At 26.9% G+C, this 247,315-nt stretch overlaps 9 protein-coding genes across 18 annotated transcripts in view; 3 read left to right on the top strand and 6 right to left on the bottom strand.

Annotated features, from left to right (window-relative positions):
* LOC112689045 (glycine-rich cell wall structural protein 1.8-like) overlaps positions 1-1,488 on the top strand; it is a 4,547-nt gene extending 3,059 nt beyond the window's left edge. The window contains exon 3 of the mRNA XM_025562542.1: positions 27-1,488. Coding sequence (XP_025418327.1) covers positions 27-1,429 — 1,403 coding nt within the window. The 3' untranslated portion in view covers positions 1,430-1,488. The remainder of the gene's footprint in view (positions 1-26) is intronic.
* A 6,603-nt stretch (positions 1,489-8,091) lies between these two features.
* On the bottom strand, positions 8,092-14,876 carry LOC112689004 (glycine-rich cell wall structural protein 1.8-like). Its single transcript, XM_025562489.1, has 4 exons — positions 14,661-14,876; positions 12,531-12,933; positions 12,112-12,476; positions 8,092-9,983 (listed from the first exon to the last, which is right to left on the bottom strand). The coding sequence occupies exons 1-4, from the start codon at positions 14,664-14,666 to the stop codon at positions 8,283-8,285; spliced, it is 2,475 nt and encodes an 824-aa protein (XP_025418274.1). The 5' UTR covers positions 14,667-14,876; the 3' UTR covers positions 8,092-8,282.
* A 16,352-nt stretch (positions 14,877-31,228) lies between these two features.
* LOC112689023 (venom dipeptidyl peptidase 4-like) lies at positions 31,229-45,810 on the bottom strand. Of its 2 annotated transcripts, XM_025562519.1 has the most exons (17): positions 45,678-45,810; positions 44,680-44,884; positions 43,976-44,070; positions 43,836-43,910; positions 43,311-43,363; positions 42,586-42,791; positions 40,844-41,013; positions 40,673-40,773; positions 38,866-38,998; positions 38,576-38,796; positions 36,443-36,650; positions 35,083-35,270; positions 32,259-32,453; positions 31,864-32,024; positions 31,580-31,785; positions 31,421-31,499; positions 31,229-31,332 (listed from the first exon to the last, which is right to left on the bottom strand). In XM_025562519.1, exons 1-17 carry the CDS (start codon positions 45,678-45,680, stop codon positions 31,325-31,327), a joined length of 2,307 nt encoding a protein of 768 aa, XP_025418304.1. In that variant the 5' UTR covers positions 45,681-45,810; the 3' UTR covers positions 31,229-31,324. The 2 variants fall into 2 exon arrangements, with proteins under 2 accessions (XP_025418304.1, XP_025418305.1); XM_025562520.1 differs by lacking the exon at positions 44,680-44,884 and having other exon boundaries at positions 31,229-31,499; positions 43,976-44,050.
* Positions 45,811-47,067: 1,257 nt separating this feature from the next.
* LOC112689044 (relaxin receptor 2) lies at positions 47,068-58,838 on the bottom strand. The gene is made up of 21 exons (XM_025562540.1): positions 58,751-58,838; positions 58,564-58,689; positions 57,777-57,860; positions 54,105-54,216; positions 53,929-53,997; positions 53,791-53,862; positions 53,507-53,650; positions 53,354-53,422; positions 53,181-53,252; positions 53,014-53,085; positions 52,881-52,952; positions 52,748-52,819; positions 52,373-52,444; positions 52,228-52,298; positions 51,977-52,144; positions 51,758-51,903; positions 50,678-50,828; positions 49,946-50,075; positions 49,682-49,872; positions 49,467-49,607; positions 47,068-47,339 (listed from the first exon to the last, which is right to left on the bottom strand). Exons 1-21 carry the CDS (start codon positions 58,836-58,838, stop codon positions 47,194-47,196), a joined length of 2,268 nt encoding a protein of 755 aa, XP_025418325.1. The 3' UTR covers positions 47,068-47,193.
* Positions 58,839-66,512: 7,674 nt separating this feature from the next.
* Positions 66,513-138,880, top strand: LOC112688994 (SRSF protein kinase 1-like). The gene is made up of 10 exons (XM_025562470.1): positions 66,513-66,681; positions 128,393-128,611; positions 133,617-133,704; positions 133,811-134,005; positions 134,085-134,232; positions 135,262-135,360; positions 135,587-135,711; positions 135,839-135,946; positions 136,072-136,234; positions 138,427-138,880. Exons 1-10 carry the CDS (start codon positions 66,533-66,535, stop codon positions 138,609-138,611), a joined length of 1,479 nt encoding a protein of 492 aa, XP_025418255.1. The 5' UTR covers positions 66,513-66,532; the 3' UTR covers positions 138,612-138,880.
* A 5,820-nt stretch (positions 138,881-144,700) lies between these two features.
* LOC112688999 (histone-lysine N-methyltransferase NSD3-like) lies at positions 144,701-150,878 on the bottom strand. 5 transcript variants are annotated; one of them, XM_025562477.1, is made up of 9 exons: positions 150,571-150,878; positions 149,641-149,707; positions 149,487-149,576; positions 147,687-147,986; positions 146,776-146,900; positions 145,739-145,821; positions 145,583-145,673; positions 145,246-145,511; positions 144,701-144,824 (listed from the first exon to the last, which is right to left on the bottom strand). In XM_025562477.1, exons 4-9 carry the CDS (start codon positions 147,967-147,969, stop codon positions 144,797-144,799), a joined length of 876 nt encoding a protein of 291 aa, XP_025418262.1. In that variant the 5' UTR covers positions 147,970-147,986; positions 149,487-149,576; positions 149,641-149,707; positions 150,571-150,878; the 3' UTR covers positions 144,701-144,796. The 5 variants fall into 5 exon arrangements, with proteins under 5 accessions (XP_025418262.1, XP_025418264.1, XP_025418261.1 ...); XM_025562479.1 differs by having other exon boundaries at positions 149,647-149,707; XM_025562476.1 differs by lacking the exons at positions 149,487-149,576; positions 149,641-149,707 and having other exon boundaries at positions 150,571-150,877.
* A 12,123-nt stretch (positions 150,879-163,001) lies between these two features.
* On the bottom strand, positions 163,002-169,159 carry LOC112688935. Its single transcript, XM_025562369.1, has 8 exons — positions 168,725-169,159; positions 166,170-166,288; positions 165,264-165,362; positions 165,070-165,180; positions 164,755-165,011; positions 164,508-164,687; positions 164,324-164,441; positions 163,002-163,818 (listed from the first exon to the last, which is right to left on the bottom strand). The coding sequence occupies exons 1-8, from the start codon at positions 168,768-168,770 to the stop codon at positions 163,051-163,053; spliced, it is 1,698 nt and encodes a 565-aa protein (XP_025418154.1). The 5' UTR covers positions 168,771-169,159; the 3' UTR covers positions 163,002-163,050.
* A 6,639-nt stretch (positions 169,160-175,798) lies between these two features.
* Positions 175,799-179,071, top strand: LOC112688961. Its single transcript, XM_025562411.1, has 2 exons — positions 175,799-176,730; positions 178,476-179,071. The coding sequence occupies exons 1-2, from the start codon at positions 176,282-176,284 to the stop codon at positions 178,771-178,773; spliced, it is 747 nt and encodes a 248-aa protein (XP_025418196.1). The 5' UTR covers positions 175,799-176,281; the 3' UTR covers positions 178,774-179,071.
* A 3,929-nt stretch (positions 179,072-183,000) lies between these two features.
* On the bottom strand, positions 183,001-230,483 carry LOC112688946 (histone deacetylase 4). Of its 5 annotated transcripts, none has more exons than XM_025562388.1 (25): positions 230,103-230,483; positions 222,944-223,066; positions 203,010-203,075; positions 197,596-197,720; positions 196,736-196,843; positions 196,227-196,367; positions 195,520-195,596; positions 195,279-195,412; positions 192,282-192,392; positions 192,067-192,179; positions 191,877-192,008; positions 186,931-187,054; positions 186,503-186,777; positions 186,318-186,410; positions 186,129-186,249; positions 185,888-186,062; positions 185,603-185,832; positions 185,102-185,284; positions 184,859-185,022; positions 184,677-184,796; positions 184,491-184,613; positions 184,292-184,432; positions 183,612-183,782; positions 183,418-183,548; positions 183,001-183,242 (listed from the first exon to the last, which is right to left on the bottom strand). In XM_025562388.1, exons 2-25 carry the CDS (start codon positions 222,981-222,983, stop codon positions 183,188-183,190), a joined length of 3,153 nt encoding a protein of 1,050 aa, XP_025418173.1. In that variant the 5' UTR covers positions 222,984-223,066; positions 230,103-230,483; the 3' UTR covers positions 183,001-183,187. The 5 variants fall into 5 exon arrangements, with proteins under 5 accessions (XP_025418173.1, XP_025418175.1, XP_025418174.1 ...); XM_025562390.1 differs by having other exon boundaries at positions 183,001-183,239; XM_025562389.1 differs by lacking the exon at positions 230,103-230,483 and adding an exon at positions 229,886-229,985.
* Positions 230,484-247,315: the final 16,832 nt, after the last annotated feature.

Here is a 247,315-nt window from a genome sequence, read left to right as displayed (position 1 = left end):
CCGAGATCGCGTCGCTCGTTCGTTAGCACCACCACGTGGTCCACGCCGCCGGTCAACGGCACACGAAGATCGGACCGCACACAACATGACTAAGAAACTAATAATTGTGGTATGTTTATTGAGATTATGCATTTGTCAGCAATATGATCAATCAGGAGGACAAGGATCTTCAAATGGAAAATATGGTGGCCCTACAGGAAGATCGTCTGGAGGGCCTAATAGTGGTGCTGGCATTAATAGTTATGGTCAAAACCAAGGAGGGCAAGGCGGATATGGAAATGGCTTCAACGGAAATAACAGAAATCAAGGCCAAAATGGACTTACTAATTGTGGTCCTAATCAAAACGGTGGCCTAGGTGGAGCTAACAATGGTGTAGAAGGCAATGGTTTTGGAGCAACTGGTGGGTATGGAAGTGGAGCTGGTGGACCAAGTGGTGGTTTTAACGGGGGTGGTAGCAGTGGAGGATATGGAAATGGAGGTTTTGGAGGTAATGGTGGACGGGGAATCAGTGGTTTAGGGGGAAGTGGAGGATATGGGAACGGAGGTTCGGGAGGAAGTGGAGGATACGGAAATGGTGGTGCTGGAAATAATGGCGGACGTGGAAATGGAGGCTATGGGGGGAGTGGAGGATATGGAAATGGAGGTTTTGGAGGTAGTGGTGGATCTGGAAGTGGAGGGTATGGAAATGGAGGTTCGGGGGCTAATAATGGGTTTGGAAACGGTGGTTTAGGAATTAGTGGTGGATATGGAAATGGTGGTTTAGGAGGTATTGGTGGTTTAGGAAGTAGTGGTGGATATGGAAATGGTGGTTTAGGAGGCAGTGGTGGTTTAGGAAGTAGTGGTGGTTATGGAAACGGAGGTTCAGGAGGTAGTGGTGGTTATGGAAATGGTGGTTCAGGAGGTGGTGGAAGATATGGGAGTGGAGGATCAAGTGGTTTTGGATCTAATAATGGACCTAATGGTGGAAATTTTAATCCAAATCAAAATGCTCCACCTGCTGCCAAAGTGAGTTTCAACAGCTTTTTCGGAAGTTCTGGACGAAATGGTCGTGGACAGTCTGGCGGACCTAATGGAGGTGGTTCCCGTGGATCCGGCAACTATGGTGGTCAGAACGGTGGAGGTTCCGGTTCATACGGTGGACAAAATGGTGGAAACTCCGGTTCATTCGGTGGACAAAATGGTGGAGGTTCCGGTTCATATGGTGGTCAAAATAGTGGAGGTTTCAACGGACAGAACGGTGGAAACTTCGGTTCATATGGTGGACTAAACAGTGGAGGTTCTGGCTCTTTTGGTGGTCAGAATGGTTCAGGTCCATACGGTAGTGGATCTGGGTCAGGACAGTATGGGGGTGAATCTGATAATAATGGATTTGGACAAGGAAATGGAGGTGGCAGAGGTTCTTCAGAGTCCTCGGGTCAAGGATATTAATAACAAATATTACTAATGAACATTGTAAATTTAAATTATCACTAATTTATTAAATTATTATTATGTTTTTTAAACTTAATCTGTGTTAAATGTTTAATTATGTATTATTAGTTCTTCTTCGATAAAATCTTATATAAAAACTAAACAATCAGTTGATTTATAACAAGTTGATGTCTCGTATTCTAGTATTTAAATATGAATGGATGAATTTATTAATCCTTAATATCAATAATAATAATAATAATAACTAATCATGACTATGGTACTGTGAAAAATCTTAATTTTTACAATTATATTGGTATACTGTAATAACCCGAAAATATCAAAGTAAAAATAATAGGAAAATAATAATAAGGGTGGGGAGATATGGTGTATAGTTTGTATTTATGTATAATGTATTATGGGTTAATTACCTTCCTCCTTGTTTAAGGGAGGGCTCTCGGGATTTAAAAAGGTTCGAGAGCCGATTAGCGCAACTGGATAGTCTGGCAAGCCAAATAAAATAGCTTTTACTTATATTGTAGCAGTTATTCGAATGTCAACGAGCTGCACATTTATAACTATCGTAGGAGTGTAATAAGGTTGATATGAGACAAACACAAGATTTGATGTGCTGCAGTTCGATACTTTTCAACAATCGCACAGAAAACTTAAACCAAAGAAATTAATTATAAAAGTTAGATATTTGTACACTGTGATAACTTATCGCAGGAGACTCCTTTACTAATTTGACATTCCATGCGCATGCACTGACGACCTAAGGTCAAGAGCTTGGGAAAAGAGTATTTTGTCCCTGTTATATAGGGGTATGGCAGGGTGTACTTTGGACTAACCGTTTCAAAATGTGATCTACTTATGATGTCAATGGAGTATTGTAGGGTTAGGCCTTTATTATTTGTGTTGTCCGTGTGGGTATCGAAAGAGCCGTAATTTATTATTTTTTAAAATGGTTTCAGATCATATGTTATACATTATTATAAAAAAGATTTGTGCAGTATTTTACAGTCAAATGATACACATCATTACAATACAAAATTCAGTATCTATAATAAAAATATAAGCACACTGATATCATCAAACATGAAAACTATAGGTACTGTCGGAATATTTCCAACTGCGAAGACCTTTCGATGGTAAAAATGTTTAAACTTAGTCAAGAAAAATTTGGACAATTTTTTTCCCCCAGCATGATCACCTTTTAAAAATTAACGTATTGAGTGCACTACCCATTATGCGGTTTATCCACGCGCGGACATAATTAAAAATTGCCTATAATTGCACACCAGTAGGTTTGTTCGCTTATAACCGCTATTTTAAATTATTTCTACCAACATAAAAAACCTCACCATCGTAATGACGAATCAATCGCTTGCTTAGTTTCAGTAAAAACTTCGTGGTTCATTTCAGCGATTAAATGGCGAACGTTTGTCTTAAATTAAACGTAAGCGATCCCTGTGGAACAGTCACGTTTAGCCAAGTCGAGCGACTTACCTGTTCGCGAAAGACACGTGTTCCACGAACATGACGGTTACGTAGTAATTGCCGGCCATCGACATGGTGCAGAGCATCGTTATGGCGACCGTTACGTAAACGTTATTCGACAGGTCGGACTGCATGCGCAGATGACCGTACTTAAGGTAACCGAACACGGCGGCGGCCAGGGCCAGCCACGCGCGGACACAGTAGTCGACGGGCCAACGGGGACGACCGCGACCGCGGCGATGGCGGTGGTCGGCCGCGACCATCTGCAGCGACCGTTCGACACGTGCCAGCGAGTGTTGGACCCGCCGCAACCGCGCCGTGTACAACGCGGTCAGCGAGGTGCTGATCACGCGGATGACGTTGGTCGACAGCGTGTGCAAGTGCCCGACCACGTCCTCGTCGTCCAACAGCGATCTCAGCTCGACGGCGGTCAAGTAGAGCTGCGCCGCGATCACCAAGCACAGCCACACGACGTGACCGTACACGGCCAACGCCATCATCGCACGCTATTAGACAAGACTTCTCGTTTCGCCGTACCGTACACTTTTACTGCTGCTCGCGCGTCGCACTGCCCGCGGTCGTGACACCGTCGTAAGAGGTTCGAGGACGTGCCGCGGACTTTTTCGAGTGATTTCCTTACGAACGAACAATGCAACGCACTCGACGAGTGTTGTGGACACGAACGCGAACCACTCTACGGGGTTGGGCGCGCTTGTTCGGCGGAAACGCAAATACGTCGCCTTCGGTGACAGCGCTCGCGATATGACACACGATACGTATTAATGTGTGTGCGTGTACGGGTGTTTAAATGTCAACCACTGATTGTAATATTGTTAAATATTTAATCGCTCGACCAGCACTCAAAATAATCGAATATTTTCTGATAGTACGGACTGGGCTGCATACTGAATCGGAAAATGCCAAATCGTACGCTCCTCACAAATGTTGTACAGCTATTATTGCATTGATACCTGTTGCATTAAAAGATAATAACATAATATTAATAATGTAATTGACCGTTTGATACACTTTTTAGTCAAATATTAGTCGACTGCGACTCAAAATATAAAAGGAGCACAAAAGTTGACCTGCTTTTTTAGGCATCGCATTTCAATGTACACTGTCCAAAAGAACCCGCACCCGTTACAACTGCATATTGTTACACGGCGTCACGGTTGACTTATGTACATTGGAATGTTATTGTCTATGATTTATTCATTATAATTAATTATGAGTTATGTACTCTATATACGTGGATTTAACTGCTAAACGTAGATTGATGATTAAAAATATATATGTATATAAAAATACACGAGAAAAATTCTTATTTATAAAACTATCCAGATACTCATACATGTATGCAATACTTACTTTAAGTACATAAAATTATAGGCATTAAGTTTAAATTATTAAAATTAATAAAATAATAATCATACATACATATAACAAAATAATAATAAAATACTTAAATAATTACGAATTTACCTTTTATTGTATACATTATGTAATAACATATGCAAAAGTGTAAAATATTTAGTATTTGAAAAAAAATCACAGTTTATTAGCAAATTGATTTTATCAATCTTCTAATTTTATTTTTCTAGGTTAGAACTATTGAGGACTATATAAATAATCACGATTATCAATCACTCCTAAAAGTCAATAAAGAATATAATATATGTCGTATACGTCGAACAAAATCATACGTATAGATACAAAAAATATAATTTTTATAAAAGTAACAATTAAAATAACGCATATGTTTCCGTGTCATACGACGACTACGGAAGAACCCCTTTATTGGTTATCTCCAGTGGCGGATCTAACGGTCGTTTAGTCGGCAAATGCCTACGGGGCCCCTAGCTATATTTAAGTATGAGGCCCCGTACATTTTTGGAAAACCCAAAGATTATTTTTTTGTTTTTTATTATAAAAATATGTAAATCAATTAATATAGTTTGTATTTAAAAAAATGTCAATAAGTAAATAGGAGAACAAATTAATATGACAGACAAAAAGACGGTGAGTGAGGAAGCCATCCAGTGATATAGGACTCTTAATGGAATACCCTATGTAAAAATAAAATGAGTTGATAATATTATTATTTTATTGTAATATTATCGTTGGTTGATTGTGAATAATCTAACGAGTCGGTAATCGGTATCTAAAATCTACTATCTACTATTTAAGGTGTAACTATCTAAAGTTTTAGATTAAACTGACCATTGATAATATTTTATATCTTCACAAATGTATTTAAAAATATTATCTAACAACAAACAATAACGATTTAAGACTATTTTAATTTGGTGATATTACTACGTGAGTACTGAGTTATGAGTTATCTTGTCTACCTTACTCTACACAAGTTACATTGATTAAATATATTTAACAGTATATTCAGTGGCGCATTTAAGGGGGGGGGGGCGAAAGGGGCGAATGCCCCGGGTGGCAAATTTTTGGGAGCGGCAAAATAACTTTTATTATTGATGTGTTCGTGATTTTTTTAATTTTCACACCTTTTTCAGTATTGTTTATTGAACCTAGTCACCTAGGTAATAGTGAAATAACAAAATAGTTATATTACATTTATTATTCGATAAGATATTATATTTTCGTCCGATGTTTATAATAAAGACTCGGGTACACAGAACGTGGTATTCACTTTAGAGCACATTTAAAAAGTTTACAAAAGAAATAAAATTGTACCTTAAAGTGTTCAATGTATGTTAGCATTAATAAAAGAGAATAGTTAAGTTGAAGTATATTCTTATATTGATATTGCTCTAAGGATGCTACTATGTATGTACACCTTCGAGTAATTGTTCAACGGAAAAATCATTTTCTCCATTAAAAAGGATCAAAACTTATTTAAGATCAACAACGGGAGAAAATCGTCTTAATTAATTAACAACCCTCAACATTGAAGCTGATTTAACGAAAACTATTAATTTTAATGATATTATTGAACGTTTTTCTTCTCAAAAGTCAAGAAAAAAATTATAAGCTATCGATTATTTTATTATATATAATTAATAATAAATATAATATATTTAATCTAATAAAAAACCATGTATTGTTAATTATTGTGCATATAATAAGTGTTAATTCCGTTTTCTATATTCAATATATATATATTTTAAGGAATATTCACTTTGAAAAAAAAAAATTAGGTTAACGTTAGGATATGTATTACTATAAAATTATTTAATAGAATATCGTTAAACAACTGATTTATAATTTGTTTCATAAAATTAATTTTTTTATTGCTTAACTTTAAATTTATTTATATACATATATATATATATATATTTTTTTTTTGTTTAGGGGGAAGGGCGGAAAAATTATTTTGCGCCGGGGTACGTATATATTAAATCGCCAGTGCGTATATTATACTATATAGTTTAAAATTATATTTAATCAATGCTATTTTTATAATTCTATAATTTTATAATACACAATATATAAATTGTATGTATAAAGTTTTAAATGCTATTAAAACTATTTTTGACATTATCAATCGGAAATGCTAGTACTGAACATGCAATGAGTATGCTACGAAGATTGAAAAACTATTTACGGTCAACCATGGTACAAAACCGTACGAGTGATTTAGCTTTACTCTGCATAGAGTATTACGATGCACTTAATCTTAATATGGATGAAATTATCGCGAGGATATCGATTGTCATAAAAATCAAAAAATAAAAGAATACATTTTTTTTAGTGTTGTTAACTCATTATTATAAAAGGAAAAACTTTTATTACATAAATATAAAAATACTAAAGTATTGTATTAAACATATATATAAACTTATTTTATGTGTATTATATTTATGACCAATTAGATGAAAAAAATAATTTATGAATTTGTGATTTTTCGGTTCTTGTGCATATCAAAACTTGTACTTACATAAAGATATCAGCACCTTGGCATTTAGCAAAAAAAAATAGATGCTAAAAAATATACTATTATGAGAGTCTATTTTTATCAGACACATGAACATTTTACACATATATTCGGAGGGCCTTTTTATGGTTTTAAGCTCCTGCCCCTAGCCCTCCTAATGTGTCAATGAATAAAGGTTAAAATGTAGCAGTTATAGCTCCCTAGATCGGGGTTCCTCGTATCAGTTTGCCGACCAATATTTTACTCTTAAATTCGCCACTGGTTATCTCTCTCTTATATACATTTAGCTATAATAATAATAATAATAATAATAATTATATAATAATTTGCTTACACTCTAATAGAAGAAAAAAGGTTGTTTTTTAGTTAAAAATGTTTATGCTAGCTTATTTTCTATTACAACATTAATATGATCTGAATGTGAATTGCCTAATATTACTACTGTTATTAGTATAGTTCTTTTTAACTTTAATTAATAAATTGAAATAATGGAGAGTGCTTGAGCCCTCATAGGCTGCCCCTTGTATCCACACCTGCATGTATGCAATGCGTTAATGATAAATTAAGATAAAAATAAGAACGGATACGCCAGCTGCAGTTTGGATAATAGACGTTTTGTATAATGGAGGAGGTTTGGATAATCGAGGTTTAACTGTATCTACACAATATATATGAAAGAAACTTATTATCTTGGCAGTTCTCATTTTTTTTAAAGAAATTAATAAAAATAATTAATTGTAAAAGCGGAATATTTTGAGATATCAGATTCACATGAAACTTATTCTGGTTCTGATTAATTATATTATTAACGCTTGAAGTTTCAATTGCAATGTTAATGTTGATAATAAATGTGATAAATATATATATGTATATAAGATATATTTTATATTTTTAAAAGTTGATAAATTCTTTCCAGTTTCTCTCAATCATAAAAGCAATTAAGATTTAATCTATTTTTGACAGTTATTAGGATACATTATGAATAAAATTCGTAAAGTGTATTAGATTTTAAATAAAGTACACATAATTATAAAAAAAAATATTCATTAAAAGAAAAAGTAAGGTTTATTCATATAAAACAATAATACAATAAACAAGTACTAAATTTATTATATTAATGATGCATATAACACATGCATACATATGAATATACATGATTATAATACTAATAAACATATTACCTCAGTTCTAAAAAATAATATAAAATTGTACATTTCACCAAAAAAATATATATGGGTGACATGTAATTTATACATTTAAATATAATTAACTCAATAGTGTACAGAAATATGTGTTAAATAAATAAAAAGTGAATTGTGCAAATGACAAAGGTCTGTGAATGTGCTAATTAATATTAGTAAAACTATTAATAGAATATTTTTCTTTATTTATATTTTAAATAAATAAGTTAAGACAAGGTTTTGATAGTAAGATGTTCATCAATTTGAGCAATAAAAAGTATTAATAAGATGATGATCCACTTCCTAAACTATTGCGATTACTACCATAAGATCCGCTGGAACTACCTGATCCTCCATACCCCCCTCCTAAACCTCCACTTGAACCACCGGATCCTCCATATCCACCTCCTAGACCACCACTAGAACTTCCTGATCCACCGTATCCACCTCCTAAACCACTACTTGAACCACCTGATCCACCATATCCACCTCCTAGACTACTGCCGGAGGCACTTGATCCACCATATCCTCCTCCTAAACCACCGCCTGAGCCACCTGATCCACCATATCCACCTCCTAAACCACCGCCGGAGCCACCTGATCCACCATATCCACCTCCTAAACCACCACCGGAGCCACCTGATCCACCATATCCACCTCCTAAACCACCACCAGAACCACCTGATCCACCGTATCCACCGCCGGAACCACCTAATCCACCTCCTAATCCACTACCGAAGCCACCTGATCCACCATATCCACCGCCGGAACCACCTGATCCACCATATCCACCGCCAGAACCACCTGATCCACCTCCTAATCCACCACCGGAGCCACCCGATCCACCATACCCACCTCCTAAACCACCACTGGAGCCACCTGATCCACCATATCCACCACCTAAACCACCGCCGGAGCCGCCTGATCCACCATATCTGCCACCGGAACCACCTAATCCACCTCCTAAACCACCACCGGAGCCTCCTGATCCACCATATCCACCGCCTAAGCTACCACTAGAGCCACCAGATGCACCATAACTACTACCTCCTAATCCACCACTTAAACCACCTGATCCACCTGATCCACCATATCCACTTCCTAAACCACCACCGGAGCCACCTGATCCTCCATATCCACCTCCTAAGCCATTTCCACTACCACTACCAGAACCACCATAGCTTCCTCCTAGACCACCACTTGAACCGCCTAAACCACCTGATCCACCATATCCACCTCCGGAACCACCTCCAAAACCATTTGATCCACCATAACTACTACCTCCTAAACCACTGCCGGAGCCACCTAATCCACCGTAACTACTACCTCCTAAACCACCGCCGGAGCCACCTGATCCACCATATCCACCTCCTAAACCACCACCGGAGCCGCCTGATCCACCATATCCGCCGCCGGAACCACCTAATCCACCACCGGAACCACCTGATCCCCCATATCCACCTCCTAAACCACCGCCGGATCCACCTGATCCACCATATCCACCTCCTAAACCACCACCAGAGCCGCCTGATCCACCATATCCGCCGCCGGAACCACCTAATCCACCTCCTAATCCACCACCGGAGCCACCTGATCCCCCATATCCACCTCCCAAACTACCAGATCCACCTGATCCGCCATATCCACCTCCAGAACCTCCTGATCCACCGAATCCTCCATATCCACCTCCTAAACCACTTCCACCATTTCCTCCATAGTTTCCTGAACCACCAGAGCCCCCATTACCACCATTTCCAGATTGTCGATCACCAGCATATCCTCCTACTGGATCTGTATACGTGATTTTTGGTTTGTATCCTTCTTCATCTGCTTCATATTCAACTATTTGTGTTCGACCATCTGGTAGTAATACATGATAAACTCCTGTAGCTTCATCGCCTTGACGACTTTCTTTATGACCAAAAATTGCACCGGATTCGGGTGCGTTTACTTCATAGGAAAACTCATAATTTGCAGGCTCCTATTCATACAATTGAACATAAATATATATTTTAATTGACTATATACAAACAAAAAAAATTGACAAAAAATAGTACATTTACTTATTATTAATAAAATAAATAATAATCAGTGCATTCGGAATAATTAGTATATCGTACATAAATTATTACAATTATTTATTGTATACTTTGTTATTATAATAAAGTATTTTACCTATGAATAATAAATAATTTAATAAAAATAATTTATTTTTATTGAGTCAGTTCAAATTTAAAAAAATGTATTAATATGATTAAAATTTTTAGTACTAATTAAATCTTATAGTAACAGCAACTTAAATGAAATTAAGTTTTAATTGAAATTTTTTTTTTTTTATATTTAATTTTTATTATATTATTTAAATTTGAGTTTCATAACATATTATTGCTGAAATATTAATAAATAATAATTCTTAGAATAAAACACGATATCCTAATTTTAATAATAGGTAAATTTAGTAAAATTTTATTTACAATAGTAAATTAATTTTTATAATTATTAGATATACTTTTGTGAAATCAAAAAAATTCATAAAATAAAATGATATGTCAATAAAATATTCCCTCAATTTGTACTTTTTTGTGCCTGTAATATTATTTATAGATTCTATTTATTTAGTATTACATCATTACTTATTATTGTGCATGATATTTTTTTTTATACAGCAATTTTAAAAATAGTTTATCTTATATCTTTAATATTGCGTAATTTTAAATGATATCATCACGTTATTTTTTTCACATATGTTTATTGTTTCAATTCATCTCGACTGAATTATAATAAAGATTCTTTGAACACGAAGACTATAAATACAAGTCGTGTGAACCGAATGAGTGTTTTTATTTGAAGTCACATTTGTGTAATCTATCCTGTTTTAATTTCAGTTATACAACACATAGGTTGATAAAATTGTTTAGAGTGAATCGGAATTCTGACGAATAATCTGGAGTTTGTTATAAATAATGAGCAAAAGTCATATTTTAAAGCATTTGCTAATTATTATAGAATACAGATAAAATAGTATATTAAGTTATAAATTTGTTTTATGCACATGGAATTCTAAATATGAAATTTTATATTGTTATTTATTGCATATTTGAAATATTTTAGATATTTAGTGCTATTTTTTAAGTGATGGTGCTATTTTTTGCTAATATGCATAGTACGAGTATAATACTTCATTTTTCATAAATCTCGTTTATATTGAATAAAAAATAGATAAAATTTTTCGTTTATGTAATTACGAGTATATAAAAAAAAAACCCACTGCTTCGTTTCATATTTATAATATGATATTAATTATATTTTAGGTAGCTTAACTATATCGAATATTATTTATTTTTAACATCTCAACGATTTTATTTATATTTATTTTATTATTATTTAGATTGTAGAATGTACTGTTGACCTGTCATTCGGGTATTTTAGTGTAAGGCAGTTCTACAAATTGTTTATTTACGTTTATAAACTATAATCGTTTAATACTATACTTTTTTTTTTTACCATTTTAATGCTCTTAGGGTATATTATAGCTTATACTTTAAAGTTTTTTTGGTTATTTTATAGCGCATATTTCAGTACTTTTTGTATTGTAAAATCCAAGTCTTGATAATGATGTTCAGTATGATATATTCCAAAAGTAACTAAAATATTTTCAATACATATAAAAGGTAATATTTAAAACATATACATTTATGTGATGATTTTTCAAAATATTGTTGATGAAATATGTTTTATACCATTAAAGTAGTATTTTATTATTTGCGAGTGTTCACGTTTTTAAATGTTTAAATAAAATCAAAATTAGATTTGTTCATAGTTTGATTAACTAATTTTACTAAAAGTTAAAATTTTACCTTATTTTTAATTTTAATTTTTTAACTACAATGTAATTCTGAAGGTCTGATACTATGTTTTTTTATATTACGAACGATAATGTATTAATAATGATATAATATTTTTATAAGAATATTAGTAAAGTTTTTGTATTAAGATTATTGATTTTGTTTAAAATGTCTATGTTTCATATATCAAAATCTATAGATTTGCAATATATTAATATTATTATTTATTAAACTAAAGATAAATAATTTTTATTATTAACTTACAGAAAGTGGATCGTTTCCTGATCCTCCAAGTCCGTTACCATTGGCTCCTCCAAATTGATCGTAGGATCCAGAACTTCCACCTCCGTAACCACCATTGCTTCCTGAGGATCCTCCACCAAATCCTCCGGCACCACCACTACCATAACTGCCAGACGAACCTCCGCCTAATCCTCCAGAAGATCCACTTCCATAGCCTCCAGATGAACCTCCACCTAATCCTCCTAATGATCCACTTCCGTAGCCTCCAGATGACCCTCCGCCTAATCCTCCAGAAGATCCACTTCCGTAGCCTCCAGATGATCCACTGCCAAAACTTCCAGATGATCCTCCTCCATAACTTCCGGATGATCCACCACCAAAACCTCCTAAATATCCATATCCATAATTTTCTGATGTTTCATTAGAACTTACTAAAGTACCTGAGGAACCACTTCCGTAGCTTCCCGAAGATCCACCGATACCACCTAGGCCACCCGAAGATCCACTTCCATAACCGCTTGCTGATCCACCACTTGAAGATCCACTGCCATAGCGACCATTGTTACGTGAACTAGATCCTCCGTAGCCTCCTTTGTTACCTCCAAACTTTGATCCAGAATAACGATTTCCAGCTCCAGACGAACCCGATTGAGATCCATATTGGTTGGCACCGCTGAAAAAGGGACTGACTGATGATGATCCTAATCCACCACTATTTCCTCCGCCATACTGGCCTTTGCCTCCATATCCTCCATTTCCACCGTTACTGCTACTAGACCCACCACCACCATATGGTGGTTCAGCAACCACGAATACAATCGACAAAATCAATACTAACGCCCGCTGAAAAAAAATAACAATGAAATTTGGATATAAGTTTTGACTCTCAGAAAAAAAGATTTAAATACAGCAAAAATATTATTTTATAAACTAATATATTTATTAAAATCACAGTGACAATGGAAAATTTGGAAAAAGTACCGGAATAAATATTAGAATTAGAATCATTGGAATTAATTATTAGAATTACATCTATTAATAATAAATTATTAAATATTTTCAAATAAACGTGTACAATTATAATATAGTATATAAGCTTTAGTACTTTTATTGCATTCATTTAATTTTATATGCCAATATTACTTTAGTAATAAATTTAAATAATTAAATCATAAATACTATAATTTATCAGACTCAATGTTCAGTAGTTTTATTTTTACATAATAATAAGATTAGTAATGGAGCTTATGGTATTAAATTTGACCTGTGATAATACATGCTTAAATGTTGTAAATCGTTTTTATTAATAATAAAATTAAAACATCCACAATGTCACTGTATTTTCTCATCGCTTTTCATTCAGTCAATGGTCTATGCAATTATTTTATTCCAAAGACATTTTTTTTAAATGTTTAGTCTTATATTTTAAAATATTTTTAAAATTATTAAATAAATTAACATTAAAATACTGGAATAGATTTATAATTAAAAGTTCAATATACTTGAAATATATTTTGACGTCTTAAAAATATGGAGTAATATCATTTTTTAATTTTGTGTATAATTAATTATCGTCTCTAGGATAAATACTGCACGAATGAGAATGAAGGCATAGTCACTAGTCGTGCATTCCATTAATAAACCTACATAATGTTTTTTTTTTAAATATGACATAAGTAGTATACCCATATTAGAGTTTAAAATATATTTTGAAATCGAGCTCTTTTGTCTTACAACAGTTATCTAATATATTATTTTTTACTACGTACCAGATTTAAAAAAACAAACCTAAAAGGTATCTTTGTTTTATGTAATGTTATATTTTAAATTATTTATAAAAACGTATTTATTAATAATTAATAGGTAGTATATAATATTCTTATAATTTTATTATATTTAGAAAAATTATTTTTTTATTATTCATCATACAGTAGTAATAAAATAATTAGAATTATATAAATGTATTAAAAGTAAAAAAAATACAGTATTCTAATATAAATTAATAATAAAAATCCTCAAAGTTGCAATAAAGTTTGATTGAAAATCACGTATTTCAATAGGTGTCTGATGGTATAAGAATTTACTCAGAGTAAAAAGTAATAATCTACATTAAAATTTATATTTAAATATTATTAAAACATTTCAAATTATGGATGGTAAAAATTTTACTGGTAATTGATAACTAGAACTACAATGATTGGAAAAATCTAGACAATTTTAAAGTGACCAAAAGTACACGTTAACAAAAGTATTATTTACACAATAATTCTTAGAGGTTGTAGCCAAATTGTTGAACTTTGTATTAGGGATATTCCGTTATAACTTATTACGGACACTTATGTTTTGAAAAATAAAACCGATTGTCACTTTGCACAAAAAGTGTGATTATTTAAAGTTATCTTGTGAATTATCCTTATGTTTAGAAACATTATAAAATTATTCGAAAACAAATATCTATATCCTTCGAGCGCCGTCGGGTGTGTATCGAATTTTAAAGTTGAAACGTTTGAAAATATAACAATAATGTTTCGAACACGTACATTTGAAAACGGTCCCGAGCTTGTACTTACGTTCATGTTTCGGGCGAGTGTCGAGTCTCTGAAGACCAGATGTAGTTGAGTGGCAGTCAAGTAACGAGGACGTGACCAGTGATCAGTAGCAGCAGGAGATGGACGATGTAGATCACGACGGTAACTACTATTCACGATCCCAGTGTGTAGTGCAGGTACGTATCGCGGGTGTTTTCGTTCGTGTCTGGCGTGGTAAACGACAGTGCGAATGATGCCGTCTTGGGGTATGGTCGACTGGTATATATACCCCGAAAAGTCTGCCAAAAATCGGTTGGGCAACAATAAAACACCACGGTGGCGTACGCCTATGTCCCCACCGCCAATCACGCATTATTATAAGCAACGTTTTTCTCCCCTATACCGCGGGCGAAAATCTTCTCTTCGCAATGGGTTCCCCTCCTGTGAGCACCTTTCGACGCCCAATAACACACACACACACACACACATATATATACATGCACTGTACAATACACGCGTTATGCACATAATGATTGAATAATAAGTACCTATGTATAGAGATGGTACCTCTCATTTACACGAGTATAGTCGTGATTACGTGTGTGCGCGTGTAGTGGTCTAGTGTGCTGGAGGAGAGGTGAACAAGACGTTCCTCCCTACCCTTAAGACCCAAGACTTACCGTTGTCGTTCCATATTGATTAAGACGTTTATATTTTATTGCGTTCTTAAACTTAATGTACATTTAGTTAATAAACATTTAAAGATACTACATGATATACTTCATGATTTCAATCGTAGACACGATACGTACACGATTTCTACCACACAGAAATGTATTGATTAGAATATTATAATATTGCTGTACCTACTGTTTCAATACATATTTTTTTTAAATTATCGCTTCATCGTGATTATTATTTAGTTTTTCTGTCGATGCGTTTTAGTCTACTAACTGGCGACTACTTAACTTCGACAAAAATCAAAAATAATTTTTAACCATTTTCCTAATAAAAAACTAGATTTACGTTGTATTAAACTAAAGAATGTGTCCACAGAGAATAAGAAAGACATCATTCCTTGAATTTATTTATATCTTGTGTTTGTTGATAAATTTACTAAGGGTAAAAAGATAGAAGAAAATAGAAAATCGAGTACAATACTAAGCTGATTACACACCCAGTGGTTCGAACGCGCGTCTTTGCGCGTTTTGAACGCCGCGATTTTAAAACGCTAACGCGCTTCGCTTACACATCAGGCGCGTTTCTCAAATATAAGCGCACCAATACTTTGTATTTTGTGATATACTAGTCTATTGTTACCGTTCATCGTACATTACCACATGTGTAGTACTTTGCATACTATTATTTCGTTTAATATTTTCAAATATGGAAAATTTAAACGATTTAAAAATCGCATGTGTTATGTTCGCACTAAACGAAGAACATGAACAAAAACAAAAAAGAATAAAAAGGCGACATTGTATTTTCCGGTTAACCTATAAATACTAGAAAATGATTAGTTTTAGGTGATACTTATGACTTTATGTAGTCATCCTGAATAGTGTTTTTTAAGTATTATCGTATTATTCTTCCGTGTCAAACATCTTTATAATATAAATTAATACAATTTGTACCAGTGCATTTTATAAGGAATTTTCACTGGGCGACAAAAAATGTTTTTCTCAAAATAGTCAATGTATAATACCATAGTACGATTATAGTATTACACGTTTATTTCTCATTATTTCGCTCAGAGTATAATCACTGGGCGAAATTTGTGTCGCCTAGTTAACTAGTTAAAAATGCACTGATTTGTACGGATATTATACAAGGTCGAAGGTACAAATTATGAGTAAACGCTAAATAAACGCAGCGCGATCGTGGTGTCCGAATAGCCCGTGTGTTATCAAAAATACGTCAAAAAATTATTGTTTGATTATAATTAAGGAACGTTCAAAATTAAACATGTGCGTTCGAACGCGAGGGAACGTACGTTTTATTTAAGTGTGTGAATAAACCCATTGAAAAGTACATGTTTAATTTCAAGCTATTAATCGCGATGTTTGAAACGCGCATTCGAATCGCCTAGCGTGAAATCCTCTTTAATATACTTAATTCTATGTTATCTTGGGCTTAATACGATCAAATAATTGCTGAGTAGTTATTACACATCACAATATTTTCCAAACTAATTATTAATAAAATATAATAATATAATTTGACTTTGTATACACTTAACGATGAATTTTTAATTGGAAACCAGCTGTATATTACAAATATAATAGTACTCCGGATTAAGCATTTATTTTTTTCTATGTACAAACTGTTTACGTTTATATTAATATAGCAGAGTATGAACCATTTACTATTTTTTATTTATATTATGTTTCTGATCGGTCACAAAAATAGTTCACGAGTTCAGTTCTCTGAAATCGACATCCGATTTTAAATTTCTAAACACATGCCGCAATGCCGTACACGCTAAACCATCATAGAAATAATTGATAGTTTCGCATTTAGTGTTGCGTTTAAAATAGCCTCATAGGTGTGCATCGAGGGGGGGGGGCGGCTTAGCCCCCTAAAACCGAAACTTTATCAGAAATTGTATTCGTTGTTTTTATAATCATCTGTTCGTTTTTTTGAAAATCGTAAAATAAGAAATAATAAAAAACTATTTACTATAGCATTCACAATACCAATTAATTCGGCTACTAACGAAAGAAGTTTTTAGTGCAACGAAAAAATAAAAACTTGGCTAAGGACATCGTTGGTTCAAGATAGGTTCAGCGATCTTTCAATACTATACATTGAAAAAGATGTATCGGAAAATATAAAAAGCGATATATATTTGTCGTTAAAATAGAATATTAATTATTTTTAAATATACGTTATTTAGTGTTTTTTTTTTAATACAATTTAGACATATCTACATTTTTAATAGTAATAAGTCTTATTTGTGCATGGGAAGGGGGTGTAGAAGCGAAGCCCCTGCGGGTTATTTTACATTGAATTATTTTAGCCCCCCCCCCCCACAAAAGTTCAACCAAATGTCCGCCTATGAATAGCATAACCGTATTTTTTCGGATCCGGTGCGCTTTCGGACGGCCCGGCACACGATGATCGTAAGTGGAAATCGCGAAATCGCGGTGGACGTTTTACGGCGCTCGTCAAAAAAAAAAAAAAAAAAACGTTGGTCGCTTACAAAACCTGTTACGGTTTCGGTCGGACCCGTTCTGAAGGGTGGGCGGGGTGGTGGTAGTGGTGCGAGTGTGCCATCATTCAACGTGTTCGTACGTCAACGGCTTTCGCGGTCGGTTCGTGCGCGTACAGTGCGACGGCGAACACGATGGAACAACGATATAATCGGGACATCAAGGCCGACGACGGTCGCCGGTCCTGTGGGAAAACGGATGACACGCGTACACGCATTGCGATTGTCGAGCGAAAGCGCATCGCGCCGTTGCCGTCGACGGCGGCGGCGGCGGCGTACCAGCCCAGAAAAAAGAGCGCCGCGTTGCGCAACACGGCATCGTCGTCGTCGTCGTCGTCGTCGTCGTCGCCTCCCCCCGCACCGGTACGGATCCGTTTTTAAGACGTGTTGAATAACCGCGCTCGCCGATTGAATGGGAAAAACGGCGGCACTCGTTCACTCGTTCGCCGCCACCGCCTCTCATCATCATCGTCATCATCGCCTCGGCCCGTCACCGGACGTGTCGGCGGCGGCCCCGCGGGACGACCGCGTGCCGCACGGAGTTGTGTCATTTCGATCACGCCGGACCCGAGACGACGCGACGGATGATCTAGTTTTAAATGCATCTTCAATAACGCGTTACGTTATTAATTTCGTGTTATCGTTGTCATCGTGTTGTTGTCGTTATTACTACACGCACCGAATAAATCTATTATACACGTATACGTATTATATTTATTGCGTTCGCCGCCGCCGCCGATACAATATAATCATCGTGTACAGGTGCCGCGAACACGCAACGTACCCGTTTACCATTATCGTAACGCACACGTGTACGTGTACACCCGTCCGGGCGTAATTTTTTATCGCCGCACGTTTCTTAATTTTTTTTTTTTTTCTCTTCTTTCCTTTTATTTTTATTATTTCATTTTATTTTTTTCGCTTTTTCATTCGGTCCCGCGCGCGCACTCCTCTTCGCGCCTTCTCCGGTTTTCGAAACGCTTACCGTTATTGTACCGCCCCGCGCGTCGCTGTACGCGCACGCACGTTACATTGTATCATTGTATGCATATTGTACGCGCGCGTTACGAGTGCGCGCCCGCCAGATAATATCATCGTATTTATCGTCGTGGAAGATCCGTCGGACGCCGCGAGGACGCGCGCTCGTTTCATCGTCGGTTCGCGGTGCTGTGCTCGCGATACTCGTGTACAAAACATTGTTTGACCTGTCGTCCACGCCACGTGTTCAAAGATTATTCGGTACGACGATATTTTCCTCGCGACGCGCCGCGATCACGGGGGTAAGAATCGTTTACGGCGCGCGTAGGGGTAGGTAAGCCCCTTCACGTGCGTCTTCTAAGAGCATTTTATCTCGGAAAAATATCCATCTTTTTTTCCTACCGTTTTCGATAAAATTATACACCAGTATATATGTATACACATCTGTTGTCGAATATTAAAATACGCGTTGCGTATTATGTCGTTTGTGCCGGGGGTTGCGAGATATAGTTTTTTGGTTGTTTTTAACACTACTCTATTATTGTTGTTTATACGACCGATCCTTATTGGATAGTCAGACGAACAGTCAGTAAATAGTTGTTGAATGATTCTGAAAACAAATGTTTGTGCGTAAACGTAGTTGGCATACTGAAGTGTACTGCTACAACGTCCAAGTATTTCCTTTCGTCGCATATTCCTATATTACACTAAATATTTCATCGCCTTAACCGATCGAAGTTATATTATATACGAGTACATCGTACGTACTAATATATACAAAGATTTTCTAAGCTTCGTAAAATTATAATTCATAATATAACCCTCAATTATAAATTCTTATTTTAATTTCTAGTACGAATATTAATTTAAAATGTTTAGGTATACTCGTGTCGATTATTATAATTATTATGGAATGTAAGTCATTTTTATATAGTAACGATGCATGAAACATGCAAATGAGTACGAGATCAATAATATAAATGGTGAGTATGATGATTATAGAGATTATCTTATATATAAAAATCTCGTATTTATATAGATTCTATATCAACAGCAAAATTACATTCGTATTTTAGCTTATACTTTCACACAATTATTACACACTTGTTATTTCGCACTCAAAATGCAAATAATATAAATTATAAAGGGAAAATAAATACGGTAAAATCATATAGACCTAACCATAAAGTACCTAAGGGTTCATAAATGTCAATTTATTAATGACCACAACCACAACACTGAAATAAGTTACAGTTTTTTTTCAATTTATCCCGAGTAGGTAGTCAAGTCTATATCAATTTATATCAAGAAGAACATTTAAAATATTTAATACAACTTCCAATGTATATATAACTGATTTAACTAAATACATTTATATTGGCTTAAATATAAAACCATGTTTTTTTTAAAAATATATTTTTATTTATGTAGAAAAATACAAGGAACAAATATTGGTTTTACAATGACAATTTATTCAATTTTAAATTAAGTACGTACTTTTTATTTTTTATTTTTTTGTTACATATTTCGAATAAAAAATAAATAAGCTCAAAGTATTTGATGTAATAATAGTTTGATGGAAAATTAAATAAAAAATTATACTGTGTTTTAGATATGTTTTCGAATTTCTTAGTCGTTTTCAAGAAAATGCTGATAAACAATGACAAATTTCAAAATAATTATAATTGTAATTTTTTTTTTTTTAATTTATATAGATACTTATAGATTAAAATTCATAATACATTGATAATACGAAAATTCTATGTATTCTATCAAAATTATCGAGATAGACTATATTGTCTTGCATACATATATATATAAATCACTGATAAGTAATTTTTTTTCTTTTATTTCATTATGTACACTAATGTATACAAAATACGTTTGACTATACATAAAACATAACAATATTAATAAGAAATAAATTCAATATGTTAGGGTGAATAAAAATGTTATATACGTTCTACAAATGCATTGTGTAGGTACTAAGTGGTTAGGTAAATAATTTTAATGGATACTAGTATTACAATATAATTTATAGATTGGTTATTTTATAATTTTCTTTTAAATTATCCTGTAAAACTTTTAAAGATCACATCGCTGTCGATTGATAATTATATTATGTCTTATTGTTAATTTACCTAATTATTGATTCATTGATTAAAATAATTCAATAAAATATAAGTGGAATTTATGGAAAACTGCATAAATAACATTGTATTATTTAACCACAAAATTGAATATAGTTAAAATATCATTAAAATAAACCACTAAAAACATAAATTGAATGATTGCATAATTTTCTATAAATATATTATTCATTACGCATCATTTTTATAAAAGTGTATAATTTTTACAAATTTATTTGATTGATACCTTAGGAGAAAAACAATTCATAAAATATTTTCACAATAAGAATTCAATAAATATTTGTAGTTTCTTATCACTAAAGATATTTTATGCACTAGCAATAATAATGGTTTTATTTAATGCAAATGGTTTTTTCACTAATAAATTAGTGTAATATCTTACAGTAACTATTGTTAATTATGTCATCATTGTCCAAACTAATAAATTATTTTTTTCCACTTTTTGTTTATTTTAAAAAAAAAAAAAAACCAGTAAGATACTGATAACAAAATGTTTATCCATAATATGGGCGAATGTAAACTTCGCCAGTTTTTTTTTGTTTTGCCTGTGAATCCTTTCATAGTCATCTAAGAAATTAATTTTAGAAAAGTCAACCAAATGTTCATACTTTTAGTAAAGTTCTTACTATATTTCAAACCCATACTTACATAAAACTAAATGGCATATCTCAAGTAAATAAACTAAAAAATTCGAAAAAAAAAAAATGACAGTATTACAGGTTGCTATAAATAGGTACACTAATGGAGTAATACAAGACTTATAATATTTACAAATTATATCACATTATTTTAGTTTACATACATGACATAACTATATTTTTGGATTTTTAGGTATAACGATTATTTATTATGATTTTTTTTTTGTTTACTATGATTTAAATATTTAATTTGAACGATATAATATGATATTATGCTATAATTTTTTTTAATAATCTATCATATTAATTTTATACTACTACTTGATTTTTTTCACTGGTGGAGTTTACATAAACTCAATTTTACCTGATATTTTTCAGTGGCAGAGTTTACATGAACCCAATTTTACCTGTTTTCTTTTTTCTGGCGGAGTTAACATAAAAAAGGTACTTGTGATGGAATTTACATGCACCCCATAATGTAACTCCTTAATAAATAATAATATAGATAGGTCATTCTACTGTTAAGACTGGTAGTGCTTATATGGAAGCAGCCACTAGACGTCGCTGTAATCGTTTTACCTCAGCTTGATAAAAGCAGGTTTTCAAAAAATGAAATTAATTTTCTTTGATTTCTACAGTCGTATAACTGCTTTTATCATTTTAATGAGAATGAATGCAGCGACTTCTAGTGAATGACATATCTGTGTATATTCTAAAATCAATATTTACATATTACATACTCGTAATATGTCACATTTTAGCGTTATATCTTTACTGATTATACAAGAATGAGTTCAATGTATTAATTTTTTTTTTTAGAAAATTACTGATTTTATAGCTTAAAATGAAATCATACATTTACGTTACGTTGGTACCAAATAATTAAATAGTAATTGTAATTCAAAATAAAACATTTGTTCAAAATAGGTTATATAAGTTATTTAGTTACATTTTTATAAAAATATATGACTAGAAATAACCAATAATGTTGTTCAATATTTAATACTGGGTTGCACAGTATTAATTCAGAAAGTAATAAATCCATATTTATAGTGATCTATGAAATACAAAGCGGCGATTAATTTGATCATTTTCACTGACTGATCATTTAATTTTAAAGAGCTGTTAAATTTATCGAATTAATATAAGATCTGGTAATACTATAAAATATAGCAAATACTTGGCATTTAAAGTATTATACACACCATTACTTATCACATATCGTGGTTATTATTTTACTTTATAGTGTTATGCTCAAGGATAATGGTAACACGAAATATTTCGAACGCATTACCATGTATTTAATTTGGGTTTTTCTAACTGCATAAAGTACTTAAAATTATATTTATTTTTGAAAAATTAAAATTTTTAAAATAGTTTTTTTCCAAAAAATAATTTTTTTAAATTATACCTCCCCCATTTTTTTTAGAGTTCAAATTTAAATTCTATTAAACTTTATAACACGAAATTATTTAAAAAAAAAAAGGAATTTAAATTTGAACTCAAAAATGAGTGTTAAAACTCAAATAAATAATTTTTTGGAACGCATGGATGAAAAAATTATTATAAAAATTTAAATTTAAATATAATTTTTATTCTTTTATGCACTAAAGAAATCCAAATTAAATACGTAATACGCTCGGAATGATTCGTGTTACCGTTATCCTTGAACACTCTTTATACACAAGATTTAATTGTTTTAATTAAGTTTTAAATTTTAAAATTCGGCTTTTAATTAATTTTTAAATAAAAAAAATTAGCATTACTTTAATACGAAGTTGGTCGATGTATTATGTTTATATTTTTCTATACAGACCCGCAGAGCTATATTACACAACAGTAGATGGCACACAGATTGACAGACAACCAAGTGTTCTAGACCAAAATGAAATACGTAAATAAAGTAGCTCAAACGTAACGTAATCCACTTCGCTTGTCATGTTTCTTTTTTTTTCATAACGTTGATGCTTAATAAATTGGTTATCATTGTTACTAACCGTTATTATAAAATATTATTTTTTACATTTATTGTATTTGCACATTGTTTGTATTACTTACATATTTGTCCTACATTAAAAATATGGGTATATAATTATAACATTTATAAATATATTGATTATTATTAATTTTTTAGATTTTTCATCAATTAAAATAATTGTAAAAATAAATAATTTAATATACTCGTAGTTTAATATAATATATAATTTGCTATACCACAGTCAAAAACAAAGTACTTCTCTAATAGTCCAATGTGTTGCCTTCCAACGTTGTGCAATCCAATAAAATATTATAATTTTTTTTTTTTTTTTGATTCTTGCACCACGTTAAATACTTGTATTTATAATTAAAATAGTTAATTTACATTTTCATTTAATAATTATTACTTAATCGTTATTTATAAATACTACTGTATTCCTAATCCTTAGGGTGTTTATTTATTGATTTTTATAAAAATAAATAAATATTATTATTATTAGGATATTATTGTAAATAAATATATAGTTAATATTAAATTTAAATTAATATAAAGTTATTAAAAGGTATACTAAAAATTGAAACAGCAATGAGGCAATGATATGTTAATTGATAATCAACTATACAATTTTTACAGAAATATTTTTGTGATTTAATCTCAGATCAGAATATAATAACTTTAGATAATCTGAAACCAGTATTCAAGCAATCAGGTTACTTTATAACCTCATATTAACTTTACACTATTAAAAAAGCAATTAATTTCCAATATGATGCCATTAATACATTTCGTTTAATTCGTTAAATTTATGACAACTGTTAGTCCTTTATACTTGATAACTCTCAAGTCATTTAATAACACCTGTAATTTTTGCAATTTCAATTTGAATAATTACATATTATAACTACTCAGAGTAATTCAAATTTACATAACAACACCCAGGTTTTTATTATTATTATTTTTTTCTTATATTTACACAAAGCAACAATAATTACAACTGATAATTGTATATTAATAATATACAATATATATGTTTGGTAGACAGAAATGATAGATCGAAAGTTAAGCCAAATAAATTGTATACTTACCGCTTGTACAGTAATACGTTACACTGTTGTAAATATTATATATACATACTTTTTTAAAAGCTATGTTGCAATATTTTGACCATTAGAAGCAATCAAATAATAATTTAAAATATACTTTTTTTAATTAATTGTTTTATTTTATAACATCTAATAAAAAAGCAATGTAATACAAGGCTTTCATTCATCAAAATGTAAAATTATTCTTATAACTAATTAAAAATGTGTACAACTTAGGTAATTGGAAATAAATATAATATAAATATTTTCATATTATAAACTGATTAAAACTTTTTTGATAAAAAGCCGATGAAAGTAAGCAGTTTTGATAGCAGTAAATGGCAAATGGCTCGTTAATCCTAAAATAATTTTAATTAATTATGAATAGTTTTTAACAATAATATTAAAATTATTTATTTGTTTCTGACATGATTTTTATATCAGATTGAAAAATAATTTAGCTTTAATCCTTAAATTAAATATTTTAAAAATTAATCATAGGAAGTGGAAAAATAATTAACAGAAATGCACATAACTATACTAATTCATTTACCAGTATATAATTGGGAAAATTGAGTAAATCAACATATAAGTATATCAGGGTATATAAAAATATTCTGGATATAGTTAGAGAAGGTTTTAGGAGGTCGTACAAATTTATCTGTAATAATTTAATTACAATACAAGTAATGCCGTCTTTACCCTAAAGGCATTATGCGGCACGAGCTCAGGGCCCGATGAATTTTACATGTCTACGATAGTTACGAGTGATTGCAAACGTAGTTGCTCGTCGACAGTAGAACACAAAAGTGAGTGCACAATACAATGTGGAGACATCGTATTCTTTTCTTATGAAATACAGAAGTATATATATATAATATTATGTAAGATGTAAGATAAAGTTAAAGGCATAGTAAGTTCTATAGCAATTTAATTCAGTTTTAACTAGTATTGAAATAATAAATACAAAGATTAAAAAATAAATTTAGAACAATCCGTTGCGAGAGAAATTCATTAGCATGAATCACTACTGAGCTAATTTCCCGATTTCACTGATAAAATTGAACAAATATTATACATACTGATATTTTTACAAGATATATAATATCAATATTTTATTTTTTTTGAAAATGAAAATAATATAAATAATTATCATTATGGTTTTCTTTTAAAATACATAATTAGTAATAAGTATTATTTAGATTGCAAAAGGTTATATCAATAATAAGTACATAAGTATTAGTTAGTTCTTAATATATTTAATTAATACTAAATATATATGCCAATAGTGTTTCATTAAAAGAACGTTCACCAAATTTTAAAATTTTTTAGTAAATAAAAAAAACGGATTAAATAATAATTTTAAAGATAGAACATTTATTTATACAAAATATTAAACACGTGATACCATGGGAATTAATTCACATATTTTATTTCCTAAACCAAATTCACATTTAATTTTATGAAATTTTAAAATTTTTTTTATTATATTATTTTTTAAAAGTTTATTTAATCATCTTATATTCGGTATGGCTATTTATTTTTTCATGGTATAATACGTCTTTTTACCAGTTTATACTCGTCATTTTTTTGAAAATTTTGATACTAAAATCGTTTTTTGATTTTCCGTAAAGTACGCCTTTTTAACAAAACATTGTCATTATGTACTCGTATATTCAAGTAGAAGTCAAATAAATAAAATTAAAGTAATTATAAGTATGTATTGTATTTCTATAAATTTACCACTTTATAATTATTATGAAAAATGTTTGTGGTACACTGTAATTTAAAATATTTCGGATATTTTATTTTGAATAAACCAATTATTAAATTCAATAAAATGAGTGGAAAGTGATGAGTAAAATTTGTATACATACATTTATTAAATTGATTAACAATTTAATAAATTATGATAATTTAACATTATGTTATAATTTAGTATGCGTTAAAATTAAAGTGTATTGTGTTAAGAATTAATTTGACTTTTTTAAATGTTATAATTTTCTGAATAGTTTATGATTTGATTATGTATGTTGTTGGACTATATTATATTCAATCATTTGTTTTACTATTACTCAATACAAGAACATAGCTCGAACAATGCCAGTCCTTTCACATTACATTATTACTATTATTTGTCTTTAGACTGAAATAATTTATTCAAAGTAGTCGAATTGTGATAAATCATAATTCAAAGAGAGACTTAAGACAAGCTTAAAAAACATTTAGCAAGTATGTTATTTTCTTAATACATTTGAATGGCCATACTTAAAACTGACAATAAATTTATTTTAATTTTTCTATTTGACTATATATGAAGTATATGACTTTATAAATACTTATTTGATTATACATTATTACATAGCTATACTAAAAAAATAATTTAATAGAAAATAAATTCATTACCGTAATGGCAGTCAATGTTGCTATAAAATAGTGTAAGGTCACGTAGTTCATTGGTTTTTTTATAAGCTGAGAGACCGTTGTATAGGTACTGCAAAAATATTGTATTTAATATTTGAAAATGTATCCAAGAGAAATTACGAAAATATAAATTTGGAGCGTATAATAATAATATCGTAATAACAAATTAGGGTGTTCCTTATAAAACACTTAGGAATGTCCTCATTTAAATTGACATTTTAAACCCTTAAATATATTCTACTAAGTCAAAGATACATATTATAAGCATATGAACTGCTTATATTATTTTTGTATTAAATATATTATTTTAATATATTTTATATTATTTATTATATATTATTTGTAATGTATTATGTAAATGTTGTGTTCTTCCTTTATTTTTTTTAAACACTCAAATAATTTTTTTAAATATTTCAATGTCATAGATTATTAAGGTGTATTAATAAATCTAGTCAATAAATATTTTTCATGTAGATATTATTAAAGCTGAGATGGTACTTTCAAAGAAATTTTAATTATAGGGACAAAAATGTAATTGCCTTTTAAAATTTAAAATATCCATTCATTTTTTAAATAATTGTACCAGTACATAAGTACCTATATTTAATTCATATTTATTCTTTTTTAAAAAAGGAATATTATTGATTTTAATATAGTTAGGTTTGTTACCTTTTTTACTTCTCTTATGTACAGTGAATTAACAGTAGATATTGTACAGTAAACCTTAAGTACGATTATTTTACAACTTGTCTTTATAACTAACATTATTAATTCACTTTATTTGTACAAAGAATCTGTTTTATACATCTTGGTGGACCACAGCTTCAATAGTAGGCATATTGGGAATTGGTTTAATGTATTTCAACGTTTCAGCATACAATTTTTCCCAATCTTCCAAATCTAAACTCTAACAAATATAAAAAATGCGGTTCAGGATTACATACGACATATGTCTGATAAATAAAGGCGTACCTATGCAAGATAAATACTGATGATTATGTCGTTTATAGCTTGAAAAGAGTTTTAATTAGTGTTGTTTAATAAATTGTAATGAAATCCTTGTTTATCCATCACTTTTCACAAACACGAAAATACAACGATAAGAAAAAAGCAATATTTACACTAGTGCCAAAGTTTTACACAATATAATGGTTTAAAAACAACACAAATATATGCTATTTTAATTCAAAGGGAAAATAGTTGATTTAGCAATTTTTATTTAATTTAAGCCCTTTAATATTTCTCGTAAGAAAAATGTTTTTCCTGATAGAAAATACATTCAAAATTGTTCTTATACCAGGTGAGCATTAAGGGAGGGGGTCAAAAGGGACATTTGTCCAGAAGGAAGTTTTGAGGGGGTAGTACATTTTTAAAGAAAATTTATACAAACGAATATTTTTACAAAAGTATTTGTAGCATAAAAATATAAACATCATTATATTCTCTCTAACCAGATATCAAAGTGTAAAGGGTATCATGTAAATATATTGAAAACCCCAAAATTAAAACTTATAATAATTATATAGCAATGTATTATTATAGATTATATTATAAATCAGAGTATTTCAAATAATATGATATTTATGTAATATATCATAATATGTTAACACTTAATTATACATGTTATATATATATATATATAGGTATATAAGGGTTGCCACCCATCCCGTATTTCACGGGATAGTCCAGTTTTTATTCGATTTGTCCCGCGTCTTGGCTTAATGAGCATATTGACCTGTATCTGAGTATTTCTTAATGTCATTAATTATCCATGCTATTTAAAGTCAATAGATCTATGCATTTTTTCCACAAATTACAACCAAGAATTTTTTCCAAATCAATTGAATTAATTAATTTTTAAATTATTTGTCACTCATATGTAACGCATATCCAATTATTTGTACTAAATACTAGCATTGATTAAGCATACGTAATCAATGGTAGAAGTATTATAATATAAGTGAATACCTTATATTTATTTTTTTGTTAATATTTTAATATAAATCCGTTCAGGCGTGGATCTAGAAATGAAAAAAAAGGGGTAGGGCTAGTCAAGCGAGTTACTGTGATAATTTGTTGCATATGTTTTTTGCTTTTCTCACATCTGATTTTTTAAATATTTTAAGTACATACGTCCGATATAGTTCTATCCAATGTCTAAGGGGGAGGAGCTTAAGCTCCCCTTGTATCCATACCTGCATTCGTTGGAATTTTTTTTAAGCATATTTAATTTTTTATAACAAAAGTATTCACATACTTAATGGAGAAAGAGCCATATTTATGTTATTATTTTAAAATTTAAGAAGCTATATGAATTAACAATATTTTATTTAATTGGCATACTAATAAATTAAACTGAATATAATAAATATATGAAATTAATTCTCAAAAAAATATGTGTCACGTATATTCGACACTGAAAGGTGGTAACCTTGAAGTATATTTTATATATATATATATAGTAAAATAATAATTGATCTCCCATAATTCAGCAAACTCGGTTTTATTACATAGGATACAGACATTAAACTTGATAAGGAAGAGAGTTGAGGAAATATTTTTAGTCATACCGGTATTTTATAGGTTGTTTGAATTATTGTTTTACCTACTTATTATCTTACTGATATTATGTTTTAAAAAATTAAAAATATAGAAGTTTTGATATATTGTATAGAAATTATCAGTGATATAATTATAACCATATAACAATAATAACACATAACCACAACAGTTTCTTCTAAAGTAGTATATCATATTAGGTATATATGCTACACAACTAATATTTAATAATATATTAATTTACATATGCATGTAAACAGATACAAAAATATGAATTATGAATTATGGATATAGATAACTAAATTATATTACATCCATGTAGGTTATATTAATATTGATTTTGTATAACATAATGTAATTTAAGTCTAAATCAAAAATATATAATTGGAAACGTATATCAAGCCTACATCAATAAAGTTTGAAATTAATAAAAATGTGAAGTCGAAGAAATAATTGTCCTCGCTTAGCTCAAAACATTTTTTTTCACTTCTTCTGACTTACATATTTATTTATCAATATGTATAGGGGTGAAAAATTATTTTGCCCCCATATATTAATCTTTAATACGCCCCTAACTTATACCATTGATACTAAATAGATTAATAATATACTGAGAAATATAAATATGAAGTTCAAATTTCGTACTCAGGTTAGTTAACTATATCGTACTTTTAAGTTAATTTTGATTAAAATTTAAAATAAATATTTTACTAACATGCACATTTTTCTCGAGAACATTTTTTATATCTTCAGGTTGGACAGCTGACGTTTTATTTGTAACATCTTTTATCTTTGATTGCCTTTCAGAAATCATATTCATGAACTATGTGAAATATAAGTCAATTTTACTATAGATAATGAAAGATTAAAACTTAATTTAATATTACTTTCGGGTTTCTTTGTAGATTTTCAGTTACATTTTGTATTTCTTTATTGATATATTTTTTAATATTTTGCATTAACATTGAATATTTATCATCATAATTGCAATTTTTTAGTTCATCGATTAATTTATCAATATTTTTATCATTTTCTGTAGAGGTTTTATTGTATGTCAAGTTTAGATCTATTACAAATTATTTTATAAGTCTCACGGAGAAAAATATAGTAAGTTGGAAAAAATATTCAAACCTCCGAAACATTTCGTCCAGAAAAATTGGAAAACAAAAATCAGTTTATTCATAATATACCACATTACTTTTGTTGAATGCATAAATTACTTACAGATAAAAATGACAAAGTAAAAATAGAAAATCATAAAAATAATTTTTATTAAACAACTAATTTGCTGGGTAACCGATCAGATTTATTTTATTATTCAAAAAATCCTATTCTAAATGATTATTTTTATTTTACATGCAATACAATTTAATTCGACCAACTTAAATAATAATACGTCACATAATAAAAAAAAAGCATTATACAACTTTTAATATTAACATTTTATGTCAGAATTACATAGTTAAGGTGTATATTAAAAATTACATATTTATAATACATTTTACTCATTTTACATTATTTTTCAAACTATACATAATTTTAAAGAAGTTTTTAGTAATAATGAAATTATAGGAAAGTAAAAAGTGAGGATCCAATGATACTTACTAATTTTTCATAAATAAATGCAACTATAACTAATGTCCACACGAATAATGAGAGACTTGTAATTTCTTGAACATAATTACATTATAAACCTTTTTAGGATTATTGAAATTAAAAAAAAATTTTTTTTCTAATTTTACATACTTGGAATATCTAAAAGTAAATTAACGTATCACTTACAAGAAAATAAAAACGTCATTATTGTATGGTATAAATGAGGTTTAACATTTAAAAACTCATGCATTTCGTCGGGGTAAAACTAAAATAGTGAATTTATAATCCAATTAGTACTTTTTAATAATAATTAATAGAAAATGTAATTGTCATTACAAAAATTACCTGCTGTTTAAATGTAATGGAACTATGTTGTAGCTCTTTAGATAACATCGCAGAGTGTTGAAAATTAACATTATTGTCAAACATTCCATGAATAATCATAAATTTCTTTTTACGTAATCCCTCAGAATTATATATCAAGCTGGCATTTTTATAACCTTCGACATTTTTTGTATACGTGTCCATAAACCGTTCGGTGTATATAGAGTCTAAATAATATACTTTTTATTAAACAAACATTTACAATTATTCATGAATTTCTAAAAAATAAATAATCTATACAAAACCATAATACATCCAGTCGGTTATAGGTGCGACGGACAATCCACATTTAAATATTTTTTCTTTGTCTTTAGCTAAAGTCATACCGGCCACGTAACCACCATAACCCCATCCCCAAATTCCGGTTTCATTTTTGTTTATATAAGATAAATGGCTCAGTAGATATCTGTTTAATATTTTTCATTTATTAATAATAATTAATAACAATTACAATTTTTTTTTCGATTAATTAATTTTAACAAAACTTTCGGGTGAAACCGTATTGTTGTTTATATATTTATCGTAATATCTTAACGACATATTGTCTTACACAGTATACATAAATTTACTGTCTACACTAATAAAAAAATATTAGCTATAGTTTTTTTCTTACGAGTTTTTTTTTTTTTTTGTTACTCACTTAGCTACTGTTATTTGATCTTCGATTTCACCTGTTCCCAGTTTCTTATAATTAGCAAATAATGTCCTGTAACCTCTCCGACCTGTGCCACGGCCATCAACTTTGGCTATAACAATATTGTGATTTGCACTTAGGTACGTATTCAGGTCAATTTGAAATTCGTCTAATACTGTGTTTGATACAGGTCCGCCGTTACTACATAAATTGATAATCAAAGTTAAATTGAGTTAAACTTTCAACCCAAAAGATAATTTAAAATATTTATAAATATACAACCATCGTTCTAAAAATTATATTATAATTCTGACAAGGCTACTCCGTTTGATTCAAGTTTAAATTATAATATGATTATTAGGGTGGCCCTTATTTAATTATAGAAATATGTTTTTGCATATTTGTTAGTCTGACCCCGTGAATTTGTATATATGCATAAAATAATGAGCTAGGTACTAAAAGTTTCAAGTCGATCTATTAAGGTTGACCCGTGCCGATTTGAATTTGAAATTTAAATATATTAATTCTTTCATAATTTAATAATATGTATATTAAATTATTAAATAACATTGATATTCATACTAGTCGAGTATGTTGTAGATATTTTGTCGGGAATCGATTTTACAAATAATATATATATACTAAAAGTTAAGAAATTATTTCGTTTTAAAAGGGTAGGAGCGGCTTGTCAGGGGAGACTTTTAGACTGTATCCCCCCTTAAAAAAAAAACAGATATTTTTAAATAATAACTATTTAAAAATATTTTCTATCGTTATCATTGTTTATTATTATAAATTGAAGGCCATAAAATCTAAAACAAATAAATAGTTATTTTGATGGAACTATCGAAATACTAATTTAGTCACTTCGAATACGGTTGTCGTTTCAGTGAAACTGACACCTGACAGTTTCTATAATAACATGTAATAATTTGGCTTGTTTGACGAAGGAAGTCGGGGAGAATAAGCCACGTATTATAGACGCTATTGAACAGTGTTGTACTTAGATAAAAAAAATTATCTAAATATAGATAAGATATCTGGATTTAAAATTATCTAGATACAGATAATTACTGTAGAAATTGAATTTATCTAGATATTTATATAAGGCATCAAAGTTTTCATCCGTTTGTAGGTGAACTATTTTGGTCTTGGGTAATGATTGTATTATGTAACGAGCCATTTCAAAATATAAAATATTTCACCAATAAAATAAAATTGAAAGTCGTAGACAAAATTATAAAAAATATGAAAACGGTCCGACGATAAACATTGAATACGTTGTGGATGAGAGTGCGCTGCATACAGTACAAGTTTTTAATAAATAACGGACGATTCACGCCTAATATTTATTTTGTTGTACAATAATATTATGTAGACACATCAAAGTACGAATTCATTGAATTGGGGTCCGGTAATGACAATTATTTAGAGCACATGATTATATGAACAATGGGCATAATTTATATATAAATATTGAATTTAAGGCGGTCAAATGGTGATGGAGAACGATCAATTTCTGTGTAGGTACAGCATAATGGGTATTGAAATATTGCTATTTTTTTATCGACAATTATTTCTGTACTTTAGTATTTATAAACCATCTACCGCACAGCTGCATTAATAACCAGTTTAGACCTATGGTGCGTTATCTCTGGTTTTAATATTCTTGTAAATGCTCTTTCGGCGTTCGTAATACTACAGGTATACGTAATACGGGTATGAGACTTCCCCGTATAGGCCATACTATGAAATTATAAATAATTCTCACCTCCCATGTATATTATGTAGGTAATATATGTCTATATACATAATAAATTATCATTGTTCATAATTATTAATAAATGCTATGTAAAACTATTTTAGAACCAATTTTTGCAAGTAAATATACAAATGAAATTTCTTATATAGTTATTTATTTTATATTGAATGATACAATTGTAGATTAGTTATTACTAATGATAAGCTACAGATTTTGTGAATTATTTTGATAAATTTATTTAGATGGCTATGATTTTTATCTAGATGAAATTAGATATCAATTTTATTTTTTATCTAGATAACATATCTAGATAAATTTATCTAAAGCACAACATTGACTATTGAAACTGGGTTTACCACAATAATTTCCGTGCCACCACGCATTTAGTCTTTATTCTCTTAACGTCGTCATCTACGTTTATCTTCAAGTTCGAAGATAAAAAAGATCGCAGAATTGATTATAGTATTGAGTTTATAAAAAAATGTTAGTATTAAATTAAGTTCAATATATATTAACTAAATATTAAATCAAACATTAAGTATAATTAATTTTCCAATAAAAGGGTTTATTTTTTGTTCGTTATTGTATTTAGTTAATGTTAAGTAATTTAAATCCAAAATATTTACTACGAGCCGCTACTGTAAAAGGGTAACATCGTATCAATTTATTAGTTATGTAATCATTACTATAAGTTTAATGAATCGTCGGCGTAAATTAAAAATGCATATTATAAGTTTTGATTTAGTCATACGTTAATTCGAAACAGGAATAAGAAATGGATATATTATACATAAAAAATAATTTGAACACTATACTTTTGAATTACGTATAGTAAATTGTTTACGTTGGATCTTTAATAATTTGAATCCAGAAAGCCAGATTTAATAAATTGAGATGTATAAAAATATTAATAAGTTTTATGAATATCAAATAATCAATATTTAAAATACTTACAAGTATGCGAAATACGTATAAACAAATCATTTTAATATTACAGTCCTGCTGTATATTATGTATAAATTATGTAAATACACATAAAATCACAATAATTAATAACATAACAATTACCTGTAAATTAATAATGGATATTTTTTTTCTAGCGAAACATCAACTGTTGGTGGAATTAATAATTTTACTTTAGCTTCATAATCATCATCGAGCGGAACAGTCAAAAACATTATGCGAGGTAAGGCGACGTTTAATAAGTTAGTGTACAGGTTTTTATTTGATTTCCATGTTGTTACATGACTTCCATTCTGAAAAGATCGGTAAAATAAAAAACGAATAAGAGATTAAAATTGTATATTGAATGAAAATCGCTAAACAATTTATACAACTATTTAATTAAACGAAAATTAATTTCTTTGTAGTACTTGTTAAGTTAAATAGTAATCTTACTATGCGGACTAAATTTGTTAAATACTTTTTAGGAAATAATTTATATTAGAAATATAAGCTAATATATAATAAAATATTATTTTAGTTAGTATTGTCTTATTATAATTTTTATACCCCAACTTTTTTTTCTCGAATATTTAATAAATTATTATTTTAAATTCTGAAGAATTAAAAAAACAGATAATTATAAATAATTCAAGATTATTTAAGCATATTTTCACATCAAGGTGTCATGGTAATTATCAGGGTTAGGATTTTATAACATTTGCATATTTCTTATGAGATGCTTAAAAAATAGCAGAGTAAGCTAAAAATGTGTTTCATGATACAAAGAACTCAAATAAAAAATTTTATTTTGCTTTTTCTTGCATATTTTGTGTTTTTTAGTTTATAGTGCTTTTTTTTAATTCTTTGAGACTTTTTTGCCTTTTACCGGTGTTATATTTAAAAATTCATTTGTTGAGCTCCCTTTATTTTGATTTTAATTCAAAAATGGGTATATTTTATGAAATTGTATTTTGGTAAACGTGTTTTTTGATTTTTGTTAATTGAATTTTCAAGATTCAAAATTTTAATTTTAATTTTAAATTAAATTATAAATGTATAGATTAAGTAAATAGACCGATTACGCTAATGCAACTCTGTACAATTACAGCGATTATATAAAGGTAGGTATAATATAATACAATAATTTCGTTTTAGTTATTTGGTTCTAATTTTTGTTATCTGCTGATTTTGTTGGTTTTTTTTGTCGATTTTTATTAAATCTACTAATAGCCAGTTATCAACGAACGAGTGTAGAATTCGCTTTATACAGTCCACATTCATCTCGTGTGCTCGTATAAAATTATTAAATAATAAATTTCCTTTTTTTTTGTTGTTTTTATTGCATATTTTTAGAGCTTATTTAGTGATTTTTAAGGTATATTTATAGAGCATATCTATGCAATTTTAAGTGCTATAAAATCCTAATCCTGGTAATTATAATTAGTTGAAAGTAATGATTTAGTCAGTAATATTTAATACATACGGTTTTCATTATGTTTATGTATGGGACCCATTGCCCTTTGCAAATATGTGCGTAATAGGTATTTTTTTCACTAAGCTCTATCAAACTAAAAGTGCAGCCTGTGTTACAAGACAAACACTCTGGTTCAGTCTGTTGTTGTCCATGATCTACCAACACTCTGTATATGTGTTGTGCCTCAGGAATATTTTCTATATTGGCAAGATAATATCTGAAAAATGTCTTTAATAAATTATGAAATATATAACTTCAGCATTAATTATTTGAAGTATTTAGTAATATTTTTATATGTACGACATCCTAACATTTCTTACCACCATGTATGTATTTACCATCGTCTTTCACATTTAACACGATTTTTTTTATAAATATTGAAAACATTATTATACCAAAGAAACGTTGTAACCATAGAATCTATGATTCCCAACCTGAAGGTAAATAACCTCCAAAGGGTAAAACAAGAGTTTCCGAAGGGTAAATAAAAGACTAATTTATAGTATTATGATTGATTAAATATACATAGATAGTCCAAGTCAATGGATAATATGGAAACACGAATATTAGTAACTTAAGAATGTCAATAGGTAGCGGGTACAGTAATAAATTGTCTACTTATTATAATAAATAATTACTATTAACAAGAAGTTGACAATGAAAATATATACGGTTGATGAGTGATGAGGGGTATGCCGTGCGACCCAGAAGATCTTAATTTCTTGTTAAACCGCGATAAAAAGCACCTATTTTAAGAATATAAATTAATATTGAATATTATTATTATTATTTACTGAATATGGCTATTTATTAATACTTTATATTATTTTATATAATGAGCGAAAACGAACCATCTGCTTAGAATATCTTAAGAGGACGTCGCACACGTACGACATAATAAATTTTCTTTCACCAGTTTCAATAGTGTGCTTTTAGTTTTGAAATTAAAGTGAGTTGACCTATTATCAAACATTTGGGTAAAAAATTATCTGTATCAAAAAAATCTGGTGTGACAGATCGATTTGTATGAGAAATATATAAGATAAACAATGGTGAAATTGATATATTATAGGGTTGCCATAAGTCCCGGAAAACTGGGATTGTCACCGGTTTTGGACTTCGTGTTTTGGTGTCCCAAAAAATATTTTCGGGACGTCCATATGTCCCGGCTTAGACGTTTAAAGGAAATGTAGTATTATTTTATTTTTTATTGTGACCATTTTATCTCAAATTATATTTTTAGTTTGACAATATATAATAAAAACATAATTTGTAATTTACACGTATAAATATGTAATATATTTTATTTTACAAAAATATTTTTAAATATTATATTACCGGCCATTAATGGTCCTCTCCGGTAGCGTACCTATACATAACTTTTGTATGGGGGAAGGATCATATGCAAACAAATCATTATTTTTCTTACGTTTCTAACGCCCTCACACTAAGAACATTGTTTTATAACATTTGAAAAAAGGCCTAGGCGGACTGCTAACAGTCTTGACTGCAACATACCCCTCTTGTATACGCCACTGGTCCTTTCAATATATTAAAAGTTATATAAAAAATATATTACTCCCGGTTTCATCTTATAAATTTATGGCAACCCCATATATTATAATTTAACATACCTGATTAATTAACACAAATTTCTTTATCACAACACATATTTTGAGCTCGAAAACAATGATACTCATCAATTCATATGAGAAATTTGCAAGAAATATCATATAAGTAAAATAAAATGTTTTAGAAATAATAAGATAAAACCCAGGCTTTGATGGTATAAAAAATAATTTTATAAAAATTTTCACTGAAGTACCTTAGTGAGTACACTTAACTAGTTACCTCAACCACTTAAAAACACTCTGCTAATAACTTTTACGAATACACAAATATTTATATTAGTATTGATTAATTTCGCTTTAGAATTTCTGATGCGTATGAGGATATGAGCAAAAAATATCCATATATAGTGTATAAGCGCAATCGGATGAAAATAATAATCAAAATTTGAGATTTTTAGCACAGAATTGATAATCGAAATTAGATTTTTGATTTTAGTAATTTTAATATTTTAATTTTTACATTAATACAAAGATATGTGCAGCATTATACATCCTAAAAATTACACCTTACAAGTAATTCGATTCAAAGTCCCATTTTATTAGCTTGAGGACTTCATAATGACCATTAGTTATTGGCTGCAATTCGCCATTCGTTTTAATTATGCAAGCATGTCCATACGAGTCTCCGTCTTCTTGTTCAACGGGTTTTATCAATGCAACCCAATGTTCTCGATTAATTAAAATCGATTTGCGAAAATCGAGCCAACCATTTTCTTGATTAAATTCCATTTCCTGTACATAGTGCACGTGCATTTAATAACTTAAGGAAATGTAAAACAAATTAAAAAAATTTGAACTAACTTCTTTTACTTCGGCCGTATTATTAAAAATATGATAGTGCACGAGATGAGATTTGTTTTGTATTCTATTCATCCACAATGCAAATAAGTGTTCATCGTCTGACCATGCAACATAATATAGTACAATTTCACCGCTAAAACAAAAACCAACCATGAGTTTATTTTTACTGCATTTAGTACTTACTATGAATTATTTAGCAATGTATTGATATTATATCTATATACCTTATAGTTATGTTGTATTTTGGTAATAATATATATTATATTAAGAACTTAAGTTAAAAATTGTATAGTAAGTTTCCTTTTATAATATTACATTAGATTCTAAAAACATCTTAAAAATCATTGCTTACAACTGCTTACAACTGCCTTTATATAAAAGAGTAACTGAGCACCACAAATATTATTTTTCAAAGGAAATTGTTCAACAATAGTTTCAAACTTATTATTTATAATAATAATATATTATTCCTTGTACCATTGAAAAATTGATTTACATCACACATGTAAAATACCCATCTTAGTCCATATTTTCATATGTACAAGAAGGAAAAGTATATATTATAATTGTTGAACATATGTTTTAATGTTGAATATACTCGTATATCATAAGACAATTTTTGCTACATATCAGTTAATTTAAATAAATAAAATGCCTAACTATTTATGTTATTTAATATTATGTTTATAATAATGAATCTAGGAACATATCTAAAAATACAAATCAGTTAAGGATTCGAAATGACAGAATACTATTGAAGATATATGGATGGATTCAAAAAAGTATATATTTCCTTGACGAACCGTAAAAATACTAAGCAATGTGTAATTTATAACTTATACCATGCTAAAAAAATGTATGACATCAACGTTCAACTTATACAAAACTACAATACTAATGTATATCTTGATGTATATCTTATATATTTATATATTATATGACATATATTATGAAATAAAATATATGAAAAAAAAAAAATTAACAATAATAACAATCCAACAATACTGTAATAATCCACTCATGTCACGTATTAACGTATGTTATGTGTTAGGGCTGCCACGGATTCCAAGAGAGACACGGACCACAGGTTAAGAACCGCTGTATTCATATTCAAGAATTTTTCCAAATAAGTAATTAAAAACCAATTCACGTTAAAATATTGGGCACTAATAATGTATCACTCAACAGCTCTCTTTTATGGGTTCTAGTGTTGTTGTGGATTAGATATCTCAAAATTATTCCTACAACTATCGATGAAAAATATTGTTGTGATAACAACTATTAGTGTGTAAATATAAGATTATTAATATAAAATGTTAACATATAACCTACTAATAACTGGTATTAATAATCAACATTTTCATAAAAATGTCGTCGAAGAGATAAATTATATCAAAAGTGTATTTATTAAGCTATGGGCTTTGCAAGTCATGTATTATTTTTCAGAACCTTTTTTTATGTATTACTTAATATTTTTCAATAATTTAAATTTCAATATATATATCTTTAGAATAAGTTGAAAAATAAAATAATTTTAATATAGTATGATCTTTTATATACAATAAATGATTATTTTACACCATACAATGAATATTTAATTTAAGATTGTCCAAGAAAAAGTCATAAACACAGCACTGAATTATATTTACTGAGGTCATAGAAGATTGATTTGTTATCTAATACTATATTTTAGTTAATAAAGATATATGACTCACATTCACTGAAGATGAATAATGTCAAACATTATGTGTATGGAGATTAATTAACTATAATATATCATGTGATTTACTTGATATGTTATACTTACGAATCATATTTAATTGTTGGTCTTATTGCTATAGGCGTGGGCTCAGTATTGATATTAATGTATTGTACAAATAGTTCCACCATTGGATTAGGATCATTCGCCTGTAATATAACATAAAAATATCTTGCATGAAGAACTTAAGTATTAACAAATTGAATTTCGGTGCCATACCTTTGGATAATGATAGCTATGTATCCTGCTATATTGATCATACATAGTATCTGGTATTCCGTATCGTGCTAGATGTATCGATGGTACCAATGTTTCATTAAGTTTGATGTAAGCCAATTTAGTTCCTTGTTTAGAAAACCACATTGCTAAATTTGAATTTAATATTTCTTCTAAAAATATAAAGTATTAGATTTCAACGTAGAATATAAACTTTTCACCATTTTTAATAAAATTTTTTACTTTATATTTTAACTTAAGATTCTATAACACTTATATTTTAACAATTAATAATTCTTAATAATGTTAAAACTCTGCAGAAAGAAAGCAAAATAAATTTTAAAATAAATCATATTTCTTATTAAAAACATGATTTTCTAATTAAGCTAATTAAGGTAAATGTATTTAATGTAAACTAATTGTAATTTAAATTAATATAAACTGCATTATAATTTATCATTTAACTACGGAATATTTTATTAGACAAATTAAATGATTTTAGTATATATAATATATATTTCAGATTTTGTATAGTGAAAAAGCAACAGGATTTATTTTTATATTTAGCATTTACAATAATTGTAAATTCTAAATATAAGAATAAATTAATTATTGATTAATAAATGCCGTATAAACATAATAATTAATAAAAAACGAGCACTATATAACATAAACATATGAGACAAGGATCGAATTCAATAAACGGCCCAAATCATCATTGTCTTTTGTTTTATTTTTAAGTAAGTACCTAAATAATCATTATTTATTAGCTCAATAACACGTTCTCAGTTATGAGTTAGTTTTCATCACGTATTTCGTAATAATTTATCAAACAATACTTTTTCCAAATTTTTTTTCTCATTATATGTGAGTCTGCACTTCAGAAATGATGAAACCATGTTTATTATAAAAATTCTTTATTTAACAATAAGACTGTTTTTATCAAGATACTCGACCACAATAGAATATAAGAATAAATTTGGTTATAAAAAATTAAAACCGGTATGGAAATGTATTTAAAATAATACCTAAATATGTTTTAGAAAAACCATATGAAACTCGAATATTAATGAAGTCACTATATTTTAGTAATAATTTATTACTTTTAATATGGTATTAAAAAATAAAATACTAAACAATTGATAATTGATTATATTATAGTATATTTTATTAAATCAATCTGCGTGTATAATCATGTTCATTTGATAACATTATAGTTTTATATTATTATGAAATTATACAGTCGAAAAATTTAAAGGTTTAGAAATAAAATTCAGTAATATAAATGTGTATTTTAAGTATTTGACTTTGCCTCATCGACTCGGATGTTAAGTACTGTGTGTGTGTGTCTCATATGTCACCCCAGATATCAGATTGGAGTTGAACCCAATACAGTCGTGAAATGTTTCAAATATTATAAAATAACATATCAGATTTGCTGTAATGGGCGAAAATAGGCAAAATTAAAAAATAAAAAAAATACATATCAAATAGACCTTTATTAGATCATTAGATTATTTCAAAGCTCGTATTTTATCGTTCAATGAACATTTTTCATGTGTTAAATATCATTAAATAGCATTTAAAGAAAAAATTAATTATAATATAATTGGTTAGGTAGAAAAAGTAACGTGATAATTTTTTTTTTTTATTATTATTTCATGAGATTTGTATTTTTTTGTCAGTGCGTAAACTGTGAATGTTTTATATTGAAACTTAAACAGATAAAATTAAATACTGCTTGCCTTTGTACACCCAATCAGGAATACCGTAGTATAAATCTTCTCGCCCGCCGAAAGTTATTTGTTTTGCGTGGTTTGGCTTTGCGGCATTGAGTATCAAATATATATTGTAGTTATCGACAATGGCCAGAGTTGAACCTGTAGCAGACCATTTAGCAGCCATTACACTTCTTGGTTTGTGTTTCGTATCTCTCAATGTTACTTGTTTCCTGACATATTAAAACACAAATATTTAACCGTTGACATTACACGTCATGTAACGTTTTGTTAAATTTATTATTATATAAGTTATCATAACTTTTGATATATAATTTATACACCATACGATGTATTGTTGAATTTTAGCATTAATATGAATTTAGTTATTTTTAAAAATATGTTTATTAGTTTAAATCAAAACAGTAACATTAATATAAAAATATTCTTATTTAAAATTAAACATCGGTAAATTAATTTTTCCACAAATTGTACTATATACTTCTTAATAAAAAACGTACATTCAAAACAAATAATACTACATAGTAAAAATATACTATAGGTATAGTTTAGTAATTTTAAGATTACTAGAAGTCTGGTAGTTTCCAATGTAATATAACATATATTTAAAATATAGTCATTATTTAAGTCAGAGGATCTCAAATGATAAAATTAGTTTTCTAAAGTCAATAAAATAAAAGTTAATCCATTATACGAGTACACTTATTAAGTTATCCAGAATTATAACTTACTTAGTTTTAATAGTGATGATGTCATAATAACTCGTTGACATATAATTATATGTCTTCAATGTATAAAAACAAAAAAAAACACATCAACATTTTAACTATGGTAATTTAACATGTAATTATAACTAGTAATAAAAATATGATATGCTATTCTAGTTAGAGGCGGAACTAGGAGTGTAAGACGGGAATTCCTCCCTGGACGTAAAATTTTAGAGGATGTAATTTTTGTAATTATTAACAACTAATTGGATATTCTTAACTTAGTTAAATACTGATATTAAGTTAAAACTCAATAAATATGATTGTATATTAATTATTAAAAAAAAAAACTCGAGAAGAGTATTTGATTATTGGTCTATGATAGTGCGTAGCTTTAACATTTTCTCCGGGCGTCAAATTCCTAGTTTCGCCTCTAATTCTAGTGGCACTGGAATAATCCCCTTCCTCAAACATATGTTGTATCATATAAATATACGTCAATAGGAAATACATATAATGTTTTTATTTGTATGTAACAATGAAACTTACTTCATCGGTGTCATAAGATATTAACAGATATTTTTTGTCGGCTGAAAGTTCATATGTATGACAATTCTTTACATGCTAAAAATGTCCAATTTTAATACATATAGTACTTATGTTTTCCATTATTATTTTTACATATTTACTTTCATTGAATTGAACGCTATAACTGAATTGGTAAATTGAATTACATCATGCAATATAATATTTCCATCATCGTCCTGTGTCAAAATTTCATTATCTAGTGCATATTACAATAATATTTAATTATCCAAATTTGTAAAAGTATTCAATAATAGTGACAAAATTTAAATTAAATTAAAAATCAATTATATGAAAGATATTAAATCACACAACCAATATCAATTCGAAGATAGTAAAATTAATGAACCCTCGAGAATAATCTACCTATCATTCTAGTGTTTATTAATGGCTATACTATTGATTTTTTGTTTGAAAAATTATTTATAGAAAAATAAGCAATCTAAAAAAATATAGGAAATTATGACGTAAGAATATAAGTTAAAAAAAAATAAATATCATTCCACACAAAAGATAGATATCAAGCGTCTTAAGATATTTTTGTTAGCTTTATCAGTTTATAAAAGTAACTTATGATTGTATAGTTAGTCAACGAAAAATTTTAAGAAAAATAATTTTAATTTCATTTAAAAAACAATTTTTCGTCAATTCGAATTTAACAAATATGTATAACATATTATATACGTCTAATTGTATGATATATATTCTAAAATACACCTATAGATATTAAGATACATATGTTATAATCATATGTGTACTACTTAAAACATTATGCTTTTATCTTATTACTTATTTTATTTGTACATACCTGAAATCCAAGTCGCATTAAAACTAATTGGCTTATCGTCCAACAATGTTTTAAATTTAATAGGTTTATATATTTTAATATTCTGTTCAAAATATTGTGGCCAATCAATAGTAAAGTAAAATATAAAACTCATCATTGAAAAAATAAAACAAATTAATACACATATCACAACAAATCCATTTTTAATTTTCCATAAAATGTGTTCCTACAAATTTATTCAATATTTTGATAAAATACATGTGAGAAATTATAACTAAACGTTATCTTAGTAAATTTACATTAGGCAAATAAATCAGATAAAAATAACCATTATTACGATTTAACTTAATTTCAAATTTTGAATTAAACTTTATTGTATGTTATGTATTATTCTTGTATTTGTGAGAACGGAAAATATTAATACATAGAATTTGGTAAAATACAAATTTTAGAATAATATACAATACAGCAAATTATTAATTTGCATTAGAAAAATTTGAATGATAAGGATAAAACAATTATGAACCTCCAAAAAAAATGTCTAAAATGTATGAGTTATTAAATAGATATCAAATTTTTTATAATTAAATAATGCTTTTAATAAATAAAGTTCAGTAATGGTAAAATAATATGCATATATTATTATCTTTTAAATCCATATAATTCTGTCCGAATTTATTAATAATTATGTCTTTTTTTTTTTTTTTATAAATATTAATCCTATATTTCTAAACATTTATAAATGTATATTGGAATTCGATATATCTACATTTATAAATGTTCGTTGTACTTAATAATTTATTATACAGTTATTAAACTGCTGATTGTTTTCATTTTTTAATCTATAAAATTTATAACTGAACAAATATTTTATTAATTGGTTTATTCTTTTAGTATTTTATGGATTAAATAAAAACAAAATTGAATCAATAAAGTTAAATAACAATATAATAAACAATATATTAAAAAATATTTTGTAAATTTTATAGAAAAATATAATCAAGTATTGGTTTACTTACCATTTTAAAGTACCAATTCGTACTTTAACCACTTGTGATAAAAATATTTTTAAAAAAATTTTGATCAGAATTTTGTTTTTTGTGATAGTGCAAGTTTACGTATACGTGCACTAAACATGTGTATACATTAATAAGTTAGGCATACTGCCTAGCAAAACAACAGCGAAACGAATATGTGCGTTTCACAGTGTGAATAATTTGGTGTTTAAACAGATGTTCTAGTATTACGCAATTATATTCACATTCAAAATATTGAATTTGAATTGTTCTTTGACACACTTATATTTTAGAATTCATAGACAATATACAATAGTAGATAAGTACCTGATTAATACATAATTCAAATAGGGCAAAACTTCTGTGTCGAAAGATACTCCACAGTCGGGTGAGATATAATGATGGATGAATGGTATAGCAGTATTGGTCTTTTAATCTAGAAACTAATGTATTATTGGTCTTGAAAAAACGACACTGAATGTAAGAGGTTAGATAGATCAGCTCAGATTACAAAAGATTGTTGGTATAAAAGAAAAACAAAATGTCTTAATAAAGTAGGTTGAAGTTCAAATATTCTAACATTCACCAAAAAAAAAAAGCCATTTAAAATATTCCGAATCTATTAAATGTTTAAATAACTAATCTCCTACTATGGTTTAATTAAAACTAAAATATCCGATTTCATCAACATTTAATTTAGTAACTTTTTTAAAACATTTATACGACTTTCCAGGATTTTCTTTTCCTTGGCTACAAAGAATAACTATAAAAAATGTTGCATCCATAATTTATTTTTAATAAATGTGTTAAAGAAAAATATTAAAACTGCAAATTCTCTTATCTGTATGATGTGGTTACGTAAGCATATGAATTATTAAAAGAAAAAAAATGTAAAGAGAAATCAATAAGCCCGGGGGTGGATCAAGAAATCATTAAAGACTGGGGTAGTTAAAATTATTAGCATCCAGTTCTACCAATAATTTTCTCCAGTAGCTTATAATATTATTATAAGCTCTTACATTCTTAGATTTACCACTGAATATACTTTGGTATACTAAAAAGTATTCAATAATAAATGCATAAAAACATATATTTCTGGTTAGGTTTGGGTTAGTATTACGGTTCAAAATACATTTATTGCAGATTATATTTATATTATAATAAATTTTCCAAAGTTAAATAAGCTATAAACTAATACTAGTTTATAATTTTTGTAATAGGTTTTTTATGTTATATTAAAAATATTAGATCTCTAGAAATAATTTCTAAATAATTATTATATAATTTCATTTTCTATCCAACTATCGCATTTTTAATATCTTGATTTGTAATGATATAAAATAAAGTTATTGAATAAAACAAACGATTACATCAAGCTTTTTAAAGTATGGCTAGATAATTTATAGCATTCATTAAATATTAAATATCAATTTCAAACGTTTTTTTTTATTTTATACTACTAAAATAAGTATGATATGTAATTGTATTCTATGCTACAAATTAATATTGGATATTTGATTTATTCTCCGTTTGTAGTTTCAACGCTGCTTTCTTGAATTTTAAGTTCTTCTTTTGGTGTAATTTCCAATTTCTTTTCATTTTTCTTTAAAGTTTTATGATTCGTTGATATTGAAGGATATGAAGACAGTGAAGATTCTATCACACCTAAAGTGTATAAATTAATATTATAAGATGCTTTAAATGATATATAAAAAACCACACAGAGCTTAATATTGCTTAAATCATAAAATTATACTATCATATGTTTGTTTTAAAAATATATTTTGTTTGAAATAATTATAATTTTAATTTGTTATTTTCCTTTTTCAGATATAATTTTATTAATTATGTGAATGTTTCTATCTTTGTTATGTTAATATATATTACATTTTACTATCATTAGTCGAATATTGGCAATCTTATGATGTAATGAAACTTAGGAAGGCATAATTTAAATGTATTTATTTTATTACTACAGTGAAACTTCTGAATCTCAAAGTCGCAAAGGACAAAAAAAAATTCTATATATCAAAACTTAGAAGTTACTGAGAGAATTTAAAACATAAATAAAATTTGAAATAAAAACATTTAATTATTGGGAAAAATATGTATTTATAATATAAAATTTATTTATATATTCTATACATATTATTAGTATTCGTCATTTGAGTAAATATACATTTTCTATGAAAGTCTAAAATCTATTATTTTTTTTTTTTTTTTTTAGTATTATCAATAAAACTACAATTAAAATTATTTCCACTATTAAATTTAGAAAAAATATTGTCAGAAACTGCTGACTGTTGTTTAACGTATCTTCTAAACTTATGAATATAAGTCCTTGTAGCTTTAACGCTGTTATCGGTCACTAGCTGAACTGTAATTAAATATCAACGTAATTACAACGTTTTGTGTACAAGCTCTATCATTTACTTATATTTTATAGTCTGAGCATCTTATAATTTATCTTATCTGTCATATATTCAAGTCAGTGAATCGTAATAGGGCGATGGATATCGAATAATAACTTCGACTTGTAGAAAAATTCAACATATGGAAATTCGACATACAAAAACTGAGATACCGGAGTTGGAGATAGTGAAGTTCCACTGTATTAACATTAAATAAATATAATCTATAAAATCAATTTATCGTCGATTTGAATAAACTTATATAATTGTTTTATTATTTCATGTTTAAACCTTAAGTTGATACCAATCTTTTGTTTTTTCTCCTAAGTTGTTTGGAACCCTTGACTACGTTTAACGCTCATAAAATATAAAATCTATATCTGTAATAATTTAAAATTGTTTTAAACCGGCATTTTACGTTATCATAAAATAGTTTTTTTTTTTTTTAATAAGAAACACTTTTAAAATTTGTTTAATTTTAATATTATATTCTCAATAATTTGATGTTAGATGTTGTTTGATCTAGTTAATTTTATGTTTGTTAGTTATTTGTAAATTGTAAAAATTACAGCAATGCAATTAGATTAGTTGTACATAGAATTTAAGTAATTAACAATATTTTTTAAAAATAAGATAAAATAAAAAATAAAAAATAAAATAAAAAAATATTTATGTATACAATTAAATAAGGTAGCCCGAGGAATTTATGAAATTAATAATGATTAATGATAAGAATGGAGCAGGAGTCGAAGAGAGGGTTTAAATCAGGGATTATAGGCAAAGAAAGATAAGAATAAAAAAACAAGTTGTCTTCTAGGAAGCAGGGAAGAACAGTTGAATATAATGTAATTAAAATCGCATACTGATTCTTTATGATTACTGGTACAGAATGGAGAAGAATTAAGGAAAAGCTTGAAATAATGGTGGGGGATGAGACTGTGTCCAATACGGAGATGGGTGAATATGTTATGAATTGTTAATTTGTTAAATATTTCTTTTAAAAAAAAAGAATAATAAAAAATAGTTAATTTAAAATTAAAATTTCTTAAATATCCAATGTTATTAAAGTTAATAACTAGATATTAAAATATTAATTATATCATGTTACCTATATGGATTTTTGACGTTATATTACTAAAAAACATATACATAAGATAGACTCCCGCAGTAATGGTTGAATAGAGTGAATTAAAGTTATTAGAGTTGTTTAATAATTAATAAGATTCAAAACTGAAGAATGCAAAATACAGATATTGATAAAAAAAAGCGTAATACGAAAACTTCTAATAGAATTAAAAACTTTTGAAACAAAGAAAGCATCTACTAAACTAAAGGTATTCAAGTGCCTTCAAGTTAAAATAATAAATCGTTAAAAATTCACCGTTGATTGAGTAAGGTATCTTAAATATCTTCTTTGAAGTTATTACGCTCCTGTACTTGGGTGTTGTAAAAGTGTACAATAATGGGTTTACAAATGCATTGATGGGCACAACAAATATTATTAACCACACGTATATTTTACCTAAAAATCAACATAAGAATTATAACTGATAATAATTACATTTATACTGGTTGGTATAAAAAACAAATTTGTACTTGAGATATGGAATTTTTTTAATGCAGCAAACTTCAAAATTATAATTGGTAACCAACAAATGCAATTTGCCAAGACGATGAAAAAAAAACGAACTGCAAAATCAAAATCACCAGTAGATATGCGAGCAGCTTGTCTTGTTTTTCTTACATTTATGAACATTAATGCATATAAAACGGTCAAAAGCAATAAACTACAATTATAATGAAAAAAAAAAAATTCAGTTATACTGTTCACGAACCTGAATAATATATTAATTTCAATACCTTGTAGTATGTAAACCTAAAAACATAAATGCTGAATATTGCCATCCAATAACAAATGGATCTTCAATATATAAAGGATAACAGAGTCCGTTAGATCCATAAAATTTTGATGAATGTTTCCATAAAATTACTACAGCAAATAATTAACAATTAAATAATATATTCATATACATCTTAAAAGTAAAAAATGGTAACAAAGAAGTCTAAAAAAGATCAGTACATAAAAAAAAATTAAAAATAAATATGATTGATTATAAATGTTAATGATGTATTTATATATAATTGTATAGATAAATACAAATAATAATAATTAAAAAACTTAAAAACTAGCATATTTTCACAGTTATAAATGTATCGGTTTGATACCTTGGTTTAAGTTAAATTTGTTACATAACCTATACATAGTAAAAACTACAATTTTTAGTATGATTAATTGAATTGAAATATGAAAAAATTAAATTTTTTTCTCTAACTTTTATTTTTATTTTTACTTTATCTATAGGTTTTATTTCATAAAAGAATTTCAAATGTTTATTTTAAGATGTACACTTTATACTTAATAAAAGTTTAGTATTAAGTAATGTAATTTTTCTCCCAGCTGAAGTGTGTTACATTTTTTTACTTTTATTTATAATTTTTGTAAAGTATGCATATCTTGATATAATACACGAGTAATTTCAGTATGTAATTAATAAATAATATAAAAATACTTATAACTCGCATAAAACTTACGTGGTGCTATTGATATACATATTCCAACAAACCAAATCGATACCATAATGTAAATTGCTGTTTTTAATTTCAAAACTTGATACCCAGAAAGTGGCACGGCAATTAATAAAAACCTTTCCAAACTTAGAAACACTAATATAAGCATAGAAACCTAGAAGAAATAACAATATAACTAGTATTTTTATTATTTTATTGCACAACGGATATTGAAATTAACATTTATAAATTAGTACCTAATTTACTTACGTATAATAACATGCATTTTTATATTTTTATTATTGATTAAATCATCAAATTACATTTTTTTTTAATATTAATAAACTTCTTATTTTTTATTTACTTTTTACTTAAAATACTTTTATAATTGATGCATAAATTATGTACAGTATAAAAAACAAACTTAAAATTTCAATCACCATAGTTAAAATACATGAGTATCGTATGATTTTATAGTTATAAAAATTATTTTATTACTTACAAATTGAAAAAAAAAATTATTTACATACAAAGATACAAACTAGGTACTAAAAAAGGCTGTGGTACAAACAATATGTTGGTATAAATATGAGTATATCTGAAACAGTAGCGTGGTGATGATATTATTTTGGAGCAATTGCTCCTTAAAAATGTTTGGTAGGTGGGTCGTCCCCAGCCAAAAAATACTTAACAATAAGTACAACAATAATATGGATACACCATAACATCATGTTAAATGTTTTAAGTGATAGTAAATATTTGGCGCACAAATGTACTGCAAATGATCCGTTACACTAGAAACAATTGGTGCTAAGTAAGCTCTTCAAGAAAAATTAGTTCAACACGCCACCCACTGAGCTGAAGTACCTATACCAAGAACCAGAGGCTACTATAACAATAAATAATTATCTGTAAGTATATTTTCAACCGCTACAATATTATTATCGTACTTTAATAGAAACTAATCCCGAGTTTCAAAAAAATAATATTTAGTGAATGATTTACGGTAAGAAAACTATGAGAAATGGTACCAAACTATTTTCATAAAAATAAATAGGCATTTAAAATAAAACAAAATAATTTTTGAAAAAATGCTGTACATACTTCTGACGAAATTACTGCAATCATGCCAATTGCTGTGCATAAATAGGATGACTCCCATTCCTGTGCATAACGATAATATTTACTACGGTATATTATATCGTGATAACCAATAACCGTTAAATATATCACCATAAACAGATCTGCAACTAAGACTTACAAGTTTACTTAAAACTTATACGATATGGTATGTGAGCCACATTAAGAATTGTAAATTATTACCAGCCAAATTTCGTATGACAAAGTTAATCGCTTTGTTTTCGTCTCCAAAATTACTAAACATCCGGCCATATAGTACCAGTGCATTCATAATCAATGTAAAAACTGTTATCATCCATAAAAACCATCGAAAAATTGAATTCGGAAGAAGATTTAAACTTGAAGACAGACCTAAGTTTACAATATCATTTGGTTTTGTAATATGATTGTGTGCGTATGCAAATGTGTCAGTATTTTAATTGTAATTTACTTACTATCCGTATTCGGTAAACAAACTTCAACACGTTTAACATACAAAACACAATAATGAAATTCTTTTAAGTAACTGAAATAAAATATGTCGAACAGTTTTATATTTGAATGTAAAAAACAAAATAACATTATTTTAATAGAACTTACAGGAATTGAAGGTTATCCAGATTATTAAATAATGACATATCAATGTTATCTTTATTAATACCATTCATATCTCTGTAAAACATTTTTAGGATTAAATTTTAATAAGAAATTATGGCCCGAGATCTAGACTACAAAAAAATATTCGATTACATTATTATAGAGACATAATTTTATCACATGTAGAACACAAGTAGATACTTTACACTTTTTGAAATCGATAGGTCTTAACGTATCACAAGGCCACTAGAAAGTTCACTTTTGATCCAGGTATCATTTATATCATAAGACATAACATAAGTTATACTTATTTAATATATTTTTAATAAATATTGTAAAATAAGTTGTTATTAATAAAAATTAATGTATAATACTTACAAAGAGTAAAGGTTTTTTATTCCAGTGAAAACATCACCGTTTATTTGTGTTAATGGATTATTTCCTATTGCTCTAAAAATTATTAAATTATTAAACTTAAATTAGTTAATCTATAAATTGTGAATAATATTACAATTTGTTCAATAATTGTAATGGATGAAATAGTTCTGGTGCGATTGTTGTAATTTTATTGTTGATTATATTTCTGTAAAAATAAGATATTATATTACACAATTCTTTAATTTTTATGTCATTTTTTTTATTACAGTTCAACAAGTTTTTTTAAATTTTTAAATGCACTTTTGTGAATTACTGTAATTGCATTGTTACCTAAATCCCTGAAAAAAATAAACTCAATTGGGTAATGAATAGTATATATAGTTATATTGAAGTTAAGATGTTTAACCAAATTAAATCATATTAAAAATCTTACAAATCTCGTATGTTTGGTAATCCATAAAATAGAAACTCATTTATTGTTTCAATGCAATTCCAATTAAGATGCCTTTTTCAAACAACATAACATATTTAGATAATATATATTATATTAAACACATTAATGATGAAATAATATAAAAATCTACTATCATTATAAGAAATACTTACAGAAGTGTTAGATTTATTAAAATAGGAAAATTTTCATTCTTAAAAGTCAACAAATTATGTGATAAATCTCTAAAATAATTTTACGAAAAAAAAAATTAAATAAACAATCAATTTTATTACATTTTAAAATAGTAAATATATTTTGTATCTTACAGCCACGTTAATTTAGTCATATGCTTCCAAGAGTTTAAATTCAGAAACTCTAAGTAATTGTAATCCAAAAATAAAGTCACAACATTATTTAATCCGTAAAGAGCGTCTTCTTCCAATACTTTCAAGTTATTATTTAACAAATGGCTAAAATTTAATAAGCTTAGTTATAATGTAATTAATATTTATTATTATTTTTTGATAAAGATATTCATTACAATACTCGTATTCATTTTTTTTCACTTATATCTTAAAATTATATACAAAATTATTTGAAAATTACTTACAGCCAAATTAGATTATTTTGATGTTTGAAAACAAACGGAGGTACTTTTGACAATTGATTATATTGCAAGTGTCTATATAGAGAAATGTTTTTCAAAGTATCATACATTTTTCATTTTAATCTTTATAGTACTACTCACATAACTCTTAACAAATGATATCCTTCGAACGAATCATTTGAAAGCACTACAGAGTTGTTTATCATCAATCTAAAATGATTTCAATTAAAATTGTTCTTTAATCATTTTTTTGACAACCAATTCAAAATACAGGTATATGAAATATAATAGGTATAAGTTGATTCTATTATACTTACATCTTTTTTACGTTCGATGAAACATTTTTTGGTACTTTTGTCAGTCCAACATTATTGCAACGTAACGATGTTCCATTTCTACAATCACACTTGACCGGATATCCATTTAAAGCTAACGAGTGAAAGAGTTTTATAAAAGTTCACAATATTTTTAAATAAAACAAGAACCGTTTACAAAAATATAATTAAAATGTCTTAACACATAGATAACGAAAGATGAACATCTTTTGGGTCTGATGATAATATTTGAAACAAATTAACGTAAGTACATACGTCAATAAAAATAAATATAGTCAAACGTCTATTAATAAACACCTCTAAAAAGGCTAGTTTTTAGATTTCTCATTAATACTCGTATATTGCAGTATAGACCACTTAATTGAAGACATTGATATCACAACTTTTTTTTAATCTTATGATTTATCACTCATTAATGAAAACAATTAAAATTAGTAAATTAAGATGAACATTACTTAGTTATTTGTACACTAAATAAAAAAATCTGAAAAAATTAGTTTCACATATAATACTACAAAAAAACTCATAAAAAAGTAATAAAAATTAACTACAGTAAAATATATAGGTTAATATTTAAAAAATATTATATTATAAAAATAATGAAACAGAATTGGTTAAAATTCACATAGTTACTAATCTTTTTAATTATTTATAAATTTGTTTATCTAAACAATCAAAGGTTTTTAACTCCAAGTTACTATGCAGAGAATTTGCTGTAATATTGTAGTATTGTTCATCTTGTAGTAAAACATATACGAGTATATTTGATAAAAAAACATTTTAAATATTATATGTATAACCAAAGCCAAAACTATTTGATATAAAACATTCGAACTATCGTGAATATAATCAAAATGAACTTCAAGTTAACGTGAAATAAATTTAATTAAATTTTTGGTCAATTTCTAATTATCTTCATTTTTTTTATGTCTATATATATAAAAATTAATGTTTGTGTATAAGTCTTATATGCCTTTCTAAGCCGTTTATCCGATTGCAATGAAAATTTGGGATTCTTCAAACATTATTATAATTCGGTTGGACATATGTCCGCGAAGATTTCTGAATCAGTAAAACCATCTTAAGATGACAATCACTACAAGTATATAGACTGAATTTGAAAAATCCATATTTCTCACATAGACAGTTGTATATGGCCTGCTCATGCGTTGGAAAACCTTCTGATTTATTTGTATATGCACCAGAAGGAAAAACAAAAAAATATTGTTTCTCCAAATGCGCTTCAATAAATAGCATTCAATCAAAAACTTAAATTATCAGAATTTTATCGATAAAATTAATAAAAATACATAATAATCCAAAATAAATTGATTATTGTTGTAACAATATAAGTATTTTTTTGAATTTAGTAAACGAAATAGCAAACCGTGACGGGTATACTATATTTAATATTTACCTATTACAATACATAAAAAGTTATTTTAATATTTTCACCATTATTTCGGGTAATTTACACTTAAAAAAGCATTGCTTCTACATCAAGAAACACCCAAAAGGAGTTGAACACCCACAATTTTCTCACCCAACAATGTCGGGTGATTCAATTAATTACTAACAATTTTAAACCCAAGTAAATTTATTGTTTGTGTGATGTCATTATTTTATTTTAGAATTCATACGCTTGCTGCATTTAGTATTTAATAATAAAGATTTTTTTGACAATGTAACCGAAAGAAATAAAAATCCTTTATTAATTACATGACCCTACACTTTTATTTTATGCTTAAATAACTATTTTAATAATTCTGACAGGAACACGTGTTCCTTTAATAACTCTATGTCTAAAAACCAGATCCGTACTTCTCATTTAACTAGCTTAATCACGATGGCGAAAAATGTGTTAAACTTTGGGTTTAGCGAAGCATTTTGCTTGTCGGGTAGTAAATGACGCAAGTAAAGGTGCGTTCACTATAACTATAAATACTTTATTCACGCATACAACCGAACGAACATGTCTCGACATGTAGATATTAGCTCTCCTCGGATGACACTAATTCATATAAAAATATCTCAAATTTTTCTATATATAAAAAATCTTTAATACTACTAACGCGTATTAATAGTAATTTTTGTAAGTCAATCTCGTGTTCCTCAACTGTACGTGCCAACATACATGTATTGCAGCTAAATTCTCTATTGTTCATAAGAAACAGTTTTAATGTTTTGTATTATATCCGTATTTTCACCTTTGTTTAATAACGATAAGAATTTTATTATTCTCAACACGAATATTTCCTATGTAGTATATTGTATAAACTACTCAGACTAAACCCTTGTTAGTTGGGTCAACATGTAGTCAACATAGTTAACATAGTGATGTAAACAAAATGCGAAAACGGAAATACGTATTATTATATCAATCCAACTTTATACACTTTATACATTTAATATTGTGCCAAAATGAAGATATATGATATATATATATATATATAATATATAATATATATGATTACCTTAAGAAATTATAAAACTATAGCACAAATGTCCGTATAATCCTTTAATATTTTTTAATTAAATAGTATACCAATTCTGTAATCAATAAACAATGTAGATATTGGCAAATAAAGTCCTTAGTATCTATGATTATTGAATCATAGTTTGAAGCACATAAAATTGATAATTTTAAATTATATTAAAAAAAAAAAGTATCAATCATCATCATCAAGTTGTACATGTTTAAAAAGGAAAGGAAGGTGTCGTTATTTATAAAAAAACTAAACACTAATTTTTAATGCTATTTTTGGAGAAAAAAAATAATAACTAGTCAAAAATCACTAATAAGTATATAAAACTAATTTATTTTAATCAATTCAACCAATTCATGTAATTTTGTACTCTCATCATATGAAATTATTGTGCAGATAGTTGTCTAGATTTTTTATGTAAAATAATGAAAGATAAAACAATTTTCTTATAAATTTAAATATAAACATTATTTTGTATATTATGAACAGTTTTTTAAATAAATATTTTTATTATTTTTATTATTATAATATTATAAATTTAATTAATAATTATATTAAAAAGTAGTAAAAAAATATAATAAGAACGCAAACGCAAATAATTAGTAATTATAATAAAATTAAAACAATTTTAAAACTGTTTAAACATTCTTTAGTTTTACGGTATTTTGAAGTTTAAATTTTCTTTTTTTTAACGGATTTAACCAAATATTCAGTTTTGAACACATATTAAAATGGTTTAAAGTTAACACGCATAAAATATTCCGGCTATCAGACACATGTATTTCACAATTTATTTAAAGAAATATAAATGGTAGTACGAGTAGAATAACATTCATTAATGTTTTCATTTACGTTTTCTTTTACGTTTTAGAAAAACATTGAAAATCAAAAAAATTCACACTAGTATTGAATTTCCTATTGAAATAGTACATGTCGTACAATTGTGGTTTTAAGTACCTACAGCAAAAATACCACTCAAACACATTACAGTGAAACCAATACATCTACAATATAAATCAATATAAAAATAATATACATTTCTTGTTATAATACTTCAAAAATAAATGAAACTTAAAACTACTGAAAGAGTTATAATTAATTTAAAAAAAAATTATATTCCTACATTATCCAAAATATATAAAAGAAAAAAATTGTAATGCAAGCTCACCACAAGGAATAGGATGTCTTTTGAGGCCTGTGAAATTACTTTTTATAGCTTGGCCATAAAATTGTATACCTCCAAACAAATCAGCTAAAAATAATATAAATATAAATAAACTGCTTAAAGATTATTTTATTATTAAATTTTAATTAATGTGTACTTTTAAAACCTCTAAAATTAAATATTGTATTAAACAAAATATTTTATTTAAAAATGTAATTTACAATTTTGTTTAAGAACATTACATTTATAATTTATTCTAATATGTTTTTCTACAAAATATTTACTAATATAGTTAATGAATTATCTAAAAAATATTATTATCGTTTATCTTTTAATATTCTAATGAATTTTAAGTGTACTTTTGACGTTTACATAAGCAAATAAGAAAATTTAAGAGCTTTAAGACTTTTTAGTCTATTCTTTTTACTATAAAGAATAAAACATTATTGGAAAAGAAGTTTTGTTCGTTTCACTAAATATAAGTTATAAAGTATAACAAAGTATTTTACACATTAAAAATTTCTAAATAAAAAACAATTATACAATTTATGATGAAAACATTTACAGGAGATATTTTCTTTTCTATTAACATTTTTTTTTATTTTTTTTTTTTTTATTTTAATATTTATTTAAATTATAAGTTTTTTTCATCTATTCTAACTAATTTTTAATAAAATTAAAAAAAGGTTTTAATTTATTAAATAATAATTAATGGTTCATGAAAAACATGATTAAAATTAAATTAAGTTGTACTAGACTCAGTTATTTAATGAATATTTTATGTACTAACCACAAGTGAGTTGGTTTTCGTCTTCTCCGTGTGGGCAATCGCGAAAATTATTACACCTGTATTTATTTGGGATACATATATCCGAATTGTTACACAAGAATGTACCTTCGTGACATTGTTTCGAACCTATAAAAACCATTTAAAAACCATTTGACCCGCATAATTAAAATGTTCAAACATTATTTACCATAATTTAAATACAAAGTAATAAGAGTCAGTGAAAATATGCATGTTATTATAAATATACTAATTATAGCCGATCGAGTAGCTGCCATAGTGGTTTTTAGAAATCTAAACATTGAATACTGTGGGGCAGTAACAGAATTTGTAGTTTTATAGGTATTTGTTTAATATTTAAAATACATGTATTTGCTCATCATTTATCCCCTGTTATTCTAATCCGTGACGATCGCCTTGTTTACAATATTATTTAATGGAGACCATAATTGAGATTGAATGAAATAGCGCGTAGATGGAGTTTGCAATTAAATCTTTTGGTATACAGTTTGCATATTAATGTATTACAATGTTACTGGCGCACTCGAATTATGAGTAAACACATCGAAATATATGGTATATTCGTGTTGATTGTTTAGTACATTTCACAATAGTTAAATTGTAAAACTAAATCGCATTTCCAATGAAAAAATGAAATTTTAATATCTGTTATAGCTATGGTTAGATGAAAAGTACTATTTTAATTTATGCATTTTCCGTTTAATTCACTGAAAAAGTACGAGTATATGATCATATTTTGTATTTAAAATGTATAATTGAAAGCGTATTGTTTACAATGTACTCATACGAATAAAAAAAATAAAAAGTTTAATTATTTTAATATCATAATTTTGTATGATGATACTTTAAATTTTTCAAATAGATAATATAGCAAGGTTTTTCTTTGATAAATATAATATACAATTGCTATAATGTATTAAAGTATAAAAGCAATAAATATATATATATATATATATATATATATATATATATATATACAATACAATCAATTCAATATTAATCGATAACAAAAACAATCATATTACTTTATTTTTATATTAATTATTTTTAATTATATTTACTACCGTTTATATTATCGATAATAATTAATGACGATAAAATAATAATTATTACAGGTATAATATATTATTTAATTACAATCAATGAAGTACTTTAGACCTGGAATGGTGATTTGAATATTTTATTTTTATCATATTTAAAAAAAAAAAAAAATGTTATTCAACGAAAAAAAATATTATTGTTATAAGATTTATCTTATTTTCATATCCTATTATATTTAAGAAATACATTGAATAAAATATTTGAATAATAAGTGATGGCCACTAGTAAAAAATATTTTTCAACTTCTAAAAAATAAAAATTTATATCAATAGTTAGTAAATAATAAAATTACATAACATAGTTACACATGGGTTTTTTTATAGTTTGAAAATACTTATTTTAAAAAATATCCAAAGTTGCTACCCAAATTGTGATACTCAGTATTTAATGGCTTTGAAAATATTATTATTTTATTAATTATAACAGCTATTATGCAATACTATAATTAATATTTAATTCAATTTTACTTTTAGATCTTTTAAATTTATTTAAAGTTTATTTATATATAATATTCATTATTAAAATAATATTTTCTTCAAAGTAAAAAGTACAATGTATTTTTTAACTACCTCTGCTTGGACGTCAAAATTATTTTTATGATATAATTATAATTACTTTCAAATTAAATTTCATCATTTCTTTTTGCTCTCTTTTATATGTAATATAAATAGCATAAACAAATTGAATAATTTGCAATTTGTTAGTTAGAAAACATTAATTTTTGTTGAAAAAATAGTATAATACTTTAGTTATTACAGTTTGTAATATATCTAACTCTTTCTCAAAGGAAATATTTCTCTATATGTTCTTTGATATCATTTTATTAATATTCTACCATTGAAATTAAAATAAAAATATAAACCATCATATTATTAAAATCAGCAGTCACTAAGAATCACTATAATTTTATTAAATTTGTTGAATTTGAACGATTACAGTGACGTTAGTGGTTTCGTCATGTAGACATTACTAATTTTAACAATATGATAACATATCTGTTTATTATAAAATCAACGATTCTACTGGTTGATTAACATACTACTTTTTGATTAGATACACATTTTGTGATCATTACCTGCTTATTTCTTTTTTTACGTTCTTCTTCAAGAAGTAGAAATAATAGTCTATCAGTTTGGGTAAAAAAGACAAAATGAATAACAATAGTTATCATAAGATCATTTATTACTGAAAAAACCATTTGTATTAAATAAAATCATCTGTGTCTTCCACTGACGCATGAAAATCTTTAGTGATAGGGAACTACAAATATTTACAAAACCATAAATCTCAAAATATTATGTGAATTCATTTTTTTCTTTAGGTATCAATTAAATTAATTTATCAAAACAATATACACTCTTATAAAAATAATTTAATTATAAATTATTATTTATTTACGATGACAATATTAATGGAATGATTAATGCATATAATGAATACTGTATTTGTAAAACATTATGTAATTATTCAGTTTGCGTTTTTAATGGTTTATTTTTAAAATATTTTAGTTATATTTATTTCTATAGTTAATAAAATAAAATTAGCGCGTGTTCGACTGCGTAACCAACCATAGGGTTGAATACAATAAAAGAAAAAAGAAAATATTCTTTATGTGATTTTCAATAAATCCCAAATACATTTTATTTCAGTTAAAATAAAAATTATAATTTTTTATAAGTTATAACCTAAAATGTTGCATTTGAAAACTATACACTTTTAATTTCGACCACAATAAGGTTGATAGAAAAAAATCGCGCATTTTATCGATCATTGTATAACAAAATACCACATACTTTTAATGGGTTAAAACCGCACTCTATTTTTAGTGTTAAAGGACGGATAAAATATGATAAGCTACTATACAATAATCATGCTAACACGTTTTAACGTTTTAAGTCTTTAGTCGCCAATAGTTATTAATAATTTACCTATATACCAATTAAAACCTAAGTGACTTTTACATTTTTACAATGAATATTAAAATTATTGATAAAAGTGTGTAATAGTGCGAGTATGGTTTTGCGGGGTTTGTAAATAAAACAATGAAAATTCAAATTTAAGAGGTAGTTTCAAATCACGATATATTAAGCTGCCAAAATGAAAAAGGAAACGAAGAAGATAAGAAAAATTTTAACAAAATATGTGTAAATCGAAGATTTATAATCAAATAATCTTATTTATACCTATTCAAATATAGAGTCCATGAAAAAATTATTAAATTAGTTTATTACCTTAAGACATTTTATTGTTTTCATAAAATTAGCCGAAATTATTTTCAAAACATATAAAATAAAAACTAAATATATGATATTTGAACTATATCGTATAATTGAACTATTTATTTTTTATTTTTTTATCTTTTATAAATTGTAAAACAAGAACCACTTCATATTCATACTCACATGAAAGCTTTAGATCATTTTTTCAAATGCATTAACTATTTATAAATTTAAAATAATGCCTTGTTGACGTACCCAATTATATAACCTTACTTTACATCGACACATAATCAATTGTATGTGCCTAGAAATAAATCTAACTTCAACTTATATAGTTTCTCGGCAAGTATAGGTATACTAGTATACAGAAACACGTATATTGATTTTTGTTTTTAGTGAAGCTCATGAAATTAATTGTGAATTTCACCCGTTAACTTGAGAACATAATGCGTCTGTAACAACGCGGAACTGTATCTCAGATCACTTTGCTGCATTGGGTTTCAATTAACCGGAGAGAAAAGCTACGTTTGAAAATCAAAAGCTATCAAAAGCTTTTTCTATATCTGTATAAATCACACTAGCTTATGGTTTATTATAAATAAATTTAAAATATCGTATTTACATACATGTACCTATATTTCGCACATTCATAAGCGTGCGCAGAAATATATTTCAGGGGGTGCTTACAATACTTTTGGGCTTTATCTTAACAAAATATGTAAGTATATTTAATAAATTATAATCTATAAATAATTAAATAAACAGAACTTTCATTTTTTTTTAAATAGTGTGGTATATATATAGTCATAATAAATATGTTTTCCTTCAATTTTTATATTTTTCTTATATTGTTATATCTCTTCTCTCTTTGTTATATCATAATAAGTTTTGCACAGTAAATTATAAAATTTTATTTTATTTTTTCTATTACGAAACATAAACAATTTTTTCTCAAATATTTTAGAATAAATTACATTTAATTTAAGCAACATCTGTTAAGATACGGGTTTCTTATTCTTAGACTTAAGAGGTACTTTACTTAAATGTAGGGCCCCACTTATTTCATTTCAGGGGTGTTTGGACATACCCAACAACTCCCGTGCACACACCTATGCTTACAGTAAATCGATTTTGTCTAAAACCATGTTATTTATTTATTTATTTTTTTTATTATTTTTTAATAAATAAGACATTCTTAGCCTATGGCTATCTACATTTATGGATAATAAAGAATATTAGTTTGTGATTATTTTAAAAGGATAGTTAAAAATAAATAAAACATTAGTAAATGAACAAATGTATACAGATAAGTGAACTAAGTAATTATATGATTACAGTAACTAATACAAAATTATATAAAAACAATAAACATTTACAGATTAGAGACTGGAAGTTGAGTTTAACTAATTAGGTCGTGAGGACGGTCGTTTTAGACGTCGTTGAAGTGGTGAATGAATATGAAGATTATAGTGAAGCGAGTCTGTTGAGTTGAGTAATGAGTTATGGAAATTTCTTAATAAGATGTGTATGAGGTCTGCAATTTTAACAATTTGAAGGTCTTTATGTATATAATCATTACGAATGAACCACGGAACATTTGTGATAATTCTTAAAACTTTATTTTGGAAAATTTGGATTTTTTTTAAGTGTGTAGACGAACAGTTTCCCCAGATTGGGCATGCATAAGTAATTATTGGTAGTAGTAATTGCTTGTATATTAGTATTGGAAGTAATTGGAAGATGTAAGTAAACCACCATCTTTATAAATTAAATTGATTTGAGTCGTTTTATCAAGTCTATAAATATCGTAATTAGTGATTTCTATTAGTAAAACCTAATTTGGTTGACATACTATGATCTGTTAGCCAAGATTCTATAGAAATAAAAACATCATGTAATGAGCATAAAATTTAAGTTTTTAAATATGTGAGTTTATTATTTAAATTATGAAAACGTTGAAAGTTAAAATGTGTACTAGTAGTTGGTGTATTTATTATTTTTTTATAATATTAAAGATATTATTAAAGCTTTAACGTATTTGACACTTATATCTTATTCACCGTTTTCTCTTCGAAGTGTATGTGATTTTCTAAAATTTGCCATTTAATTTTGCTGTTTAATTATTTTATCTGAAGAAAACCGGATATTGGAAAATTTTATTGAAGATTTCAAATTTTTTTATACTCGTAGAATAATAAAATAATCAGATTGATTTGTAAAGTTAATTTTTGTCGGACGTAGTTTATCAGGAGTGGCTAATTTAATTTTACAAAACGGAAAAATATAAAATTTAAAATATTTTTATTCAGAACACTAAATATATTTTTAATGTTTTCTAAATCGATATTACTATCCTCTTCAGAATAATTAAATAATATTATATTATTCTATCTTATTTCTATATTCATTTATTCAGTAATAATATCAAGTTCAAATGAAAAATAATCGTATTGGTTTTCATTATTTTCTATTATTAATATTATTTTTTCAATATCATAAATTTTTGATTTAAAATCACGACTCTCTTCCATTAGATTGGAATCATTAACTTTTTTATTTATTTGATTTAATTTTTCATTTATGAATTTAGTGAGAATACAATAATAATTATAATGAAATCGCTGTTCGTTGGAATATGATTGTTATCGACACGAAATAAAATGATTGTTGCGACGAACATAAGTCTCATATCGATTATTTTGCAGTACGTTTTTATTTTCTACAAATGAATAATGTATACTTTAAGTCAGTGTCGTTAGGAATTTTGCAACAAAATGACCATTACCATTTATGTTCGATGGCATATTTAACAATGTACTGTTATCGTCGACAATTGGACCGATCGAAATAATGCGCAACGCATCACCTACACGGCGTTTTTGCTCTTACGACTTACACCAACCGTCCGTGCTCAATAAAGCTCTCGGATAAATCAAAAATATATTTCAACCAGGGATTATTAAAATACATTTTAGTGAAGGTTATGAAAAAAAAAAAAATAGAAATATTATTGCGAATAGTTGTTCTATATTTTTCATACATTTCATAATTTGTCAATATTTTCATTCGATCAATTCATGACTTACATTTTACATTCACAAATAAATGACGTGGAAATGAAATAAAGCACTAACTGTGTTAAAAATGTCCGTCGTAATCGTGTTTACATTTATTAATCCGAACAGTGTATTCTGACCGAGATGAATATTTATATTACGGACACGAATACGTTTCTAGTTGATTTTGCGAACTTGTGGAGAAATCGCGCTTTTTTTTAATCGAGCCGGATTATCAAAGAAAACAATTTCGAATTTGGCCTGCGGCAAGAGCTTTACACGGGAAGTGGTACGAACGGCTTTGTATATTTTCTCTTTACGAGAACCCGTGCAAGTATAAGTTCTCAACTACTTTTTTTTTTTGTTTTGGAGGGGGGGAGGGGAAACAAACGCAGATATTTCTCGGATCAGCGCGCGGTATACACACAAGCCGACGTACGTTTGGACCGGCCGCCGGGCGTCCACCACGACGATAACGCACGTTAATCCTTTGCGTACGCTCGTACGTCCAGCGGCGATAAAACGTCAATCCCGGGGACGTGTCGCTTGGAACCGACGGACCTCGCGACCACCGCGCGCAGTTCCCGCAGAGGGACGGTGGCGGTGGCGGCGGCGGTGCATCAAAGTACTACCGGCGTGTACACGCAGCGAGCGCGGTAATCGCGTGTGTGTTCGCCGTACACGAACGCGCACCGCGCACGCGAACACGCGCACACGAACACGGGACGGCGCGCGCGCGCGAGATCACTGCATAGGGCACTCCAACGGTGGGCGCGATCGTGCGCCGGCGCGCGCGTCCCCCGTCCGAACGATTCGCGCCCGGCGCTACGACCCATATAACGGGCGGGGGTGGCGTTTTCCCCCGTATAAAAGCACGCGAGTGCACGTAAGACGAGCGCATAGCGGTCACACGTTCAGTCGGCTGAAGCAACTACCGCCGGACCGCAGCGCGTTGTCGCTTCTAATCGACCGCGTCACTCCGACAAAAGACAAAAGTTTTATGTATTAATTCCGTTGCGTTGAAAACGTAACGTTCACTCCCGTACCTACCGCCCGTGCGTGTCACCCCGTTGCACGTCGGATCCCGCCGTTTCTTAACCCGCATCGCATAATCCTTCGCGCGTCCGTCCTCGCACCATGAACGTTTCCTCCGTCCCACCGTCGTCGCGACAAGCCGACGAGACAGCGGTAAGCACGGCCGAGGCGAACGATAATAGCCCGAACGCCGCGGCTGTCACGGCCGCCGCGTCCGAGCCGATCGACGACCAGCAACGCGTCGTGAACGCCGGTAGTTCGCGACTGCTGCGAGAGATCGCCAAAGCTGAACGCTTCGCGGGCACCGATAACAGTAGCACCAGCCTGACCAGCAGCAGCAGTAGCAACAGCAGCAGCAGCAGCAGCAGCAGCAGCAGTAGCGTTGGCCGCAAGTGTCACCAGCAGAGGACCTCGGTGGGCGCGTTGCCGGCCGCGTCCGATCGCCGTCGCAGTCGTCAGTCGGACGGCGCGACCAGTTGAGGGTACGACGACGACGGTGATGGTGATGGTAATTGCTACCACGACCGCGACGATAGGCTGATGCTGTGGAAACCCGGCACCATCAACACCGTCACCGCCGACCTGACGACGGCCATCTACAAAGCAAAGTATCCGAACATGTCGCTGTCGCTGTCGCCGCCGTTCAACAGGCGCCGGAATCTGCCGTCCTACAGGGGCCGTTGTAGCTTGTGAGTATGCCTACGTAAACACAATAGTAACAATGTCTCCCAATGCGTACCTATTAACCGGAACGTAGTGCTTTCCGTACTTTTCGATTCGCAAATGATAGAAAGAGAATTTTATACAAAAATAACGTCCCCCCGTGTGGTTTACAATACGTATCGTGGAAATTCGTTCATGTGCCCGCGATAACGTCAAACTGTTGAACGGAGTGAAACACTCGTGCGCATGCGACGTGGCATTTGCATCAACCGTCATACAACTGTCGTACGTTGACACTATGGTAAAAAAAAAAAAAAAGAAAAAAAAAGTGTTATATTATACTCACAACTAACTATCGATATTACGATAACGTTGGTTGTAATAGTGATGTTATTTAAATAATAATAGCAGGGCTTGATTTAGGCGTTTTGAGGCCCTTAAAAATTAAAAATGTGGCATTTTATGCTAGTTTATGTTTTTATTCTTTTAATATTATATTTTGCTTATATTTATTTTATACGATGAGAGTTGTATTTTTGGGGAAAAAATAATAAAAGGTTCATAAAAATCCGAGACCCCGAAAAACGGAAGCCATAGGTAGTAGCTTATCTTGTCTATTGGTAAATATGACCCTGAATAACAGGTACCTGTGCGGCGGCGTTAGCGTAAAAGACCGTGGTTCACAAAAGCTCGGTAACGGGGATTTATTTTTATTTCATAATTTCTCCTCTGTAACTAAATGGTTACGTATTTACGCATTCAAATCGCTACTATCATACCCCAATTCCGTAATACCATTTAAATATAGTTATATAGTTAAATTGTATAGATACGCCTGCCGTTTGACAAAATTACAGCGCTTACACTGATGCAGCCGCTAGACGTTGCTATAATCGTTTGCATTCGACTTGATAAAAACAGTTAAAAGCGTATCAATTGTAGGCGTGGATAGACCTATTTTACCAGTAGCGTGGTGATGATATTATTTTGAAGCAATTGCTCCTTTAAAATGTTTGGTAGGTAAGTGGTCCCCCTGCCAAAAAATACTTAACAATTAGTATAACAATAATATAGATTTTTTTTTTTAATGATATTTGATTATTATTTATTAATATTTACATATTATAGTAAAATATTTTGATTTTACTATGATTATATTAAAAATTGAGTAACAAAATAATTTTCATTGAATACGGGACATAATAATAATACCATTTTAAATGTAATATTATTACATATGACCTCGATTTAAAATATACTAAGAACGCTTAAAAACTTACTTTTAAACACCCCCCCCCCCCAGAAAAAAATTGTATCTACGCCACTAATCATAGCATCATATTAAATGTTTTAAGTGATAGTAAATATTTGGCGCACAAATGTACTCCAAATGATCCGTTACACTAGAAACAATCGGTGCTAAGTAATTGCAATACCAATGTTAACAACATTATTCAAAATTTACATACACTGCATAGATCAAGATACAAGATAATTATTGAGTGTAATAAATTTACTAGATAATTAAGTAAGTACATCTGATCATACAAATCAGTCTAATATACGTATATTTTTTAAATTGTAAATGTTTTGTTATGGTGGAAATGTCGTTAGGATGAATAAAGGGTACCTTATGATTTATACATTTTTGCTCTTCACCAAAAATTAGTTCAACACGCCATTGTTTTTTACAGGATATGCAAAACGCTGCCGTTGCCCCTCCCCCACCCCAATTTAAAGTTATTTTAATTGTATACAATTCTGGTAAAAATATACACACAAATGTCTAAATAATTGTTTAATTTAAAATTTTAATATTTTCGTTAAAAAAAAAAAACAAACAAAAGTGACTGGATAGCAATTATAACTGTGTTCATAATAAGAATTTAAATCAAATTATGAAATAAAAAATTAATTTATAACGCTTGAGTAATATATTTCGATAGTGTAAATAAATAACATCATAGTCGTATAATTTAATAGCAAATCAAAATACGTTTGATGGATATAATTCTAATTGATTACCACGCAATCCTGCGTTCAATTGAATTTTTGAAATCATCAATAATGTGTTCCGGATTGAATTTTATATTTTATATTTCTCGCGCTCCGCAGTCGAAAACATTAATCTATTTAATCTCTCCTGAAGCGCAGCACTTCATAACTTCGTTAGTACATTAAACCGTTATTACATCAGTACATAAATTGTGTTTCCTAAATAAATAAAAATCTCCGGGACCGAATATAAAAATCCAATAACGATTGCAGTGTACGTAAAACCGTGCGATATAAATGTTGAAGACCGTCCACGCCATGATTTCTGTTCGTACAGTTTTTACTACGAGTAAGGCTCCGTGTTCAAGGTATACAGCTGCATAACCAGCATACCCCATGCGCACGACACCGTTGTTATTGCGTCGAACGTGCAGCCGTTTCATTACCGTACCGTTGAACCCGCGCTTGAATCGTCGTCGGAACGAGCGCCACGCGACCACGTAGCCGCGGGGTGCACCGAGATAAAAGAAATCGATAATATCGTATAGTGTTACCGCGCCGCCGACATACCTACATCACGCGCGAACGCGGCACGCGGACATTTCTTCACGCGGCTTTCGGACGGACTCGCTGCTCGCGGTTCGTCGATTTTTCCGTACATTTTTTTTTTCCTTTCTTTACACGTGCGAAAAGTTTCGTTCTCGGAGTTCGCCCGTCCCGTTCACGGCGGGTGCCCCGTTTAACGATAATATTCCGCGCGTCTTGGGCGCGTTGCAGGAGTCCGAGGCGCGGACGATGCGGTGAAGTGATCCCGTAATCCGAGTTGATGTACAACGATCATTTGCGGAACGTTGTTGGTTATTTGGCGTTGAGTCTACAAAGTATGACGAGTCCGCCGCGATGATTAAATTCCCGCACAAAAGACCGTTGGATAATAATATAATCGCGTTTCATTGCTTCTGGACGAATTTATGTATCGGATTAATTAATAATTTACACTTCCTCCGCTGAGTCACGTCTCGTCAACAATATCGCAGTCGCCAAACGCGTGAACTTCATGGTATATTATATTATTTTTAGTCGTATAATTATTCGAGTGTGCTTAGTGTGAAAAGCCAGATCTATTCAAAGGATTTTCGTCAACGGCCTAATTATATTACAAACCTCTATGTACGCATTGTTGCAATACATACACAGGAGTATGTGTATGCAATATGTGCCGATTCCTGAAACCGCACGCTTGAGATAAAACGCAGTACGAAACCGCACACTTTTGGTACGTTAAAACCGCACACATTTAATAGATGAAAACCGCACAATTTTTAATATTGTATTCAATAACTTCACACTTATGATTTAGATCCCGATTGTTATTTAATAAAATAAAACAAGGATAATAAGTAATTAAAAGGCAACAGGTACGGTATAATTATATATCTGTTAAAAGTGATTTTTATTTAGAGTTTTAATTTATATTTGCATCTAAATCAACCTGTAAAATAACTATAAATAATAAAATATATTCAGACATAATATTTTCAATATAGGCGTTTAATAAGCGTTATAATAAATAAGGATTTATTTAGTTTTTTAATCTAAATTTGAAAAATTCAAGTTAAATTAAAAATAATAATAATTATAAAACAATTATACAAAACAATTATGTTTTCTAGGTATAGGTATTTACTAAAATTTTCTCTCTTTGACACTTAATGGTTTTTCTTCTTCTTGCTGATCTTTTATGTCATTAGCTACTTCAAATATTTCATTAAACCCTGGTTGTTTTTTTTTGATCTATTGGTATCTTTCACCCGCCTTTCAGTTTTATTCAGCCAAAATTGTTGATTTGATGAATTTGAGGATCGAATATAAATGATTTTTCAACAACGCAATATGAATTATCAATAGCGCAAATAGCGTTTAACAGCGCTTTAGAATAGACCCTGGTGAAAGGAAATATTTTATTATGAATATTAAATAATTAAACACTCCATACGGGGCAATACATTATCCTACGTCCAACGAGTATTATATTTAAGGCAGGTTTTGTATTATACAAAAGGTATACCTAAATGTATGATAGAAATAATAGAAATAATAAATAATAGCTTACCTGTATAAGCTTTCAAAGTTGATTGAAAACTTGCGATTTTTCAAACGATAAGTATGAATATTTTAATTGAATTTGGCACGATAGTTATTTTTCATCAGGTAGTCAAAAAAACTTTTATATCTTAATTAAATTTTCTAAAAAATATATTTCAACTTTCATGTTTCTTTTTTCATCTATTTAATACTTACGAAAATAAATAAAAATGGGTCATTATAATATTGATCCAAAAAAAAAATAACTTACAATTTATAGTATTACATTATATACAATTTATTTCTTAATTATTATGACTTCAACTAAAATTGTATCAGGTGGTTGGTATTTGTATCTGTTCTTTCATAAAGTAGGTACATTGTATAACCGTATTTACCATAATCGTAGCCTATAGATTTAATATTACTAATTATAATTATTGAGTTATCATAATAACTTAAATAATAGTATTATTAAAAATGTTGTCACTCAATACGATTAAAGGTACAATTAATATTACACATGCATTTAGAACTCATTTATTCGTTTCTTTCCCGTACTCTAGTCATTTAAATGTATAATATTTTGAAATCGTTTAATTATCTATTCTACATAAGAATCTAAGATATAAAATATATATATGTTATGTAAGTATCTTATTAATTGTAGTTCACTTAAAATTAACATTTAGATTAATCAAATGATTTAAAGTATAAACACCAAGTATAAATAATTAATTATTTACATACCTACCGCATTATCAATAAAACGCAGAAATACATGCGATAAAATATACTTAAATAACATAAATTCAAATAAATGTTAGGATATTAGCTTTTAATTGTAATTTCTTAACGTTTTGATTAATTTTAAATATCTGAGACATTTTAAATGTCATATTACATAACGCGTATTGACACTGAACATTACTGTATACATACAATTTTATGTGTTATGTTTTATATTAATCACTTATACAATTTACTTTAAAGCCTGTGGTAAAACATTTACAATACTATTCGTCATAAAACCAATATCTACAATTGTCTTACTAGTTTAACAATGTGTTTGAACTTTGATTGCTCACGTTAATTTACACAATATACACGCACGTGTAATTACATAGCCCGATAATCGCAAGGAAAATTTATGCTATGGCAGATCCAGGATTTTCTTTTGTGGTGGGGATTTGAAAAAATCCCTTGGGATATTTTTTATAACATTGCAGTCAGTGCTGAATAATACATTAAGATAACAGTAAGTAATATAATAAATTAATTTAAATTTAAGATTACTATTTTCTTATATGAATAAAAATACAAATCTTATACTTTCCCTCCTACTTAAAAAAAACGATCTTTTTCTTAGTTCATAAAATTATTAATTTTTAATATATATTTTTCCTGATTTTGGAGGGGTTTTAATTTAATAATTTATTTTAAATAATTTTTCAATATATATCTTGTGATGTATATATACTTTAAATGTAGTATAGATATATTACTGTGCGGCCATAAGCCTTGGCCGCAACTCGTACTTTATTTAGGAATGGGGCTACAATTTAATAACACAACTTATATTATATTAATAATTATCAATTATTGTGTTTGTCTTTGATAACAAAAAAAATCATCGTCTGTTGATGGTGACATGCTGTTTTCGAAAATCATAAAACCTATCTAATATTATTTTTATTTTATTAATTTGTATGCGGAATTACTGTGTCAAAAATAAATCAAAATAAATATTATGCGTGGAGTTAAGGAGATATTTTATAAAATGGCCACGTTGCATGCAAATTTACGGTACCCTTGATATTATACTCAACAAATTCCATCCAACCTAACTCAAATCTTTTTTGTTCAATATATGTACACGCAATACATGAAGTGCGGTAATCTGAAAGTGATTCTGGTATGTCAAGAAAGAGAACTATACCAGTATCTCTCTCTCTCTCTCTCTCTCTTTCCCTCCCTAAAAGTCATCCAGTGTCTCAAACAAGTTATTCAAACTTCAAAGACCCCTGTTTACAAAGCATTGTGGTGACGATCCAAGTGTCCCGACACATTGGCTGACTTTGACTGGGATACTTTAAATAAAAACATAACATTGTTTATTAAAATATTTAACCAGAAAATGTGTTAGTATTACTATTGCAGTATTTCAGAATCTTTAGTATAACATATATAAAACATGAATGGTTATTTTACAAAATACCAATTAACAAACGAAAAATAAAAAAAATTATTATAAACCTAAGCCTAAAAATTAGAAATTCCCACTGAAAAAAAAAATCTTGGCTGCGAGCTCTGTTGTGGCTGTTAATGAAATTAGAAAAATATAATAATAAGACAATATTTTTTACAGTTTTTTTTAAAAATAAAATTGTTAGGTATGTAATTATATAAGTACTTAAAATAATAATTAAATATTAATATACATTTATAATTATATCAATATAATTATAGTTTATAAAATATAAAAATTTATAATAGTATTTGTCTGGAGTATATTGCATATAAATAGCAATAAATTGTATTATTTTTAATCAGATTTCATTGGTACTACTATAAATATTTAATACTACTTCACTTTGGACAGTATTATAGTATTGCTATACATGTATTTTTTGACCACATTTCTTTTAAACATTGTTTCAACGTTGGTCATACTTACAATTTTTATGCTTTTTATGGCTTTAGGTTTTTACGCTGTGACACATACACCAACAGAATAATTTTATATTCTGTCCAACCGTAATTCAATACTTTTATAGATAAGTACAAAAAAAAAAAATTTTATTTTCACAAAACAACCAACTCGATGGACGACGATATTTCTACCTTATACATGCTGTGCCACTAGGATCTTCTGATAGAAATATCTTCGTAAATATTAATTTTTTTTTCTTCATATAATTTAATAGAAAGTTTTAGTTCACATTAAACACGTTTAGTCAAATGTGTGTTTTCATCTTATAACTGGATAAGAAAATAATTTTTGGAATTTTAATTTCTATCAAATTAAAAAGTAGCCATTCTTTGGTAGGTATCAAGTTGATATTACAATTTCAAAGTGTCATATAATTAAAAATTAGTTTCATAATTGCATCAAAAGTAAGTTTATAGAAAATTACCTAATCGACAGTTATATAGGTACTGACTATTTTAATAAATTAGTATTTTTCAAGTTATTTGTGCCTAAAGTATATTATTCCTGAAATCCAAAACTACGAATCTATAAGATATGATTTTTAATATAATTTGTTAACTGAAAATATATTATTGAAATTGTTCAAGAAATAATTAATCTATTTTACAGCTATTGATAACAAATAATATGTAGATATTCGTTAAATTAATCTAAACAAGAGGTATAATTAGATACTAATGAACAGAATTTTTATAAATAAGCTTTATATTCTTAATTTCAAAATGATAATTTTTTAATATAACTTAAAAATAAAACTGTAATAATAATGTATAAGTTTATTTAAATCAGTTATAATTAATTAATTTAAGGTGTATTAATATAAAATGAATTTTTGTGTAATGTCATATAAATATCCGCACAGTTATTGTAAATTAAATTTCATAAATAAAACAATATTGTTTTACTAAACTACAAAAGTTTATTGTAATATATATTTTATGATTGAATTCCCATTTCAATAATTTGATTAATTTATTTAATGTTCAATTTAATTTAAATGTGTTGTAAATAATTTTGGCCGCCAATATTTAGAATTATTTATAAATATGTACATACAACAAGTACCTATTAACGGTATTCGATTTGAATATAAATGAAAAATATTAAAATTTTACTAATCTACATGTAACGAAAAATATTCAATACTGAATGTACTATAATTGTGTGTAGGCTAATACACGCAAAGAGTAAATTTGGACTGGTGTGGTTAGCTATTTAAAAATGTAGAAAATATGATTTCCTGGAATCATAAACCTAGTTGCCAATTTACTTTATAATGTTTAGCAAAAAATTTCAGTATTTTATTTTTTAAGAATACATTTGAAAACACTATCACATGTTACTTCTACTAACTCTTGTTTTTATAATCTATAATACATTATATAATATTGTCACACGTATAACAGAACGTATAAACGTAAGGTCTTAAGGGACGTTCTTTATTACGTAGTATTATTTTTATTTTTTTTATTTTGCCGTAAAAAATACGCATTTCGTGTTATAAATTGTGATTTATTATGTTTCATTTATTATACGTTTCATGATTAAATAACTGAAATACTACGGGAATGAAAATCATTAATTTGAATTAATTTAAAAGTTTAAAACCAAAGCCATCATGAATATGCTATGAGTAAATAATTTTCGTCGGCAAAAGAATGGTTGAATCAAATATCAGGTTAGTATGCATTTTTCAATATTATTTCAAAAGATAGGTTAAAATCCAAGTAGTTAAAGAACCGTATGAATATAGGCACACATCTGTTCAATATTACATTAATAATCATGCTGAAATAATGATGCATTAAAGTACTTATGATTGAGAATTTTAGAAGTAAACCGTGGGCGATATGATGGCAAGTGCGAAAAATATAAAAATTGCTTTCGCAGATGTTGGTGTTGTGCGATAGAGCGCGTCAATAGTATGTTCCGTCGATATAAATTGTATAATAATTGTAGTTATAAGAGTTGAAACGGATTTTACGTGTAGAAGAAAACATTGGTCCGTAATAGATGTAATGGAGTTGAAATTTCAATATGAATGAAAATACAATTGTTATAAAAAATTATTATTTTTTGGCATCTTATATGCATGTAATAATGAAGTATAAAAAATAAATAAAAAAAAGTGTATAGTATTATAGTGGCCATCACGGGAGTTAAAGAGAGCGCCACTATTTAGCTTCGACGAGTATACATACAAACGTTATCACCATGTCTGCACGCCCTTAAACCGTTATCACTTTACTTGCCTCTTGATAATTATTAACATTTTACAATTTTTACATTTTTTTTTTTTTTTTTTTTTTTGATAATCGACTGACGACAATATTAATGAGAAACAACAATGGATCCGTCTCGATTGATACTTGACAACAATTTAACCTTTTTTATTGATTTACAGTCTTGTTGTATACATAAGATAATAAATATATAACCTCTGAAAAAGCAATGTTTATCGAACACCGTTAGTACGCGTTAAACATTTTGCACTCACACCTACACAATTTCGACTTAAAAGTAAAAATATTGATGATAAGCGGCTCATAAATAATGAATGACGATTACCGGATTACACTTGCTTGTATGTGCGTTTGCCAGCTTTAAGCTGTAAATAAAGTTGGATCGATTTTTAATGCTTAATCTTAACAATAAAGTTTTAACACCACTGCAAAGTGAAATATTTTCAATAAATACATACAAAACACTGTACAATAGAGAATCGAAGCACAAATATTTGTATGTTGGACTGTCAGAATAATGGATATGTACTATATTATTATCAGCTGCTACGCTATACATTATATTACGAGTTACATTTTTGTCAGTTACTATAGAGGTTTTTTGTAGTTCAATTTATAACGGTACCTAGTGTTTTTCAATAATAAAAATTATACATTGATACTTGACTTAATTTGATAAAATAAATCTTACAATATTGGCTTCACCAGAGCCCGATTCAGTGGCGGCCTGGGCACACATTACTTGGTCAGCTAAATAAAAAAGGGGCCCTCCATTTAGGTACAATTAGAAACACATAACATATTTTTTTAATACATTTATTATAAAAATTGCCTTCTTGGCTATACTAACAAGTTAAATAATTAAAATACATTTATGAAATTTTAACACTCGAAAATTAATTAATAATTAATAATAAATAATAAACAAATTATGAATATAGATGATTAATATACAAGCAATTTTTTTAATTCTGTCGATGAATGTGCATAACAACTTATTATTTCTTCTAAATCAGGAACTTTATCACTTTCAATGCTAATAAGTAATAGAGGTTCTAATAATTCTTGACTTATTGATGATCTTGATCTTGTTTTGATTATTTTTAATTTGGAAAATGATCTTTCACAATGTACTTGTGTGCATGCAAGAGTTAATATAAATGTATATGCCATGTACAGATTAGTAAACGCAGCTGTATGGAAGTTATACTTGTATAGTAATTTCATGACGCATGGTATACATTTACTACAAGTTGAATTTTTATATTCATTTGGTTTCGGTGAATATTTAGGAACATCGGTCATTGTTTGATTTTTATATAAATTGTCATCTTCATCAGTCACTTCAGATTCTTCTGAATCGTCAAATTTGATTTCACCTTCATGTAATTTTGATACCATATCATATGAGGCTGAAAAATTAATTAATTCTTCTTTAATTAAATCTGGTTGTAGTCCAATGATTTCACAAAAATTGTTGAAAACTTTTTCATTATTCCATAAAATGTCAAAATGTTATTTTTTATATCCATAAATCTGTTGGGATCAAAAAATGTCGCCATCGGGCGGCGTTAACCAGAGTCGCTTGGTAAATGACGCACGTGACTCGAGTGTCGCAAACACATCGTTTCGATAAGCGACGATAACGATTAATAGTAATGAAAAGAAAAAATAATTTTCATAATATTTAGGTATTGTACATTATATAGTATTGTTTATATCGGAAATAAATCGCGTGACTGCGTGAGCCAAGAGTAATAACTAGTGTCTAATAATATAATATTGTTGTGGTCGTGTGATCGTCCCAATCGATTTTACTGAGAAATACTATTTTTAATTTCAAATCAAGGAACTACGTTCACTGTCTGTACAAACTACAAATAGTACAATGTTCATTAATCAATTCAATATAATTTTAAGATAACAGAAAATAATAATTGACATGTTGTACATGGTACGGGTTATTATGTCATATAAAAATAGTTTTATTCTTATAAATTGGCCATTCCTCAAAAAAAAATTACGGCTCTTTTCAAAGGGCCTTATTATAAGGGGGCCCAGTCGGCGATCGCCGTCTCGTCGACCTGACCAGGCCACCACTGGCCCGATTTAAGCATTTTGAGGCCCTCAAGCAAAATAAAAATGTAGCCATTTACTCTGATTTTTTTTTTTTTTATTATTTATTTCATACGATGAATGGTGTGTTAAAAAAAAAAAAAGTGGTTTCATAAAAATTCGAAATTCTCTAATAACAAAGACTATAGGCATTTGCCTACCTTACCTAATGGTAAATATGACCCTGGACTTCACAAGTAATTTTGGTGTACGATTATAATACTTGAAGATTTTATTGTAAATTTAACATTATGTGACTTAAGATATTTGAATTATATTTTGACTATACTGCTATAATGTATGATATGTGTGGTTTATTTTATAAATCATTATTATAAGTTTCACTTAACTGATGTTTATGTACATTATGTAATTACAGAATGACCATAACAAAATATACCTAATTTATGTTTAATGTGAATTAAATATACTGTTGTTGTTCATAGCAAAAAACCAAAGAATTTTCTTTTTACATTTTACGTACAATATAAATTTTTTTTTCTTACTTGTATAGGTATATGTATCTAAAAAATAGTTATTTTTTTTATAAGATTAACGATCTTGATGGTTGAACACGCATCAGAAGTAGTTATAAATGAAAGGTACCTAATACCTGAGTACTTTGATGAAAGTTAATATTTTTTAACAACACATCGTTTCGTGACTGATGAATCATACTTTTTTTTTCAGATGAGTAGTCATGTTTTATGAAGTAGAATCATTTATCGGGTACAATGAATGAAAAACGAAAAGTGAACTTATGTGTAAGACATTTTTCACTTTAAACTTTTATAAGAAAAAAATTGTACCAATACGTACCTAAAAATGACCAATAAGCAAAAGCACTTTTGTATATATCATTTCATATCGGTAAACTAACAGCTTCGAGAATCTATACACCATAGTGTATGTTATAATATTTATGAATGATTTTTTTTCTCCATCATAGTTTATTTATACGTAAAACTAGAATTCAAAAATCGGAAGAGATGGAGAACAATAGAACAAAATGATCCTGTTGCTCACATGAGTTGTAGGTAATGAACCAGGGGTGTGCCCAGGAAAATTTTAAGGGGTAGGGTCCCAAATTTTTATTTTATTTATATTCTATTTTATTCTATTTTTTATCTGTTTTCTAATTATAATTATAGTTTAATTCAATACCAACAAATTATTGTTAATAATTATAGTAGTAGTCACAATAGTTATACACTCATCACACATATTTTTCACAAAGGTTTACTATAATAGGTAGGTACTATAATTTGAAATCAATTTTTATTTAATTGTGAAATGTTATAAAAAAATACATTATTTAATTAATAATTATAAATAATATTAAAAAATCCGTATAAATTAAACATGCTTTATACATTATAGGTATATTATATAATCTGTAAACTTTGTATATTGAAGACAATAGAAAATGAAAATACACTATATACTATATAGCAGAGGTGGCGAACCTTTTTAGGTTCAAGTGCCAAATTTTTCTTTTTCAGGTTTTGAAAATCATTTACGTGTCCAAAAAAAATTATATTTTCTAAAATTATAAACAAACAAAATATATAATAAACAATAATAAACAAAATTACAGATTTATTGCATTATTTTTATTAAACTTTAGTCATTCTTTATAAAATACAAGCAGCAATTATTTCGTTGGTCAAAACCTTTCTTTCCTTCGATTTAATAACATTTTTTATGGCGAATAAGCTTTCACGAACATAGATTGACGAAATATATAAAAGCATAAGGAATATTGTCATTTTTAAAACATATATAATTTGTTTATTTGAATTTCTTACAACCAACATTTTATAAAAAGTAAAAAAAAATTTTTGTACAATTTTTCAATTTTGTACGATTTCAATTTTTTGCGCGTGCCATAGGTTCGCCACCCCTGCTATATAAAATTTACTAGCAAATCATTGAGTATGTAGAAATTTCAATGGGAGGTCTGGAACCGACCCCCCCTCCTTGGGTACGCCTCAGTAATGAACTGTAAAATATTTTTAAATTTGAATTGAAGAAAAATTAGATTTGCCCCCCCTACTCCATAACCACAACACAAATACGCCCTTGATATCTTTGATAAGAGGACTGATGATATTCGTACAATATAACATCAGGCAATCTAGTTTTACTTTTACTTTATCTGGTTTATACTTTTATTAGAGTTATCCTCTCATTGATCGATAAAATTATATTGGTATAGCCGATTGTCGCATAGTATTCAATTGTGTTGTGTATCACGTCGAAAGTACTGCAGGTGCGTTTCACATGCTATATATTTTCGGAATGGTTGTGTTTTATTTTTGTGTACAAAAAAATTAAAATACCTTAAGTAAAATTGCCATTTGGTTAGGCCAAATTGGTAATTTTCAGTAAATAAAAATGTATTGGTAGACAACCTTCGATTATTTATATTCCAAAATATTAAAGAAGCTCTCATTGTAAAATATAATACAAATGTAATTAGCAAAATAAAATTTTTTTTCGTAATTTTTATATTTATAAAATTATAAATTATAAATATACTTACACAATTTTAAAATTTTAAATTAATAAATAAATAATGATAATAATAATACATTTTATGTTAAATGCATTTTTTTAAATTTTTTTTTTGGTTTTTTTTAGAATTTTTAGGGCATAAATAAATTTTTAAAAAGGGCATATTTTTTTTATTGATATTTTTAAGGATTTTAAATCTGAGCCCTAAGAGCCCTAATAAATAATTTCTATGATTCCCAGAGTTAATTTTCCCGCAATAAAGTTTTGTCCATGAAATATAAGATTAGCTAACAAAATTAATTTAATATATATTTAGTATAAATTAATAATTATAATATTTTATGTTTAAATGAATAATAGATAGGAAAATCCCACTTATCCCAATGAACGCCCTTGTATATAAATACTACTAATATATTTATATCGCATTACATAATTTATAATTATATTTAATCTATGTTACTATGAATAGACAACAACAGGAATATTAAGTATTCTAATACTTTTGTTTAGATACCTAGAAACTAATAATGTTATATACCAGGGGTCGGCAATATATATAATATATACCTATCAACATTATGATATTAGCATATTATAGCATAATATGATTGAAAAAATGAAACTATCAATGGATCGGTACTTATAAATGGGGAAATGTTCTGGGTTTTCTTTTAACATTTTTTTTATTCATTTATTTTTATTTATTTTTTAATTTATTTATTGATTCTTCATTTAGCCACTTCAGAGAGTACGCATATATTAGTTTATTTATCCATTATAGGAATTTTCTGTATATAATTTTTCAAAATAAACAAATATTCGAACAAATTTAGGTAGTAAAAAAGGTAATAAAAACATAGATAAAATAACATTTAATATGTTATGCCATTGTGGTAATGTAAGACAGTAATATTTTTAAAAGCATTAGTACATCAATTACAACTAATAAAATAATTAAAAAACTTTCAAATTGGTTTCCTAAGCAATATATTATTTTAGGGTCAGCAAAAAGTTGGAAATAAATCAACTAGAACCATGCAACTATCAAATTATATAATATTAGGAAGTTTAACTTGATTTAAGAATGTTTCAAAATACTTGACATTTTCGAAAATCCTTGAATTTTTTTTAAAATTAACTAACAATGAATACTATATAATAAGTCTAAAATTACTGATATAATAAATAATGTAAAATATTCTAAAATTGTCACAATTTAAATAAAAATAAATTTTAAATAACTGAATACTGATAACAAAACGTCCATTTTCTTCAAAAATAATAATTTATTCTAATAAAAAAATTAATTAATTTTAAACTTATTATACTGTCTTTCTTAGTTTTGATTTGATATAATTTTAAATAATTAATTATAATTAAATTGTTTTCATAAGTCTATTTTTTTAATAAATTGAGAGTTATTTTCCATTAACTAAACAATTAAAGCCCTTTTGATTGACATGACATTGTCTTTTTATCAACTTTCTATTGATTGACGGAACACTGTTATACATATGAACACAATATACATATATACACAATATTTATTAAATTGACCTTGTGTTAACAAGAAATATAACCTATTTGACTCTCATTTATACTCAAAAATGTATGCTAATGATTGATTATAAAAATACCTATAGTTTTCAAAATAAGTTCATAAAAATAATTTGTTAATTTTTACAAATGTATTTAGAAAATGATTTCTTAATTCAGTACTTAAATTATTGAAAGAAATAACTTGTATAGAATAATAAATTATTTTTAAATAAAATTTATTAGGTACCTATAATAAATTATTATACGATTTATACTTTTATTTAATTTGTTTTCAAATGAATTATTTATTTATAAACAACTATACTTAGGTACAGGGGTGGATAGCGCCACCGAAACACCGGGATTTTCCCGGTGGGCCGCTACTTAAATTGACGAAAATGGGCCGATGAAAAATATTACTATTAATATTATTATACATGTACATATATACAAATAATAGTAAATAAATATAATACTAATTATATATATTTTTAAATCTAGCTAAAATCTATAAATATCATAGTAAATTCCTTTTAAATGAAGAAGAAAAAAAGTATTTACAGTAGGGTTACATAATTTTAAATGTAATTTTTTTTGTGTTATTATAATTGTATGATCAAAAATTAAAAATTAAATTTTATTCAAAATTTCAAGTGCAAATTTATTTTCTTTAATGCATATTTAATATTTATACTCATGCATGATTAAGCATGAACATCATAAACATCTTTTAGCGGATATTTGATTGGTTTTTAATGTATATAATTCCGTGCTATAATGATAACTGATTGTTCAGATTTAAATTATCATATATAGTCACTAATAAAACCCCACGACAAAGTTGATACTGATATATCATGTTTTTCCACAATAATTATACGCGAACCATATAAATAGTAAGATATTGCTAAAATGTTGTATAACCAGGTATGCTTCAAAACGAATTAAAATGAAAAGGAGATGCAGACAATAAAAGAAATAAAAATCGTAGAGTTGTTAGAAAAAAGCAAAATATGTATAAAATTGGATAGTATAATATGTATTATAATTTTAAATATTATTTAAGAACGTCAAAAAAAGAACGTGGTGTGCCGGGTTGGTTCTCTCAAAGTTGAGTTAATTGTTTAGTTGGAACTTGGATATAATCATGCGGGCTGTTGTATTCTATTTTTCCCGGGTCGGTTAAATTATGCCTATCCGCCCATGCTTAGATATTGTAATGAAAATATATTAAAGGTAAAAACTTACACACCAGATTAAATAATATTCATTAATTTATTTTTTCATAGAATAGATTTTTAAATATTAGTTTAAATGAATGTAATTTGATAAAATAAAATTAGAGTCCCATCATTGGAAACTCTTTTTCATGAATATTAAATTGATTCTACATAATTATTTATCAAAATATATATATATATATATACAGAGTGTAAATGTTTGTATTTGAATAAAAAATAAAAATAAAAAATGTGTTTTAAAATGTACGAAATTCAAAACTAAAATAGTCTATGGCCAGTGATCATAATTATTCCTGTTTAACAAATAACGATATAACCGATAAATACCACTGTCTGAAATTCGGAATGAAATCTATCTTTAACCGATTAGTGGCCATCCAAATTATAACACTTCACATAAAATGTATTATTATAAAGAAGTGATGATAAGTTTTTAAATTTTATTTTAAAAACATAATTTCACCAACTAAAGTAGTTTTCGACGCACTTGTACATAGGACAGTATTTATCAGGGATACAATGCACCGGAACTTCAAGCTCTGAGGATCCTCTAAAATCAAAATCTGAAATTGAAAATTGTCTGTTTCGTTATTTATTATGCTTTTTTGAAATTTACCTACTGATTAAAGTACTTAAATTTCATTTTTTTATTTATTTATTTTTTTTTGTTAAATCAACATGCATTAAAAGTTGAGTAAGTTTAAGTTGATATAAGTTGAGTATTTTTATTTTTTTAAGGAGTCTCCTGTTGGTATTTGCACCCCGGCCTTCTGAGACTTATATCCGTCACTTCATATATATCAATATTAAAGTTATTGATTAATTGACGGGCCGTCAGTGGCGCACACAGGGAGGGTCAGGGGTGTCGACTGACACTCCTCAGAGAATTGGTGGATGACTAGTTCTGTGCAGTGGCCCCGAACTACAAAAAATGCAGTATGGCAAATATCAAATTTTATTAGTAACTACCCACCTACCAATTGGTATAAACGGTTAGGAGGGGCTGAAACCCTACCATAATATTGTATTCAAAATTGATATTAATATATATATATATATATATTTATATATTTTCATATTGTGATTTATCAATAATTTATGATATAGCCGATATAGGTGTACACTTTATATATTAAATAATATTTATTTTCTCCACATCGCACTATCGTTATCGTATTATCTGTGATAATATTACGGTTTTCTGGGATGTATCGACGTAATCAGCTTACCACAACTGATGTGCTTTTATGTAATAATGTTAAATATTAAATAGTTTTAATACTTTCATAGTACATTTTACACATTGGGCTGTGTGTACTACGCTATGTGTCATCTACCCAGCACCTAGAATCCATCCACCACATAATTCACTATGGCAGTCGCCATACTTGGACATAGGGATCGGCACCACTGGTTCTGTGTGAACTTTTATGAATATTTGTTTAATTTAATACTAACCAAATTTTCAGCTATCCAAATCAATATAGGTACTAATTATGTTTACCCTAGAACTAAAGCGTCACATGAGAATAAGTAGTAAGGTTCAATCCCAAAAATTATGCTATACAAACTTATAAATTAATACCCAAAAAATTGAAAAATAATTAATATTAGGTTTATTTTAAAAAATTTTATTTTTAGTATCTTTGTTAGTAAGAAAAAACCAAAAACACTTAAAAATAAGAACTATACTATGCCTAAACTCAGATTTTACTGGTGGGAGTGGGTGGGTACCTCAAAATATATATTTTCGACACCCTTGTCAAAAATTTACTGTACGCCACTACTGACGGCCTTGGTCACATATCACGCAGCGTGATTCTTCATAGTGACGTAATATTATTAGATTATGGGCTATGCGACGAATATATTGGACTTGTAATAACGTGATTTTTCCCGTTATATTTATACTCGTTACTTTTGTGGTATCGATTCGATCTCATTGTTTTTTAATATTTTTAAAGAAAAAAATATTTCCTAGAACTGACTTTCGGTATGAAAAAACGATACTGATGGCCGATACAATCGGTAGAAAAATCGGAAATCGAATCGTCCGTATACATTTTTTGATAATAATATTGGTGATGGATATATAGTGGTGAACAATAATTGTTACTAATTATTAGAGTTCTTCAGTACTAACATCGCAGCGATGGATGACGGGGTAATCAAAATTCAAGACGCGAATTTCGCGAGTGAGACGTTTTTTGTAATTTTATTTCAGTTTACAAACAACTACCCGAATTGTGGAATATTCGTTGCAATGAATATTATTGAATATATATTTATACACAATGATTACATCTATGCAATTGTATTTAACTATTAATATTTAAATGAGTGTACTCTTCTTGTTTAGCAAGCAATTATTTTTATCTACCGTTTACGTTTTGCCTATTTTTTTTTTTTTATTTAATAGAAAGAGCGATTATAATTTCAATACACGCCTTTTTTTGCTTGTCCATTTCAGTTTACATCTACTGAAAGTCAAAATAAATACACGGAGTATTGACTATTTGAAATAGTCGTTTGTGGACTATACTGTCAGTGATGAAAATATAGTCAGTATTTAAAGCTTCAAATTGCTAGATGTGTCCAAATCTCAACTGTCACGCCAAGTGGCCGTTATTCAAAGTGTTCAGGTCATACGTGCTATCTCAGTGACGTATTGACAATGTTTTTAAGGATCTATCAATATTTGAGGGTAGGTGGTTAATAATTAGATGGGTATTTTTTTGCTTATACGATGAATATAATTGTTATTTTGTGATTGCCAGACATCAATAGACTACATAATATCTAAAAATCAAAACATATGATAGTATAATAATATCTAGATACTGTATAATATACGGTACATCATGATTTTTTGACCCGACTAATTACACCATGATTGCGCCCCGATCACTTTTTACATGATAAAATCACAACACAATTGCGCACTAAATTATGTGTATATACTATGTATAATAATTTATGTAAAACATAAAATAATGTATACAATACATACATACATTATTTGCATAAACATGCATTAAAACTATTAATTCACAAAATGCACTTTTTCAAATCGAAATGAAAAGTTGATTTAGCTAATGATAGTTATAATAATATTATCGACTAATGACTATCAGTTAAGAAAAGAAAAAAAATTTTTAATAAAAATATTTCGACTATTGACCATATCAGTATATACATTTAGCGTACATGTAATTTAGAAAAAAAAAAACAATTTTTAACCAAGCCAACAATGATAATTAGTTGATAGCTTAAGCTTGTAATAATTGGGAAGAAAAATTGTGAATTAATAGATAATAAGTTTGAGCACATATATATGAAAATTATATGTAGAAAGTATGTGTTGTATACATTATTTTATATTATACATAAATTATTATACATAGTATATACACATATTATTATTTGGTGCACAATGGTGTTGTGATTCTATCAGGTAAAAAGGGATCGAGGCGCAATCGTATTACAAATTTTTTGCGCAATCGTGATGCAGCCATAATATGTAGTAGTGTACGTACTGCGTAATACGTATGGTATGCTATTTATCTCTATAAAAATAATAAACATGAACGTAGACACGTATTCCGTACGATACCGTTTCATATGCATTATATTCTACATTCGATGGGTTAATAATAGTCATAGGCGCAACTAGGGGGTGCAATAGGATTTTTAGCACCCCTAAGTTAGAATGTAGCACTCCTGTTTTTTTCAGATCTATATAATTTATAGTAATTACAGTTAAATACTATTTAATTTTATTTTTAGCAATTCTGGCACCCCCCAATATTTGGGCTCTAGTTGCACACGTAATCACGTATTACATATTATGTAATGTATCAAAATATTATAAGACATTCAATCCAGTAATCAGTTCTATTTTTAAAATATTTGGATGTAGAAATCCCGAATTACATTATTTGTTATCAAAATAAATCACGATATTTTTAAAACATCATAAAATATGTTATCCAGAAGAAAGAATTTATAGAATGAAACATTTTTCACTTACAAATACATTAAAAGAGTTATTAAATTCAACTGAAAGTGATACATCTTCAATGGCAACAAACTTAATATCTACTATTTTTCATTCAAGTTTGTTACACATTTGTTATTAATGAGAAATATCTTTGAGTACACAACTTTATTATCTATGTAATTACAATCGCTATCATTAGATTTCATCACTGCATTGACTATGGTTAATAATTGTGCTAGGAAATTGTCAGAATTAAAAAATAAGCTTCATTTAGATATCTAATTGGCTGCAGCCAAAAGGTTTTCCCTGGAAAATAAACTGAAAGAACTATGGTTTCCAGAAAAACGGGTTCAGAAACGAAAAATTAAATCTTAAAATTAATCTTAATTGAATTGGCATTTAATATATGGGTATTTTTATACTTGTACCATATACGTGCATTTAAATAATTTTAGTAATTATTAATATATATTTTCATATTATTTATTGTTTTTCGTTTTTTATTTTATTTAAATATGCTTATTCATAAATTATTCATATTCAATTATTTATTATTTGTTGGGGTCGCATTAAAAAAAAATAAATAAATAAAAAGTATGGGTCGCGATTCAAAAAAGATTGAAAACCACTACCTTACACAAATCGTAAATACTCTATATTTCGAAGTACTTGTCAATCAGGGACATATTTAAGGGGGGTGAAGGGAGCGACCGACCCCCCTGAATTCGTATTAAAGGAATCGATCATATGTGAGATAAACATTTCAAATTTTTTTAATGTAGAGAACACCGATGAAACATTTAGTAATACAGCATACATAAATTATAAATTGACTATAAATACATATTTTACTTAGTATGTGCATTTTTATTATTGTTATACAACAAATATGATTGCTTTATTTATAAGTTATGAGTTATGAGAATTATAAAAAGAAAATATCGTTAAAGGCAGGGATGATTGGTACGTGTACGCGAGTATACGGCGTATACCCATCAGCAGATTTTCGATTTTCGGCGTATACCTAATGTAAAATATTACTTTATGGGTATACTCTTCTAAAATAACTCGAAAAAAAAAACTAAAAGTAATTTAATAGTTTATTGGAAAAAATTGTTATAAACCATGAAATGTATTGAAATATTTAGCTGTTACAGATTACAGTGTACGCTGTGTTTAATTTATTTTGTTAACTATAGTGAACAGGGTTGCTACCTTTTTATTTTCAAAGAACATTATGACTTGAGGATATTTTTCGGCTCACAAAACAAATTGTGAATATACGGTACCTACCAATCGTTAGGTTAGGTTACTAAAACCAGTAAAGTACAAAACACAAAAAAAAAAATAAAAACATTTTTAACCAAAAAGTATCTTTATTTTAAAGAACTAAACTTTTTAACAAAATTATAACAACATTTTTACTAGAGAAAATATTTGTTTTATAAACATAGTACATGTTATTTTTAAATGTGTACATAGGTTAGGTTATATATAAATATATACTTTTTATTGCTCTTAGCAGCTTTTAGTAATCGTTCATTATTAATAAAAGTATTGTATATTTCAGCACGTTTCATTAGCATTAAGAGAGATAATCAAATCGTATTTAATAAGTTCAAGCATACACTTATTTCTTTCATCTCTATATTTTAATTTCATCATAGAAAATACTCTCACGCAGTAATAAGGAAAAATAGATAAGAATAGTTGTACTCTTGACTAGATTCGTACTAATTGTATATGTTATATAAATAAATTATTTTGACGTACTTTATTTAAACTATAAAACTATAAGCATAACTATAAGTATAAAGTATAAAAATTAAAAAAACAGTACAATACTTGAAAAAATAGTACGGCTGGCAACCATGGTAGTGAATAACATTGAATAAAATAGAATGGAGTGGTACATTCAGCTCATGGTTCTTAAATCTGCATTTTATAACGCACTGTATATCTTGTAGTGTTATATAGTCTTTATAGAAGTTATAAACATGTAGTTACAAAGGATTAATTACATTTCTTCGAACGTATCGAGAGAAAACAATTGTCGAGTGAAGCAAGAAAATGTATTTTAGGATTAATATCCATATTTTTTTAGTGGGTAAAATAGAGTTGCCATATGTCACGGAAAACTGGGATTATCACTAGTTTTGGACTTCGCATCTTGGTGTCCCGAAAAATGTTTTCGGGACGTCCATATGTCCCAGATTAAACGTTTAGAGGAAATGTAGTATTGTTTAATTTTTAATTTCGACCATTTTATCTCAAAGTACATTTTTAATCATAATCGATTAACAATATATAATAAAAACATAATTTGTAATTTACACTTATATAATATATTTTTTTTAAATATATTTCCGGCCATTAATGATTCTCTTCAGTGGCATACATATAACTTTTGTATGGGGGGATCAATTGCAAATAAATCATTATTTTTATTTTATAATTTTTTTTTTTACGTTTCTAACGCCCTCACAGTAATAAAATTATTTTATAACATTTAAAAAAAAGGCGTATGGGAGATCTGACCTCCACATCCCCCCCCCTTGTATACGCCACTGATCCTCTCAATATATTAAAAGTTATATAAAAAGTATATTACTCAATATTGTGTTTGTGTTGTTCCGGTTTCACCTTATAAATTTATGGCAACCCTAGCGTAAACCCACAAATATATTTACCAATACACCACTGATTAAAGGTAATATATATGTGATATAATTTTTAAAATATGTAATGTTATTTTACATATTATTGATTGCTAAATACTACATTTGAAAATGTTTCAAATTTTATTCTAGTTTAAATAACGCAAAACGCTAAATTGTTCATAACGTTTTAATTGTTAATAACGGTAAACAGAAATTTTTTTAACATTTAAATTTGTACAACGTTTAAATTACGTTATAGTTAAACGCTAAATTGCTTATAACGTTTAAATGTCCCATAGCGGTAAACAATATATATTATTTTTCTTTAAGCTCTGGTCCATACTTAGTGAAAAATCAGATATAACACAAGTGAAACTTTCAAAACACAGGTAGGTGTTAAAAAAAAACTACACAAAAGACCACTCTAAGTGTATTCGGCATTAGATTAAAAAAAAAAAAACTACAAATATTAAGGATTCACCTGGCTTAAATACTACCAAACATTTTACTTGTAAATTTTGAGCCTGAATTTAAGAAAAAAATTTGAATCGCCCCCCCCCCCCCCCTAGAAGTAAGTCTAAATGCGCCCCTATTGTCAATGGGTCAAACGCGTCCGAATAGTGGTTTTTCGCGTTTGTGCGTCGAACTACGTTCGTTCTCGTCTTGTAATCAAACACGTACGTGGTCATTTTTCAACGCACTTGTCCTTATATAAACACAATTATGACCCGAATACGGTTTTAAAACGACAAAAAAATGAATTCGAATAACGCGTGTATACAAATTTTTTTTTTGCTAACTAGTGGCGTAACAAAGGTATGGCGAACTATGCCTACGCCAGAGACATGAATTGCAAAGGGGCACAATATTGTGCATAAGTCGTATTTTTATCCTACAATTAAATAGAAATTTTTCCATTATACGTTTTGAAATACGTAGATATTATCGATTTGTACACATTACGTATAAATTTAATGATGAAATTATAAAAATAGCATAAGGGCATTTAAATAAAAAATTTCGTATGAAGAAATTATTGATGAATTTGCTAGTCATAAAGCGATAAAAGCAAATTTTAAAAGGTTAAAACTAACACTGTAACTCTAACTCTAACTTATAAACTTAAATTGTATGATTAAAAAAAAAAAATATCGTATCGTCAAATTTTAATTGGTTAAGAAGTGTTTTTTTTTTTTAATTTGCCAGAGGTGCTAATGAGTCTTCCTACGACAATGTTGTTAACACAAATAGATTCAATAATAAAATTGATTTTTGCCCACGTTTTGCAATTTAACTCGCATATTTTTGGGAAATCGAAGTGTTCCAAAATTACCCCATAGAAACATGCGTTAATCACATCGGCAAAAGTAAAATATTTTACAAATATTTTAGTAAAATTAATTATAAAAATGATGTAACTAATGAAAAAGGAAATAGTATGTTTTATTATGTTATAATTTGTAAATTAAAAAATAAAAATTGTATTTTTATTATATTATAATTTGTTAATTAAAAAAAAAAAAGGAAATTGTGTTTTTATTATATTATAATTTGTTAATTAAAAAAAAAGGAAATTGTATGTTTAATTTGTTAATTAAAAAAAGTATTAAACGATTTTCATTTATAAGTTATATTTTAATATTAAAGAATCTCGATTATGGACGAAATAATAAGTGTTATATTATTATTATTTATCTTTTTTTTTTGGGGGGGGAGGCATAAATTACATGCCCAGGGACGTCAAATTTTTAAATACGGGCCTGAGTCATGCATGGGTACAATATTAATAATACATATATTAATACAATACTTTAATATTGTATTACATATATATTACAATATTAATAATACAATAAAGCCTTGATAAATTCGGACCAGTCAGCGATCATTTTTACGATTTTTCAATACAATAGAGAATACAATATTATTATTAAGTGCGTTGAAAGCATTAATAGGCATTGATGAATTAATTAATTTAGTTAAACAATATAAAATTTAGAATTTTGGATCTAATATTTTTTTGTTGAACTATAAATTTGTAAAAAAAAAAAATGTTTCTTTAAATCTATGAAATATGCTTATAAAAATCTTAAACCTAATATGTCGAATTCCTACAAAAAATAACGAAATATGCATAATTATGTAACAATAATTTTGTATTTGAAATCTGCATACTATGGATCGAATTTATATCAAACTTGAATTTCGATATGTACTTTCTAAACAAATATGCAAATGCCTTATGTTCTGAGTCTTGTTTATGAACACCCATCCTAGATTCAATGCCGGACCGGTGTAACATTTTACAAAGCCCTACATATAATTATATATTATTTATTTGTATTTCTTATATATATTAAAGAATAGGCCTTTTTTATACCCATATTTTGTGACGATACTATTTAATATTTTTCCAATTTTTTTTTCACAGAGTTGTTCCAAATACCTTCCTGAATGTCACCCGATTTCCCATAGACTTTTTAAACATTTTTTTTCTTACATGCCTTGTCCAGACAATTTAGTTTTGCGCGTTCACTCATTTATATTTCATTATATCGATTGACTTAAGTTTCCCACAGAATTTTGACTAGTTTGATGTTATATTTTTCTTCCAAAGCTATATCTTCTGATAGTTGTGAGCAAAACTTAAAATGGCGTAATAGAATTGAGATCTATACTTTCGGAAAAACAAGGTTATAAAAAACAATACCAGAAAAATACTGTTTTTATTTTATATTACAATCATCCTTCTCTACCGACAACACGACAATCCGATTGAGATGCTCGGTCGATAAGCAATACGAGCTGAAACTCAAATATTAAAGTCTCGTGTACATATTGACGCCTCAGTTCAAAACTGCTATACCTCAATTTATGAAACTACTGTTTCTAGAATGAAATAAACGACCTCTAGAGGTGAATAGTGCAACTAAAAGTTATTGCGTCATACTTAAGTAGAATCGAAATCGTCGTAATTTTGCAAATAATATCACGTAGATAATTCAATTTTGAATATTTTTGAGTAATTGCTGTCTTGAACTGAGGCGTCGATATGACTAGCATTCGACCGAGTAACTCGTTTTGTTGCTCGGCCTAGTACCGAAATTGACTAAGCCAACGTCTACACACGTTGTACTCGCTGGACCGAGTTCACTACACAATCTACTCGGCTGGCGGTTTAGATAAGCCGAGTACAGTCAATTTTGGTAGTGAGGATAGCCGCTCGGCCAAGTGAATAGAAACGGTTTTTATTCACTTGCTCATTTTACTGGGTTGTGTACTGATTCCTACTAACTAGAGTTCATACGGGGTAGTGTTCGACCAAGTAAGTCAACTCGGCCGATTGCTCGTCACGTGTAAACGAGGCATAAAAGCTCCCGCTATTCGGTTTGAAAATATCCAAATATTCATCTAAAACAAAGATTAAACCCAATTATCAATTAATGCAATAAAAAAATGACTAGATTATTCCAAGTTACAAAGGGGAAGAAGCAACGGGACCATTTTTCCGCAGACCCCAGTCTAAGAAAATTTTAAGGGGCCTCATTAAGGTGTTTTTCTTTATGAAATATGAATACATTTAATTAAATTAAATTAATTAAAATAAATTAAAATATAAATTAAATTTATATTTAAGTGTTACAATACAGACTACATTTTCAGTTATTCTAATACCTAAATAGTTTTAACTATAATTTATTATAGTTTTTGCCGGAGTACGAAGTATGCCATTATTTTATCCGAATTTACGTAAAAATTCGATATCGCAAGCATCAGTGTGTCAACATCCAAGTTCTTATTTTCCATGGCCGTTCATAAATTATCTAAGAACAGATTTTATTAAAATAACATTTATTGAATGTGGTAAATGTCATTGTTGAAAAATTAATAAAAATGTTATTAATTGGATCAATGTATTTAAATGATCTTGATTGGTTGAGTTTAGAAAACTATATTTACCAAAATGTTGCAAACATTATGCATCCAAAATACGACCAAACATTCTACGACATAAAAATGCTATAATAATTGTAATAATAATAAAATATTGAATAACATAAATTTATAGTATTTTATACATATCAAAATACAAGGCTTTTGATAAAAAGTGGTAAGATTTTCATTTTCAACCACTAACCATGCATTGTTTTCAATGTTGACATTTACATACATGGATAATTTTCAAATTAAAAATTCCAAATCAGCAAATAATAAATATCAACTTCTTCGCTGTGTTATACGCCAATTGGCGTTAACTTATATACCGATTTTAAGTGCTTATATTCGGTCAGCGTTAGAACCTGAGTTTAAATGTTATGTCAGCGTTTTCTACAAACATTATTAAATAGGTAAAATTTTATAAACCATTTCAAAAATAATGATTTGTTTTCTATTTGCATACGATATAATAATATTTTCCCTTTTATTGGATATTTATGAGGCTAAATTTATATTTTGTTTATTTTTCTTATACAATTAAACTAATACGTACATATATCAAATAAGTAAATTTTCTGTATTATTATACGATAGGTATTAATACGAAAAACGTAATTGACGTACATAAATTCTATTTTTTAAAGTTTTTTTTATGCTATTTCTTTTGCTGAAATTTAAATAGGTATTACAATAGTTCTGGTAATCAGGGTCGGCCAAAGCAAAAATAGTGCACTAGCCAAAATCAAATTTTGCCGCCTCTAAAAATAAAAAATTGAGCTCTTATTTTAACTTATCCCCTCCCCCTATTTTTTATGTAACATATCTACATAAAAATAATTTTAATTTTTTATTTTATATATAAAATTAAACTTAAAATGACTTAAAATAATTATAATTAATTAAAATTAATTAAACTTTTAATAAATTAAAATTAATGACTTAAAAATGATTTCTATAATTATTACTCAAAACCCATCACTATCGCGACTATCGGAAATCGCGGAAGTGATTGTGTGGTTATTTATATTTTTGGAACAATTGAAAATGCCCTACGTAAGTCGTAATATAAAGTAATATAATAACTTTAGACAATATTATTTTATTATATAGGTAAGTGATTTTCACGAATAAATTAATTTAAGTATTTTTCTTATAAAACACCGACAGAACTAAAAATAATGTACAAGTAAATTTTGAAAATGTTGCCCTACTAAAGTGCTGCTCTAGGCAGGTGCCTACCTCGCCTATACCTTAAGGCGCCCTGACAATAATGTTCTTTAACCGTTTTTTTATGTTCCGTTCGGAAACCCTAGTAGCTATAGTAACTAGTATGACTATTTTTATATTATTAATAATAACATTAATTATTATATTATCTATAGTCTATAGTATATAAAAAATTGTAAGGGTTTTTCTTCAACCGCGCTAACCGAGAAAACTACTGAACCGATTTGGCTGAAATTTTTTTTGGTCGAAACCCGACACTCTGCTGAAGGTTTTAGTACAAAAGTTCATAAAAGTTCATAAAAAATTAAAAACAATTGTACCTATATTGTGCGGCACGGCGGGCTGCGGGTTCACAGAATTCGGAATGAACTCACCTGTTCGAAATGAAAATGCATCTGATCCTTATGAATTCTCAATTTTGCATTCTTACGATAATAACCGATTACAAGAATTTGTAGAAATCAATTTACCAAAATTAGTAAATGATCAAAAATATGCTTTTAATGTTATTACAGAAACGTAATGAATCATCAAGGAAGAGTTTTTTTTTTTTAGATGCTCCGGGTGGTACAGGTAAAACATTCCTAGTTAATTTGTTGTTGGTTCAAATTAGATCCTCAGGTAAAGATGCATTAGCAGTAGCTTCATCTGGTATAGCAGGAACTCTCCTTAGTGGCGGCAGAACTGCTCACTCGACTTTCAAGTTACCGTTAAATGTATTATTTGATACAGAATACGTTTGTTCGATTCGTAAAAATGGCCCTCTTGAAAAAATTCTTCAAGAAACCTCATTCGTTGTGTGGGATGAGTGTACAATGAGTCACAGATCACATATCGAAGCAATTGATCGAACATTAAAAGATCTTAGGTGTAATAATAAGTTTATGGGTGGCATAACATTTGTTTTCGCTGGTGATTTCCATCAAACCTTACTAGTAATCCCTAAAGGTACTCCAGCTGATGTCATTAATGCTTGCTTAAAATCTTCCCCTATATGGAACTATGTTGAAAAACTTTATTTGCGAACAAATATGAGAGTTTATTTATGCGGAGGAGACGATATTTTTCCAGCACAGTTGTTGAAAATTGGAAATGGAACTTTAGAAAATGAAAATGGTTACATTTCTGTCAATCACACGATTGGACGGAATATCTATCTATTGATACAGTTATATCAACAGATAATGCTATTCATTATCCAAAAGAACTTCTCAATTCTCTTTCTCCTTCGGGATTTCCTCCTCATAAGCTAAAATTAAAAAATGGTGCTCCAATTACATTATTACGTAATCTTCAACCACCGAACTTATGTAACGGTACAAGATTACAAATAAAATCGTTGCAAAATAATATTATAGAAGCCGTAATTCTTACTGGGCCAGCGAAAGGAAAAATTGCATTTATTCCAAGAATTCCCATGATTCCCTCTGACTTGCCGTTTTCTTTCAAATGGCTTCGATTCCCGGTTAAAGTTTCTTTTGCCATTACCATAAACAAAGCGCAAGGTCAAACATTCAAGTACGTTGGTGTAGATTTTCGTACAGAGTGCTTTTCACATGAGCAATTATACGTGGAATTTTCTCGAACTGGGGACCAGAATCATCTTATGATTTTAATTTCAACAGGAAATATAACAAAAAGCATCATATACTACGTTTATATTATAGCGTTAAACAGTTTAAAATTTAACAGTTTTAAAATTATTTAAAACAGTTTAGCTTAAACCAATTTTAGATGTTTATATACAAATATATACTAAATCGGTTTAGCTAATATTTTATAAACCGTTTTAAAATTAATATTTTTACTTCATGACTTTGGTCGTTTGTTCCAGGAGGATATCTGATAAGTAATATATTGATTCAAAATATATTTTCATAATAAATTTATAATTTTGCATTTATTGTGTTCTTATTAAATTATTATTAAGTTATACAAATAATAATATATAAAAATTAATATAATTAAATAATAAATATATAAAAACAAAATCTGATTAGTGATAACTGATAACATGAATCACAATAATTGTGATAAATGTATTAATGCAAAACATATCCCGCGTTTATATGTACATTTAATAATCCGGTTTGAGCATATAAAACGGTTTTAAATTCTTAAACTACACAGCGCGAGCGTTTTAACTTTTAAAACGGTTTACATTTTTTAAACAGTTTTTAAGTGTTTACATGACGTTAATGGGTCTTAATTTCAAAACGGTTTAATTTCAAACCGTTTTAACGCTATCATATAAACGTAGTAATATACTCAGAAGTCTTATAAAATTCTTATTTAATTCTTTTTTCTTTTTTTTCTTCATCAACTTCAATCAAATTCTTTATCAACCATAAATTATTTATTTTTTATCTGTATTTATTTTTATCATTTATAACGCTAGAAAAATTTCAATCCGTTTTCATTAACCGTTTTTTTATATTTACTTGCCGATCACATTAAATAATAATATTTGAATAAAAAATACATATCATGGTCCGAAGGCAAAATAAACAACCAATCACGAGCGAAGCTGTGACGGGTCGGCTATTATATATATTATATATACTATTATGTATACGCCGGTAGTCATACGGCGGTCATTTATTGATACGCCAAGTGTGTTTTCACAATTTATTATTAATTTGTATTTACTTATATCTTTGGTTCTACTGTAGCTATTAAATTAATTCCAAGAGTAAAATTACCAGCGATACGTTCTAATTTTAAATATTGTTATAACTTTGTTTGGTCACCGGCGACCATGTAGCGTGGTGATAATATAATTTTTCTTCTTATTTCTTTACTTCCATATACCTATATAAAAGAATCATCATGTTCTTCTTTACGCCATGATAATGTTTAAAAATGCATTATTGTAATCTTGATATAGTTTTTTCATTATTTTCTTGATTTAATTCGTATAGGTTGCACGAATATGGAACGATCCATTTTCCTCCATCTTCTATATAATAACAAGAAAATGTCTATATGATATTGTTATTGTAGTTTGTTGTTTTATAATGATGTCCACTAAAAGTAATTCAGCGTTAAAATATCTCCATATGCCTGACTCGTTTCTATTTTGATTCGTTTACAAACGGTATTGTTTAAAAATTTTTGAAACTGATTATTATGTTAACTGAAAATTGTTTCCGCTATAATCCAAAATAAACAGTGTTTACATTGCTATGGTAATTAATTGAATATAAATAATGAAACAATTTTGTTTACATGAAAAGAATAATGAAATACCTAATTATAGTAGCCGCTCAATAATTCGAAATTCAAACCAAACTGAAAATTCGATTTATAGATGTTTTCGATTTACCGAGTGAAATCGAAAAATCGAAGGAAAAAATATATAATTCGAATTATAGAGAGGTGAAAAATGTTATTACATTTATTTCGACATTTATATGGCCGTAGCCATTTTCCTCCAAAAACGAGATACCGTTTTCCTCCAATATCCATTTTCCTAAAAAAAAAAAATGTTGGTTTCCATTTTTGTCCACATTATTTTTGACTAAAATTATGTCTATTATCCTCAGGGCCGGCTTAAAGGTGGTTCTAGCTGTGCAGTGGCACAGGATCCCGCGCATTAAAAGGCCCTGTGGGCCGTGGTCTGTTGCATAAAATAATTATCGGATATAAATTTAATACGGATTAAAAACGGATGGGTTTGGCCACCAAAGCACTATTCGTCAAAAACGTATAGGTCTTTACCCATCTTCCATAAACGGATAAGTAAGTACCTAATACCTAGTGTGGCCAGTGGCGTATCTAGGATTCATATAACGGAGGTGTTTTAAAATTTAATAGACTTATAGTAAGTGGGGGTTATGCTCCCCACGTATTTCATTTATAAATACCATGTATTTATATAAATTATTATATTAATGAAAATGATTTTACATATACTTATGTTTATTTAAATTATACCGTAAGTTTGCGCTTAGGTGAGATACCATAGAATACGGTCGATGGGGGGTGTTCCAACACCCATATCAGCCCCCCCCTAATACGCCCCTGAGTGGTTTAATAACCTGGCTTGACTCATTTATTTGTAGCCGTACGACATGTAACGGCAGCGTGATAACTAATAGTACAATTTTGAGAAGCTATGGCTACAATGGTAGATTATCCCAATAGGCAAAAATGTTATTGGAATTGGGCTCGGTATCTAAACAATATTACAGTATATCCATCAAAAATAAGTAATAACCTCTTTTATTTGTTATTACTAGGCTTAGGGACTTATAGCGCTAAAAATATACAAATATACATGCAAATATGCTTCCAAAATCATTATAATATGCATTTATATGCATTAAAAAAAAAAAAATACCACATACACAGTGGCGTACATACGGAGAGGGGGGTTTCCGGGTTCAAACCCCCCCCAGGGTTTGATGACGTTTAATATATTCATAGTTTCATTATTACGCTTTGAACTTAAAATATACAACTATACAAATATTATGATAATTAAATAATTATATTGATAGGTGTTTGAAAAGTTTTGTTAACTATGCTATTAATTTACTGTAATGTAAAAGTAAACTGTAAATTTGAATAAAATAATATTTGTTTATAGCAGTTATTTAACTTATTTATCAGTGCAACGAAAAAAAAAAGATAACGATTATTTTTGTTAACCCCTCCGCAGAGCAAGATCGAATGTACGCCACTGCACATACATATGCATGTATACAAAATAAAATGTGTCCATCGGATATAAATGTATCTTTAAACTCCGAAACAAAACTTTGTAGTCGGCTACTCGTAGGCTGTTGTACTTTTGGCATTACACAATGTTACAAAATATACTCTTACGACTGTTTACGTATGATTCGACGTTACGTGATTGCGAGACGCAAATATAACGACGGATAATAATTAATAATGGGAACAATCGAGAGAAAATACTCGAAATACTCTATTGTTTTGGAAATCATCGAGTGATTCTCCCGGTATCGAAATCAGTTGAAATAATCGAGTGAAAAATGCTCGATTACACATACATTCGTCTAATTCCGAGCACGGTTTATGATAGAGATATATATCTAAAGCCATGGTTCCGAGTGATTCGGTAACAAAATTCGATATTAGTTGAAGTAATCGAATGAAAAGTGCTGGTTAGGTTAAATAAGGTCTAAGATAAGATAACATTAAATTAGAAGGTAGAGTCAATACCATAGACCTGAACAGACTATAATAATAATCGACTGAACTGAACACTAAATAAATAATCTATTATTCTATATCGACTACCTATTATCTTAATCGACATCCGGTCGATACAGGCTTATAGTATTAGTGATAGTCACACAACAATTATAACTAGATATGAGAGGTAGTTTACAGATGGCATATTACTGGAAGTATTAAGTCCTCTTAGTACATTTCTTTTTCGATCGGTTGAAATATGTGTGTATAGTTATATGTATCTAAAGTTTTTAATATTAAATTTGAAAAATTTGTCAAAATATACAAAATAATCCTAAACATTTTAAAATATGCAATCTCCTGAAAAATCTATCAAATATGCAAAAATATGCAAATTCAAATTTTAGATCTGATATCATGGCACGAATTTATTCCGCGCTCTGCTATATTTAACAATAATTAAAAAAAAGTATACAAATGCTAGAAGTCCCTAAGTCTAGTTATTAATTATTAGCTAGGTATATTTTATTTTAATGCGCTGTTTATCATTTGTTTGATGACCACCATCGAATTCAGTCCATACGAAGGAGACATCCATCGTAAATAATTATAATTAATAATATATTTGCAGTGGCACCCAAGGGGGGGGGGATCAAGGCGGTTCAATTGAACCCGGTATATTAAGGGTGAGGTATCCTAAAGTTAGGAAACATCACAACATGTTTTAGTATATGAAGTGAATACCATAGAGTACGATGTTATAAATGGTTATAAATTATAACACAGGCAACAGGCACAATATGTTTACATTCTATAGTCATTCTAATAGTGGTACTGTAGAAGATACGTAAAATAGGTAGGTAATATAACTAATAGCAATAGCCAATAGGGAATAGGATAAAGCGGCCCATACACGATTAATATTATTGCTCAATGTTTACTTCAATAAATGTTTCAATTTTTTTTTCTCATACACGATCAATAATATTGAATATATTGTTCAGTTCTGGTCAAAATATTTAATGGAGATAACACGATTATTGCTATTGCTATTGCTTTGTGATACAAATAACACAATAATATTGACAATCTATCAATAAATATCAACGATTTTGATTGCTTCAATATATTGAACTTGTCTTCAATATGATCCATACACTGTCCATAGACCCGGCAAAGTGTTTAAACAAACAGACGAAATTTAGTTTTTGTCGCCCCTTACGTGTAAATATTTTATCAAATATTTTTTTTTATAAATAAAAATTATCCAGGAAAAATGCCGCCCTAGACGTGGGCCTATATCGACTACCCCTTGAGCCGGTCCTGCTGGTAATGCTAGTTCGCCTCGACATTAATAGTTTGTAAACTTATTGATTATCAGGTTACTGAAAAAGAAATTGAAAGACTACTTTTTGAATCAATGACGTTCATTATTTACATTGATTTTAAACGTTAATTGTACTAATTCTGGTAATGAATATTTTGGTGACATTTTTTCTGATTCCTTGTTGACTTCAGATATTGAAAATGAATTGTCAAATAAATCAAATCTCGAATTTCCCGAATAATTATAGCTAATAACCAGGGCTCATAAACTAACCATTTGCATATAAATCTTGCCAAGTTGTGTTTGATACTAAATTACATAAAAACTTATTTCAAGATACCACGATTAAATATGTGAAGTTTTATTTTGCATAGTTTTGCATATTTAGAGGTTTTTTTGTTTATTTGGCATGATTATGCATATTTCTATTTTATCGAGCATATATTTATAATTTTGATATTCCTATTCATAGAATTATATTAATGTGCATTTTTCTTGTGGAAATACTATGAAAGAATGGACGAAAAAAGAAAAACAATTTGGGAATTCGGTCGCAACATAAAATGATTAAAAATAAAACTCTATATATAATAGTCCTTTTCAGTTCATCAGTTTTGTATACACATTAAGCAAATGGAAAATATATATAACATTAAAAATAGATATTGTCAATTAAGATAAATAAGACAAATCTTCTAGATATTCGTACTTTAACAATTTAACAATTAATTAATGGATTTTAAAAACTGTTTCAGTGGTTATTGTGACGTGTGTGCACGTTCGTTAGTAATATTAATGCCGAAAGTACAACAGTCTACAAGTAGCCAACAACAAAATTTTGTTTCAGAGTTTAAAGATACATTTATATCCGATGAACACGTTTTATTTTGTGTACTATGTGGTCTTTTTTTTTTTTTTTTTTAATGCATATAACTGCATATTATAATGTATATTTTAATGATTTTAGAAGCTTATTTGTGTATTTTTAGAGCTCCCTAAGCCTAACAATAAGTAAAATATATGAATGATATGATTCCTTAAGACGCGACTTTAGACGCGTGATTCTTGTTTTAACCGTGTTGAATCGTGTCTTATTAATCGTATCTTAATAATACATATTAGTAAAATATTTTTTATTATAAAACCAGACATGTTACGAAGTCAGAAAAAAAATACTCATCAAACTATTTCTTTAAGAAGAAATAAATGAAGAACAAACAATTATCGAAAGTGCAAATATAATGCAAAAATATGCAACACAAAGAAAAACCAAATTTTGTTTCTCACTAGAATACTTGAAAGATTTTATAGCATTTTAATTGAAAAAACAATTGAAGATGAACAACGAGATTTAGTTTGACTACTATAGATAGATTTAGCACTTTTTAATTCAGTATGTGATAAATCAAAAAATTCTTAAAGAAGCAGTTGGTATTCATTTTTTTTGGAACTTTACAGTTTCATCCCCTAATTTACGCAAGTGCAGATGGAGCAATTGGACTTGGTCCTCAATTTCTGGAGGCTCCGGTCTCCGTAAGTCGTAGAAAATTGTATTTTTAAATTAATACCACAAACATTTATTTTGTAAAATGTAATACCTAATGTCAATGTTTAGAGTTCAGTATATTTTTATCATTAAATTGTCAGTTGAATTTTGGTTATTTTTGTAATTCCATACCCCAGTTCTAATCAGCTACCATCACAAAATATTAAAATAATATTAATAGAAAATTGTTTGAACATCGGAAATGTTGTATACCTAATTACTATTTATAGATTTCTTTGAGCTCAGTATTTACAGATTTACCCATCGTTGGAGACGCTATGAGCAATTCGTTCACACATAGAATCATTGGTTTATATTTCATTTGATTTTGACAATATTATATTTATGCTTTATTCAGTTATTCTTATTCACGGAAATGAATACGGAAAAACATTAAATGTTATAAATAAACTAATATAGTTATTGAAGTCCAATATTGCCGTATATGTTAACGTTGTGCTCGCACATCACTGATCGTCTTACCATAATATAGTAATGTTGTAAGTACATGGATTTGATATGCACCAAATCAGTGGCGGCCTGGGCACACATTACTTGGTGGGCTAAATAAAAAAAAAGCCCTCCATTTAGGTTTAATTAGAAACATATAACATATTTTTTTAATACATTTATTATAAAAATTGCCTTCTTGGCTATACTAACAAGTTAAATAATTAAAATACATTTATGAAATTTTAACACTCGAAAATTAATTAATAATTAATAATAAATAATAAACAAATTATGAATATAGATGATACAAGCAATTTTTTTAATTTTGTCGATGAATGTGCATATCAGATCTAAAATTTGAATGTCCATATTTTTGCATATTTGATAGATTTTGCAGTAGGGTGCATTAAATATTTAATTAGTTTTAACGAAATTTTAATTTGACCCATATACGACCCAATATTTAAACTGTTTTTAACGTTTCAATATAGTATTTTTAAATTAAATTTTAAGTAATAATATTTATAATGTATAATATAATATACCGTATGTATTTCAGTAAATTAATTAAATATAAATTTCTAAATCTGAGATTAAAATGTACAGTTTTCAATTTTATTTCACTTGAAATTTTATAATTTTCAGATGATGATGCTTGTAACGGCCATCAATATTCGTTGAACCGCCACGGCCGTGCCGTGTCGATAATAATATTCCTTCGTACAATTAAAAATACGCGTCTCAGATTTCCTAGTAAAATACCCTATAGGGTTACGCATGAGTATACATAGTACAAACATAAAATGCTCAAGTCGAATTATTTTTGGCATTTGTCTAACGTTCTATCAAATGTAACAATGAGGTTCATCGTCCATGAAATCGTTCGTCGGGAAATCGGAGAACTGTCGTAATGGGATTTATGTAAATCCCTACGGTACCTCCATAAATCTCGATTTCGTTCTTGGGTTATCAGTTAACCGCCAACCGAATGCCACAACATTGAGTTCGGATGTTTAATAATATCCATACGCATGTGAGCGCATTTAATAAAATTATTTATGAATAGTTCCGATCAAGGGCTTAATCAAAGGAAGGGGGGGTCCGAACCCCCATTGAAATTTTTACATACTCAAAGATTTAATAGTAAATAGTATAATAATAGTATATAGTGTATTTTAATTTCCCATTATCTTCAATATACAAAGTTTATAGATTATATTAATATACATATAATGTATAAACCATACTATAGTATATTAACAGCCATTTGTTGGTATTGAGTTAAACTATAATTATAATTAGAAAACAGATAAAATAAAAATATTGGACCCCCCCCTCTCATAAAAAATTCCTGGGTACGCTCCTGGTTCTGGTTTTATACGGTTTTTAAAATCCGTTATTACCCACAAAGGTTAACAATTGTAATTCGACGAAACGTGTTCGGATATGCACAATACGATCGCTACCAATTAGATATACGTACTATAAAATGGCTTGAGTAATATACGGGAACAGTTATTATCATAATTTATTGCACATTGAAAATAAATAAGCGCGTGCGTATTTCCGAAGGATTGTTAGTGTTAACGTTTTAATTAAAGCGTGATCGCGGAAATAATTAATTAAATTGTATTCAACTCCAGAAACCTGAAAAGGACATCTTTCTTATTATGATTGTTATTTATTATTATTTATTTGCATTCGACTTTCTTCCAGCACAGAAATATTTAACGAACATCAAAAACAAACCTTGACCGAATAATTAAACAAATTTAAATCTCGTAAAATTTAATCAAAATCTGACAGGGTCAATTATTTTCAAAACTGGCCTTACATATATAATATTATCCATATTTTGTTTTTTCCATTGTAATTAATTATCGTATACATTAACCGACGTCAGTGGCGGTTCGTGGGTAAAATAGTTGGTGGTGCACAGTTAGAAAATTTACATTTAATACTTTATAGATAGTAAGAATCAATAATAAATTAGGTACATTAGAAATACTGAACTTAATAAATATAAATATAACTAATATATTTATAGATATTTATAGTATACCATACAGTAGTCACTCGATAATTCGAAAAACTCCATAAATCGACTAAACGCTTATTCCCCTGAGAAAACCTTTATAGTTAGAAGAAAATACATGTATTCCTGTCCCCTCGATGATTCGAAATGTCTGTTGGTGGGACTCACTCTACAATTCGAATTTTTTTTTCCAGAACCTTTATAATTCGAATTTGCTTTAACGCGGTTATACATATTTTCATATGTATAAAGTATATTCATATGTACATTTATTTAACGTACTTGCAATGAAATTTATAACGACGGCAATTAAATTTTATCGTACCTTACCTACCTAATCTAGACTTTAATCATATAGTTTTACCATTTTTATGTCAATATTGCGAAAATGTTTCGAGCATTCTGAAATGGAAGAAAAAGGATGGGATACAATTTTCAATGATATCGGTAAGTTAGATAACGTTATGGACCAGATTGTGACTAAAAATTTAACACAAAAAAAAGAACAGATTTCTTTAAAATATAAAATATAATAATATAATAAATAAATGTAACTTAATAAATGTAAAATATCATATAATATGTATAATAAATAAATGTAAATTAATAAATGTAATATCATCATCAGTTTCTTAAGACAAGGTCATGTCGTAGTAACCAATCCTCTCTATTCCGCACCGTATTCTTTAGGTGTTGATATAAAGTGAAACCAATTCGTTGCTTGATATCATTGAAAAATGATTGTTTGGGTCTTCCTCTTAGTCGTTTACCCATAATCTTCCCCTCCAAGATGTTTGTAACAAAATCGTTAGGTATATCTTAACTGATGTCCGATAAGTTTAACTTTCCTTTTCATAATAGCTGTAATGATGTTTCTTTCTTCACCTATTTCTTGCAAGATGGTGTCGTTCCTTTTCCTCTCTGTCCAACTCGTCCTTGTTGTTCTTCTCCAAATCCACATCTCCATCGCTTCCAACTTATTTTTTTCATCCTTTTTTATGGTCCACGTTTTTGCAGCCATATAACAAAATACTCCAGATATACGATTTAATAAAACACTTTCTAGTTTAAATGCTCAAGTTCTTGTTCGTCAATAGAGATCTTTTCTTTTCGTATGCTTGTTTTGCTAAAGCTATCCTTCTCTTAATTTCTTTTGTTGATCTGTTATCTTCTGTAATTATGCTTCCTAGATAGCAAAATTATTTTACTTGCTCAACTGATTCATTCCTAATCATGATGTTTGCTGCATTTTGTTGGTCAGATTTGCTTACTACAAGCACTTTTGTTTTCTTTATGTTGATTTTAAGGCTGAATTTTGTTAGTATTGTGTCCAAGCAATGTAGCATGATATTTAAGTCCCCCGTAGATTCTGCCATTAGTGCAATATCGTCAGCGAAACGGATCGAATGTATTTTCTAACCGTTAATAGAGATGCCATTTGTGTTTACTTTCATTTCTTTTATAGCCTCTTCGATGAATAGGTTGAATAAGTAGGGGGAGAGTGAACATCCTTGTCTCACTCCTTGTCTTATTTTTGCCTCTTCCTTATGTCCATTGACATCTATGGTTGTAGCTTGTTTTTATACAACTTATAGATAAATCTCCTATCTTTCTTTAAATGTAATATATTTACATATAATTTTTCACCTCTAATTCGAATTAATTTTTTTCTTTCGATTATTCGAACACTCAGTAAATCGTAAACCTCTATAAATCGAATTTTTAGCTCAGTCTCCTGAATTTCGAATTATCGATTGTATGGACGTAGCTAAGATTTGAATCGGAGGGGGGGGGGGCAAAAACTTAAAGCGATTAGTGTTAAACTCGTAATTCAAATAATCTACAGATAGACCATTGGATAAGACATAAAACATCAAAATGATTACACTTTTCAATTGATAACATAGACAATATTAAAACTTAAAAATGTGGACTGTCGTCTGCGGACTACAATAATTAGGAACTGATAATAAGTACTAGTTAGGGTTGTACAGTAAATAATAATGTACCTATAATAAGGTATAATGTACAATGTCCGTTGTTGATAAAAATAGTTCTATATAGATAGTTACAAGCATTACAACGGTCCGCGATAGCGGGAACGCCCGGGAAATGACCGTCACTCTTCACCCAACCATCAAGACGATGCCGCCGCTGACGTTTGTTCTTGTTTTTTCTAACCGATCATATTTTCACTGTGCTCAATCCACGTTAATCGAGCCGATGTCGCAGCCGGACCTCGTGTCGCCGTAACCGTAACTCGTACACCTATACCATAGCCTACAACATCTATGACCTATCACTTATCAGTAATCACCTATTACAGTATTCTATAATGATAAATAAGGAACTAATCAGTCAACAAAACAATTTATATTTTTGTCGATAAATATTAATCCCTTTCGTAAATATTACGTAATACAATTATTGCTGAAGAGCAATATTTCATATTCTTAAAAAATATAGGTGGTGCACATGCTCCTGTGCTTCATAGCACGAGCCGCCACAGGCCGACGTGCAACTAAGCTATAACGACTATAACTAATTTTCTGAACAGCTTTTGTCTCGCCGATGGCGTCTCTTTTTGTTTACTCAGCGCTTCGGTTGCGGTTCGACGACGCCTTTTTCGTAATGAAAATGACCATTAAACTATAACAACGGCAAAAAAAAAAATGTTAAAAATGATATCGTTCGACACGCATATGTACGGTGCACGGTATATCTATGACATGATATATATATATCATCTAATTTCTGATGTATAAGGCGGGGCGCACACCAGAGCGACACGATATATGCGATGTGCGATTTGCGATAATAATTGTATTACGACTTTCACGCACACTTATCAGTGGCGTATATAGGTTTTCATTTCGGAGGGGGCCGATTATGTATTTGATTTTTAGGTGGAAGGGAAGGAAGAAGCACACTATTACGAAAAAAAATTACTTTAACACTTCTCGACTGTCTTTACACCATCACAGAAATAAGAAACTCAATTTGTTTAATGATTTATTATTTTTTAAAAGTTTGAAAATTACATTGTAATAAACAAATTTTTTATTAGAGTCACTCAAAATTCACCACATATTGTCTTAAAGGAACAAACATATTTTATAAATATAAAATTTTAAATTATCGCATAAGCAACATTCTCAGTGTCGCGACAAATTTTCGGAAACCCCCAGCATTAAGACATATCCATGTTAAAAATAATAATCTTTAACAATGGTGTTTTTCATTTCGGAGGAGTCCCGGGCCCCCTTAGCCCCCCATAAATACGCCCCTGATACTTATAATACGCGACTCTTATGATATTATGATATAGATAATAAAAATAAGACTATGGAAAAAAGTTTTACATGCATGTTAATTAGTATTAATTTAGTATTGGTTCACAATGGGGTCCAGCGATGATGATGATGTAGTTGTTGCAATGTTATATTTTAAACGTCTACAAAAAAGAGATCGTGTTCAACCCCCCCCCCCCTCAGGGCTAAAAAAAAAGAAAATTGTTTTATTATTGATGACGTGTAATATATCCGTATTTTCAATATTACGCTTTGAACTTAAAATATAGAACTATAGAAATATTACAAAATTATACAATTATATTGATAAGTGTTTGAAAAGTTTTATTACCTATGCTGTTTTTATATTTCAATAGTTATTAATTTATTGTAATGTAAAAGTAAACTGTCAATTGGTAAAAAAGTTGTATAAAAGAATATCTATTTATAGCAGTTATTTATCTGTGCAACGAAAAAAAAAAAGAACGATTATTTTTGTTAACCCCCCCCCCCCCCCACAGAGCAAGATTGAATGAACGCCACTGATAGGAACTAACTTATAATTAATAATATACAAATACATTTTTAATGCCAATCGGAGTTAACAATAACTGTGTCAAGTTCACAAAATATTATGATTTAACTTAAGTTTATAAGCAATACCTAAATTTAATTATTTTAAATGTTTTCGAAATTACAGCCCAGTGGTTTACATCACTCTCTTGGTTGATGTTACTGCTATTTTGAATTCTTTCTGTTTGTCCTGTTGGTGGAATAGTCGAATTTACCATCATGCTAACATTTTTGTTTTACATGCCCGTTTTCCAAGCCGTATTTAAACTATACGATGTAGATGTAGATGCCGTAGAGTGTGATGAAAAAAAAATTATTTATACCGGAATCGTGTACAGTATTTGCTACATCTTTTTAAGCTTTTTCTATGACATCTCGTCTGCTATAATCTTTTAAGGTATAGCTCCATTAACAACATTTATATTATACACCGGATCGTTGTTCATATTTTACGATTGACAGGCTAAGTTCGTGCGACTGTAGCGATAATTTTCAAAGCGCGACTTGATTAGTTTATCTCGTGCAATAAATATTGTACGATAACAGTCGCAATCGTATTAGTGTGAGTGGTAATTTAATTTTATTATTATATACATAGAAATAATAATAGACGATAATTATCGTACACCGCATATCTCATACATCGTATCGCTCTGATGTGCGTCCCGCATAAGTGTTTGTTTTAATAATATTTTGTATGTGTAAACTGCTCGGTACTATTTTATACGATTTCAGTGGCTAGTGGGCACTGATGACCTGCTTGGACGTTAAATTTTATGAGATTTTTCAGACAAGTAATCTAATGCCTCGATAACGATTAAATAACAGTAAAAAAATTACTTATCTATTTCTCATAAATTCCAAAATGATAAATTAAAAATATATTTTAAAATAATACATTAATTTCACTATATAGTAGATGATAATGCAGGTCAATTACTTTAATTTTTTTATTGAGTCAATTTTTTTCTGTTAATTATTTAAGCCTGATTATGGATTCACTTATTCTTGTCGGTGGTTTTAATGGATTTTATTTAAGACAATATGATTGAAGTGAAGTTTTTTTTAGTGAAATAAAAAAAATTGAATCTATAATGAGAAATGGTCATGATGTTCGTATCGGCATATCATAACGTCCACATAACGCGGTGCCGTAGACATTGTCGACAGTTGACACTATAAATGTAGGAAAAATATTGAAGTGAGAAATGGCCTTATACATTTTTAATAAATAATTGCATACATATATTTACTTCTAATTTTTGAATGCCTTCGCAAATAAATAATATTTCAATAGGTTTGGCGTATTTGAGAAGATTTGATAATGACACAAAGCATTTAATTTTAATTTAATTCGGAAAATCAATTTTAAAACACTAGGCAATTCTAATGAATTATTATATTGTGTTGGATAGTTAAAAACATAATTAGGACTGTACAACATATTTGTAATCTAATTTATTTTAAGAATCATTTAGTTACCAACAACCGATGTGATCGGGGGCATAGTCGTTATAATATATCTATTAACCTTCCTCTGTATTTGTAGTAGCCCCCACGGTTCAAAATTTGTTCCGACGCCACTGACCGCGGTTGAACCGTTGGAAAGCGACCTTTTTGCGACCAGTGCCGAGTGGTTAAGTGGAAATCTCCAAAAGCACTGGACACGTATTCCCAGCACAACCAGAAACTGAAATGTATACCAAGGTCCTCTTAAAAAAAAAAACTTTTGGTTAAATCTTATTATAACCTCCTTACACGACGCATAAACATTTAAACATATTTAATTTTTAAATATATTTCATTATACTTATGGTATACATTGAGCAATTTTAACTTTATTTTTGATTTTCATGGCTAACGAAGCTTACATGGATCGCAAAACATGTATGGTAAGAAAAGTGGGTCGCCAGTCGAAAATGTTGAAGACCATTGCCATAGATAGTACCATAAATATTAATAATATTGATATAATAATATTAATATTACTAAATATTTTATTAAATATTTGTACAATATGTACGTACATACAAATAAGAAGAAGGTGCACCCAACGCTCATGAGCGTTTCTATTGTTGAAAACCTGTTATTACCTTGTTGAATGCAAACGATTACTGCAACGTTTGGTGACTGCGCCCACATTGACAATACCAATTTTAACAATAGTATGGTCATGTATATTATAAAGTTACTTATACAAATAAGTAATATATAAAACAAACCTTTATTAAATTATTTATTTAAGATAATCAATGCGATTCGAATAAGACGAGTTTATCAATTAATCATTAGGTTTTATTTATTATTTTATTATAGAAAAACAATTATTGTTGTTTTTTATTCGGAAAAAATACAATATGTTGATACATATAAAAATAATTTGCGATAAAATTATTATTTTTAAAAAAGATTATAGTAGTCTTTGAAACTTTCCATTTATATTATATTATAAATAATTTACATTTTACTAAAATGTACTTTTACTGTAGTAGACAATCGTTGAATCGAATAGAGAGATTAATCTCATTATTAAAACTTTTAGTCTGTCCAGTCCATAAATGCTTTTTAATGTAATAATAATAAAAAAAAACTTCCCCCGTATGATGTTGAACAAATTGAACAATGTGTGCTAGTAAATTTTATCATGGCAAACCATCATTTGGAATCGTTGAACATTTTCCACCCAGGTGTTCACGGCACACGTAATATGTGCGAATTTTTACGCCGCCCAACTTCAAGGTTTGGTTTGGGAAACGATATTCATCACAATAACATACGTGGCGGCACGTACGGTACGTGTGCCGCGCAAACCCTGGTGTGCGTGTACTTCGCGTACCTCCCCGAGCACGTGACACGTCCGTCAAAACGCTGCGACGAGTGGTGTCTTAAATAGATAATAAACAACAGCCGGACGGTCCGCGCGCGGACGGCCGGGGTGCGGGGATGTCACCGTTTGCGTCACATATAACATTATTAATATTGGGAACCCGCCGCCGCGGTTGCCGAGCAAAAAGCGAGTGCCAACATATACGGCGGCGGCAGCGGCGGCGGCAGCAGCGGCGACGGCAGTGGTGGCCGGTAAAACGACTACGGTCGGTCGGTGTTTATATCAGTCCGCAAAAAAGCACCGTCCGTTTCGCACTTATACTGGACGTTCTCACGTGCTACCGAGAGTTGCGAGATTCCGTCATCGTTTTCTCTATTATATTTTTCTCGTTTTCTTTATCTCTCTCTCACTCTCTCTCTCTCTCTCTATCTATCTATCTATCTATCTATCTTTCTCCCTCTCTCCCCCTCTTTATTTTCCGTTTTTCGATCGAGCGGCGACGCGATGACTTCCGCCGCCAGTGACGACGGCGCGTCGCCCTAAATATAACCGCGTGGACGACATCGCTCGCGCGCGCGTCTCATACCAACACCACGCGTGCCGTCGTCGTCATCATCGTCATCGGGTCCACGGCGCGCGTGACGGTGACAACGACGACGGGGACAACGGGGACGACGGTCGCAGCGGCGGCGGCTGCCGCTACGGTGACAGCTATCGCGGCGTCCGCGACCTGGTACGCCGTGGACGACGGACCGCCGCCGGTAACGACAGCGCTGGGCCACGCGTTCGCGTGCGCGTGTCAGCTGGTCGCGTTCACGGCGATCGTGTACGCGTTATCCGCGTACTGCGGCGTACGCATAGTGCACGCGTCCGTCCAGTTCAGCGGCCGCCGCGACCACCACTGCCGGTCGGACGCCGCGCTGCCGTTGTCCGAGCCCGGAGGCGCCGCTCTCGAGTCCGACTCCGCGGACGACCACCGCGGTCTGCTGTCGTACGGATCGAGCACCAAGCACCGACGGCGCAGGAAGATCAAATCCGCCGCACCACTATTACAGCGGTAAAACTTATACCATTCACGTGTGCGCAGAGGACGATCAGAAAAGCTTGTTTAAAACGAGAAGGGGAGGCAAATAGGAATATTATTGTATTATGCTATACTATTATTTAACTATCGTGAAACATGCTGACTGTACAAAGATGTTCGTCAATCGTAAATATTTTTAAACATTTATCATAAAATATAAACGAGGTTTCGTAATACGAAAAATAAAACGAAATGTTCTAAAATTTCGTGCAAAATCTTCTAATAAAAATACAACGGCTACCGTGTACAAATCATAAATACTTGTAACTGAAGCTATCCGAGGAAAATATACGAGATTCGAGGAAAACGTATTTATTGGAACTAATATACCACAATATTAACCCTTCGTTAGGCGCGTGGTCTACAATTGTAGACCAGCTATAAATATTGAAAATTTTAGTATTTATAAAAAAATTGTAATGCCTTGTACTTTATAGTAACTGTTATTTATCTATGCTACTGTGTGATCAGTATTATCGTGATCGTTGACGTGCGTTGTGTAACAAAACATATCAACAATATTCTGAGTGGTCTACAACTGTAGGCCACGAGACTTACTATATTATATTTTTTTTATGAATTTGCAAAATTCAAATTTTTTTTTTTTTAACTGGATACAGTTGTATAATATGTTATTGTTATTAATATACCTATTGGGTTAGGTTATTTTGTACTTCATATCAATATTTTGGAATTTAGTTTACAAGAGAAAATGATTACTAAGAAAATTAAGCACTAAAACTTCATATACACTATCACTTCCTATAAAGAAATTACAGTTATAATACCTATATTTATTCAATGAAAACTGGTAAAAAAATATAAAAATACAATTTAATTTTATTTTGGGTCTTTTTTAAACATGTCAATTTCAGATATTTATAATTTCAGGCCGATTGGAAGATAATTGAGTAACTAGTTTTAAAAATAAAAATGTCACGAATGAAATTATCATAATTTCACTACTAACAAGATAATTGTATTTTCTTCGAATATTTATGGATTATTTTTGATATTTCAATGCTCATACGATTCTTTATATGCATATAAATACTTAACATTTTTAATATAAACAAAAATAATTAAAATTAATTTAATTTCTCGTAAATTAAAATGGTCTACTGTATCCCACTCGCATAAATAAGTAACAATATACCTCGCACCTAACGAAGGGTTAAACGATACAATTAAAATTATATTTAAGTTATGTTTATTAATTATGTTTAAATTATAATTTATTAGATATACCTACACGTTGTGTTAAGATAGGGCCAAAATGTATCGTAAGCACTTCTTGATCTACGCACATCTATGCGAGAACGTATAACAGGAATAGAAAACAAATGCGAATAAGACAATATGCACTATGTGGGCATGGATAACGTATTTTTACTCTTTTTCAATTTTTTTAGAACCGTAGAGAAATATATTGGCTTTCAGTTATGTTTTTCGCTTTTTATACTTTTTTGAACCGTAGAAATACATAAATGTACATCAAAAGTTGCATAAAACATAACATTTTCTTTGAAGTTTATTTGGAGTTTTTCTGAGCAGAAAGTGAACAAACTAAAAACTAAAATACGAGTATGTTGAATCCTTCAAACAATTTTAGTTTTTATTATTTCAATGATATTAATTTATAATTATAATGTTCAAATTAAAAATTCCTTTTTTTTACACTTAAAACTTGTGTATCAATTATATTATTTCTGTTGGGTTATTGCATTACATTATTTCACTACCAAATTATTATTGCTAATAAATAATCAGGTAGAAACGCACTACACTCACTGTTATTGAATGATAAACTATGACTCATAACAACTCGCAAAGTGAATGCTTTTTTCATTACCATTTATGAATAAAGTTGTTTTAGGTTTAAGTTGAATCATTTATCATTTATTTTACTAACACTACACTAAAGAATATGTAGGTATTGTAAACTCTGTATGGAAAATTAAACCTAGCTTCACCTTGAGTCAATTCAATTGCTCCCCAACCGAAAGACACCCAATGGTCCACCCAACTTTAACATATCTCCGAATAATTGTCTCGCTGTCTTAGCGTTAATATTTCACAATTTATAAATAAATTCCTACGCAAATATATTTTTGAATTAATTGCTAGTAAACATCATGAAAATCATGCATAATTTGAATACACAATTTATGCGAATGTGCATAGTAATGAGGCAGGAGATCAAAAAATATTATGACAAGTTATACAATATGACATGTTAAGTCAACCCAAATACCACTATGGTATAGATGCTCAGATAAGATACATGGGAGTATTTAAGCGACATGTCAACTTCGTCCTTCTCCTAAAATGAGTTATGAAAGCAATTATAAGTCAAAAAATATAACGTAAGATAGAAAAATAATAATAGAATATGATCGGATTAATGCATTTAAAATGTATATGAACTTGTGGATGTAAGCTAATCAATATTTGGATATTTGAAAAACAGTATACAGCATAAGTTTGTCACTCTTTAGATTGGATTATTATTGTTAGAGATAGTCTAAAAGGATGGTAAAAACGTTTTATATATAATATAATATAATATAATTCACAGAACTTCGACGCATTTAAAGATATTTCTATAATATTATCTCATAGAATAATCGATTAAATTTTACATTATATTTCTCTATATTGAACCAAATTTCAATCTTAAGTATTCTAGCTAGTTGTATAAATATACCTTTTATTTATGATTATATTAATAAATATCAGTAGCGCAATCAGGAATTTTTCATGGGGGGGTCTGACAAAATAAACTAATATACAAATAATAAAAAATTATAATATATATATCTAGAATATGATATTAATATACTATTATACATACCAAGGGGGGGGGGGTCCAGACCCGGAGTCCACCCCCCTGGTTGCGCCACTGATAAATATTATAAAAATTACGTAATATTTATGTACTTTCGATAGTATTTCTATTCGACAACCAGTACTTGATTTGAAAAAAAAATAGAAGGGAGATTCAGAACGGATATTGGATGAACGAGCGTTTCACACAAAATGTCACATTATCACACCTCTCCTTCAACTACCCAAATATAATATATATTATCTATGAAATAATTACAGATTTATGTTTATATTTCTGTGGGTATAATTTATATATATATATATATATATATATATATATTTATATAATAAATGGGAATTTTTAAATGTGTTTGTCTCACAATATTGATATTTGGTAGGATTTAAAGAGGGAGGCACTTTCTTATAATCTTTACATTCAACAACCTTGATTAGTTGTGTGATGTTATCCATAATCCATGTCTCATGATACTATACAAAATAAATTTACTTTGTACTATAAAGTATACGCTTTAAAATAATACACAAAAAAAAATAGGGGATTTTAATAAAAATTAAATATTATTTTTTGTGAATTAATTTATTTTATTTGGAACTAATAATTAAAAATATCTTTTTTTAAAGGTTTATAACAAATATTAAACGTACAATTCAATTTATTCTTGCGCCCGTTGTTAGAAAAACTCAGACAACATATTATTTTGATAAGCAAAAAGCCAAAAACGGGTATCACAATAGCACAGTATTACAGGATATAATAATACTGTTATAAGGTCCGTCACGAGCTTAGTTATCGATTCATTTATTCTGCCATCTGTGATAACATTAATTATTATAATACATGTGTATAAATATGTACAATATACATAATATATGATATGCATTAAGCACGGTAAATACTAGATTTACTGCCAAAAAGCTAATTCAGACTAGATTTCAGTAAAATATAATTTATAATCTATATAGGATTTTCTATAATCGTGCCTTGAAATAATTTAAAAAATATAATTAAGTACCAAGAAGCTATAAACAGATAATCTGTTCACTATTCTGTAATTTCAGTAAAGATTTTTTTCACGGCCGTGGCCTATTGTGCACAGTAGCACAGTAGCATAGTGGGCCAGTCCGGCCCCGGATATAATAGGTTGAGAATATGTTTCTGCACTACCAGAAATTGAACCCAATTTACGCCATTGGCTGTTATGTTACATAAACAATATTTTTCTTCCGTAGGTATGGGTAATAGTTGTCATTAAAGGTTAATTTTACTTCAACTCACGGAAATCTAATCAATCATAATGTTAAGAATTATGTGTCTATAACGTTTATTTGCAGAAAATATAATTGTTAGGCATGTGCGTAACAGTTGCATACCCTAAATACCTGTGTAAACAACAATTTATATTCTACTTTTTTAGAGGTTGCTATTTTTCTTGGCAAGTTCACTTTTTACATATATAGCTATAGCTTTCTTGTATACCCTGAATACGAAGTTTTGTTACGCCTATGTTGTCAAGCATATGCAGTGGCGGACTCAGACATTTTTCACGTGTGGGGGGGGGGGGCGCAAAGTCATACATAAATACAAATATAATATGTGTATAAACGGTAAACTATAGCTTTATGAACAAAATTAAATTTTATAGCAATTAAAGAAGTAAAATAATAAAATATTATAGTACTAAATATTAATAGTATACTTTATTCTTACAGTACAAAGTCAAATTTTTGTTCTTTTCTTTATAGAATCTGTTTATTGTATTTTCTATAATATAACGGTATAATGTAACGGGTTTTACGCAATCATCTAGTTATATGAATTTATTTATAAATGGGTAAATATTTTATTAAAACAATTATTACTACCATCTAAATTATATTTTATTTACACGCACAAATGCAGTGGTATGCATTATTTTTACATCAAAACCAGCGGTACCGATACAGTATTGATGTAGAAGGCACAACTGTTATAATCTTACTTTCTGTAGATTTTTAATGCATATTAAAAGATAAATTAGATAAAAATAATTTTTAGTTTTACACCCCTTTCATTCTGGCATCCTGGACATATGCCCAGGTTACCTATAGCTTTCGCCAGCCTTGAGTACACTGTATAATATTATCGATTAGTATAAGATACAACACAATTATTGATGTGTGGCTTGTACAAGAAATTATAACCGGTTCTGTACGATGTAAATTATTTATACTATTCTATTGGTAGACGAAAAGTTAAGAATTCTTAAATTATCTATACAAATAATTTAATACATTTTTTTTTGGTGGACGCCCCCTTTGCCTCCCTTGGATTCACACCTGGACATATGATAATCGTATAATATAAACCATTTCATAAGCAATCATATATTTGTCAATCATATCATTAATCTTATTGAAGTATAGAATATGATTTATTCTAAAATATATACATTTGTACAAAGTACAACTATTTGTGTTTAAAAAATTCAATATAGTTAGTTGTATATATGTAAGGGTTATGAATCTATAACTATAGTTAAATTATATATTATTTTTTTAAGTAAATCTTAGACAACTGTTTTTGAATAGTTATAGGTAAATAATTTATATTATATTATTTATTTAATTTTTTTAAAGCTTATTTCTATTATCTTTATTGTCATAGATTATAGTATTTTATAACTTACTTCAAATAAAAATAAAATCATTTTTATTGAAATATAATAACTGTTACAGTTGGGGCGTAAATTGGGCTAATGTTTTAAGGCTTTAGACTGTTTTTAGAGCAAATAAACCAGATATTCTAAATTTGAATAAAATGTATAACAATTATATTTAAGTTAATACTTTTTAATAAGTTTTATGTAGATAAGACAAAAATAAATTTTAAAATAAGATACCAAGAACGTAATTTTGAAATATAATTAAAAAATAATGCACCTAATTCAAATTTCACTAAAAATGTTTAAGAGAAAATATAAATTTTGATATCAAATCTGACTTAGAAACATTAAATACCCAAAATAAATGTTAGGGTCACAAAAACATACTCTTGCGGTCCTCTGATATTTTTAGGGGTCGCAAGTTTGACTCCGCATGATCTCCACTTTACGCCACTGCATCACGAAAAATCAGAAACTTTAACTATGTATATATATAGACTTATTAGCTATTACTATTATTTGCATAGGTACATAAATTTATTTAAGTTATACCTATTTTAATTTAGTAAGCAAACAGTAAGCAGTCTTCAAAAGGTTTACTGTTTACTTGTGCTTATAAATGAATACTATATTCATACTTCATAGCATTGCAATTAGCAACCACTATACAGAACGAGATACTGATTCATTTGAAATTATAATATTCGCACAATTAAGGCCTTTATATTTGCTCATGCAAATAATTCATGAATTATGAATCATAAGACTTCCGAGATATAGCGTAAAAATATTATTCACGTTTGTCATTTTTTTGTAGTTTTAAACGTGCTCTAATGTTACCAACCCGCAAAAGTACCTACCTAATTTTGAATCACGGTTTATATTTTGTATGCGTTTTCTTGTATTTTTCTTACATGCATTTTGGGGACACTCATTCTAGAATTTTCACTGTATTTATCCCGTACTTCATTGATCAGTTTTTTATAAATTGATGTATACTATATAATATATATATTATATATGTATAATAAAATATTCGAATGGTTAAAATTAAAGTTGAATTTAGAAACATATTCCTGTATGCTAGTTGAACAGGAAAATACATTGTAAATATAACTAATTTATATATATATATATATATATATATATTAGCAATGACGTACATTCAATCTTGCTTTGGGGGGTTAACAAAAATAATCGTTCTTCTTTTTTTTCTTTGCACAGATAAATAACTGCAATAAATAGATATTATTTTATACAATTTTTTTAACAATTTACAGTTTACTTTTACATTACAGTAAATTAATAGCTATTGGAATATAAAAACAGCATAGTTTAAAACTTTTCAAACACCTATCAATATAATTATTTAACTATCATATTATTTGTATAGTTGTATATTTTAAGTTCAAAGCGTAATAATGAAACTACGAATATATTACACGTCATCAATAATAAAACAATTTTCTTTTTTCTTTTTTTGGCCCTGGGGGGGTTTGAAACCGGGGACCCCCCCTCCCCGTATGTATGCCACTGCCTATTATCATTAATGTATGAAATTTTCGTAAATCAATAAAATAACTAGTTATTTTATAGATCTACGGGCACTTCCAGTTAATGTATTGATGAATCTAAAAATATATACTTCAACAAGTTATTCTACATATTAAGTAGATATTTAATAAATTAACAATAACAATTTAGTAATTGTATATACAATTATTATTAAATCCATATTTAAAAAAAATATATTTATTTTGAAAAAGTCTATTCTCATTTGCGCTACGTCAATTTATTAGAATTATTAAATTATTAAAATGTTAAACAATTTACAAATTTTAAATAAAATAAAATATTAATTAAATTTAAACACGTTCTACATTATTATAATTATTATTATAATATAATTTTTATTTATCAGCACATTAACTTTTTGGGTGGAATTTAAAATTACGAAATATATTTCTTTTTAAATATATGCACAGTTTTTTGTAGCATTTTTGTTGGTATGTGTATGTGAAAACCCCTCGACCAATACCTTATGATTGGGACTTCGAAGACGAACACGTCTATAACCAGACCAATCAGGTGGAGCAAACCAACTTTTAGGGGCAACATTAGAAAAAAATATTATAGTATATAACATACCACTAAACAGTACCAAAATATACTCATTTAATACTTTTTTAGTAAGGGTATCAATTAGATCAAGAGGATACTATAAAACCCCCTTCCCCGTGGCTACATACCTGAAAACAAATATTTTCATCTGAGACATCACTGAGTGTAATACATTTTTCTACACATATGCTTAATTGTGATTTTCAATTACATACATCAGCGAAAACCCAACTGATATTCTATATATTTACTAGTAAACCCATGTAATATATGAGTATGTATATATATATATATATTAACGAGCATATTTAAAAATATTATTGAATAACTAGTTATTTAATAAAAAAACCAATTATATATATTTCCGCTAACGTGTATATCAAACAGTAGATATATAGGTTGAATAATCATATTAACTACTATGTGTCAATACAATAATTGTAATGATCTATTCAAAGTCCATTATAACACACTATACTAACCATGTAGAAAGGTCAACACAAGTAAACAACTGCGTAACGTAGAGGTAGGTTATTTAATACTTTTTCCCAAAAAATACCTGGCAAATCACAGTTTTACTAAAAATATTTCATATTAAAATCATTAAAACTTTTTAAATATATATACTTAAATATTATTGTTAACGTAAATAACTCTTTTAATTTTCTAACCTCTTGGTGTGGAACAAATCTAGAATTTTTTATATATTTTCGTGTGAATAGCTTAAAATATATGTTATATAAGGCTTCTATTTTTGAACGTTGTATCGAAACAATCAGTACAGTCCTTGAAAATAATTGATCAAATACTGTTTGAATGCCATTTATTTAATATACTTTTGAATCAAATATGTGCACTTGATTAACACTTATTTTATAAATGTACGTTATTTTCGAAAATAATATAAATTAAAAATACTCACCAACATTTAACAATAATTTATTTGTGTCATACTTATACTATTTCAGTGGTCATGTATTGTTCCAAATAATACATTAGTACAGTATTTTAAACATCGTTATTGGCAACAGTCAACTAGTTTGGAATACTTGGTCTAAAAATCACATAATGTAATAGGTACATTAAGGTCGATTGTTCTGTATTCAATTTAAAATAAAATCTAGATAAATTATTAAATATTTAATGCAAAATAGATGGTATTTGTACTTGAGGTAATTTCACATATCTTTGTACATTTTGATCAGGAATTCACTTAGAAGGATTTATGTTATAACTGAAATACAAAGTTATTATTTTAATATTTAAAAAAATTTCTGGTTGTTATATTTTTTATTTGTATAAAATGTAAACAATAATAAGTTTTTAAGAATTCATTAATTTTTGAATATAGAGACAGATATATTTGCATAAAAGTTTTTAAAACAACTACTGTCAACTATTATATAATTTAAAAGGTATTATGAGCAGAATTAAGTTTCTTTTATAATATTTATATTATTTAGCTCGTTAATATTTCAAATATTTGGAAATCAAATTGTCTATTGATAAACTAAAACTGAAAATGATTAACATTTTATAATATAAAATATAACTATATAAATATATTATAGTTATATGTACGGCACTTACGTAGTTATATCAGTTATATGTACTAAGTTTTGACATAATATAACTTATAACCTACATTATGGGTTATATTATTTATATCATATGATTTTAGATAGATTGACATCAATATTTTTTCGAAATTCCATCATACATATAATAATACAATTAAATACTCAGTCTAAACTTTAAGTCTCTATACATCAACAATTTACAATTGAATATGGTAATTTTAAATATTTTCAAATTTTTTTTCAATACTGTTTTTCCAAAAAAAAATAACATAAAACATATGATTAAGTCATAAAAATTAAATAGCTAATAGATAAACGTCATGAATACAATGAAATCTAAGTTTTATAGTTTACTAGAAATAAGAATAAACTTTACTGAAAATAAATTTAAGTTTATTATAGAACTGGAAAATTATATATAACTTAAAATATTTTCGGTTTAAGTCATACTATAGTATCTAATATTTATAGAAACTAATTTATTTGTGCCATTTTACAAAGATTAAGCAACTTAATTTGAGTGGACTTCCCAATATTTTAATATTCCTTGAATTTTAAATTAAAATGTATTTTGCGTAAAAAATCCACTTACTGCAGACATTAAGAAATATTTTATAGAAGTTCAATTTTTATAATCATATAACAAAATATTAATGTTTTTATGTAATTGAAATATAAGAATATACAACACAGATATTTCAGTTATACTATTATTTATCTAAACGAATTAAAATAAAAGGTAAAATAACTTTTATCATAGATAAAAGTAGTAGAGCAGCTGCTGTGTAAAAATTATAATAAAAAAATAAATCATAAATATATGATGTATGATATGATAATTTTATCATATCATAAATTATAAATTATATAATTTATTCGTGTAATGTACCTATCGTACCCACGTGCGTCGTAATAAGAATCGTGTACGAATTTGTTTGGGTGTTATTTTTGTACATATTTGCTAATCAAAAACATAAAATTTTGGATTCTTAATTCATAACTATAAAAATAAACAATCCCGTATTATAAATTATTATCGACCTGTAATCATTAGTATACATTCTTACCGAACGCAATTAACTTAGTTTTTTAGTATATATTTCAGATTTACATTTATCCAGCTTTGCTCAGATTAGTTTTTAGTTATTTTTTATAATTGTTTTATAATTTTAAAGTACAGTTTTTAAATGTATAATTTAAATTTAGCTGAGTATTAATTGGTGCACAATATTTTTGGTTTGTCTATCTTTTGCTAATACAAATAGATTCGATGATAATATTTGTGCTCATTGATCATTTTGCTATTGTACTCGCATATTCATGGTCGATCGAAGTGTTTCAACATTCTGCCATAAAAACATGCGTTAATTTCGATAAAATTAAAGCGAGGGATGATTGGCAATGTCTGTTGAAAATCACCAAACAACAGTAGGTTGGATGGCATCACCCAAAAGTTAGATCCATCCCAGATCATAAATAAATTATTTTGTAATACTACAGCCGTTCCACTTTTTTTATTTTTATATTACACATCGCATTTGAATTTTTATGAATAGTCGAGTCATAATGGATCAAACTTGAGATATTCTCATTCGATTTGTCTCCAAACGCGGACTACAACTTTGTCAGTCTCATGGTCTCGATGATTGTATTGTTGACTTGCGTTGCGCATACGCCGACCGATATTTCGAAACTTAATTGGTGGAATTCTTCAATAAACAATTTGTTATTTGAACAATAAAATTATATTAAATTATTAAATTTTCATTGATTGTAACATTCATCATAAGTCCAAAAGAGGTTAAATATTTTTAAATATTGTTGTCATAGAATTCCGGTCAACCGGTACCAAACATCGTAATCGCGATACGCAATAGTGGACAAGACGACAAGACAAAACTATCGTTAGTCGTTTATCGATAACGATAATAATAACAACATTCATAGTAATAAAACTAACAAATTTTCGAATTATCCAGTAGATTTTTTAAACATTCTGTTTCATACAAACCTTGTTTAAACAATTACAAATGCGAAAAAATAAAATCAACCAAATCAGTTAAAACGTTCTCAAATAATTCTCATACATACATGGAACAAATCATATTTTTTTATTTAAAATAATTTAAACATGTAAGGTTTTTTAATAATATTCTAAGTGGTTTGAAATATAAGTATATACAGATAAAAAAATTGTGTTGTCTCTTCAATCGATTTTGGCCTGTAACCCATTGAGTTCACTCCTAATTCTTACATTTGAACTAAAAAATCGATTTGATGAATCGGTTGAATTTCAACTCCAGTCAATTAACTGACAAAACTACGATATCGGATAGACAAATAGTCCATGGAAAATTACAGTTCTCTATTATGTATACACACTACAATTATATTATACTCATACATACACAACAGTATAACTATGTACATTTATCCATTATGGTTTAATTAAAACAGCGTTGGTGTATGTATATTACACATATACCTACACAGAAATATATCAAGTTAATTTACTACAAGAGTCATTGTTTAATACACTAGATAATTGGACGTCGATTTCGCACATCTATAAAATTAACATATAATTATGTTGACACCGTATGTATTATATCCAATTTGTATGCCATAATAATGTTGCAGTATGCACCTATAAAATATACAAAATGTAATCGCAGTATTTTATTATTGAATTATTATAGATTTGATATAAATATAACATATTTTTAATTTTTTTTTTTTTATTTGTCTTTTGTTATACAATGATATCTCAAATATTACATATTAATTCATACATGATATGACACTACTTTCGATAAGATATTATGTCATAAAAAATATACATCCATTTTGGTATAGAAATCGATTATTATAAGTTTAAAATGAACAATGATTTATATGCGAAAATGTAGTAGGTATTATTTCTTTAATACAGTGATGTTCAACCTTTTTTCCTCGTTGGGCCACTTTGGTAAACAATTATCTTAGAGCGGGCCACCAAATACAAAAGTATAAATAATATCAATATTAATCTAATAATGTTATTTTGTTACACATAGTAGGTGAGGAGTACAATATAAATGTATGTACATATTAAATTTGTTTTCAAATATTTTATTAGCTACTGAAAAGATTACAGATTGAGGTACACATTCATTTGATCAGTACGCTCTTTTAAGTGCACGGATTTTATCGTGAAATTTCTATCTGAAAATTTTCGAAAATAAAATCAATAAATTAAAAAATATATATAATACTTTTATAATTTTTTTTTAATATTTTGTATTATTTAAAAAAATTGTTTCGGGTTACATTAAATACCTTCTTGAGTCGCGGGTTGGCACCACTGCTTTAATAGCTAAAGTGTATTGATTTAAAATAATGTGTACATGAAATATTTAAAAATCATAATATACCTATATTATTTTCGTATATTTTTGTATTTTATCCGCAGTAGTATAAGTGTAATTTGTCCGAAAATAAAACAACACTTATTGTATAAATAGATACATTAAAATTAAAAAAAACTGGAATCAACTTGTAAAAACTAGATAAAATATAATTTTAAAATATTATCAAAACAACCAGGTCCAGATCAATATTATCGTAGGTCGTACGCTCTAGGCCCCTAGCCCCAAGGCGCAATGGTTTTAGTGCTAATAGCCCTGCAATATCCAGTATTTAAATAATTAAAAAACCTCTTTAGCAAAGGATGTGTTGACCCTCAGTGTTAAACTTTTAAAAACAAAAATATTTACAATATAAGATTCAAGTTAACTTTTATATGATAAATTTTATTTTTTATATGATAATAATTTTAACAAATAAAATTTTAAAAACGATTAATTTTACTATAAATTTAAATTATCAAATACCATAAAAAACAACTTTTTATACCATTTTTAATAGTTCTGCAATCCTCGTATTTAAATGTAAAACAAAAAATAATTGTGACAAAAAAAAAATGAATAACAATGGTGTAATATATTATGTTAATATAACTTTATAGTTACAAAACTTAATTGCGAAATTTTTTATTTTCAAATGATTCAATTATTTTTTCGGTATCGATTTCTTAGAGAAATTCATCTTCAATCGCAAGTATCGACGAAGAAGATAATTAATTTTTCCCAATAGTTGATGTACGAATTACGATAAAAAAAAATATTGAGAAATTAATATACGAGTATTATAGTAATTTTTGCCTGTAAATTCTTATACTTGTGCAAACATGTATAGTCGTACCAACTGTATGAGTATACGAGTATATCAACTTATAATATTAATAAAAAAAAAATAAAAATAAATATTACAAAACAATCTTACCCACAAATGTTCGTAGGCCCTAAGCACAGTGCCTATAGTGTCCATGCGCTAATACAGCCCTGAAGACAACAGGACATAGAGCTGAAATAAAGGCTATTTTACTAAACAGAAGTTTGTTCAATATACATTAGGACGCCCTATTTTATACGAATATAAGTGTTTATGTATTTTATACTTAAACAAAATTATTTTTTCATCCTAGTTTGTACGTAGTTGTTTACTTAAAACGGTTATACAGACACTCAATAATATAAAATAGTCCAAAGATGAGACTTGAACAACTAAAAAGTTTTGTTTTGTTTTTTTTATTTTTATCAAAGTTTACTTTTTACTTATTGATATTGAGAGTAATCTTTTTTTACGCTTTAACCTAATTTTTTTAACATATTAACTTTCAATATAATACCTATTATATTTTATATAATATAAAAAGTTCAGTAAATAATCACAATGTTACTGAATAATAATTACTACTCACGTTTATACGTAGATTACGAGTATTTAAATATACTTAATATACGTAGCTGTACATACCGGTTCGAATAATTGCTATGTCGATGTCGCTCATTTATTATTATACACCACTTACTTAAAAAGTTAGTAAAATAATCGATTTACGTTATTAAAATAACTATTAACGCACCTAGAAATTATAACTCTTTTAGAAAATTATACATTACGTTATAATTTCATAGACATAATTCGATTAGAACAATCTAAACTTATTAGTCTATTTGCCTCCGAATATACATCAGTGCCCCATGGTTTGTCATTAAAATGACAATCCATTATGATCTAAATATTCCAAATATCAACGTAACTTCTTCAACATTCAACTAAAGATTTAATTCTAAAATACAATCGCATCAAAATCTAGTTGGCCACGAAAACTCAACCAGAAAACCTTAGCAGACATCTAAAACGGAACGGGTCAATGAACCTTTTGTAAATCAAACCTAATCAAGTAAATGCCAGGTTTCGCAGCTATGCGCCATTTAGATCAAACTGTTAATTCAATTAAAAATTAACATGTACAATATATGTATGGATTGTAAATATCGATAAAAGTATTTTATACGTTATACATTACATATTTTAAATATTTTGTTATGCATGTTTTCGTGTAAATTTATTATCATCGTATTTCTTTCGTATTAAATAATCAAAGTATTGTTTAAAATAAAAATAGCCCTAAAAAATGGTAATAGGCATCTTAACTCAAATAAAATATTGTAAGTTAGATACAAAACAATATAAATTCAATTACTCCGTACAAATATTACCGTTTATGACAATACATTATGACACTTGAGTAAATTACGTTAGGTAATTCAAGAAACAATGGCTTATTTAAAAAAAATAGGCCTTTACAGCTGGGAAGTAATAGTCTTTCTATGAAGGTACTGACAACAGAAAATATAAAAATACATTGAACTTACATCAGTGAAAATTATTATGTTGCGACAAACTTGCCTATTAACATTCATTCACCCCTTAAAATTCTATAAATGGTTCAATACATAATACAATTAATATATTAGGTAACGTAACAATAGTTATATTTCACAAATATATTATATTATAATATTGTAGGTACCTACAAAGAGTCTCGATATTAATAAGCCGATTAAATTAATTGTTTTCAGATCCGAGCCGCACGAATCAGAATTATTCAAAAGCATCGCCGACAACAATCCAGAGGATTTATTAAAGTCATCCGACTCGGACTTGGACGAGCCATTCGACTATAAAGAGAACTCCTATTTTCTAGTACGCGTAGGAGCTGTCATCAACGGTCGTTACCACATAATAAAGAAACTGGGTTGGGGCCATTTTTCCACCGTGTGGCTCTCGTGGGACGACGTGTGAGTATTGAATGTTATGACCGTATGCTTATTTATTACATTATGTACTCGCACCGTATGTATACGCAACCTGCATAGTTGTTAGTTTTAATAATTTAAATGATACATGATCATATGCATCTGAGTTAATATATTCTACCCATATTTTCGCAAAACCATATCACCCGGGAATCGTAGTAGACTTACCACCGTCGGTCAATACGTTTCAGTTTTTATAATTTGCTACGATTTTACGAGGTGCTGTATTTATATTTTGTTATCTATAATATAGATTCTATATTATTTACGATAGCCTATAATTTGTGCTTACTTGTTGCACGTATCATGGTCAGAGACAGAAAATCATAGCTTGCAATTCCCTAAAATGCATTTTTTATTACTTGTAGTTATTCCAATAATTATAATTTTACTTAAATTATTTAAGTATAAATACTTTGATAATAAAATACTCATAATACAAAAATATAAAAATAAACACCCATAGATTTTCACTTTTGAAAAATAAAGATACGTCGTATATTATAGTATGATGTCCTTATTTTTAATGAACACTGGACAAAGGACAATCTGATAAATAAATTAAGTGTATTTGTTTTACACTTTTACATTTTTGTGTTACACTTGTTAATAGTTTTTATATTATTTTTTATTAATTCATTATACTCATACTACCATACCTAATTACACTTATTTATAAGTTCAAAACAGTTGCATAAGCACACGAAATAAAAAAATATTCCAAGTATAATTGTTTTATAGTATTGGTTAAATATTCCATTTTACTAAATGCCTAAACATTTAATATAACTCTTGTTTTGCCAACGATCGATACAACTTACGACAGTATACATACATTTTTCAAACAATATTGACAACGTCTATTGCGGAGAAAATGTCCCTTCGTCTTTTTAGTAATGTGTATTATAAATTATTGTTATGGTTTATGATGTTCATAATATCATTCTCATAGTAGATATTTCATACGCATGCGCGACCGTCGTGTATAGGAGAAAAATAGTAAAAAAAGATATACGAGTGCGGTAGCCAAAAATATATTTGAGGGGGAACACACTGACTTTCGTATAATACGTGCAATTAGTAATTAAATTCTTGCGTAAATATTTTAAGGAAAACTAAAATTCTTCTCCTTGCTCATTTTTCTTAAAAATGTATGATAGGTATTATTGTATTATGATTAACTTAATTTGTTAACTGTCATTGATTAGATAAAATAAATAAAAACATGACAATTTATGCTATAAAATCATTAACGATTAATTCAATAAACTGCAATTACATTAAAATACTTAAGAATGATAAACATGATAAAATCATAACACGTATCACAAAAACTAACTTTAAGCATTTGACATTGCATGCTATTATAGTTTTTACTAGTTTAGTAGTACCTATCATTGATGTCCATTATGATGAATACATATAAATATTGTATGAAAACATTTTTTACTTCGAGATAAAAATTAGTTTTTGTGAAAAATGTTTGTACAGATATGTAAAGGTGTGAATTTTATAACTTTCACAAATATCATCTAGTAAGAAAATGAATAAAGATCATTGAAAAGTAGAAGTGCTCATTTAATATATTTTTTTTTTCGTACTATAAATATGTTAAGTTTCAAATGTCGTACTATACCTACACCCGGGTTGAAAACTGAATACTTCGCTCCCTGTTCTTACTTTAATTTGGTTTTATTCGTAAGAAAATTATTTTAGTAATAGGCAGTACATAGTGACAGACAATACATTTAATTTGTATATTATTAATAGAATATGCATATATAAGACGATTGAGGTATATGCGTAGGATTTACCTACGTTGTAACAGCCAGCGTCTGTTCAAGGTTAGTGGCGTATTTATGGAGAAGATTTTTAGTATTGTCCACTTCCACCTTCTTGAATCAAGTTTGTACATTTATAACCAGAAAATCATAATAGTAACAAAAAACGAAATTTAATCCCTCATTCATTAGAAAAATCTGCACTAATATTATACTGATAACTCGGTAAAATTTTTTCAACGACAGAATGTGGTTGGAAAATGGCAAGGATTCATTGTTTTTTTTTTATTTATTAGATATGGATAAGACATAACAGACCAAAAAGTCTAGTCGACTTTAAACATTCATGACAAATATATATTTCAGACAAAATATACTTACTAATTTTATAACTACACACAAATATTTATAATATATATAATATAATATATACATGCAAAATAAAAATATATAATAGGAAAAGTTATTTCTGCTGCTATATGTTCAACAAACTTATATAAACATAGGCGATGCCATAAGGCTATGTATATAAGTCAATATATTTATGTATGCCAACATTGTTATAATTATTTAAAAAAAAACCCAAATACCAAACCGATTTTCGGTGTTTCAATTAGTTATAACTAATATTTAACAGGCTATAATAATTCATAATAAATATACTTATAATAATAGATTTTATTTTGCATTCAACCATCAATATGCATTAATACCTACATTATTTTAATTATTGATTAAATATATGAAACCATTTTTACATTCAACATTAATATGTGGTCGTAAAAACTATGTACTGTTAATTATTTTATTTTACTATCGATTTAATAAGTTTTAAAATTTTCCCAGTAACATTTTTTTTTTTAAATATTCAATATACCAACATTAAGCAAATATATATTTTACAATTATTTATTACCAACTAATATAAAATACTTAGTTGACAAAACGTTTTTTTTTTTTTGTGAATTCAAATTAATTAAATTAAATGTTGGTATAAATAACTGTTTTTAAACAGCCAGAATTTATAATTATTCGTGACAATTAGTCATTAATTATATTTTGATAATAAAATGAGTTATTATTATAATAATAAGGTAACATTACATTAAATGTAACTAATTTATTATAATTATTTTTCATCACATGAAACAACACTCAAGAATTGAAATTCTTAATACTTTTTTAAACTAAAATACGTTTAATATAAGTTTTAATCATGTATTGGAAGTGAAAGTCGTAATTTTTGTCATTATACTCGTAATTATATATTTTTTTAATAACAAAAAAAAAAATTTAGCTTTTATGGACTAATGCCACTTATTTATTTTATTAACTTTTACGAACTTATTGTTACCATGGGTGTAATTGAGGAGGTAAAGAGTTTTATTTTACTAATATTTTGCAATATTCTATATTTTACATTTGTATTGAATGCCTGGTCACGTATATATTTCCAAAAACCTAATAAATTAGATTTAGTTTTATAAAATTAATAATTTATATTTATAATATTTATAGTAGTTATAAACATAATTTGATAGTAATTAAATTATAATATAGTTATATTCTTTATGAATTTTAAAATATTTTTGGAATTGATAAAGAATTATAGATTTTGACTAAAAAAATGTAATTACCTCCCCCAAAGCAAATTTTTAAATTCACCACTCAATAATAGTTCAGTTTTTGACATATATACCTATATACTTATGGATTTTAGTATTCTACTATATTCGTATAATACATGGAATTATACATATAGTTTATTGAGTAGATATATACTATCAGCCTATGCATTACGCACGTTCCATTTAAAAATTGTATTCAATTATATAGTGTAGACAAATGAACATATAATTTCATATTTGAATAAGTCTTAATATATTGATATTATCACATAACACCATTTAAATATTTTATTTAGTGTATTGTTATTAGGTTTAATAAATAATTTATTATTTAAGAAATTTTATATTACTACACACAACGTTACAATACAGTTAACAATTAAATCTAAACACATTGATTTTGGGTTATTTGACCTGGTTATAGGTTATATGATTTAAGACAATTATCAAATATATAAGAATATTGTTTATTAGAGATTTTTTTAGTGAGGAAAAAATGTGAATTTATTTAGTATAATAATCCCAGTAAATTATACTTAATTATAAGGAATAATTAATTGTGGTGATCATAGGCGTGCGCAGTCTTATATTTTAGGGGCTGCTTTCCATAATTTTGGGCCCTTTCTTACCAAAACGTGTAGGTATATTTAATAAATTATAATGTATAAATAATTAAATAAACATCACTTAAATGTTTAATTTAATATTTTGGTATATTAGTTCAAATGAATATGTTTTCCTTAAATCTTGTATATTTTTCTCATATAGCTTTAATATTTATGATTTGTACTTTAGTAATGAATTGTAGCTGTTATATTATCTTATCGTAATAAGTTTTTGCATGAACATTTAGAACATTTTATTTTATTTTTTCTATTACAAAAAATTACAAAACATCATTTATTTTTTATCAAATATTTTAGAATAAATTACACTTAATCTGAACAACATCAGTTGAAATACGAGCCCTTTGCTCTTAGACTTGAATAGTAGGGCCCCATTTAAAAAATTTCAGGGAGTGTCCGGGTAAACCTCTCCCCCGTGCGTACACCTATGATGGTGATAATGTCTATACTAGATTTATTACAACTATAATACTATAAAATTATAAGAAATGCATTTGATATGCGAGTAATGAATATCATTAGACCATAAAATTATACATGTCAGGGAAATTATTCTTACGAGTATATAATCCAAATAAAATATATTTTTGTATAATATCATGGATATAAAATGTATTATATATTATATATGTGTATAATTAACTAGTACCTAATACTAACCTAGTACTTTAGTACCTCTACGTAGATAACAAAATAACAATATTTAAATCTGTATTGAATTGTCTACCAGATAATCTAAAGGAGTTTTAAATATGAACTGTAAACGTAAACCTTGTATCCCATGTCCTAAGATCTATTGTGTAATTTGTAACTTTTTTTAAGCTCTAACTTTCTAAGTTATATTGTCTTACAATATTAATGAAGTTTGTATTAGATTATATTATATTTACGCAGTTATAGATGTTACTTTAAAAATTATAAGTACTTAATTTAATTTTATCTACTTTTATAGGGCGCACAATTTTTCAGCACTCAAAGTCGTGAAATCTGCAGTCGACTATACTGAGAGTGCATTGGATGAAATACGAATGTTAAAAAGTGTAAGTATCATCAACAACACTTTAATTTCGATTGGTTAATCGTCTCTCATATAGTAAGGCGAGAATATGCTCGTAAACACCAGCTATTATGTATTATAATATGCAGATCTATCGTCACCGAGATTTGGATACAAATCGAACAAAGATTATTCAGTTGTTTGACGATTTCCGAATAGAAGGTTTGAGAGGTATACACGTGGTTATGGTATTCGAGGCATTGGGACCCAATTTATTGAAACTCATCAAAAGGACCAATTATCAGGGAATACCGTTATACTTGGTTAAACATATAATTAGACAAGTGAGTTTAGTGGTGTATGTATGAATAAGTCATACGCTGTTAAAAAAAATATTCACTATAAATAAACATTGTTCATTAGGTGCTACAAGGATTGAAATATCTTCATGAAACTTGTCACATTATTCATACAGACATCAAGCCTGAAAATATTCTGATTTGTGCACAACATCAGTACATCAAGCTAACTGCCGAAAATAGTTGTAAGCAGATGTCTCTATTGAATTTACGTAAGTGTGTGTATATTATAATGTGAATGTTAATTGTAAATTCTCTAACATTGTATTCAGTGATCGCTTTTTAATAAAAAAAAAATGTTCGTTAAGTAAAAAATAACACAAATATATTAATAACAGCAAACTTTAGAAAGAAAGTAAGAAATGTAAATGACATGCATTCAGATTGTCAATTTGGTTAACAATAAACTCTCAGTTATCTGGGTCATATTTTGAATAATATGTACATAGTACATCTAACATAGATACGTCGGTTTAGTCGAAAACTATTCTCTTAATCACATCCCAAAAACATACAACTGAAGTGAGTACATACAAGTACATAGAGTACATATATATTTTATATATGCCATATGTTCTTTTGAAATATATTCTTACTAAGTGAATCGTGTAGTTACTAATAATGGCACTGAAAAGTAACAAGGAGAATTTATAAGTATATAATTAACTTTCCCTAACACACATGTACTTATAAAATAGACTCTTTATTATTTTTATAGAATACAGTGTATTTCACTCAAAAGGTAATACGAAATATTTCCGTCCCGTGACCTTGGATCGAAATGGATTTTTTCAAGGAGCTAGGGAATACTATAATACACATATTATAATCAATTTCAAATTTACAATTATTTTATTTTGCGCATGTACAATTGCATTTACTTTTTTTTAAATGACCATCGGTTTTCAAAATCAGATTTCGATAAAACTATTTATTTTTTTTAAATAGTTTTGATAAATAAAATTTTTCCAATCACGAATTCGTATTTTCGTAGTTATCTGAACCCTACTTATATTTTATCATTACGTACCTATATGGTGTACCTAAAAATGTAATTGTACATAATAAAACAATATTACCCATGTTCATTTTAATATATTGTATTTAAAAAAGTTAATTTTATCGACTCAAAAATGTGATTAGTGTACTTATTAATTACTTAATGTAATTATTTATTAATAAACTTAATTTCATTGGATTCTCTACATAATTAAACCAAAATGTAACTTTTATGCATTTAGGCAACCGAAAGTACGGAAAAAATTATGCCGATGAAAGATTACAGGGTAGTAGCCGATTGGATGGAATTAAATCGGAACAATCGTTGGACACGGAAAGTGGTAAGTATACAAACGTTTAAATTGCGTAGCGATTATGAATAAAACCAATTAGGAACTTATGTCATAAGAACAATTTTAAAAGTGATCGTATTATTTTTAATATCAAACATTCAATTGTGATTAAAAAAAAAAGCACACACCTATACAAAATATTAAGGACAACAAATGCAATAGGTCAAATACTATGATTATTAAATCCATGTTTAATTTTTATTTTTTTATACAGAAAGTTATGCCGAATCGAATTGTTATTACAGAAAAATTGTTAAATTTAAAAAACTATATGAATTATTGGACGACTTGGGGAGTGTAAATATCAAAATAGCAGATCTCGGTAATGCATGCTGGGAGGTAACTATAGTATATATGCTATAAGATTGATACCATTTATAATTATGATAAAAAATAATTTAACTGAACAGAAAAAATTAAATGACTTGTTATTCTTAAAGTACAAAGGTTGTTATTTATTTTGCAGGATAATCATTACACAGAAAACATTCAAACACGTCAATACCGAAGTTTAGAGGTTCTGCTAGGAGCTGGATATGGCACACCTGCGGACATTTGGAGCACCGCATGTCTGGTTTGTTAAAAAATAAAGTATTTATTTATAATTTGCAATGAAAATATTAATTGAAAATTAAATCAAGAACCTAAAAACCGGTAAATATTTGAAAATTAAAATACTCAAATGTAATTAATTTTCAGGCATTCGAATTGGCTACCGGTGACTTCTTATTCGACCCACATTCCGGGGCTACTTATAATAAAGATGAAGATCATATAGCCCATATAATCGAGCTTCTAGGTCCTATACCGTTGTACGTGATCCAAAGTGGGAAACACTCCAGTAATTTTTTTAGAAGCAGCGGTAATATACCTATTATCAATTATTTTACATTCACTGCTTAGCAGGGGCGTATTTAGACTTACTTCTAGGGAGGGACGAATCAGATTTTTTCTTTAATTCAGGCTCAAAATTTACAAGTACAATTTTTGGTAATATTTAAATCAGGTGAATCCTTAATATTTGTAGTTTTTTTTTTAATCTAATGCCGGTCCACTTAAAATGGACTTTTGTGTAGTTCATTTTTAACACATATCTGTATTTTGAAAGTTTCGCTAGTGTTTTATTTAATTTTTCACTAAGTATGGACCAGGGCTTAAATCAAAATAATATATATTATTTACCGTTATGGGACATTTAAACGTTATAAGCAATTGAGCGTTTAACACTATAAATAATTTAAACGTTATTCAATTTAAGCGTTTACCATTACTGACAGTTAAAATGTTATGAACAATTTAGCGTTTTGCATTATTTAAATTAGTGTAAAATTTGAAACGTTTCCAAATGTAGTATTTAACAATCAATACTATGTAAAATAACATTACATATTTTATATATTATATTATCTATATATTACTTTTAACTAATGGTGTATTGGTAAATATATTTGTGGGTATACGCACTAAAAAAATATGAATATTAATCCTAAAATAAATTTTCTTGCTTTGCTCGACAATTATTTTCTCTCAATATGTTCGAAAAAATTTAATTAAACCTTTGTAACTACATGTTTATAACTTCTATAAAGACTATAAAATATAACACCACAAGATATACATTTGCAGCTCGTTATAAATTGCATGATGCAGATTTAAGAACCATGAGCTGAATGTTCACACTCCATACTATTTTATTCAATGTTATTCACTACAGTTAACAAAATACATTAAACACAGCGTAGGTAGTTACTGTAATCTTCAACAGCTAAATATTTCAATCAATTTCATAGTTCATAACAATTTTTTCCAATGAACTATTAAAATATTATTTTTTTTTTCGAGTTATTTTAAAAACATATACCCATAAAATAATATTTTACTTTAGGTATTCGCCGAAAATCGAAAATCTGCTTATGTGTATATGCCACATACCCGCATATACGTACCAATACACCCCTGCTTTTAACGATATTTTCTTTTTGAAATTCTCATAACTCATAACGTATAAATAAAGCAATCATATTTGTTGTATAACAACAATAAAATGCACATAACACGTAAAATATTTATTTATTATCAATTTATAACTTATGTATGGTGCATTACTACTTGGTGCTCACCAAGGGTGTCCGCAGATGAAAATTCAGGGGAGGGGACAGCACTAATTTTTATTAATAATCAAACACTTTTATTAACTAATTTAACACAAATTGCAATTTTATTTTATTTTTCCCAAATTCATCAAAAACTTTTTCAGCTAAATAAAGTTCTTCGATTATTTTTTCTATGTAAACTTAACATACATAATCCGGATAAATGATTCTCATACATTTTTTAATATAACTAGCTATAAATATTAATACACGTAGATACTAATTATGATTTTTGGGATATTTAATTTGGATATAATTATCTTAAATAATTGGAAAGCTTGGGGGGTGTTATCTTCCCTACTCCTCCTTGCGAGCACCCTTGGTGTTTACTGAAATTATTTTTGATGAGGCCGGCTAAACGGGTTCAACGCCGAAAAAATCCGACGTATTTTCAGAAAGCATATTTATAAATTATAATTGGTAATGGTTATTTATATATTATTAGTTGATACATTTATTGTTGTTTTAAACATAATTTATATATATATTTTATTTAGATTACATAGTAATTTAATTCAATTTTACAAAAATAACTATGTTCCAAATCTATTTAACTAATAGTTATGAATATTTTTCATTGGCAATTTCTTTTATGTTTCAATCGTTTTTTGTTTCTGTTTCGTTATCTGTTATCAATTTCAATCGCTTTTTATTAGTTTAACATTATACTTATAACATTATCACAACGTTTTGGTGCCCTGGTATGGACACTAAGTATTGTTATAAAATTATCCACATTAAAAAAATTTGAAATGTTTATCCCACATATGATCGATTCCTTAAATACGGATTCAGGGGGGGGATGGCCCCTTTAACCCCCCCCCCCAAAAAAAAATACGCCCTGCTGCTTGGAAACGATAAATATTATATGTTAACAATACAATTTTTTCCCGACCTTAAGGTAATTTGAAACATATTAGCAACTTGAAGCCTTGGTACCTTTACGATGTGCTAACGGAAAAATACGAATGGACCCCGAAAGACGCCAAAGCATTCTCATCTTTCCTAACGCCTATGTTGGATTTGGATCAAGATAATCGAGCTTCGGCGACCCAATGTCTCCTCAATCCGTGGATGTTAGCATAAAATGTTTTAATCTAAGAATATTAGATTCCTAATAATTCTTAGGCAGTTAGTGAATTTCCGATACCTACCTATGTTATATTTTTACGTGTGTGTTCTTCTTTAATTTTAAATATTATCAAAATAAATATAAGTATATATACATAGAATATATAATGAAATAGTACTGTATGTTCGTGTATATTGGATCTATATAACACCAATTAAATTATTTATGTTATAAATATATACTCGTATGTAAATAAGTATTCTTTTTATAAATATTGTATGAAATAGAGAGGAGATCAAGGATTTGATTTTTGTTTCAAGATATATAATACTTTGTATTTGTCATGAGTTTTGTAAATCAAAATAATTAGAACTAATAATAGTATGAAAAATGTATTATAAATTTAAAAATATTACGATTTCAAAGCGTAAAAATAAAATAAAATACTTACTTAACAATAGTTCCTTTTGTCACTTTTTACATTTATTATGCATTGTTTCTAAATTGACCAAAATTCAACATTCATTACATCAGGTGGGACTCCTATCACTCAAATTTGATATATTTGTTTCCTCTATTCGTCTAAAAATATTTACATTATTTTTGCCCATGGTTTCACGTTCGACATTATGGGAAGTACTGATTAACATTAAATATTAAAAAAACAAAGATAAAATCCAACGGTTTAATAGAGAATAGTAAGCACGGTAAAGTTTATTACGTCTGTATACAGGTTAGCATTCAACTATACGACTATAACAGCTGTAGCCTATTTGTGCCCCAGAGTAGTACATTAGCGCCCCGAGGGATGTGGACAAATGCGCCCCGAAAGATAAGATACAACCTGCCGATTTATAGCTCATATGCACCCATTTCGCATACAACGTTGCTATTGTGATTTACAATATAGATTATTTTTATCTTAATAAATACTTAAATTAAGTAGATTAGTATAATTATAATAAATATACAATATATAATTATATAAATTATAGTACTTAAATAATAATTGTCTAAATAATATAGCTTAAATTTTATAATTTTTTCAACATTTTGAATTTAAAAAAATTAGTCAATATGACAATAACTAACAATTAATTCACACTAAGTTTTATTTACTGTAGTCGAAACTGTCTATCGATTAGTGTTGATTTTAAACAATTCGTTCTTACATAGGTACGCACCACAATTTTTTTTAACGCAACGCCAACTTATATTTCTTGAAACCAAATTTCTAATAAAGTGGAATTTAAAGTTACGAAAAATTAAACACTCACGATTTTTAGTAGTATTTATTATATTAAAATCCATTTTTATACACTTGCAACTCACGTATAATACTTTAGTTAAAAATTTGTAGTTTGAGTAAAGTTGTACTACGCATACACAGAGAGAAGTGAGAGTCGTCATGAAGTGCAATTAAGATAAAATGGACCGATATTCGATAAGAGAGTAACGTAAAAATTAAAAATAGTTTAAACTGGTAAATAATATGTACAATTAGGCGGCCAGGCACCGTATCACGATTATTATCAATAATCGAGTAACTCGATTATTTTCACTAGATTATGCCCATCATATGTACAATAGTTTTAACTTTATAATTGCTCATATTGCTTGTATTCCAGAATACAATTTGGCAACGTTGCACGAGTTTAACATATTTTTATTAAAAATATTTCGGGCGCAAATGAGTTATAAAAAAGGTGTGATGGACGCAAATGGTTTTCACCAAACTATACAAACGCATGATAATATTGTTATCACAAAAAACACAACATAAACATTTTATTAACGACGTTATAGCAATTAATGACTAATACTAACCAGTACATAAGTTGTTTAAATTAGGTAATTTAAATTGTTTAACAGACACAACATATTTTTAGGTTATTCTAAATGGCTTTATTATACTAATCTTGAAACAATGTTTCCCAACCGTGAAACCATGGGCGAAAAGAATTTAAATTTTTTTTGACGAAGAGTTAACTAATTTATAAAATTTGATCCACAAGAGGACGTGGATAACATACTGAGTAAGGTAATTTTTAGACAATAGCAGTTAAACCCATTTTATCAAACATACAATTTACTTAAGTTCTTAAGTACTGATTTTACATATCGTCACCAAATTTTAAATTAATTCATTTTGTGTATGCTAATCTCAACAAAAGGATAATATTTTTTTGTACCATGATAAATATAAGCAACATAACAGTTAATGATTTTAATATTATACATAAAAAAAATCGAATTATACACTTAATAATTTCAGTCTGTGATCATAATATGAAATAAATATATTAATATATTATATTAATAAAATTAATAATATGTATTTAAATATCAATCAAAATAATTAATTATTAAATAAAACGATTATGATAGTGAATTTTTTATAGACTCTATTTACTAAATTATAGCAAGTGGTAAGCAAGTAAACAATATTTATTTATATATTTCATACGGATAGGTCCAATTACAAACATATTATTATACCAATAAACAATAAATCATTGAACTACTAGATTAACATTTCTTTTAAATTCATATAAACTATTAACAAATTGATCTATATTATACTTATTTGCTAATATCAATATTTGATTAATTGGTGAGCTTGACATTAAATTAATAAAAGTTGAAAATGAGTAAAACAAGTCAGTATTCCTTAAATTAAAATTAGTTACCTTAAAATTAATCATTGACAATAGTTCAGAACTATCTATAAGGTTATTAATTACCTTATACAAAAATATTAATTCTAATTTATTTTGATGTAATTCTAGAAAATCTAACTTTAAACAATATAGTAAATGTATATATGATGAACGTGGAGCTCAATAAATATTACAATTTAATGATACAAATCGCAAAAAACGAAAAATTAAATAATGAATTGGAAAAATAATATAATTAATACATGATTTTATCAAATAAGTAGATAAACCATCAGGGCCGGGTTGTCAAGAATGTTTCAAGTTATTAATAGAAGATAATTTATCATTAAAGGATAAATTAATAATTAATATGAGTTAAATTATTAGGAAATATTTTAGGATCACCATAGGGTATACTGGATTTAATATAAACATTATTAAAATATTTAGCAAATAAATTAACTATTTCATTGCCATTATTTGCATTAATGTCATCCAAAATTACTTCTTGTAATAAATAGTTAGTAGAAGTTTTTGATTTTATAAATTTCCAAAAAAATGTTGCTATTAGTGTTTATTGAGTTTTGAACATCATTTAAATAATTTTTATAATCTAATTTACTTAATTATTACAATATCTATGAAAATGGGAAAAAATAAAGTCTTTATTTGAACGGAATCCTTTGGAATTTAAATGTACTTGTTTTTTTTGTCGAATACAATTTTTTAGTTCATAACTGAATCAAATTTTAAATTTTGATGAATAATAAGTACAAGGATGTGTGTATTAATAGTTTAATAGATAATGTTATATAAATTCATTTGTTACTTCGTTTATTCTAAATTGAGATAGTTCAGAAAACCAGTCAATAGATTTTAAATAATTATTTATTTCATTTTAATTTCCATTTTTAAAATTTTATAAATGTTTCTTCAAAGTAAAATTTACTAGATTTATCTATTACGAATGAGATATTAAGCGCTGAATGAAATGGATCAAGGGAAAGTAAGCTATCAATAACAGAAAAATTTAAATATACTGAATTACAAAACACTAAGTCCAACATTTTATTCTTATTATTGAAATTAAAATTAAATTGTAAAAAATATAGACATGATAGTGCATTAACAAATGTTGATTCTATTGAGTTAGAATCACATAATAGAGTTATAATATTTTCATCATTATGATTTCGAGACCACTTAATATTAGGAAGATTGAAATTGCAAATCAAAATAACATTAGAACCTGGATGATAATGATAAATTTCATCGATAGAATTAATATATAGTTTATAATTTGACTTGTCTATATTTGGAGGTATATAAACTGGACCAACAATAAATGTTTGATTTTTAAAACGTAAATTAACAAAAATTTGTTCTAAGAATAATATTGATATACTTAATAATGAAGAATATATTGAATTTTTTACTACAATTAATGTTAACAATTAACTCTAAGATAAGGGCTAGTATTATTATTTCTATCTAAACGAAAAATTTATAAATTCTAACTCAGTATCGCTTACATTTGCGTTAAGTCATATTTCGGTAAAAATAAATATCAAAATCAGATACAGAAAGTGAGCTATGTAACAAATTTAATTAATATTAATACCGTGGACATTTTGATAGTAAATATTAATTTTTGATAATATAGGATAACAATGGGACTTAATTACAAGTTTTTTGAGTTTTGAACTATAGTTGGATTACCTTTAATATATTGAATATATAGATCATGTTCACCTTTAAATTTCTTTTTGTAGAATGTTAAAATGGTCACGCTGTTTAGGTGTATGTCTGGAGAAATGCTAATGGAATTAAAATTAGAGTGAATTTGCAGATTTTTTTTATGTTTAAAAGTATTGAAAAAATATCCAAAACTTCCAGTAGGATTAATTTTAATGAGCAGGGTTTATTCGATTGTCTACCAAGACGTAAAACTTTGACTGGATTTATATCCAAATCCATAGCTGCTATTATATTTTTGTTATATCTATATTACTTTTGTTACCGTTGTCTTTAGTCAAATTAAAGATTGATATATTTTTAGCACAGTATTAAAGGTCGATTATTTCGTCAATGATTTGATTTTCAGTAATGTGATTGACTGCTATATTATTTGATTCTAACTCTGATATTTTATTTTCGAGTGTAATAACCTTTTCGTTTAGAATGGTATTAATTTTAATAGAAATAGATAGTTAATAGAATAAAACAGATAAGTTTTTGTTTAATTTATTAAAATTGTTTTCTGATAAGGTAACTAGTGTAATAAGAGAATTTTGTCCTTGAAATTTCTGAAGCATTTCCAAAATTTTTAAACTATTGTTTATATTATCTGAAGAGTCACAAGTCTTGCACAGTCAGTTATTTTTGTCATATATTACATAACATATTACATCTTGAGTTATAACTCGGAAATATATATAAAAGTATCTAATTAAGAAATTGGAATTTATCAGGAAATATACTTTTAAAATATAATTGTTCAAAACTCATAAAGAATGCTTATTTAAAAATTTAATTAACATTTATAAAGAAAATATCAATGGACATTTGTCATTCAAGGAAAGAGCCATTTGTAATTTTTTTATAGTAATTTATATAAAACAATACACATTGAAAATATCCAGATTCTGAACAGAAAATCATAGAAATAATTTAGATACTCAATATCTTGTCTATACAATAATGATCTAAAAAAACCATACGTGAAATAAAAATAAATCATAAAATTAATGAAAATAATCTGTATTTCAGACTTGAAATATATTTGTAAACGAATGTCATGAATGCCTACCGAGCTTTGTAATTAAGTATTTCAGGTACACTAATTATTTATTTATTTCCGAAGGTTAATTTAATATTTATAATTATCATGTTGACTTAGTAAATGATTATTAAATAAATAAAATATTAAAAATCAATGGAAAAATTGTTATTTTAACTTAAATATTTGATTAAACAAAATAATAAAAATAGATAATTTTACTCTAATAAATATTCATATATAAATGATTTACATAGTCTTTCAGTTTTTATTATTATCTATTATCAGTATAAAAGATTAATGATTAAAAACTAATGTTGCAGTTTTGAAAAGATATATAAGAAATGTGTAATATATTGAATCATATATACCAAACATATTTTCAAATGCAGCTAATTTCTGAATTGTCTAAAATTAATTTTAATATTTAACGAAAAGTATTTGTAAAAGCAGAGTGTAACCATTCTAACCATAAATTGGGGTACTTAGATTAATACTGTGAAATATTATTGTAGACATATGTGAACTCAAATTTACTGAAGCTAAATTTGAAAAATATAAACAGTGAAGTATAAATGTATAAAATTGTATTTCTGTATTCTTCAGTCTTTATAATATTTATATTATAAAATTTACTATTATTATAATATTAAAAAAACATCTCATTTACAATTTTTAATTCTAAACAATATAAATTCTTAGTTCATTTTTATCAACATTAATCATTTAATTACTTGAAGCAAGGATAAGAAGTCTCATCTTATTTCTTTTCTTTAAGTTCCAATTTCCTAAAAAATGCAAACATTTTTTAAATATTAATATACAATCCAAAGTATTTCTAGATTAAATGATTAACAAAAAAATTCAGTAATGAAAAAATAAAAATGTAAGTATATTTTCAATTTTGAATAAGTCAATAATCTAAAAAAATAATTACTTTATTCTCATTACTAATTATATTATATTAATATTTGATTATTCTAATAATCTTGACATTTAAGCATAAATATATAAATTACACAAAAAAAAACAAAATCTTATTCATTACCAATGTAAAAAAAAATTATTTAGTTAAGATACAAATAAGATAAGATCTTTTTTTTATTTAAATAAATTAATAATTTTACACAGTATTTAAAGATTCTTAGAAAAAAATTACCTTTGATTTTAGCTAAATCAATATTAGATAATATAAAATATAAAACTTACTCTATTCGACGTTTAAGTTCAAGAGGTACTGATCGTTCTGGATTAAATGGTATTAGTGGTACATTAGTATCATTCTCCTCGTCTGAATTGTTGGTTTCATCATTAGATTCTTGATCATCAAAACTTTTCTTTTGCTTTTTTGTTATCTTCTTATTTTTAGCAACATATTTCTTTTTTTGAGCCTCTCCTTTAACTGGTCTCAAAGCCAATGCCAATTTTTCAGATACTTCATAACGGTTTTCCTTAACTTTGGCATTCTTCTCTACCTAAAGATAAATCATCTTGTAGTGTGACAACAACATTTTAATTTCAATTAATTTTTTATTATTTAACTTACAACATTAGAATTTTCAAGAGACTTTTTATTTAAAATAGGAGTTAAAGTCTCTATATTATGTGCAATGCAAAATTGAGTCATTCTTTCATCTCTAAAACAAAATATGTTTTTGTTTAAATATTTTTTTTTAATAAATATCTAAATTTACAATTTTACCTATCAACTTCAATCCATTTATCAGCTTCTTTAATAGCTAAATTCCATGCATCTAATTGTTTTTTACTGTTTTTCATAAAGTACTATAACATTTACATAAATAATTATAAAATATTCAAACATTAAATTGGAATAAATATATGTATATATAAATTAAATATAATCAAATTCAAATTCTAGTTTGATTAATAAAAAATTTAAGAGTCAAAAAAAATATATATATATAGTTAATTTAATATTTAATCAGTATTGGGGAATTACTAAAACAATTGTTGCAGTTGGAAATATAATTAACCTATTAATAAACTTTCAATCTGGAAAACTATAAAAGAAACTATTTACTGTTTGTACAACGGTTTTAAAAAGTAAGTTGCAAGTGAATTAGATATAAAAATGTATTAATTTCATCAAAATATGTGTAATATCAATTCAAAATAACAGGCAAGTATTATTTTATCTTATATAAACTATTCTACTTCATTTGAAGATAATATTTGATTATTGGTCGATATTTATATTGGAAGTTATTATTAAGCCTTTGTGAACAATTGTCAAGGTCTAATAACCAGCAGATCCAACTAAAGCACAAAAAAATTAATAAAGTAGTTAAGTCATAACAATAATTTTACGCTCTCGAAATATACAGCATAATACTGGATATACAAGTGTTAAATTAACTACAATGCAAATCTGCAGTTGATAACCATTCAAAAAATTAAAGCAGCAATTTTCAGCAAATAATAAATGAAAGAAATATTTAAAAAAATTTAAATTAAAATTGTTATTACTTTTAATATTAAAATGGTAACATTTAAATAAGTTTGTTTTTCATTTTAAATGATATTTAAAAATATTGGGAACTAATAACGGTACAGATTTAAAAAAATTGAAAACCTTTGAAATAGAGCACAAAAAGTTATTATTTATTATTTATACCCTATATTAATTTAAGTATTAAAGTACAATTTATAAAATCCACAAGATTTAATTTTAAAATAATTTAAAAAATAAAATTAATAGTAAAATATTAAACTTGCCAAACAATTGGGATATTTTGAAAGTATATCTTCTTTTCCACGATATTTTTCAATAATATTTGCCCAACTTCGTCTACCATTATCATTATAAAATCGGACATGGAGTGAAAACTTCTTTTTATCCTCTAAAATAAAATAATTTTTGATACATGTTTAGTTATTTGTAAATGCTAAACAAATTCTTTTAAACACAAACAAATGAACATAAAATAGATTCCAGTAGGCATATTCCATAAAGGAAATTAAATATTTGTAATATAATACAATAGACTCTCGGTATTTTGGTCATTTAATAATCCAGTATTATGTCCAGTAATCTGGCAGTATTTGATCTTAAAATGTTGTCTTAAAAGCATAATTTGAAACAAAAAACAAAACAAATTGATATTTTTAAACCTGTACCATCAAAATATTATTACATACAAGTATACATAGTATATCATAAATTAGTATGTATGTATATATTATTTGTAAGTTTTAATAAAATAAATTGAAGTTTTTCAATAAGTAAAAATGTGTTTTTATGAGCATCTCCATTAATTCAGCATTTTTGTTAATCTGACAGTCCTCAGGTATAATATTTGTCAGATTATAGAGATTTTATTGTATATGCATTATTTGATATCAAAGTTTCACGGTTTTAAATTTTATTACAAGATTGCAAGAGCAATGGCATGACTGAGTGAAATAAGACAGTAGCATCTAAACGTACAAAGACTAGAATTAACCCATTCACTAGTAGTTTTGTCTTTTGGGCAGGACAACTACTTTGAAAGAATAATTTACTATCTCCTCTTCATCCAAACAAGTGTATTAAAAAATAAAAAAAATATGTATATAAAAGAAAAAAAAATTAAAATTAAAATATTTATACAAAATACTGACTGAAATTATGTAAATGAAAGACTTACTGAGTGACCATTTAAAAAAAGTATTCGATTCTGGGTCAATACAGACAATACTAGGCCAAAATGGATACCTTCCAAGTTTAACCCAAACAATATCACCAATTGTGTAACCATTATTTTCTATAAAATTTGGTTTTGCTGAATTCTGATCATTACTTAATGAATCAGTTGATACTTTATCAACAGAAGAGTTGGATATATTTGTTGAACCAGCACTTTCCAATAAATTATTACAAAAGGTAGAAGTTTCAGAAGAAACTTTTGTCTTCATTTCAAAGTCGGCCATTATTTATAAAATCAAATCTGTAATAATAAAATAATAAGTGTACAATACATAAAATTGATATTTAATTTATTAAATGCAATAATTTTGCGAAAAATCAAAAATTAAGACATTTTTAAAATATTATTGTTAATCATCACCTATAAAATTGTCAGAAATTTATTTATTTATTGTATTAACTAATTAAGGGTACGCCACACTCATATGAGTTGTCTCTATCAGATACACATACAACATGACAAATTTATGTTTAGTGATTCCAATGTAATGATGTTAGCTTTAATATTAGAATAAACTAACTTATGATCAAACTTAAAGAAGAGAACATTATCTGTGTTTTGTTAGTTGTTTTTTTTTTCTTCAATATTTTAATTTTTAAACGAGTTACGAGTTTGTAAAATATTGAAATTTAAAAAAAATTCTTAACTTGCTTAGAAATCAACATATTGGAAAACACCAACTAACAAAACACAGATAAACCCTTTAAGTAATAATATAGATCAGTTTACTCTAATATCAAAACTAACATTACTATATTTGAACTACTGAACACAAACTTACAATATTGTACACAACAGAGACAACACATACTGGTGTGACGTCCTCTTTATAAAAATATGGACTCTAGGTATTTCAAACTATCCACTGTATTTTTTTTTTTTTAGTTGACACACAGGATAATAAATTCAAATGAAGTGAGAGAAAATTTTCATTTATGTAAGCCATAATCAATTTTATAGTATAAAATATATTTATTACTTATATTATGCTCTGTAATTCACTACATTTGAATCGAACATCTATTGAATAAATAAAAGAGTTTGCTATCTATCGAAACTAATAAACTAAATTTAGTATAAAATGACTACGTAGTTAAAAAAAGAAATTTTTATTATATTGATATTCTGACAAAATATTGTGATATTACACATTTAAGAATCAAGATATAAATAGATTATTATTACTGTTTACAATCTGTTTTTATAAATATATAAATAAATAATGTTTGACTTGGATAAAAATAAATTAATAAAGATACTCTGATGACACATGCACATTTTGTGTTTCTACCTAAAAAAAATAAAAACTGAAAATTAAATTAAAAACTAAATATAACCTTCTTGATCCCTAATGACACCCTTAAACATGTAACCATAGACCAACAAATAATCCATAAGTTGCTAACTCACTTTCAAAGTTTAAAACATAACTTCAATATATAAATATAGTGTATCTTTTTTGTATAGAGGCTAAAATAAGTCCAATAACAAAATTAAATTAAAATAAAGGTGTTCCATGTAAATGGCAATAGGTAAGTGATTGTGTATGCCAATAAAAATTATCCATGATGTTTGATTATCATAATTTATTATGTAACGCTGTGACAAAAACTTAGGTATACCTACACATTCTATAAATGGTTTATTTTTTTATAAAAACATTACATTTTTATAATTTTGTAAAAATTAAACTAAAATTAAGTACCGTCCCATGCAACCTTTTTTTAAAAATTGACATACACTAGAACATCTGACAATTTAATTGGGATAATTATCAGTTCTCCCAAGTCCTCCTTCCTCAAATCAAGCCTGTAGATAAATATGAAATACCTAAAATATAATCAATCATTAAAATTCATTAAGCAAGAAATAATGATTACAACAATATATATACCTATACCATTTTATATTTTTATTGATAGTATTGGTATAGTATTTGGTAACTCTACTACCTTCAAGCACTGAAAATAAAAATACTAATAAGAAATTCAATTCAATGTCATAAAAAACTACAGGAAATCGATTCAATTATGTAAGCTGTTGGGACCGATTATACTTTTCCAGACACCTTTTATTTTACTGAACCATTAGTAATTATCATAACGATTATAAATTTGCAAATTATGATAATTACATCAAGTCGTAGTCGTTTATAAGTCGCCTGTAACGCAACAACGATACAATGCACAGCTGCAACAAAATCTTATTACAGCATCTATTTCGGATCATATTTTTATCGTTTATCCATGGTATTCATAATATTGCACTTATATTAATACATAATGTCAGTCATATGTGAGTTAAATAGAAATTAAATATTTAAAAATTAAAAACCAAAAATATCCCACGATTTTTTATCAAAAATCATGTCGAGTGAATATTATTATAATTATAATAAATTATATAATATTATATTATCTATAGCCGTGGTTTGGGTAATAGAGATTACTCTGGTTTGGAGTAAGACGCACGATTGTTATCAGTGTAGATAATGCGCGATGTTTGAACGTCTGTAACTTCCTAACTAATAGCAAACGACAGCATTTTATTGCAGATTATAGTATAGATTCAATAAAAACAAAAAAAATGTCCGGAAATATAAATGCACACCAATTCAAATTTGTTTTAATCTAATTGCAAATGACAACATTTTATTGCAGATTATAGTATAAATTCGATAAAAACAAGTGTCGGGAAAAATATAAGCATACCAACTCAAGTTTGTTTGCTTATATCCCGACAACAATGAATTACAATTCCATTGATTTTAATCTATAGTACGAACCCAAACTGTTCACTGTCAATTAATCGATAATTGGCGTACCTTTCTGTAGACACGACGAATCTGGACGACGGTACACGGAATTCTTGCGTCTCGAACTTTTGTGATGTAATAAAAACAATAAATAATTTTATGGTACAACGTAAATCGATTTAATGGCAAAACTGAAAAAGAGAAGAATGCGCAACGTTGAATCGTAAACGGTAACTGCAACAGGCGTAGGTACTGATAAATGAATGAACGCGAAACATGTGGCGGTGAAAAGCGAGGTGGACGGCGGTACGTACGGGAATAAAGCGGGAAGAATACATGTGAGAACTCGTGTGGTATCGGATACCGAGTGCGGTTATCGGCAACCGTCGCCCTCCAAACGATATCCGATTTTAGAAAAGAACCAATTGGACAGTGGGGATAGAAAGATAACCCGCCATAAACGCGCCTACGTGTGCGATCCCAAGAACAATACATTTTTTAGATAAAAATAATTTAATATTAAATACAATTGTATCACGTCTATGAAAAATAAAAATCATGTCTATATGTACATTGTTACCAGGGCTCGTAAGCTGTTGCATTTGCTTGTTTTTTTTTGTTACATTGTAAAACATACCATGGAGGTACAAATCCGTTTCAAACCATTAGTAATAAAGAAATAAAATGTAATAGTGCATGCATATTTTTGCGTACTTTCGATATAAGGGGGTTGTAGTCGATGAAGAATTCGATTTGACTTATTTTAATTTTGAAAACGGATTACGATTAACAAGTTTTGAACAGAGGCGATTTTTAATATTCCAATAATTATTAGTGTCATTGTAAGTAATATAATCTTATTTTCATTCATTGACAAAACAGTTGAAAAAATTCAAAATCGGCTCTAACTTTATTTAACCTAACAAATTTGATAATCAATAATAAATTGGTATTAAAAATTAAATCCGCCAAGCCAAATTCCATCAGTTTTGTGTGGCTTTTAGGTCTATAAACCACTTTTTTTAAGATGAAAACATTTTATCATAATTTAATATCTCCGTCAATGCACGCGCGTATGCAAATTAATTCCTGACAAATATAAATAATAACCGACCGATCGGCGGTATGCAGGTCTACTATTAAAATTTTAAAAGACTAGACCCGGCATCGGCCGAATATGGACGAAAAAAATAAAAGTATGAAATAAAATTGTACCGGTCACTATACATCCGATCAATTCGGTCGTTCACGGCCGTATACTACAGATTCCGGATGAAGACAAAATATTTTGTTTTTTTCCAACAGAATCGACCGAATAATTTAAATTTATACCAACTATTTATTACTTTCTTATTATACTTAGGTATATTTAATGCTATACTATTTATATAAATGAATCTATAATACTGTTTCAAAAATAAAAACAAACAAATGAAAATAACATAATTACATATAAATATATCATAACATTATGATACACGAAAAGTATATTTGTCACTTTGATTTTGTCTTTCGGCTCAATAACATAACATTTACAACATATAATAGGTATATAATATAAAAGATAAATATAAATAATATATTATAAAATCAATGCTGGAACGCTAAATAATACTTATAGGTATTGAGTTTTTACTTGGTACTAGAATAGCACATATCTAAAATATTTTTAGAAATTTTTTAATTTTTACTTATGACGTTGTATTTAATGAGCAATATAATGTATAAATAAATCGCACGATAAAATATCGTTCATGTGAAACGGTTCTAACACAATATAAATATAAATACAACAATAATAATATACATAAATTGTACTATATTATCAGATTTAGACAGGGCCGGCGTTAGAGGTAGGCAAAACGGGGCATTTGTCCAGGGCCTCGCGCTTAAAATTTTCATTGAAAAATATTTTGTACGGAAATCTTATAAAATAAAACGAGAAATGTGTGGATCGCCTGGCGAGTGCGATTTTTAAAGAGATCCGTTGACGTGTAATAAAAATTAACAGAACAACAATATTATGTCATGTACGCGGCAGACGACGACCCGTACGGCACGCCGCACAGTATGGATGTACAGGGACACATGGGAAATTTATTTTATGGCATTTCTTAAACTTAATCAGTCATTACCCGATATCGCGTGCAGCTGTTGTCCCGAGTTTGATTACATGTTATAGCCATTAATTGCGGCCTACAGGCTATAGATGAATGCTGTTATGGGTAAAGTAAGTTTTGTCCAAGGCTTCGCAAAAGGTAACGCCAGCCCTGAATTTAGAACCATTTTAAAAATATCTTCAACGAAACACTACATCGCCACCCGTATGGCCGTATATCGATTGATACTATCATGAGTATTTCTTAATTTTATTTTACTCGACGACGCGACAGCTTTTTGTGGTCCGTCTGCCATCACAAGTTTTTTTTTAACACAAATTAGTAAATAATAATAATAACTAGATATGAGAGGTAGTTTGCCGATGGCATATTACTGGAAGTCCTCTTAGTACATTTTTTTTCGATCGGTTGAAATATGTGTGTATATTTATACGTATCTAAAGTTTTTAATTTTAAATTTGAAAAATTTGTCAAAATATACAAAATAATCCTAAACATTTTAAAATATTCAATCTCCTGAAAAATCTATCAAATATGCAAAAATATTCAAATTCAAATTTTAGATCTGATATCATGGCACCGAAAAACGAATTTATTCCGCGCTCTGCTATATTTAACAATAATTAAAAAAATTATACAAATGCTATAAGTCCCTAAGCCTAGTTATTAATTATTAGCTAGGTATATTTTATTTTAATGCGCTGTTTATCATTTGTTTGATGACCACCATCGAATTCAGTCCGTACGAAGGAGACATCCATCGTAAATAATTATAATTAATAATATATTTGCAGTGGCACCCAAGGGGGGGGTCAAGGCAGTTCAATTGAACCCGGTATATTAAGGGTGAGGTATCCTTAAGTTAGGAAACATCACAACATGTTTTAGTATATGAAGTGAATACCATAGAGTACGATGTTATAAATGGTTATAAATTATAACACAGGCAACAGGCACAATATGTTTACATTCTATAGTCATTCTAATAGTGGTACTGTAGAAGATACGTAAAATAGGTAGGTAATATAACTAATAGCAATAGCCAATAGGGAATAGGATAAAGCGGCCCATACACGATTAATATTATTGCTCAATGTTTACTTCAATAAATGTTTCAATTTTTTTTGCACATACACGATCAATAATATTGAATATATTGTTCAGTTCTGGTCAAAATATTTAATGGAGATAACACGATTATTGCTATTGCTATTGCTTTGTGATACAAATAACACAATAATATTGACAATCTATCAATAAATATCAACGATTTTGATTGCTTCAATATATTGAACTTGTCTTCAATATGATCCATACACTGTCCATAGACCCGGCTAAGTGTTTAAACAAACATAGACAAAATTTAGTTTTTGTCGCCCCTTACGTGTAAATATTTTATCAAATATTTTTTTTTATAAATAAAAATTATCCAGGAAAAATGCCGCCCTAGACGTGGGCCTATATCGACTACCCCTTGAGCCGGTCCTGCTGGTAATGCTAGTTCGCCTCGACATTAATAGTTTGTAAACTTATTGATTATCAGGTTACTGAAAAAGAAATTGAAAGACTACTTTTTGAATCAATGACGTTAATTATTTACATTGATTTTAAACGTTAATTGTACTAATTCTGGTAATGAATATTTTGGTGACATTTTTTCTGATTCCTTGTTGACTTCTGATATTGAAAATGAATTGTCAAATGAATCAAATCTCGAATTTCCCGAACAATTATAGCTAATAACCAGGGCTCATAAACTAATGCATTTGCATATAAATCTTGCCAAGTTGTGTTTAATACTAAATTACATAAAAACTTATTTCAAGGTACCACGATTAAATATGTGAAGTTTTATTTTGCATAGTTTTGCATATTTAGAGGTTTTTTTTGTTTATTTGGCATGATTGTGCATATTTCTATTTTATCGAGCATATATTTATAATTTTGATATTCCTATTCATAAAATTATATTAATGTGCATTTTTCTTGTGGAAATACTATGAAAGAATAAATAATGGACGAAAAAAGAAAAACAATTTGGGAATTCGGTCGCAACATAAAATGATTAAAAATAAAACTCTATTATATATATAATAGTTCTTTTCAGTTCATCAGTTTTGTATACACATTAAGCAAATGGAAAATATATATAACATTAAAAATAGATATTGTCAATTAAGATAAATAAGACAAATCTTCTAGATATTCGTACTTTAACAGTTTAACAATTAATTAATGGATTTTAAAAACTGTTTCAGTGGTTATTGTGACGTGTGTGCACGTTCGTTAGTAATATTATTAATTTTAGAATAAGAATACTCTATTATCAATGGTAATATCGAAGAATAATATTTTATCTATAACTTTAAAAAAATAAATGAATAACTCTTGTTAATTCAAAAATTGTCAATGATTTTTTATCATGTAGGATGTTGGTATTGCTATCAAAATATATTATATTTAGAATTAAAATATTTGTTTAGCTGAAATGTGGTATTTAATATATATGTATGGTTGGCGGTGAGTAGGGGTGAGGGACGAAGCCCCCTACGGGTCTGTGTTAAATAATTGCGCACGTGGAACGCAGTTTTCGAATCGTTGGACTGAGCTCCTCTACTTGATTTTTCCCAATTCGACAACTGTGAATCTATAAATAGAAGCTACTAATATTTGATTAAACCTATACGTGCAATCGATTCTGTTGGAATTTCGGACGGAAAAAAGTTTTAAATGCGCACAATAAAAATGTAAGGCTTCTATATAAAAATACTTATACAGGTTTACAAAAAGCGGGACAATGAGCGTCCCGCGGATACGCATCGCAGGACGTATTATTTGAACTCTGGAAACGGGACGTCCCGCCTCACGCAGCACGGTTGGCAACCCTAGTCCGAACCCCACATTGAAATTTCTACATACTCAACGGTTTAATAATAAATAGTATAATAATAGTATATAGTGTATTTTAATTTCCCATTATCTTCAATATACAAAGTTTATATATCATATAATATACCTATAATGTATAAACTATACTATAGTATATTAACAGTAGGTAATTTGTAGGTATTGAGTTAAACTATAATTATAATTAGAGAACAGATAATATAAAAATTTTGGACCCCCTCCCCACAATAAAACATTTCTGGATACGCTCCTGATTTAGGGATTATAATAAATAGCATATATAGGTATGTATACAAAATAAATTACCGCAGTTTGTATAATGTATCAGTTTTGTCGCACAATGTAAAATCTTTATTTTTTTTTTGACGCAGTTTACATACAGCCTAGTATTTATAATCAATGGTAGGTAGTTTGTACATATTATTATTATAAATAATCCGTGTTACTGGTGGTGAAGTTAATAATAATGATTAGTATTAGATTTTTATCGAAAGATTTCGTGGAATCAACCGACGTGTTTATGAAGTAACCGAAAAAATATATTTATAATTCACGGAAACGATAACACATTCTCGTACGCCCAGGAACATTTATAAATTACTTTTAAAATTGTATATTGTTACGGAAATATTAATAGTTTAAATAATACAGAGGTGGCTATATGATGATAACTATTTTTAAGTACTCAAAACCTCTTACGGTATAGGTATTTACAAGTATAGATGATAAACAATAATATAATTTATTAGATTGTTCTAAAACTGGTCCTACACGACTCGTGTTCCGGTTCCAAATATTTTAAGGATTTTTGGGTTCCAGAACCAATTCTTTTCGGTTCGGTTCCAGTCCTTGGTTTGTATATAGTGTTTAGTGGTGTATTGGATTTATTTTTTTTACTGATCGATAAACCGGTATTAAAATAATTTTAACTATATTATTTTATAAACTCATTCTACGTACCTATTCAGGTTAAAATAATCGCAACTTTATAGGTACTCAATTATTGGTTATTATCATTACTTAATGGAGTACAGCAATTATGTCAACAGTATTTCAGCCGAAAATATTTAATCCGAAAAGTATTATGTCGACAGTATTTTAGTCGATACTTAATTAAACGACAAATATTACAACAGACAATATTTCAACTGACCGTAATTTAGTCGACAGTATTTTAGCAGACAACACAATAAGTAGGTTTAGGGACTTCTAGGATTTGCATACTTTTTTTAATTATTGTTAAATATAGCAGAGTGCGAAATAAATTCGTTTCTCGGTACCATGATATCAGATCTAAAATTTGAATGTTCATATTTTTACATATTTGATAGATTTTGCAGTAGGGTGCATATTTTAAAATTGTTATGCTTATTTTTATAATTTTTCAAATTTTATTATTATTATTATTGATTTTTGTCTAATTCTTGTCAATAATACTATAAACCTGTATCGACCGCTGTATAACCCTGTATACCTGTATAACCCGCTGGATATCGACCGGATGTCGATATAGAATAATAGATTATTTGTTTAGTGTTCAGTTCAGTCGATTATTATCGGTCGTTGTTCTTGCGCTTCGCAACTACGCAACATCGAATCATACGTAAAACGTTGTATGCATATATTTTGTAACATTGTGTAATGCCGAAAGTACAAGTCTACTTGTAGCCAACTACAAAAAACACACACAATTTGTCATATAATACGTTACATTGGATTGTAAATAAGAGTCGATTGTAGAAAGCAAGAGACTTCATCAATTATTGTGATCTCCAGTTGATAATAATAATAATAATAAACACAATTCATAATAGTAATTCTATGAAACGATAACGCATGGACTAATAAGACGTATAATATACAAATAGATACACATCCGATAACGCGCAGTTAATGTAATTATCTAATTTTATCTTATTATAACTCACGCACACTAATATCGATTAACACACTCACATTCATGCACGGTTGGTGCGCCGCCGATACAACATGTGAATTTAATTGCCTACATTTTACTTCTTAATAAATGACCAGCACCGACCCTTTAATTAATAAGTTATTTACCATTTTTATAATTTTATGGAAAATTGAAAATTAATTATCTTAATTTTAATTAATTTAATAAAATCCTTAAGTATTTTTATTATTTTAATATATTATAACTTTGTTATGTTATTTAAGTAGTATTATCATTGATTATAAATACTATATTGTGTTTATAATCAATGGTATTATCTTTTCGTTGTCTTTTTCATTTTCATTTACTAAACCAAGTATTTAAATTGTAATTATAGTACATGAAATAATGTAAAAATATTTTATGAGTTTTGAGATAGGTATTTACACTTTTAACATTTAAATATTTATTTTTTTTATTATTCACATTTCTCCCCTCACACTCTCTATGTAGATTTTTTTCTAGAACATTTTTTGACTTGGAGGATCCCGAAAAAAATTGTACACTTGGCCTTAATTTGATTAAATTAAGCCCTGTACAGTTTACCAGTGGCGTATATAGGGGAGTTCCTCGTGAGCTACAGCTCCTCCCCCCAAAACTGTTTTGAAAAACTTAAAAATTATTTTAAATGTTTGTTATATTTTAATGGTGCTCTATGTTTATTTAGAAATAATTTATAAAAAAAAGTAAAAAAACGATTTTAACCTGGTTGAATTTAATTAATTTAATTGTACCTACTTCAATAGTTCAGTAAAATGTTTTAAGGTTCTCAATTTATGGTTCAATGCTTATTATTAAGAGTTAATTATATAATAAATAAATAAATTATAATTGTATAATAAGAGAATATTTTATTCATAGCATATTTTATAATAGAAATAGTCCAGTAGACATATATATATATATTAAATAGTCAAGTACCACATCATATATCCTTTGTTCATAAAAACAGGATTATACTAACTATAGGAAATACGTAAATAATGTGATCAGTTGAGACAATTTTTATTGCCTTTGTCAAATAGTTTTGGGAAATTCTGTAAATTAAATGTAGATAAGTACCTACTGTGTCTTGTTAGTAATTCTTAGTTAGCAGTGGCAATTTAACCCTGTCCATAGTAATCCCTCCCGAAAATAAAATATTTTCTGTATATGCCACTGCAGTTTACCTATAATTTCGTTGAAAGTAGTACAATGAAACATTCGATTTTGGAAAAAATATCTAAAGATGTAAGAACTAAGTTACTTACTTTAAAGTCGTGTTCTATTACTCGCTGGGGTTGTCAAACAGAAGCAGTCAAATTAGTACTGAATAACTATGAATTTTTGTTTTTAGCCATAGAGAAAATCTGAAATGTGTACAAAAGGCATGGGATTAAAATACCAATAAAAAAATTTTAAATATATTTATTGGATTGTATTTATTGAATTCCAAATTACATTTAATATTAAAAACAAGTTCTTTATTACAACCATCAAACATGGATCTTATATTAGCAAATAAATAGTGTACAGTCTTTAATACAAAATTTAGTAACTATGAGCAGGACCGTATTGAGGTCTAGTGGCGTCCCTGGCGAATCTCTGTATCTCTGTATCCCACTCCCCCCATGGGAAATTAGCATTTTTTTACAAAAAATCATTTGAGATACATAATATACATAATAAAGCATGTATAAAAACATGGTGTACAAGAAAATAATGACTAATAAACTTTAATAACTATTTGTAGTACTTTAAAATATAAACGAACATGTGATTTTCTTCAAATGTTTTTGTTTTACAATTGTGTTAGATGGTTTTCAGTTTATTTAGTACAAAACTACAATGGTACTTTTCTTGCTTTTATAGAGGCAAATTTATCAAACGAAATTATTTTAACTACATCTTTTTCATATTTCGTGAAAAATATTACATAAGTAGTGATTAAATTTGCGCTCCTCTTAGAACTGCGCCCCTGGCTCATGACCTGCATTGATTATGGTCCTGACTATGAGGAATAGTGACGAATACTTTAAAAATATTTATCGACATTCAATAGAACTAAATAATAGGAATGGTGTAAAAGTATCGGAAGTAGTTAATAGAAAAGTGTCAACTCGTTTAAACAAAATGTCAAATTCTTTTTTTTTTTAACTAAATATGATTAAATTAAAATAAGTGTATACAAACACTTGTTTGATGAATCAATTTATGGTCTCAACTCAAGATTTAATCAGTAACTGTACAATTAGTTCAAGCTGTAGTAAGATTCATCTAGACTCTACACCTAAAATTTTATTGAAATTTGCAAATGTCCCTGTAGAGATATTACAATCTGAGATAAAGCTATTCAAATATTTACCCACTACCGATGGTAAATCAGATATAAATACTAATAATGAATCAGTATACTCATTACTAGGGAACGGATTTATATGTAAATGCATATTTTTATTAAAACGAGATATTTAAGATTCGATAAGAAATGTTTATGATTTAAACCATTCCTATTAAAATGATGATACTTTTATTTTACATATTTTTACATATTTTGGTATAATTACATATTTTTACATATTTTGGTATAATTACATATTTTTACATATTTTACTAATTTTTAAATATTTTTAAACATATTTTTATCATTTCATCATTCATACGTCTTCTTTGAACGAAAATACAAAAAATTATTTCAAAATTAGATCCAGAAACTTCTATCGCTATTGGAAAAGCTCAAAATATTATGCTAAATGAAACATTGAAAATTATTTAATTTTAATTAAAAATAATTTAACAAAATTATTAATAAAAAATATGTCCCCAAAAGATAGTATGCAAATTGTTGAATCAGCGATTAAAACTCGTAAACGAACCAATAGATGTTGTAAAAAAGAAAATTCATGCTGTTACAGAAAAAAATTCCAGGCAATATTGATTTTAAAACAATCAATGACATAATGAGTGGCAGACACCCTTCTAAAAATTTGGAATTATCGCCTTCTGATAGTACGCACTTGAAATATGTTTTTAATACATCGGTTGATATGAAACGATAATTTAGCCGTTTTAAAAATATTTTGATACCTAGTAGGCGACATTTAACATTTGATAATTTAAAAGATATTGTAATAATTCAATGCAACAAATCATTTTGATAATTTAATAATAATAATCACTTTTTTTTCCCCACATATTTGGATGTTTTTAGCACATATTTTATAAATTATACTTACATATATATGTAAATATTTCTGTATTTTTATTATATATAAATCCGTTCCCTACTCATTACTATATTATATGAAAGCAAATAATTACAAAAAATCATTTAATGGATTTTTCAATGAACTAAAATTATTTAGAGTAATATCAGCTACAAGTTGTTCCTGCAAACGGGTATTTTCTAAATTAACAATAGTAAAAAATAAATTAAGGAGTATATCAAAACCGACTTAATAATTTATTTTTAATGTTTACTGAACTAAAACTAACATCTATTATAATTATTGACATGGTCATTTACGAATTCAAAAGTATAGAAAATAGGAGAAATAGTTTATGATTCTTTAATTGAAATTATTACACAATTAAGTTCATATAATCTGTAGTCAAATCATAAATAAGTGTTAAAAGTCGGATATTTTAAACCTTTTCGATATCAGTTATTTAGTTGTTAGTATATAATTATTAATCAAAATCGAAATATTTAGGAAGTACTCATTTTTATATTAAAAGACAAATGTTTGTATGAAATTCGCGCAGTTTGTAGGCAGCTGACATTTTTCCTAAATATTAATCAGTTATAGTTTGATAACACTATCATTTCAATGTAACTTAATTACCAACCATAATGCCTTTGTTTTTTTGCAAAAGTTGTAAAATTAAAAGTTCAACCTTTTACTACTTTATGTTAATCTATAATATCTATCTTATAATTTTGTTCGATTACTATATTAACCATCTACAGAAATGTAAACCGAACTATTAGACTTTGACTAATTGATTAAAATACAAAATGTGTAGAAATTTAAATATATATTCAACGAACACAATAATCACATGTACACTTTACATTAACATATACAAATTTAAAATATATCCACAGTAATACTCGTATAATGTGGTTATTCAGTAATATACCTTTGTAAAAAAATTTTTGAGGACAGCTCCAGTATGTACTACTAAATTTATTTCATATATTCATGGTTTATGTTAAAAAATATTTAAACAATAAACAAATTTATTTTATTCATTATCATAATCTTTTTATTTATGAATAATATTTTATCACATAAAACAATATTGGTAATACATTTCGTGTTATCTGTGGTAATACACAATTATAAATATATTTTTAACTAAATTTAAAAAATATATTTAAATTTACTCATTTCAAAACAGAAATTGATAATGCAATAGTAAAAACATCACACATTTATACAATCATAAAAATAAGAAATATTTTATGCATTATGTATTCAAAAATAAGATTGTTTTTTTTCCATTATTAAGTCAGTCTGTCAATGATAAAAAACAATTAATTAATAAAAATATTTGATTATAGAAAACGTGTAATATAGATTTACAATAATATTACAAACAAAACATTCAATAAACTGTTAAAATAGAATAAATTAAACCTATTATTACTATTCAATAATAATAATAATAATAATATATATAATTTTGTAAATAGATGCTAAAAATAACAACAAATAACTGTAATAAAATGTTTTAAATATTAGTTAAATTTATAACACTTTTATACGTTAAACAATTAAAAATTATTTTACTCATACCATGGCAAATGTAAATAAAATATAAAACAATAACTTGTTGAAAATTTGTCACAAAATGTTAACCTATTACTAAGTAGAAATATAAAGTTTTATGTGTACTGTATTCATGCTCAAAAATAACTTTAAAAATTGTAACTTATTAACCAATAAATTAGTTAATTAGTTAAAGATTTAATTTTTTTTTTTTATCAAAACTAAAATTATTAATCCAATTATGGACACAAATTTTCAAAAAGTCAAAAAATAAAAAAAAAATAATAAATAAATAAAATGAATGATACATTAATATAAAATTTGAAGTAAATCAACGTTTTTACACAACATAAACTAAGTATGGCAGTGGATACATTAATTAATATGGTCCACATGGTATTAGTATATAAAAACATTTAATAATTAGTAGTTCAATTAAGTACAAAACAAACACTAATTTTCCACTTATGAACAATATTTGTAAATTAACTATTCTGGATACATAGAAATATTTATAAAATATTATTTTTAATTAAACTAATATAAATGTTTGTTTTCAGTAATCATGTAATAAAATAAATTAAAGGTACAATCAAGCAAAATCGTAATATTTTTTTTTTTTTTTTTAACTGGTTAGTAATATAAAATAAAAGCTTTAAATTTAATATAAAATTAACAATTTAAGTGTTAAGAAAATAACATAATGAGATCTGAAATAGGATACAAAACCATTTGGAACATATATTCTAAAACTAAATATTATAACAAAATTTAAGGGAATCAAATTATATTATTTTAGGCTTAACTAAGTCTATGTTATTTTTGATAATCTAATAGAGGGAATATGAATAGTGGAATTAAGTGATGAGCAATCTTCAATTTTTTTTGGAATATTATAAAACCATTTTCCAATTTTCTCATGATTCATATTTGATATAATTTTTAAAGAATCATTAATTGACAGTGAACATTTAAACCTAGGGTTATTTATCGAGGCTATTTTTTCATGAATTTGTTCAATGATAGGTCTAGAATTAGAAATATAGGTTTGTGTAGGATAGTAAGAAATTTCATTAGAGAGTTTTCGTCGTAATTCAGGATGTTCAAATGTAAATATTTGATTATCTGAAAAGCTTTTTGATTCAGTTTCATTACTGAAGCTTGGCTTTCTGACCACGCGTATACATCGTTGAACAGGAATTGACTTTTCTGGGATTTCTTGATCATCAGATGATATTGAAATATGACTATCATTATCACTTGAAGGATTTTTCCTTTTTGAATGAGATACTCTTTTGAGGCGTATTATAACAGGTGGTTTATTATTGGATACATTTATATTATTATTAGAATTATTTTTTGTAGTTGATGGTTTGTTGTTTACAACTTCTACTTTATATATATCTTTAGGCAATATTTTTTGATGTGTTTTATGTTTTCGTTTCGTTTTTTTATGTGATGATTTAGGTAGTTTACTAGGCCTTTTTTGAGGTAAAAATGTAATGGTAGTTGAACGATATTTTCTCTTTAAACTTTGTTCATTTAAATTATAGGAATTTTTGTCACCAAATGAACATGTCTAAAAAATATACAAAAATGTTAGTTCTGAATATAGTATACACAGTATTCATTTACTATTTTATTATTGAAAAATTATTTGTTAAAAAGATTCTTCTAAGAAATATTTGTAGGGATTTAAGCCCAATATGTTTTATTGTGTCAAGGGCTTATTGATTTTAATTACTTTAACAGTAATTTACCTATATACTTGAATTATAATAGATTAACTATTAATTACCATATAAAATTGGTTGTGTGAGAAATTTATTACAAATTTATATTTATAAAATTATGCTTTACTATCAAGTGTATTATATTATGATAATATACAATTATCATAATCAAAATTTGATAAACTCAATAATAAAGCATAGCTATATTAAAATTTAGAAATGTTTAATAAATTAATAAATAAATTTGGAACTTTAATGTCTTTAATGCAAATGACAGTGTCCTTTTTTTTATCGGAGTTCATTAAAAACATGAAATACCTTTTAAAAAAATGTGTCATTATTAATCCTTACCACATTATTTTGTTTATTATTATCTGAATCAGAATCAACTATTGTAATAACTGTGTTCTCAACACAATTTTTGACATTTGATTGTTCCATAATTACATTTTCATCTTTACTAATTTTTCTAATAATAATAAATATAATTAATTCAAAAATTTATATGAATTTGTTGATAAATTATAAAACATACTTCTCAGGTTCAAAGTGATTAAAAATTACATTTAAAGGCCTCTCATTAATAAGCTCATCCAATTCATGAAATCTATTTTCGTCTTGACTTTCCCTCATGTGTTTTTTTGTATTTATATGTTCTTTATAATTCATAAAAGGCATATCACATAATTCACACATTCCACCAATTTCTGAGGTACTAAGAAAATTACCATCAAAGTTTATATTATTATTAAATAAAAAGGAAAGATTCAAAATTATTTTACCTATATTGATCAGAAGAATATTCATCGCCACTTATATCTCCATTAAAACTATTTTGAGTTTGAATTATTGGTTTACTTTTAGATAATGTATCTCCTAAATCTGGCCACTTAGGAATAAATTCAAACACAGGACATTGTCCTTGATCCATTGATTCTATTTTTAAACTAACTTTTCCTCTTAAAACACTTGCAACTTTGTCTGTAGGTTTTTTGTTAACACGATGTTTTTTCAGTGAAAATTTTAGCAAACGCTGAAACTATATTATAACAAATAAAATTTAAATTATAATTTGTGAGTTAAGTATTTATTCATACCTGTTTAGCTGATAAAATCTTTATGTTGAAGAGATTAGCTTTATTAATTAGATCAACTGAATTAGTGCATTTAGAAGATGAGACATTTTGTACTTCAATATCTCTTTTACACTAGAGTTTCAAAAAGTAAAACTATATTTATTAAAAATATTAAAAATAAAAATTTTAGAACTAAAAAATATTCATGTTCATACATTACTTAATTCTGAACCATTTTTATGTTTAACTCTTTCATCGCTTGATATATCTGATATTAAATAATCAGTATTTTTTTCTAGCGATTGAATTATTTTCTATAAAGTTAAAAATGTATTAATTAAATCATTTAATTTATTAAAAAAAAAAAAAAGATAAAAATATTAACTTCAATAAATGTTGTTTATTGAGAGTAAAACTCAGCATTACCAATGACAGACATTAATAAATTCATTATGAATTAAAAATTAAGTTTTACTGTCTGTTTTTTATTGCTTAGAAAAATTTATACTATATGTATCCTTTTACATAGAAAAATATTTAAACCATAAAATAACAGATTTCAAATAATTTTTTTTATTTCCTAATATTTATTCTTTATAGCAAAAATTAATTTTCATAATTCTCAATGTAGAAGAAACCTCAGAAATTACATAAATCAAAAAAAAAAAAAAAAAAATGTATTATAATACTTCTTTCTAAATTATCTAATAAAAATAATAAATTTCTATTACAATACATTAAATTATTTTATAATATTAAATGTAACAATATTATAAATTACAATTTAATTTAATGTAAAAATTTATATTTATTTAATAACAATATGTTGAATTAATGCATTTATTTTAAATATTTATAAAATGTAAAATCAATTAAAAATGAAATAATTGTTACCTCATACATAAATATTTTTCCCTATAAGATAATGAAACATTTTTATGAATTCAAGTGAAATGGTAAATTATTTATATATAAACATTTAAATATTATAAAACTTGTATTATAAGTGGTGCTAATTAAAGTCCAAATATCTATTGATGTTAAATAATAAATAATAATTAAAAATCCAATGTTAATATTTAATTTTATACAAAACAAAATACACATTTATAAATACTTACTCCTCCATATAAACATATGAGCTTTTCTATTTTCGAATTAACTTTTTTATCAACAATGTTAATTAGAAATGTTTTATCGTAGAGTATTAATCTTTTATGTTTGCTTGAAGTACCTAGAACTAAATATTAAAAGTAAATTAGTATTTTGAATACATATTTGAAAATTTTTAAATACATTTTCAAGTAAGTTCAGTTACTAAAATAACATTAATCAAAATTAATGATCAAAGTATAAATATAGTAATAACCCAATTTTATAACAATAAAATTATAAAATAAAATAGTAATTCAAATGACTGATGAAGAAATAGTTTATTCATTTTTAATATTTTGTTTAGTTCATTTTTTTAAATAATTGATTAAATCACATAAAAAAAAAAAAACATATATTGGTACAAATTAATAATTCTATAATACATGCAATATTATTTAAACTGCAAATTAGCTTTTAATCTATTTTATTATTTTATGAAAGTTTTATAAATTATGCTGAAGCATTGTAACTCGAGACAAATTATATTTATAATTTTAATTTAATTTAAATGAAAGTATTAATTAGTGTCGCAGTATTTAAAGGCATCGCCCATTTGCACCAAAAAAAATGAATTAGTTTTGGGTACAGCTAATTTGCGCCAAAATAAAAAAAGGTATGTTTTTTCAGACAGCTAATTTGCGCCAAATTTACCTATGTAAACATTTTAAATTAACGACTTGGTTAATTCTTATATTTTAAAGATGTCGTATCTATAACGTATAGTAAAGTTATTTTTATAAGTCTATAAATTTTAGAGCTTAATTTATTGCGTCGAAAGATAAAGTAAGTACTATTAACTATTACACTAATTAATAACTAATTTCAATTTGTATTACTCGATAAAAAATGTGTATTATACAGCTATTATTATTATTTTAAAAACTTTGTATAATTAACAATGATTTAAATAAAATTGTATTAATTATTATTTGAGAAAAAAAAATATATTACTTTATTATAGTTACACCACGTAAATTTGGCGCAAATGGGTCACCCTCATATTAAATGTGAGTCGTAAGTACATTAAAGGTCAGTTGGTATGACATAAAAATCTATGTAGTATTTAATATTTATAAATTAGGAATTTAATTGATTAAATTAAAATTGATTAATATTTAGATTATTAAGATCATTGACAACTCGTGCTATGGTGCACAAGAGCATGTGAATCATCCACAAAAATTATTAGATTCCTATATTATATTACAATGGGTCATTATATACATAATCTGTTGTAATTAACAAAAATATTTGTCAAAAAAAAAGTTTTGGTAACTTTTCGTCTTAAGAAGTATGTCTATTAACAATTAAATAATTAATGGATCATACATTCACTGTGCTCCAGGCGGCCATAAAAAATTATCTACATGCGTTATCACATTGGTTAGTAATACATGGTAATTTAGAGTACAATTGATGTGTGTACCGAACTTATTTTTATTATTCCACGTATCACATCAAATGTGGAAACAATATTTTGTATTTATGTCTCATATTATTTTATTTATTAGATATAATATCTTATTTTTTTCCAATATATTTTTATTTTACAGTGACGAAGAGCTTAGGGAATTTGAGAAAATTATATGCTGATAAGTATGTTATATGTACCCATACCTATAGTAAAATTAATATTTTTTTTTACCTATCTACATAAGTATCTTATAAATTATTTGTGCACCACCTTATATGAACCAGGAGCCACCGCTGATTAACTAATTTTAAAGTTAACGTTTGTTAGTTGTAAGAAATTTTCATCATGATGAATGTCAACCTACACATTATATAATGTTTTTAAATAAAATAATATTAACTACTACATTCATATACATTTTTAAGTATTGAAACATATGAATACATTTTTGATTACTAATGAGGTATTTATTATTTACAGTTCAAACTTGCCAAGAAAAGAAGTAAATGAAAATCAAATAATAAATATTCATATGTTAGTAACTATATTTTTTGGAAAGACAAAAACAGATCAAAACTTAAAATTAAGGAATTTTCTTTCTTGGGTGATTAATATAGAATTTCATAGGAATCTATAAGTGTGAAATAAAAAGTTAAAAACCTATAAATGAATTAACAACACATTTGAAAATCTTATTAAAGTTTTAACTGCAGGCTTATATTTTATAATATTAAAACTTCTACTTATATATACAGAAACTAAGAAATCTTTAAGTTGGTTTAGATGTCCTCTTCCATAATGATAGTAATTTGTTTAAGAATACTGTTTTTTAATGTAAAAAAAAAAAAAAAAAATACATCATGTTATAACAAACCAAAAATTTTGATTATAATAATTTGTTTTATCCATTCCATTACTTTTAAAGAATTATTTTCTATACCATATATATTACACATGTAGCAATAATAATGATACGATGGTATGACTTAATAAATGCGTAGTGTAGACACAAAGAAAATGGCGAATTCATCTTAAGAACAGCCATCCAGTAATATAATAATAAAAATCCAGGGCACCAAGACGATTAAATTTTCAAAGTTGACTTACCTGAGTGATCCGCTGAAGGTTGGTGGTTTAGGTTTTCGGAACTCATCTCGTTTTTGTGAACTCGACTACACAGAGTGCCGACTGGATTCGGGCTCTACGATATTTTCCCGAAGACGTAGCACGTACGACACGGATGGCCGACAGAAGTAGAGAACAGCTGTTGGCCTCTCACAGACCTTTTGCTGAGAATCGGGCCGTCTGCCAGTTTTCGGGCAGAGCGGGGAGGGGAACCTGAACGTCGCAATCGTGACGGTATAGGTAGGTACGGCAGAAAAAATTAAAATAAAACCTGATAACGATAGTAGTGTAGATGCGGCAGTAGCGCGAGAGGAAATTGAGACAACGCGAGTACAAGAATACAGAGTTACCGCACTACGAGTGCGAGCGACAGCGTCACAGGCAATGGGAAATGAGCGACGAACACCGACGACGGCAATCGCGGTGGCGATAACGACGCGGTGCGCGCGCGCATGCGTACTCCTATCGCATGTACGGTGTACGCGGCGTGGTGCCCCGTCAAACGTATCAACGTATCGCTGCAAAGTGGAAAGCGTCGCTTGTCGCTAGAGCATTGCCAAATTTCAAAAATAAAAATACGACGAATAAAAAAAAAAGTTTATATATATATATATATATCAATGAACTTGGTAGTTCTGCGTTTGAATGTGAATGTCGACATTTTACAAGGAGATACGAAAATAACAACACGCGCTTGTACACCTAATTCGACGACAACAAGCATAAAATTGCGACATGCGCAGTCGGAAAGTTGGCGAAGAGAGAAAATGCGATCGACGTTGTTGTATCTACTCCCGGTTATTTCAATTTATAACACCTTTAATGTCTTTAATTGTTGTCGTATCGATGTCTGATAACTAAAAATTTATTTTACTAAATTCTTGGTCACAATAGTTCACTATTATTAATATTATGTTCAAATGTTCAAAGGACGTACAGGGCAGATCTTGCGAAAAGTGGAATTTTTTAAGATTTCGGCACAATTTTGAAGAATAAGACGTTCTCGTAAAACCGGGATGACCAACAGGTCAATCGTGAATCTGATTACCTTTCATTTTTTTTGTCCAACTCACGAATATAGAAATTTAATTGACAACAATTAATTGAGCCAGTATATAGTAATAAATAGGGTTCGGAAGTTGATGCGTTTTGCATTTTTTTTCGAACTTTTTAAACGATGCTTTCCTGGCCACAAATGTGTTTCATTAGCATATGAATCCGAATAACTAATTTTTATTTCGCATTTTTTTTTTTGCATTTTTCGGTGTTTGTTACTTTTTAAGTAATTTTTTGACATTTAAGTAATTTTCCCACATTTATAGTCTTTTTACTGATTTCACACTAGTTCACTTCTTATCAACCATTATGCCGATAACTTGAGACCACGGTTTAAGATAGAATCTATCTTAAACCGTGCTTAAGACTTATTCGATTTTATCTCGTTGATTACAGTCGTCGCGTCATTGTCATGTTATAGTGAATAATACCTATTATATCCAAATTTTATTATTTTTTCGTAATTTTTTTCGAAATTACGAAAATTAAAACGTCGGTTAGTGCTCGTCTGCGTCTCCCAATCACTTCAGAGGACGTGGAGAAAAGTTTTTCCAAATATAAATATTTATAAACCCAGTGGCGGAACTAGATTCTTGGAGGCCCGTGTTAAAAATGTTCGTGGCGAATTGCTAGGAGAGAATTAAAAAAAAAAACTAACAATTTTGTTTTTCTCATGTAACATCTTTATTCTTTAATATATGTACAGTCGAGTCGCGATACCTCGAACCTTGATAATTCAAAAAACTTGACAACTCGAATTGTGTTTTATTCCCCTAGAAAATTCTTCCCTATAAATTAGTTAGATATCTCAAATAATACATAACTCGAAGTGAATTTTTATACCCCTTCAACATCGAGTTATCGCGACTCGACTGTATAATATAAAGTACTGCAATATACTTTGAATATATTTATAAGTAGGTAAATATTGAAAGTAAGTTGTGAATATTTTTTTCGGCTTTGGTTTTGTGCAAAAGTATTGATCAATGCCGACATATTAAATTTTTTTGCACGTTCGTTTTCAATAGATATTATGGTCAAACCACTTAGACTTGTTTGAGACATGGTGTTTCTGAGATAGCTTTTTATTAACTTCAGCTTTGAAAACGATCTCTCAGCACTGGCTACATTTATTGGTACATATACATAATTTTGTATCAACATATCTAATACTCAGTGGGGTAACTAGAAATAATTTAAGGGGGGTCTAACAATTTTACTTAATTTGTTCTCTAAATATAATCATAATAAAGGGCGATCATTGGGGAAGGCAAGATTGTGCACTTGCCCCCCTCCCTTCTCTAGAAAAATAATATTAACATAAAATTGAATTAGTGTTACCTATTTGAGAATATATAACTCATAATTTTAAAAACAAAATTGACTCCTTTTTAAAGTTTTAATTATGGGCATCCATCAAGGCCGTATTTGAGTTGAGGCCATGAGGAAGGCAAAACTAATTTTTCTTCAATACAAACTTAAAAATAATTTATAGTTCATTACTAGGGCGTATCCAAGGGGGGAGGAGATTTCGGGTCCAGACTCCCTCATTAAAATTTCTACATACTCAATGGTTTAATAGTATATAGTACTTAGTGTATTTTAATTTCTCATTATCTTCAATATACAAAGTTTATAGATTATATAATATACCTATAATATATAAATCATGTTTAATTTGTATTACTTTTTTAATATTATTTATTATTGTTAATTAAATAATGTATTTTTTTATAACATTTTATTATCAAATAAAAATTGATTTCAAATTATAGTATCTACCTATTATAGTAAACCTTTGTGAAAAATATGTATGATGTATGCAGTGCCGTCTTAAAGCATGGGCTCGTAGGGCCCGGACCCGGGGCCCCGAAATTTCAAGGGCCTCAAATTCACATAGATTACATTATTCACAAAATATCATAATTTTACATTTTGTTTTTCTTAAAATGTTTTTAATATTTATCTCATAGACTCGAACGAAAAAATATTAAAATTAGCTTTGTATCAAAATACTAAATAATACAATTTGATTTATTCCTAGCACACACGTATATAATTTTGACATGCACTGTGTTATCATTATTTCGATTTGTTTTATCTAGAAGTATTATGTGAAGTATTAAACTGTTACTAGAGAAAAATTTCCAGATTCTGACTATACAGGTTTACATCAACGAACTAAGAAGAGGAGTATATATTTAATATTCCCCGGTGAACAGACTTTTTAAATGTTAGATTATATGCAAAATATTAAGTTAATTAAAAAACGCATATGACATTTTTTTCAAAATATTGTCTACTTTAGATTTTATAATAGGTGTTTTTTCTTTTAAGAGGACGTTATTACGCTCATTTTCTACGATAAAAACATGTCTACGCAAAACAAACAAAACGGCCCTAAAAAGTGGTTTTAGAGTAAATATACCTATGATGAAATTTATAGAGAACGATATTTAAGAGAAAATGTCATATCCGTTTTACAATAAAGCCATTAGTTAAAAAATTACTACTAATTAAAAAACATAAAATATTTATATTTTGTATTTTAATTTATAAGTTAAATACTAGCAACATTAAGAAACTCATATTTTGTTTTCTCCAAATATTGTTTTCTTTCGATTTTATTATGGGTGTTTTTTCTCTAAAACTACTGCAAAGCGAATAATTACAGTTTTCCGTAACTATGTTTTAGTACCTAGTACTTTTAAATTTTTATTAAATTTAAATATTTAATATTATATTATATAATATTAAATATTTTAATATTTATATATATATATATATATATTAATTATATTATAATATATTTTAATATATATAATATAATAATTAATATATAATTTTATATATTTTAATTATATTTATTATTTATATATATTTATATTTATATTTTAAATTTATCATTCCGCTTTGTGCTGCTGCAAATGGTATATGTTATAAATATAATTTTTAATTGACTGCGTGATGGGAGGGAGGTAGCGCGTAGCCGGCCGTCGTCGGTATTATCGATAAGAATTGTCGTAATTCCATGAATTATATGAATTCAGAACTATATCAAAAACTATTAAAATTAAGGTTTAGTTTACTTGGCCGGAAGATTCAATCTAAAAAATATATAGCCTAGTACCAGGCGCGTACACAAAAAAATTTTTAGGGAGGGGTTTTACGTTGTACATTTTCATAATAATATAATCTATATATCAATTTTACTATATAAAAACATATTTAATATCATTTTCCTGAATTTCGGGAGGGGTTTGAACCCCTAACCCCCCCTTGTGTATGCGCCTGCCTAGTACTAAGTTTATGTAATAGATAAGGGCCCATTAAAACAAATAAAATTTTTTCCGGCAAAGTAAACTAAATTTAGATCGATTTTAGTTAAAATAATTCATATTATAAATTAATATAAATAACCAATTTTTATTAAATTTGAATTAATTACTGATATGTACATTTTACACGTTAGATCATTTACTTAGATTTCACTTTATATCAAACATTTTATAGGATTTTTATTTTTTTTTTTTACTTCTCGTTTTTTTACATGGAGTTAACGGAGTGTTTTTGTTGGGATATTATGAACATAATATATCAAATATAACAAAATATAACAAAAATATCAATGATTTTATAACTTATAAATATATATGTTACCGGCAATATACATAATACGAGCTTTGTCTAGGTATTATGTATAATGCCAATCGTGGAGTAGGAAATATGAAGAAAATTAACAAAATTGGACATCCCCTATTACCAACGACTTTACTTATCATTTATCATAAATGTGCATTCACGATTTAACGCCATAATGATTAATATTCTTTTACTACCTACTATAATAATAATTATAAGATACAATATTGAATGTACTAATAATTTTATTGCAATATCGTAATTTTTTTCGTCATTTTCGTGTTGCAACTATAGTATGTATATGCATACCAGTGGCGCACACGGGGGGGAGGGTCAAGGGGTTGTAACCCCCCCCCCGAAATTTTCTCCGATGTCTAGGTTAAAATTTACAAATTTTACAAGTTTGAAATATGAAGAGGTATTATTAAATACCTATCATTGATTATAGAATAGTCTATTCTATTATCAATGCTATTATTTAAGTCAAAATATATTAAAGATTTGCATAATTTTGTTAATTGTAATATTTGTTACATTTTTACCTTGACTCCCCCCCGAAAAAAAATCCTATGTGTGCCACTGATGCATACGATTTATATGAAGTCAAATTGTTATAACAAACTACAATTTTTTTTTATAGAATCTTAATGTAATATAACATATAATAAAATTTTTTGTATTTTGCCTAAAAAAAAATTGACATTTTGCATGTCTAGGTATTTTATAAAATACCTAGGTTATATGTAAAATAATATTGAAAATCATATGTTTTATTTATTTATATCGAAAATTATTAATAAATTATTTACATAAAATCGATTTAATTTTGTCGATTTTTAAATCAATCGATTTTATCCTTTCGATTTAAATCAATTCACTTTAAAGAATCGCCCATCTCTACTATGAATATATAACTACAAAAGAGGGGCCCTCGCCCCCCCCACCCCTTGAATCCGTCACTGGCACAGAGTTTTATATTATGTATATAGTAAAGGTCTGCACGGGCCGATACTTTGCAGCCCGGTCCAGCCCGGTAACATTTTTGGAAAGCTCGGCCCGGCCCGCAAATAGTTTTAGGTGAGTAAGCCCGGCCCGGAAAAATTTATAGAAAGCCCAGTCCGGCCCGCCAATATTTTTGACGAGTAAGTCAGCCCCGACCCGGCCCGGTAACATTTTTAGAAAGTCCGGCCCGATAAAATTTTTAGATAGTCCGGCCCGGTTAAAAATGAAAAAATATTCAGTCTTTTGAATAACAAATTAAGTAGTAAGTACTAAGTACCTAATGTATTATAACTAACTTTTAAAATATTATTAATTTAAAACATCACTTTTAATACAATTTCAAAAAAAAGTTGTTTGTCTTTAACAACATATTTAATAATAAAAAAACATCTTATAGAATTAATATAAAATTTAAACAACAAATATCACATTACTACTTAATGAATATTGACGAAGTCTGATGATTGATTGTTACTTTACAAACTGAAAACGACAGAACACTGTCTACGATAAACCACGAATCACGATGACCAAACGTTGATAATATGTACACGATTGATTTGTTAAATTTATATAAATTAATTACTCAATATTTGAAAATTGTTTTGCTATAACATCGCAATTTACAATAGATAGCCAGATAGGTATTAAATAATAGAGACCATGATGGATTGTAGATAATACCTACTAAATAGTAGATTCTATTTTTTTTTTTTTTAGATACAATTAGACATTAGTTAGTGCGTTTCAGCGGGTCTGGGAACTACAGTCACCCGTTTTCCGGTTTATCAAATCACGTGGTTATAAATAGCTAATATGTCATCGCCACACGTCTGTCCTATTGTTATTTTACATTATTATAGTTTATAGGTTCTTCAGAATAAAGATTAAAGATAGCAAAATTTCGTCATACCTCACTTGTACGTGTCTATAATTTATATTTGATACCATAATGTTTTTTATTTGTTGGCCCGTAACTTTTGTCGAAAAAATAGTCCGGCCCGGTCCGGATTTTATTTAAGAAAAGTCCGACCCGCTCCGGCCCGTAACTTGTGCTAATTGAAGGTCCAGCCCGGCCCAAAGTCCGTCCGGGCCGATCCGGGTAAGCCCGGCCCGTGCATGTCTTTAGTATATAGTACCGAATCGTATGAATAATCGTGCGATGCAAACAAAATCAAGTTATCGATATTCTGTTGGCGTGCATTTGTTTTGACCAGTGCTATGCGGGTTAAGTATGGTGGGTGCCGTATTGTTGTTGTCCATCCTCCATTCCTTCCGTTACCTCCACAACGATAACAGCGTTTTTATAACATTTAATGTTGCATATATATCTGTGTGTCGCTATTACGGGGGAAAAAAAAGTTCACTTTTTCTTTTCTCTCAACACACGTATTCGGCAGCGATACACAACGTCTGCCTGTTACCTCCTACCACTGAGCGTTGTTGTTGTTTACTCTTGTCCGATGGCGGCCAACGTTCGAATGATAAGACGCGCATGTGTTCAGTCGACGCAACGGTTATTGTTTCATATGCTATAGTCAGTTGGTGTTTGTGACGATTGAACGGGACACGTCCGATCTGTCTATACGTTTTGTGGGATCCATCTGAGGACTGGCCGGTGTGCTCTCAGGGCTGTACTACGGCAGGTCTGCTCCCTGTCAGTACAGTTTCCACTGTCGTCTGGAAAGACGAGGTCGATATTGTTCGTTTGGTCGCGTTTCTTTTGTGAGCAGCCGTTGGTGGTGACCATTGTCTCATTTACGTTATCCAATTCGACGGCGGTCCCGCGATCAGTAACTGCGGTTGACGGTGTGGTAACATTGCAGCGTCGTTGGCAACATGCCGGTTGAAACCGACGACAACACCATCATCACGGTCTCGACGATCGGTTTGGAGGCCGCTGAAAGCGGGCAGAACCATGACATGTTGGTCGACACCGACGACAAAACCATCATCACGGTCTCGACGATCAGTTTGGAGGCCGCTGAAAGCGGACAGAACCATGATGACATGTTGGTCGACACCGATGACAACACCATCATCACGGTCTCGACGATCGGTTTGGAGACCGCTGAAAGCGGACAGAACCATGACGACATGTTGGTCAACACCGATGACAACACCATCATCACGGTATCGACGATCGGTTTGGAGGCCGCTGAAAGCGGACAGAACCATGACGACATGTTGGTCAACACCGCCGACGACACCATCACCACGGTCGCAACGACCGGTTCGGAGGCCGCTGACAGCGGACAGAACCATTGCGAGACTACTTCGGCGGTTAGGTAACGCGTCGTTGTTTACTTTTAGGCTCCAATCGTGGTCACTGGCTGTTACAATGTCCGCATTTTTTCACTTTTGACATTGGTTTTTTGACGTACAAGTCCACCTGGTCTACTTGTTTTTCGCATCTCCACAATGTTCTATTTTTACGTATCGACGAATTATTAAAATCGCGCAATGATGAAGAAATCAAAATGTTTGTCTCATACATTACGAGTTATTGCACGGATGTGCATGATATTAAATTCAATTAAATATAAGTATAAAAGACATTGATATTTTTTATTGATTCATTCCCAGAATATTTTGAATCTTATTCTTATAAATAGCTTTCAAGATGCTTATCCCATCGTACATACAGCCTATCGAATATTTCTTACTTCACCCATGATATTGACATCTTGTGAACGCAGTTTCAGTGAACTGAAATTAATTGAATCATATTTTTAAGAGAATTAAATATAAACAAAACGTTTATTGAGGCTGATGTTCTTAAATTATAATTTATCAATGAAATATGTAATAGAATAACGTAAAGTAGATTTTATTATGAAACATTTTATGAGCACGGGAGCATTTTAGTTAAAAGATTGATAATATCTCTTAATTTTTTTTAGGGAGGAGGCTACTCTTCTAACAATTACTAATCATTACATTAATGACCAAGATATTTAAAAAACTATGAATAAAAAAAATGAAATAACACATACTAGTTCTGTTCGTCACTTAGTTTGATAGGCGATATATTAGAAATACTAGCACAAGTAGTGCTATGGTAATACGATAACGATTATAGATTAAAATAAATATTAATAGATAATCATAATAATTACACCATTCGTCCCTATCTGCAATATTTTCTTGGAAATAATAAAATATGCATAGGTACCCTCATAAAATGGTCAGCTGAATTGACCAAAAATATATATCTCGCAAGAAACTAAATCTTCTCAACATTTTAGGGGGGTTATCCCCTCATTAGTACACCACTGGTTGTAATCATACAACCTTTTTTTCTTGTATGTATCACAGTTATTGTGTAATACCTATATGTTATTACTAATCAAAGTCTATAAATAATTCCTATTTGTTTATTACCTTCAATCTATTATTTTAATTATATTGCTCGAGTAAGCATCATTTTAGCATATTATGAACAATTTTACCATAATATTCTAAGGTAAAAGCAGATTTGAATGTTAAAAGAAATATTTAATACTTAGTTTAATGTGCAAATATTGTTAAAGGTCTTCTAACAATTTTGTTTTTATGCAATTTTTTTTTTTATCATGTGGTTTTTGAGTGTCATAAAGATATTTTAAAGAAATACTATTACTAATGTACATTTTTATGAATAACACTTAAAAGAGTTTTAATATAAATTATAAATAATGTATTTTATCAGGCAATTTGATTTTTTGTCACTTTATTCAACAATATAAATTTTATTTAAAATTTATATTAGGAAAAATTGAATTATAATACCTATGGATCACTATTTATTATAATAATTTGTATTTAGGTCATAGAGTACTTAATGATTTATATTATAATCATAGAGTCTATGATTTAGGTATATTATAGTAGATAATAGATTTTTCATTCTTCTTTTATCAATTATGTAACTAATAATTAAATATTTGATAATTATTATATGCAATTTAAATTTAATTCTTCAAACATTTGTATCTAAATTTAATTTTAAATTTGTATTTATGTTTTAGTAATAAAAAATTTATTTTTATAGTGTATCAATCAAAATGGATGGAATAATAAAAGAATCTACTTGTGATTCTAAATCTGAACCAAGTACTCAAGTGAATAAAAGTGTAAAAAAGCCAAAAACCGGATTTGATCGTGGACTTCAGCCTAATAAGATAATTGAAGCATCTCAAGTCAATCGCAAATTAATGTTTTTAGTTGAATGGATAAATGGCGAAACTGATTTGTTAGATTCATCTTTAGTTTATAAGAAATGCCCTCAGATGGCTGTTAAGTTTTTTATGGAAAGACTGACTAGTCCTGAAAATGGAATTAATATATGATTTTATATTCTACTAACTGGATCACCCAAATTTCATGGAACAGTTTCGGCGAGGACTAGTTTTAAACTTGTTTTTTAATGGTAAAATGTTTTGATAAAAATGTCACCAATAATAGATATTAATGAATTCAATTAAGATAAAATATTGCATTAGGGTATAACTTTTAATTGTATATACAGTTGGATTTGAAGATAAAAGAACTAACAATTAAACAAACAATTTTGAGTTATCTATGAATTTGAGTATCCAAAAAATATAAAATTTCAAAATATGTATATTATTTAAGACTGTACAATATTTACAATAATTATTTTGTTTTTATTTAAGTATGTATTTATTATAATGTTTATATAGTTACATATGTACTATAATTTCAAAAATGTATAGAATTTTTGTTTGGCATGGTTGTCTATTGATCACAACATTTGTAATGAAATTTTAAATTTTATTTAATGCTTCAAAAAGTTTATCACTGACTACTGGTTTGTTTTTTCGATAAATTTCCTCAATTCTTCTGATGCATCTGTACTTGTTCAGTGCTTATGATGAGGGGCTCAGTACGTTATGTTTCCTTTTCTTCATTGGACTTGATAGAGATGTCTAAACGTTTGATTAATTCTGATAAATTTCTGCATACTTCCAAGTCATTGTCCATGTTAATATAGTCATCTGAAAGATTATGTAGATGTTACTTCACATTGTCCCATTTATTTATTGTAATTATATAATTTCTTCATAACCCATATTTTTTACATTCTTATTTAAAAAGCCAACTAATGAACTTTTTGAAAATAACTTACTGGGACTTGTGGTGTTATATGGTCCTAAATATTTTTGGTAATTTGATTTGTTTGTAATATATGAATTTTATCACCATCTGATTGCAGGTTCTGTACTAACAAACTATGTTAATGGCGGTCAATATTCTTAATAATCTTTTGGTTTATTGTCTGAACAGTAGATGTCCTAATATGGGCGAATAAAAGAAATTTCCGAAATTTTCCATCGTAAGAATGTAATTATGAGCAGTGCAATAGTCAATAAACTATATCATGCATTGTGTAATATTTTTTATAAATTTTCAATTTTTTAAAAATATTTCTTGTCATCTAAGCTTTTTTATTTGTTTGACATACTTTTGATTCAACTACTCTTAAATAACATCGGTTTTGTGGATTTTTCTGTTATTAATCCTACACTGCGCAAATTAAATTTAAGTTCTGATTTTTTTAGCGGAGAAATTTGTAATGAGTAATTATGGAACATAGGAAAAATATTTATTTTTTTTTTTATTTGTATAGATTTTTTTTAAAATGTATCACCTATGACAAATCGCACGCTTAAAACATAAAACATTTTTTTTTTCGAATAAACCTTCATTTATTCTTATGTCTCAACAATATTATGTTTAAATACTGAAAGGCGTGCTCAAGAATAGATGATTTTTGAACAAGAAATGAAAGAAAAATATTCTCATTACGAAGAAATGTCGAAAGAGGTATGAATTATAAATGATGTACTTAATTATCGATTTTATTAAGCTTTAAATGCTTATTGATTTAGAAAGGAGAAGAAAGTAAAATAAAAGAAATTAATATAATAAAAAATACGTGGCAACAAACTATTCAAAACAAGCTATTAAAAAATATAAACCAGTATTGATAAAGAAGTCAGAAAGACCTGTGATAGTACTACACAACCATACATTTTCTATTTCCAATTAGAAACTGTTCAAATTCTGTATGCCAGTAATTAGTGAGTATTTATAAATTACACTTACTATAGATTTATATATATATATATATATATATATATATATAATTATATTACTATAATTACATATGGATCAGAAACATGGATATTAAGAAAAACAGAGGAAAATAAACTGATTATTTTAGAGAGGAAAATCCTTAGAAAAATTCTTGGTCCAGTAAAAGACGATTTAACTGAGGGATGGAGAATAAGAAAAAACAAAGAATTGGAGGATCTTTTTCAGTAGCCAAACATATTGGATATAATCCGGAGTAGGAGACTTAAGGCTAGGTCAGAACGGACTGCTGCACATGGTATTGGCAGAGAACCCAGTAGGAAAAAGACCTCTTGGGCGCCCCCGTGTAAGATGGAAAGATATAGTAAAAAGAGACGTGGTATCGTTGAATGGTGGCCCATATTGAAAAACAAAAGCAGCGGATCGAGACACCTGGAGGACTGGATGTTATATAATCATGATGATTTTATAAGAGTATCTATCTCCATCATGAGCTTTTCATACACTTTTTCCCTCATTGATTTCTATGATTATATTCATTTCATGATTATTTAATTGATTTATACTAAGTAACTAAAAAATCCGATAAATAATTAATCTTCTCCATTTTTACTAATTTTAACTTTCTTAAGTATTAAATTTGAGATATTTTTTTATGGGTAGAAATATAGAAGTATGATAAAATAAAACTATTGACTAAATTTTTATTCCTAGCTTTAATGGTTTCATCTAAGTAATGAATAGTCATGTTTTTTTTTTATACCTGCATACAACTTTGTTTTATTAAACTTTTTGAGTACATGATGTAACAATTTAAATTAAAATAATCAGATAGAAATACATTCAATTACATCAAGAGTTATTGAAATATATTCTTTTAAATTATTGATATGATTACAATTAAGTGTTAAATTTAGCTTATTATAAGATTTTTCAAAAATTGTTTTATATTTATTTTTTGGTCAAATTAAAAAATATGTTATTGTATACATTAATTTTATTGTCCTATGTAGATTTCCTTTTAATTTTTATATTCCAATGGATTCAATTATTTTACTAAAATAGCCTTAGTCTGAATTGTTAATATGTGACAAATTAATTATATAATAGTGTCTAATTTCAAATTTCAGTAACTGTAATTTCAGTAAAAGAAAAAAAAAAACTTAATACAAACAAAGCCAAGGTGAATATTACATTTAAAGAACATTTACTTCACTTGGAAAAAAAATGTATTTAACATAATGCAATGCCATTTTTTTAAACAGTAACAAAAAAAAAAAAAAAAAAAAAAAAAATACAACAAAATTAACAAATAAAATAAGCACTGTACAAATATTAATACAACAATATTTTATAACCACTACACACAACTGAAGATAGTGCAAGGTGAACCACAATGTATATTATATATATATACTTTATATTCGGTTTAGCTTAACAAATCAAGTATATACTACAAGCTTTGATGTAAAAAAACCGAATAATGTTTGATTTTAAAAATGAATTTACACCTTGCACTTTCTTTGTAAACATATTAGATTAAATAAACTTAAATTGGCAACACAGGATAGAGAATATAGAAAATAATAGATAATCAGCATATGAATACATTTATAAGAAATCACCTCTAATAAATATTTCAACCTTTGTTAAATGAAAGTAGATTAATAATAACTAACTGAATGAATTGTTGCCAATAAAAACATAGTTAATCAATACTAAGATTAAGGTTTAAAATAAACAAAATATCACATACATTTTAATATGTATCATAATTATGTTTTTATAAGAATTGCATGTTATTTATATTAATATTTATGTTTTTGTCAAGTTATTTTAATACTATTTCCAACAAACCACCAGAGTAGCAATCAATAAAAAAAGAAAATAATATTCATTTGTAAAATAAAATCTGATAATTTCCCATAAATATTCTGTAACATCAACAATAATTTTAAATTTTAAACACAAAAGTCAATATTGTTTACATAATAGACTAATTAATTATAACGATAAATAATAATAATCATAATAAAAATAATAATAATAGTAATAATCATATGTATATATTATAAACGACTAGTAAACATAAAACACCATGTCGATATTCATTTTTAATATTTGGTATTTACATAAAAAGTCAAAATTATGTTGTAATTGCTCTCAGAATATATATCTGAATAAAAAAATAACAATTATCACATCTAAAAATATATATTAATATGCATTAAAATAAATTTAATATAGATATTTAAAATAATAACAAATTAAAAATATATAATTTAAAGTATTTATATTTTTACTTTACTTTATGATGTAGGTAACATAATTTTTGGAATAATTTTATGTGTTAAGAATTATTATTTGGAATGTTTTATTTAAACAAATATATAATATATATATATATATATATATAAATTTTGGGAAAAGAATAATAAGTATATCTTAACATTGTTGATTTAATAAACAAATATTCGTGTCATTCCACATTATGTTCTTAAAAATGAATTATCATTATATTTGTTTACTTATTTCTTTAGTGTAATGCAATGATATCTAATCTTTTAAGTGGCAGGAATAAACAAATTTTCAAAATTTGAACATATACAAATCAAACAATAATATACAATTATATTGAATAAATATCTATTTATCATCTTCGCAGTCTTCTTCCATTGGTTCTTCACTAGGTTCTGAACTTCTGAAATGAATATTAATAATTAAAGATTTTTTCTTCCTGTAGTATGTCATTAGACATAACTGAAACTTTAAACTCGTTCTTTACATAATGGGTTTTCATATTGAACATTTTTATTTAATGAATAAACATAAATAAAAAAATATTTTAAATATATACATTTTTGGTTGTTACTTACTGTATTCTGTGTCTGGTCATGGACAACGAAGCCATAGCACTTACTGTCTCATTTTCTTCACAAAGCGTAGCTTCCACAGCACTGCATGAAACAGTGTGTGCCAGTTTTTTTAGAACGGGCCAATAGGGAAGCTATCAAATAAATTACATATGAAAATAATGATAGATATTAATTTTAAATATATTTTAAGTTACCTGTATAGCTATGGTCTTTTGCAATGTTTTTATAGCATTTTGACAAGGAGTACGGTGTAATTCAGACTCAACAATTGGTGTCACATCATCTTCAAGTAGTGCTCTTACACACTCTTCAGCACTATCGCATATAGCTGTTAGATCATATCCACCTTCCAATGATAAAATAACCTATACATCAAATTTAATTTATATAAATATTTTCAATTCAATGGTTATTTAATAAAATTGTTAATAAGCAGTTGTTTGGTATAAAAGTCTTGAACTAAATTATTCAAAATAATTGTTGGTACTGTAGAGTGAAATTAGTGAATATTTATAGACATTATCACATATTTGAATTCCTTTTTGTTTCAATTATAATTTAGTTTATGAAGTTAATATTTAATATTAATTTCATATCAAAGTAAAAATCTAAAAAATAAAGTGTGATAACTTTCTACTACATAAACATTGTGAAGTTCGATAACTTGTTTTAATAACATTTATTTTTCTCTTAGAATGTAATACAAATTTATAATTATACATTTGATTTTTTTTTCATGTATATTTAATTACTGTAATATGTACTATGTACATTGTCATATATTTATATTAATATACAGTAAAATAATTGTCTCAGAGTTATACATCAAAAGGGAATTTAAGCAAAGCAATAAGAATTAAAAACAAAATAACACCTTCCCATCAGCTAATTGCATTAATTGCTGAGTCATGTATGCAAAACAAGCTGGTGTGACGTTATATCCACCCAATGGAGCTGGATGACCTGAAGCTGCATCAAAACCTGCAGATACCAGTATAATTTCTGGAGCATAATCCTGCAATGTAATAAATAAGTTCAGTACTAATAAATAAATCAATAAATTTTATCTTTACCCGGGCAATTGGCATAACAACTGTACGAAAAGCAGCTAAATATTCAGCATCACCTAATGGAGGATGTAGACCACCACTCCATGCAATATTTACATTGTAACCCAAACCACTGGCAGTACCACACTAAATCATAAATAATAGTAATAAATATATGGAGTTAGTCACATTTTATTTTAAAATATTTACCTCTTCAGGAGCTCCAGTCCCTGGAAAGAAATTTCCTTCATCATGACGATGAATAGATAAATAAAGTACATTCCGATCATCATAGAAAATTTGTTGAGTTCCATTACCATGGTGAACGTCCTATTATATAAAAAATGTATAAATTTAATACAAATTAATTATTTAAGTAAACGTAAACATACCCAATCAACAATTAATATACGTCGTACACCTTGTCGTTGTTGCAATAAACGACAAGCAACAGCAATTGAATTAAAAAAACAAAATCCCATAGCTTGATTGGCTTCAGCATGATGGCCAGGAGGACGAACAATTGCAAACCCATTTTTTATATCACCCAAGGTAGCTAATATCAGTTATAAGTTCATAATGTTATCATACAACTTATAAATCAAATATTTTTATTTAATCTAAATTTACACTACTTTTAAAAGCTAAATCAATGACGCATCCAACTGCCATGCGAGCAGCAGGAGCAGTATGTAGATCGTTCCATGTAGTATCAGAGTCAACACCTAATCCACCACAAGGTAATCGTACTAAAGCTTTCACTGGTAATTCGGCTAATTTAGAACTATCCATTTTTTGCCGACTGGAAGGATTAGTACCTAATTAATAATTAAAATGATTAAATAATACAATTTTTTTAATATTTGAATCACTTATTACAGAAAGGGGAAATGTTCACACAACATTTTTACAGGAGACACATAAATCTATCTAGGCAAGACTTAGGAAAGAGGTAGGTTTAAAATAAGTAAATTACCTAAATACTCATTTTTTTTGAATATTTTAATGGATTAGTCCCGTTATTTAGACAGATAAATACAAATACGTAAAAAACTAAATTTCGTCAAAAAGTGGACATGACCTTTTCTGCAATTAGTGATTCATATAATATAGATCTAATGTTAAAAGGAACAAACCAAATAAAAGAGTATGAGGTTCTGTATGACAAGTTTGTAATTCTTCTATTGTAGCTTTTCGTGGTCTTAACTTATCACATCGTCTTGCTAATCCTGTTTCAATCAATCGGGCCCATACACTCTGAAGCCGTCCACTATGTTCAGGATGTATAGCATTATTACCACATTTGCAAGCATGTTTTAACATTAAACTGTCAAATGCCAATCCAGTAGTAGGACGATGTGGACTTCTAAAATTAAAATGTACATGAATAATTTAATATTTATTTATTTTGTGATGCTTACCCTGACAATTTAGCACCAGAAGAATTCATGCTAGTTGATGAAAGGTAAGGCGATGATGATGTATATGTGTCAGAATTATTGCTTCCTGTACTTACAGCAACAACGTCTAAAGGACTGGAATAAGTTCTAACTAAAGGTAATGCAGTATGAGTATTTCGATTTGCAAATAATGAAACTGCGAAAAAATATATATTTTTAGAAATTCATAAAATAATAAATTTTTAAGTTTAAATGAACATACCATCATTTGATTGAGACGATTGGCGCATTTTGAAGTCTCGTTGTTGTTGCAAAAATAATTGACTTTTATTTATTAAACCATTATCTGTAGAATTTCTTGGTCCTCCAGTTAAATCAATTACCTTTATAATTTATAAAATCAAATTACATTGATAAGAAAATTTAAAATTACATAAAGATAAATACAAACCTTTGAATTATCTTCTTGATCTTCGTTTATAAAACTATTGTTAGCCAATTGAGCTCGACTTTGAGCTCGTATCAACACGGTTTGTCGAATATGCTATAAGAATTTGTTTGCAATGATTAAAGTAGTAATATTCATCAATTAACAATAAATTAAACATTTATTTTATAGAAAATTTGATAATTTACTTGTTTTAGAATATCTGTACTAAGTTGTTGATGTGGTAATTCTTCAGGATGAACACTTAGCTGTTGACCAGGTATAGAGCTATTCAACATCGGATGTCCAAGAGGTAATGGTGCTGATTGTGTACGGCCTATTTGTCTGTGTCCAGCCTTAATAATTTTGCGATTTGCTACTTGAGTGTCTGTTATAGGTGCTGGATGAAAAGTTGGAATATCACTTTGCCTGGACTCAAGGCTTTGCATTTGTTTTTGAATTAAAGTTTGGGATGTATCTTGAACTACGAATAAAATATAAATTTAAATTAAACAATTAATAATACATATATATATATGAATCATTCATCATGATTTATAAATCATATTATGATATATATAAATATAAGCTATTCAATTTTATTAAAATGTAATGTGGTGATTTAAATTGTAATTACTTGGAAGAGTAGGATAAAACGGCAATGTACTAGTCAACATTTGATTAGTAAGAGGTACACCCCATTTCGTAGTAAAGGCTGCACGAACTTCAGCTTCCGAAAGAGATGTCAACTTTGAACCGTCCTATAGGAAAAAGTTTAGTATTATACGGAAACTGAATATAATTTAATAATGTGTATTTAATTTTTTAAAGATGTAACTAGTTTTATTAAACTGCAATTAAAATATTTCAATAATTATATTATAAAATTGTTAATAATATCTTATAAGAATAATTTATCAAAACATAAACGAAAATATTAATATTTAATTTTGTATATATCATAAGAATTAATAAGACAATACAACATTTTTTCTAATAAAACTATATATAACTATACTTTATAGAATAAGATATGTAGCAACTTAAACTTTCTATTACAATCACCAACTTCGCTAATGCTTGTTATTTCATTTATTTCTTTAAGAGCTATACTCATACAAGCCAATCATCATTATTACAGGTTTTTTCTGGGTGATTTTTGTTTAAGTCAGTGGTACTTAACCGGGGTGATATGTCACTCAAGGGTGACATAGACGCAGTGTAGGCATGACCGAAATCTCAAGTGGAAAAGAAAAAAAATAAGAAAATAATTAATTTTAATAAAATTATATTATTACCACAACTGTCATGTAAATAGCATACCTTTAAGTTTGTATCTTTATATTATTTATATTTATTATTTATCTCTGATAAACACGTGTAGTATTATTATTAGCGCGAAATCGATGCATTATAGATTATTTTATCGACTTAACCGGGGTCGTTAGTCGGTTATTTTGCTGTTGCTAGATATGTAGTATTATTATAGTATATTATAGCTCTACAACTCTAAAAGATAATATATGAGACTCGGTCTTTCCACTATCAGCCCTCGACTTCCTCAACTTTTTAAAAACCACCAAGTCTCAATTTCTCATTAGTTTTTATATAAATCATTAATATTTTTTTTTATTTTTTTTATTTTTTGATTTGCAAATTTAAACTTCAAAATGTCAATGTTTTTTGAAACTCAACAATAATAAACTCAATAAAGTGTAGGTGTACTTATAATTTTTTTGTGTAACGTATTTTTTTTATTTTTTTGTTTGTTATTTCAAAAATTATTCTAAAATACACAATTAAGATTATTTATTATTTTGATGTTAGGGCGAGAAGCGGTGTTTGATTCTAGTGGCTAAAGGTGACAAAAATGAAAAAAGTATTAGAACCACTGGTTTAGGTTATGGAAATAAGTTTGATGTTTTTAAATCTTGTTTAAAAAAATATATTTTTAATTCAGTTTAAGTATTTTATAATTTTTAAAATTATTAAATAATTTTAATCCTGAAAACTACTTAGAATCAAGAATAATTGTTATATTCTATAACTAAATATCTAAACTATAACGAAATCTCATACTCAAGAAAACAACAGTTATTGATAAATATTAAATTATGACACGTTTTCTACATAAGAGGCCAGTAACCCACATTCTTAAGTAGATAATATGCATGAAGAAGCGAAGGGCAAAACTTCGAGTGTTGACATCCGGTTAAATAATCTTTAATTTAATAAATACAATTTTAAAAGTCTTAAAAACGAGAATCAAGAAGGTATTGATAACTCTAAGTAATAAAAAGTATGCAAATTAAATAAGTATAGTAACAGGTACTAAGTACTAAATCCATAAAAATATTTAAATAATATTAAATATTCGATCTACCTATTCAAAATTTTTTTTTTTTACATTCGTTTTCATTCAAATGTACTGTTATAATATAACGCGAGAACTTAATAATAATAATAAGTACCTATAATTTAAGTAAACAATTTTTTTTTTTTTAAAAAAAAAAGAAAATTTTGAACAGATTTGTGACACATTAATTTAATCACTTACTTATAGGTGTATAATTAAATATATTCATAAGGAACTGTAGAAATAAAATCAAAGAAGTGAATACGAATAAACAACACAACTTACAAAACATAGCCAACCTATACGGCTATGGGGGAAAAAAAAATATCAAAAATATCAAATAATAACAAATCCATGGTAATAATAATATTAGTAGTATTCAGTTATCACTCAAATTAATAAAAATTAATTTACTATCGAAAATCTTAGAACGTGGTTTATGAAAACGTCATAACAACCTACTAACGACGCTCAGTGATCAGAAATGTAATTTAATTATCCAAAGTCAATATGTTTATGACATTTGATTTTACACACTAACATTAGGAAGAATTGAATAAATTATTCAATTGAAAAACCTCAAAATAAAATATATTGAAACATCAATAATTTAAGAAATAATTATTGATAAAATTATAAGAACAAATGTAATAAAGAATAAATATTCCAAATAGTATATTCAAGAGATAATTAATTTATGGTATTATTTAAATAATACGTTTATCGTCAAATTCATAAAATGAATTGTCACAAATTTAAATAATTCTAAACTGACTTCATATATTGTGAACATAAAATCAGAAAAATTAAATGTTATTTAAGAGATGGTATACATTAAATAATACATATTGCTACATTGCTTCTGTATATCAAACATGTGGCACAAAAAAATAATTACGTTTAAACGTTGTATTTGATCAAATGGTTGTACCTACCTTATATTTCACGTTATCTTTATCTAATCTGTAACTATTTTCAATATAAAATCTTTTTTTTATTTAAAATATATATCATTAATTAAAATATCAGTTTAAAATACGAAGCGCGAAAAAAGTAAATGTTCAACATTAAGAAAATATTTCTATTTAAATTTGATAATAGGTCAAACGGCAATTAAAGTTAATATTGTAAGTTCATTAGACGAAGTATACCATCAATCTCAAAACTAATGTTAACAACCTGTTTGTATATTTGAACATTTAATATTCATGTTAAATACTTCCAAAGTACTAAATTCAATTGACAAACTTATTAGTTAAATTATTTTTTTAAGTTCCTAAAGTATAAATATAATACAATTAGGAAACAATCTACTTCAAGTTATATTTATATTGACATCTGTAAAAATCTAACTGATTATCATTTTATTTTTATACAGCTGTTTATATTTCTGACAAACAAATCTAAGTTTCCGATTTTAAAAAAAAGGTTTATATATATATATATATATATATATATTACGGTTATTTGAAGCATTTTGTTTATCTAACATTTGTTTGATAAACGGACAATATATGAATCTGATGCGTCAAGTTTTAATATGTCTCATACTCATAAATATATATATATATACACAAGGGGAATTGTAGTCGAGTAGGATAAGGCAGTCTAATGCACTCTGCGGTTCGACCTTAGTCACTGGAGGTTACGCTTCCCGAACGGAAAGAAACCACTACCACTACCACCCCTCACTCATCGCTAACGTGTATATCACTACAAGAAAAAAAAAACAACTATCAACTGTACCACCGCATCAAAAATTATCAGAATCGAAAATTCAGAGCTGTCAAGAATTAATAAAAAATAAAATAAAATATGAGCCTGTGTAAGATTAATGTATTAATCAATATAGGTTTATTCATTTTTTTTATAACATACATGCTAAACGGTTATATTATCAATTCCCATTCATTAATACGTATTTAGATTTCAATACAATTACGCAATGATAAGAGTTGGCAACATATAACTGTAACAAATATTCAATATCAAAATAACTAATTAATTGAACACATAGAAATGATTTAGAAATAATAAAATACCACTACAACCACAATTACATATGTTTAGCAACATCACCAAATTTTAAAATAATATTATTATTGTTATTACATAGTTGATACACACAAAAAACCAAAATTCTAAATCACGAATATTTTCAAAATATGATATTATGCAAAGGTATTTGAATTAATTAACCCTCGTAAAAATTAAATTCAACTTATGACAACAATAATATTTATAGTTTAAACATATGTAAAATATTTTACATACATACTAAATACTGAGATAAATTTAAATGATTTCAGATAATTATGGACATTTCCAACAATTGTAGGCTATTGAACAATATATTTGTTAACGTATTGTACAGACACATCCAAAACTAAATATAACCATGTATTTGTAGACGAGAATATTCATATTTATATAAAAAAAACATCACACAGAATTTAAAAATTTAAATGTGTTTTTATATTTTATTTGTGTTATGATTGAAAAATTATTTTATTCCAAATTAAATGTAAAAAAATGTATACATTAGAATGTTATTTATTAATTGACAAAAAATATCATTGGTAATATAATAGAGAAAGTTTCATAAATAAAAAAATAAAAACTAAGAAAATAAAATAGAAACAAGGTTTGAAGAAACGAGTCTTACAAAACGCATCTCTTAAAACAAGTTTTTGGAAATTTAAATAGATAATATATATATATATATAAATACAAACACACATTTTGAATGTCCAATAATAATAAATAAAATATTTTATTTAATCTATGCCTATATTAGTTAGGACATTTTTTCGAATATCTAAAACCGTGTAAATACCTGAAGAGCACTTAATAGAAAAAAGTAATATTTCTAGTTTGTATTTACATAGCTTAAATAAAATACCCATTAATTTTAATTAAATCAATGGCTTCCCATAAAACATAAAAGAGTTTAGTACATTTCTACTGTTAAATAAATATTAAATATTTTATGAGAAAAGCAAGTGCATTTCAGACTTTAAAATGATTGAATCGATATGGGTATCTAATAGCTAATAAATAATAAATTTTAATCATATGATACATTTCAAAGAATATCGTTAACACTCACACCTAACTAATCTATTTTTATTTATCAGGCGTGCGTTAACTCATAAGATTTAGTATTTAAATTATTTTGTAAATATTACTTATAAAATAATTATTTAATAATATTTATCAGTAATTACCGAATTGGACGGTGGTCTACCCATCGAAATATTTGGCATGGAAGGACTTGTATACAATGCTGAGAGATCAGTGATACTACCACTTTGATCTGATTTCTTATTAGACATATGGCCAAATGTCATTTCTCCTCCCTAGAAAAAAAAAGGTAAATTTATTTGATTTGTAATAGAAAAATTATAAGTTGTATACTTCTTTGATCGGAGTAGTAGCCCCAGTTGAAGGTGAATTTCTACAATTTGGTATAATAATAGGGGGTGAATTAGGTCCAGAACCGGGAGTACTACTTGAAGGCGACGTCTCAACTGAAAAATAAAATTATGAATATGAAAATTATAATGGAATACATATTAAAATGTTAGTATGGAAAAAGGAAAAAATATTTTAATAGCAAAATGGTACGGTACTTGCAAGCGTAGACACTCTGCTGCCTTTTCCTTTGGGCCGTGCGATTGGATTGTTACGTTGTCTTTCGTACGTACGCAGGGGCAATCTGATTTTCAAATCCGGTTCAGACGCTGCATGCAATAATATTTTCAACACACACAAGGAACAAAAAACACACTTAGTTAGGAAAGTGGTCAATAGTTAGAAAAACAAACGTTAAGTTAAAAATTAGAGCAATTAAAAGACAAAACGCATATTTTTTATTGCTTATTACATATTTATGTTGTCGTCATTACGTTATTATAACACATTATTTATTCAATTAAAAATTATATACTTCAAAGTTAAAGTATGTTTCAACACATCAGATTTTCAACTTATAAGATATTAACACAATATTTTTTTAAATTATTTAAAAAATATCAAACATAAATAATATGATGTATAATTGTATTAACGATAACTTTTATTACTAATAATAAAATAATACTAATTTATGTAAGTGGATTATTTATTAGGTTAACTGTCCTTAACTTAGATGCAACAATATTGTCTGGGATAAAAAGAGAGAGAGAGAGAGAGAGAGAGAATGGAAAAACTTATCGATTCAATTTCTAGAATATTTATTTTACTTGAAATTCAAACAAAGGTTAGTTATTGTAGTTAATGTTTATAATTAATAAAGTATACTATAAATTATGTCGTAATAATTTTTTTTTTAAATTATTTTTAAAAGTACGAAAATTCGTTGTAACAGCATTAAACGATAAAAATGTATATGCGTATATTTACATAATTTAAAGTAGAAAGCCATGTATTTGACGAATACATTTACAAATATTTCTTAATTTTTGCAATTTTTAAGCGTGATTTATAAATTTTTATTGTTTATTTATATATTTGTTATAAATGTATAATGTTTTGTTGAAATTAAAAATTATAATTTTAATTATAGTTTTCGGTTTATATTAATTTTAATTTGGCTATGACGGAATATATATTTTGATGAGTTGAATTAAAATATGAATTAAAATAAGCAAGAATTGATTCATAAGCATTAGATGTTACATAATTACTAATGTTCTAATGGCTCATACATAAGGCAAAAATATAATGTTTTCACCTATGTTACGTCAAGAATAAATAATTTAATCAAAATGCAATCATTTATATTTTATTAAGCCGCGCTCAGACTAAGAAACAAAACGAGAACAATTGTTGTTCACAAAATGTGACAAAATGTTTACGATAAAGTAATCGGCAAATATTAAAAACATATGCGTCGAAACCAGACCTATAAACTTTTAGTCTTTGTGGTTTGAGGACCACAGTGCGATTGTTGCTGCTACTTGCGTGATTGTAAGTTTAAAATTAATAAAAGAAAAAAAAGATTTTAGGTTTGTTAGGTAAGTTTCTTATAACGAGGAAACAATATAGTGATAGTGATTCAAAGGTACTAGAAGTATATTATACACATAATAATATTTTTAAATCTTATATTTTTGGCAAAAATCAATTCAATTTTTTGTAGGTGTTACTTATTGCAAAATAAATTATTTTAATAGTAAATAAATATATCATATAATATATGCCGATAGACCATCTTTTTTTTTTTAATACGATTTCAAAGGGAAAATATTTTTTCTAAACAAAATAATAAAATTATGTCTATGTTCTGGACGTACCGATATATTGTCAATTACAATATGACGGTAAACATCTTTTGAAGCAAACCGCAAATCAGACGATAAAAAAATTTTGTTACCGACAATGTCATCGAAAATATTTTAAAAACATACACATAAGTAAGACAATGTCGAAAATATGTGTTTTTTTTGTTCTGGACGCGACTTATAAAAATAGAAAGTAAAAAAGGTTTGAAAAATGTTCCTGTTTTAAAAATACTAATCCATAATGATCATTACATTTAATTATCCATTTGCTTATTTCTAATCGTATCAATATTCCAATACGAGTGAAATGATGTATATCAAGGTTTAAATATATTTTAACAGTGAATTGTTAACGATAAGATATATTTATATTTATTATTTTCAGATTAAATTGTTAATTATTTAATAACAGTTATCAGGCATAGTTTACAATAAAACAGGTACTTGTGAGTCTAGTTTTCATCAGCTTTTTAACTTTTTTTTTTTAAATTAAAATTAAGAAAATATCAAAATTTAATGCAAAATGTTAAAAGTTTATATTTTATTTTATTTTGATTGTATGTATTTTAAAAGCTATTAAAAAAAAAAAAAAAAAAAAAAAAAAACAACTGAATTTTTTATAAATTAAATTAAGTTAATTTTTAATATAATAAGATATTTATCACGTCCTAAAACAAAAATTGAAAATTGTAGATTGCATGTAAGGAAAATGTTTGTTTTTATTTCATAAAAAAAAACTATTATTTTATAAGTATACAAATATATTAAATTACATTTTATGGGAAACGTAATATTATGATGATTCAATTATAATCAATAAAATTAAAATGTATTTATTTTATACGTATTTATTGTTTTGTCGGGATTTCGATGTAATTTACATTTTTTGATATAATTAAGTTATTTAAATAATTTTTCAATATATAAAAGAATAATCCACCTTAACTTTAACACAAGTTCTTAAGTCAAATTCAAAATATGTTTTTGGTTGTTCTCATTAAAAATCAGTCATAAATTTGTAATTCGCACACATTGGTAATTACAATATAAGATAATAAATATGATTATAAAATAATCGTTACATATTTATCAAATTTAAAATAAATAGTGCATTTTTATGACATAAACATCCGGACCTTCTAATAATTATATAGTGGGCATTTTTTATATAATATATAAAAATGTTAACAATATATTTTGTTATTGGATTCAGTATTTCAAAAATGTTAGACTACTAATAAACAAACATAAAATTGATAATATATCTATTTATTTTCATATCTATTAGAAATAATTAAGATCATGAAGAAGGTTAAAAAGCTATTTTTAAATTAAGAAAAATACCTGTTCTTCTAAGTTGGAAATCATCTTCGTAATGCCCAACAAGTCTGTAAGGTGTAATATTAGTTCCACTAGATGATGAACTTAAACTACCAGGCATAACATTTGGTGCCGACTGTTGAGTCTGTAAGACACCCCTATAAAATAGTATTAGAGTGTAAAAATTTGTTTATATATATATATATATATATATATATATTTATATATGTGTGTGTGTGTGTGTATATGTGTGACAAGTACTAACCAACTAGGATACGATTGCTGGGATTGAATAGAACTGCTGGATGCGGCTCCTCGATGTTTTTTACTGAGTAAAAACCCCTAAACATATTGACATGTATATGTATCAAGAGATTTATAATTAGATAATATAGAACTAATACTGATAACATTTCCTATATTTTCATTACATTACTAACACTATATAAAAATTTGTTAAACACTTACTGACCGTTTTATAATTTGGTTAATAAAGTCATAAATATTAATAATTTAAGTAATGTGAACATTAAAAATGTTAATAGCATTTAAGGATATCTAAATTTAAATTTAATTATTATTATTGACAACACGAATTTTATAATTTTGCCTATACTTGTATAACGTTAGTAATATAGCACTGATTTTCATACGTATTTTCATAAATTTTTAGTGTTGAAACTCTCACAATGGTTACAACCGAATATTACGATTAAAAATGTATTATTTCCTAATTATATAATGATTTAAAATCCAATTATGAAATTTGTAATGATTATATGAGAAAATAAATAATAATTCCGATATACTCAAATGTTAAAGTTTAAACGTTGTTTACTGATAAATAAAAAAAAATATTAAGATTTTCAATTTTTTCTCTTTGGTTCTATTAAATATGTGAAAATAAAATTATATTATAATGTGTAATATTAATTAAATTAATAAATAAATAATGTATTTAATGTATATTACCTGTAAGATTTGCTTTACTTCAGATGATGCAATAGCACTAGGTTGATGTTTTTCTTTTTTCTTAATAGTTTCCAATTTTTCCTCTTCCTTTTTTTCACGTTGTTCTTTTTCTTCAAGTTCCCGTTTTTTTTCCCAAAGGTCCTGTATAACACATGTCTATGTATTATTTAATGGATCATCATACAATAGAAACATATAACAAATATAACATATAACATATAACAAATCGTATACATTTTTATTTTTAATGTAGACGCGTCAAACAAATTTACAACGATCGTCAATATCATTAAGAAAGTGAAATTGTTCTATAAAGTATATAATATAGTGTTTGGTAAGTATTGAGCGGTATTCTTTACGTATTACATACAAGTAAAATGTTGATACAATTTTTAACGTTGTCGGTAATTGTTCTTAGCAAATTTATTATTGAAATTTGACAATTATCCAATTCATTTATGACCAACTTGAATTTATGTTATCTCAATAATAATGTAACTATAGTTTACTTTAAGATGTTGCCGAAGTTGCTGTTCATGTTGCACAGCTAGTTGTTGTTGTTGAGCTTGAAATTGTTCTAGTAAATACTGTTGTTGTAGTTGTTGCTGCTTTTTTAACTGAAATTATAAATCGAATCATTTTATAATTATTTGCATTATTAATGCAAATAGTTATAACAACCAAATAAAAAAATAACGGTAATTTTGTTTTTACTTATATTTTTTTCTCAAAAATAACGAAAAATTGGTACAATAAATTGTATTTTCCCACTTTCAAGTATAGATTAAATTTACAAAAATGCATAGATACCATATCTTTAACGAAGTTGTGACATGGTAATAGCTGGAGTAGTTTTGATGGTTTAGCGCCTAAAATAACACATTTAACCCCGTGTTGGTATAAAGATAGATACTTAACACTCAACCACCGAGTTCAAAATATTTTTACCACAAATTCACGGTAATGTATATTTTAATTGTAATATTTTGCATATCTTAAAAAATATATAGTGTCAACTAAATTAAATTTGACCATTTTAAATTTATTTTAGAACTGTTAAAATAATATAACTTATAAATGAGTTATTTGAGTTGAAATAATTAAATCGTCACGAATTCGAAGAATTATGATTACACAGTTGACACATGATTATGAATGATTTATTATAAATAAAATACTATAGATACATTAGAATAAGTTTTATCTTACATAAGTAATATAAAAGTAGACAAATAAATTTAAAAAAAAAATTAAAAAAATATTTACGTGTACGGTATATAATTTGAAATTATATAGGTAATATAATACGACTACTAATATAACTTTCATTTTAACCTAATTTAATGTTATTTAAAAATATAAAACCTAACTCCAATATTTGATGATGTATTGTATGTTCATGAACGTGATTAGTTGGTCGAACTAATTCTAAAGGTTTGTCTCGCAATGCTTCTTCTGTATTGTAACTACCCACCATTGATTCACGAGTCATTTCTAAAATTAAAAATTAAAAATAACTTAACTTGGTTTTTTTCTTTCTCGAGATAATTTTGAATTTTATATTTATTATATTATATTAAAATTATTAAACACTGATTTTTATGATGTTAATTTTTAAAAAAATTAACGCGTCTTCCGATGTCTACTGTCTGCAGTTGAATAAGCTATAGATTTAGTCTTAAGAAATGTATAGGCGCTTAGCGGTTTGGTTGAGGAGAGGGTACCTGGAACGAGTTTCCCAATATGCTGATTGGATGGATTTTAAATAACGTCGCGATTTATAAAAGTAAATTGTTACTAAATTATTATTATATTTTTCGACGATCGATAAACGTTTAATTTTCACGCAAAACTACAAGATTTTATTTGTTACTACTTATTGTAACAAGTAGTAACAAGTAGTAAACTGTTAAAAAAAAAACGCATTATTCAATCCGAACTGGGAAATTTTAAGTTACTATAATCAAAAGAAAATATTTTAAAATTTAAAAGTTATTGAACATTTAGAAAATGTAGATCGATCCATATGATATTATACTACATAATAGAAACATTTTTTTTACAATTAAAGAGGATTTAAAAATTATACATTAACTTAGATCAATAACACAGTAACAAAATACTTAAGTACCTTAAAAAGTATAATTTATAACTTATTTCACGTACAATAAGTTTTATGGTGAATAATATAATTCTAAAATTACAAATAATTATATTACAATGGAATCATTAAAAATGCATTTAAATTATATTATTAAATTTCTTTATTGCCTAATTTATATATTTTAATACTTTATACAACCTTTAATTTGAATATCATACAATTAACATGAGTGCATTTAAATTAAAATATTAGCACCATGTTAATATAAATGTATTAAACATTTGAATATTATTTATCAGCTAACACTATTTACTTCTCGTTGATCAAATTGTTAAGACTTTTACACACATTGCATATTTGTTTAAACGTTTTTTCAAATAAACTTATTTAAGATTTATTAAGCAAAACTATAATGATTTTAATAAAAAATATTTTCTTAAAAATAATTAAAATCAGAAAGATGATACACTATTTATGTGTTACTAGTTAGTATATTACGAGAACAATGAAATAATTATACTCGTTACCTTCCTACTCTATAATGATCAAATATATAATAAAAATAATCAAACATCAAATAAAAAATTATAGAACATATATCTAATTCTTTGACCTTTGCTTTCTGAAAAAATTATAATGAACAATTACTCATCAAAGAAAACAAAATAAATAATCAACCTATTTACAGATTAATAAATTTAAAAATATTGATAGTATTTAATATACTTTAACAGAAATATCAAATTCGTAAAATGTGAAAGCTAATTTTATTAAAATTATGTATATATGTCATAATGGACATTTCTTATGAACTAATATTTGAAGTATAAGTATATCTATATATGATTTACTTACGAATAATTAAATATAATGATACCTTTGATTTATAGTAATTGTCAATAGTAATTTTATAACAATAGAATTTTTTTTATAATAAATAAATAAAATTAATTTAAAATGTTTAATACGAAATTATTATCAATATCATCAATTAATTATAATAACAAACGTAAGATTTCAATATTCATTAAATTCTCAAGACCACGATTGATGGTAAAAAATATCGGTTTTTAATATTATTAAAAAAATTTTTTTTTTAAATCATGTTAATATTATATAATCAAATTATCATGTCGATGTATTTATATGACAAATTACGGTTTATCAAAATCACTAGTTAAGGAAGACAAAATCAAATGTTTTTTATACACTCATTGTCATTGATGTTTTAAAATCAATATACCTACCCTGGATTTTTTTCTGTAACAGCATGAATTTTCTTTTCATACGAGACACATAGTAGAACTTGGCCATCGCTTTTAAATGTTTCGTTCGGAAATTTAATAACTACTGAGAAATTTTGGACGAAATTTGTGAACTAACTTTGGTATTTTTTAAATTTGTGTAGGTACGTACGATTACGATTACAGCCAAACGCTAACTATAAAAACCCATCGCTATCCTCTGTTATCGATTATCAATCGTATATAAATGTATACTTATTATAATATCTATTATATCCATATTAAGGTTATAATATAACGACTATAATAATAAAGATAACTACTAAATATTTGCTCCACAATGAGCGTCACAAATAATAATTAATCGACAATATACCAATAAATAGCTGTTTCGTTCACTGCACGTGACTTGAAAACATTTGAATGATGAAATGATAAAATATGTTTAAAAATATTTACAAATTAGTGAAATATGTAAAAATATGTAATTATACCAAAATATGTAAAATAAAAGTAGCATCATTTTAATATGAATGATTTAAATTAATAATAAATTAATGAAATAAATAATTATTTTATAGATTTTTTAAATTTTACAAATTTTATATACAATAAGATAAGATAGGTATTTGAGAAATAAGTACTTTGTCCGACTCTGAAAAATTTATAGAATTTATAGAATATAAATATGTAAAATTATTCAAATATTATTGTATAATAATTATTTAATTCATAGTAAAATGTATTCATGTTAAATTTATTTATTTTATTTACATTAAGAATTAAATAGAACAATAAAATGGTTTTTTATATTTTTAAATTTGAATAACCTACAATTATTTGAAAGTAGAGTTTTGTAATTCGATAACGACCGCTCAAAATCGAAGGCAGTCACGAGTGCATACGTAAAAAATGCCAAGTCGTTACAACTAATATCTTCTGGAAGATCATCTAAATTTTCGGATGTTTTTTCACCAGATAGAATTATTGGTCTTATTAACGGTGAGTGACCACGATTTTTTCAAGTACTTAATTAGATTTATTTCGAACAGCTTTTCTATTTGGATTACATAGTGTTTAAAATGAATTTTGAATACCTTCGAGTAACCATTTTAATTCAATTCTATAATGATATATGTTGCTGTTGTAATTTTTTTAATAGCTGAGGTTAATTTGTTAAAGTTTGAATTAATATACGTTATTTTTTAATCATGATTTTTGATATAGTCTTGAGAGCACTTTTAATAAAAATTGCATAGTTTCTATCCAACATAAAAATAATACAATGTATTATTCCAAAATGCTTGCGATAATAAACTTTCGTGTTAATCCAAATTCCCCAATGTGTGAGAATTAGCTCTGAGAGTAAGGTTAGGTTTGGCGCTTCTGTTTTAAGTATAAGTAAGTAAACGACTAAGGGCTTTTCTTAAGATTTTTGTCTACGTTCGAAATAACTTTATCTCCTACTTGAAATTTACTTTTTACTTCTTCTGCGAGCATATGCAGTCTACGTACTATACATGTTACGTAAAACACTATGAATAACTTTTTAAAAATTTTTTTTATATCTGTTGTTGTGTCCGATTAAAAATGAATTTAATAAATTATTATTAATTTATTTTAAGTCTTCATTATGTTTGTCGCTTTTCATGTTGTGATACGTAAAACTTTTTGTCGAAATTCACTTTTTTTCATACATTGTGCAAAATAATACATTTGGATATAATTTGAAAAAATATTGGAACCAAATTCATTAACATAAGTATAAAGTCGATTTGATTTTAATTCGACGAATTAACTTTAAATATTTTTAAAATAATATAAAAACAAACGAGTTTAGCCGAATGGGTAAACCACTAGTTAACGATCAATGGTAGTATACGCAATATATCTATATGACAGCGGAAAACTAAAATAAAATCATTGCTTTAGGTAATTAAACTACATAATAAATTAAATCTATACATTTTAATAATAATTTATATAACTTTAAATGCAATCTATTATATGATTGAACGAAAATGCCTTCCTACGTAAATACGACAGGAAACATGATAATAATTATTGCAGTTGCTTGAACGGATTTTAAAAATAAACTATTACAGAAACAAACGGAATTGTCCAGTGTGACCGGCAATAACAACCGAATAATACGTAGGTACCATTAGAAAATTGAAATACATTTAGTTTTTCGATGGCATATTATTTATTATTATAATTAATAATTTACATTATAATATTTATAGTAGTATATAGTTTATATATATAAAATATTTGGGCCCTAGTTGCACCCATGATAACAAAAACCGACGTCTACATTAATATTATAGGTTAGCTTGTAAAAAATAACACTCATAACTTCTAATTAAACTCATTGATAAATCCCGTATCAATCGTGTCAGATTAAAACGAAGCCAATTTATTGGTATCCAAACAATTACATCTATGAATAAATATTCTAACCACGTTATAGAATAGACCGATTCATGGAACAGAAAGAACTGTTTTTACTTCTAATAATATATTTTATAATTTATTTTTTAGAACATTTCACTGCATCGCCATTATTATTAAATGTGACTATTTACATTCAATTTTTAAATAATGTATTAAAATAGTTTTAAAAAATTTGTAATTCATTTTTAAATTTCACCGCCACACAAAAATCCAATAATTCCAATTAAAATTACGTTATAGTGTAAAAGTTTCACCTATTAATAAACCCCAGAACATAATTAATAAATATGTATAAAAATAAATAATTATTTTATCAAACAAATCGATAATAATTAAATAAAAATAATTATATAGTACCTATTGCATTTGTAATATATTATTATTTAGTAAGTGATGACTCAATGAATAAAATCAGTGGACATACATTTTATTTGAACACAGAGCATTCAAAAGATACCCAACCCCAATTTATATCTTCTACCAATTGATAAAATTTTCGAACTTGGCCAGATTATACAGTAATTACAATTACTACTATGAAATCAATAAATATTTAAAGTGATTACTAAAATTGTAACAAAATATATGGAATTTTTGATTTTTATAGTTGATAAAATATATAATAAAATATTAAATCTTGTATTTATGATAATATGATAATATTTTTAAATCTAATACAATTGTAGTATTATCTCGTTATTGGCTTAGAATCATAATATATATTTCCTTATACAATGTCCATCACGTCATTTTTAAGTCAAATGGTTTAAATCGGAATAAGATTGTTTATTATCATTTCTGCACTTAAACACGCCGGGGGCTTCTTTATATAATGAAATGTATTAAAATAAGTGGTAGCGTAGTAGGCTGAAGTATATCATGTAAACATATCTAACGTTCAGTAGTTTGTTGACGAACAGGATACTGCGGTCCGCGAATTCGATTTGTAATTATTTTTATAAACAATTTAGAACAAACCTGTTTTTTGCGATAGTTGTGTGAATGCTGAACTGATTTCTATACTTCGAATGGACTTGATGTTGTCTAAAACAAAACAGAAATAAATTACTAATAATTTTTCTTTATTAATAGTTTATCGTATGAATATGGTAGGGAAGGGAGTACAATGTACAAAAATATAAAATAAGTATTAAAATCTCGCTTTTTGTAGTAAAATTAACTAAAATAAAATAGTAATAAATAAATAACGAATCAATTCAATAGCTACAACTAATTACAATACTATTTTGAATAACATAAATGATCCAAAAATATATTTTTAATGACTTTTTTAAAACTAAATGTAATCATTTTTTTAACTAGCTTAAATTAATTAAAACCGTTAACAATATATTTTCATAAAAAATATACTAAACACTAATAGTAGTCGAAATTATGAAAAACATTTTTTGTACACATTAATTGTGTGATGTCTATAGTAGGTCTATAATCTGAAGGAATATTGAACGAAAAAAAGGAGATTTACTTATTAGAACATTTATAAAACATAAATAAAAATACAAAATCCTTTAGATTAAGTATATAGGTATGATAAAACAAAATGTAATATATAAATAATTATAATTAGGTTTTAGATTCACACGAACGATTTTTAACTTTTTTTTTTTTTTATTAATGAAATCATATCGTTAAATAACTTAAGGACTATATATTGTATTTGACATTGACGTCGAGAGCTAGATACTACCAGAACAGTAAATATCTTTAAATAAGAATATTATAATTTAATAACCATAAAAGAAAAACTAGACTTCAGACTAGATTTAATGTGTAAACGCGATACACATCAATTATGATATTTTTCACAACATTTCTTTAAATAAAAAATAAAATTAGAGTAAAGAGATAAATTTATTTATAGTAATAGCATCTAACTGTGTAAAAAAATAAACACTAATTTTGATAATTGTTAAAAGCCATTTTACATTTGAACAGCGATCGGTAACCTCCGAGCTTTATCATAGTATAATTTATACAAACAACTAAAAAACGTGTTTATTTCAAAGTTTGCAAATAATTTTAGAAAGTATAAAAATCAATTTACAATTACTATGCTAAATTAAAAATCTATAAAAAAATATATTCTCAATTGAAACAGAGAAGACACATGAAAGATATTAAGTGTGACAACCATAAATAGTAACGAATATATATATATACACAACATATATTAATTGAATTATAGTGGAATGGAGGGCGTAACATTATAAAAGAGTATGAAAGGGAATATGTATACAGTATATTATTTTTTTTTCGTTTATTAAATTAAATTAAGGATGGCATTATAGTTTTTAAAAATGAATATACCTTTTCGTCAACACAATTTGCAAATATAAGAAGACCTGAATTGATCGATATATATACACACACACACACATATTAAATTATAAAAAAGACGAGATAACGATAAAAAGTTAACGAATTTTAATATCTTACATATAAATTACATATAAAATATTCGAATCAATTATAAAACAGTCACAAATATAGTGTTATCAACAAACACAAATATATATATTTCAATACAAATATTTCTCTAACTACTAGTCATTTATATATAAAAAAGACGCAAGAGCACACACACGTATTGATAACCTGAAATTAAACAAGAATATACTTTGCTATCAATAATGAAATACTGTTTGTATTCAATTATAAATACTATGTTTCAAAGTTCACTTTATCATGAATCATATAGTTTGAAATTCTGAACTGAATTTATAAGAGAACTAATAAATTATAAGTAATTTCAATAATGATTATTAAGTGCAGTACTCGAGATAATATTTGTTGATTAATAACTGCAAGAAGGGAATTATTTTAATTAAAATTGTAAATATTAATATTACAACAAATTAACTTTAACAAATTTTAATTGTGTAAGCTGATTATTATAATAACTAAATTACTCAACCAATTACGTATTACTTAAAAAAATAGGTAGGTTAAGGAAGTAATAATATTTTTACTTGTTATAAATAAACAATGTTTCCAATTTCTACTGTAGAAAATACTTAAGGGTTCAAAAGGTATGTTTACACTCGTGCGCTTTCCACTTCAATATTCAATTCAACTTGCGTTTCAATTCCGCTTTCATCTAACGCATATTTTTATTGAATGTAATAGACGCATATTTTTTTTCTGTTCACACTCACGGCGTCACAAAGCAGTAGTCTTCCAGGTTGTTAACAAAAAACTTGTCGGATTCACATGTACTTCTTGATGTTAGTGTGGCCTACTTAATTATTGCAAGTACAAATAAAAAATATAAGAAGAAGCGTTCTTTGTGGATCAGCAATTATTTAAAAACTCGAAATTTCGGAATTATAGATGAGTTGCAATAAGATATTTTATTTAAAAACTTTACACGAATGTCCAGAGAAAATTTTTACTCAATATTAAATATAATTAAACCAGAAATATTAAAATAAAACGCTCATTATAGAGAGGTTGTTCCGATTAAAATTAAGTTGTTAATATGATGTTTAGCTACCGGAGTGAAATTCAATATGAAAAGCATGTTGAACGGATTCCCACTGAGCGCGGAAAGCCTTGTGTTGTAACGTGCGTCAAGAAAATGTAGCTGTTCAACTCGAAAGGACATGCGCCATTGTAGATTTTTTTTGCTCTACTTGTGGTGCGCTATGACGCATACATCTAACGCACGAAAAAGCGCACGAGTGTAAGCATACCAAAGGATCATCGATAATAATTAACAAATTAAAAGACTTACACATTTTATAAAATATATTGAATATTTACAGTTTATAGAAAAAAATTCTCAGCAATAAAATAACGAATTAATATATATTTTTATGGAAAATATTAAAGGAATATAATAAAAATGTATTATTCACTTCAACCAAAATTTCAACGAGATGTACGATAGGTATGATATATAAAATAAAACAATTTAAAAACAAGAGTATAATATAAAAACATTTATAATATTATACATTTGTAATTTTTTATAATTTTAATAAATTTACTATAATATAGTAGGTATATTAAAATTTTCATATTTTGAATATACATTATATTATAATGTATATTCAAAATATGAAGGTTATAAAATGCTTTATATCGACAGTTGCAAATAAAATGTTTAATATTCTAGATGAGTTAATTATTAATTTTGTATAATTTATCGACACATTCATTTGCAGTTTAAAATATAGATAATATAATAAATTGTTAATGTCCTACTGAATAAAAAAACCATTTTTAAAGAATATTGGTTTAACATCTATTTACGACGATGACATTTCCACACCTCGTTAAGTGCTAAAAATTAAGGTCTAAACACTTTAAACACAAATGATAAAAAATTTAAAAATTAACTACAAAACATCTCAACTACATAATAGTTACAATTTTCTTTATGTTAAAATACTTTATAAATTATATAAATTAATTTATCGTGTGATAATAGATTTTAGAAATGGAAATTTAAACTTAATCACAAATTACGAGGAAAAAACAAAAAAAAATAATAGTTCATAATATTCTTATGTATTTCATCACTTTAATTTTAAAAAGGTTATATATATTTAATAATTAGTATACACTATTAGCTGTTTAAATCTTATAGATTGATTCTTGATAAAATTACGCAATGAGATAAAATTATATAATGCAGTGTTGTTGAATTACATGGTAATTCAAGAGCTAAAAAAAAATATGTATAATATATTAAAAAATTAGTTTTACTTTCTATGAATTAATTTATTATTTTTAATTTTACTTCCGTAAACTTTGAATAATAAATCATTTTAAATAAATAATAGTTTTTAATATTTTAAATAAGAATATTAAAAAACAATGATTTACTATAAACACTCAAATAGACTAAAAAGTTGAAAATAATTAAGTTTAAAATACGAGTATATCGGGTAAATAGCTATAATTCATAATATTCGAGTATATGGATAATTAGTTAATTGTTTTCATGGAATATCCAATCTATAAATATGTATTTACTTATCGTAATTATTAAGAATATTTATTTATGTAATAAACGATGAAATTGTTGAAATAAAGATGTATTACTTACATTAATAAAAACATTTTAAGTAACTTAAACCTAAATTTTACAAATATAATAATACTGCAATTAAGGCGGTTCCCCTGAAGCAGGGGCGGTCAACTTTTAAAGAATTGTGATCAACTTCTGAGTTTTTCTAGGTTGTCACGATCGACCACAAAAAAAAAAAGGTTGTAACTGAGAGAAAATATATCTGCACATATAAATGTATACATGCACGTTAAACTTTATTTATTCTATTTAAAATATCAATAAGTAATACTAACTTTAATTTTACAATTTTACATAACATGGATTTTATTATATATTTTATCAATTTATACGAAACAATAAACACCGTTATTTACTATGGAGTATACATTAAATTACGTACAATATACCTATATATATATGCTTATATTATAGTTATTCGATCTCTATGTATAATTTCGTTGTTCATAGTTATGTATTACTATAGGTACATTATTACTCTGATTATTACCATATATATATATTCTTTATTAATTGTTATTATTTTAATTTTTATAATTGTGGGTTGAATAAAGATATAAAAATATACAATGAGTTAATTATTATTTAATTTTTTCTGAAAGAATTCAAAAAAAAATTGAAAGGAAGTCCCGATAAACTCGAATTCATATCACAATAGACTTGTTGGCCACCGCTGCTCTGGACTGTTGTTACGCGGTTCGACAGACAATTGAATGGTGGGCGGGAATAACGTGCTATGTAGCAATTTGTAAATTTTACAGGAACGACTAAAACCAAAAAATGTATTGTAAATTTATTTAAATGTTATCTGGAATGCACGTAGCACGTTCTTATATATTAGACTATTTTTTTTATAACTTGACCGTTATTTTATTATTTTGTGAACTATGTTAATTTATGAATTAAACTTAAGCAAAATTATTTCAAATGTATGTTGCACAATCGTGATATCCGCACGTCGCGCGGCGTGTCAACTTACTGTTAACAGTGAAGTTTGTACACGATGATTGTGTACGATAAAAATATTTTAGGAATTTTAAGATTTTTAAAATAGATCGATATTGCTTCATAGCACGTTATTTCGCAAAAACATGAAATCCGAAAAAATGTTACATAGCACGTTATTCCCGCCTACCCCTCAATTACTATACCCAATCTAATGCTGTACGAAAACACGATCAAGTTTGCGTTCAATAGGCCAAAGTGTCCACACTAAAAGATTTTCCCTCGGGCCGAACATTTTTAACACTACACTAAACAATAAAAATTCATTTTGGGGTCAAAATGTAGGTTTTAAATTTTGCTTATTCGTTTTATTTTGTTCTTAATTTTATTATTAATAATTAGGATTGATTGTTAGGAGTTGTTGAATTAGAGTAGCTAGCTAAGCTAACGAAGTTTACACTCACAGATTTTTGAATACTTAAGTGAAATAAATACGAATAAGTGCTAACTATGTAATATATAGACGGAAAAAAAAAAATTTAAATTTTTAAATAGTCATGACTACCACAATGTACTCATACTTCGACGTGATTTCATATTCGTAGATTAAATTATGGAGGAAAGAATTCGTAATTGAAATATAGCGGAGCACCTTCAACTTACATATTTGAATTTATATAAACATAATATACTTTGAGTTGAAATCACAAGTCCTTAATATAGTAAATTATATAAATTAAGAATAAATATTTTCAAAACACTATGCCATATAATACATTTTCAGTAATTTTAAATATAAAATAATAAATTTATTAAATTGTATAATTCCCGTGAAAGTTAAGTTTACTAGGTACAAAAGTTTTTACATTATTATTTTTATAATCGTTGTTATTTAATAAATAACACGAGCATATAATAATCTATAAAATGTAAGTATTCATACATAATATGTTCATTGAAAAAATATGATATTGAGGAAAACAAACGTATATAATAATAGATACACTGTCTTGAAGGTATTACATAATGAATTATTATTTTAAAATTATAACAGGTTTCAATTTATTTAAAAACAATCCTAAAATAAAAATGATTTTTTGAATGGTTTCCTTGTGAATACGAAGAAATACAAGTATTATTTGTATACAATAACTAAATTAACTCCCATTGCTTACATTTTTTGGCCAGAAATATAATTGAAAACTGAATCATGCACGTGGCCTTTAATTCTAAATTAAGATAACCTTTATAAACGCGTAATTATTGAACATTACCTATTTATGGCCTTATATTGTTGGTAAAAACAATTAATACAAAAATAGAACATTTGAAAGTATCTCATTTATATTTATAAAAACAAAACTTTTTATTTATAACAACGTAACCAAAAAAGTTTTGTAGTATAAAAATAGAATTTTGATTTCTTTTTTTTAAATATTTAAAACAAATTTATTTGCTATTATCTTAATAATGATAATAATATGATTTCTTGTAACAGAAAAATAAGTCTTATTCATTTTTATACTCAATTTATTTTTATTTTTATTACTACCTATAATATACAAAATTGAAGAATATTATTACATGAAAAAAATGTAAAGTATAATAAAGTATAACAAAGTATAATAATATTAATAATAAAGCATAACATAAAAGTCAGGTTAGTTTTCCTTTTTATATTTTTGTACGTGTCATTTGCTTGTATCAATTTACTAATTACGTTGATGCAGAAAAATAGATTTATTACTACTTTTTTTTATTTAAAATAAGCAAAATAATACATTATTTTACTTATTTTAATGCAGTTATATATCATCAAATACATAGGCGAAACTAGACACTTTTATTAGGTCAGGCCAAATGAAAAATATAAAAAGTATTATTACGTAAAACTAACTATTATTTCCTATAATATAATTATAAAAATAAACGTCAAATGTCTAAATTAAACAATAACTGATAAAACCGATTATTTGAATACATAGAATAGACTTATTATTTTCTATTATAATCCCTATTTGTAGCAATTGTACCTATATACTATATTATACTATAGTATTATATGAAACGTACAAATGTATACGTTTATATGTATAAATATATTATTTATAATGTCTAAATAATTATTAAAATATATAATATATACATATTTTTCGTTAGTATTAGGTTAGACCATGGCCTGACTGGCCTGACCCGTAGTTTCGCCTATGATCAAATACGTAGTATGTAATATAAAATTATTCAAATTTATTATTCTAATAAATAAATTGGTTAAAATAATTGTTTTTCTCTTTGGATAGTAATTTTGTTTAATAATCATGTGGTTCATACTAATAATTTTTATCAATAAGTAAGGTTAGGTTAAGTCTCATTTATATTTTTTTTAAGAATGACATAATTTCTATTTATAGAACATAAATTATACAAATTTTATCAAAATGAAGCTATAAATGATTTTAAGTTTTTCTGTACAGAAATTGTTAACCTAATGAATATCACCTAATATTCTTAAGAGTGAGAATATGAGTACCAACATTAGATTATATTTTATAAATGATATAGTTTAATTAATAAATAATTAATAAACATCAATATCACTAGTTTATTGTCACAAAATTACATTTATACAATTATTTTTATGAAAAAATTACCAACACTAGTGTTCATGAAATAAAATTTCAAATTTAGCACCTTTGTTTTTTTAGGTTAGTCAATAAAAATTACAGTGAAATACCATACATTTTATTTTCAACAATTTCTGCAATTCAAATATTTGGGCTCTAGTTAGACGTTAGACTGTAGTATCATATCCGAATACTAAACTGAAAAACTATATTAGTTCAACAAATTCTATATACATCTATAAAAAATAAATTTCGAGTTGCTAGAAGTATGTTAATATTAACACTCTTTTGTGAAGCTTTGTTGACACAAATACAAATAGGCTTTGAGGAATATTATTATAGATAAACTAATTAAACTAGGTTAACATTTTTTTATTAAAGCTAAAATAAATGCCACAAATGCCTTAAATAAAGAGTGTTAGTTTTGTCTACCCTTACTTTCAAAATACTATTTGCCTACGAGGTTATAGATAATTTATATAAACGTTATTACCAGGGCTAGGAAGTTCTAGCAAATGCATATTTTTCTTGGTTCATCCTAGAACATCCAAAGTAAGATACAAATATGTTTCAAACTACTTGGATATCATACACAAAATCTAATTTTGCTATTTTTTGCATATTTACGGGTTTCATAGCTATTTTGCTAATTTGGGGTTTATAATGCTATTTTTAGGTATATTTTTATATTATACATTATGTTGATATTAATGGTATTTACTAGGTTATATTTTTAAAAATACATGAATTATTGGAAATAAATAGACCTCGTCAATTATTATTTTATGTTTTTATCGACAATTTGATGTAATAATAGTTAGTGACATCATTGTTATTCCTTTATTGTATCATTACATTAGATTATTAAACACTTTTATAATCCAGAATAATTTCCAAGATAAATATATAAAATAATTTAATAACAAGTACATTTTTATAAATATATTTAAGTAATTTAACATTTTTGTTAACAGTTTATAATTCAATCAGTCCAAAATGTGTCTATGAGTTAAAAACTTTGTAAAATTAGATTTTTTTTCTATTAAATTTATAATTTTTTCAAGTTAAATGCATATTTAAGAGCTAAAAAGTAACATTTTTAGTGCTACAACTTCTGAGCCCTGGTTATTACATATATTGTATTCATATTTAATATTCATCACACAATTAAATTATGTCTAATATTAATATTTTACTATTTGCTAACCAGATATGAAAGACGGCCAAACAACATAAAATATCACGTCTTTACAATCTAGTGACTATTGTTTTTTCATTTTTTTTTCTTTAATACATATACTTCTTGCATTACACATTTAAAAAGCAAACTTTTAGACAGTTTTACTAAAATAAAAACTAATAGTAGGCGGAAGAAAAACGAACAACCCTGAAGTTGTTTATAATATATATTTTTAATATTCATTCATAACTCTTTAAATTGAGCATTTTAAGATTGACTTTCAAATGTTTAACATTTATTTTATACACTATCCAATGTTTTAATAATGTGTATGAATGGTGTATGCACAGTTCATACACAATAAAAAAACATCACAAATTATAATTCGTGAAACATTTAAATACAATGGGTTTTAAATAATTAATATAAAGCTATTAAAATAATCTAAGTTAAAGAAGACAAAACCTATCACTAATAAACAATAACAAAATATTATCAGTATAGTAATAATATACACATTAAAAACTGTGTAGATATATGCTATAGTTTTGGATTATTTTCACACAACGTAGAAATTTAAGAGAAAATTACCTGGAAAATGCCTCGATTATTTTTAAATACATGGTACATGACTCTAAATTCTTCAATTTTTTTTAAATTTTAAACTAGTTATGTTCGATAAAATAAGAATAATCAAATATCGCAGTTGTATTCATAAAGAAATCTATACGTATATCTTATAATAGAAATCAAAATGAATACTATATATTTTAGGTATATACTTGTATAATTGATAAACAATTGTTGTGTTTAAGAACAAATAGTAAATTAACTCGATTTCTCGCATATTTTTTATAATTAAAAATCACTACATATCAGGAAAATTATTTTAATAATTTATTTTACATTTATATAATTATTATAAACTTTTCTGAAAAAATAGATTTTATAATTTTCGAAGTACTTAATACGAGATATTGGGTTTATATATAAAGTCGGGTCATTAGAGGATACTTGTCAAAAGTAACTTGATAATTTTAACAACAAGAAAACAGCCACCAACATTGTACAGTTTATATATAAATAACTATTAATATAAAGACAAAAATAATAAAAATAAACAACTTTATATATCGTATTAAGAAATTGTTTAGATTGCATTTATTTATAGAGACACTTGAAAGATGAAATTGTATATTTTCTTATACATTTAATTTTGTTTTTAAACACACATATTAAAGTGTAAACTATATGATACAGAATTACCAATTTTAATATTTTAGATGTTTTATTGTTTAATCTAAAATTTATCACAATATTATATTATATTATGTGTTTAACATTAATTCATAGGTAAAACAAAAATTTGAAGCCGTCAGTTTCAATTCATGTACTTATCAGTCTTAAATCCAAATTAACATTAAAAAGACAAAATAATATTTTTAAGTATATTTATAATAAGTACACAAATAACTAGAACTACACAAACCAAAAGCAACTAAAATTGAATATTTATAGTCATTATGGTTTGAGTTTTAATCATTATCAATTCGAATAACATTTAAATAATTTTAATAATAATTTGGTGATCATAACTTGTACTTTCAAAAGTAATCCTTCAATTTTTTCTTCATCTTTTAGACTAGAGTTATACAGATGTATGTACCTATATTTAATCTATGATAAATTGATACTTTAACAGGTTCACTTTGTAAAAGATCATTTTCAAATTGATGCATATCCAAATTCACATAATTAGCATATTTAACATCATAATTAAGAATATATAATATAAATATACCAACATAATACACATTTTGTAAATATAATCTACTAATCTACTTTGAATATTATGGTTAAATAGATTATCTATTTGTTTTTGTCGATTATGCCAATAATTTTTAATCCAGGCATAAAATAAAAAAAAATATATATATTACAAGCGTTAATATCTTTGGTATTCAATTATTATATTAATAAGTAAAATATAATTTTGAATTCAGTAAATTCGCAAAAAAAAAAAAATTAAGCTAATTTAGAAAATAATTTATAGTTTTTGAAATTAGAAACCTATAAACATAAAAAAAACATAAACATTATATACTTTACTAATACTACTTCTCCAAACTTAAAATAATTAAAAATAGTAATATATTAGCTCCAAATTACATATTACATAAATATTTTTAATATTTTCAACAAATAATTTTAACTTCGATGGTAAGTATAAAAACCTGATCTAGTTATAAACACACAAATAAACAAAATATAAAATTTAAATTTGCGATTGTGTAGGTACAATTCGGATTGCTTTCCAAAAATTGTATTTTTTTTCCTTAACTTTAGTATTCTTTCTTGAACAACATTTATCTTATAGGATATTGAGAAAAATATTACAATTTTTTTTTTTTAAAGAAAGATAATAATTACATTCCCTTCTTGAAAAACTTAGCAAACATTAAAGGGATAAGAAAGGAGAGAATATCAACTTAAAACATTGCATTTTGAGCTAGTCAGAAATATACTAATGTAATACAAAATATTGTTACCCGCATTAAAATTTTATTTTAATACACATTCATAACCCGTTTCTTTGTAAGCAATTTAAAGCACAAATGTTTTCCTTCTTAACTTATTTTTATTTGTCAAGTATGAATTTAAATGAGCAACAAAATTGTTTGATTTCGATTTTCCAAATTAAAAATTCCATTTTTCCTTCAATGAGTATTGTTATGGATCATAATTTAAAATCATATTTTAAAATAAAAATTGATTTTATGAAACTTTTGGAATAAATTATAAAAAAAAAAAAAAAGAATAATATAAAATATATTGAGTTTTTAATTTTTTTAAGATTTAAATAATAATAGAAGTGTTTAAAAATATTGGATGTTCACAATTAATTCATTTATACATAATATAAATTTAGTATTATATTTTATTTACTATAAATACAATAATTTGGTTTTGTAATAAATAAAAATATTAAGATGTATTTTAAACAAAATTTTTCTAGCGTTTAATACTTATAATATAATTGTAATAATATATAATAATTGTATTACAAAGAATTTATATTATAAACTCTATATAGAACACTAAAATATCTTGTAGAAACAATGTTATTTAAAATAAAGAATGTGTCGGTACACAAGAGACGAAACTAAATAACAATATTTTACAAAAAAATCTTTCGATAATGATAATTTAATAACAATAATAATAACACTAACATAACCCTTGGGTTATGATTCTATGGCGGTGGCGTGGAGCCAATCATCGAGCGGCAGCCCAATGTTCACAATTATAAATAGCGGACCAGTACAAGGTCACGTGGCTTGTCTGACAAAGAAAACAGCATCAAGCCAAATATAAACGCACCTATTTATAACCATGTGTCTCTCTGATAATAATCCTTAGTCTTTCTCTCTCGCTCAACTTCCTACCATGGCATACGCGATCCCTTGTCTTCTTTTCGTTGTAAAAATTATTCATTTATAAAAAGAATCGTACTTTTTTTCATCAACTCAGAATGGGACATCGAAAAAGAAAAAAAGAAAAGAAAACAAGAGTAAATGAAAGAAAACATATATATAATAATTACGTTTATAAAATTAAAAATAAATCACAATTAACATGTATTTATTTTGTACGGGTTTTAAACCAAAATAATGTATTTGATAAAAATACATCAAACAGTACAATATCATGTAAAACATATTAGCTTAATATTTGACATTTAAAATATCACTAACTGATATCCATATTACGTAAAACACAACATCTTTAAGTATGATACACCTTAACAATACAGCCCTAATAGAATAGTATTCACATTAAATGATACTTCTCAATAATACATTTTTAAAATTACTCTTAGCCAATGATAGATTATTATTTACTACATTATATTATTTATGTTATATTGATGTTAAGCGTTTAAACTATAAACATTTTGTTGAAATCAAAGTGACGTGTTTGGAATCCAATATTTAAATAATTAGTATATTTTTAAAATACTTGGGGTCTTAATTCTATACTTATATACATATATGAATATTTATATATTTTATTATCACTTGATTCATTAATAAACTCTTTTTGTTGTACGTTTTCTATCTTTGAAATGTATGTAGTTGATAGACCCCTAATGTAATAAAAGTATTTAAATTTTTTTTTTAGAAATTTCCACTTAAAAATATCTTAGACAATTGTATATATACAAATTAATAAACAACAAACTTGATCACTCTCAGAATTTACTCAAACTAAATTTTAAAATTATTACAATCTTTATTAAAAATTCTTTATTATAAAACTCATAAACTTTTAAATATCTCTCCTTCAAATGAATTGGTAATTATATTAAGACTTAATTGACTATACTTCATAAAAACTATTTACAAAATTAGATAATATTAAATTATATTTTTATGAATATTTTATTTGATATATTTTGATATATTATACATTTAAATGTTTCATATTTTCTTTACGTTCTTACAATTTTCAAAGCTAACTACAAAAATTATTATACGGATACACACGTAATTTACTGTAAATAAATATTCATTTTTAACAAATTTTTCATTACATTCATCTAATTATGATCAAATTATATTTAAATTACAAATATTAATAAGGTATAAAATTACAAAAAAAACAGATATTTTTTATTTATTAAAATTTATTTTATTAGGTTTGAAAACATAGTTGAATTTCAATAACTTTGTTCTACCTTTTTAGATATTCTAAGTATTAATTTTATTTATGGTTATAAATATCGTGAAAAAATATGAAAGTAAGAACTTACGTATATTATTAGATAATTTTGTAAGATATTGAGCACATTTATATTTTCAACAATAAGTTGTATATTTATTTAAGAAAAATAAGATTAATTGTTAGAATTATCATAAATGGCAAAAATCCAATTCTAAAAAAAACATAGGTACAATAGAACAAGGAAGATACTGACGAATCGCGGGTCAAACAAAATTAAAAATTAATTTAGTTATAAAGGTATATAACTATTAGTTCATAGAATAAAAATAATATTATAACAAAAAAAAAAAAAACATTTTAATACAATTGAGTTAATGTATTATGTCAGGGCTAACCAACAGATCTATCGCGAGATGAATTCAAGTCGAATTTTTGTGCCACTCTTTTGTTGAATTTTCGAATTTTTAAAGAAAATATAAAATATTTATTTTTATTTTTTGTATATCCCACGAATATATAAATTAGATTTAGAAAAAGGCAATAAATAATTATGAAAAACGAGATTATACACTGATAACGAGTAACTATCGTATAGCCACAGGTACATTGTACTGGTTCGCACCATGCATGTACATATATTTTTTGTTTATTGACTTTTTTTTTTTGGTCTATCGCGACAACTTAGAAAAGTAATAAGTTGTGCCGTCATATTGTAACCATACAAAAATATCTACTGAGCTCAATAATTTTCTTTGGTCTTATTTGAACCAAATGACCATAAGAAATATTTGGTTTCAACTTGAGAAACAATCATTCTGCTGCATAAGAAGTTCCTGAACAGACTAATCTCGTTCCGCGAAGACCAAATCTATCCACTTCGATCTTGCGACTTGACGCCGTATGATTTTTTCTTATGGGGATATACTAAGTCACGAGTTTACCAGAATAAAATTCGAAATGTCTTGGAACTGAAGCAAGAAATTCGTTGTATCCTCAACGAATTTAATGGGGCAATGTGTAATTGAGCGATGGTAAATTCTATGGAAAGAATAATCGCCTAAGGGCTAGTAGGGAGGGTCATATGCTCAATATTGATTTTTACTGTTAAACCATAACTTCTCTTGAAGAGAATGATATATTTGTTATGTTTTTTTAAAAGAAATAAATTCAATTTATGGCAAATATAAATCCTGCGTTCTTTTTGAGACACCCTATACTATAAACATATTATGTTTAAGAATTCAGATTTAATAAAACAATTACAAATATATACTAGATTTTGAAAACGAACAAATATACAAAGTTACATTTAAGATCTATTAAAATGTAATATAATTATTTTTAATTGTAATAAACGGCATAAAAGGTACAATTAATATAATAATACATATAATAAGGGTGGGAATATATACGTAGTCTATATTATGCATTGAGTTGTAAAAAACGTACATAAATTGATTACTTAAATAAAAAATTCATATCTTTAGATATGACTTTGATATGAACAGTTTCATATACATTTACGAGAATATTATATTATTAGGAACTCTTTCAAAATTTTCAACTATTTTAACTTCTTGTATGAAGATTATATAGGAAAACTTATAACTAATAAGGAATTTTATATAAAAATAATGTATATTTATCGAAAAAAATAATTATATTGTAAACTATTAAGTTATTAAATCCAGAACTTTTAAAAATACTTAAGAAAATATCTTTAATTCATAAATTCACCAATTCTAATTGGTTATTTTTCACGACTACAGTTCTAGTGGCAACCATGTCATTATCATTATTATTCATTATAGATCTTCCATACAATTAATTATACTTCAAACATACTAATCAAGTTTTGAGTAATTTAAAAATGTGCTAATAAGCTTGCGATTAAATTATATCCAGTCTATAATTATGATGAATACCGATATTGTTCTACACACTGTCATATCTGATTAAATAATTTTTAAAATTAAATTCGATCTCCAGCGTTTATTTAGGAATATACAATAAGTTTATTCTTAGCATATTTTATGACTAAGTGTATTTAAACTTTATACTAAATTTATAAACTATAATACATTTTATTCAACCTTATACTATAATAAAGATGTCAAATAACTTAATTTGATACATGTTTTATGTATAATGTGTGGAAATTACAGAACTATTAGTATATATATAGCCAGAAAAAAATAAAAATGTTTAATTATGTTACAGTTTAAATGTTATAAAATATTAAATAATAATATATATTATAATATACCTGAATAATAATAAGTCGCTTGTTAGTAATAATTTGATGCATTTTTCAATGTGAATCACAGAAACTTAAAATAAAATTCCAACTTTATCCTGTCTAATATTTAACGAATATGAGAAATTAAAAATCAATTTAGATGACAATAACTCAATTTTATCATAAGTGAAAAAAAATTCTATCATCCCTGAATATATCTTAAGCTACTAAATATATTCTAAATGTAACTTAACTGTTATATATTTAGTATTAAATTTAATATTTCATCATAATTAAAATATTTAAAACTTAATAAAATTATATCATAAATACACACTTAAAACTGAAATTAAAATTAATTGTACACATAGCAGTGTTCAAGAGTTCGTAAATTCAAAATATTAATAATAATAAAATATAAAAAATAAAAAACTATGCGACAAAAATAATGATTTATTTCAAAAATGTAAAAACACAATATTATAATTATAAGAAATCAGCTTAGACTTACTAAGATTATACATTAGTGTAAATTTCTGGAGTATGTATTAATTTTAATAGATTATTTTTCATTATTGATAGAAAGCTAGATTAAATCTAACATTTTATACTGTGTATTTTTACTTCAGTTATTTCAGCTGGACTTGTTTTAATGAAGTATGGATATATGGACATTCTCTTGAACGGAACTTATGAGAACATATAAATACTATCATTTTTTAATAGTATTTTTGAAAGAGAAAATTAAGAAAAAATATATTTTCTAAATACCAATAAAATTTAATAATTGAGATTTATAGTATCAGTAGTAATTATAATAACTATATTTACGTACTAAATCTACGACGACGATTATGCAGAGAACGGCTTATTAAGAAATAAAGAGATATACATAGGTTTTTTTATTCAATACTGAGCCTCATCCTCAAATGGGAAATCATTTTTTTGTAATTACTCATATCGAGTGTCTTAAAATTTGATTAAAGTGTAAAATCCTGTGCTTATAATAATATTATTTATTTGAAAATTATTATAAATTATCATATTTGAAAAACCACAATTTTGTTAACTTCCTCACTCTGTTCCGGATTTAAAATTAGTTACAAAAATTAGAAAACGGGAAGTTCTGGCACATGAACAACACTAAATCATTGGTTATTGTTACATTACATGGCACACACATATAAAAATACGATAGAGTTCTCGAAATAAAGTCGTGCAATTTTTTCATAATTTTTAAAATGAAATACTATGTCAAAATATAAAATTTAGAATGATGAATTATTATTTATTAATTTTACGTTAAAAGGATAATATGAAGTATATTTTATTATGAAGTCTTATATTTTCAATGCTTAGTTAATCGTGAACAATAAAAATAACCGATTTAAATTTCCTGTAAAATTAATGAATTTTAAATCATTTTTAAGTTTTATTATAATTAATTTGTAGAGTTATTTTATTGTTGATCATATATCATAATCAAAAGCTACGCAATTACACGTATTATTAGATTTTTTGAGATGTTCAAATATAAAGTTTTTTAGAAAAAATATTACTCAATTGTTATAAAAATTTTAAATATTTATAAAATAGAGTTTAAATGAGTACTTTTAGCAAGTTATTACAGAAACATTAGTTATCAAATATCTGCTTTATGATTATACATTTTATTGCTTATAAATAATTTAATTTGATTTAAGTTCAATAAAATTATACGAAAATAATACTTTTTAGGAAATATTTAAAATATTAGTTAAACTCATTACATTAAAAGATTTAAAATGAATGTAAAAAAGGTTAGAGAGGACAGAGGAAATTCTTTTTTAGACATATAAAAATTGCAAATTGCTTAAAAAATGAAACCAACTTATGAAAAAATATTGTACATCAACATTTTAAAAGAAAAACTTTAGGACAACACAGGTTTAACTATTATGTTATTGTTATATTATAATTAATATTATTATTGTAATTCACAATACATAAATACGATAATCTATATGTTAAATAATTATTTAAGGATTAAGATACTATAATATTAAACACATTATTTTTAAATATATTTTACAGATATATTAACTACTTAAAATTTATTTTATTAATAATTAATTAAAGGCAATGAAAAATAGTTACTACAAAAGTGTAAGTTTTTTTTACATTTTTCATTCAATTATTAATTGGTTTACCTCATAAAGGAAGTACTTGTAATCCAATGTATTCATCACGTTCTAGCACTATTTGACTTTACACATTTAAATTACAACCAAATCTTAATTTTATCACTAACCAAAATGCAAACAAATTAATTACAATAAAAAAATGACTCTTAGTGACGTTGAGTTTTTAAAACTCATGGTGACGACAATGTCCGGGAGAAGGCATAACGCATGGCGCGCAACACAGAAATAGAATCTGGTGGACGAGAACAACGCGATAAATTTATTATAGTAAAATTTGGGGTCAACACTTAGCTTTATAGATTGCTGAGATTATATACACCGTGATAATAATGATAAAAATATTATTTCCGGTACCTTTTAAATTACTTAACTCGTAATATCTATGGTAACGGTTTTCGTACATTCATTACATAATTGTAATAAATGTATAAACACAAATATAATTTTAAACAATACTAATTTAATATAAAATTAAACTTACATAAATATATGTACAATTTTTTAACTATCCTCATTTTCAACAGTAATTAAATAACTCATTTAAATTCAATAATCAATGTAATTTTCCAATAGTGATTGAATGTTTTATTCCCATTTTACCTAAATCTTGGTTATGACTCATGAAGTTAGATATTATCAGCAAAATAAATTGCTTTTTATAGTAAAGTAAGAATACAAGCCTCAATAAATATTAACTAAGGAAATTATCTAAATATAAAAACGAAAGTGTTCCTCTGATTCATAATCAACGCTGAGCAGAACCTATTAGAGTTATTGACTTAACATTTTGAGAATAGATTAATATTATAATTTCACTGTCCACTACGTAAGGATTTTTCAAAATTTTAATATTTAAGAGGTTGAAATCGGCAAAAGATTTTACTACGTATAAAGTGTATACATTTATATATATTGTGTGTTTATATAATAAACTATTAAATAATATCAGTCGGCTGATAACGTTTGGTGCACGTGTTCCGGGGAAATATATTTGTTTAATATTATTGTTATTAATGTTAAATTATGGTCGACTGTAATTTATATATCTTCAATTTGAGAAATAAATATCATTTTGTAGTTTACTCAATAAAATTAATCAATATTTTAAAATTAAAAACGAATAAGATGTACGATAGAATATAATAGCATTTACATTAGCACTGACTGATACACACACACAAAACATACACATGCGATCGCGCTCGCACATATACACTTATATAAATTTTACATGTATATATTTGGAAAAATAAAAATACTAAGAAAACCTCAGACTTTCATAATAATAGTGGTTTCTAAATTTGTAATATATAGATTATAGACTCGTTAATCCACACTTCACCGCCTAATAAATATTTATCTACATCACAATCGTTTAAGGAAAACTTATGACACATTTCAATCTGACGTATCTCATTTATTTTCTAAATAAGAAAATAAAAGTATTATATTCGTCCAAATTATGTAAAAAAACTATTTATAGTTAAGAAATTGTAATTTTTTTTTGGTATAACATCATGGTAATGTTTTTATTCATCGTTTTTTAAAATACTAAAATCAACGTTTATTAAATTTCAAGCTACTAATAAGTAAATTTTAATTTATTAATTATAAACACTAGAAAACATTAAACACTCACTACTATTGCTTTGTATATTATAATTAATTATAATGTTGTAATATAATAATATCCGCCATTATATTTTATCCAATCAAAATAGTATATGAAAAATGATGTCATTTTTTATTCACAGCTCGATGATCTCAGCACATTAAGTTATAATTTATACTATTTTACTAGAACAAATTAAGACATTGAACGATGTTTTGGATCTAAAATAAATTCTATTTTATTTTGAAAATTGTATCAGAATGAAAATATGATTACCTATACTGTTTATAATATTACAATTTTAAAAAATAATTATTAATAGATTTAAAAATAAATAAAATCACTAACCTGTTATCTGACTGTTTGATTCAGAAGGATCAGCAGACATATTTCAATAAAAAATTGGCTTTAAAAAATAAACGTTACATCGGTGGTGTCTAGTCAGTGCATTTTATTGCGCCACCCATGTTTCTGTAAAAAATAATAACAATGCCTATGGTTATTAATTATAACTTTTACTTATAAATGTATAGCTGACAAAGCAGGCGTTTTTATAACATGTAACAAACTCATCTTATCAAGATTTCAGAAACAAATAAAATACCAAATGGATTTTATTAAATTGAAAAAAAAAAACACTGAATTTCATTGAAATAGTCAATTCGCAGGCTGTTCGTCATCGCTCATGTGGTTTCCTCGGTAGGTCGTTAGACTAAAAGGATTTAGTCAGCAAATTCCTACCCCGACCAACCGTATGAATTACGTGCAGTATTTTATACATACTAACAACAAACTACGTCTTAATATTTAATATATCTAAATATTATATTCAATAGTTCTAAACAGCCCACAAAGAGCTTTTATAAACTATATTATAAATCATAGTTACGTTTCCCGTGAAATTAAGTGCGAAAAACTTACCCTTCAAATTTCAAATATTTTTTTTCAACATTATACTATTTATTAAACGAAAAAAATATATTGCTCATGTCAATATAAAAATTGATACAATTGCCAATTTTTATCTTTTATATTCGGACTATAACTTTAACTGGGACTCTACGACACATTTATATAAAGAAATAATAATTATTATTATATACATACAATCAGAGAAAATTAATCAAAACACCAATATCGAACATTATCTATTAATCAATGCTCATCATAATATTCATTAAGGTATAAATAACTTTACTTAAAGAAAATACTATGTGGCCCGTTTATCTTCTTACCACAGATATGTTATGTAATTAAATTTATAAATGTATATAATCACATTAATTACGGAAATACAAACGCGACCATTTAATAACGCTATGTATAAGAGTATAATTATGAATTACTTTTATTGATTTAAATAAAAAATATTATTTTTATTTTTATTATTTGGTTTTTTTGGCTGATGAAAACAACACGTACACGAAAAATAGTTCCTTATTCACGTTAACAAACTAATAAATCGAAATACAAGATTTTATTTTTTCATAATTTTTATTTTTTATACATACTTCTTAATTTTAAAATGCATGAGTAATGTATATGTTTTTAAAGCATATTTTAGCACTTATTGTAAAGTTTTTAAGTGCTATAAGTTCTAATTTTAATTCATAAAATAACTCAAATCAAAATTTGAATACAAATGGTACTTAAAATAAGTCATTTACCAAGTTAATCAGAAGATTAATTTACTAATATTTAGTAAAAATAACAAATACAGCATCACTGATTGAATAAGCATAATAATTAAACTTTTTTTTGAATTCTATTTTGTTACGTATGTATTTATACTTAAATGTTCTTATGAATTCTCATAAAAATTGATAAAATTAGAAGTTTAACTAGGACTAATCTTAAAATAAGTAATATTCAATAGCTACTTTTACCATAAACAAAATATCAGATATTAGAAAAACTATTTTCTGTATTATTAAATAACTGAAAAAAATCCATAGAACAATTTTTTAATGAAATCTAAACTTATTTAAAAACCAATTATTTTCTATTAATCATATATTTATAGAACTGTTCCCTGTAAAAGCTCATGATACAGTAGGAATATAACCAATAAAATCGATGGTTGATGTTAAATAATAATTTTGTTATATTCAGCTAGAATAACTACAGAAAGAAATCAACAAAATATAGTTGAAAAAAACATTAATCAAAATTTTAGTGCTCACAAAATAATATTGATAGTTAGAATTTATTTAGTTGTACATAAATAAAACTAGACAAACATTTTTACAAAAGAAAATCAGAATCATTGATAAGTTTCATATAAATTATAGTTGTCGAATTTGAAAATTATAATTTGTAAGAATGTTTTTCAGAGCATATTTACAAACATTAAATCAATAGTTAATTTATACAATTTTTTCTTTTAGTAATTGATTATCAAGCCATGAAAATTTAACAAAATTTAAATGTTATAATTTTTTTTTTTAAGGTTAATGTTCACAACATAAGAAATACTAAAATTCTTTAGTGCAATAAAATAATTAATTTGATATAATTTAATAACATTAGATTTAATATTAAAATCAATTTATTTTTTGTTTTTTTTTTTATATTTAACATTTGTAGAAGTTAAAATCTGACAAATAAATATTTTGAATATGTTCTACAGCCAAGTATTATCTAAGAGTTAAGTTGAAAGTTTATCATTTGAAAAAAATTATTTAAAATTATAGGTTTTATGTAAAAATTAAAAACTTATGAAATATGTAATATGCAGGTATATAGGGTCAAAAATGAAAGCAAAATGATTCAAATAGCCTAGAATTTTGTTCAAGAATATATTACAATGCAAAATTATATCCATTGAATAGTTTTGACATTTTTATTTATAGAGTTATTAGTAAAATATAATTTTATTTTATCTGTTAAGAATTATTCTTTTAAAGCTTGAAGTTCTTCCTTTCCCTTTTTTCAGATTACATTAAAAGGATGCTTGTAAAATGTTTACACTTAAAGAAAAATGTCATCCTTAAATTATAGTAATAAACATATGCATAATATTAATATTAGTACACGACATATGTAATATACAATATGTATAACATAATATAATATAGCATATTCATAATAAGTTTATAAGCATATAAATTATACACAACATTTTCTAATTTCCAAAAATAATATGAAATTAAAAAATATTTTATCTAAAAAAGTATTTGATACAAATCGATTTAATAATTTGTTAATAATAATATCCACAACTCTGTAAAATTAATTATAATATGTTGCAGGTCTACAAGTGACAAGTGTACATATCGATTAATATAGTTAATACTAAAATGACACTGATGTACAAGTGTAGTACCTTTAACACAAGTAGGTAACATATGTAAGACCTCAGACAGATTTCATTCTTTAATTCACAATAAATAAATTTTGTACCAAATAAAGTACAGCATTCATTTAAGTGTTAATATGTTTATAAAATTTAAATTTCTAAATAATTTACATAGGGTTAAATAGTTATGTAGACTTTGGAAACAATTTAAATGTAAAGATATACTATATATACTAGTAACATATACTATTTTTAATTGTTGTTATTTTTAAATATAGATGTTAAATACCCCTTTTAACTACTACTCCAAATAGATGTATTTTTCAAGACTTACACAAATACAATTTACGTTACCATATAAATTACATAATAAAAAATTTTAAAAACCATACTAAGATTAGTGAAAATTATTATTTGAAAACAAATTATTTTGAAGGATTAAATTAGATTATATATTTTACTTAAATTCTGAAATATAATTACACAAAAATTAAAAAAAATTTAAGATAAAAATAATTCAATAAAGAGAAAAATTACTTTTAAGAACAAAATTAACAGATTGCGAGAAAATCAATTTAAAAAATGTATAACATATATTTTACTTATAGTTTACATACTTCAAATAAATTTGTTTATTATTAAAGGATTATCCAACTATTAAATAGTCTATATTATATATATATAGAATAAATCAAATATATAAAACTTTTAAATACCTTACTTTGAAGAAATGAAGATACAATCTTCTTACCATATTTAAATAAAAGCTTAAAACTTTTCACTAAAATGTTAAACTATAATAATTTTACAACAAAAAGTTATTATTATAGTGTAACTCTCAGTTTAAATGTTTATATGATTAGATAAATACATTTCTAAATAGAAGAAGTAAATACTAGGATACTTTGGCCTAAAAAACTTTATGCAATTCTCATTTTGATCTTTGAATGTCAATATCAATATTAAATATAAATAAACTACATTTCTTTAATACCAAGAAACCCTTAAACTAAATAGTTTACATATAAATTTAGTCTTAAAAATAACAGACAAATAACAGGTAATTTAAATCAATGGTAAAAAAATAAAAATACTAGTTAACTAGTTACTAGTTAATATAATTACTGTACATGAACTTCACAAAAATTTGCACAGAAGCAGTATTATTATTTTATTTTAAAACAATGTTTTATATAATCACAAAATGTCACAAAGCTTCTTTAACTATTTGTAATAAAAAATGGAATAACACCTGAATCAACAATGAATAGAAATAATAGTTTATCTTTATTACAAATTGATAAATACCAACACTTAAATATTAACTACTAACTATGGGAAATTGATACAAATTATAACATTTGAACTAAGGGTTTTGAAAGTTTCTAAAATATGCATTAAATATCGAATAAAATAAATAATCTACAGCATTTCTTAAACAAATTCATAAAAAATTAAAATTTTACTATTAATGACTTCCTCAAGCTAGAGTTCAAATTAGGAAAGAATAATAACGTATTTTACAAAGTTGGTAATACAATAATTAAAAATTGTGGTAGGTCAAATATTGTCCCAATATCATTAATGTCAAACTAAAAAATAAAATAAAATTATTATATGATTTATTAGTTTTATAAAAAATAATTGAAATATATTGTACACAATATTTTTATATAAATTTAGTATACATAAATTACATAAACACAGTAAACATTGGTAATATATATAATAATAATATTTATTTATATATATTAAAAAAACCAGAAATAACTTGCTGTTATAATAATCATTAAGGCATAATAATAGTAAAATTTAACATAAATTTATTATACATTATTTATGATGGTGTATTGTTATAAAAATATCTTAATTATTTAGGTTAATCTTAGTGCTAATATTATCCAGCAACTTGACAAGAACTGAAAACTTTTTGAGGTTTTCTAAGAAAAAAAGAATTAAGGCACAACTGTTTTTTAATTATCTAATCAAATATTATTTTTAAAAATATCGATATTTAACGTAAATAATATTTCTAATTTATTATTACTAGTTTTATTAAGTTATAAAAATTTACGGGTTTACAATTTCAAACAAAGCCACCTAATATTTATAAGTTAAAACTTGATTGATAGCATTGATATTATTAAAAAATTATGGATTTATTACACCAAAGTATATATTAGTGTTTTTTTAATTTCATGAATAATGAATATAATTAATTTTTTTAAGTATTATAAGCCTAAAAAAATAATTTTATATTAAAAATTATCTACATAAATTTAAAATAATTTTATTTAGATTCAATGTAATAAATAACTTATTATAGAAATGTATTGTTAAGTGATTACTATAAATAATTATTTAACATTTTTACAATTTTGTGAAAATAATATAATTAAAAATGTAAACATAAAAGATGCCAAAATTTAGAAACCAAAATAAATGTTAAATTTTCAACTAGGTATAAAAATGAATTTGAAAAGAACCTTGTTTCATTTTTTTTTATAAAATTCCATCTCTATAAGTTTCAGAATAGCTCTTAGTAAACAAATGTTTAGAATAATTAAATTTTAATATTTTACAAAAATCAGTTTCTGGCTAATCTTTAATTCTTAACATACCATACTAAACTTATATAACAATGTATAATTAAATATAATATTTAGTAATACTTATAATTATAATATATATTAGTTGAAGCACTTAATTTATAGGTTTGTATAAAAAATTTTTAAGATAATTTTTTTGTCCCATACAAATTAATTTAATATAGTTTATAAGATCTAAGAATCAAGAGCAAAAATTAACAATACATTTATTAGGAAAAAATATGTGAATAATATAGAAATCAATTATAAACAACAAAGCAATTTATTATATCTACCAAACATATACAAAATACTATCAAAAGTAACCTAACCTACCAATTAAATCTAAAACAAGTAAATGTTGTAAATAGAGTTTTTATTTATAACATAATCATTAAATAGTAATAAAAAAATTGTTAATAAGTAGGTATTTAATGTTGAGTGAAAACATACTGTAACTATTCATATTGACTGATGTGTGATGTTTCACATATCTCAATAAATTTTACATAGGTAAGCAAAATCATGGACTAGACAGTACAAAAATAAAAATTATTATATTTTATAATCGGACAGATCTTGAATACAAAACCGAAACGCTTAATCTTAATTTTGTTATTTTTATTATATATTAATTTTTTTGTTATTTTAGATGATATATCTAATTCTAAAATATCATGCTAAGTATTTTATTAAAAAATTAAGTCTGATTACTCAAACTTTGCTACTTACTATCCCACAATAAAAGGATTGTCTAAGTGAAATGTAGATTAATAAATTATTTTAAAATTTGTTATTGAAAATAAAATCTATTTTTCAAAAAAAAGTTGTAAGTATAAGGGAAATTCAAGTAATAGTTTTTGGATCTGTAAACTGAAAAAATGTTGTTTAAATTATTCAACGGCGTTGTTCTTAGTACAGTTTACTAAAGTAAAAATAGCCATCTAATTATTCATTAGCTAGATAGGATTTTTTATAGATTATAGATTGACTATTCCTTGCTGTATAAAATGAGGTAAATATGTTGTAATGCATTAACTAGGTACATTTGTTAAACTGTACCGACTGTGAACACAAAGAACACTAAGTAAAAAACATTAATGTCGTACTCAAATCTTTAAAATTTAGTAATTTAAAAAAATGAGCTAATGATTTCAATAGTATTGTATTACCCATACCAATAATTATAATTTATACATTCATATGATGAATATAATTTAAATTGAAGAAAAATCAAACAAATGGTAGGCATTTCATCCAGTTATGTCAATTCCTATTAGATGGGCATTAACCATTTAAAACATAAGATCTCAATCATATCAGTTTGCTCAAAAATATTACAATTAAAAACGAATTCAAGGTTCTAGGCGAAGTAAAATTGTTGTAATCAAAATACATACATACCTTTATATAGACATAGTAGGTATCTACTAAATAAATAAACTTAATGTAAAAATTCTCACACACCCAAATGCTTAAAACAATTTATGATACACGGGCAAATACGAGGGCAACAAAAAGATAACTATTTACAAGTTATTGGTCATAAATAATAAGTTCTAATCACTCAAAAAAAGGTGAGTAATATTTTAATGAAAGTATGAGCTTATATAACAATTACCTGATGCTGCAGCTGCTACTGCTGTTGACTGTGCTGTCGCGTCGTACACACGGCTAAGTTCACGCGCGCACACTTATCAATATCGACGAGGATACCATTGTCCCTGTGCCGTTCTGTTATCATCTACGCAAATACATTCCCGACCGAAGAATGGGTAAATAAAAACAACACAAAGTCTGTTTATTTGGAGCAATATTCACAAGTCAAACAGAAGAAAAAAAAACTAATATCACGAATACGATTGCCGCGTATCAATGAAACTGTCCGTAATCACTAATCACTACACAAATGTAAATACAGAATTGTCTTATTTATTTATTCTTTTTAGTGAACATTAATACTATTACTATTAATATATTATGTGTACGTTTATGGTTCAATATTAATAAAAATATGTATAAATGAATACATAATATTAGACGTGCGACGTAATCACGTAATAATATGTTATTATTTTTCTGTATCGATACACAGTCGGTGCCGCGACGATGAATAACCAGTTGCTTGAAACTTGGAACGCGGAGTGGGGGACGACAAACGACGTGTACAGCTTGTTATTTATTTATTTATTGTTTTTTTTTACTTATTTTTTTTCGAACACTTATCGATAAAAAGTGATTCGCACAAACTGTGATAAAAAAAAAAATAAAAAAAATTAGGCGACGACGACGTGTACATGCGAGTCGATGGGCGATTAATAATTAAACTAATTATTATTAGAATAATGGAATATTGTTTTGTTTTTTTTTTTTTTTTTCTGTGTCCGTGTACAGGTAGATAGAGGTGCCTCACATACACGTTTACCGACGACGCACGCCACTACTGATATCCGAACGTTGGCCCACTGGGCGCGCGCATGTGTGCGGGCTAGCCGCCGTCGCGATGTGCGTGCGTGCACCATTAGTTCGGAACTTGTGCGCGTGCGTGCGTGTCGCAGTGGTCCGGCTGCCAATGGCGTACATGATGATTCTCGGAACGACCCGGTCGCGCGCACACGCGTTTCATCGCGCTCGGACGTAAATACGTAATATCATATCAGCACGGTGGTCAGCTGTTGCTGGCACTGTCCGCCCATCGCATTGTTGTAATGGAATAATATTTTAAAGTCGTAGTAGTTTTTGTGCGTGGTGGTAAAATGTCCGTAGCAGTCACAATTGTAGTATTTGTTCTAATACCGGTAGACGGTAGACCCTACTTATTATTTTTTCATTTTTTATCTATTTGTTTTCTTACAGTAGGTACATGGCACCATTAGTCGTCAACGCTGGATTGACTTGCGTACCGTTAATACACCTTACCGGTTACCGTGTAACGATGTTAAATCGAATTTATCACCCGAGTGTATTGTATTGATGACAGCGCGCGTCCGCTGCATACATTATTATTCAATGCGGAACGCTCAGATTTTTTTTTACGTTAAAAATTGTGTGGCGTGCTAATACGTACAGTTACGACCTAATCTACACCTGAATCAATTAAATGCCCTGTGATTGCGTTTAAAAGAATTTCCGAAATGCCTATTGAACAGTAGTTCATTTTTTAAAAATTAAAAATCGCGTCTTATTGCCTACACTTGGCACATGAATATATTTCAGTCACTTGTATTTAATAATCATAGATATGATAGTATTTCAGATTAAAAATATTATAATAAACTGTTGACCATTAATAAAATTACATACCTTACTTACTTCGGCATATACATTTTGTTAAAAGCTCTATATTAAAACAATTTAGGCGGCAAGTTTATAACCTTTAAGTGGCAAAATATATTACATTTTAAATCTCTAACACTACAACACGAATTTATTTGTTCATTATTCGGATATTTTTCTGCAAACTACAACAATATTTTTCAACGATATTAAATCTGTTGCCTGATAGTTGATATCGTGTCGTGGTGGAAAATTCCAACAAAATGTATAAATATCGATAAAAACTGATTAGTTTCGTACCGCGTAATGGTTAACGTGTTGCGTAATAATGATAATTCGCCGAAAATTAATGGATACGTTGATATGTCATATCTACTTAAACGTCGTATTCGTATATGGAGTAACATATATTACTGTATACACTATTCACTCTATTCGTTCAATTCTCAAATCAAATAAACATTAATTAACCATTATGATCTTCACTAATTCAAAACTTAAAATTAAGTAAGCGTTCCTTAATTAGAAAACCATGGTTATACAATTTCAAAGCAATAATTGGTAATTAAAACGAATATACTAACAGAACTTAAATTTACTTGGAAATTAAAATAACTGAAAAATATTAATTATTTTTTGAAATATTTTTAAAAATATATGTTAGAATTACAACAATTTTTATTAAATTCATATCAATGTCTAAAAATGGGTTTACTTGTGAAACTAAGAAATGAATAAATGATAAATAAAATTAATTGCCAGATAATTAACAGATGTGCAGAGTAAAAAGAAAATGCCGTTTATTAGGAGGTACCTATTATAAAAAACTGATTGTTACTGGAACCATCACGTACGATTAGGAAAGTTAAATACCATCAACATTGTTAATTATTTTAGGGAAGTATAATTTCAGAAATGTTCAAGGTGCCCCCTGTGCTCCAGGGCCCCTGGGCACTGCCCCGCTTCGCCCTATGATAGCTATGCCACTGAATTTAAACAAAATTATAACATTTTAAATAACATAAATGTTCACATTGAGATGTTTGTGTACTTTGAAATTTGCAACTACAAATATGCATTAAATATTATTAATAAATATGAATTACAATTATTAATTTTTTTTTTCTAATATTTTAATAAAATCCACAACGCACCAGCGTCGTTAGTAAATAATGAGAATTTAAAGAATATGTAATATTATAACAACAGAGATATAATATCTGTTTTTTATCAGTTTGTAACACATATTTTTACGATGAGTGGTTCACACTTTCACAGATATATACTTATATAAAATGGTTTTTATAGAATACATAAAAACTAAGTTCAATACACCAATGTCACAAATATATATATAGTTTTAACTAGATGTACACTTAACTATCAATAAATATACGATTAAATTACTTACGGAATAAATGATGTTCACTTAGATGTATAGAAATAAAAACCTGATTATTTTCGTTTAAATTGATAGTTGTGTTTTATAAAAAGTATTTTTTTTTTACTCGTTTATACAACTATTTAAAGTAAATTCAAATATGTGCTGCTGTCCCCTATCAGTATTTTTATGTTATGAATAGTAGGATATCAATTTCCAGTTAGTTATGATTTCAAAAGCCAATAAAAATTGTACAGTGGACAGAATGTCTTGTTTAATTGGTACCCAACATAAAGCATTATAATAAAAAATACTCATTAATCATTATAAATCAAGTCATTACTCCAGATAACGGTATAGACGCATAGCGTTTAATACTATCGTAACAGACACTGAACACTTATCGGTATTTACAATAGTCATATTTTATATTTTTATTACATTCCAGGAAAAATTTACACATTCAGAGCCGAGCCAGCAGCAATGGTGGGTCGTCACACATAGTGCTTGACTTGAGAGGGAACACAGGGGGACGGAATACCCCAACTAATTTTCAGAAATTTTAGCGTCCCCCTACTATTATTACGCTATAATTATAACGCTTAAAAAGTATTGGGGACGTTATTTTTTTAAAAACAGAGTCCCTTCTTTAATTTTTCCAAGTCGAGTACTGGTCACACCTCCCAGATAAATTTTTCGTCGAAATTTTCTTAATAGCAGGGAGCCATTGGCAATTGTATAACTTAAAAAAAAAATATCTATAATATAAGAAAGATTCTCGGTAGTTGGTAATAATTTTAACTTATATACTAATTAATTTATTCAGTGATTATTTACTCCGCATTAGTGTTAATATATAAATATGGAAAACCCCTTGTTTTCTTTATTCCCATTGAAATCGACAGTGCGTAGTACGCTGTTGACTGATTTAAGTTTACTGATTTAGAAATCTAAAAATTGCTGACTGATAAGGACTCGTATAATATAATATTTGTTTTTGTATTTTTTTATTTTTTTTTTTTATGATTTTTAATATTTATTAAAATTGAATTATTTGATCAAACTTTTTTATTTCACCTTAACTATTGTAAAGAAAAACTACGCATTTTTATACTTCAATAATTTTTTTTTCAAGGAAATTATGAACGGTATAAATTTAATTTAATTTGGCAAATACTTGTCTCACTATTCTGTCAAAATTATATAACGCCGGCCCTGAACAAATTGTATTATATGTATATATATATATATATAATTTATAACATATTTACATTATAAATATATTTTCTAAAAATTCTTACAATAAAAATAAATTATGTCACAATTTAATAAATTGTAGTAAAAATCACATAAATATACCATATAAAATTCTATAATCATTTACCGTCTACCGATTAATCAGTACCAGTATACTGTATACTAATAGATATCCATTTATCCGCTATGGCCCAATAGGTATTAGGCTTATAATAATTGTATAGAAGTCACATATTTTCTACATAAAAAGTTACTTTTAACTAGCATATAATAAAAAAATATTTATGAAATTATAAAATGCAAGTAGTTATAATAATTATAATAACAAATTATACAAAGTTTTCGAATAATTTATAAATTAGGGCTAAAAATTAATATAAGTTGTTTTATACATGTTAAGCTAAGGTTATATAAAATTTTTGAGTTAATTATAATTTTTAATTGAAAACAAATTAATTATTGAATGACATCGACATTTTATACGAATACGTTAATACTATATAGTTTTATAGGTATCTAGAAAAAATGAAAACACTAAAACTTTACTCTTAAAGTTCGTAGACTAAAATTAACCATTTACTACTACTTAAGACCTAATCCTGTAAAAAATTTATAAATAATGAACAATTTTAATAGTTTCAATATTTGGAGTCGTCTTTAAACAATTATATGTACGGTAAAACTATGGCCCGATCCATCAACGTTATGATTCATCTAAATTCTATACACAGATACTTAAATATAGAAGAACTTAAATCAAACATTTTAAATCGCTCGTGTATTAATTATATCAACAAAAAAAAAAACTTTAGTAAGACATATGAAGGGACTTATTAGCTAATAATTGTTTAATATTTGGTGATAAATCTGATGTTGATAATAACATCAAATCTGAAATATGAAGCACAATTGACGAACTGCGATATTTATTTTTTACATAAGTTAGAGCAGTAAAAGCTCTTTCGCAAATATATGTTGATTCAAATCTGCTCGAATTCTACAAGGCAAGATCCCATATTGCCAATAGCGGACTAATTCAAATGCGTTGACGAGCCATTTTGGAGCCCGCGGGACTGGGTTTAGGTAGCCTTGATTTATATAGTTATAGGGTCCCAGAATAACCTTATCAACGCGACCTCAAAATCCTAGTTGAATACAATCGTCTACGATTTTTGTATAGGCCAGACTTGACTATGATAACCAAAAAGTGATTGATCGAATTTGGGTATCTGTGCTGGGATTGAGAGTGCTCGACAGGTCAATTCCTCAATTCCACAACAGAAACCCAAACAAAAGAATAAGAAAAAACCGACAGTACCATATAAAAAATAAAGACGATTACCTAGATGTTGAAACCTACGTAAAGAAATTTTAACAAAAATCTGTGGTGAAAAAAGGGCAAGTTCTAGACCACCTCCCAAAAAATTGGGTCTATAAAAGAAATGATATCTATGTTACGAGAATTATGGTATTACCCGATTAAAATGGGCAATGTAGGAAAAATTATTCTTTGCTCTGACCATATAGAATTGCCCAGTCTAGGTTGAGTTATATAAACCAAAAGTTTTTTTTATATAATTACAAACCTTACTAATCTTATTAAATATTTTATAAGTTAAATATTATTACCTGAACTATAAATATTAACTATAAAATTTTGAATTATATTTATTCCCGACCACCTTAAAATCAATTTTTTATCACAATTACATTCAACATAAATACATAACTATCGTCACATTTACTATTTACTATTACTAATATTATTGAAATGAAATTTTAAGTTGCATCTTTTCCCTGCTGTCTTACATTTACATTTTTTATTTGAACATTTTTTATTACAATTACATTTATTATAACTCTATCCTCATAAATTTGAATATTTTTTTGCTGCTTCTCTCAATGTAATTGTTAGATCAGGCACATCCTTTACAGTAAATAATTTTTCTTTACACGTAATAAACTGGTTACGTCTATATGTTTGTGCTCCAACTTTCTTTTAATGGTTTAACGGAGTTTACAGTGAAAAAAGGTATTTGTGGCGGAGTTTACATGCGCCCTTAAATTTATGGTAAAATTAGTTTTTACCTGATAGGATAATCCCATGAATACAATGAAGCAGTGGCGCCGAACTACAAAAAATGCATTATGGCGAATATTAAATTTTAATAGCATCTACCCACCTACCAATTGGTGTAAACGGTGGGGGAGGGGCTGAAACCTACCATAATATAGTATTCAAAATTTATATTAATACATATATTTATATATTATATCTATTTTCATATTGTGACTTATCAATAATTTATGATACAGCCGATATAGGTGTTCACTATATATATTACATAATATTAATTTTCACCACATCGCACTATCGTTATCGTATTATCTGTGTTAATATTATGGTCTACCGTCTTCTGACTTGTATCGACGTAATCAGTGTACTGATGTGCTTTTATGTAGTAATGTTAAATATTAAATAGTTTAATACTTTCATAATACATTTTACACATTGAGCTGTGGGTACCAAGCTATGTGTCACCTACCATGCACCCAATACCTACCCATCACATAATTTACTGTGGCAGTTGCCATACTTCGATATTGGGATTAGTGCCACTGCAACGAAGGTCACTGCGAGGTCTGTCTACAACAAATATTTTGACGGTTTTACTAACTTTTGCCTTACAGAATCTTTTTTCAGATGCTTCTGTTACGCTGTGTAATTAAGTTATGGACATAAAATCAAAATAAAAATATGAAACAATTAATAAATTGACTGTATTATACTCCTCAATAAAATATGTACATAAGAAATTAATACAATACTCATAATCAGGGTTCGGATTTTATAGCATTTGCTACTTATTATAAGATATAAATAGCAGAGTGTAATGAACCAGAGACTCCAAATATGAAATTATATTTTACTATTTTTTTTTTTTTTTTACATATTTGTAGTATTTTAGATTTTTAGTGCTATTTTTTCCTAAAATACATGATTTTATGCTTTATTTTGTATTTTTCATAACATTCGTTTATATTAAATGAAAAATAGTATTCATTTATGGAAATCCAAAAATTCCCACATTTTTCGTTTCATATTGATAATTGGTAAATAATATGGCATTTACTATTTAACATGTTACTAGAATCTATTTTTAAGTAGCCCAATGATATCAAATATATTTAAACATTTATGCTCTCTTATCGGTTTTATTTATTTATATTTTATTGCTGTTTTACAATATATTGTCGTCTACCACAGTGGTCTTCAACCGGTGGGTCGCGACCCAATTTTGGGTCGCGTAAGCTTTAAGATTGGGTCGCGATAAGTTTACTGTTTAAAATTTAAAAAAATCATATTTATATATATTATATAATTTATGTCATATGATACTGCATAAAAATGTTTTCGAATAGAACTGAAACCGTACTATTTTATACTATTTTAAATTTGTAGAAGATTAGAATTAACCCTTTTTTCTCAAACACTCATACTAAATTAGAAAAAATCCTCAAACCAATATGTAACATATACCACTAATCATTAACTATTGTACACATAGTGGAGGAGTGAACACAATTTACCTCAATACGCACTGACCTGAACATGCCATCCAACATAGTAAAAGTACTTAGCGAAAAACAAACTCTGAAAATTGTCACATTATTAAGTATCACAAATATTATATTAATACATTTTAATTTACATCTAACTTCACCTATATAATATTTCATATGTAATATTGTAATTTTAAATCTAACACCTAACACATCAAATATGTAACATCTAATAGCTAATAATATTTGCTGTTGAAGCCTCAATCTTCAAATAAAAGAAAAAAATAATAAACAATCAAATGAAGTGATAGGTTGACTTAATTTATAAATTTATAAATTTATAACATTTCATATATTTATAAACTGTATTGTGTTAAATTGAGCTGAGGTGGAGGTATTTCGTGTGAAAACAGTCCGGGACAAATATCGCATTCATTTCTTTTGTATATCAAAACATATACATTTTTCGGTATCATTACATGTATTTTTTTTTTTTTTTGTATAATAATTACTTGTATTAAAAATTAAATATTTCCTAAATACCCAAAAAATATCAATTTTGATTTATTTTGTTATAAAAGCACTTCTAATATGGCATACATTAAATAATTTTAACTTTTTTATTTGGCTTTCATGGCTATCGAAATTTACATGGGTCACGAAAAATGTTTGGTAAGAAAAGTGGGTCGTAGGTCGAAAAAGGTTGAAGACCACTGGTCTACCGTACGTAACTTGAAGAATTGACTAGTGACGATTTAGTATTTTTTAAGTATTCACCGATCATATCGGTTGTTGTTGAACGTTTCTTTTCGACATATAAGTCATTGTTGACTGATAACCGCCAGATTGAAAATTTAGTAAAACACTTAATTATACAGTGTAATTTAGGTAAAATAATTAAAATTATTATTTAATTTATAAATAATAATTACTTAAATGTTATTATTATTTAAATAGATAATTTTGAATAGTTATATACAAATGATATCATCATTCAAGGTAAAACAGGTATACATAAAACGAAACGTACAGTTTTTTAAAATTTTTAACAGAAGATGGTTATTTTAGTTTTTTTTTTTATTAATGTATTATTTCATAAAATTATATAATACATTTAATACAATTTCGACTCACATTTTTTTTATTGTTGCTATTTTTGGTGTTTTTAGGGCATATTTATAGAGCATATTTTAAGGTTTTTTTGGTCATATTATAGCGCTTAATTTAGTATTTTCGGTGCTATTAAATCCGAACCCTACTTATAATATAGTACAGAGGTGGCCACAACGAGGCTCGCGGGCCGCATGCGGCTCTTGAACCAAATTTAGACTAAAATTAATAAATATAAAATGTTGATAGAATCGTTAGAAACAGATAGTTTTTTTACTGCCATCGGTTTCGTTATCATTACAGTCGTTATTAGGTATAGACTGGCACGGCAGCGGTGCTTTCATTGTGTATGGCCAAAATATGTTTTCATTTATAAACATCGTTTTACAATCAAGGGCGTATTTGAGTTGAGGCCATGGGAGGAGGGGCGAAACTAATTTTTCTTCAATACAAACTTAAAAATAAACATTTAAGTACCCAGGGGGGGTTCGGGTCCGGACCTCCCTCATTGAAATTTCTACATACTCAATGGTTTAATAGTAAATAGTATATAGGTAGTATATTTTAATTTCCCATTATCTTCAATATACAAAGTTTATAGATTATATAATATATCAGGCACACACTGGCCCTCTTTTAGCTACGTGGCTACTCCAATATAATAATAATAATAATAATAATAATAATAATAATAATATAATCATTATTTTATTCTGAAAATAAAAACGACAAACTCGTCATATTATTTAAAAAATGTTTTTCTAAATTAATAAACAAATAAATGTTTTATAAAGCTATAGATCATAAATAGTTTATACATGGTACATATTTATATAATTTATCATTAAATCAATTTATTTTACGTATAATAACACTAAACTAAATCTGTGAAATACCGGACTGTCAGCTGCCAATTTAGCCAACATGTGTAACTTATTTTGATCAACACAATTCAATAGGTGTGTTAATTTTATAAAGAAAATTATTTTAACAAATAACTTGCAACCATCAGTGCCCCGTCGTTTAAGTGCGTTCTAAAAATAATTTGCGCCCCCAGTTAGTTGCCTTTGTTGCCTACACTATAGTTACGCCACTGGCAGTATTTGTATTTTCGTGTGTTGTCAACAAGTCCAATTAATATTATATATATATATGATATATGATTCTTTGAAAATTAATATTCCATCGTGCAGAATACGATGTTTTTGTACGAGTTTTCGACCTTTATCAAAATGTTAAATGTCACTCCAATTTTAAAAATATATGTTAGAGTCGACGAATCGATCGTACAAGTTCCGTGTTTCATTTCACAATGTTCATGATAAATTATGATTGACGGCCATAGCGATAATCCCAAATAGGAAAATCAATATACGTCTTAACCGTAAATATCATGTAAATATAAATACAAACATATAAAAACACGATAAATAATAAAAATTATAATATCGATAACCGTTAATTTGTACATGTCTATGATTATAAACCACAAAACCATTATATTATACCACTGTAAAAGGCTGTAATAGGTAAATAATAATTTCACCCGTGTTACATTTTTACACAAAAAAAAAAAAAAAAAAACGACACGATTACGCTTTAAAAATTGGTAAATTAAGTAAGTATTCATTATGTTAATAACAATGCAACAAACTATTAGCGTGCTTAATGAATATACCTAACATTAGAGCTCGGATTTATATGTAAATACCGACATATTTTTACTGTGACTTGATAAATTAATTTAGGTGAGTGATAAATTCGTTTCAAGAGATTTCCAATGAAATTAACTATATTTTATTTTACATATTTTTACATATTTTGCCATAAGTACAAATGTTTACATATTTCTCAATAATTCCATTATTTCTTATATATTTCGACCATTTGTCCATTTAAGATTTATTAATAATTCAATACAGAGAATTTCCCATGTTTCCAAATTTAGTAATCATAAAGTAATATCGGAAAATCTTATTAGTAGTTATATGGTAAATTCCTGAATCAGAATAAAATGTGAAAATTACTTATAAACCGGTGTGTGAATCGAATAGACAAATTTTTTGAATCTTACAGTTTAACTTTATTATAGTTATGAAAAATAGTCAATTTCATAATTAACTTCAATGCTCACAATTTATTTTCACCACGTCTTAGCTACGCAACTTAATGTATATATATTTGTTTTAAAGTTCACCGAAATAATTCGTTGAAAAATAATATTATTTTATACATCTTTCAAACCGTCGATTCCTAAAACCGCACACTTTTGATAAAATACAGAACAAAACTGCACATTTTGGGTAAGTTAAAACCGCGCACATTTAATAGGTTAAAACGGTACAAATTTTAAAATTGTTGTATCGAAAAACCGCACACTTTTTATTTCGACCCCAAAAAGGTTTTACATACCTAGGAGCGGGTTTTATCATTCACCAAGGGAGAGGCTAATGGAAGTTCAAGAATTTAGTTAGTTGTTTTTTAAATCCATATAAAATGTTAAATTATAGAATATGTTTTTGAGTTCCTCATAAGTAAGTCATTTTTTCACAATAGTAACAAATTTTAAATAGTTACATTATTGGTATCAATTTTAATCTGAAACCATTTTAAAAATATAGTTATACACATATAATTTACAACAAATATGAGCTACTTATAAAAAATATATATAGAATAGGTATATTACATTATTATTTCTATATTTCTTTTTTTAACTTTTGAAACCCGTTCAATGATATTATCTGTTGATACTTTTTTTTCTCTATGAACATGAAATACAGCTAAACCATTCAATCTATCTTGACACATTCGTGATCTTAATCATCCTGATAATGATACAAACCATCTATGACAGTAATTGATAGATGACCTCCTTGAAATTAAATACAAATAATTTTAATATAAATAATAGGTACTAAAAAAATAAATAATATATTTAATATTTACCTTCATTTTTAACTCTGGTCCATTTTAATCGTTATCTGCACTGCAGTCTGCAGACTGTCGTTTGAAATTCCGGCTATTTTATAAACTTGATGCACGATCCTCGTAATCAAATCCGGATTAAGAGGGAGGTCAGAGGGGGCTATGGCCCCATGCCCACAGCGGATATCAAATAATAGTAGGCCCCTGGTGGATAGTAAATTTTTTCGTTTTTTAACTCTTATTTTAGCTTGTATAAAAAACAAGTATAAAATAGTATATGGTTTTATGATTTTGTGTTCAGAGAGTAATGTTTTAGAAGTAATTAATACCGATGGTATAATTTTTCTTTTAAAAAAAAAGAAAATATTATTTATATAAATATTATTTTTATTTTTTGTATCAAAAAAAGGAAGAAATAAATTTATAATTTAGACTATAATTTTTTTTTTTGTCCCTGAAATATATTTATGTGTGGGTCATCAATATTTTGATTATAGTAAAGGGCCCCTAAAATTGTTTGGCCCCGGGCCCCAAACTTTCATAATCCGGGCTTGGTTTAACCACTCCATGTGTAATTTAGACAGTAAAATTTTCGAGGAAGAATCATGACTGTGACCATAGGAGTGCGTACAGGGGCAGCAAGGTGTGCTCTTGCTACCCCTGGATGGTTTGAATATATTTGTAAGGGCCAAACTGGTCCAAGCTGGGCCGCCACACCGGTAATGCTTAATACAAAATAAGTTGGTTATGCAAAAAGTGTATTGCTACCAAGCTAATCTTTTCTGTGTTTAAACTTTAAATAGGCTTTGAAGCTTAAATTTGAGTTTAAAAATGTTAACTTAATACTCATGTATGAGCCGGTAAAAATATTCGCTGCCTCCAACTTGAAACTCTGTGCACGCCTATGACTGTGACCACAGGATAAGTTAAAAATATCTTTATAAAATTGTTATATTATTTACAACAACGCACCGCTGTAAAGTGAATTATTAATCATTATGCAATATTTTATAATTGTAAATTTTTTAATATTATATTGTATCAGATGTTAAAATTGACTTTAGAACTATTATCACAGATTATAAAAAGTATAATAATTATAATGCAACACAGTTGAAACAGACTCCTATTTTTATTTTTTTTAAATAAATTATTAAAATTAATATTAAACTGAAATAATGACCATTGGAGGGCTACCCCAACCCTCGGCAAAACGCTTCATCTACTTTATAAATTACGGGATTTAAGCATATACGCATAAGATTATTTACGACTACACCACTTCGTAAGAGTATAATAATTTCCACCATTAGTAATGAGTCATTATTAATGACAAATTCGAAAACTTGGAGAGGTACGCAGATTATGTTCATGCTATACATGGTTAAGTTTGTCTGAAAAAAGGTTTCTATTGTTCGTAAATTTTGCGCAAACGAGTTGTGTTTTTATGCACAAATGAGTTAAAAAAGACGAATGTGCGCAAATAAGTTGCAGCCGATTTATTCTTTGGCTAAAATAATTATTAGGTAATTTACTCTCTTAGATTTTTATATAGTGTACATTGCGTCGTAACGATATAAGAATTTAATAATATATCAATCGTTTTTTATAATAATATATACGTTGATTAATCAACGGAATTAAGGCTGTAGCAAAATATTCAAAAGAAGTAAGTGGAATAAAATATTTATAGATACGATTTTATATATTTTAAATTAATTTTGAATGCCAACATTATATCGTCATCTGGGTATTGGCTGATTCGTTTATTTGCGCCATCCTTCTATTTAGACTTAATACAAGCATTTGATTTTATAAACGTATTCTGAAAATTGAATATATATATATATATTTATTCTTTTTTATTAATTTATACCAATAAAAATGGTTGTTGTAAATATGAAGTTAAGAAGGTTTTACGTGATTAGATTTTCACGCTTATGAAGGAAGAAGAATAAAAATATTTCTTGTAACTCAATTTTAATTTTGAAATTAATTTGATTTCATTAGCCTCGTTTTTATGTTTTGTAAGAATTGCTTTTTTATATTTTTTAATCATTATTCCTTCAAATTACAAATTAATTTTAAGAAATAGAATATGTTTATATATAAACATATAAGTAACTTATAAGTTATAAGTTCATAAAGTACCGCCAAACGTTAGTAATTATGTAGTTAGGTCATTTTACTACCTCAAATACTGAAAATCTATTTCTTACTAAAGACTGAGAAGAAACTAAGAGAATAAAAAATTCAGATATTTTTTCAAGATTAGAATTAAATGATCAATTTTAAGTGCATTTTTGTCTCACTTTTGGCTTTATTCACTGTCGCTTATATACAATTTTTTTTTCGGGCTATAATTAATGGCATGTGAGTACGTACACTAGAATATTCTTAAGAATCATCATAAGAATATACAAAAAAAAAAAGAACAATGCACAGATCAAAATTATTATGTGATTCGATGAATGCCAGTCGGGCCTTAAGAAATTATTAATCATGAATACATTTTATTTGCAGATATCTATATACCGAGATATTAGCCAATTATTGGAAAACATCATTCGAGTTTAGGTAAATGTAATTTATTGTTTTACTTAAATTTTTACATATATTTTCAGGAATGTTGTACAAAAAATGCATAATGATACTTATTTATATATTTATTTATTAAATAATTAATTTAATTTGTCCATGACCATTTGCTACTTGTAATATTAGATTTTCATTTTTATCGCGTCATCCCTGTAAATTTTTTTCATGTATCATTTTTAGTATATAAAATTATTTAAATTTATGTTCATTTAGCTTTATAATTATTTTGGTTTTGTTAGTGTTGAGTGAAACGAATATTTAATTTTTCGTAACTTTAAAATCCACTTTAGTAGAAATTTGGTTTCGGGAGATAAAATAACATTTTTTACCCATGCAGACCAAAATGTGTTCCGTGAAATTTAAGGATTCCGTGGGGTAATCTAAATATTTTCACAAGATCGATGTGAATATTAATAATAGTAACTGTAATGAACAGTAATCATGAACTATATTTAAAACATTTTTTGGAACATTGGTTTTTCAATAAACAACTGATTAACTGAAGTGAAGTTGGAGTTAGAGACATGGAAACATAAACTATTTCCTAAGGGTTCTGCAGTCGAAAAAAGAGAATTAGGGAACCATTGTTAACCACTGTTAAACCTACATTTTATAGTTGTTATTTAGTAATTTGCCTAAGCGAGCATTATGCCCTGTGATAGTAGAACCTGCAACAATAATGTCATCTTGGAATATACCTATGCCCTCATGACCTAATGTGGAAGTTTCTATAGCTTTTTGGAACTCCCCTGCCGAAGATTTTATTCCAAAAGGATTACGGGTAAAGCTAAACATGAATGCGTGTTAATAGTGGTATATTTGCAATTAGTATCTTTAATAACCATTTGTTGGTATTTATCTTTTAAATCTATCTGTCAAAAATATTTTGAACCACTGACATTTGCATATAAATGTTCTATTTTTAAAAGAGGGTATTCAGTCCCTTCTAATACCGGATTTATTGTTACTTTAAAATCACCGCGAATTCTAACCATGCCATCTGATTTTAATATTGGTACTATTGGAGTTGTCCATTTATTATGGTCAACTGAAACCAAAATATTGCTTATAAACTAAACGCTCAATTTCGATTTAAATTTTGTCTTTTAATCCTAAATAAATAGACCTAGGTTTGTAAAATTTAAGGACTGTCCCAGCTTTGATATTTAATGAAATTTTGTATTTTTTAAACGCACTTATTTCATCTTTAAAATTATTGTTATTTTTGCTTATTATGCTTATAACCAGAGCTCGGAAGTTCTGATGAATACATATTTTTCTTGGTTCATCCAAAAACATCCAAAGTAAGATACAAATATGTTTCACGCTACTCGGATATCATACACAAAATTTAATTTTGCTATTTTTGACACATTTGCGGGTTTTATTGCTATTTTGCTAATTTAGGGTTAACAGTGCTATTTTTGGGTATATTTTCACATAATACAGGAAATAATCATGTTTTGTTGATAATAATGGTATTTACTTGATTATATTTTTAAAAATATTTGAATTATTGGAAATAAATAGACCTCATCAAATATTATTTTACGTTTTCATCGACACTTTGATGTATTAATAGTTAGTGACGTCATCGTTATTCCCTTATTATATCATTACATTAGATTATCAAACATTTTAATAATCCAGGGTATTTACAAGGAATATATATAAAATAATTCAATTATACGTACACTTTTACAAATAACAAACAAACAATAACAAACAAACAAATGTTATATTTAAGTAATTTAATATTTTTGTTGACAGTTTATAATTCAACCAGTCCAGACTGTGTCTATAAGCTCAAACATTTGTAAAATTACATTTAATTTTTTTTCTAATAAATTTCTAATTTTTTTATGTTTAATGCATATTTTTTGATTTTTCGTGCTATTTAGAGTTGTAAGTGCATATTTAAAAACTAAAAATTAATATTTTTATTGCAATAACTTTCGAGCCCTTCTTATAATACTTACGCCATTTTAAATTTTAAACAAAGTAAAATATTTTATATTTTTTATATCATTTCGACCTATTAATGAAGGACCACCATTGTTAATTACATAAAAACACACTGTAAATGTGATATACCGAATCGAAAAATATTTTCCCATCAGTTTAATATCGTTGCCGACGTAATCAGATAGCGAAATATAATTTTTTTATTCGATATGACGAAACAATTGACGATATAATCTTTTTGAAATCACGCTATGTTGTGAAACCGTATCAATTTCGAAGCTTACATTATTGTTTTCTATTATTAAATTTACCGTAAACGGTTTCATTGCTTTATTTTGAGAATATTAATCGATTATAGAAAAATAAAGTATTCGAAATATCATAACTAACTGTTTCGTCATCATCATTATGATTATATAAAAATTTATTTTGTATTTTATTATTTTTCATTTCTTTTTTACCCTTTTTACATACAGTTGACAAATGACCCTTTCCACCGCAATCGTTACATTGGTAGTCCTTGTATCTGTAGTCATTTTGAAGGTGATTGGAATGGCCACAAATCCCGCATTTGATTTTTTATGTGCTGAAACCAGCTAAGCTCTTGACTATATCCATTATTTTTCTTCTAGTACCTACTTCAAGTTATCGTATTCTTCTTTTTTCTAGCCAATTTTATCATTTATTGCTGCTTCTATGGTTGTAGTATGGTTGGTAGTATTAACTTATGGTTGTCGCAATTTGAATTAGACTTA

Source organism: Sipha flava, unplaced genomic scaffold, assembly GCF_003268045.1.
Source record: "Sipha flava isolate LNK unplaced genomic scaffold, YSA_version1 41_pilon_pilon, whole genome shotgun sequence".
Classification (NCBI taxonomy): Eukaryota; Metazoa; Arthropoda; class Insecta; order Hemiptera; family Aphididae; genus Sipha; species Sipha flava.
Note: the sequence above shows the minus strand (reverse complement) of the source record. Positions and strands in the feature narration are given on the sequence as shown.

Excerpts from the sequence above, each read along its gene's own strand:
- LOC112689004 (XM_025562489.1), bottom strand. Across the intron at positions 12,477-12,530 it reads CTACGGAAGTGGTTCCTCAG|GAGGTTTTGGTGGTGGATCA; the intron begins GTACTTTAGTAA and ends ATGGATATTTAG. Across the intron at positions 9,984-12,111 it reads CAGGAAACGATCCACTTTCT|GAGCCTGCAAATTATGAGTT; the intron begins GTAAGTTAATAA and ends TTGTATGAATAG.
- LOC112689023 (XM_025562519.1), bottom strand. Across the intron at positions 40,774-40,843 it reads ATAGCTATCATTATCCAAAG|GCGAATGATCCTAATCCAAT; the intron begins GTATGGCACCGA and ends GTTATATTACAG. Across the intron at positions 38,797-38,865 it reads ATACGGCCGAAGTAAAAGAA|GAAATGGAATTTAATCAAGA; the intron begins GTTAGTTCAAAT and ends CACTATGTACAG.
- LOC112689044 (XM_025562540.1), bottom strand. The coding sequence starts at position 58,838 with ATGGCAGCTACTCGATCGGCTATAATTAGTATATTTATAATAACATGC. Across the intron at positions 58,690-58,750 it reads TACTTTGTATTTAAATTATG|GTTCGAAACAATGTCACGAA; the intron begins GTAAATAATGTT and ends TGGTTTTTATAG. Across the intron at positions 49,873-49,945 it reads TTAGGTTTACATACTACAAG|TTTATTGCTTTTGACCGTTT; the intron begins GTATTGAAATTA and ends TTATAATTGTAG.
- LOC112688994 (XM_025562470.1), top strand. The coding sequence starts at position 66,533 with ATGCTGTGGAAACCCGGCACCATCAACACCGTCACCGCCGACCTGACG. Across the intron at positions 128,612-133,616 it reads TGGCTCTCGTGGGACGACGT|GGCGCACAATTTTTCAGCAC; the intron begins GTGAGTATTGAA and ends CTACTTTTATAG. Across the intron at positions 136,235-138,426 it reads TAATTTTTTTAGAAGCAGCG|GTAATTTGAAACATATTAGC; the intron begins GTAATATACCTA and ends CCCGACCTTAAG.
- LOC112688999 (XM_025562477.1), bottom strand. The coding sequence starts at position 147,969 with ATGGCCGACTTTGAAATGAAGACAAAAGTTTCTTCTGAAACTTCTACC. Across the intron at positions 145,822-146,775 it reads CAAAATATCCCAATTGTTTG|TACTTTATGAAAAACAGTAA; the intron begins GCAAGTTTAATA and ends TAAATGTTATAG. Across the intron at positions 145,674-145,738 it reads AAATGGATTGAAGTTGATAG|AGATGAAAGAATGACTCAAT; the intron begins GTAAAATTGTAA and ends ATTTTGTTTTAG.
- LOC112688935 (XM_025562369.1), bottom strand. The coding sequence starts at position 168,770 with ATGAGTTCCGAAAACCTAAACCACCAACCTTCAGCGGATCACTCAG. Across the intron at positions 165,181-165,263 it reads ATGGTTCAGAATTAAGTAAT|TGTAAAAGAGATATTGAAGT; the intron begins GTATGAACATGA and ends TTGAAACTCTAG. Across the intron at positions 163,819-164,323 it reads ATAATAAACAAAATAATGTG|ACATGTTCATTTGGTGACAA; the intron begins GTAAGGATTAAT and ends TATATTTTTTAG.
- LOC112688961 (XM_025562411.1), top strand. The coding sequence starts at position 176,282 with ATGCCGGTTGAAACCGACGACAACACCATCATCACGGTCTCGACGATC. Across the intron at positions 176,731-178,475 it reads GAGACTACTTCGGCGGTTAG|TGTATCAATCAAAATGGATG; the intron begins GTAACGCGTCGT and ends TTATTTTTATAG.
- LOC112688946 (XM_025562388.1), bottom strand. The coding sequence starts at position 222,983 with ATGTCTGCTGATCCTTCTGAATCAAACAGTCAGATAACAG. Across the intron at positions 203,076-222,943 it reads ATCAAACAGTCAGATAACAG|ACAACATCAAGTCCATTCGA; the intron begins GTTAGTGATTTT and ends GTTTTGTTTTAG. Across the intron at positions 185,833-185,887 it reads TCTGGTGCTAAATTGTCAGG|AAGTCCACATCGTCCTACTA; the intron begins GTAAGCATCACA and ends TTTTAATTTTAG.